Genomic DNA, 288358 nt, shown 5'->3' with positions numbered 1-288358 from the left:
ATCTCTGCAGGTACAACATGTGGGCATGACACTGTGCTGTAGTGTGACGTGAAGCCATGAAGCCATGAAGCCATGAAGCTGTTATGAACAGGATGTCATTCTGTCTGATGAGTCCTGATTCTGATCGAATGTATATTCATAATAACATAGTATTAACCTCTGACTCTGCTTTCAGAACTTGTGAAATCCTAGAATAATTGGTTTATTGGTTTGAGATGACATTAACTGTTTAGAGACGATATAAAAAAGAAGAGTGATCCAAAGAGAGTTCAAACATTTATGTTTACTATAGGGTTGTCACAATATCAGAATTTTCACACCACAGTTATCATGGCCAAAATAATTCACGGTATATATATATATATATCACAATAGAAACTTATATCTATATACACTGTGTATGGATACATATAATGGGTGTGAAACACACACACACAAAACACACACACACACACACACACACACACACACACACACACACACACACACACACACACACACACACACACACACACGCAATATATATATATATATATATATATATATATAATATCTAAACACACATATATATAAACAAAAACTTTTATGTTAGATGCTATTAATCAATTTGACAGCACTAGTAAAAATACAACAAAAATATTCCTCTATAGATATTTGAAGTTAACATACTATAATCCATGTTCTAATCCAATGAGCACATTTTTGGACTAAGGATTATTTGACGCAGAGGTGGGTGAACAGGTTTCTGGTATAGTCCCCTTTTGCACTTGCTGTTGATCGACAAGTCTTGCAGACTGGGGTGTCTAACGACACCATTTCTAACGTTTTCTCTAAATCCCAATATTGGGTTTTTTCGATTCATGTGTAAAATAAAGCCTGTGGTAAACATAACTTGACTGTACTTTGATGTTTTGTTCTACAACGTAAATTAAACACACCAAACGTACGTTTTTAATACATAACTAGAGAAGACAGCTTGGGGTGTGAGTGTGTGCACTCTGCGTTGTAGGACAAAACGTCAATGTATCAAGTTATGTTTACCATGATATTTAATACATGAGTGGGAGAGAGAGCTTTTTGAGCACAAGTTGGATATCTGTAAATCATTAGTAAAATTGCAGCAATAATCAGCTATAATATAGATTGGAACTGAGAGGCAACAATGAGACCTGCAGTAGTGACTGCACCTTCATTAGTATACTGCTGATTATGTCAATGGAAAAAAATGATTGAAAGAGGACAAAATAGCATAATAGAAAGATAAAAATGAATGAATTTTACATGTCTGGTTTATTGAATGCTGAAGACATGAATAATTCCACCATGCACAGTGTCATTTCCACCACATCTCAAATCATTCTCTGGTGGAAATGACAGTGATGGAAATTAGAGTTTAAACATTTGCAAAAGAGAATAGCTATGGTATTAGCCTTAGCTAGATGGAGCCATAATTTTACAGATCGCAAATACACAGAAATACGTGTTCACACATTCTTTTCAAGCTTGCTAGGAAATTATTCTCAATAAATATATTGTTCACGAGTGACATTTACCTTAATGTTTCTTTGATTTCCCTTTGAATTTTTATGTCATGTTACATATTTAATCTAACATACTCTTCACTAAGAGTGTTGTTGCCTTGGTAAATAAGTACACTAACCTTTGATAAAACAATATAATTAAATCATTGATAAGTGATATATAAATTTGTTGATATAGAAAAATTGTATGATATTTATGCATTTATTTATTTAGAGACTGCCATGTCCCTGTCTGGGAAAAAAAAGTAGCTAAAGATAATGAAGGCATGGAAATACAGTTTTAGTATGACCTTCATATAACAAAAGAAAATGAAATTTATTAGTTTGAATTAAAAATTACCCTCTGCAGTGCCCGAAACTGAAGAAATGCTCAAGCTCTGATCTTTTCAAAACGACCTCAAACCAGCCCTGTTTTTCGATCTGCATGCAGCGCAGACAGAAATGAATTATTATGAGCAGAAAATGTAATAAAGTGCATCCCACAATGACATTTGCACCATCGTAATGCAAAAAGAAAAAGAAAACAGTGTAATGAAACGCATTTATAATGCAAAGCAGTATAACTACAGGCCATATAACTATTTTAAAAATATCTACACTAATAAAGCAGTTAAACTGTGCCGGTACACTTTTGGATAGAGCTTCAGTTCCCTGAACTCCAGTCTCAAGGCTCTGCCAGATTCAGAGCGGTCATAGAGCTGAGAGCTAGTGTTGCTTTAAAGTGATTAGTAATTAGGTATCGTTTGGGGATCAAAGAAGACCTACTAACATTTCAGAGATTAGGGCTCTTTGAGCGTGAGTCAGATGCTTTTCAAAGAACAGCATGTCTGGTTGGTAAGACAAAAAAGTGCTTTTTTAATTATCACTGGAAGAGGCGCATGCCATTGAGATGCGTAATTATCTGTCTTCTGCACTGGAACATTTTATGGGTGTAATTTTTCTTTCATAAAAGCATCCATCCATCCAGTATTTGTAATGCAAACTAACAGATGAACTATCCTCCTTCCTCTCCATGTTAAACGCTTCTTAATCTGCTTTAAGGCAATACATTACAAACGAAACCAATGTTTTATCAAGCACATGGTCAATGTTGAGACTTTAAACTATTTTGCCTCCATAGCATGTATTCTTTCAGATCAGTTTTTTTTTTTTTTTTAATTTTAGAAATCTTGCAATACAAAACAATTGTCTTAATGTACTATGATTTATCAACTGGGGAAATTGTGTGATATCTAGTTCAAATTCACATGTAGTGTCTTGCCTTCAAATGTCATCACATAACATCTATAACTGAGATGAGGATGAGTGCTGTCAGTGGATTTGAGCAAAGCATAATCTCCATTTACATTATAATTCTGTACTCTCATCTCCAGGAAAGGATGAGAAATGGGATGTCAGAGGAGGTTGATAGTGTGTAAGATAAAGTAACCCCACTCACTTTTAAAGGAGAAACCTTACCGATGTATATTTTTAATCTCCTCTTACTCCTCTCAGATTTTGACACACTTATCATAGTCATCCAAGGCCCGCTGTTATCCATAGATTCACAGCCAAATCTAGATGCATCATCCAGTGGCACGGGGTCCATCATGGCAACAACCCCCCCGTCCACCCCCGTCTCTCCTTACCTCCTTCCTTACAAACTCTGTTTCCCCCAACAAACCCCAGAGATCAGACAGATTTTCTGAGATTTACTGTTGCCATGGAGATGGTTTGTCACCATGGCAGTTTCACTGAAAGTTTGTCCTTGAGCGATACAAGCTTTCCATTTGCAAGATGCTAGCGGAAAGGAGAAGTATCATATACAGTGTTATACAGAACTGAACACTAATGGTCATAAATAGTTGTGTTGTTGAGGTTACGCTTCTAAACTGTTATAGGCAATGAGAGAAAAAAGTCCCATCAATTACTGTGAAGTAACCCGAAGGCATGTGACAAAGATGGACATTTTCGCTGCCTAAGCATTAGCAATATATCTAGTAAGTAGAATAATATGAGCATGTCCTTCAAGAAGAGATCCATCAATCGCATGGTTCACATTGAGCCGCACATTGAGCATGTTTTTAATAAATATACGCCACCTGCGCTCTCAGTTTAAAGCAATTTAATGATTTGTAACTAAATAATGTATTAGTGCTTGAAACAATGAATGTTAAGTGTTTACACTTGATTATGAGCCAAGAGTGAGAGTTTATTCTTCCTTGAGATAAGACATGGTTCATGGACTAAAACATTTCTTGGATGCATATGTGTTAGTCAGGTGTTTAAGTGATTCCTTTATATTAACTCTTTCCAGTCCAAGTGAACAGCATATTGTGTGTCTGGTTATCTTTAAAATTATATGTAAACCACACTATTAGCACTATTGTAAAAAAATAAATAATAATAAAAATAAATATATAGTATTTTTAAGGGCTGTTAATAAATAATAATATTTATTATTATTTTTATTGTTGTCATTATTATTAATCACAGTTAATCTAATCTTTAGTAGTTTTGTAGAAATTAGGAGGGTCTTTTTCCACCACTTTCTGAAAAAAAATAATCTCAGAACAGAATAAAACGGGTGTAATGATAAATTGGCAAAATGTATTGAAAATAAGAACAAATGAACTACCATGATTTACTGATAAAAAAAATAATAACCACAGAACAGTTATGTCAGAATTGCTAATTGCATTAATGCCATTAAAGAGAATAATGAACTGCATGTTAATTTGTTTTCTATGAAAGTGCAATTTTTTTAGCACTACAGTATATGAACTATTATTTATTTATGCATGCTTGGACAAATGGACTGTGAAAGGGACATAAATAGAACAGCTGCATATGATATGCCGTAGACAACTGTAGGTCACACAAATGCACTGCTTTTGTGCTTTGTGTGAAATAAGCAACTGTCATCATTTCTTCTCTTTTGTTTAGTTTTTTGCCACCTTGTTTTTTTGGTCTGTCACAATTTCTGCAGACTAAACTAAACTACAAATGCACTTTCTTCCCTCTGTTTTTCTGCAGGTATCTCCATGCCGATCCCAGTGCTGGGTCTGCGCGATCACACCAAAGTTTTCAAGGATGGCAGCTGCCTATTGACTGACAATTCGTTTGTGTTGATTGGGTCCTTTGTGGCCTTCTTTGTGCCATTGACCATTATGGTGGTGACCTACTTCCTGACTATCAGCGCTCTGCAGAGTGAGGCTACGCTCTGCCTTGACCAACTGGTGCCCAGGCCCAAATGGAGCGCAGGATTCACTCTGAACTTCCTCCCTAACCCATCGTTCTCGCCCTCAGAGAAGAAACTGTTCTTGCGGCGTTCGTTGAGTCGCGAGGCGGGGACAGAGTCAGGGGTTGTGATGCCACCTTTCGGACGGCACAGCGTACAGTCCATCAGCAACGAGCAGAAAGCCTCCAAAGTTCTGGGCGTGGTCTTCTTCCTGTTCGTCGTGATGTGGTGTCCCTTTTTCATCACCAACGTTTTGGCGGTGGTTTGCGAGCCTGTGGCGTGTGACGCCGATATAATGAACAGACTGTTGAATGTGTTTGTGTGGGTCGGTTACCTTTCCTCCGCAGTTAACCCGCTGGTTTACACGCTCTTCAACAAGACTTACCGCTCGGCCTTTGCTAGATACATCCGATGCCAGTTTCACGAAGAGAAGAAACCATTACAGCAAATTCTGGTCAACACCATTCCACCGCTGGCCTATCAGTCCACACACCTGCCGCTTACTGGATCAATAGGCAATGGGGATTTCTCTCTGCACCTTTCCAATAAAAACCACCATCTGTCCAAAAGCCGCAAAAATGAGAGTGTCAGCTGCTTGTGAATGCACTCAATGAACTCACAAATGCCAACTGTACACCTGGATTGTCTTCTGGGTTCGTGTTTGGCATTCTATCCTTCTTACCTCTACAGAAATCAGCTCAGATTGGTCTAAAGTATTAGTATTCAAAGCCCAAATGCATCTATGAACAAAGGGCAGTGATACATAAAAAGACTTTCGTCTGACTGAGATCGGTCCTTAGTACCATCAGTGTCAGTTGAATCAATGGGATAAATAAAAATTGTATATAAGTGTTAAGTCAGAGTTACGGTTTGATGTCAAGACTTTTGATTTTTATGTAGCACTTTATATTCCAGAAGGCAAAGTCTAAATTCATGGGAGATCAGCTGTGTTTTGTTTACAATGTCAGGTTTTTGAAAACAAGTGTGGATAAAATTTGTGATGTGACTAAAGTTTTGTACTGCGTCAAACGATTGAGATGCTGTAGCCTCATTCATATAAGTTGACGTGTGTGCTATACTGGTTTATCATTTTACCATACATTTGCATTCAATGTCATGGAAAAGAACTAAAAGAATCCTATAGAAGCCTGTTTCCACTTCAGAGTAAAAAAAAAATTATGTTTAAAATGAGAAACAAAGTCAAACTGTAAAATATAAACGTGAGGCACTACTTTTCAAAAGTATGGGGATTTTTTAATATTTTTGAAAGAAGCCTCCTATGGTCACAAAAGCAGCATTTATTTGATCAAAATACAGTAAAAACAGCAATATTGTAAAATATTACAGTTCAAAATAACTTTTTTTTCTATTTTAAATAATGTATTTTTATATGTAATTTATTCCTATGATGGGAATGCTGAATTTTCAGCATCATTACTCCAGTCTTCAGTGTCACACTTGACTCTAATGTGTCAATGGGCTTCCATAGAAACCTCCTCAAATAAAAACTACAATCCAGATCAGAAAGAATTTTTCTAGTGGTAAACAACATGTTGAGCTAGACCAGCACTAAAATAGTAAACAGCATAAACCATCCTGGACCAGCATGGAAAGCTGTTCTTTTCAAAAGGGAACTTATATCCACTTTTGCACCTTGTCATTTGGACTTATCAGAAACAATTTCTGAGACATTTTGATGTTGCACATATTGTTCAGATAGTGGCAGTACTCAAACCCAAAACTTACCTTTGTCAGATTTGAAGGTCATTGAAAACATGCTTTTGTGATCACCGGCAAGTTTTTGGTTCAGCATTCAGGGTTCCGTGGCGACACAGAGAGCGTTCTCGGGACCATTCGTGCGTCTCCTGAGGTTCAGATCTCAGCACCTTATGATCAGCACCTTTCTGATTCTATTTCCAGTGTCTGAATTGACAGCAGTGTTGTTGTTGTTATGGTGACGGTCATAAACTTGTTTACAGATATTGAATGAGTCATCTGCTTCCTGTTCCGATATATCAAATATATTTTGAATCAGCTTGAGCGCTAGAGCTGTAGATGTTCTGAAGAACACTGAGTTACAAATGTTTTCCATCAGCCTCTGTATTTATCGTCCACCGCTTGACCAGAATGGTCATAATTTGGCTCTGTAACAGGTGGCCATGACAGTTAGCACATGAAGTTACATTAATCCACACACTGCACATTTACTATGTAAAACACAAGGTGACTCAGTAGTGTGAAGAATGTGGCAAAATTATATCAGAGGAATATAGAGCTGTAAAATACCAAAATTAGCATTTTCAGAAAATCATGGTAGATAAACATGACTTTAAAAAAAATGTTATTCTACAAACCCATAGAAAACTCTTGAGGGAACAAATTCGCTGGTTCCTAAATCGAATGCTGTATAGAATCTATATAGTATGCCAAAAACAGTACACCAATAGAGTAGTATGTACGAATACATAGTATTCAGAAAAGAGTAGGTGAAAAGTAGCCGAATAACCTTCTACTTTCGCAGAGATTTTAAAGTGCCCATCTGATCATTTTATCCCATGAGGCCACAGGAGAGGATTAGTGAATGGGGAAGCAACGCAATTGACACGGTAGGTCACATGACAATGACAACATGGCTAATGTAGTATGTCCAATTTTCATTCAGGCAACATACATTTATATTATATAGAACATACTTAAACCAAATGTAGTACCTATCATACAGGGGCGTTTCCTCCGAGTTAGTGTCTCAATAAAACTGCATGAGGAAAATAATCGAAATTTCAAAAATAAAACAGTGATAAGGGGATAGTAGAGAATGAATGAGGGAAAGGCACGTGAGAGAAGGCAATGCCAATGATTGGATATGATTGGTTCGTGCGATAAACCCCGCATCTTGTTTTCAAGCACATTCTCGAAACGACCTGAATGAAGACATGGTGTTAATGGGAAGACTAATTAAAAAGCAAGTAAACAACTCAGCCATTTCACCGCTTTAGGTCATGTCAAAATCAAACTTGAAGTGGCCTAAAACCTGATGACTGTTGGGGGTTTTAGTGAGCAATCAGCTTGTGGAAATTAAAGACATATCTTTGTGTCGGTGACCATCCTGGTGAAAAAAAAAGCTAAATTTGCAGCCAGACTAATTAACAGTATACCTCAAGTGCGTTAATGATTAGTTAACTTGAAGTGTGCTATTTTAAAACATCTAATTTTGTACCACGTATATTTTAGTTGTAATTCAATTGTAGTAAAGCATAACTTTAAGTGTATTTAGTGTACTAAATTGAACCAACTTCAAGTATACTTGGTATACTTTAGGTATATGCCTGTGTAGGGACTATTACATGCTTGATTATTGATATTAAAGTGTACTTTATTTTTGTTACAAGTACATTACAAATTCATCACGAGTGTCTTCGAAAAACATACAAGCAATATACCATAAGTGTATTTATATAAATGTTTTTTATTTATTTATATATATATATATATATATATATATATATATATATATATATATATATATATATATATATATATATACAGGTCCTTCTCAAAAAATTAGCATATTGTGATAAAGTTAATTATTTTCCATAATGTAATGATAAAAATTAAACTTTCATATATTTTAGATTCATTGCACACCAACTGAAATATTTCAGGTCTTTTATTGTGGCATACAGCTCATGAAAACCCAAAATTCCTATCTCAAAAAATTTGCATATTTCATTCGACCAATAAAATAAGTGTTTTTAATACAAAAAAAGTCAACCTTCAAATAATTATGTTCAGTTATGCACTCAATACTTGGTCGGGATTCCTTTTGCAGAAATGACTAGGGTGACCAGATTTCTCGGAGTGGAATACGGGACAGATACAGAACGCATGCGTATAGAGGGAATGCACGTGACGTCACCGTTGGCCGGAGTGACTGCAGTTACGCCCAGAAGTGGCAAAAAGATTGAGCGGCAGCATTGGTTTTCAGTGTGAATGCTGCGGAAAAACACACAAAACGCGTCTAAAACGGGAAAGAGCTTTGAGACTGACTGTACAACTAGATTTGACAAGAAATATGAGGAATATTTTTACAGACTACCTAAAGCTACAGAACAGAGAAGCAAATAGATCGCTACAATTCATAGAAACAACTGGACTCCAGGCAGCGAAAGGTGGATTTGCAGTTATCCTTTTTGTGTCAATATGCTGAATTTAGTGGTAAAATCATTCTCTATATATTGTATTGTTATATATTGCAGTGACAACTCATCAATCAAATATTTACCACTGTATATTCTGTATAATTTGACATTTTTAAATAAACACTGACAAAAAACTATACAAGTTTTAAGTCTCTAGACGATATGATGATATATATAACATTGATAAGTGATCACCTGGATTTAGACCTGCCTATTTTGTATTTATATAAAGCATTCACAGGCAAATTTGCTGTGTGTATTACCCTGGTGTCGAAATCAGGCACATATAAATGTCAGGAAACACGATTCCTGCCTGCATGTTAATATCCATGGATCACTGGATCTTTAGTAAGTTGTAAGGAACACTATATTGAGTCCAATCTTTAGTTTAAACTGATAATCGTTTGTTTTACTTGCGTTTTCGCAGTTTCCTCTATTAAATCCAGTCACGCAGCTGCTCTGCTACTCAGTCCGGCTAAGGTCTCTCCCTCTCTGTCATGCGCGCGCTACACGGTTTGAACGTAACATATATATTCACCTAGCCTTTCGGAAACGAAACCTATTATATAAAAAAATATATATATATTAACGATGAAATAAGGGACAAAACATGATTTTTTCAGAATAAGTCGGGACACTAAAATTAGAGTGGAAATACGGGGCTGTCCCGGGAAAAACGGGACGTCTGGTCACCCTAGAAATGACTGCTTCAATGCGGCGTGGCATGGAGGCAATCAGCCTGTGGCAACGCTGAGGTGTTATGGAGGCCCAGGATGCTTCGATAGCGGCCTTAAGCTCATCCAGAGTGTTGGGTCTTGCGTCTCTCAACTTTCTCTTCACAATATACCACAGATTCTCTATGGGGTTCAGGTCAGGAGAGTTGGCAGGCCAATTGAGCACAGTAATACCATGGTCAGTAAACCATTTACCGGTGGTTTTGGCACTCTGAGCAGGTGCCAGGTCGTGCTGAAAAATGAAATCTTCATCTCCATAAAGCTTTTTAGCAGATGGAAGCATGAAGTGCTCCAAAATCTCCTGATAGCTAGCTGCATTGACCCTGCCCTTGATAAAACACAGTGGACCAACACCAGCAGCTGACATGGCACCCCAGACCATCGCTGACTGTGGGTACTTGACACTGGACTCCAGGCATTTTGGCATTTCCTTCTCCCCAGTCTTCCTCCAGACTCTGGCACCTTGATTTCCGAATGACATGCAAAACTGAGCAACAGTCCAGTGCTGCTTCTCTGTAGCCCAGGTCAGGCGCTTCTGCCGCTGTTTCTGGTTCAAAAGTGGCTTGACCTGGGGAATGCGGCACCTGTAGCCCATTTCCTGCACACGCCTGTGCACGGTGGCTCTGGATGTTTCTACTCCAGACTCAGTCCACTGCTTCCGCAGGTCCCCCAAGCTCTGGAATCGGTCCTTCTCCACAATCTTCCTCAGGGTCCGGTCACCTCTTCTCGTTGTGCAGCGTTTTTTGCCACACTTTTTCCTTCCCACAGACTTCCCACTGAGGTGCCTTGATACCGCACTCTGGGAACAGCCTATTTGTTCAGAAATTTCTTTCTGTGTCTTACTCTCTTGCTTGAGGGTGTCAATGATGGCCTTCTGGACAGCAGTCAGGTCGGCAGTCTTACCCATGATTGCGGTTTTGAGTAATGAAACAGGCTGGGAGTTTTTAAAAGCCTCGGGAATCTTTTGCAGGTGTTTAGAGTTAATTAGTTGATTCAGATGATTAGGTTAATATCTCGTTTAGAGACCCTTTTCATGATATCCTAATTATTTGAGATAGGAATTTTGGGTTTTCATGAGCTGTATGCCAAAATCATCAGTATTAAAACAATAAAAGACCTGAAATATTTCAGGTGGTGTGCAATGAATCTAAAATATATGAAAGTTTAATTTTTATCATTACATTATGGAAAATAATTAACTTTATCACAATATGCAAATTTTTTTAGGAGGACCTGTATATATATATATATATATATATATATATATATATTGGGGCGTATTCGCCTTTTATTCGGATGGGACTGTATCTAGACAGGAAGTGAGGTGGGAGAGAGAGAGAGGAGGACGGGATCAGGAAAGTATAGGCTCATTAATACCTTTGGCTTATTCCAAATACTACAAATTGCATACGTTGTCTTCAATAACAAATGTAGATTATTAGACAAATAAAACTTAGCTATACTTTGTCCAAAAATTCTATTGTTTACTATAATGTATTTTGAAAGTATACTTTCAATGCATTGTTGATTATTGATTATGATTATTTCCAGCACCAGGTTAAAATATACCTAAAATATAGTTTTCATCAATTGCAAATAAATACACTTTAAAAAAATAAATTATAAATAAAAATATATTTTTTTAGAAAATATACTAAAGTACAATTATTTAAGGGGTGGTTGATTCTAGCTTAAGTTAGTGTGTAATGCTGCTGTTTGAGCATAAACAACATCTGCAAAGTTACAACGCTCAAAGTTCAAAGCAAAGGGAGATATTTGCTTTTAAATAAATAAATTTACAACAAATGGCTGGTAGGGACTACATGACATTCCTCCCGGGTTAGAGACATCACCAACCCTAGAATTTACATAAACACCGCTCCCGGAACACGATTTATCGACTTTTATAGATTTATCGACATGATTGATATCAAGACAGAATATGCTAATCAATGACTAGAATATAACTCCACATTAGCTACATAAATTCATCAACTAACCATTCAGAAATGTCCTGTTGCATTCTACATGTTGTCACTTCTTCTTGAATCTGTTTCTAGACAGGCGCGCGCGCCTCTTGGATGCACGGTAAAACTCTCTCCAATATGATATATTCACATTATAATGCATGATCTGTAGATAAAAGGCTGTAGATTTGGATAAAAATGTTGCTGTTTTTAAACTACTCACTACCGTGTGCTTGCTAGATCACACACATCACAAGGACCATGAATCGGCATCAAACGAACAATAACTGGAATTTAAAACTGTGAAACAAAGGAACAAATCGCACTAGGATTTTTTTATTTAAAAAATTTTTTTTATTTTATTATGCTTGCAAACAATACAGAGATGACAAACATGCTATCGCACTAGGGTTTGTGCGCTCGACATTTCTTCGCTTTGTGACGTGAACTTTTAAATGCGCACTTATGTGACTCCACTGTGACCCCATGTTGCTTTGAGCACATCATTCTGCACCCGCGATGCGCATACAAGCTGTGTGCGCTCTGTTTTTCATGTTATCATGGGTTTGCGTACTGAAATATTATTAAAAGCCAATATATTTTGTTATACTTAGCCTGCTCAATACAATTAAAATAAGCATAATTTAATTGTATATTATTTCTTTGTAGTGTAGGCTATATATGCACTTCTGAATTCTTCTGCCTGAATCATCCCTATAGTTCATGGTGAAAGAAATACATTAAAAATTGTGTTCTGATCTGGAAAATCGATTGTTGTTTTCAATAGTAAAAGGAAGCTTCCTGCAATATAAAAATAATGAAATAATGATTGAGTATACAATACTATACATATACACATGTAGGTCTATAAATATATATAATTTAGCGTTTCTCTTAGCGTTTCTTAACCTTTTTGACTCAAAGGCTCCCAATATTGGCTAAGATATTTTGATAAAATAAGAGAGTTAATGTATTAATTTAAATTAACCATGATTCAGTTTGTGATTACAGGATATTTGGATTGGGATAACCAAACCACCTTCTGAACTGATGATACATTCACATCACGTCTGTAAATATATATATACAATATATATTTCATTGAGAAGCCTATCTGTGTATGTATGGACTGTGTGTGTCATAATCTGCGTGTGGGTTGTGTCACGAAGGCTTTTATGATATTATGACTGGCACCTGTGCGATTCCTAATCAGCAAGATGCAGCAGTGGCTGCTGGGAATCAGAAGGCATGTGGGTGGCATTTTCTTTCAAAATTAAATAACCTTAAGGTGAATTTCATTCAATACATTCATGTCATTTACTGGCCCAAAAAACATGCACACGTACCAACACACACCTACACATAGAAACACACACGTACACAGTGATTTAATTCAATTAAAGAACGCTTTGTAAACAGTTGAGAGAGAGAGAGAGAGAGAGAGAGAGAGAGAGAGAGAGAGAGAGAGAGAGAGAGAGAGAGAGAGAGAGAGAGAGAGAGAGAGATGGGAAAGTCAGGCTCAATGCAAAGTTCTTTGAACTTTAAGCATGAAATGCCAACTGCCACAGTTGCTCAAAAATGAGTGTGTGAAAAAGAGAGAGAGAAAGCTGCCATAAGAGGCAGGAGTAAAGAATGAACCCTGCTTGAAACTCCTTTCAAGTATTTTCTGGGGTTCTCCTAAACCCTCTTTTGAGCTGATGCTAAATTATTCACATATGTCACATCACGCCTGTAATCCTATTAATGAAGACATGAGACTCATTAAAAGAGAGCAGGACCGAATCAAAGAGCAATGGTGAAAAAGATTTCTGAAATTAAAATGCCAATATCACCGTACGTTATAGCCATATACAAACAAAACCCGCTGTTTTTTATCTTCTACCTTCTTTTTCTCTCCCCTTTCCTTTTCCTACCTTGTGTTAAATTGCTTTTAGACTGACAGGTAGTAGATGAAATGATCTCAGATGCCTCGGATCCAGCCAGAAATTGGCAGTAAAACTAAGCTTTTCACCGACCGAAGTGATGATTTCAAGAGCTTACAACGTCTGCTTCCTTTTGACTATGGATGCCTGACCTTCGTAGCTTCTTTTTTTTTTTTAAAGCTGTTCATCTCCCTGATAGGATCAACCATTCAGTTCACATGTATTTTTCACACATAAGCAAGTGTGACATTTTATTATTACCAATAATACGGTCTAGGCACATACATATGTTGATGTTCATAATAGCTGAAGACAATCAGAGATGCAGGGCTTTGTGATCAACTGCAGTTCTGGTTACTTAAAGATATCATAAGATGTATTATGTGATTCTCATACTGTTGGTGATATATCCAGCGTGTATGCAGGAACCCACAGCGGTAATGTTTTCACAGCTTTTCTGACCTTCTGCTTTCTCTGCTAGAAAACAATTTCTGAAGTACTTTATTGGTTTTTACAGCTGTAATCTAAACTGCACCATAAAAACATCAAAAATCTAGAGCACATTGTTAAAATCACTGATCTGCTGAAGATTCATGTGCAGTCAAGACCACTTGGCCAGTTTCTTGCATGCAGCTTCGTATTTCTTTGCTAGTGCCAAGAAAATAACAAGCTTTCAGTTTCAAAAACAGAGCATTTGGAAATTGCTGGAGTGCAGGCCATCGCTCAGTGGGAACTAAATCTATTGAAATGCTAAAGGTCCCTTGCCGGTTTGATCTTCACAGTTTCGGCAAGATCTGTGAATCATGATGTGGCCATGTCATTTCCTTTTTTTCCCGGTTGCGTTCTTATCCTCAGGTGATCAGTAAAGGATTAGGGCAGAGAGAGATACAAGAGGATTGGGGTATAATTTCAGGTCATTTGCATCTTAATGATGCTTTAATTTTGTGTGTACTAAAAGTGAATGTTCCAAAACAGATGATAAATTATATTTCAAATTAATAAAAAAAATGTAAAAAAATTTGATGTTTGTGAAATAGCAACTATAAATAAATACATTTAAAAAGAAATAAATAGAATGAAAAATTCAATTTTAATAATTTAATTTGACAGAAATCAATAAAATCAACAGAATGAATAATAAATAAAACTGCAAAGCTGTTTTGATGTGTGTTAAATAGGAGCAATAAATTAATAGGATTATGAATAAATAAAAATGAGTGCTGTCATAAAAGTTTGTGTACATAATATATGTGTGTATATATTATTATATGTATGTTATATGTCTGTGTGTGTATATGTGTGTGTACAGATACACACACGCAGGCACACACATGTATATATATATATATATATATATATATATATATATATATATATATATATATATATATATTGTAAACAAACTTATGTTAGATGTGATTAATCGCAATTAATTGATTTCACAGCACTAATATATATAGGCTATATAAATACCGGTATATTTATATATATTTAATAACAATATATATAGCTTGAGACATGAAAAAGGCATCCAGCTTAACCATCACAAGGATAGACTATTCTTTGGCACTCCATACAAATCACTGGCCTTGCTGTTGATGCGTAGCTGTAAATCAAATCAGGTTGCAAGTATGTGTCACCTTAGCTGTAAATCTTACTCTCATGCTTTATCAGTGTGTGCTAAAGCTAAATTAGTAACAAATGTGTCTAAACCACTTGGTTAAAAAAGGGTGATTACGGCTCACTTCATCTTTATATTGGTGGTCAGCCTTTTATCTAACGTGCGAACATTGAGAGTATTATTAAGCTTTGAAATCAGTAAGCCATTCAGACCTTAGTGATGATTCATAGCTGGGGAAGTGTGATCAAATTCCCTTTCAGCTAGACAGACTCCGTGTTCATATATTATGTGGGAGTCATTCGAAAGGCTAAGTTCCTTTGGAAACCAAAGACTGGCGCTGCGTCTGAAATTGAATACTAATAATGAGTATAGGTACAACATTTGGGTTTGAATTTACTTCACGACTGTTAGAAAAGTACACTCTATATAGTATGTTTATGGGTAGTATGAATTCAAATTCGGACGTACTATATCCAGCTTGTTTTTACTGTCATGTGTCCTTTGAATGCACACTTCAGAATCTCGGCGGAAGTAGTAGGCCCTATGTCACTTTTTGCCTATTGTTTTTCCGAATACTATAGGTGCATCCCAATTTGCATAATTGTGCACTATTGTATGACGTTTTGTAGTATAATTAGTGCGAGTATTGTGTTCACACTGAAAATTCCAAAAAAGAAAAAGTGCACTTTAAATACCCGGATGATACACTAAATTAACAGAAAAAACGAAGTGTGGAATGTTGAAAGTATAGTTGTGTCCCAAATGATATATTATACATTATGCACTTATAATATGCATTATTTACTCTACCATTTAGCATATGGATTTTATAAGGTTATTGGTAGCTAACACTTTACAATAAGGTTTGTTAACACTGGTTAACATGAACTATAAACAATAAAAACGATTTATTAAGTAACATAAACAAAGATACAAACAGTAACACATGTATTGTTCATTGTTATAGGTAATCTATGTTATATGTTATATATGTTATATAATGGGACCATATTGTAAAGTGTTACCAGGTTATTTTGTCATCCAGCATCAGAGGAAAACTTGGCAGTTGAGTTGTTGCGCTCTTTCTGTTCAATAAGTGAACTTTGTCTTTTTTGGAATTTTCAGTGTCAAACAAACAACTCACACTATTTATATAAATTTTATTTTGCATAGAATAGTTTATAAGTAGGAATAAAGAGGGTCCTGTATGATTCTGAAGGTATCACCAGTAGTGTACCGAATAATTTGGAAACATTAGCACTGGGTGGATCGATAATTATAATTGTTTAAAGGATTAATGTTGTTACCAGATAAGGCAAAAGACTTTTGGGTTTTTATTATGAAACTCCTAATAAAAAGGTAAAATGCCTTCACAGATGACTGATGGAGAGAGACTGATTGTGTTCTTCCTGTTCTTCAGTACACTGTGTTTCTGCAGTTAAATTAAGTAAGCATTCCGTTCCATGCTCTGGTAATTGTCTGGACAGCCTACAATTTGACTTTAACAGGGGACACTAATGTATTTTCGCTGTATATGGTCATTACTGTTTATTAGTTTTTAGAAAGGACATGCTTATTGGTTTGAGATGCTCAAAGTGACACGTTTCCAAGGAGTCTGTCATTTCATCCTGATCACATTTTTGCAGTGCAGTGGAAGTAGGCACTGAATCATGCAAAGTGTTTTGTAAATGATGGCAGTACTTAAGGTGAAACAGAAATCGGTTGAAGGACACTAAAAGAATAAAGTTCATTAATGGTCTATAAGGATAAGCGATGGCTGGGGCATATGGTGACAAATAGTTTGATTTCATAGGGAAGGACAAATTACGATTTTCGAGCCACACACAAAAAAGAGTTATAATTGTAACTGATGTAACAGTATGCCATCTGTATATTACGCTGTTAGGCAGGGCTCTGATGTATAATTTGCAGCTTCACATCCATAAATGAACGAGTGTCCAAAACAATCTTATAATCCACTCGTTAATATGCTCCAGGGTAGCCTACAACACAAACATCAAGTCCTAATTTAATCTGGACTAATATACATCATGAGAAGTTAAATACGTTGTATTATATCATAATTAAGGCACAAACATGTTCAGTTATGTAAGCTTTCAATGTCAAGTGCTCACATTTATTAACACTTTCAGTAGGCTATATATACACACATTAAGATAAACAAGATAAGAAAAAATGAATGATCATGTTTACTTTACATTTATAGATAGACAGATAGATAGATAGATAGATAGATAGATAGATAGATAGATAGATAGACAGATAGATAGATAGATAGATAGATAGATAGATAGATAGATAGATAGATAGATAGATAGATAGATAGATAGATAGATAGATAGATAGATAGATAGATAGATAGATAGATAGATACTTGGCTCATTGTTTTCTTGTCACCTATCCGTTTTACTTTTTGATCTGACGACTCCTAGGGTAACGTGGCCTTAGAAAACGTTCGGTCATCGTACTCAGTTGGTCAGAAGGTGATTATCTACAAGGCCAGCATCATTTCGCCAGTAAAAATATGTTATAGCCTACAAATGATTATCAATTGCCAACAAAATATTGATCACTAAAATATATTCGACCTTTAGGCCTATATTTAATTCATATCTTATTTCCAAGATCACAATTATGTAGTTCAAAGTGTTCATGAGCTGCAAATATAAAGTTTGGAAATGTCATTTCTTGGGCGCACACTAAGACGGAAGGACATTAAACAAACATATCTCTCGAGCGCCCCTGTATGACCAAAACGTAGAAGCACAGACCAAATACGTAAGGGGGCGTGATTTTACGTCTTACGCTAACCCTGACGTCACACTGGACTCTGAATCCTCTAGCTGCAGAGGTAAGTGCTACAAAATAATATCCAGGCAATTATCATGCATGAAGAGGACTGTTACACGGGAGCTAAATAAAACTTAAGTTTCGTTAGCGTATGCTTTGGCATTCTTTCAAGCGTACCGCTTCTTTGGGTCGTTTTCTGCAGATCCCGTAAGCAGTGCTGTGAGTTTGGCAGGCCTTAGTGCAGTGCGCATGCGCAAACTCCATGAGTCTGGACTGGGTTAAACATGAATTAACTGTTCAACTAAATGATTGGATAAACTAAGCTTCAAATGGTGTACAGATACACGAAAAGTGATCGAAAGCGATCACCCTTTATGTACTGAAGTCATATCATAAGTAGTTTGTGCTTATGTTTGGATGCGAGTGCAAAGTGAGTCTATATTTGAAATGTGATCTTTCGTAACTCGAACTCTGATTTTTCTCAACACAGTATAAACGGCGCAATGGCACTGACTCAAGTTTCTTCTAATAAGTGTAGTGATGGATATCAGAAAGTGTTCGAGCATGACAGGTGACTGAGACTGTAACGTAGGTTTTATCAAAACCCCAGAATAAAACATACCTTACTGATCTTAACATCAACTCTATTTCCAGCTCTGAGTTAAAATGTAAAATGAAGTTCGCCATTTACCTTCCTCCCAAGGCTGAGAGCTCCAAATGCCCAGTGTTTTATTGGCTTTCAGGTACTTGAATTCATTCTGATTCTCTTCTCTAGGCCAGTTTGAGTGAATAAGCACAACTATTTCATGCTGCATACTGAAATATACTATATTGTTGCGTTTACATTCATGCTTTTAGCAGACACTTTTAAGTGACTTACAAAAGAGTAACACATCAGTCAGTGAGCCAGCAATGATTGTAATACACATAGGCCTACCAGTAATGTAGGCTACTAAAAATATATTTAACCATACACTGTTTTCTCTAGGTTTAACATGCACAGAGCAAAACTTCATCACTAAAGCAGGGAGCCAGCAGGCGGCTTCTGAACATGGGATCATCATCGTAGCTCCAGACACCAGTCCACGTAAACATCTCAACATTTGTTATACACCACCACTACAGTTTCGAGTCCTGCTTGTCCATGTCTGGAGACACTACACCCTATAATTAGGATTTCTGCTCAGCCAAATCCTAGAGATACACGGACCAACACATATTAATTATGGAAACAGGTGGATTGTGGGGCCGAACATTACATTACTGCAACATATAGATAAAAAGAGTATCCCCTGAGGATCAAATAGCATTGTGACTTCCCAGTTTAGGTCAGGGTTTAGAGTTTCCCACCAGACAGTCACTCCACTGCTTGGAAAAATTCCAGTTAAAGCACAAGTCAAATGTAAACTAATATTATGCCATTTAAGTCTGTACTGTTGCAGTAAGAAAGTGAAAAACCTCTGGCTATTGTTATTTTGTTGTCAGAAACATTTGAGTCAACTAACACTAAAATGTCCTCATTTACACATAAGCCTTTGCGCAGAAAATGAGATGATTCTGCTCTCGTCAGGTGGCTGCAACATCGAAGGAGAGGAAGAGAGCTGGGACTTCGGGACAGGCGCAGGATTCTACGTCAATGCCACCCAGGAGCCCTGGAAGACCAACTACCGCATGTACTCGTATGTCACCGAGGAGGTGTGTACTTTAGCTCTGATCCAAAAACCTAGTTAGTCCCTAGGAAAACAGTTATTCTCTGATGACTGTCACAGTTGAAATTTTAAACAATGACACCTTAAACATTTGGATCTCGCACTCATCGTCTTCATCACATTTCTCTTGTTTTCAGCTCCCGCGACTGATTAATTCTAACTTCCCTGCTGATCCGGAGAAAATGTCCATCTCTGGTCACTCCATGGGGGGCCATGGAGCTCTTATTTGTGCACTTAAGAATCCTGGGAAATATAAGGCATATTTCATATTATATGCACTGCTTCATCTTTTAGGTATTTGAAGTTAAGACAGTCTATATATTTTTTTTTTAATTTCTTGTGCATTTGCCTGTTTCAGTCAGTGTCAGCATTTGCACCCATCTGTAACCCCATACAATGTGCATGGGGACAGAAAGCTTTCTCTGGCTATCTTGGATCTGACAAGTCCACCTGGGAGGTAAGAGATGATCATATGTGTGTATTCTCCCATTTCCAATTTGTGGTTGGTAAGATTTTTTAATATTTTTGAAATATCATGCTCACTAAGGCTGCATTTATTTGATCAAAAATACAGTAAAAACAGGAATATTATAAAATGTCTTATTTAACATAGTTTTACCTCAGCACACTGCATTGTACAAGTACAACATTGCTTTATTTGTCTTCCTCTGTCATTTCCACATGCAGCTGTATGACGCTACAGTATTGGCTGAATCATATTCCGGTCCTGAGCTTGATATTCTGATTGATCAAGGCCGTGATGACCAGTTCTTGTCTTCCAGTCAGCTGCTTCCTGACAATCTGATCGCTGCCTGTTCCAAGAAGAAAATTCCCGTAGTTTTCCGCCTTCAGCAGGTCAGTACTGAACCCACTGTGATGAATGAGAGGAATGGCATGTTTGGAAATCTAATTGATTATCCAGTACCTGGGCTTTTTGCGCTAATAGCCACACGCCAAAATGGACACATACCAAGAACTTTAAAATGCTAGAATTCATATGAAATTTTCACTGGAATTATTACTGTATGCTGATTTGTAAGGAACATTTTTGTATTAAACTAATAAAATGAAAGCATTTTCACTTGTGGTCTCAGATTTTTGGACCACATGGTGGTTGGACAGGTCTTTGAATTTGAAATAAACCTCAATAATAACTTTAATGCATTGACTTTTGTTATTTTTTAAATTAATTCTCCATCAACTAAATCAACTCTCAGGATTAGATGTCACTGTTTAACCCTATACAATGGAGTACACATTTTAAGACAAAATCTTGTTTTTCTTTTGCTCTATTAGGGTTATGATCACAGTTACTATTTCATCTTCTCCTTCATCAACGACCACATCAAGCACCATGCCAAATATCTGAATGCCTGACGCAACATGATTATGGCAACCAGCTCATTACAAAACCTATCTACACACCTGGAAATGACATCAGAACCACGTCTTGACTGATTCACCATCTCTCAAACTACTTTGTATTTTCTTATGCATAATTAACAGGGTGATGTTTAACTGTAGAGACATTTCCTTAAATAAAGGCATTTGGTTGTGGTTTTGTATTTGTTCTGCAGTGAATTATTTGAATTAAGTTGCATTAATTACACAAGTTCTGCATGTTTCACACATAAACCAGGCTAAATGGTTCAGACATCTGATTAATGTAGTTTAGCAAATTACATCACCATTATGTCATGTCTACAGTACCCTGAATATTTAAGAAACAAACTAGACTTTGAAGGTGAAGGTTTTTACTGGTAGAAGTTGGTACAAATAAACCATATTTACAGAGGTTAAGGCAAAAGGTGGAATGACATGCATACTTTTCCCAAAAACATTACTGTACATGCACCTTGACGTTCACAGAATTGCAAAGGGGTAAAATCCCAAACACTGAAAAGACATGGAAAAATAAGTCCTATTTATAAAAATTAAAGTACAAAAATGTTTAGTACAAGCCTTTTCTCTTTATAATACATTGAAGATGACAAAAAAAATGCCCACATAACATTCAGCAGTTTAAGGTGATTTATCAAACACATTAGTCATCTGATCAGCTGATATAGTTCCTCCAAATACTGTAATATAAATACCCCGCATAATACTATTTGCCAGTTGCCAAAAAAAGACAGTCCCAAATACATAAAGTGCAAAACACTGTCATTTCAAAATCAAATCTTCATTAAAATCTAGTGTGTAAAGTAGTTTCACTACGTTCTCTCTGAAGTGGTGGGAAATGTTGATATTACAGTAATGATGCACAACTTGCCCACTGTAGCAGAGATTTGGATACTGTACTTTAATGAATCTAAACTAAGGACAGAATTTATCAAAAGATACAGCAGTGAAAATGTGTATAGGATGGAACTATTGTCTAATCTATACTTGATTTTAAAATAAAAGACACTTTCTAATCCATATTTCTATTCCATGTGTTTTAATCGAATTATGACAGTATGAAGAATACCATTTACCCACTGACTATTAGGATACACCTTTTTGTGTTTGAGAAAAACAAACTTCTGTCCAGATGTTTTGTTACTAATTACAGTATAATAATGTGAATAAGTTTTGAAATGAGTAAAACTTGTGAGTTTTTATTGACAATTAAAGGGATAATCCTTGTGAATGTATTCTATTTGTAATTATTCGCATGAATAAGTCTCTCTGAAATTATACTGTATATGTAAGTGTTATAATTGCTTTAATATAAGAACTTAAATCATAATAAAGATGTTTTTTTTTTTCCCTGTCAGTTCACATTAATAAAGTAAATTGTGCTTTAAGTAAAATAACCAAATATATTCTTACTAAAATAAGCACATCAAATATAAATGTTCTGTACATTTTTCACATTCACACACTAATATCACATTACAAATCCTTCTACAAATACAAAACTCTTATTTTTAAAATACCTTTAAAGGACTGTATAAAACGATTATGTTTGTAAATCAGTTTGATAAGAAAACAATTTTGGCAACTGTCAAATAATCTCCAGTGAGATTCCAGCTTCAAATGTTTTGGTCTGTTTCATGGCTGAATCTATGAGGAAATGAAGCTTTGGACATCAGACTTTCCGTAAGCAAATACGCACAAGTAGAACAAAGTAAAAAAGAAAAATAATAATAATGTCCTTAGACACACAAACTTTCATACAAAAAGTGCAAACATGTGCTCCCGTTCTCTCACTCTCACAAAATAAACACTCTCCTGAAGATATCAAATGCACATACACAAAGAAAGAAAGGTATGTTGCGTTCTACTGTAAACACACTCAGACATTTTCTTTTAGTGATATAATACCTGACTGACAGGTTAAGCAGAGCAGAGACTGTATAAAACTATAGTGAGGCCACACTTCCCCTGAGACAAACATCAATGGCTCCCAAAAAACAAGTTAAAAAGTGGTTTACAGTTTTTCCCGATTGCCAACACACTATAACTGATTCATTTGTCATAATTTCCCAAACCATTCATTCAGTTCTCAAAACATTTCTCAAACCGTTTAACACATTTCACCATGTTTCACATTCAAATTTTACACCGGTTTAACCACGTTCTCATTCATAAAACAAACACATAATATAATTAACTAATTATGTGTCACAATGTGAACTCAAATAGCACATTTTATCCATGAGTAAACGTGAAGTATAGCAAACCTGATGACAAATCTCAGGATAATATAAATAGGAGCACAGGTGATTGTGCTTTAGAAAAAGCATCCTAACACTGGAGAGAGAGCTGAACGAATCATCTACAGGGGTTTTATACTACGTCTTACACACAGTATAACTGAAGTTATTTTACTATTCTACTGTATGCACAGAAAACTATAGCACATGTTGTACACCCTCAACCTTGTGATTGTCAAAATAATTTGTTGCTATATTGTACAATATTTTTGCAGAACTGAGAGAAGACTGCCTAAGGGAGGTAGATGAGGTCTTTTGTCAGAAGACCAAGATACTGCTATAGTACTGTAAAATGTAATGACATTTGGCCGAAAGTGCAGAGGATGCAACAGTAATTGACAGTATACTGTAAAGTGTTGCACACTGGGTTCATGTTCAATTCTTTGGTATTTTGTGCTTTTCATCTACTGTAAGATCACTTTAGTGTAATGAAAATGAAAATTTCCCTAAAGCTCATTGTTGCATTTTACTGTATCTGCACTTTCCTTTATGTTGCATACTGTAATAGACATTATAGCTGAAAAATGATTCCCGAATATATTATTGCCCAGAGGTTTTTGTTACAGTGTTGAGAATTGATCTCACTGCTGTTCTCTGGGCAGGAAAGTAGTCTGTGTATTAACCATTTGTTTCCGAGGCCAAAAATTCTAAAAAAAAGAGAATATTTTGACTATTTCATATTTCGAACTGTGAGATTTGCGCAAGTTGGTATGTAGTTTTGAGATGGTCTTTATAGTTGTGAGAATTGTTGAATTAGTTGTGTGTTCGCAATCGAGAAAAACCATAAAAAAAAATCATTATTAAAACTGGGAAGACGAGTGTTTCAAATCTAGATCACTAAAGGCCCAACACAAATACCATTTAATCTAAACAACAAGTGCGCGCCACACACACACACACACACACACACACACACACACACACACACACACACACACACACAATATATATATATATATATATATATATATATATATATATATATATATATATATATATATATATATATATATATTGTATAGATATAAAAATCAGGAAATGTGCATCTCTCAACTAGCTGCTTAATAAATATGTATATTAAATAAAGGAATTTCATATCTTAAGCTAGTTTTTTTTAGCTAAATTTGCATACAAGACTATGGCCTGGGCAACAGTGATCACATAACATTACTAAATAAAAAAGTAAAGTGAGCATATAATTGAAAATTTGAGCATATACCTGCAATTGAGGATCAGCTACAATAATAAGAATATATGGACAGTGTCCAGGGAATTTCTTAAAGATCATCTGGTGGTAGACGTCCATCCACAGGGAAAAGTGTGTGTCTGTGTGTGTGACTCATGTGAAGAGTGTCTGGTTGGTGGAGGTCTCATCCAGCAAAGCTTGGACAGTAATGCCAACTTTGATCAGCCCCTTCTCCTCCAGAATATGATGTGGCAGACATAACTTATCCTGGAGAGAGAGATTCACAAAGAGGTCAAATGAAGTGCTTAGTCAGAGAGGAAAGAGACGGGGTCCCCACAGTTATAAGGACATTTTCAGGTATGAAGAAGTTTTTTAATGAGATGTCAAATGATAAAAATCTCAAGTCATGTAATGTTCTAAAGTGATTTATCCTTATTTTATTTATTTTTTACATTTATGCTCAGCTCAAAACATTTAATTGTTATCAAGAGCTATTTCTTCAAACACATTTTTAAACATCCTTATCTAGTAATCACAACAACTGTAAATTTGACTCGTCAAAATGACTGGAAACCATGAAGAGAAATAAAATGACAAAAAAGCTTAATTAAAATGAAATGCACTCATTACTGAATGCAGTTATTTAAACTCATAAAGACTCACCTCATTTAGCAGTGATGCCCAGTATGATATCAGTTATTAAAACAATCAATGTTCTCTCTCTCTCTCTAACTATATATATATATATATATATATATATATATATATATCAAATATTAAAGCCTAAACACACATACTGTTCAAAGATTTGGCGTCAATACAATTTTTTTTGTTTTGAAATAAGTCTCTTCTACTCACTAAGGCTGCAATCATTTGATCTCAAATACAGTGAAAACAATAATATTGTGAAATCTTTTTACAAATAAAATAACTTTTTTCTCTTTAAATTTATTTAAAATTTTAATTTATTCCTGTGATGGCAAAGCTGAACTTTAAGCAGAAATCAATCTAACATATGCTGATTTGCTGCTAGAGAACATTTCTTATTTTTATCAATGTTACACAAACAGTTGTGCTGCTTTATATTTTTGTGGAAATTGTGATTAATTTTTTTTCAGGATTCTTTGATCAAAAGAACAGCATTTATTTGAAATAGAATTGATTTGAAATACAAATCTTTTGTTACATTATAAAACTCTTTACTGTCCCTCAATACATTATTGAGCCCTTGCTGAATACATTCATTTCTTTCAAAAACAAAACAAATATTACTGACCCCAAACCATTGAACATTAACAGGAGCTAAAAATTGTAAGACAAAAATGTCTTAAAGAAACAACCACAAAGCGGAGAAAAACAACCCGAACTGTACATTTATTCCTTTTCATATACAGGGTCATAAAAACCAATGCCGTACAAAGCAGCAGCAGCAGCACTGCACATAATTCAACACTGAGAGGAGTTAAAGAGTCTAGATCTGGACAAACAGAAGAAGCTGATCCGTCAGAGAATCCCATGCAGTCTCGTTTAACCCTTTTACAAACACTTTTTGCATTTTTGTAGCTTTTTTGAGAAATGAGCAAACAACTGGGAAATTATACCAAACAAAAGGTCCTGAAGAGTCAATATTGCCTTTTATTTTTGTCAAACTGGAGGATGAAAACAGTACCAATTATAACTGATGTGATTGTACAGATAAGGTTCAAAGTGTTTTATATTTTAAGGAAATGATGTAAAGAGGCCTCAGTGACATCATTGTCTGCTCATTTGCTAAAATTTCCTTTTAATGATTCCTTTTATCTGTGATGAGCTGAAGATGGTCATTCTATTATGTGAGATAAAGATCAGAACCTAAAATAGAATCAGAGGTTCCAATTAGAAAAGAGACCAATTAGAATCAAGAGAAACTGTGCACAGACCTTCACAGCAGGTAATTATATACAACAGAGATTGCACTTAATTACTGAACTCATTCAAATTGTGTTAATCTGATATTTCATAATTTAAAAACCTGACTCAGCCCTTTATTACAGATCACTGATAGAGTGCATAAAGAAAATCTTCATGAAGAGCCCATTATTCCTCATTGTTTGGTTTGGATTAGTCAACTCTCTGTGGAATTATGCATATTACATTAATTAAAAAATAGATTTGGTTCACTCTGTGTGTCATTTTGCTATTCTGATAAACAGGATATTAAAGAAACGATCCATTAGTCCTATTCGGATCTCTCTCATTAGGAGAAAGAAAATGCTATTGATGGTGTTTTGGATAAAATAACACTGTAATCATGTATGACTGTGCATGGTATTTAATAATTTTCAATAACACATCAACTTAAAAAAGATCAGTCCTTGACTGCTGCTTTTCAAAACACTGTTAACCAAAATTTGCTGCTTTTTACATCCAACAGATTAATAAGCCCTTATGCTAATGATTTAACATTTTTAACCTAACCATACAAGACTTCTGTGCAAAGCAAAGCTATTGTTTTGCTTTAATGACATCTGGGCCTTCACTTACTCAAGTGTCCTCATATTATCATCTATAAATTGTTTCTTTGAAGCAGACCTTGATTCCTGTAGATACATTGCTAGTCATTGGCATGATTGGCATGAGGCAAAACCTCCATATCCATTTCTATTATTTTAGTTTTGTCATGCAAATGCTATCCCACTTACATTGTTTATATGTGAATTTTTCAAGAGGACCGTTATGGCTGTTGAAATTCAACTTCACTCTTAAAAATAAAGGTTCCAAAAGGGGTTTTTGGGCAGTGATGCCATAGAACCATTTTGGGTTCTTTAAAGAACATTTCAATTATCAATTCTTAAAAAAAAACAAAAAAACATTTTATATAATCTAAAGAACCTTTGTCCACCAATAACATTTTGTGGAATTCTATGGATGTAAAGGTTCTTCATGGAATTAATAAAGTACCTTCATTTGTAAGTGTTTCTGCAACAAGATTTAGAGAGACTGAAAGTGAGTTTGAATGTGGCCATATGTCATTCCTTATTAAAGTGCTCAGTGCACCTCTAGCGTAAATGTTTGCAAAAAGTCTGTTTAAAGATGGTTTCCTTAGCATTTTGCAAAGAGTAATAAATATAATATTCGCCAACTAATAAATAATACTTCCTCAAACATGAAAGCATCAAGTTCCTGTATTAAGGAGCACATGTTGTGTTACAAAAATTGTTGTGTTATGTATGGTTTCACCATAGCCAAGTTAAGATATAAGTTTTACAAATAAAATTTGCTCCAACTGACAGGGATACATATTCTTCATCAAAAAAACAGGCAGTGTCTATTTTAAGACGTTCAATGTGCTTTCTAAGACAATAAATGATATGATGTGTTATTTGTGTGTTTTAGTGCATGCATGTTATTTAAATTCACTCCAGCTGTAGGCCACAAACAGCATCACCAGACAGAAAACGTGTAGCAGACTTGAGCCAATCAGATCCCATATTTGCCAGGAAGGAGGTGGAGTCTGAGTGGACTCGGGGATAAGCTTCTTGACCTCTGTCTCTTTCTCCCTGCCACTCTCCACCTTTCCTTCCTTCTGCCTTGTTCCTGTGCTCTCCAACATGAGCAAGGCTGCGACCACGGCCCAGAGTGGACGCAGCTTACACTGCAGAACGTCATAAGCCGAACAGAGAGAGGACTGAGAGAGATTCAAAACATAGAGGGGATGACAAAGAGAACCAGGAAGAGTAAGAAGAGAAGAGAATAGAGGAAGAATGAAGTATAGATGGAGGGAGAAACAAAGGGAAAATAAAACCAAATAACAGGGAAAATGAGAAGAGGAGGGATCATCCGTTCGGCACCAGAGAAAGATAAGGAAGGTGATTAGACAGTGATAAAGGTCAAAGGTGCTTTGAGCTCAATAAACGGTAAGAATTCTGGATCATTCTCAGGAAACAGTGCCATATGTGTAAAAAATGTGTGTTCCCATGACTTGTTTTAGTTAACAAGATACTGGACTAAATCACATTTTTTGATACATTTCACTCAATTTAGTATGTACTGCTAAAGACAGTTTGAAATATTGTTAACCAAAAAGTTTTTCATCAAAATCTCAGTCAATTTAAATATTCTTGTTCATCTCCATTATAAATAGTGTTCTGTTCAACCTGTTTCACTGTGACAATTACCTCTTTATAAATTACTTCGTTTTTCTGACTTATTTAAAGAAATGACATCATAATATGTGTTTTTGTTGACCACATGGTTCAAACAATTACAGTATAATATACAATATTCGGGTATATATTACATTATTTCTATTTGCTCACACATCAATCTCAATAGTTAGAAACAAAATTGGTGGTTCATTTTTTCCCCCAAATAATTCTTGCCACAAAGGGAAAGAACATTGATTAAATAATGTGGTGTGGTGCAAATAGAATTGTTTTTCTTCAGAAATCATTCTAATATGATGATTTGGTGCTCAAGTAATATTTTTATTATTATAAAAGTTGAAAAATATTGTGCTGATTACATTTAAAAATGTAAATATAAATGACTTTGTCACTTTTAAACCGTTTAATGTGTCCTTTCTGAATAAGCATTAATTTCTTTAAAAATAAAGAAACTCCAAACTTTTGAACAATAGTGTATATAATAGTGGTTGAAATGCACAAATTACAAACTTTCAGTGACCATCTTAAAAAAAAGACCATTTCTCCTGAATAATATAAATGAGAAATATGAAGGGATAATAAACTATGGCCTTTTTTTTCTAAATCATCTTTTTAACCTTGTAAAACAAAGTATGAAAAAAATCGCACATTTTCAAGCACAAATGGCACCATTTACCGAGAAGGACCCTCTTAACTGCCTTCTGAAAATGAGAGTTTTCCGAGAGAGAGAGAGAGAGAGAGAGAGATGTTGAACGTTATAAGTCATTGTCTCTTTTTCAGAGGGCAGCTGCGGCTGGGACAGATGCTGTTAGCATGGTAGTTAGCAGAGCATGTGAAGTAGTGAGTAGTGAGCATATGCCAGGCACAAGTCAAGCTACAGCGTTAAAAACTGTATAAAGCAAGAGAGCTGCAAAAGCCAGTAAAGAGCAGAGCCGGTCAAGCTACACTAGTGCGTAGCTCAACAATTACACCCCTAGTAAGTTAATAATAAAAACAATGATATACTGTGTAAACCTATATAAGACCAGAAGTTACCAAACAAACAAGGCTTGCCACATTATCCCTAAACTAACCTGTTAATCAGTATCAGCTACACGTAACAGGGTAGCAAACACAAAAGACACATAATGACAAAGCTAGCTGCCATGCAGACTTGTAGTAAATACTGCTACTACAGACACAAGCTATGACAACTACAAGGTTCTGCTCATCAGAACAGCCTGTTATGAATGGCTTGGACCAAGCTCAACCCATAAAGACATGAAGACAACATTTGGGCTTCTACTAGAAAGGCCACTGATATGGTAGAATAACCATTTTTTGGAGGGTAGGATGGCACAACCAATAGAAACTTTTGCACAGTTTGAGCAAGAATGTAAAAAGTGGACCCAAAATTGACCACGTGCACGCAAAAAGAGATATCAACAACAAACATTTCGTCCATGTTTCAAAGGAACATGGTCGTTGTGCTCATTGTCACTACTTTGGACAAAAACTAATTGCTTCTAGTTTTGGGTTTAGGATAATGTATTACGCAAGTTGTTACACTGAAATAATGTTTTTATGGACGATTTACACAGACATTCATTCCACTCATGTGTCAATATTCCATCGTCTGTTTATCACTCTGTCACAGCTCGAAGAAACATGATCATTTATCAGAGAGCAGGTCAGAGCCAGTAACAGGATGGAATGATGCTCTGGAAATGGATGAAGCCTAAAGCCATGATGATAACATCTTAAAAGGGCATGATGCAGCTCTAGTATGAGGTTGTGAGAAAGTGCCTGTTACTGCTGTTCTATGATCAGTTTTCCCCAAAATCTATTGAATAGAGAAGGTCTAGGAGGTTTTTGAAGCTGCTAAACGTTTAAAGGCATGACTGATCATAGGCCAGTCTGAGGCAATCTCGGCTGCTTCAACCAATCAGATTAGGGTTGGCTGATGATCAAAATCAGTTATGTCATCAAGTGATGACATGTTTTTAACCAGAACCTGTTTTTAAGAAGCCCTGGGTGTACAGGTTCATTTTCACAAAAATTCACTTGAACTAATCGGCAGGTTTCCCAGAAAGAGATCTTAGATAAGTCAGGAAATTCAGTGGAAATCCCCATTAACAGTCCACTTCAATGACAGACAAGTTATAATCTGTAAAATGTATAGGATCAGAGTCACAGGGTGAATTTTTCACCAAATACAAATTAGACGACAGTCTCTTAAACAGCTCAGTTGGCAGTAATACGAGCAGCTATTTCCTATAAGAAATATGAATACAAGAAGAGCTCCTATTTACTTTAATGGGGAAAGACTGAAACTGTTAGAAAATGTTTGTCAGTAATGAGAAGACATAATTTTACCCCACCAATACCAGTAAATGAATGCTTTTAATTTAGAACAGCACGTGAGAGACTAGTACAGCAAGACCCGTACAAACAGTGGCCCTTGAAAAACAGATCTAGTTAATTTGGTATTCACAAAAAAGAATTACATATTCACCTGAGGGACTCCCATTTTCCTGCAGGCGTCCAAAAAGTTTTCAACGTTTCTGCGACATTTAGCCATGCTAAGCTTGGGCTGAAGGTTTAACGTGTCCATGTGCAGATATCAAAAAAGAGAGAAAAAAACAGGTTAACAAACTTCAGTCAACATACACTACTGTTCAAACGTTTGGGGTCAGTAAGATTAAAAAAAAAAAAAATGTATACTCTTATTCATCAATGATGCATTAATCTAAATGGAAAGTAAAGACATTTAAAAAGTTACAAAAGATTTCCATTTCATATACATGCTGGTCTTTTGAACTTTCTACTCAAAGAATTTCTGAACAAAATAAGTATCATGGTGAAAGCAGCACAACTGTTTTCAACATCGATAGTAATAAGAAATGTTTATTGAGCATCAAATCAGCATATTAGAATGATTTCTGAAGGATCATGTGACACTGAACACTGGAGTAATTGAGCTTTCAAAGGTATAAAAAAACATTTTAAAATATATTAAAATAGAAAACAGTTATTTTAAATTGTAATAATATTTCTCAATATTACCGTTTTTACTAAATGTAGAATAAGAGAATTCAAAAATTAAAACTTAAAAAAAATATTACTGACCCCAAACATTTGAAAGCTGGTGTATATAGTGTTTGTGTGAATGTTAATGTGTGGATCATTCAGAGATGACTCACCACTGCAGGGGATGGTACGTGGATACTGGCCACTGAACGCGGCTGAATGTGATTGACTAAGTGACAAAGCACAACCCCATCCATGAGAGAGGAGCCCAGATCTCCAGGAAGAGCTACTTTCAGTCTGCTCTCAATACTCTGGCAAAATCAATGAGATTTGGTAATGAATACATTTTTTTAATTTAAATATTAAATCTTGTGGTTTCATTTTTAGTCAGTCAAGCTAACTGACCAACTAACTAATACAGTTAGTTTATATCCTTCGCTTCTGTGTTCTGTGTTTCGTACCTCTCGTAGTTGCTCTGTGAGCTCCAGCTCCTCTCTGAGCTGCTCCATCTTTCTCCTCATGGTGAACTGAGGATCCACTGATTCTAAAGTCTTTTGCGTCCTGAAAAACACTGTCACACAACTGAACCGTCATCAGTCTGCACAGAGCATGTTATATCTCTTGTCTTATTCCCACATGCATAAATACACAATTTAAAGTCAAATCCATCACTCTAAACTTTAGGTTACATATGGCGATTTTGACATTAAATGTCGCTACTTTTGGCATGATGCTGCTTTTTAATGGACAAAAGTCTTTTATTTTCATTCTTTATCACAATGAACACCCTGAATTTTAAGACAATGTCCATATCTGACAGCTCACAGCCTTTATTATATGTTATTTCCCCACAAGGGGGAGCACTGGTCTAGACATGAGAGAAAGGAGGATTGAGAAAGAAGAGCACAACACTTCATTCCACACATCTGAGTGTGCTTCTGTAGTTGCATAACTACTAATCCTGTGAAAAAATGAAAGGAAGATGACAGTATGAAGGGAACACTAAAAGGATGTTATTCCAGAACATTCCTCCCTCTTTTTGTTGTCTCACAGTTTAAAGCGCCGAAGCTATGTTTCTGTGCTTGGACATTGATGTAATACAGCAAGCATATGCCAGACTTCTCTGGGCAGCATTAAAAAAAAAGTGTGTGTGTGTGGTCCTGGTAAACCCTACATCAACAAAATGTCCCCACAAAGATGGCAATATCCGAAATCTTAATGAGGCAAACAGCTTATAAATCATACTAAGTGATGTTTTTTGAAAATGTAAAAAAACTGAAAGTTTTCTGTGATGGGTAGGTTTAGGGGTATGGTTAGTGTAAGGGGATATGATATACAGTCCCCATAAAACAAAACAAAAAAACACAACATGTGTGTGTCTGTGTATACCAACTTAAAACATTTTGGGACAAATTTATTCCCCAAAGTGAGCTAAATCTGACAAAATCTCTTTTTTATTGTAAAAATCCAGAAAGGATAGCAGTATATAAAAACAAAAGAAGATTACAGAATGTCCCCATGTAGATGGCTAAACGTGTGTGTATGTGTAGACGTGTGTATGAGTGTGCTTGAATCAGGGGACAAAAGAGATGGCTTAAAAGTCTTTTCTCAAAGCTACAGCCTATTTGCTTACTTAAAACTGTGTATTTATTATGTTTATGTATACTTATTTATTTCTGCCAGCCTAACACAGAAACACTGACTCAACCAATGGCGTGAGTTTTGGGGTGGGGCTCTCTGTTCGTTCACCAATAGCGAACCGAGCGGTGTTTGAAGTTTGAAAACATTTTTTTTTAAGCTAATGACACAAATTAAACTTTAAATTTAAAATAAAAGAGTCTTTCTCCCGCATTTTCTTTAGTTTCTATCACGCCATCTTTCTTAGAGCAACACACATATCAATTCAACCCAGTATTGTCAAGAATAGTTTCATTCTCGCATTTGTGGTTACATCGAGTGCTAAGACAGTGAGAATTCCAGAATATTATCAACAAACTTACAGGTCAAAGAAAGAAACAACACACAGGAGAATTTCTGACATCTAACAGGAAGTTACAAATTCTCCAAGTTCTCTAAAAGTATTCATCTTATGGACAGAAATAAAGCTCTGTAGAATCCGAACACCACATCATTCACAAAGTGTATAATTACCTACTCTGGTTATTATTTTAACTACCAAAATGAATCTAGTACTCTCAGTTCAGGCATTTTATGTTTAAAGACTATTCACAGATTTCCCCTAAAATTGGTTTAGATCATGTATAAAGGCAGCAGATTCCACCCGAGTCTCCAAATAATATAAAGTTCAATAGTACCCATTAGTATAAAGCCCCCCCCCCCCCCCCCAAGACAATGAGCAAGTACACATGTCTCCTGGCAGTTTTTCATCCTCTGAATGCATTTCCTCTTAAATGGAGGTCTGATTTTCCCTCTGGGGCCATTATCTAATGCTTTAAAATAGCAGCTCTATAAATACACGCATCTCCATTTAAAGCCACTGGGCCACCCCAAATTTCACTCCCGTGTTTTAAAAGACCCTTTAATGCAACACAAACCTCAGAAATATTTTTTTCTTTAATACAAAAAAATGTCAGTACACGAGGAGTGACTATTTTATTAAGCTCAAAGGGATAGTTCACTCAAAATTTTAAATTCTATTCTCATTTACTGACAAATCTGTGTAACATAAAATAAGATATTTTGAGATATGTCTCAGTTATTTTTTGTAAAACAATGGAAGTCAATGGTCACCACCACGGTTTGGTTACGACTATTCTTCAAAATATCTTCTTTTGTCTTCCGCAGAAGAAAGTCATACATGTTTGGAACGATGCGAGTAAATAATGAAAGAATTTTCATTTTTGGGCGAACAAACCCTTTAATTGGAAGCTGGTGCTAGTGCATCTTGTCAGGAAATAACTATTTAGTTCATTTATTCCACATATGAACTTTCAAAAAGATGCCAAATTCTCTGAGTCAACCAAACACCCATTGAAAGTGAAATGTTTGTCAGTGAGCTGAAGTATTCAGCCATCTCTGATAAACAATTTGTCATTTCTAAAAACTGATACTCAAGCATTAAAAAAGACAAAAAGTTGGACAAACTAGATTTTTACATTGTCTGAGGATAATGAAAGCAATGCTTGCCAAGCAAAAATCTGCTGCCATCATGCTAGGGTACTGTGGGTGGTTGCCAGAGCGTTGCAGTTGAGTGTTGAAAAGCAGTTGCTAGAGTGTTCTGGATGTTATTAGGCATTGCTATGTGGTATCTAAAGAGTTGGGTGTACTAGGGCATGGCTAGGCGGTGGCTAGGGTGTTCTAGATGCTTTAACACCCTGAACTGCAAAGACTACAGAATGAGTTTCATACTAATTAAAAATTTTGGGTTAAAGGTGTATTCACATTTCTCTGAGAGTGACTCAATGTCTCAACAAACAAGGGGGAAAAAATGAAGAAAAATAATAAAAATATACAAATTATAATATATTATAAAGAAGAATAAAAACACCTGACATTTCATCTTTGAGGAGAAAACACACAGAGACTAACTGCAAGGTATTTGACTGTACAGGACGATACATTGTGCAGACCTACCACTGCTTGACATGTCTCCTTCAGCTGGGCTAGGGGGCGTGTCTCTATCGGTGGGCAGGGCCTGTGTAAGTGGGAGGGGACAGGGCCGAGTCGAGCATGGCACAGAGGGCGAAGCTAAGTGCAGGTATTAACATAAAGGGCAGTGCCAGTAGGAGGAGGAGCCAAACGAGGGATTTTCATTGGAAAACCAAAGGAAACAGGCAGGGGTTTCAGGTATCAATCAGAAAATGGGAGGATGCCGAGCAACAGTAGTTTGTGTAATAAGAGCACACAAGCAGGCAAGCAGCAGTTCAGGGAAACAGGTAAATAAAAGGGAAGAGAAGGAAACAGGAAGATATGCAAAGCGACACGTAAATACAGCACAACACAAAAGAGAAATATTAAAAACAAAAGAAGTCAATGTTAACAGTATTTCAGTACCAGTTTGTTGGCATGCTGTTATGGGCCTGGTACAAATGACTATTATTTATGTCAGCCTCTGGGCATGATAATGCTTTTAAAGGGATAGTTCACCCAAAAATAGAATTCTGTTATCATTTACTCACAAGTTGTTCCAAACCTGTATACATTCTTTGTTCTGCTTAAGACAAAGGAAGATGTTTTGAAGTAAGTTTGAAACCAGGCTGCTTTGGGGCACCATTGACTCCCATAGTAGGACAAAAAAATCAATGGTGCCCTAGAACTGTTCAGTTTCCCACATTCTTCAAAATATCTTTCTTTGTGTTCAACAGATGAAAGAAATGTATACAGGTTTGGAACAACCTGAGGGCGAGTAAATGATGACAGAATTTTAATTTTTGGGTGAACTATCCCTTTAATGTTAGACATAAATGACGCAAGCATTACCTTAGAAGTTAGAGGGGGAAGCAACAAGAAGCCTCTAGGCAGCTAAACAAACAGCTACATCAATTAAACTGCATCCAGATGAAGTCATGCAAGTTGTTTTGTCTATTTATTTAACTTTACCCATTAGTAATTAATGGTATATATGTGTGGAATATATAAAATGTATGTGTAAATATAAATAAATAGGACATATTCAGTTGCCATGTATTATTTTCTAAACCAGATGCAGTTTAGCCTCCAAAGCCAAGAGAGTAATAATAAACAGCAGTATAGGAATGCAAAAAAAGCCTGACTCTAAAGTTGCATGACAGTTATGAGCTTGACAGGATAACAGGTGTTTGCCACAGGAAAAAAGATCTTTATACACAAACACTTCTACCTCTTATTACTAAACACTTCTACCTCTTATTACTTAAATGTGCTGATAATAATGAGAGAGCCCAAAATGTGCACCATTCTCTAAGATGCAAAGCCACCTATGCCACCAGCGCATTGGCACCATATGTGTTAGTAAAACAACACTGTTCTCACCTGATCTAGGCTTCAGACCGAAGGGAGGTGAGCTCAGTGTGGGGCTGGAAACTGGGGTTTTGTCTTCATTCTGGTACATGACACAAACACACTCAGCACAAGTGCACTGAACCAATTCAAATTCAGTTTTATAAGTGTAAAGTGCACCTTATGATCAGAGCAAAGCCATGGTAACATTAAATGGTAATGGTAACATTAAAAAGATTTACCTCGGTAATTTGGTTCTCACAACTATCATATGATCCTTCCTGGCTAATCACATCGCCCTATGAGTGAGAAAAAAACAGGCTGTGAGATTCTTGAGATGATGTAAGATGTTAACAAACAAGCTCTGTAGACATAGTGAAACAATGCATTACTGTTCTCTGACTCGATTCGATATGACTCAGTCTTTCTTTCTCAGTCTCTATCTGTTTGTTTTTCCTCTTTTATTAGAAAATTGCATGATTCTCAATCCCCATGAGTAAATTTACTTTTAATTTCTATTCAGTTCATGCATGCTACATTATGGACTAAAAGTACATGGACCAATATGTTGGAATTAATACTACACAATTAAAACAAATGCACCCAGCAACACAAATATGACACATACTGCATATTAAAGGTCCCGTATTGTACAACTTTCTTGAGTCTTATTTTAGGTTTTGATGTCATTAAATATATATATTTGCAGTATAAGTACCAAAAACCATCTCAATATATTTTACAGCTCCTTTCTCAGGAGCTCAGCTAAGAACAGGTCGATTTTGGCCTGTCTAATTAATTATTATTCATGAGCCTCTCTTCTGATTGGCCTGTTGTTTTCTGAGTGATGCATGACCAGGCCAACCACAGGTCACTAGGTTCATGTATGCCGTAGCTTGCTGTGGCTTGGTGATGCTAACAAGTAAGGTAAATAAAACACCTTTAATGCTGGACATTGCTGAGGGAAATGTTATCCGCCCTTATATGTTCGAGCCGGACTCAGACCCCGAATCGGTGATGACAGGAGACAACCAACCACCTCCTCAAACGGGCTTACAATAGGATGTTTCAGAATGGCAAGTAATGTTGTTGGGTTTTTTTATGCTGGCACCATAATGGAACATATGTGTTAGAAGTGTATTTGCGGGTTGCGAATTTGAGGTCGGACCCAACAATGTAGGGACTGCAGCATCCTTGATGAGTAGCTTCTTTGAAAAACCGGCATTGAACTGTGCCTGACTGACGAAGCAGTCACTTGTGAAATGTGCAGAACAGACGGTTGAGGTTGAACTAAATTGCTGTGGTATTTCCGAATAAATAAACATTAGCCACAGGTCTCTTATATTAATGCTGTTCAGAAGCCTGTGCAATGATGTAGTTTCCTGACATCCATCGACTGAACAGCGTTTTCTCGACATGTTTCTGTGTTGTTGTTGCTCATCAATGGCATGGACGCGATGTTGTCTGAGGGTTGGGCAAAAGGAGGGAAGTATGGTTGGCAGTGTTCGGGTTGGTGACTGAGTAGTTCTGACGTCACATTTTTACGTAAGTCACAACGGCTCGTGAAAAGGTGCAGCTACTTTATGCAGGCTGTGTGCATTTGTCTGTGGATTGACTGTTTTGAAACTTATATGGTAGTTACATAGCCCCTATACCACTGTTATCATGAAAAAAGACAGGAAGTTTCAGTTGACAACATGGGACCTTTAAGTGAAAATCACTTAATATATGGATTTAAACATGGTCAAATTTTCTAAACAGAGCTTGGAGTACTCTTTGCACAGCACAATCAAACACTAGTGTTATTGTGAATGATTCATCAGTGCACATTATTAAAAAAAAATGGAATGTTTGCAACCAAACACATTTCTCAAAACATCTTCTTTGCCCCCCCGGTTTCACAGACAAAGCTTAAGCTAGTCTCAGACTAAAATGCATGTTTTAACTAAAAGCAACTTGTACTGACATTTCTTAAAATATGTCAGAGGCATTGTTTTGTCTCAAGATGCACAGTAGTAATGTTTTTTTTTTCTAAGGCATGTTTATAAAAGCTACTTAAAGGTCCTAATTGAAATAAGCTCTAATCCTAGCTTGATCTAAACCCGGTCTGTGAAACCAGGCCTATATGTCCCACAGAAGAAAGAAAGTCAGTTTTGGAACAACAAGAGTCAAAGTGAGAAAATTATATTTTTGGTTGAACTACTGACCAATAGGCAAAAAACTATTTTAGCACTGTCTTAGCAATTTGGTATCTCACATTCTGGTGTGGAGCACCCCCTTTTCAAGATCCAGTCACTTCCAGATGGATAAAATCAAGTTCAGCCCAACATTTCTTTTTCACTCAGAAATGTGTCAAATTGCAAAAGTAAAAAAGGTTGCAGGAATGAGAATTCACATTGATTTTAGTGAACGAACATGCAAGGGCGGCAGGGGACAAATAGAACTAACGCATGACAGACGTTCCAATTCTGCCGAAATCTGCAGAGATTTATTATGAGTTCTGTGGACACAGATTCTGCATGGGTCTTCTGGGAATGAACTGCATGTTTACAACAGCACAACTACAACAAGAATGAAGTCACCACAGCACAAACAAACCGCATACGAATGACAAACACATTTGCACCGAATGATGAATCATTCCTCAGAGAGCAGCTGACTTGTACAAGTTGGCCAAGTTTTCAAGGGTCAAACAGGGTGTACCTATAGGCTGGATGGCAGGATTTTCAGATTACCTGTTGTGCCATGTGCAGGGCATACTGTTGGCATGCGAGCTGGGCCTCGAGCCGGGCCCGTTCTAGAATGTACTGTCTCTTCCTCTGGAACTCCCAGCATTCTCCAGGAGCCGCCTTCAATGACAATCACTGCTCTTAAGACCATGAAACTACGGCTTACCAACCACATCACACATCACACTGGTAAAAACAGCCCTGGAGTCTAACTGCCTGTAACTATAGCATAGGAGCTACCAGGCTAACCAGAACTTTTGCACACCATGGCTACAGTAAATTACAATTTTATCTTTAATAATAGTCAACAGCCTTTTCATCCAAATAATCAGATCACAACACAGGAAACTACGCACACAAACAACAACAACACACACACAAAAAAACACATTGATAGACCACTGCACACCGAAAGCACAACAAATATACTACGGTTCAAAAGTTTGGGGTCAGTACGATTTTCTTTATGAAAGAGAGAGAGAAATTAATATTATTCAGCAAGGATAAGTAAAGACATTTAAGTTATACTGTTACAAAAAAGTATTTCAAATAAATGTTATTTTGAATGTTCTATTTATCAAAGAATTTTAAAAAAAAAGTGTGTTTCTACAAAAATCTAAATCAGCACAACTGTTTTCAACACGTTTCTTTGGCACCAAATCAGCAAATTTGAAACTTTTCTAAGGGTTACACGAAAGTCTGGAGTAGAGCCCGACCGATATATCGGCGGGCCGATATTATCGGCCGATTTTAGGCATTTTCCTAACTATCGGTATCGGCATTTATAATGGCCGATAAATGAATATTTTAAAAAATGCGGGTACGGTGATTCATGTAAGGGTGGCGCTGCCAATAAAGCACCTAAAAGCTGTCACAAGAACTGGCAAAAATAATGATTATGAATACAACAAATATAGCAAGGAGACATTTTAATAGTTTATTAATAAACAAGTGTTTTCAGTCAGTGTCAGCCAAAGATGAAGTTGACGATGCTGACTCGCGATCTTCAGTGAGCGCGCGCCAGAGAGAAATGCACATTTCATACGATTACATGAGTCTGACTGTCTTTCGTTTTGAATTGTTCTGTTTAAAAGTAGACATTTCAATATAGATATATTTCAATTCTCAGGTCTATACGCTGAGTTTCGGTTCATGAGACGAGCTCCAGTTCACCCGCAGGCGCCTCCGTGTCGAGATTATCTATCGTCTGCTAAATTTACTTCTTATAAATTAAATCCAGGCAAATGGCTGATGAAACATTGATTAAAATTAAGATACAATTAATACAAAACGAAATTCACTTTGAAACGAAAGGTTTTGTGCTTTCTGTTTGATGTCTATGTGAAAGTTTCAAAGCATTAGTGCCGCTTTCAGAGCGCTCACGTCCGTAGTGCTGAACTGTCGCGTCTGTAACATTGTTTTTTCCTCATAAATGCAAACACGAAAAATAAAATAAAATAAAATAAAATGAATATTTTATGTAGCCTGTGGAGACTGAGAGCCAACCCTTCTTCATCCGGTGGGTAGTAGCCTACTTGTGATTTGCGCAGTGTAATTCACAGAATTGATTTCTCTGCTACAAGCCTCTGTCACGTATTGTGTGAGCTTGTGACTATTGCAAGCGCGCAGCTGAGAAGTCCTGATTATATTGTCTGCTATATTTAGGCCTTCTTCTTATTTATTAAGGCAATTGGTTGATGAAACATTGATTAAAATGCGTGGCGCGAGCGATCTCCGACAGTAAACTGATTCTGCTTTGTCTAGGGTAAACAGCTGTTGCGACGCGAGCAGTAACGGCCGCGTCCGGTGTAGACACAGTGTTAAAACTCATTCTGCCTGATAACGCTACGTTACAACATCAAGCAATATTCCAAAAATGTATATAATTATAACACTTTATATAGGGCCATTTTGCATTAAGAGTAGCCTAGTTTCACGTTTAGTACATTTTGCTTACTAATTATTTAAAATAGTATAAAAGTACTGTACATATGTAATTAAAAACGTTTTCATTATGCTATTATTCATTTTACTTTAGTAAAAAGATCTGAGTTCTTCCTCCACTGGTAGAGATTAGAGGAATTAAGAGTAAAAATAGAAGATAATAAGGTTTTGTCAGTGACACTTTTTATATATTTATTGATACAAGTTATGACTAAATTAAAAGACAAAGTCGTCGTTAGTGAAGATTATGCAACAGTATTTAGAATATAATATAATATAATATAACATGCAATGCAAACTAGTTTGGTTACAGCTCAGCTGTATAATTCTCATTCTATCATTCCCCCTGCCTCCATTACATATCTGTGTCACACAAGTGTTTGATTACCACATTTGAGTGATCATTGCAAAACGTGTTTATAAAATATATTTATTCTGTTTATAGCTACTGTGTAAAGTACCCATCAAAGGTTTGTACACACCAATAGGAAAGTGTCCAAACTTTTGACTGGTATACTGTACTTAGGGTGACCACCTGCTAATAAGCCCAAGGTGGGACAAGGGGTATGTTTCTGAGGGACAATGTGGGACACTGCCTGGCACAGAGGTGCCCCCACCCCATGGACAGACTCACTGATAGTGGTTTACCCATTTCTAGCACATACCACCTTACATGGTATATTAATAATGCCCTATTCCCCTAAACATGTGTAATTGCTGATGTATGCTCATGAATAGGCCAACCAATGTGTATTTTTTTCTAAATAAAGATTCATAATATTTTGAACATTCAATGAATTGACAGATGCACTTCCACTTACGATTTACTTGAGCTATTTAATTTTATTTATTTTTCATTACAATTTATTCACCTTAAATAAATAATGATATAAAATTATAGGATTAACAGGAATAGCTTGTTTTCACATGACGTCACGTCACTGCGTTGCCATAGCGATACATACAGATGGAGGGCAGGAAGTGATTTTCTATATTTAGGACTCACTATAACAAACTCAAAATGCCTATGTTTTGCGTCGTTTATGGTTGCTCAAATCGATCAAATCGATTTTTATCGTGTGCCAAAATTTGTTGTTCATAAGGGGGGAAAATACAAGAAATTGACAGAAAAACATCGGAAAAATTGCCGGTCGAGAGGAGCCGAATGGGAAAATGCCCGTGTGTGTCAGTGATCACTTCGTCAAAGCTGAGTTAATACAGCTTATGTGTCTGTTTGTGTAACGTACCAGTTTTTGAACTTTGTAAAGTCAAAGTATGTCTGTGAGACGAGGTAGTTGCTGATATCTACCGCCTCAATGGCAGGCAAATCTTTCAATTCAGTTGAAAATCGGTCCTCTTCATAACGTATGGATCACGTCCAACATATGTTTAGATTTTTTGTTTATATATTTCTCTTGTAATAGCGTCTAAAGTAGTACAGTACGGACTTTCCTCCATCACGTCCATTGCGTTCTTCACTTCCTGGACCTCCATCTGAATTTCGCGCGTCAACACAGTCACGTGACTGCAAACAACCTATTGTAGTTGCTCAACACCACAGGAACAGTTTTAAAAAAATTCTTAACTCACAACTCCAGAGGTTCACGGAACGAGAAGTCACTGCGCTGTCATGACAACAATGAAAAAGTTGACAACAACCTAGTCAGCAATTCAACTGAGGTCACGTGGGTGTGGCAACAGTAGCGTGCTGAACTGTCAAGTAATGTTCGTTTGGGTGCCTGGGGCTCGAGGATATAGAGCGACCGACTTTTTTTTTGAGCAAGCATTGATTATGCGTGACACGGTCTCAATTTGCGGGACGCATGAATTGGGCTTCAAACGCTGTGCGCGCACGCGCTACGCGGGACGGGTGGTCACCCTAACTGTACTATAATACACATAAATAATATTGCTACTGTATTATAATATACACATAAATAATATCGGCCGATATATCGGTATCGGGCTTTTTTTACTCCCTAATATCGGTATCGGCATCGGCCCCCAAAAATCCATATCGGTCGGGCTCTAGTCTGGAGTAATTGTTGCTGAAAATTCAAGAATAAATGACAATAAAATCAATTAAAATAGAAAACAGCAATATTTCACAATATTACTTGTTTTACTGTATTTGTGAACAAATAAATGCAATCCTGGTGAGCATAAGAGACCTTTAAAAAATTCATACCAACCCAAAACATTTGAAGTGTAGTCATAGTACTTTAAACCACATAGCGCTTTGTAATCAGAGAGGCTACTGTGAGTGTAGAACTTCATCATTTTCTTTAGTTCAGTTTAGTTTAAGGATTTTTACACCGCTCTTGAATGAATGAAAAACTAGCAACTTTTGATATCATAAACCCTACGTAGAATGATGTCCCAAAACTGACGTCACATGAACATTCTAAAAGGTGTATGAAAGACAATCCTCCTGGGAAACTGGTCAACCTTCAACAATAGCCCACTGATCTCAGAGGAACTCTAGAGAAACACTGCAGTCTACAGAACCACTGTAAAGAGGAACTGAACAGGATGCTTAGAGGAACCGGTAAGGTCCTGTAAGTGAAACTTGTCTAACAATTATATAACTTAGACACATATGTACCGGTACTAGCGTTTTACCTTAGGTGTTGCCTGACTCTCATCACTCTCTTGGCCACTGCAGGAAGACGAAAACAAGAATGATGCGTTGGTAAACAATTAAACATGCAAAGCAGCATTTTAATGTACTACTATTTTGTATTTACTGTAAAATATTTAAGCTGTGACGCTAAAGTCACTTACTTGAGCGACTCATCTACTGTAACCATTTCCACGGGGTAAAGCTTAATACCAGAGAGATCAGCCGAGTTCATGTTAACCCTTAACATAAACAAAAGAGTCAAGTCAATTTCATCTGTATAGCACTTTTCACAATACATACTATTTCTAATGAGACCGACATGCATGTTGTGGCAGTTCATGTTTTAAAAGTTATAGTTTGTTAGCAATGTAACAAATAGATAGCTAACTCAAAGAAATGCATCAGATATTTAACAGTGACTTTGCAATATTGATTAAATATAGAACTCATTTGAAAATCACAAAATGCTGACTTGTAACAGGAGGACAAAAATGAAAGAGAATGAGTAACACCCCAGCCATCAGCTATTGACCTACCTGTTAGGATCCTGTAGCATCTCCACAGCTTCCTTTAGCTGATTGATCATATTGACCTTTGACCTGTTGAACACAGTAACACAATATATATGGATATGTTTTAACTAATGAGTAAATCAGTAAGAAAATATAGAAGAGATACAGGCATAAAAACAAGAAGAATAAATATACGGATATAAACATACGTTTGTTCTGAAGCCCAGTTGGTGTCTTCCTCTATCCTGAGGGGCTCATCAAAGTCAGCACCTCGACCCTTCAAAAACACACACACACACACACACACACACACACACACACACACACACACACACACACACACACACACACACACACACACACACATACACATACACATACACATACACATACACATACACATACACATACACATACACACACACACACACACACACACACACACACACACACACACACACACACACATCAACTCCAGCTGCAAACTCAGTCATGTGATTGCAAACTAAAGGCCTGATTTGCTTGAATTTAATTTCAACCAGATCCAGCACCGGCTGTTTGTGAGGGTGATGCAGACCCAGATGGGCATACACACATCCCTTTATACGCACAATGTCCCTCTACACGTGAATTACTTCACAAGGGAACTGCTAATGCACAAATAAACACTGTCAGTGCCAATCCTATGATGTAATGAGACGTTATCAGATAAACTAACAGTTACTGGAACATAGAACAGTATGCCAAGAGAGGCAGATGAAAAATATGACAAGAAAAGAATGGAATAAAGGGAAATAGGGCAGATAAAAACAGGAAAAAGATGTTTAATATACTCCAGCTAAAGCTCAAACTAGAACACTTTAACTATTAAGAGAAACAGCCAACATTAAATAAGAAGTAAATTAAAAAAACAACAACAAAAAAACGGATCGAACCTGTTTTAAACCAGATCAGCCCACAATATTTTGTAAAGTGGGGCAATTACTCATGAATCTTTCAGGAGAAAAAAAAACAAAACCTTAATGAACATTAAGTTTCCCACGTCTCTTTTGGTTTGCAGCCGCAGGTCACAGCAAACTTCAAACGGGGCCTCAAGATGACTTAAAATGATTTAAAATAAGATAAAACTGCCAACAAATATTTGCCAAACTGCCAAAAAATGTATTCAACACATCAACAACTACTACTCTTTGAAGAACCATGATTCCCAGTCTAGGAAAACCTGTATATATATGAGGATATAAGAGCCTAATTTTGGTGATTTCTAGACTCGAAAAGGTTAAAATTATTTATATATTAATAAAACTGCATGGGTATTTTAATATTTTGTATGAATACATATATTTCTAGTTATGCCAAATTCTTCTTATTAATACTTATCCAGGAAGTAACAAACAACTAGAAAAGTAATTGGTACTTTGAATATTGTTGTGGACAAAGGGAGGCGCTTGTTGGTGCCAGTGCTGGAGCCAATCAGATAATCAGTTATAGATATGAATTTCTGACAGAGCATGAAAAAGAACAATCTTGTACATGCTTACTTTGATATAGTTGACGAATGGAGAGCTGAGTGCAGAGTCTCGATAACCCAGATGTTCCTTAAGAGATTCCGACGGACTTCTGTCTGCTACAAGACATGTAAACATGGCTAAATTATTGTATTGACTAGGATAAAGAGTTTTTTTTTTACAGACACAAAATGTAAATCTTAAAGGAATTATAGTGCAGAATTCACTGTCCACAGCTTAAAATTACCTACCAATGTAAATGACTTCCTGTAACAAATGTTTTTCTTTAAAAAAAATAAGATAAATCTGACATTATGTCCTAATTGCTGTCAATAGGACATCATTGGAACCCTGAAACATTCCTCTAACTGAAAACAAAGCCACTGTAAGTAACCTAAATAAGTTCAAATTCTGTAGTGCTCTTCTAGAATGAACAGCACACATGCAGTGTGTACATGTCAAGTAAATCTTATTGAAAGCTTACAGAGTAAATTACTGGTGTCCCATCAGCTTAGCAGTCACACACACTTAAAGAACAGCATACACACACTCTTCCTGCAATGTTCTCGGTTTTCATCTCCCCCTCCCTTAATTCTCCTTATGTGCTGACACCAACTTCCTAGCCAGTATCCACACTTCCTCTCCAGGACCCTCCCCTGGGCTTAACCTGGGTCTCATGCACACACCCGCAGGCTGTCTAAAGTCTCACAGCAATGTTATGTCAGCCCAGTAAGAGGATGTTTTTCTTTACAGGCCTTTAATATCCTGTCCACACATGTGAGGGTGTGTTTGTGTGTTCGAGCAGCACCTGTCAGGGCGCTAATGTGTTCACTGGAGTCGTCCTTGCTCAAGCCCTCCTCCTCTGTGATGTTGGTCATGGGCACATTCAAGCTGAGACTGTCTTCATCTGAAGGCTGGAACACAAAACCACAACATCTAAATGAAGTGAACAAAGTGAATTTACATTAGTGCAATACTTACTCACACACATAACACTACACTGTATTCAATCACTTTTACTAATCACTAATTTTTACATTACATCACATTATTTTACATCACATTATTTTACATCACATTATTTTTGCATTTATTATCCATCCTTTCATATTTTATTGAAATGATAATGACAAAATAACAGTCAATCAGAGAATAGTTGATATCTAGCATACAGCAATTTTTTTGGATCAATGTGATTTCACATATGGGCAGGGCTACCCAGCATGACACTACAGAAAAAACAAAATACTGACATACGGTCCTGTCCTGATGCTAGGACAGTGTTTTACAACCACAATTGACCAGACAGTGACACTGTATGCTACATGATAGCTGTCAGATACCAGCTAGACCTTTGTTCCCAAATCATATGAGCTCAGACCTGCTAGAGTTTTCTACTGCAACCCAGCCATAAGCAAATTAACACATTAAGATAACACATGATTTTAATAGTGTTATTACCTAACATATGCAGCACTGAAGAAAACACTATATACCAGATAAATAAATAAATGGAATTAGACATGCAAACATGCAAAGACCATAGGCAAGATGGTCGCAATCTTCTCTTCCATTCAAACAGACACAGACAGACACACACACACACACACACACACTGACCTCTGTAGCAGAAAGGCGTTTGTCTCCATTATCACTGCCCACCCCAGAGTCACTGTCAAGTTTCTTGTGCTGATCAATGTCCTCAGTGCTGAGACAAAAAGAAGAGTGGGATTAGAAGTTAGGGGTCGCGTAGGACAGAAAGAGAGAAGTAGCCTATGTCTCTCAATGAGACAGGGAAAGAAATCTTTCGGTCTCTCTCTCTCTCTCCCTCAGAAGAGTGACCCCCTGCAGTCTATTAAAAGGATTCTCCTGAGATAAGGATGATAATGACAGCCAACACACAGACACACACGACCTGGATTTAATTTTTTTTGAGATTCCACATTCAGATTAGGGCTGTGCCATATCATACCGTCCACGATAATACCGGTATACATTTTTACATGATAAAAAAGTGTCATATCGCGATATCAATGATATAGCGACGCGATGACGTATGGCGCATTTACGTTCCCTAGCACGCACAACAACACCTGTCTGAGCCCGAGAGCAGCCTGTCAGCCTCCGATGACGATTTAGCAATTTCACAAACAGCTTAAGTGTTCAGCGGGGCTGCGACGCGCGTCTTCTCTCGCGCGCGTTTAGGAGTCTGGACATGCTGAATGGTGTCTTGCACAATCGGGCCATCAGTGCATCGTAACTAAAGTTTATAATCAAGTCTTCTTAATTCTTATCAGTTTAAACATTCAAGCGGTTTTAAACTATCCAGTAAGCTACTCGCGCACTCTCTGAGAGAGTTGCACTGCGTGCATACATAGAGTAGCCTACAGCTCGCGAGAAACTAAAGTTATTTTTCGCGGATTATATCGCTTTAATGGGGGGAAAAACGCAAAATTGTGTAAAACTTCCGGTCTTGGTAAGTATACTCATAAACACAGTTGGTTATGTATAAAACGCATGTGACAGTGTGACAGACAGTATAATGAAAACAGCAATGGATCCGTGCACTAGCTGTTTAAGTGACCGCAGCCATAGGCTATGCGTCTGTCATTAATGTTGTCGTCAAAACAACAAAAGATAGCTTTAATTGTAATGAATGAGAATTATTAGCCTATGTATTTAATTTAATCAGGAAACAGAACTAAAAGACTATGTGTTATTTTACATTTGATTACTTTATTATGTTTCTGTTGTATTTCTGAATACTGGTGTTAGACCTAAACACATTTAACATTTAATTCAAAGATTGAAATCAAGCTTCCTTGTGTTGTGTAAACTCTTAACAACAAAATTACCACATTGTAAAAACGCAATGAGTGAGCAAACATTTAGGCGAGATAAACATAATAAGAAAATTTTCAACAACAACAAAAAAAATGTCTATATCGTCATAAATATCATTATCGCAAATATTCTTGAAATATCGTGATAGAATTTTGAGGCTATATCGCCCACCCCTAATTCAGATCTTTTTACACACCCACTTAGACGTGCATGAATTGGTAAAATGACAGCTGTGCTGACTATATAAAGATTTAATATCTCATTTGGCTGACTACGACTAAAAGAATAAAAGAACATTGGTTTTGACGATGTATTCTGATCTCTTTTCAGTTCACTCATCGCTCTAGTATTTTTTTATAATAAAATAATATAATATAATATAATATATAATATAATGCAGTTGTTGATAATAGTTTTAACTGAATTAAAGGGGTCATGACAGATTTTTTGTTCCTTGACCTTGAGGTTCACTTATAACATTACGTTTAAAAAAAAAACATTTATATATATATATATATATATATATATATATATATGCCGGAAAAACAATTATTTTCAACCTTCATTCTGACCTTCTGTCTGAAATTATCCGTTTTTAAGGGGTGGCTCCTTTAAGGCTTGTCATACTATTAAAATAAACCATCCACTTGTTTCTGACGATGGAATTTCTTTTGAAGTCTGTACAGAGACGCAAACTAGCAGTTTAAAATGAATGCGTCAAAGAGAACTTTTTCATTCACTCTTCCATTTGTATTGTTGTCGACAGACTCAAGTACGTGAAGTATGTCAGAAACTGAACGTGGATCTGTATACTGTATCCAGTGTAGACAACATCAGTGATTATAATGGGTCGTACTCGTATTTGCTTTTGACACGACACAACGCTCACATTGAGTGTAGGCAAATGTCAGCCGTTAAGAGACTGAACGACAGTGGGTGGGGCCTATGGTGTAGGGGTGTCAATGTTTTGCTCTGGAGGCAGTTATATGCAAATGTAAAATGCAGGATGTTTTAATGGTACAAAGACCTCTTAAATGTCAAAAGATCATAGCAAATTTGATTTCTCATGTCATGACTCCATAATATATATATATATATATATATATATATATATATATATATATATATATATATATATATATATGACAGAACATAGTGTAATTACACCCTTTGTAATTTAACAATCACCACAACACAATTTAAATGATCTAAACACTTTAAACAATTGAATTATATCATTCTACTTGATAATCATGAGGACTGACCTCCCATTGGTCGGCCTTGTCAAGCTGAGACGGTCCGTGACAGGAAGGTACAAGGCATCGGCTATCTTGTCACTACGACACGCCTCCATGGCGAGGTATTTAAATATATGAATCTTGCCCTTCATGCAGATCTAAAAGCAGCAAAAATAATGTCAGAAATAGTTGTGAGAGCACGGAAGTATAAAATGTGTGTGTGTGTGTGTGTTACCTGTGCAGGAGGGCTCTGAAGTGGATTGATCTCCAGTTGTAGTGATTGGAGTTGGGTCATTTTTCGATAGCAGACAGGAATAGTAGAAACCTTATTACAGGAGAAATCAAACTTGACCAGGGGTAAATCTGCCAAATCTAAAACACACACATACAGAAAATTACTAAACCACAAAAGTCAATACATTTTGCAACTAGGGGGCAGCCAAAAGTTAAAGTGCCCCTATTATGCTTTTTCAGATATTACCTTTCATGTAGTGTGTAATATAGCTGTTTGTGAATGTAAAAGGTATGTAAAGTTACAAGATCAAAGTTCATTATAAAAATGGAGTTATTGTCTCTTGATTCTGAACCACTTGAAACGAGTTGTCAGTAATTCCTCAACCTCGAATTGATATGGTAAAACCAACGCTGTGTATACAAGTGTTGATGAACCCTTTGGAGCTAAAATTCAAAAATGGTAATGGGCGTTTCGTTTCCAACACGTGCAATAAGTGGTAGACCAATCACAACAGAGTAGGCAATCAGATAGGAAGAGTTTAAAGAGACAGATCCTTTATTGAACCGTTTCAGACACTGTGAGAAAAGAGGTGAATTAAAGTATTTTTTTGACCTTGGATGCATGTGAACATATTGTAAGAGACAAGGGCACCTTAAGATAACCAGAGGGCCCTGGGCTACAGAATTGCAGTAGGCCCCCTACCCCAGATAAAAATATTATTTTAGCTTCATGTCAAAATGTGTCTTGTCGATAAACCGTTTAACATTTACAACACTGTGTGTATGCTGTGTAAAAATAAGGGTCAAATTTAGATGAATATGCAAATTCACTCTTTGCCAGTGGGTGGTGCTTATGTAACAGCAGAATTATAGCAGTTACATTAACGAAGCAGAGTTGCAACACTACGCTATTACAGGCATTAGAGGCATATGACAAAATGCCATCAAAACTGTCCTGCCTAAAATGCAAGTTTACAGGTATGATATAAACATAAATTAAACAAAGTATTAATTATAGGGATGCACCGATATGAAAATTTTGGCCGATATCAATAACCGATATTTCTTTACATTTGAAAGCCGATAATCGATATATTGGCGGATAAATCTAAATTGAAATATTGATATACTTTGATAGCCTGTATACATAAACAAACATATACAATACAGTAGCCTAGTTTGAACCAGTGTAAGATTCCTTAACTTTTACAATTAATTTTACACTCCTATGTCCAACTTTCTTTATTAAAAAATGGTAACACTTTATAATAAGGTTTAATTTTGTTAGCATTAGTTAACATGAACCAACAATGAATGAAAAATAATTCTACCAGCATTTATTAATCTTAGTTAATGTTAAGCTCAACATTTTATAAGATATTTTTAAGATTCAAAGTTGTATCTGTTAACATTAGTTAATGCACTGTGAACTAACATGAACACAGATATTTTATTAACTAACATTAACAAAGGCTATTGCTCTCGCGCTGAAACACTGGCGAACAAGAATTCACAACATTATTTTACAGGCGTGTTATTATTATAATGTTATGAAGCCTATGTGACAGATTTGTGCTGCACATGTTGCACTTAACTGTATCTTCCTTTTCGAAGTGATTCCAATTATTCAAAATCATCATGGCGAATAATCTATTAACTATCAGCTTTGATATATCGATCTAATTTTCTTATCGGATCGATAACATTAAAAATGACCATTTATCGGCCGATATCGATATGTGGTCGATATATTGTGCATCCCTAATTAATTAGTCATCAGCAATAGATCAAAACAATCACTTGGGATAAATGTGGGCTATTTAGGGATTGCAAACTGCTCTAAAAGCACAAGCATGTAGCACCACGTTTTTACTTGGAAACATGCAGTGCTCATGTTTATTTGATTAAATCAAAGCCTTCTGAAATTTATATTACATTTAAGCAAAATTGAGATTCTTGTTTTTCCGTCCCCAGATTTAAAACCTCCTGAAATTAAGATTAAGAAGTGTGATTCATCCTGCTAGCGCATGCTGATGATGTTTTATTCTTCTATACTAACTTCGTGGCCTACGGTTCAATAGGTGTCATCATCGTACAGTCTACATACACGCTGTATGTACCTAAGTTTATTAGATCCATGTCGTAAAGTGTGATTTGTAATGATCTTATAGAATTGCAGCAGGCATAAAGCAGCACTGATGAACACATTGACCTGATCTAACACCTTTAGATGACACGCAGATTATATCCACGCTTTTGTAAGATACTGAACCCACGTTCAGCGCAGAGCATCTCTCTTGCACTGTATGATATCTAGTCCGGTTCCGTTCACACAGCAGGGCTTTGCCGAAAATGCTGTTGAGAGTCCTGAAATTTTACAGGTGTGAGTTTGTTTATAGAATGCATTTGTCCCTGCTGTGAACTCCCATATATACTAATAATTATTTGAAATATATAATTTTCCTGCAGGCAGTAGGTCCCTCCCCAGTGTAGGCCTCTGGGCTTCAGCCCATGGAAGCCTGTGTGTTATAATACGCCAGGGGAGGCCTCCAAAATAAACTAGATACCTTTAAAATATCATAATAGGGGCACTTTAAAACAGTAGGGAAACAGGAAGAGACACAACAGCTCTTGAAAAGCAAATAAGAGATATTCAGTGTTTGGAAGATCGATGATAAAAAGCTTACATCAGACTATATAATCTTAAATCCAGAAAAACAAAAAACTAACCGGCTACATAAAATCTTGTTGGGTTTCAGCAGGCCTTTATAAATGTTATTTACTGGTTATTTACTAAATAACAGCAATAAATCAAAGTTGATCTCTCAGGCAATCTAGATTAAACCTTCAGCTCCATAACTTTGGCACAATGTGCTTGAAGAGACCATTATGTATTTTTCATAACCTGCCAGCATAATTTAGCTGATTAATTAGTTGAGCTGCAAAATCTCAGCCACAGATCTTTTATGCCAAGATAAGCTGTTGGTGTAACCGCAGCCATGTTTAAGACAATGCTTGGCTCACGTAATAATTTTAGCATTTTTTCTCACGCCGTTTTTTAAACGGAACACACCCACACTTTACGTTCATGTTCTTGGCAGACAGCTTTTCAAAAGAACAACTTACAAAATTGGTGTGTTAATGGTAGTTTATATAAGTACAACATGAGGTTGAGCATTTTATTTGGCTTTGTTACAATATGTAGTGAATCTATTGTTCCAAAATTATTGCTTACTTAAAAACATGGAGGAAGTAGGGATGTAGTGGTCAGACTGGGCAATAGAGTTTAAAACTGGCTTTAGCAAAAGCATGAGATGTTTAGTTTTTTGAATACTAAAGTAGCATTTTTAATGCGCTCAATGAGTGTCGTAATTGCATTAACATGTCGGTTTACCCCAAATTTTCAAATCTGTCATCATTCACCCACCTTCTTATCATTCCAAACATGTATGTATTCATTTCATTTTAGAAACAAAAAATTAAGTTTTCTGTGCCTCCATTGAAAGTCCATTCCGCCGAAACTTAAGCACATTAAAAAGTACAAGAAGACATCATAAAAATGTATTTGCATCAAGCAAGCACATTTGAGCGTTTGCTTACCATATTTGATGTGCTCTATATGTATGTGTGTTAATCAATGTTTACGTTTGATAAAAGCCTACATTTAATCTGTTCATAAATATAAAGCAATTTTGTCACTTCAGAAGACTTCAGTTACATTTACAATGTCTTTATGAACATTTAGAAGCATGAAAGTTTTGTTCGCATGGACTTTCAATGGGGGTGAAAAATCTTAATTTGTGATTTGAAGAAGACTAATTAAAGTGTTTTGGGTTTAGAACAACATGAGGGGGAGTAAATGATGACAGAATTTTTATTTGAGGGTGAACTAACCTCCCTTTAATTTATAACACTGAGACGGCGTGATTAAGAAGGTTGGTGGAGTAGAGGTCAAACAAGGGCTAGATTTCCTGTAGCTGTGGAGCTACCGGAGGATGTTTTTATGGGTAATGTGATGAGTAGTGAAATCTTTTCTGCAGAGATAAGAAGGTTGGAGGAGGGACACACACACACACACACACACTGCAGACTCACCCTCTGGTAGAACACAGAGAAGGTTTCTGTGCACATTGAGTTCCCTCAGAGCTTTGAGTTGGCCAATGTGGCGTGGAAGAGCTGTGATTTCATTACAGCTTACGTCCTGAGGAGAAAAAGATAGAGAACATTGCAGAGAGTTCCATGTTTATCTTCTCAAACCTTTCATTACACTAAGTACTAAGCACTTGTTGTACTATATTTGGTTGAAAAGTATGAGGGGCCATTTCCCACCTAACACAGCCCCACAAATCCTGGTCTGTGCATGTTCTTATTTATGGTTATGAAAGAGAGAAAGAGAAAAAAGACAGGGAGAAGAACTACAGTACCAGAGAATAAAAACTGGAAATAGTGAAAAGTTGTGCGTTTAACATAGGAAGATATGAGCCAAGTCGAGAAAGGCTGAGTCAACAAGGGTGAAATCAAAAGTATCGTAAACATCTCATGCATATGCAGACATCAGAGGTCCAGCACACACACGCTCACACTTACCAGCTCCATGAGATTGGTGAGCTGGCCAATGCTTTCTGGAAGTGCGTTGAGTTTGTTATTGCTGGCATTGAGCACACGCAGAGGAAGACCACACACACATGCTGGCAGCACCGACAGCTGGTTCCGGCTACAGCACCGCAACATTTAAACAAAACACGTTACAGCAACTTTCTCAATGCTACTCCTCAAGCAGAAATATTTATCTGGAAAACTTCATTCTGACTGATCAAAGACAACATGTATTTATCAAAATGGGGGGAAATATTAGAATCAAATTATAATTTGAACCTGGAAATAAAAGAAACATGAAAAAAAGAAAAAAAAACATGGGAAAAAGAAACATTAAATATATTAAATACATATAATGACAAAGTAAATACTAAGAAATTGTGAACAAGAAAATTTGATGTTTGATTAGATGACTTAGTGAACTTAACACTGTACATATAATGAAATTACGATAGATTAATATTGAAAAGTTATATTTATTTTGAAAAATCTGGAAGCTTTTATCAGATTACCTTGTGTTGTATTTTTGTAATTAAAAAAAAAATGATGTATTAGTATTTTCTTTATATATACAGAAAATATGTTTTTTGACATTTATACATTTATACATGACATTATATATTTTGTTATTTTTATATATTTCTGTATATTTAAATTCACTTTTTTTAGTGAATTTAAATAAGTGTACGCCTGAAGTGTATCTGAAAATTAAATTAAGTTAAATTTAAGTTAAACTTTTTAAAATGATTGAGATGCTAATATAATCTGTAACAGGGAAAATAAATAAATAAACGGAGCAATTCAAGAATAAAGCTTATACACTAGTATTTTTAGACTTTTAGACCCATTGTATATGAACATAATTAAATGTACAGTATATGTGTGAAATTACTATCATAAAATTATTATAGCTGCATATAACAGCTGTGGCACTGGAGAGGCTTAATTGCATTACTAACTCATAAAAGATTGAAATCAAAGTATAAAATGATAAATAATATGTTTTCCTGTAAACACTATACACAGAAACACTATCATTTCTGTCTATATGTTATTAAACAGGAAAAAGTCTGACTTCAGGGAATTGTTCATGGGTTCATGAGAAGACAAAGCTGTGTGTGTTTGTGTGTGTGTGTCTGAGTGTGTGGGTGTGAGAGAGAGATAGAGAGAGAGAGAGAGAGAGAGCGAGAGAGAGACAGAGAGAGAGAGAGAGAGAGAGAGAGAGAGAGTGTGTGTGTTAAAGGAGGTACTAGATGAAAACTATATAAATCTGTGTGCGAGTGTCTTTTCACTTTTTTTTGGTGCTTCCGTATTTTGATTATCTTCCATCCATTTTTCATGACCTTTTTCTGCTTGATTTTCCATCTCCAGTTTATTCACTCATCTCAACCATTCAAGAGCTTAGTGCTTCATTAACTTCTTACAAAACAAATTCCTTTGCTAATTAACTCAGTGTGAATATCAGGCCTTCTGCGGGAGACATTTGGCTAAAGAGAGAACTCAAACACAGAGAGAGAGAGAGAGAGAGAGAGAGAGAGAGAGAGAGAGAGAGAGAGAGAGAGAGAGAGAGAGAGAGAGAGAGAGTGTATTTACATTTATTATATGTGAACAGGAGCAGGAAGGACAAACAGAGGGAAAGACATTATTTGGTTCACTTCACTGCAGTATGTTATATGCCATGCACTTTAAGTTTGGTTGTCCTATATGTTATGTAATAATTCGATGTATTATATTCCGAAAAGAATGCTAACACAATAATTATAGTACTGGTCAAAAGTTTGGGGAAGTCTCTTAAGCTCTCCAAGGTTGCATTTATTTGATGCATCACTGTCACGTGATCTTTCTGAAACATTCTAATATGCTAATATGGTGCTTAAGAAACATGTCTTATTATTTTCAATGTTGAAACCAGTCAAAAACAATGTTGCTGCTTATTTTTGTGGAAACTTGATACTTTTTATTTCAAGATTTTTTGATGAATAGAACGGTCAAATGAACAGCATTTATTTGAAATACAAATCGTAGGTAACATTACAGAGTCTTTACCGTTACTTTTGATCAATTTAATGTATCCTTAATAATTTCTTTAACAACAAAATGTACCGACCCCAATTTTTTTAAATGATAGTGTACCACATATTTGTTACTCTGTTTTTAAATATTATATATAAACCAATATGCAAAATGGACTGATAAGTGTTTTAAACAATAATATGCTAAATTGTTGTAAAAAAAAAAGTATGTGTAATTTAATTTATTAATTTCATGAATTTATGTTGTATGTTAAATTGAGCGAGTGGTGTTCATTTTTCATCTTGGTAATAAATATGGTTATCTTTAATCCGCGCGTGCGTGCGTGTGTGTGTGTGTGTGTGTGTGTGTGTGTGTGTGTGTATGTGTGTGTGTGTGTGTGTGTGTGTGTGTGTGAGAGTGATGTTCACCTGATGTTTAGGCAGGTAAGGGATTGAAGGCTGATGATGGTATCAGGAATGCCTTTGATGCAGTTGTGATAAAGATTCAGTGTTTCCAGGGAGACCAGATGACACACCTCTGACGGGATGTCAATCAAGCGATTCTTCGACAGATCTGAGAGAAAAAAGACAGCTCAGTTAACACTAGCACTTTAAAAAAATAGGTTAGAGAAGTTATGCAAATATCAAGACTTCACATTGCAATTAATGCTACATTTGTTGTTGTAGTACCCTAAATAAACACAAGGAGGTGCTTTCATAACAACAGATATCAATGAAGAGAACACAAACAAAAACAACTGTGAGTGTGTGAAGTAGGGGATTCAAAGGTTGAGTATCCTTCCTGAACGCACACACACACACACATCGAAAACCATAATTGGTAGTGCCCAAGCTCAGTTAGTATTTCATGTGCCTAAAGGTGATGTCATTGTTTAAATGATGACATTTAACAAATGTGTGTATAAGGGTTTAACTACCAGATCATTTTATCAAAGTGATTGGTGTTTTGCTTTCAGGACTTGCTTTCATAATTTTTTTATATCAAATTCATAGTAATATTAATGAAACTGTGCAGCAGTTGAATTCGCTTTGTGAGTGTGTGACTGAACTCCTGTATACATTATGTGTGTTTATGATACATCAAATGACAACTCCACAACTGATTGTCACTAGGCATTAGTGTTTCCAAGATACACACAGACCTTTGAGAGACTGTGTAAGTGCTAAGTAAAATACAGTCCAAACCAGACACACAGACACAGAGACAGTATTTTTCATGGATTAAATAAGCCTGTCAAGAATGAGGGACCCTTAATACACTTAAGTATACATATAGTCAAATAAGTTTGACAGAAAAACAAAACAAAAAAACCCAGACCTAGAGAAATAGTCCTAACGAAGTTCAGAGGATAAAAAAAACCCATGATACTCAAACCATAACTGACTAATTAAAAGCAGTAATAACAACAGGACTGGTGCCGATTTTGACTTTCTGGCCAATACTTATCAGCTTATAATTATTATTATAATTTTATAGCTTTTTTTAGCTTATAATTATTAATGCTATGTGTGATAACACCCTTGTAAAAAAGTACACTTTAGCATAAAAGAGTAGTTATTACATAAAAATGGGTCGCAAGATCGTTTTGAGTGGGTTGTGGAGAGTGTAGTCAAAGAAACAACAAAACAATCTAAAAGTTTTTCTGATGCAAGTCTTTCATTTTGAAAGGCCTGCTGGAAAGTTGCTGACTCTTCTGCAAAGACTTTGCTCTACTGTCAGACAGAATGCATTTTTCCTTTCCACTGTGCTACTTTTCCATTGTTTTACTATGTAAACATGCTAGGCTGACGTGTTTGATCATTGCACTCGTGTCTTTTGCAGCATCTTGTGCATGACATGGTTTAGTATCTGCTGTCAGATGAGATGATGTCAAGCTATGGATCAGTGTCATTATTCTAATGTTTTTTTCGTAACTTGAGTCGGTTCACACAGATTGTGATTTTGCGGTCAAAATCGAAATGTAAAGTCATAGTTAAGTCGTCAATTACCAAAATTACAAAAAAGTTTTAAAAAAATTAAAAAAACAATGAAACAAGTGGCACATCATTTGTGTTAGCTGGGAAGGATTTGCATGCAGGTATGATGTTTATCAGGATGTTTTATTAACAGTACATGTTAGTATTGGTTATTTACTGTATCATGGTAACTAGTTTCCATAACCTTAACCCAAAATACCACCAATACTAAATGTTTGATGATTGTGCTCAAACCCACAACTTACTAACTTTACTGTACAAACAAAAGCTAGTTTGGGATTGCTATTTAATAGCCTTACCTCATACTATAATACTGTCTATTCATCCATTTAGTGTCATTCTATAATCTATATCCTAGATTCTGAATTTCCTCATGTCAGGGCAGAAAAATTCCAAAGGGTCTAAAAATATTTGGCCAAACCTTTATTATTTAAAAGATGTGTATGTTGTAGCCATTTCATTTTGAGTGTTTTTAAAACAGCCCATAAAGCTCTTCACCACAAACATTGGCGTGAACATGGCAGATAACCTAGATGTGTCTTAGTTACAGGCTGACAGAAAAACTGATGTGCTGGAGGCAATCATTAAGGGCAAAGGGTAAACAACCAGTTCTTATTACAATTAAAGATCAGAGTATTAGTTTACAGAAAGGAAAATATAATTGGACAGCTATGTGTGCCACCAAACAGCCCTGTCCGCTCAGCCCATTCTCAGCTTTATGAGCAAAGATAAAAAACAACGGGATGAATAATCATTTCATGATTTTAGGCCTGAGGTCAAATAAACAGCCTATGCAGATAAGCCTATAAGACCAACTAAACAACAAAATGAGGATTTAAAAAAGCATTTATACAGAGTTTGTTAAAGCTTTTCTAGTGAACATTACATAACATTGTTCTACTGAACAACATTCCTTCCACTACTGTCAAGGTACAGCCAAGGAAAGAGAAAGACAGAAGACAACACACAGACCCGGAAACACAAGAAAACATGGCCGCATGATGTTCTGCAAGATGGATCCAGAAGAAAAGCTTTTTTTTTCTTGAGTACAACAGTCAGAACCTCTTCACAGACTCCTGATGTTCTTAACCATACAGACGTCGCTCTCACGGTCTCTCATCTCCGATCTGTCTCTTACCCCTTTTCCACCAAAAAAGAACTGGTTCGGAACTGGTGCTGGTTCAAAGTTGGTTCGGAGTTGGTTCAACTTGCGAACCTTCTCAGAACCGGTTTGTTTTTCCACTGACTAGAGCGCCCAGCGAACGACGTCGTTACGTCACTGTGTACGTCGCTATACGTCTTAGCTAGAAACGCTTGCAAGTACAACATTACTTTGGGATTATCTCTAACTCGTGAACCAAGAAGGCTTTAAAAACAATTGAAATATGTTAGTCTTTTAATCTTTTCCTTTGATATGTAATATTTTCTGATTAGTTATGTACCCCTGTCTTGTGTCTTTTTTTCTTTCCGTTTATTTGTTCTATATTGTGACTGTTTTCTTCTTTGCTTACATAATGTTTTCAATTTAAAAAATAAATAAATAAATAAAAAGCTAGAAACGCTTGCGCCAACTTCAAGCATAACAATTACAATGGCGGACTACATCGTGTTTCTGCAAATGTTTCTCCTGGCTTTGCGGTCAGAAAAGATGTTTAGAACACACCTAAACCCGCCCCCAGCCCCCGCCGTAAGCATGACGTGGTAAAAGAACGGTTCTCTGGTTCTAGTCCAGCAAAGAGTTGGTGCCGCTTTGGAACCAGTTTTCCTGGCCGAGAACCGGTTCTTTGGCTGTCGAAACACAAAGAACTGGTTCGTGCGTAGGCACCGGCTCCGAACCGGCTCTCAAAATGCTTTGGTGGAAAAGGGGTATCTGTGTGAATTGTCTCTCTGTCCTGCTGAGCTGTAACAGCAGTCCGTGTTTGTTGAGGCCGCTTGTTCTGTTCAGAACACACAATGGGCATCGAGATGGCACAGATGGCATGGATTATCAGACTAACCCTGATGAAAAGCGCGCGCACACACACACAAACACCTTATGTGCAAGGGCATGAACATGTGTGTAGGTTTATTAAGATAATATGATAGTAAACAGACACATAAGAAATAGAACAGGAAGGAAGGATAGAAAAGAATGAGTCTAAATGGGAGCTCTATGTCAACACATGGGCTGTCAAGGGAACACTGATGTAAGAGGATTCTGGGAAATGTAGGTCTGTAATGGGAGCCTGTACCACAACAACACTGAACTAAGATAACTAATAAGTGTTAGTAGAGGATACAAATGCTCCTATTATGATATTTTAAAGGTTTTTGAGGTCTCCTACAACAGGTTTATGTTCATTAAAGTAGGAGTGGGCGATCTGATGTTTTTATATCGTGATCAATCTTGAAGACGTCCATGATCTACTTTTTAAGCGAATCGTAGAGATCGTGATCGTTTATGCTCTCGTAATAATGTTAAAATACAGCAATGACTGCCTACTGGATGCCTGTGCTGACTGGTCAAATCATCTAAGTGACAGTCGTGAAAAAGTCTACTGCGGGACATTCTTTATTTTAAAAAGTAGGGCTGGCTAAAAATATCGATTCATCAATGCATTGCAATTATTTCTTTCTCAATAAAATATCGATTCATCAAATCCTATGAATCGATTCAGCCCACTGGCCAGTGGCGGCGCTGTGGTGACACTCTAGTGAGATCGTTCAGCGCTGTACAAGACGCGCTTTACCAAAACAGCAAGATGACGGACAGCAGCTGCACTCCGTTCAAGCCAGCACCAACAACCAGGGACGTCGTTAGGCCTATTTTAGGGGGGCTGAAGCTACCCCAAAATGTTCCTTAGCCCCCCTAAATGATAATAAGAACAACAATAAATCTCCGGGAGTCTCCCGCATATTGATAGCCTCCCCACGCAAATTAGTTCAAATCTCTCGAAATCTAGAGCTTGCGAGGTCCAAACCGCGTAGCGCACGCACGACAGAGAGGAAGAGAGCGAGAGTCCTTGCGTGTGGGCGCGTGTGCCTCACGAAGCGCATTTTTTTATGAGTATGCACATTTTGTGTTTCTGTTTACATTTCTTTTGTAACTTGAATGAATAGGAAGAAAGACATATGCACTTTAGAGGTGTGTTAATCAGGGTTGCCAACTCTCACGCATCTGGCGAGACACTCACGCATTCAGCCTCAATCTCACGGTCTCACGCTCAACAAAGAAATCTCACGCTAAATTAGACATTCTTCTGTGCTGTATTTTTTTCACTCATGTGCACTAATTTCCGAATTACTATAAGCAATTTCAGGCTCATAACTACTTGACTACTTAACTACCACTGCATTTTCTCACGCAGAGAAAAATCGCGGACAAAGAGGACACTGACACCGACAGACTAGACAGAGAAGGTTACTTTTGATATGGAACAAATTCTCAGCTGTCAGATTCTGTCAATATTTCCAACGTTCCAACGTGGCGCTTTTAAATGTGACAGATCGCTGTAGCGCGTCAGTTCAAACGGCACGTGAGCCAACATTCCTACAAATTCCTTCAAGAAATCAATTTCTTGAAATTCCTAACAATACCCAGCCCTATTAAAAAGAGTTATTAAAAGTGCATTAAACTGCATAAGAGACTGATCCCCACGCGCTTTCTGTGTGTGTGCTGCGAAATGGACGAGCAAAGTATTGGGGTTTCAGGTGTGCGCCTAAATGTGACCCGTCACAGAAACCAGGGACACAAGTCGGCAGCACAACTTTCGAGCAAAATGAGAAAGAAGAGTTTTTTTTCAAAATTGGTGATTTTCAATTTTTTGGAGAATCTGTTAATTGAAATCACGAAGAAGCCTCTCCATGTTTGAGATAGCAGTATTGGTATATTTAAAAGCTTACATTTTGAGGTTGAAATCGGCTTGTTTTCGGAGATTCTAGCATGCAGTAGGGGCGTGGCGTGTCATTGTCTGTGTGTATTTCCATACTGAATAACCCGGTGCTTTTGCCCCCGCCCTCCAAGTCAACCACATGGCTACTTATTATGCTGTGCTCTGGCCGGCTCTCTCTGATATCAAAATTCAATGAAGATGGATGCCGCAAAGATTGTCGCAGACGAGCTGAACCGTCTGGCAGTTACACCGAAAATGTTTTCGCCGCACTTCGTGGGCTCGGGAAACTGAACCGGAGGTATGGGCGCAGCGCGCGCGCCCTCAGTGCTTCAATTCGGCGGCTCGGCTCGCTGACAGCGGTGGCTGGCTGTTTCATATGTGAAGGAGAATCGAAATAGAGGATGCAGTTAAGACCTTTGCTGCGATGAAGGCCTGCCGTGCGTGTTTCTGAAATGTAAGTTAAGCTTCATTTGCTCTTTAGTCGTTATTTAAGATGCTGAACCTGCTGATGATATAATGTGCTTGTGGACATTTCATTTGTGTGTGTATACGCACATAAGAAAGTGGTGTAAAGAGATTTGCAACAGTAATTAGAGGAGGTGAAATGTGATTATTTGGAAAATTACAGAAATGACTGCTTAAAGAAAAATGCCAGCAGGCATTTGCCTCCTACATAAACTTTAATATTGTTGACATTTTGGGCACACGAGCGTTGCGCACTATTTGCGTTATATGTAGGCCTATGGCTTATTGGTCTTTGTTTGTTGTTGTTGGTTTTGCGTTATATGTATATGGCATATTGGTCTTTGTGTGTTGTTGCTGGTTTTGCGTTATACTGTATGTATATGGCATATTGGCCTTTGTGTGTTGTTGCTGGTTTTGCGTTATATGCAGGCTATATGGCATATTGGTCTTTGTGTGTTGTTGCTGGTTTTGCGTTATATGTATATGGCATATTGGTCTTTATGTGTTGTTGCTGGTTTCGCGTTATATGCAGGCTATATGGCATTATTGGTCTTTGTGTGTTGTTGCTGGTACATTGCAAATAGAGGGGCAGCACAATTGTTTTTCGCCTAGTGCGGCAGAAGTGCACTCATTCGAAGTGTAAAAAAAGCTGTAAAGCACATGGAGGAGCTTTACAGGGGGTATGGCTTATCTAAATGAGATGTAAATGAGCCCTATTGTCACCCCCAGCAGCAGAGACAGGTGAGAACTGCACAATCTTTAGCTCGTTTTCTCCTCTTTGAGCTTTTTTAAGTGCCTACTTTAAAATGGCCACAACTTCTCCAAATATTATCAGATTTCCACATGTTACACATCGTTGGAAAGCTTGGATATTACACTCTCAGAATCTATGAATAACTCAAAATGCCCCAGAACCGACTTGTGTCCCTAGTTTCCGTGACTGGTCACAAATGGTCAAATATACACACAGATATGTCAAAATGTCGGTCTTGGCGAGTATTCACATAAAGACAGTCAGTTATGTCTTAAGTGAATAAACAATTTTGAAAGAAATCATATGCGTGTCATTATATTAGATCCATGCATTCAGTATTGTTTTAAAGTTTAACTCAGCGTTTTATGACTATTAACTGTCTAACTTATTCTTTAATGTAATAATGTGTTTTAAATGGAAAGCCATATGATGAATCAGTTCGTTGTTAAGTGGCTGGCCAGTCAATAAAACAAAACCAATGCTTTTATATAGACGGTGCATAGGGACAAGTACACAAAGACAAAACCCCATCAGAATAACACACAACAGTAAAATAACAATAAACATTAACCCCTTAACTCCTGAAGGCATTTTGTAAAGATAAGGAGAGTCAAAAGGTAGGTATCGTTTAATATAAAACTTTTTGTTTTATTTTTTGGGGAGAAAATCATTACATTTGGAAATTCTCATGCTGACAAACTGCTGATAAAAGACAAAAAATACTTTTTTTTTTCTTTAAATTATAATTTTACATAGCTTTCTTCTTTGACATGCCATTACTCAGGAAGGAAATGAGGTAGGAGGAAAATCTTTTCACTACATCAAAAAATAGCTGCATCTGGATCAAATTGTGGTGATAGTAATCAAATATCAATAATCGATCAATAATCAATAATTTACAGCGACAGCATAAAGTAATCAATATTAATAATTGATCAATAATTAATAATTTACAGCATTTGGAACCAAGTAGCCTTTTTGTTTAGCCCTTGACACCCCCTAATAGGCATATTAAAAATTGTTGTTCCTCCGTGAGGAATATCTTGTGGTCATGCAATGGATTATATTGATTTTGGACTCATTTCAATCGGGAGCATCCACACAAGTAATGATGTGCCATTGATCTATGCATGTTCCATAAAGTTACGAGCGAAAATGGGCTTCACGTACAAAAACCTGCTCAAGTTTAGTCAAAGCCCAAAACAATTATGCTTGTTATATTCTACTTCGTGAGACCTTTCAAATGACACATGACTATCAATGAGCTGTATGATGTTTTTGAAATAATACATCAATTATAATATATTTTTTTAATTATCAGCAAATAACTCAGCACTACTTAGGAGATAATCAAATTGGCTACATACATTGTAAAGTTCTGACTCTAAGCTTTCAAATTACATCTATTTTGTGTGTTGATCAAGGCAGTAGTTTTGAAAAATAGATTATTAATTTTTCGTAGCTACGTGGCACTCGCGGGCGGTACACTCAGTTTTAGAAGGATTACTCAGCACTAATTTAGAGTCGATTGAAATAGTTAGACAAAATAAACAAATTATTTTATATAAAATATAATTGTGATGTCACACAGTGATGTACGGGAATGTACTTTTTTTTGTAAACGGCAACTTTTTACCGTATATTGTATTAACCAATGAACAGCTTTTTTTCTTTAGCATTTCTACACTAATAAAAACACTAATGTAAAAACTACAAAAAAACTTTTACAGTGATGCATGCATATACAGTTGTATTCTGTAAAGTACATTATTTGACTTGGGGTATAATTTTGAAATAGCAGTATCTTATACACATACACACACATACTTCTGACTGAATGAGTGAAGTTGATTGAATCTCTCCTCTAATCCCTTATTCTTTCACTTAAACACTCTTGTCCTCCTCAGAGTGTCTCTGAAGTGGGAAAAGGATGTAGAAACACAGTCTGTCATTATGTTGCTCTGGGTGTGGCCTCATCCTGCGGTGTACAGCTGAAATCATCAGCTGAGCATATGTGTGTGTGCGCGCGCTTGTGCACTTATTTACAGTATGTAATCAAACAGATGGTTCTGACTAAAATTTATACCAAGTGTGCACAACAGTTAAATGCTTGTGTACACTTGGAGTGGTGCATTTGTGCTTGAGCATTTTCTGCCACTCAGCATTACTCTGTGTGCCCACTCTCACCGTCACGGTGTGTGTGTGTGTGTGTGTGTATGTATGTGTGCTCTTTGAGTTCTGTTGAATAAGCAAATAGTTTCTCTGACAAAGAGCGGCAACACACACTGGATGGGACGAGTATGTGTGTTTGTTTCTTTCCTCTTATGTTCATATTACACCTGACTTCAGGAGGCACAGATTATCAAAGCTCACAGTTGAGCAGAGATCTCTGGAGCAGCTGGCAATCCAAACAAGAAATTACAGCAGTGAGTCATTCATACATCACAGATGGAGTGAGAGGACCACCAAAAATAATAGTAAAATATAATTAAAGCTAACATGAAATTGAAGTTGCGATACTTCCCTATTGTGATTTTGCTTATTGCTTCTTTAAAGGACAATTCCGGCCAAAAATGAACCTAGGGGTAAATAACACATGGGTACAGAGTCGACAGTTCTCTGGGATGCGTTTTCATGATAATCGAATGTTACACTTCTTTGAATGTTTCTTGATTCAAAGAATTCTTTGAATTCTTTGAATCAAATGTTACACATCTTTGGAAAACAGTCTCGACCAGTCGAACTACAAACGCCGTTCAGTTCAGCTCACGTAGCACGGCATTCGTGGTTCAACTGATCGAGACTGTTTTCCAAAGATGGCTCCTGCCTATATATGCTAAGTGTACTGTATTTACCAAGTATCTTCTTATTAAACTGTCTTTATACTTACAAAGTTCTCAATGCCTGGGTTTGCAGGTAGAGACCCTCATTATGCTACCGTGTTAGTGTGGGGCTATTTTGAGCCTTGAAAGTGGTATTAACTAGCGATTTTTATTTTTTACTTATTCTATGCCCTATATACTAGCGTTATAAGCTAATCTGTGGTAAAAGTAAAACTAAAGATAAAACTGCGTACATTCAATTATCATGAAAACGCATCCCAGAGAACGGTCGACTCGGTACCCATGTGTTATTTACCCCTAGGTTAATTTTTGGCCGGAATTGTCCTTTAAAGGGGAACTTGGCAACTATTTCAACTTAATAAACCCGTTTAGAAATATTTGGATGGTTAAATAACCTGTTCTGGTGAAAATGGTGACTTTCCCCGCTCCCCCCAACGTTCCCAGGCAGAAAACCAACCATGCAACATGGGGACTAACGTCCCGGTAAGTTGAAAATAGGAAGTCTCGTGAGAAGCGAGAACGAGTGAGAAACACGAACTGCTTTACGGCAATTCGACATAAACACACACGCCGCCCTCAATGTGTATGATGTATTACCCACTTACGTAGACATAGCTCCACACGATAAAGTTGGCCGGCTAAGATAATAACAAACGCACATGAGCAGCAGTAGAAAGGGGGTGGAGGGTGCCGCAAGTGAGTTTTTTTTTATGACAGTGTTGTGAAATATATGCCCCATAGCTGTAGGGGTAGCTCGTTGAGAAAACATGCGACAACAAAAGTGAAAATCAGCAAAGAAATTGCTAGAGTTGCCAAGTTCCCCTTTAACAAGAAGAAATGTAGGGTGGGACTTGATTTTGTCCATCGGGAATTGATTTGATCTGTGCACAAAATAATTTATAATAAATACTGCAATATTCAATTAAAAACAACAATTGTCGATTTTGATTTCATTGTGACTTTAAATGTTGACAAATATTTGCATATTTATATGCTTCGCATGCCATCATGGCAATTCCAGAAAGGTTAACAGTACAGTTCATCTGACGTCATTTGCTTTACAACAGATTTTCTTTTCTCAAACGCTTTGTGTCTGACAGGCTGATCCTTAGCTTAGCAACATGCTAATATCAAACTTTGTTGGGAAAAAACTGACTGGTGTGCCACATTTACTCTGACAATGTTTCAACTTGTTTATGATTCTTTATGATGCATTAAGAAATCAAATATTTTCATCCTGATTCATTTCAGTCCGTCACATTTCAGTTTTATTCGATTTTGATCATTTCGGTAAAACTCACAACTGATTTGTTAAATTTGTTAAAAAGTACTTTGGATAAGGAATGAGATGTGCAAATGGTATTATTATTATTATTATTATCATAATTGATTTTTAAATTGCATAATCGATGCACTTCATTTTCATTGTCAGATCAATCCATCAATGCATTGCACACCAAGAGCTAGAAGGTCTGATTTATTATACCATATGATGACCTGATTAGCAAACTCAGTCCATCTGTCCCCACCACACACACACAAGGCTTGCTGCAGTAGCCAGTGTTACATGGTGTTCAAGGTTCCGTACTTACTTACAAGTGACACTACAATTAACTGAAAGCATCTGCTCAGCTTCATACAGCACAAGCTGCAGAGTTGAAGCACAGTGCAGCAGGAGTCAGATTTCACTTATCACGTGACGGGAGTAAGGAGAGATGAGATGACTGACAAGAAGATGGTGGAGGATTGGGTGCGCAACAGATCCCGAGAGTCATTGACATATATCTTATCACGTAAAATGTGCAGTCAGTAACACAGCTCCCTATACACAGAGTACGAGTGATCTTGACAGCGAGTGCGCATTCAAAAGCCATTTAAATACCCCACATAACATACACATATCCATATACCACCCACACAACCCTTTCCTTTTTGTATGACTGGGGACTTCTCGTTAGAATTTGAAGAAATTATTTAAGATATTCTTTAGTCTCTCTATGAACCGTTTTTCCACATATTTAAAAGACCTTTGTCAATTATATGAGCATTGTATAGCAAGGCCATAAACATATTCAAATATTAACTCAAAGAGCAGGAGAACTATCCAATAATAAAATATATACTACAAACACATCACCTTATCAGTACACACACACACACACACACACACACACACACACACACACACACACACACACACACACTTTGACCCTCTTTCTGGTGTCGAGGTGGAGCTCTGATAAAGCGAGTGTCTCAGACTGTATGTAGGGCAGATGAAGTAATAGCAGTCTCAAGGACACGAACAGCTGGTGTCTGTACATACTACCTTATATTAAACTAAACAGGTCACCATTTACCAGGCAAATACCATGGTCAGCAAGGATACATTCATTTAATCAAAGGTGACAATTAACTTAAAGGGATAGTTCACCCAAAAATGAAAATTCTGTCAGTATTTACTCACCCTCATGTTGTTTCAACCCCATAAGACCTTCGTTCATCTTTGGGAACACGAATTAAGATATTTTTGATGAAATCTGAGAGCTGGATCACTCCTCCATATGCTTCTAAGGGATTGAAACTTGCCAGCCCCGAAAAGTTATTAAAGACATCGTAAAAATAGTCCAAGTGACTACAGTGGCTCAATCTTAAATTTATCAAGCGGCGAGAATACTTTTTGTTCGCAAAAACAAACAAAAATAACGACTTTATTTCAACTATTCATTTCCTTCTCTGTTGGCCTCGAGTCAGTTCACTAGTATAATAGCGTAAGCTTCTGTTGTTGTAGGTCACACGCATCACATACATGACCAGCGTCGGCCAATAGTGAGCCTACGTGTGACGTAGCTCTACGCAATCACACTAAGTTAACTGACTAGAGGCCCACAGAGAAGGAAATGAATAGTTGCAATAAAGTCGTTATTTTTGTTTGTTTTTGCGCACAAAAAGTATTCTCGTCGCTTGATAAACTTAAGATTGAGCCACTGTAGTCACTTGGACTATTTTAACGATGTCTTTAATAACTTTTCGGGGCTGGCAAGTTTCAATCCCTGAAGAAGCCTATGGAGGAGTGATCAGATCTCAGATTTCATCAAAAATATCTCAATTCGTGTTCCGAAGATGAATGAAGGTCTTACGAGGTTGGAACAACATGAGTGTGAGTAATTACTGATGTATACTGTTGTTTTGAACTTCCTATTCATCAAAGAATTGTGGAAAAGTGTATTACAGTTTCCACAAAAAATATTAAGCAGCAAAACTGTTTTAACACTTTGATAATCATAAGAATGGTTTCTTGAGCAGCAAATCAGCATATAAGAATGATTTCTTATAGTAACGGCTACCAGAAAATGTACTACATATTTAAATATATTTAAATAGAAAAGCGTTATTTTAACTTGTAATAACATTTTACAATATTACAGTTTGTGTAATTTGATCATATAAATGAAGCCCAATGGGCTTAAGAGATGTTAAAAACATTTTAAAAAATCTTACCAACCCAAACTTTTGAATGAGGTATATGTAAAGGTAGTAGGAGTTATTTTACTGTCCTAAATAAAAGGAGCAGTGTATTACATTTAAATAGGCTACTGTTTGAAATATTCTAACATAACTTATGTAGTTGTGTCTACAATATTAAAACCAAAAGACAGGGTGTTGTAATGAACCATGTTGATGATGGTGTTCTGAGGATGATGTGTTTTTCTCTCTAACCTTGGTCAGATGCCCCTATTTAATTTGTACATTTCTAACTGTATACCAGCATAACACAGGTTTATTCTGTAAGACAGAGGCAGGATGTTGTCTCCTCCCTGGCTCATTGTATGACAACATGTGCAGAAAAGGCCATTTCCTCCAGGAGAAACATGGGAAACACACACATTTACACACCCCTTCCCAAACACATGAAAACCTGTTCGGGTACTGCCTGCAAAGAAATCTCACAATGCTTTGATTGGGCTTTTAAATTATTCTAATTATTTTTTTTAATAAGATGCTTTATCAGTATACAGAGTATAAATGGCATTTGTGATAATTACTCAAGCAAGCAAGTTGACAAAAATACACTTGAAGTGGCATTTCATGACTTCTTGACTTGACTTGACCTGCACTTCAGTCACTTCCGACAGACGGCCTAGTTTGCGTTTGCCTGACCCAATGTGCAGTGACCTGTTTATTTACAACTACAGTGGGGTCCAAAACTCTGAGACCACTAGTAAAAATGTGTCTACTTAATATAAAACATTTTATTACAAACTGCATTATTATTATTATAACAACATGAGTGAAAAGTTGGATAGGAAAATAAGCATGAATTTTGTATTTGGTTTGTCCCTGTTTTGCTTTTTATGACAATTGTTTGTTTGTTTTTAACTTTAGTTTGTTTAGTTTAATGTATAGGCTAGGTTGTTTATTGTGTTCTTATTGTGGCCCACAAAAGCAATATATTTACTAAGCAATATATTGAATAGTATATATTTAGTATTAGTATATATTTATAATTTATATTTATGAAGTATAAATTACTTGTTTAATTTCTCAGATACCAGACATATAAAAAAAACATATGGGTTTTAAGTACATTATATGAATTAATCATACAAATAATGTGTGCTTGTCATAGCTAAGCTGTGTGATACATAACTGTAAATGTAAGCATTCATACATGCTATACAAACCTTATAAACATCCCGTAAGGTCATTCAATAGTATCTAGGACAATTCCTACTCAGGGGTGATAGTAGAAAAAAAATCCTGAGCCTGAACTTTTTTCCCTGGGACAGATGCGTAAGGGCGAGTTTATCCTCCGCTAATTTCTGACACAAAGTGATGAGCGATTGTTCTTCTAGTCTTCTTATATTGTTGTCATATATTTTTGTCATTATTTTTTGAGAATGAAAGACACACACAAACACATGCCTACCTTCATAATTCTTGACTTCTAAAGTTTTTTGAACTCGACCCAAATCCTAAATTTCACTTGCACTGCACTGCAATGTATTTTTTTCATGATTAATATTGCATTGCAAAATAATTTGTGCTGGTCAACTAGTCTAAAATTAAGAAACCCCTAGAAAACAGTAAAAAAAAACATTTGTAAATTTAAGATAGTTCTATATCCAAATATGATAGTCTACTTGATGAAAAGAAAAGAAAAAAGGGCTTTTATTTGTGCTGTGCTGTCTTTGCATTTGAACATTGCACATTGTAAACAGGACACGCATTAGCTGAATAAACGTTAGCCAATACAAACATACTTATAGAAAATAGTTGACAATGAATAGACAGGAGTCCTGTCACAGGACCAATAAATAGCAAAACCAGAGCTGTTCGGCTCTGAGCAAAACGAATCACTTATTCTAAAAAGAATATCAAGTAGCCTATTATATTAGAAGAATCTGACATAGGGCTGTGTTAATAGTAAAACGTCCGTCATTTAACGAATTTTAAAAACACGGGATGGATAATAAAAAATGCTTTCTGGCATTTTGACAGGAAAAAAAACACAACCAAGAACAAAACAGTTCGTCAATTTTCATTTTACAATTATCATCTCTCTCTGTGCGCGCGGTCTGTGTTTGTGAGAGCGAGAGCTCGCGCAGCACTGATACAACGGTTTCTTATCCACAAGTAACGCGCTAGTTTTCATACAAAATTATTATGTAACATAATTCGGTACTTTAGATATTATAACACAATAACGTAACACATGCAGGCTACGTTTCTCAACACTGAGAATGAATAAATAAATGCCTGTTTGCAGACTCGCGCTTATCAGTAAATTAATACACAAATCCCAGCACTTTCATAATCAGTTAGCTATAGCCATTTTAATTTTATTTAGATTTATTGTTCATCAATACTTAAGCTTTTTATAATTTGCATGGCTGTATGATGTCTTCATCTTATCAGAGTGACATGAATGACGGAGTATTTTAAGATAACCCATTCGATTGCGATCACTCCGTGTGATAATAGAATCCAGATTAAGTTAACTAACTCAATACAATACTTCAACTTTCCACATCCACCCAGCCCGTTTACCTTCAGGAGTCAGAAGTACCGTGACTACTGTAGCCTAGGCCTACTGTCCTCGCTCATGAACTCAGTCAGAGGCGGCCGCGGGAGTGGAAGCGGGATCGAGCGGACTTCTTTATTGCTGTCGATTTTCAGTCTCTTTTTAATGATAGGCCTTACAAATCTTTTAGTACCCGCTTGCTATTTGGGGAATGAACCCAGCGCTATGATTGGTCGAACTCCGCTTCTTTTGCTTCTTCTTTTTCACAGACACTTCTGTAATGTTACGCCGGAAATCCGGCGTGGCGCCGGAGCGCTATCAGGCCTGCCTACAACTACATGAAATTTGATTTTTTTTTTGTTGATATTCAAGAAGAAAAAAAACTACATTTGCACCAAAACCAAACACTGGCTATCAAAATGACTGATAGGTTAAGTAACAAGCCAGCCAGATTAACAAGATAATGCTATCCAACTAAAGTTTCAGATACCTTGCAGGCTAACAGTTTTGAATAAATATTATAATCATTACAAAGTCACTTATCACAATCACATGTTACAGAAACTGTAAAACCATAAACAATAAAGGTTAATGTGCTAGCAAACTAAATGTGTGCTAAAGTTAGTCTTGAACTATGGAACGATTCCCATAATGACTGAAGTAAAAACAAAAATAAAACAGAAAGAAGTGAGCTAAAGGATAAGCATGACATGTGGCCAAAAAGTGTGAACTTGCTTGGCTATTCACGTGAGACCACATTTCCTGAAAATGTCCTCACAAAACGTGTGTGTAATGAGCAATTGTAATCTGAATTTAGGAACAATAGAAGTCTATGCAATGACAACACATTCAATATTTCTCGTTTCTGTCATTCTCTTCTTTCTGACAACAACGTTCTTTCCAACAGCTGGTTTAAGAACTGTCACACAGCATATAATTTTACAGCAACACAATCTATTCACAACCATCATGCAATGCTGTGACACTCTTGCAAACCTACAGAAAATGGCATAGGTTGGAAAGCCCTACAAGGGTACTAAGCCAAAACCCTTCAGGACAAAGATGCCCCCATTAAGTCACACACACACCAACAAAAGTTTTTTTTTTTTTTTTTTTTTTAAATCCTCATTAACAGGCCCCAATAGTGTCAGAACAGCAAAGATTTAGATCATGATACTTTATAAAACTTTACAACACAAAATGAACCACAATTTCTACAGCATTTATTCTAGGTTAATATTAAATATTTATCATTCATGCTTAATCATAAAACATTATTGTTAATTTACACAACTTGAAATCTTAACACAATATATGTAATAAAATAACATTAACCAAGATTAATAAATGTTGTTAATATTTTTCATTGTTAGTTGATGATACTTACTGCCTTAACTAATGTTAACACACTGAACTTCACTGGAAAACAGTGGCTCTCAACCTTTTTAATTCAAGGGCCCTCATATTGGTAAGATATTTTCACAGGTATTTATGAAATAATTATGACCATGCTTGTTTTTAAACTTTTTTATTAACAGATACTAGGAGTGTTAATAAAGAATCGCAAAATAAATTGTTTAATTCAAGATTCTGATTCTGTATAGCCCCTTTCACACAGAGATTCCAGAAAATACACGGATAAAGTGACCCGGGATTTGACCCGGGTACGTTTGATTTTGGTTCATTCACACTGTCAGTGACTTTCCGGAATCAGAGACTGCGTTCACACACAACCCGCAAAAATCCCGTAAAGACACGTGACATCGATGTGACATGTAATGTCTCAGCAGCGTCTATAGTTTGCTTATGAGCTGTGATTTCTCTATGGAGAAACCACGCTTGTGCATTTTTTTCTCTGATTCGATCATAAACTAGCGCATTGATTGCGTTTTTTTTAGTTCACACAGCGCGAGTTCCAGGACTGATCCCGGCAATGTTACTAGGTCCCCAAACCGGCATCAATCCCGGCATCAATCTCGGGTCGTGTTGGCGTTCACACAGAAGGCGTTCTGGCAATTTCCCGGCAATTTCCCGTGATCAACACGCTGTGTGAAAGGGGCTTATTTTTTTCAATACAAATAATAGTTGTCGTGTGGGAATCTAGAATTTCTTTGTGTTTTTTTATTTTTTAAACCAATATCAGGGCTAAGTTTAGTTTAATTGTGTTTTGGTTTCGTTTTCCCTGATCCAAATTGCCTGTGTTCTTTGTGTTTGTTAGTTCCCATGGTTCCTGTTTAAAGGATTAGTTCACCTCAAAATGAAAATTTAATGATAATTTACTCACCCCAATGCTATCTAAAATGTTCATGTCTTTCTTTCTTCAGTGGAAAAGAAATAAAGTTTTTAGAGGAAAACATTTCAGGATTTTTCTCCACACAATGGACTTCAACGGTAACCAAATTGTTGAAGTCCAAATCAATGCAGTGTCAAAGGGCTTTGAAGTGCTTCAAAGGGCTCTGCACGATCCCAGCTGAGGAATAGGGTCTTATCTAGCGAAATGATTGGTCATTTTCAAAAAAAAAAAAAAAAATTTGTATATACCTTTTAACCACAATTGTTCGTCTTGTGCTGGTCTGCGATGCGCCAGGCATTACGTAATCACGTTGGAAAGGTCACGCTGGACGTAGGCGGAAGAAAACGTTTGGGTTTCAACAGATTTAAACATCCAGGACACGCACACGAAAGGACCATTTTAAACAATAAACTGACACAAAGACATAAATATGTCATTCAACATACAATAAAATTTGAACGATCCTCCTTCTCTATGCTTGTAAACAATGGGGCGTTACTTCTGCCAACGTCCAGTGTGACCTTTCCAATGTGATTACGTAGTGCCTGGCGCGTCGCAGACCAGCACAAGATGAACAATTGTAGTTAAAAAGTCTATAAATTTTTTTTTTTTTTTAAATGACCGATCGTTTTGCTAGATAAGACCCTATTCCTCAGCTGGGATCGTGCAGAGCCCTTTGAAGCACTTCAAAGCCGTTTGAAACTGCATAGATTTGAACTTCAACAATTTGGTTACCGTTGAAGTCCATTGTGTGGAGAAAAATCCTGAAATGTTTTCCTCAAAAAACTTTATTTCTTTTCCACAGAAGAAAGAAAGACATGAACATCTTGCATGGCATTGGGGTGAGTAAATTATCAGGAAATTTTCATTTTGAGGTGAACTAATCCTTTAAGTTGTGCACCCATTTCTAGTTTTGTTAATGATCTATTTCTGTCTGTGTATAAGCAGTTGTTTCCTTGGATATCTCCAAGTTTTAAATATTCTGAATAAAGACTGTTGTTGTGCAACCCCATTGCCATGTGTTTACTGCAGCAGCCACCGTTACAACCATTTTAATTAAGCTTTAATGCATTCTGTGCATTGTTGTAAAACATTACCTCTTTAGCTTACACTGACAATATTTTCTAAGTGATTCATACATATATATATATATATATATATATTTCTGTTAGGGGTGTTGCATGCAAGTCTCTGAGACTCTGACACCTGAAAATAGAGAAGAGTCGACCCTTTGTGGCTTTCATCTTCCTTTCAGGTTCTATCAGTGAGTGTTTGAGTTTTGGAATGGGTGACAGGTTGTTGTCATGGTGCATTAGCAAAGGTGTTGATGTAATGCATTTTTAATGCATAGGGCCTAATGTTTATCCAAAGTGTTGTTGCCCAGAGATAAGACGCACTCCAATATTTGGGGATTGGAGTAGCCTATTTGTGTGTACATGTGTGTGGGTTTTATCTCACAATACACCCACCAAAATATTAACATACATGTACCACAGAGAAAGAAATCTGGATGTGAGATTATCTGCCAAAATGCTTTTCTAAGACTATCTCTCTATACTTCGATCCTATTAGCAGTTGTCGCGCTAAAATTAAACCCTGACCATCCGCAACAAAATACTTGACTCAGAGAGCTTGTCAAAGAGAGGATTTGTGCTTGCATGCTCACATTTATGAAAATGCTATCATGTGGAAGAGGTTTGTGTTGTGAGTATGTATGTGTGTCTGTGTATATGTGTGTCCCAAAAATGAAACATAAATGTGTTCATTGTGTAACAAGGTTAGTATGTATCTGTGTGAGCTCATGTGTAACGTAACTGTGTGGGCTGACAGCAGAAAGAAGTAGGAGGTGAGAGAGAGAGAAAGAGAGAGAGAGAGAGAGAGCAAGAGAGAGAGAGGAGAGATGATCATAGGTTACATGTATTGCACGTAGGTGTTTGCATGTGAAGAGGTATGTGTGGATCACACGCCACCTCACATGCTGCAAAAAGCAACAAAAACAGACCAAACTGCATCACGTTGTGAGTGGGCCTGTGCTGCCTTTCTAAACTGCAGTGCATCCTGTTAGAGAACACAGAATGGATCTATTAACTTCTGTTGCATGTGATCTGTGCCTTGCTATCAGTTGAACTGAACAATAGATCCCACAGCACGGTTCAGCTGGTTAACTCAGTCACTCTTTTGGCATTTGGCATTTCATTTGGCATTCACCAATATTAAAAGCATTGGACAACCAATCGCGTACTTATTTGCGTGCTTTGTACATTCATGGAAACACTGCACATAAGAAGTAAGTTCAGCGTTTGAGAGTCAAACGCTGACAGAAAACACAACAATTAGAGTGAAGAAGAGACCGTTTCTATGGAGTCAATACAATGCCACATATGTTTGCAAAAGAAAATAAAGTTCTGCAAAAGAAAAAAAGTATTGAGCAAAAAAAGTTGTTTTGCTCTTGCTCTGTTCTGTGATGCACGTTCGTGATCCTGTTCGAACTCGTTCATCAAAATGAACAAATCTTTTTTCGAGTAATTTCGTTCGTTGAATGAACGAAATGACTCCGAAAAAGACTCATTCAAAATGAACAAATCTTTTTTCGAGTCATTTCGTTTGTTGAATAAACGAAATGACGCGAAAAAAGATTTGTTCATTTGGATTAGGGCTGCAACTAACGATTATTTTGATAATCGATTAATCGGACGATTATTTTTTCGATTAATCGATTAATCGGATAGAAATTAAATTAGATTTTTTTTTATTATAACTAAATAAAACCGTAAATCAGGGTATTTATGTGTAAAAGTGTACTTTAAAAAGTGCAAAAGCCACACATTGAGTTTTACTAATATCAATATTTGCATTGTTTTTAATGATAATTGCTGATGGCAAGTTGACAAACATGATTATTGTTAAAAAAATGATATCCAACATATTATGTTTTAACACAATTTTTGTTAAAACAAATTTACACAGACATGTTGTTCAGATGTGAATATCTGAACTAAAAACAAACTAAAAACATCTAAAATATATAATTCATTTAATTTTTATTTAAAATTAATTATATATTAGGAATATAAGGATAAAGAATATAATATATATTATATATATAATATATAAAAGAATATAATATAAGGATAAATTGATTAAATAAATATAGAAAGACTGAAAACAATTGTGTGAACGTAGAGCCGCAGTAGATCGCGTTTGAAAAACAATTAAAACTTAGTAGACAAATGCTATAAAAAGAGAACGGAATGGAGGTAACTTTACCCAGCAAGCTAACAGGCTTGAGTAAAGGACAGGAGAAATTATGCATTAGTGCACAAGCATTCGCTGAAAACCACTGAGTACAGTGACTAAAAAACAATATTTTACTGCTGCTGTTATTAACTGCCTTTGTATTTAATGCTTCACTTTGTAAACACCGTTTTAATTTAACCTATTTCTGCGGTAGCGCTATTTTAATCCATCACTTACGTTGCGAGCGAACTGATTGCACAACCTGATGCTCGAGACAAAATACAGACATCCCGGAAGTCCCGGGAGTCTCCCGCATATTGATTGCGGCTCCCTGATGCCCGCGAATTAGTTCAAACTCCCGAAATCTAGAGCGCGCAAGCAAGAGCGCGCATGCGAGACAGAAGAGACTGCTCCAAAGTACCGTGTAGCGCGCGCGCTCGGCAGAGCGCCTGAGGGAGAGAGACCTTGCGTGTGTGTGCGTACCAGTAAACGCTCCCCGTGACGTAAGCAGACCAACTAATCGATAATGACATTCGTTGACAACGATTTTCATAATCGATTATAATCGATTTTATCGATTAGTTGTTGCAGCCCTAATTTGGATGAACGAGTTCGAAAAGGAGAGTCACGAACGACGGTACGCGCTTGCGCTGTGCAAGAGAGGGGTGATCAGCGCGTACACGAGCGTGATTGACACTGCTAAGACATTCCTCCTGGCTCTGATTGGTTGTTTCTGACCGGGAGCGGTGTATTTCTGCAAATGGCAATAGGCAATTTTTCACAGATTATCCGTCTCATATTCTACTGTCAGGACATAATGACATTTTTAACAAATATTTGTTTACAAAAGTTACCTACTGGAGCTTTAAAATATTAGTGTTTTTAAAGATAAACTTACAATTACATATACACACACTAGTGTATTTAAAACAGGTATTAAACTGTGTGCTTTCACTTTCAGTTAGGTTGGAATTTACAGAAAACTCCTCCTTGAAATGATGACTCTAATCACAACAAACAACAGGCAACTTCTTCCCTAAAAACAGAGCTAAAGGCCACAAATACATAAAAAAAAAGTACACACACGGTTTTATTAGCAGTGGAAAATACCCAACACCACCCGTGAAACTCTGTGAGGCTTTCTTCATGTAAAATGGTACAGAGAGAGAGTGTGTATGTTTGTGAGGGCAACATGTCCCAGCTTGAAATCTTGAATCAGTGAAAAAAAATAAAAATATACAAAAAATAACTTCTGAGGAATTCAGAGCTATGGGGACAAATAGGAGCTGAACTCATCTGTGGCACAGTCAGGCACAGAACACCTGAACCAGTCATAACCAACACTTCTACTGAGGTCACAAATCTTGGGGCCCTTTGAAACATATCTGAAATATCTATAAGAATGCAGAGTGACAGTACATAATATATTGTGCTAACTTCACCGTTACTAATGGTAAGGATGGCTTCATCTTTGTGAGCTGTGACACCATAAACAGCTAAAATTATTTGCTGTTTAGTCACTAAATAACACTTCTTGCATTACAAATATCATGATGGACTGAAAGTATAGTTTCCTGCATTAAAGTACTTCAGAAGAGCTTCCAAGAATGCTAGGAATTTGCCATTTCCACGGTCTGCCCTTTCCTGTTTCCTATTTTAGCTGCTCTCCTGCCTCCGAGCTGAGGGGAGTGCGGAGGAATTCATGGGGAACGGAAGCAGATCTCCCGCTCAGTGAACATTCCCAACTGTCATCTTGGCTTTTCTTGCAGCCGTTCATGACTAGTGGTGACCAAATCTTTCCAGTGAATGAACTGTTCTCCATTCATTGACACGTTCACAGTTTATTTTGAAGCACTCAAAATAGCACTGTAAGGGAACAATTCATTGATTGGACCTAGTACTAAATTAGTCATTGGCTGTATCTGGAATTCCATACTCTCTTGAGTAGGTAATAATAAGTATTAAGTAATCAGTTCACGATCGTTAAAAAAGTATGTTCTATATAGTATGAGTGTGTGTAGTGTGAATGTAATCTGGATATACTACATTTGCCATGTTGTCATTATCATGTGACCTACCAGCGTCAGTTGTGTCGCTTCACTACCATTCACAAATCCTCTCCCGTGGCCTCATGGGATAGTACAGTGTCCATCATATCAGAATCTCACCGGGACAAGTAGGTCATCTGGGTACTTTTTGCCTACTCTTTTATGAGTACTGTAAATTTGGACATAGCCTACTACTTTAGTCACATACAGTTTTTCACCTACTATATACCTAGTAATAATAATAAAGATTCATTACATTTATATAGCGCTTTTCTCTGCATTTAAAGCGCTTTACATAGAAGGGGGAAATCTTCTCAACCACCACCAATGTGCAGCATCCACCTGGATATAGTAGGAAAGTATGCGATTTCAGATGCAGCCACTGTGTTAATGAGACTCAAAGCAGCTCTTAACTAGACAGCTAAACTGGCAATTAATGTTGTAAGGGCATTATTGAAACTGTGCATTTATTTAGACTAGTATTGTGGTATTTTTCTATGACCAGATACAAATCATCCCCAGTAGTAAATATGAATAAATAAATAAAGATACATTTATGTATTTGTCATATGTGGGGAAAAGCTGTGATGATACTTAAAGTCGCAATGAAATTGAGGTAGTGATAGAGCTTTTCTTCCGTATTGTGATATACATACAAGTGTAACGAACATGTAGGGTGGAGACTTGGTTCTATGCATCAATTGTTGATTGCATTGTAAAATGTGTGTTGCATTTAAAAATGGAGGCTTTGATTGGATCATTGAATCGTTGTCATTTACTACTGTGATCTTATGGGACACTATGCTAGTAAACATGTCAACAGAGAATTGGGAGGGGGATGTGCACGGAGAAATATATTTGACTAAATACTGCAATACTCAATAAAAATAAATAGATTTTGTGGTGACTTTAACAAATTGGTTAAGTGAAAGATTCACCACAAAAAGAAACAAAGTGATGTGAAATACCTGAGTGAATCATTTTGCTTAAGAGATTCAAACGATTCGGCTCAATGAGATCCCTACGTCATTGCCTCGCAGAGATGCATGACTAAAGTAGTCATCATCATAAGCAGTAGACATAAAAGCATCAAATCAAAGAATTCTTCTTTTTTTTTTTATTCAGGACATTTTTATAGGAAGCAGGTGTCTCCTCACGAGTGTGTACGCTATAGCCTACACTAGTAAACAAAAGAACTAGCATAATCCCTACAGATCCAATGACCATCAGCCTTCAGAGTTCTGGTTTCAAAACATAAGCCACAAATGCATTAATTTCGGCATTGGTGTGTACTTATCTCCAAACATGGAAATGAAATCTTCAGTCGTAAGTGTCAGGGAATTTCCATAGAAGGCCTAATCATGTGGACAAGCTGGTCATAGGAAGTAAAATATGGTCAGTCCCGCGCGACAATAACAACATCCTCTACTTTCATCCTACACATCCTCAAAGCTATTTTCTGGGCGTTTGTAATGCATCTGGACACAATTGAAGTGGCCCGCATCTTTATCCCGGCCCAGGACACTGTCCTGTCCGCAACAACTCTGTAACATTGTATGCATGCTGATGGAGACGTTTCATATGCTTTCTGTTGAGTAATATGTTATAATTAAAGTTTTTGTTTAACAGCCAACATATAATGGGTCTAAATGCGACAAGATTTTGGGCAACATTTCCGTTTGAAACTATATTCTCAAGAGCATCTGACTGAGCAGGCGCGCGCACAGCGTGCTAAACACAAATAAAGCATCACTTCAATTTACCTGCTTCAACCGTATCCGTTAAGTCGTAATTTGTTGCTGTCCGAGGGAATTCTTTCAGTTTTCTTGAGCTGAGGTTCATAAATCCAGAGTTCGCCGCATCCTCCAGAGCTCTCTCCAAGCCCCTGCTGAGAGGCAGGTTCGTGTTGGAGCACTGTCCGCTCAGGTTCGTCTGTAATGCGGCAGAAGTCAGCTGGGAATGAGGACGGGGCTCCGGTCCCAGCGTCGCCATATTCGCCCCGTCGGGGAAAAAGCTCGTCGAAAGGCTCTGCGTGCGCTATATCCTAAAGAAAATAAGCTGGTCTCAACATGCAGTGTGTGAATTTCCTCCTAGTGCGCTCTGACCGTCCACAACGCGTCTGCGCAGTTTGTTTATTGAACTGAGCTCATATAACGTGTTTACTGGTCTTTACTACAGCGCCATCTGCTGTATGTTCACAAATAGCGATGGTTACTACTAGTACTAAACTCAGCAAAAAAAGAAACGTCCTCTGACTTTCAACTGTTTTTACTTTCAGTAAACTTAATGTGTGTAAATATTTGTATGAACACTAAAAGAGTCAACACCATAAGACATAAACTAAAAATGTTTCACAGACATGTGACTAACAGAAATAGAATAATGTGTCCCTGAATGAAGGGAGGCTCAAAATCAAAATTACCAGTCAGTATCTGGTGTGGCCACCAGCTGCTTGAAGTACTGCGGTGCATCTCCTCCTCACAGCAAGAACTGACAAATCTGGTCCAGTCCATGAGATGTTACCCCACTCTTCCACCAAGGCACTTGCAAGTTCCTGGACATTTCTGGGAGGAATGGCCCTAGCCCTCACAATGCGATCCAACAGGTCCCAGACGTGCTCAATGGGATTGAGATTCGGGCTCTTCGCTGGCCATGGCAGAACACTGACATTGCTGTCATGCAGAAACTCAGAACGAGCAGTATGGCTGGTGGCATTGTCCTGCTGGAGGATCATGTCCGGATGAGCATGCATAAAGGGTACCACATGAGGGAGAAGGATGTCTTCCCTGTATCGCAAGGCATTGAGATTGCCTGCAATGACAACAAGCTCAGTCCGATGGTGATGTGATATATACCGCCCCAGACCATGGCGGACCCCTCACATCCAAATCAATCCCGCTCCAGGGTACAGGCCTCGGTGTAACGCTCATTCCTTCGACGATAAACACGAATCCGTCCATCACCCCTGGTGAGACAAAACCGTGACTCATCAGTGAAGAGCACTTTTTGCCGCTCCTGTCTGGTCCAGCGAAGCCGGGTTTGTGCCCATAGGCGGCGTTGTTGCTGGTGATGTCTGGTAAGGACCTGCCTTACAACAGGCCTACAAGCCCTCAGTCCAGCCTCTCTCAGCCTTTTGCGGACAGTCTGAGCACTGATGGAGGGATTGTGTGTTCCTGGTGTGACTCGGGCAGTTGTTGTGGCCATCCTGTACCTGTCACGCAGGTGTGATATTCGGATGTACCCATCCTGTGCAGGTGTTGTTACACGTGGTCTTCCACTGCGAGTATGATCAGCTGTCCTTCCTGTCTCCCTGTAGCGCTGTCTTAGGCGTCTCACAGTGCGGACATGGCAATTTATTGCCCTAGTCACATCAGCAGTCCTCATGCCTCCCTGCAGCATGCCTAATGCACGTTCACGCAGATGAGCAGGGACCCTGGGCATCTTTCTTTGGGTGTTTTTCACAGTCGGTAGACAAGTCTCTTTAGTGTCCTGCGTTTTTAGAACTTTGACCTTAAATGCCTACTCTCTGTAAGCTGTTAAGGTCTTAACGACCATTCCACAGGTGCATGTTAATTAATTGATTATGGTTATTTGAACATGCATAGAAAACATTGTTTAAACCCTTTACAATGAAGATCTGTAAAGTTATTTGGATTTTTACAACATTATTGTTGAAATATACAGTCCTGAAAAAGGGACATTTCTTTTTTTGCAGAGTTTAGATGGAGATTCTTATAAAATACTAAACCTCTTAACCTTTGGAAATTCATGATTTTTAAACACTATGAAATATTTAATACAATATATATATATATATATATATATATATGCCTATATCTTTTCTAAATATAATCTAACTCATAATTAGAAAAAAATTATTAGTGGACAGTAAAATGAGTGTCATATTATAATATTATATATGTATTATCAATGTATAATTCCACTGTAAAATAAAGTTTCACCAATTTTTTTTTAAAATAAGCACAACATTAGACACAAAACATATTAAGAACATATGGGGGGTTGATCCAAAAATCTTAATTTTTGAGATTTTAATATGCAAACAACACAGTTCTGAGCGCTTTATTAAAACAGAAATTTGCTGTTGGTGCATTAGCCAAAAACAACATGCTCTCCAGAATGTTTATCTAAATAGCCCTATGTTGTTAGAAATTACTGTTTACCAGGTTTTAGGTCATTTCCTTGATTTATTTTTTTTATTCTTTTTTTAAATTAAAACTAACATCATAAAGTATGATATTTTTTTACTTTGAGCAATTCTGGAGCATATAAAACAAAACAGCTCCTTGGAAAAAATGAAATGTAATATTGTAGTAGTTATAAACAAAAGGTTTATTTTAGTTCAGATTAGTTTGAGGGCAGCAATTGTATTCATAATGTCAAAATAAAACCGACGTAATGTTACTTGAAGGCATTATAGCCTACTATTCCTGCCAAACTTCCATGGTTGCAGTTAGTGTTACTACAGTAAATCCATGGTGAATGTTGCTGATCTGTGGACACTGGATAATTAATTCATGGCACAATGTTTCTTCCTGGTTTCAACGTTAGTGCTGTTTGATCCGTTAATAACGGACAAATGTGAATGTTTCTCACTAGATTTCGTAGGAGTCGCAGCGATGTTATTACTTCTGTGGCAAATTCAAATGCTTCCATTACTGGATCTGTTATTAGCGCTGTGTAGTAACAGTGTCGCTTGATCAAGATCGGCTCGCGCTGCTTTGGTCCAAACCTGACTGTAAAAAAATAGGTCCAAGCTGATAAACGGTCCGTCAACCACACAATAACGAGCAGTTTCGTTCCGCTTGCATTTACGTTCGCCATCTGATGTTGGGCAATGTTGTGGTGGCTCAGGCGGATTATGAGCGCGCTTACCACGCGCAACGCGCCTACATTTGAAATAACGAAATTTTGGTCGGCAGGTTTTTTGGTCCCAACTCCCCCCCCTAAAAAAACTCCCCGGTTCTACACGATTCACGTAAATTACCCAATTGACCAAGAAAACGGCGATTGTCGCCAGATTCCGACAAGTTTGCAGGTATGCAATCATATTATAACCCCCCCCAACGTGAAATAGTACACTGGTTTATGTACAGACCGAGGAAGTGAAACTGCTTGAGACGAATCAGATCATATCATAAACGAAAGCAACAACTTTTCTCCTATTTTCACGAACAAAATATGGTGAGTTTTATTGGTTTTGATCTCTTTGCTAGGTCAAATATCACAGGACTGTGCACTCTAAGCTGTCGGTAAGAATCATTGAGAAACATGCTTGCTCCAATACAGCTTACAGACAAACTGGTGCAGTTTTGATAGTTCAGCCAAAATTTGAAATGACTGTAATTTACTGACCTTCATGTCATTCCAAACCTGTATGACTTTCTTTCTTCTGAGGAAAACAAGAAGATATATATATATATATGTGTGTGTGTGTGTGTGTGTGTGTGTGTGTGTGTGTGTGTGTGTGTCCGTACAATGAAAGTCAATGGGGTCCAGTGCTGTTTCAGAGACCACATTGACTTTCACTACAAAAACAGTAAAAATATTTTTCAGAATATCACATATAGGTTAGGAACAACATGAGAGTGTGTAAATGATGATAAAACAAAATGAGTCGTAATTTCTATTAGCACGGTACTTAGACAGAATAATGTTACAAAACAAAACTAGGCCATTTAATCAAAAATATTTTCCCTGTATCCCTGATAGTGTCATGTCCTCTCTCTTCCTCAAGGCAATTGCTGGTAGTAGCAGCAGCATTATCGTAAGAGAGCTGCACTTTGTTAGCTGGTTGTGAATTCTGATTTTGAGAATCTCTCTGACAGCACTGGTGATGATGATATCGATGAAAGTGGACTGAAGATGTGCGATGAATGGGATTCAGACCTGCTCAATCCCGAGGAACAGTACCATCTACCCCGGAGCAGCCCTGTCATATCCCGCAAGAGACATAACACAGAGACAGAAAAACCGTCTGATCTGTCTTTGACACCTCCAATATGGGAACTATCCATCTCTCCAGTGACGAAATCCAATGATTCAAGTGCACATAGATTCAGTCTCTCAGAGAAAGAGAGAGACCTTGATCACAATGATTCACCCAAGGGCTCTTCAGGACAGACACAGTTCCTCGCAGGTAATCATGGCCGAGGAATTTCACGTGTCTCTCAGGACACTCAGCTTCACAGCCAATCTTTAGTGTCTGGACGGTTACATGAGGGTTTCCAGTCAAAGACTAAAAGAAGAGCCTGCTCTGACATCCCACCAGCATCTAGGCAGAGGAGCTCAGACCAAGCTAAGAAATGTGGATCATGTGTTGCTGTACACGCCACTAAAGACATCTACAGTTTGGACCAGGTAGGTAGGCTATGTTGTAAAAAATGGTTCATTGAATTTAATTTAAACGGGAAAAATGCGGATCCCCACCCTGCTTTCCAGAAGAGGGCAGAGAATGTACAGCTCAAGCCTCGGAGACTAAAAACTAAAACATATTTTTGGTTTTGATTATTATCATCTCTGTCGCGGTCACGCTCACGTGACATTGCAGTTCTTTATCATCATGAAAATGTATTATCTGCTTGCGTTTAAAAGCCATCAGTTTAAACTACTGATAATTGGTTTTCTGCATGCTAGCATGCTAGAATCTACAAATGCTTATTCTTTCTGAGACACTGTTTTTGTTTAATGAGGATAAAATTGAGGAGTTGGTGGATTTTTACCATTATAGGGTGGTTGTGTACACACACAGCTGACACACATTTATGTTCAAACACCATGTAAAAGTGAATTTTGCAAAAAGGTCATCAATAGTGTATCATTTTTAAGACTATACTGTTAATTTAATTATTATTACGTAATAATAAAAATGTTTTATTGGTAAAGTCGTTCAAAAACTTCCTGAGCATTTTCTTCTTCAGAGCCTATAGCATAAAGTATGTATTTTATTGTTTGTCTGCAGGAAAATGCTCATTTTGTAGTTGTGGATATGGTGCTGGAAGTTCTGGAGGCTGTGAAATGGGTTGTGTGTCTGCAGCAGTTAAAAAACACACATCCACATCAAGACAGATGTGAAACACACAATACTTCAAAAACAGACTCAATCTCTTCCTTTGACAGCGGGTTTGAGGGTAAGATCAGATTGTGTTGCAACAAAACCCTGTGTCATCCGCATGTGATGTGGTCCTGACAAAGATCAGATAATGCTGACCTGGTCTCTTTAAAACAGCTGGTCATCAGTACTGTATTCTGCAGGCTGTATTTTGCTGAAATAAGCATTTACTTCAACACAATTATAAGTAACATTTTACAATAATGTTCAAACGTTAAAATGAATGAATGGATTTGGTGTCATTTAACTAACAATGAAGAATATATTTTCACAGCATTTATTAATTTAGTGACATGAATACAATATATAAACTACAAAATATGATTTATAGTTAAATAATGTTAACTGGCACTATAGTCTCTCGTAAATTAATACTCTCACTTGTTTCACAACACAACTGGTCTTGTGTCTCAGTTATTGACTGTAGTGGAAATCACCTCAGAAGACTCCATTTTAGTAGGTCTTTTATCATAAAACTATTTAGAATTTACTGTATGCTGTTGCCCTGTTTAGCTGATTATTTAGTACATTGTACTTTTTTCTTAGCGGAAGCTTTAAAGGGATATTTCACCCAAAAATGAAAATTCTGTCGGTATTTACTCACCCTCATGTTGTTCCAACCCCGTAAGACCTTCGTTCATCTTCGGAACACGAATTAAAGATATTTTTGATGAAATCTGAGATCTGATCACTCCTCCATAGGCTTCTTAAGGGATTGAATCTTGCCAGCCATGAAAAGTTATTAAAGATATCGTTAAAATAGTCCAAGTGACTACAGTGGCTCAATCTTAAGTTTATCAAATGACGAGAATACTTTTTGTGCGCAAAAAAAACAAAAATAACGACTTTATTTCAACTATTCTTACGAAGGTCTTACGGGGTTGGAACAACATGAGAGTGAGTAAATACTGACAGAATTTTCATTTTGGGGTGAACTATCCCTTTAAGATAATACAAAGATAAAATGGTTAAATAATTTAAACTCAAATCAATATTTCATGTCATTTAATAAGCAGGATAATGTACAATTAGCCAATCATTATCACAAAACTCAGTTTAAAAAAATAATAACAGTATATTATACTATTAGTATATTACTAATACTATTGTATAATATACTAAAGTATATTATATAATAGTATAAATTAGTATATGAAGAAATTAACATTAATCAAGATTAATAAATGCTATGCAAACATCGTTTTGTGTTATTTTATTGTAGCTATTACATAATGTTGAAGTATAAAACCCTGTTGTAAACCGCTAGCCAGTTACAAATACATTGTTTCTATATAATCATAATGCAAAAGGATGTCACCCCACCATGCAGTTTCTTAATAGTTTTAAAAAAATCATATTCTGAAGCAAATTTAAAGAAGAATCTTGTTGATTTGTTTCTCTGTCAGATGACAGCGTCTCCCAACTGTCTTCAAACAGATACTCCCTGGCTTCATTTCAGAGGTATATGCACTGAATTCTACATGCACAAGTTCATGTAATCATGTTTACAGTTTTTATGCCCAAGTTCCAGACAGAATTGTTTTATTCCCAGTTCTCTCCAGAGCTATAGAATGCAGTGGTCTGCTGAAGATTTAGCCCACCATTTGGTGTCAGAGTTCAGGAAGCAGTGGTTCCCCTCTGAGCTACTGCAAAACCCTGTCAACCTCAACTCTGCTCTGCAGGAAGTGAGAATGGTTATGCATAAACACACATTCATGCACTGAAAACACACAGGTGCACACAGGTGCACACACACACACACACACACACACACACACACACACACACACACACACACACACACACACACACACACACACACACACACACACACACACACACACACACACACACACACACACACACACACTCTCTTTCTCTGCCACATACACATATAACTGTTTAAAGGACATATATTTTTCACAAGAATTAATTGATCAATTCTAACTTTTTTTCTGCAGATCGCTTTGGCAGAGGACAGGATCAGTCTAACTGAAGAGATCATGCAGAAGACTAGAATGAGAGGAACATTAACCTGGGCACCACCCAAATTTCAAATCATCTTTTGTGTCCAGCCAACACACAGGTGAGCAAGACCACCATATACACATTAACAGAGTATAGACATTCATGCAAGCTTGACTCTCTACATAAATTTTACTTTAAAAGAGTTCTTATTACAGAAATAATATACTGTAAAAGAATAAATTTAAGTGCAAACTGAACATAACGTTTTCAGACACAAGGGAGTTCACCCAAAATTAAAATTCGGTCATACTCATCCTCGAGTTGTTCCAAACCTGTATGAATTTCTATCTTGTGCTGAACACAAAGGAAGATATTTGGAAGAATATGGGTATTCAAACAGTTGATGGGCCCCATTGACTTATGGAGAGAAAAAATACTATGGAAGTATGGGTCCAATCAACTGTTTGGTTACCAACATTCTTCAAAATATCTTTGTGGTAAGGTTCAATGTGTGGAAGGAAGAAGACAGGGTCGGTGAGACTAAGACTCGTACTTTATTAATTCAAAATGTAAAAAGAAAACAAAAGTCGCGCCACATTCACCGTAACCTCGGTTACAGCAACGTTCACAGAACACTCCTCCCGCTGAGTCAGCTATAATTCACTTAGACAAACTCTCTTCCCGCTGTACCAGCTCTCGGTTCACTTGAGACGAACACTCTTCCCGCTGTACCAGCTCTCAGTTCACATGTTGTGTACGAGTCCCAAGTCCTTCCCGCTCTCCTGTTCCCGCCGGCTTATATGCGGTCTCTCCACGCCAATTACTGCAATCAGACACAGGTGTTCATCATCTGCACTTGACCTACTAATGCTTTCTGTACACCTAAAGACTTTAAAAAGATTTAGAAAAGACTTTATAAGATTATCAGCTCACATCTAAAGACTTGGGATCACAGTTTTTAGTCTCAGACTAAAGACTTGCGATAATATCAAACATGTTTCATATGAAAGACTAGAGAAAGACTGGCATAAATCGGGTCGCCGAGGTCTGGGACTGTGAAAATCCTTTGGTGTACGCCCGGCATTACTCACCGCACGGCTCCCTCCTTTCTCTTCGGCTACAGACTTCGCAAAACCACGCCCCCCTTGCCACAATCTTCTTTTGTGTTCAGCAGAAAAAAGAAATTTATACAGCTTTGGAACAACTTGAAGGTGTGTAAATGATGACATCATTTTCATTTTTGGATGAACTATTTCTTTAACTGCAACAATATTTTGTAGTAAGACTCAAGCACATCTTTATATGTAGTTTCATAGTTACTTCTATTGTCTTAAATATAATAGCATTTATGGTAAACTGGAATTTGGTGTCATTTCTATTGAAACGTGATTGTCATGCATTTAAATATATTTGTAATTGATGAAGTTAGTACATTTAAAATACTCTAAATGTAATACTGAATAACATACATATAGTTAAAATAAAACCTATACTTTTCATGTGATTTAGTTATTTATATTATTACAAAGTACACTTATTTAAAAGTGTGAAAAAGTCACGAAAGTGTACTCTATTTTAGTACAATTAAGTGGTCTTTCACTATTGTTATATTATCTGCAACTTAATAAAAAATATACTTTTAAGATTTGAAGTAGACAAAGTGAAAATTCAATAGAATCAAGCGGATTTCTTTTTCACAAGGGTGTTCATATAAATGTTTTCAGACGCAGTGATGTCATCACTTCCCAATACTTCCTGTGTGCAGGTTGTGGTACTGAAGTCGAGCCCAGTGAGTAATGAATCTGCTCTTAATATGATTCATGTGATCCAAAACTTTTAGTTCTGTGACATTAAACCTTGAATATTTCTCTCTCCCAAGGGTATATGAAGAAATTGCGGTATTGTGACTACCTGGGAAGATACTTTTGTGATGGCTGCCACGGTGGTTTGGAATCAGTGATTCCAGGTCGGGTTCTAAATAACTGGGATTTTGCACGGTATCCGGTCTGCCATTTTTCCAGACAATTACTGGACTCTATATGGCAGAAACCACTTTTCAAACTTACAAGTATGGCCAAAAACCTGTACAGCCAGGCCAAAGAGCTACAGCATTTCAGAGTGAGTGTTTCATTCTGCCCTGTTTTTGTAGAGTATCTGTATGTCTTTTGCTGGGGTTATATCAAGTCAATCAGGTTGCATCGACTGTTATCTCATGATAATATTAATTATGTTCTCTCGTTTATTTTAGGAACTACAGGAGCAACTAATATCCATCAAAAAGCTTCTGAGTACATGCAGACTATCAGCTGGGTGATTTGTCTCGTCTCTATACTCTTGTTTCTGGCCAGTTTCGGTATAGAGAATTCATAATGGACATTTTTGGCAGTGCCATAAATAATCAGGATATGATGTTTCAAGCTGGGTATGTAGTGAGTAGGTCTTCTTTGTTGACACCTGTTTCTCTAACCAGAGTCCTTGACGAGTTTGAACAACTTCCTGCTCACCTGATGCAGGAACTCCACCTCTTTTCCATGGATGAACTCATCAGGGTGAAAAAGGGTCAGCTCTGTACCATTGCAAAAGCCGTGCTGCAGTCTGCAGTTGCTCACACAGACCTTTGTGAGGTTTGTCCAGCTATTATTTAGATGCCTATTTTGTAAACCTTTTTTTTCTTAAGTGTAGGAGACTTAGAAGCGAAAGACCAGGAGACGTTGGGAATATCTTTCAATGCAGAAGTTACTCTTTATGGAAGACTTTGCTGTTGCGATGCTGTAGTCACCAAGTCTAACTAAGGGAAACGTTCCCTTGCAATTTATACACATTTAGGGGCAGGGCTTAACATTGTGATGAACAAAGCATGTAAATGATGTATACCGGTTTAGGAACCTGCCCTATACATGGAGTGTTACCAATTCCAATCCAATCAGCATAACTATTCAAACAGTGAGGCTACCAAAGTTTCAGTAATCTGCTTACAATAGAGAGAAACAGGAATAGCCGGTTAGATAGAGAGCAGTATTCTGCCAGATACAGAAAACAGGATTTGCCGGATCCTCTTGCTGGAAAACTGTTTCACAGCAAATATCATCATCATCATAATCTTAAATGCTAAATTCAGTATACGAAACTGTCTCAGTTTATATACTATTGTATTGGAACCTCAATTAAACATTTTATAAATTTGTAACACTACACCTACAAAGTCAATTGTTGTAAATGTGTTCATGCGTGATTATAGGATTGTATGATCACAGTCGTGGTCTAACTGTGGAACACAGAAGAAGCAAAAAAAGTTTTACAATGAACAATGTAGATCATTACGCATTTATTATGTACTATCTTTGAATAAATCTCAACAGTCATCATCTCTCTTACAATCTACAGCTGTGTCAGGCCAAAGGTTTTATCTGTGAGTTCTGTCATGGGAAAGAAGTGCTTTTCCCTTTTCAGAGAGACACCTGCACACGCTGCCCAGGTCAGACATCAACATACTAAAAGCATTTCCAACACTCTGTTTTCAAAATAACTCAAAACAATATTTCTGTCCAACTTGGGTTAAAATGCTTTACCAGTCAGTGTAAGAAGATAACTCAATAATACAAGCTGTATAAGGCCATTCCTATATTTCATGAAATGACAGTTGCCTTGTACCTTGGATTTTTTTTTAGATTGCAGAGCCTGTTTCCACATCTCCTGTGTCCGTGATGAACCGTGTCCCAAATGTGCCAGACTCCAGAAACGAAAGAAAATCCAGGAAGAGATCAGTTTATGAAATCTACATGTCCCTTGCTGCATTTTCAAGCTGCATGCAAAAATGTTCAGGTCTTCAGAGTTCTTGAACTGTTTAAATGCCTACTTGAAAGACTACTGACATAATTGTGTAAATAACATATGAATGGCTTTTTCATATCTGTGATGTTGATGTTGGGGTCAAAAAAGTTACTCGAATCAATGAACAGCACTAATAAAGCCCCATTCTTACAGATCATCAACTAAAAAAAGTTGGTTTAGGGTTTGGTTACACTTTAAAAACACACAGCTGAAATTTGGACATTAAATTGAATCTGGGCACATTTATTTTTATTCCCTCACAGCACAGGATGCAAAATGTTCTCACACAACATTCCTTGAGTTGATCATTTAGTCAAATTTCAATCTGGGTATTGGGTATTTTATTTAAATGCATTCTGTGGTGAAAATATAGAATATATTTTTACATTTTTAAATAAAATTGCAGATATGCAAATGCTGATTTGACACTGATTCTCCTTGGCAAACAAGCTAACTTACTTTATAAAGCTTTACTGAGGGGCAACTTAATTGCTAAAATTACTGCTCAACTGTGGGGCAGTCATCATTTTTTGAAAGACTGATATAGATATGTTATTTTAATAAAATCTATTTAATGTGTAAATATTAAAATGGTTTAGGTTAATTTTAGTTGTTGTCAGTTTTTAACATGTAGGCCTACTAATTCATATTATTAAGGCTAATATTAATTGAATTAATATTTTTCAGCTTTATATATGTTTAAGAATTAAAGTCTGGATAAAGGGTAAAACCATAATCTATAGACATGCATTGAGACAAACATCCTATTATCTTTTTATTGACATAAAAGTATTGTCAGAAGTGGGATTCGAACCCACGCCTCCATTCGGAGACCAGAAATCCCGCTTCACAGGAAGGACTAAACCTTGAGTCTGGCGCCTTAGACCGCTCGGCCATCCTGACATACGTCACCTATATTACTAAAGCATTTCTAGCTTAATTATTCTTCGAATAACTCAAACATTATTAAAATCGGTACGTTGCCGTGTTTTCCCATTATCATACGAATTACTCTGATTGTTCAGAATATCAGAAATTATTTTTTGTATTCTTTTACGACGCCTTCTCGTGCTCACATTAAAACGGCTAGACGGTTCATATGGCACTGTTTTATGATTATAATAAATCATTTATCAAGATAATTTTTTAATTCACAAAATAAAAAACAACAAAACAGTGAGCATTTCTAAAATAATAAAAGTTATTTTAACTCTTACAACAGTCTATGATATTCTCTTAAATGTTACATTCGATCGCCTCCTGGTGGCTGGCTGCAGTATAGGTCAAATCCCCCTCCGTGTCAGTGTACAGTATCACAGTATCAGTGAGTTATTTGATGCTATAAAAACGGGGTTTAATCAATAAACACAACTTCTCACCAAATTTGGGGTTTAATTTGGAATAATAAGGATTTTTGTATACATTTAAGTATTTTTTCCTTGATAAATAGTGTTGTAATATAGTCTGTGTGAGAAAAAATGTAATCATGAATGGCCTATTCTGAATTTCTCTCTAGATAATTCCAGTCACTCTTAAAGATTATGCTGCATGTAGTTGTGGATGCTGTCTAAAAATGCTTCTTAAAAATGCCTGTCCTCAGCTCTCTCTGGATGCTGATTCTGTAGTTGGTTGAATCTGTTTATCTCTTTCCCCCAATAATAGGGGTTTGGGGTTTTTTCAAAGAAATATAGTCTCTAATTCTGCAATTATCATTTTGGAATGGTTGTGTTGATGGTCTATTGTGAAGTAAAATTTGGAAACTTTCTCATAAATATTTAATTACAAATAGAATCAAAGATATTTATCTTAAACTCATTTATAAATACCTTGCAATCTTGTAAACAGATTTAATTGTGATATTGGTATATTTTGTATGTTTTGTGGTTTTGATGCAGAAACATGTATTTGTTAAACATTTCATTTATTTTCGAGTTGTCCTCATTCAGCTTGTTTTTGTTCATTTTTCTAAGGCTCACACCATTCAAATGTTTTGAAAAATGTTACATGTTTTTTTTTTTCTCCTACTGAATGCCATGTCTTTTCATAAGGAATATTATTTAATTAATCTGCTACTTAACTAAATGTACTATTCGTAAAAGTAAATTTGGAAGAAATAAGCCTTTGCTTTTAAAGAAAGAAGTTGAACAACACCTAAAACAATACTGATTTTAAAGGAAACTCATGAGCCCATGAAGACTCTTGAAGATTCTTTATTGAGAACACGCTGTTGGTCGCTGACTCTCTGTAGTCATCAAGCTCAACTAAGGCCATGATGCAGTAGAGTGGGGGGAAATGCCCCCCTGGCCTGGGATAAAACGCCCCCCACCTGTTTTTCCCAAAATAACCACTAGATAGAATCAAGATACATTTTTACTATTGCTATGCACTACGTTGACAACGGGGATATACAAATCTCCATGGAGAAGCTGAAACCAGCGACGTATTTGAGAAGAGGATTACATGGGATATCACAGGGATGTGTGATAGATGAATAGTGAAGTCTGTAGTTTGAGAACATATGTTATTCATAAGGAATATAATTATATTTAAAAAAAAATAAACAATTATTTAAAAAGTCATAGGTTGTGGGGTAAAACGCCCCCAGGGGGCATAGTTTCTCTCTTTCATAATTACTATAATAATATATTTCTGTCTATCAAATCCTTTATTTTACACTTTAATGCAGTATAACTAGGTGGTACTATCAAAATATTTGAACAAAACATGAAAAGATTACCTAAAGTGAGCATTAGCTAGCTAGCTGGGTGGATGCACTGATGAAAGGTGGTTAGGTGACCCAATGATAAAACAGCGGTTTTTAATGCATTTAGGCTATTGAATATATTTTACTACATAAATTACTACAAAAACTTTTATAAGTTTAATATTTATTTAGGGTTTTCTGTTTGTCTTGATGATAGTGTTTATCTACCCCATATAGGTGTAGAAATCTTAATGTTAAAAAATGTTAAATTGTTAGAAATTTGGCTATTTTGGACATTCCTGAAATAAATATGAATAGTTATACATGTTGTTGCATTACTTGCTTTTTACTTTTAGAGATTAAAAACTATAGTCTGTTCATTTTGCTGTTGATCTATGAAGCAAATTTGGTTGGTAAGAAAGGGGGCATTTAACCCCACCTTGGGGTGCGTTTTACCCCACCGCTGGGGCAATACGCCCCCTTTGTACAAAAATATTTTCAGTCAAAATATTAATTAATTATGAAGGTTGAGCAATTTTAATGTTTGGTGAATAACTCCTGCCATATTCAGTCAAAACTGGGATGGCAATTCTTGTCACATTTATGTTTTGTTTCACAGTAATGTCACATTTTCCTTAAGGGGAGCGTTTTCCCCCACTCTACCCCTATATACATTTTAGGGGTGCAAAATGGAGATAAAGTAGCTACCTGGGTGACGACCTTAAACAAAGCATGCAAATAAAGTATACAGTTAGTAAACCCCAGAGTATGACAAAAGGGGAGGAAGTGCAGTTTTCCATCTTGTTTTTATGGCAATACTTCACCGTGGCTTTTAAAGTTTCTCGTCACAGGCAGGGCTTTCATTAGGGCAGTGCAATTCTGGGTCCGCACTTCAGGGGGCCCCGTGGTGAACGGACAGTGGTGAACGGACAGAGGGGGACCCCCCCCAAAGAAAGCGACCGCGACCGGGCCGATCGAGAGGTGACCCCCCCTGCCCCACCAACCCAACTCCCTGAAAATCTGTTAAAGTCAAACACACACATAACCAGCCTCATGCAGTGTGTGATGGCCTCAGAGAGATGGGTTCCTCTGGAGAGATGCTCATCATGTACTGATGAAAGAGCAGCAGGGGTCTGATGTCAGAGCACTGTAATGTTGACTCTGATTGATGGCACTCAGCCGCAGTGAGGGGTTAATGAAACTGTGCGTCTCTCTTTCCTGTCTTTCCTCTCTTGCCAATTCACCGTCTTGCATATCCCTTTATTCCCAGCATTTCATGCTTGACAATAGTTTCTTTTATTTATCACTCTCTCCATCATCTGGAGGGTTTCTGTTATCCCGGTCCTTCATGATTTAGCTTCCTTTTTTTATTATTGTATTGAGTGACTGGGCATTTGCAATTGAGGGAGGACTAAATGAAAAAGAACCGGGACATAATACCATCCCTGTGTCAGTTAGGGTTAAATATGTCCGACTAAAGAAGGGCATGGCACTCTCCATTCTTATGACACAAGCTGTTTGTTTAGCAGTTGGTGTAACACTGTATACGTATATATATATATATATATATATATATATATATATATATATAGAGAGAGAGAGAGAGAGAGAGAGAGAGAGAGAGAGAGAGAGAGAGAGAGAGAGAGACCTACGTGTGTGTGTGTTTCTTCACTGATGTAGGCAATTTCAAATGAAAAACCATTGGGTCTAAAATGTATCAACATACTGTCATCAGCCCTTTTCTAATGAGACTGTATATGTGACTTAAATGAAATGTTACTTAATTTACTTAACAAGTTTACAAAGTCGTTACTTTCTGTCGAATGATGCTTTATCTTCGCTCGCGTGCACCTGTTGCTTTTTTGACTGACTGCAACGAAATCTCTAGAGCCCGAGTGATTCTCCTTAGATCAAATATAACTGTTTCACACTGTTTTTTTTCTTCTAATGAGAAAATGTATTTCTAGTATCTTACCAACAATTAACCGGCTATAAAATGATAACGGGACGCAGAGAAGACAATGCTGGGGGCAGGCACCGTCTCCTTACGTCAAATGTAAACCAATCGAAGGCCATCCTCTGGTCCTCGCGCTTCCTTGGTTACCGGGCTAGCAACGCCAGACACTTTCACAAGCGAACACTCTCACCAAACAAACACTGGTAACAACTTAAAAAAACTTGTTTTTAGACTTAACTTAACGATAACTGTTATATTTACAAAGAAATTATTGTGTTTAAGCTATTGCGTAGTTGGCCAGGTGACGTTTTTACATAAATTGACCAAACACTGATGTCTCGAAATCTGCAAGATAACGTTACGGTGTTGCCAAAGCTTCTACATATTGAAAAGTAAAAACGACCAGTTTATTAACGTTAAATACAAATACGAAAACCAAAGTGCAGAACACAGAGATGCCGGTGAGTAAAACGTGTTTTTTATTTCAGGCTATAGAGTTTGTTTACGTTCTCTTAAATAACTTATCTTAAGATGAGAGTCACTCTGAGTGTTGCTAACTGCACAATTTCCGAATTATAATAATAGGCCTTATGATAATAGCTACTTACACTGAACATCTTCCAGGGGTCATTTGAAAAAAGGAAGCCCCCTATAAAGCCAGAGAAAACTGTGAGTCTTTTACCACAGATACAGAAGGTAAAGCCTGGCACTGATCCACCACATCTGTTTTAATTAAGATTATGTCTTCTCATTCAACAACAGTATTGATGGCTTGTGACTTTCAGGTTCGGTCAAAACCTTGTTGGCATGAAGCTAGCCCAAGCTTTAGACTTCAGGGACCAGCTCAGGAAGACCCCCTTGGCTCTTTGCTCTCCAGTAAGAAATACAATATACTTTGATTTGCAACCCAGACTATATTATCAATGTGAACATACCCAGGGGCGTAGCCATCATTTCAAAAGTGAGGGGGACAGAATGTTAAGTGTAATACCAGTTTTATTTTTCTTCAGACTTTTGTTGACAGATTTTTGCTTAATTGGCTTAATATGCTATTTATTTTAAATCAATAAAGCAGAAAAAAAGAAAGAAAGTTGTCCAGTACTTTATATTTCACATGCAGGGGTTTTCCTGGCTTAAAATGGGGCGAAGGTGGTAAAATCCTGATCATGTATTTTAATAAGATAATAAAATGTGTATTTTTCATAGACCATCATATAGTCTACTACTGTGTTACCACAGTATTTTCGTAGGTGGATCTCTGTACCTCTAGGGGGGTCGGGGGCATGCCCCCCTGAAAGAAAATGTTGTACATTTTAAAGATAAATTCACTAATCTGGTGCACTTTGAGTGCCCCGAATCCGCTGTTAAAAATAAATAATCCAACTGCCCAAACATATGATATTCTCTGATTTAGATATCTGATCATCGCATTACAATAAATCAAATTATCAGTGTTAAGCATGATAATATGGTTAAATATCACACTGAAGCTGATTTAAAAATAACATTTACTTAAAATAAAAGTTCTTCTTTTGGCAAAATTACATTTTCTTTCTAGCCTAAACAAAGTCTGTCTTACTAAACTAAAACTTTCCAATTGAAAACCTTCAAACTTCAAGCTTTTAAAACTACTACAAACTTTCTAGTTAGGCTTTTTCAAGAGAACTTCAAGTTTGTCTACAAACTTTTTTTTATCTAATTGTAAAATGTTACCAAATTATGATAAACATCATGTACACGTTACAACGCTGCCTGATTCAAGCAGATCGTGGTTGTTAATGCATGAAAATACAAATTCAGCATTAACATTCACCATGTTTATTCTAATTTGAAGGGCTTTGATAACATATCTGTGAAAATAAAATGCATTACGAGTAAAAAAAGATTGAAAATATTGCATGTTTGTTCGGGTAGTGAATTTACAACAAAACCTGTTAATTATTCATCAAGAGAAATACACGGAGTTATTCATCATTGTGCAACACAATTCGGATACTACATGACAACTTACAGTGCTTGACTTTTTCGTGAAAAAGGAGTGAAGAGTTTTTTTGCCATTTTGAACTCTATAAGACTGATGGATTCGGCGCGGGTGCGGGCGTGTCGTAAGCTAATGCACAAGTGACTGATTACCATGGAAACGTGAAAGTCACGTATAGACTATCCTTGACTCTTTTGATTTTAAATATCGATGTATACACACCCGTGAAAACCTCAGCTTGTCGTTGACACACTTGCCCTATGAAAAAGTGCGGTGGGACGAATTTACATTGTATAAAAAGTCCCCCGCGTAATCTACGCCCATGAACATACCATTTAAATTTCCCTTTAGGAGACGTGCAAGGAGCAGGGGTACAATGGAGTCAGACTCGTCATCAAGGTCCGCAGCATTTACAATCTAAATCTGGAGGGATTTCAAAAGTATCTTATAGGCATCGTGGCAGTGACCAGCCCAAGAGGGATCGTGAGCAGTTTCGCAGTACTCTTGTCAGCATTATTATGTGAGTTTAATTTCCATAAAGATGAGTTCTTGATGTCAAATTGTACATGTCACATATAATCACTAAAAAAACAATATGATTTTAGGCACTGTGAAGATGCCACTACTACACCTATCACAGAAGACAGCTCCCCATCCACTTCAGGAGCACCTACTGCTGCAGAGAAGGACATTTTGGTAAGGGATGGCCTTTTATCTGCAGATTCATTTAGGTTCCGTTTCTAGATAATTACTGCTTAACATAGTATGTCCTCATGCTGTTTTGTCACAAACATTGTGTCTTGTCTTATGTCTTTCAGAGGTACTACCATTACATCCACAGTGGGATAGGCATAGAGGACGTGGCAGCCATGGAGGATTCCTGGCTTGAGAATGTTCTTGCTTTAGTCCCAGAGCAACTGAAAAGTTTAAGCGGAACCATTGAGGCTGTCTCAGATGAGATAAGAGAAGACTATCTGTTCAGCGTCAAAAAAGCCATTGGTATGGTCTTCTGTTTGGCAGATCTTGCTATTTACAATGTAGCACAAAGTTACATCATATATTTCGGTAGTATAAAGCATTGAGATTTTTTCCCCAATGCAGATATATAGAAAATCTGATGTTTTTAGTCAAGGTGCTTGTTTCTACAAGATATTTATTCTTGTCATTTCTAATAAACAATAATTTTTAACTGTTAATGTTTTATTTTTATTTTTTTTAAAAATTTTAACCCCATATTAATTTTAACAGCATTCATACTGTCTCCATCCTATGACAGTGCTTGCTATGACCAAGTATTGTGTGTGATGTTGTCCTTTATTCTGTCTATTCCTCTATTGTAGTGGATTTTGTGCTGCGGGACCCCAGAGAGAATCAAGTGCTCAAGGCCATAGATCTCCCCCCATACAGACAGGAGTGAGTCCTGCTAAATTCATTTTAGTGGTACAGTTTACAAGACAAAAATAATAGGCATAAAATGGACCATAGGGCATTTTAGTTATTCTAGTTGGTTTATATTTGTCAAAAATTCATGAGTATGAAAGTATTTGTTTTGTGATACATGGTAATGTGATGTTGATATATCAACTTCTGTGGCATGAGTACATTAAAACTTTATTTTATTCCCCTTCACTCCTACCAAAATGATGGATAGCATTTTAAATTATGTTAATACTATTAAATTCAATGATGTAAAATAGAAAAGTACTTCACTGTGGAGAAAAAAGAACATATGTAAAATCAGCTATAATATCAGCGTCAGTGTCAATATTCTGTCAATTGTGTATTAAATACCTATTAAATTGTTTTTTTCTTCATCATTTTTATTTTTTTTATTTTTTTTTTTTTATTGTAGAATGGAAATTATTCCAAAGCCATGGAAAAAAACATTTATTCAGGCCCAGAAAAGAATGAGAACCCAGCTTCACTCCATCAGTCCCTCTATGCTCGCAGTACTGGATCTGTGGCAAGTGTCTTACAAGTAAGTGACAAATTACCTTGAATATACTTCAAGCATTGTAGTAATAAAGCCCCTTGTGAAAAATAAGTACACTTCAGCATGCAGTTCTTTTTAAAAGAGTTACAGAAATAATATACTTAAAAAGAATATACTAGAAGTGCTAGAATATATTGATCTCATAAGCCTATATGAACTGATGGTAATTCTTTTGAACTCTTTATTGCTCTTCATGATTTAAAATGTACTTTAAAGTAAAACTTTTTTTTAAAATTTGGCATTATTACAAAGCACACTTTAACTGTGTAGTTTCTAACATAGTTATGAAAGTGTACTCTATTTGTACACTTAAAGGGATAGTTCACCCAAAAATGAAAATTCTGTCAGTAGTTACTCACCCTCATGTTGTTCCAACGCCGTAAGACCTTCGTTCATCTTCAGAAACACGAATTATGATATTTTTGATGAAATCTGAGATCTGATCACTCCTCCATAGGCTTCTTAAGGGATTGAATCTTGACAGCCACGAAAAGTTATTAAATACATCGTTAAAATAGTCCAAGTGACTACAGTGGCTCAATCTTACGTTTATCAAGCGACAAGAATACTTTTTTTTGCGCAAAAACAAACAAAAATAACGACTTTATTTCAACTATTCATTTCCTTGGGACTAGCGTCCCGAGATAACAGCAGAAAGGCAGATGGGAAATAATTAGCATAGCTGATGTTCATAATGTTAATACATTCGAACTGATTCAGCAGTAGTATAAAAGGTAAGCATTAAGTGAATGCTTGGTTAAAGAGATGCATCTTTAATCTAGTTTTAAACTGGGACAGCGAGTCTGAGTCTCGAACAATATCAGGAAGGCTATTCCAGAGTTTAGGAGCTAAATGTGAGAACGCCCTCCCTCCTTTAGTGGACTTAGATATCCTCGGAATGACCAGAAGCCTCGAATTTAGTGATCTTAAAGAACGCGATGGATTGTATGGCGATAGAAGATCTGTTAAATACACAGGAGCTAAACCATTTAGATATTTTTAGGTCAGTAGGAATACTTTGTAATTGATACGTAACTTAATAGGTAACCAGTGTAGAGATGATAAAATAGGTGTTATATGATCATATTTTCTTGACCTAGTAAGAACTCTAGCAGCTGCATTTTGCACTAACTGTAGCTTGTTTATTGAGGATGCAGGACAACCAGCTAATAAATCATTACAGTAATCTAGTCTCGAGGTCATGAATGCATGAACTAACTTTTCTGCATCAGAAACAGATAGCATGTTACGTAGCTTAGCAATGTTTCTAAGGTGGAAAAAGGCTGTTCTTGTAACATATGAAATATGATTTTCGAAAGTCAAGTTGCGGTCTAGTATAACACCCAGGTCGTTTACTGTAGTGGATAAAGTAACAGGACATCCTTCTAAATGAAAGTTGTACTGTAAGGGATTTTGTGGGTAGTTTTTTGGACCAATAAGTAATACCTCCGTTTTATCTGAATTTAATAGCAGGAAATTACACGTCATCCAGCATTTTATATCATATAACGTATAACAACAGAAGCTTACACTATATCACTAGTGAACTGACTCAAGGCCCACAGAGAAGGAAATGAATAGTTGAAATAAAGTCGTTAGTTTTGTTTTTTTCTGCGCACAAAAAGTATTCTCTTCGTTTGATAAACTTAAGATTGAGCCACTGTAGTCACTTGGACTATTTTAACGATGTCTTTAATAACTTTTCGAGGCCGGCAAGTTTCAATCCCTGAAGAAGCCTATGGACTAGTATGGAGGAGTGATCCAGCTCTCAGATTTCATCAAAAATATCTTAATTCGTGTTCCGAAGATGAACGAAGGTCTTATGGGGTTGGAACAACAAATGAGGGTGAGTAAATACTGAGAGAATTTTCATTTTTGGGTGAAATATCCCTTTAATTGCCCTTTAATTCATTAATATCATTATCTGAATCTGTAGAGTTTTTTAGATACTTTTAAGATTTGAAGTGCTCTGCAAGTGCACATTCAATACTTTAAGCACAATACTTTAAATCAGAATGGGCCATGGTTTATGTCACAGAGATGTTATTCTCCATTCCATCATTGTGATTGCCTCTGTTCTATGGAGCTAGAAATGTGTCTTTATTATATGTGAGAAAATAAATGATCTGAGAGAAGAAAAAAAAAGTTTGAGAGAAAAAGTTATCACACTGATAGCAAAAAAGCATTTCATGAGAGAAAAAAGAATATTTGAGAGAAAAGGTTTTCATACCAATAGCAAAAAATAATATTTGAGACTAGCTAAAAAAGTTTTGAGAGAAAGTATTTTCTCATAGAACATAAAAAAATATAAATTTGAAATTTTTAAAATTATTTCTGAGAAAAAAAATCTCTCTCAAAATACTTTGAAAAAAATCTCGAATATATATTTTTTGCTATCAGTGTGAAAACATTTTCTCTAAAAATAAAAAGTGTTTCTCTCAAAACGCTTTTCTTTGCTCTCGATGCAATTTTTTGCTCTCGTGTCAGGATTTTGCTTTAGCTGTGAAAATTGTGTCATGGGCGGGGCCACGTTCTTTTTTTCCTATTGGAACGTTCCTATTGGCCAGTCGGGTGAGCATCGTCTTGTCTTGGGAGTCGAACTGAATCATTACACCATTGTTCGCGTTCGGTTCACCTAGATAGATGCCGTCTCTGCAGATGATGACACACACACAACTCGATGGGTAGCTGGCTGAGCAAGTTCAGCATCACTGAAGATTACACATTAAACAATAGCACTCATGCAAGTTTACCTAGCATGATGGCTAATTAATAATTAGCTTTACTAGCGATTAGCAAGCTAATAATATAATACACATTCATTCATGAATATGAGTGCTATTTTTAATGTTTAATCTTCAGTGATGCTGAACTTGCTCAGCCAGCTAACATCCAGTTGTGTGTCATCATCTTACCCAAACATTGGAGTGTCCGTGCTCGACTTAGAGCTTAGATCAGGCCCAAAAAATCAAGCCCGATCCTACCCGAGCCCGTGCACGTTGTGTCCGAGCCCGGCCCGACACATTAACTATAATTATGAGCCCGAGCCCGATTTAAACCCGAGTCCCGACCATTTTAATACGTGGGTCGTTATAACTGACGTTCTCAACTACTTTCTATGTTACTTTCTCCTCCTCCTCTGTTCTGCACCTCCAAATACTTTCAAGTTAGCCTACGTGTCGCCATCATACACATCAGCATAAATGCTCCTGATAAATTATGTGTTATTAAAGCATTAACACACAAACCACTGTTAAAATCAAGCAGCTACTGAGTGCATGGTTTGGCATGACTGAATGCGCGCAAAGTGCGCTCCCTGAAAAATCCCTAAAGCTGACATCAGTTCATCGCGATCTCACACATCTCTGTTATTATCAATGACGCTGACTGCACAATGAATCTTTCATAATATATACACTTTGTTTGTTATAATTAGAGGATTTGCCAGCATACAGAATTCAGCTCTGAACAAAAAGTCCGTTTTGAGCAGTGAGGGGAGACTATCTTAAATGCTTCTGATTGGCCATTGCGTTCAAGAAATCAACACATATGTCTGTGATTGGCTACATCGCTCAACGCTGCAAACATGTTATAAAACAAAACTCTGGCCTGTAAATCATTTGTATTTTGTTTTAGTTGTTCTTGTTGTTTTTCTGCAACAGATGAATAAAAATGTATTAGTTTTTATGTTTTATTCATAGATATTTCTAGTTTGCGGGAGTCCCACAAATCGTTTTATTCTCCCGGAACCCACACACACAGAGTGAGTGCATTACAGCCCGCGCCCGCGCTCGCACTCGGCCATCAAATCTAGTCCCGCGCCACACTCTCTTGCGTTGGGAGTGCACGTCTCTAGATCAAAAGCCCGGCCTGGCCCGAGGATGGTGACGGGAAATATCGGCCCGAGGTCGGGCCTGGGCTCGGGCAGAGAATCTAAACTCTAAGGCAGAGACTGCATCTATCTAGGTGAACCGAACGCGAACAATGGTGTAATGATTCAGTTCGACTCCTAAGACAAGACGATGCTCACCCGACTGGCCAATAGGAACGTTCCAATAGGAAAAAAAGAACGTGGCCCCGCCCATGACACAATTTTCACAGCTAAAGCAAAATCCTGACACGAGAGCAAAAAATTGCATCGAGAGCAAAGAAAAGCGTTTTGAGAGAAACACTTTTTATTTTTAGAGAAAATGTTTTCACACTGATAGCAAAAAATATATATTTGAGATTTTTTTTCCAAGTATTTTAAGAGAGATTTTTTTTCTCAGAAATAATTAAAAAAATTTCAAATTTATATTTTTTTATGTTGTATGAGAAAATACTTTCTCTCAAAACTTTTTTTTAGTCTCAAATATTATTTTTTGCTATTGGTATGAAAACTTTTTCTCTCAAATATTCTTTTTTCTCTCATGAAATGCTTTTTTGCTATCAGTGTGATAACTTTTTCTCTCAAACTTTTTTTTTTCTCTCAGATCATTTATTTTCTCACATGTAATAAAGACACATTTCTAGCTCCATACTGTTCTCCCCTCCTTTTCCATTATGTCCACATTGTCTTGTTCACTTCTGCAGGAAGTTGCGCCTTATTGATGTGGAGGTCTTCCATGATAAGCAGGAGTCTGTGGAGTTATCCAGCTTTCAGCAGTTAGTCAAAAAAGACATTGAATGTGCCATAGGGATTCTTCTCAAAAAGTAAGCACACTAAGCTGTTTTTATATGCTTGTCAAATAATAATTGAGCACATTAATCATTATCTGTTGATTTTTTATGGAAGAGGACAGTAACTTGAGAATCACAGACTGTACCCTGCAAAAACAATGCAATTATGATTGTTTCTTGTTTCTTTTTTCTTTCTTTTTATTTAATCAAACAAACAGGTGGATACCAGAAGTGCAGCAAATCTTCTATCTTGGTAAGCAGCGCAAATGGATCCCTAGCAACACTAGTGTTGCTCAACTGCAGTCTTTCTACAACTGTGCGGCTACGCTCATGACCTCCCAGCTCCAAAGCCTAGCACTGGAGTCCATTCAGGACTACACGCACCTCATCGCCCAGGACCCTGTAAGATCTCCTGTACCACTGCGTCTGAAACTCTGAACCCTTTTGAGAAAATTTAATTATTATATCGCTGTATTATATCACTTTTTTCTTCAATGCATCTTTTATGTTTTATTTTTTTTGACTAACAATCCTTATAAATCCACATGGCCTATATAAAGTAATATGTTTTTCCCCCCATTGAAGCATTCAGTGCGAGCCTATGAGCATCCAGGGTTTGTCCTAAGGCTGGTTCTGGACAAAAATACTATCAAATTTGAACCTGATTTCAAAGACTTTGAAGTCATTCTGCTAAACATTTATGACATGATGCTGAAATCCTTAACTTTGATCCCCGGAGTGGAGATGAAGCTGTACCAAGAATGGGTAAACATATGTTTTTTAAATTTTATTTTACATCTGGCTTGTGCTATGTGGTTTGATAGCTGAAATATTAAAGGGATCATATCATGAGGAATCCAGTTTTTTCTGATCTTTTGAGATTAATTTGTTGAAAAAGCTGTATGTTTTAGAATTCAAAATATCCTCCCCAGTGAAAACAGACAATTTTTTTAACTGAGTCACAAAGATTTTTCTTTCTGAAACAGAACTCCGTTAACTAAATATTTTATAGTTGGTCTTCCATTATCAAACCTCCTACAAAGATTACCTCTAGTAAATATTATCAGCTGCTATAACCAAACTCAAATGTCATTCCTTTAAAAAGCAGTCTTTACTCTGAAAATTGTCATTAATATTTCATGTATTTACACATTTAACACTTTGCTAATTCTAGCCTGGCCCAGAAACACACCCTACTCTGAAGCCCATCATCCTGCCAGAGATCCTGAAGGCCCAGCAGGAGAAGGTCAGACGGGTAATTCATGCAGAATGCGCTGAACCTTTGAAGCATATCCGTCTCTATGATAAGTATGCTCCGCTGGTGTCCCAGCAAGCTGAGGATGATGTTACCCAGTTCCTGCAGGAGCAGCACTCCTTCCAGGAGCTGATGATGGAGGTGACCCGCTACCAGCAATTGGCTGATGAAATCCAATACATCACCCTGAAGGTTGATCTTTAGTTACATTGAGTTCACCTGTTTACATTCTACTAGCTTTTGCCCACAGAATTATGATTGACTGAGAATCTTCATTTCTTATGTTTAGGTGGTGCGTTTGGGCATGTTTGAAGTGCACTCCCATGATCTGGTCCTTGCCCTCGTAAAGCGAGCGGAGGCTCTCCTGGAGAAACTGGTCACTCATATGTTGCAGGGTCATCAGGAGTTCAATAAAAAGTGAGACACTGAGGAATTTCTGAAAATTCTTGTCAGTAACCTGTTAGTAATCTGTGTCATTGATCTCTAGGTTGTGCGAGGAATATGATACTATATCAAACAAAGCCCTCAGAAATCCATCAAATACACAGGAACTCATGGAGCTTAAGGTAATACTTACCAGCTCTATTTTTGAACCATATTTGTTAAATTACTGTTGACAAAAAACAAAGACCTTTCAGTATGTCATTTCCCGTTTGTCATTTATGCTGTAGGAATATGTGATGAAGATTGAGGCAGAGGAGATGCCTCAGTTGGAAATTAAGCTCCAGGAGTCCAATAGCAGGTTGTGTTTCTTGGTGGATTATGTCACATTCTCGCTCACAGACAATCAGCTGAACAGCATGACCTTCCAGCGTCATGCACAAATGCCTTCTGTCTTTGATAAGCACCGCCAGATTATCAAAGAGAACACCAGCCAGTTCCAGGACGGCCTCAAGGTACTAGAGATGCCACACGCTGGCCAATAAGCATAGGCAACTTTAAAAACAATTGGTCAAACCAAACACGGAAGCATACGTATAGACAATGTCAGCATGGCAACAGATCTTTAGACACACAACAGACCTTCACATTATTCAACACTTTGTACATTAAACTGTATAGTAGATACATAAGAACAACAATTAGGGAAAACAAGAGACCTCCAAGCATAAGAATCAAGCTTTTATTTTGTACGAAGAATCACCAAAAACACAAGAGCTCTAAAAAGAAATCCAAACTTACAAGATACAAATTTATAAAATCACCAAAAACACTTAATACATACATGTAGAAAAACTGCACTTTTATGTTCAGTCTGATACTGTTACACTAGTGCATGTAATAATGTGTGTTTTTCAATCATAGTTGAGGTGTGAGAGGGTTTTGGAGGATCTCGAGAGCTATGAACAGCAAGTGGAGGAGTTTATGACGTTTGGTGACCTCTCTGAGCTCAGCAAGTATCTGAAAAAAGCCCAGACCCTCAATTCCAAACTGGACTTGGTTATGGAAAAGGTAAAGAAATATGGAAAAATTATGGTTGTTTCACTGCTTATTTAAGCTGGTTTTTCATACACATGTTCTTGTGATATTGCATAAAAAATGCTGGATTGAAACACAATTAAATTTGTTTCCTATTTGTAAATAATATTTCCAAAATGCACATAAAAACACCCTCACAGCTCACTTAGGCAGATACATTTTTCATTTAATAAGAATACTTATTTTTACTGAATACCATTTTTTGATTTACTGATTAAAAAATCATTCAGAGATGAAAAGAAAACCTGATGTTCTCGTCATTCTGAAATGCTTGAGCCAAAGCCTATTCACACACAAGTGCAGACAAAATAGATGTTTAGCACATTTGTCAATTGGATTTGTCAAAGAGTTTTAGAGTGCCTGTGAGAATGACTGCTCTTATCATTGCACCTGCACAATCAAACTCGTACACTCTTTTATCCATCAGATCAGAGGCTTCAACCAGGAGGAGGAGGCATTTGGCTGGCCTGTCTCTCAGTACCCACAACGCAAAACGATTCAAGACCGTCTGCTCCCTTATCTGCAGCTGTATGAGATGGCGGCTGAGTTTCAGAGCCAGCACCATCAGTGGGTGACCGGCCCGCTTGCAGCCGTCAACCCGGACAAAGTGGAAGGGGATGTGGGTAACTACATCCGCTCCTTGTACAAGCTTGAAAAAAGCTTTCAGGACTCACCCAAAGCTCTTCAAATCGCTACCTCTGTGAAAGCGGAAGTGGAAACTTTTAAGGAACACATTCCTCTAGTACAGGTACAGAGATGATTCTTTTCATTTGAGTCACCTTTTTTACGGTATGGGGTAAATGTGTGGTATGATTTAAAAAGAGTAAAATGTGTTAAATAGAACTTAGAGTACCTTACTCTTGGTAGCTCAACGCATTATAAATTAGCAAAAATATTTAAAAATTGAGCATGCAAGGGGCTGAAATCTGCTATGCTTTCTAGGGAATTCTGAGTGCAGATTTTGTGCCGGCGTGCTCATTAATTATGGGGATGATTTGTTTCGGCAGGTGCTTTGCAACCCTGGTCTCCGTGAACGCCACTGGGAGGCCATGTCTTCAGTTGTCGGCTTCCCCCTCAAGCCCTCAGAGCAGGATTCCTGTGTGGCCCAGTTTCTTCCCCTGCATCTGGAGGCTCACCTCCCTGCCTTTGAAACCATCAGCGAAGGGGCCAGTAAGGAACACGGCCTTGAAAAGGCCATGGAGCGCATGGCCAGTGAATGGGCAGGGATGGAGTTCACCCTCTTGCCCTATCGTGAAACAGGAACCTCCATTTTATCCTCGTTAGATGAGATTCAAATGCTGCTGGATGATCATATTGTCAAGACCCAGACCATGAGGGGCTCACCATTCATCAAGCCATTTGAGGCCGAGATACGGTGAGAATTGGGTATAGTTTTAAACATCTCTAGTATCACATTTTTGGGGCTATTTACACAACACCATTTTCAACTTAAAACGGAAGACTTTTTATGATTTTTATGCTTATAAAAACAGGTTTCAAAGTGAACGTTTTTGAAAACGACACCTTTATCATCTCCGTGTAAAGTACAAAAATGCGAATCAGTGAAAACGGTGACGTCGTGCACATGCGTAAGCTGTTACGCGTTTAGTTTATAAGCTTTTTTTTGCAAATGAAAGGATACAGATATTAACAGTAAGAAATACGGACATCATCACAAGTGGTTATAAGAATTACACAAATCAACACAATATAACATTTTATCATCATGAAAAATTAAAGGTTCCTTACAACAGACTCAACGATATGTTTTCTAAACTTTTGTGTTTAAAGGTTTTGACATTTTCTTAAAGGAAGTAAAAAATGACTTTATATCAGAGGAGGTCATTCTAAAATTGGGATTACAGTGAATGTTTCTGTTTTTGTGAAGATTAAATTTACCCAGAAGAAAGAGCAATAATATTGTTTTATAAAGATTAACATCCTTAGAATGAAAATCAGACAAAAAAAAATATAGATTACGTAATTTGTGTCTATAGACGTGTGTTCAGCTCGAGTGCACTGTAGTCAAAGAATACATATGTGCGCGGGCGTGTAGTCTTTATTTACAAAGTGACATTGCCAACTACTTGTCTGGCATGTATAATTCAGCGTTATTATATTTTTGCGTGTGAACTGGTAACGTTTTGATAACGTTGTCATCTGTACAAAGAAAAAACGTTTCCATTTTTAGCACATTGTTGTCTTGTAAACCTAGCCTTAGTCAGTATGAACAATAGTGCCTCAGAAGTGTTTATTCTACAAACATGCCATACTTATACACATATGGTATTGTGACTGTCGTATTTGATTATATTAATTCATTCGTTCATTCATTCATTTTATGACAAACAGTAATGTAAGTGAAGTCCTGCAGATCATCTAATTAGTTTAATTTTACAGATGAATTTTCTGCATGGAGTATTGCTAAAATTGGGTATAGAATTTAGGTATAAAAAGTTTACATCCCATTTTCAGCCATATCTACTGCAATCGACCTCATCACAAAATAATCAGGAAAATTTTACCGGGGCGCAACTTTTTAATTACGCCCTGCCTTGGTTCCTCTAAATTTGCATGTATAACAAGGTATTTTATCCCACCATCGAGCCGAAACATTCTAAGCAATCTAATTAATGTTGACATTATCATCTCCATTAAAGCCTGTATGGACTAAATTGCTGGTTAAATGGCTTTAGTGAATCACGATTAGTCACATGGAAGTCATTAGTCAAACCTAGTGGAAAGGCGCTAGGTTTTAGCTATTCGTCTAGCATATATACATTGAATATGAATGTGTCTGTATGCATGTATCTCAGGGAATGGGAGGGTAAGCTGCTTTTGCTGCAGGAAATTATGGATGAGTGGCTGAAGGTTCAGGGCACATGGCTCTACCTTGAGCCGATCTTCAGTTCCCCAGACATCATGGCCCAGATGCCCGAGGAGGGACGTCGCTTTACTGCTGTGGACAAAACCTGGAGGGACTCTATGAAACAAGTCAGCTTGGTGAGTCAGAAAGCCCAAAATATAAACATGAATTTGAGTTTGTTTAAATCTAGAGTTGAGAATAACTCTTTGGAGAACTTTCTGACATATCTTGTGTGTAAAACTGTCGTGTTCATGACAAATGAAAGAGCTTTCAGACACACCCAAACATAGTCACTCATCTCAGTCTCAGTGCTATGAGAGACATCAATATCTGTTGTCCTCCTCTAAATGGAAAAAAGTCGCCTGGCTGTACCATCAAATAGGAATTATGGATTTTGTCTGGAGGGACTCAAATCTGGGAGTGTACAGAAAACAAGGTCGTCGTGCAGCATGAGGCACGCTGCTTCCCTCCACAAGGTTTGAGAAAATATGTGTCCATAGATTCAAAAAAAAACTAAGCACCTTTTAAGGGAGTTAAAAAACACTTTTAAAACAGACCTTTTCCTGACAGTTGACTGACACTCTGAAATAGAAACTCACTATAGTCATATGCTTTGTCATGTAGAATTTCTTTATACATGAATCTAAAGCAATTCTGTGAAAGCATGTTTTTGAAAAAACAGCTTTGTGCCTAAGCCATAATCAGATGATACTATGGACTGCAATACCAGAATGTCCACTAGGTGTCTCTCTTCATCTTTGGAACCCACAGAGCTGTTTGTCGCCTCCAGATTTTATTTACTCTTTTCTAATGTGTTTCTAACTTTCCCCATTTGACAGAAACATAGATAAACATTCTGTAATTGAATTCAAAATTCTGGGCTTCTTTAAGGATGTTTTCCTTTTGAATAATTCCTACACCACTCCACGATTTCCACATTAGGCTAGAAGCCATAAATGGCTCTACTCGGAAAAGCAAACATATTATTTCAGCTGGAAGGCAGGTGCTCTTGCCTTTTGCTGCTTTACAGGAATGCTGGTTTCATGAACAGCAGTACATAAAGAAAGACATGCTTACAATATCAGTGGGGTGTTTTGGAGAAACATCAGCGTAGTAGATGCAGATCTGAGCCCAGTTTTTATTTAGCTTACAGCACAAGTAGGGACATGTGAAGCTGTTCTGGAACCCGAGGCATACTGCTACTGTAAATGAAAGGTATTGCATTCATGAAGGAAACGATCAGTAACTGAATATCTGGATTTGTTGAACAGTCCACCTGCATGTTTCTGCACCCTGTGAAAGGAAGCGGATGATTTTCAGCATCTCTTCATTCAGGCGCATTCCGGCAGCACTCACCCTCTTACTCTATGTAATTCAGTGTGACGGAGAGGGAGGATAATTAAAAAGAGTAATTGGCATAAAACATCCCCTCTCTCTTTCATTAGAGTCATGCAATGATGTTTTTCATGTTTTAAAAGGGTTATCATGTGTAGGCTTTGGTTATTAACAACCCCTCATTACTTCCTCTCAGTCCCTGTCAGAAAACTCAGGGGGTTTTTTTCATCCAAAAGTGATCGTTAAACTTCAATCTCTTCGTGAACGTGAAGTCTAGTCACCGTAGGTAATAGAAAATCAATAGCAATCCGAAAAGGGGAAAAAGCAATTATTATCACTTTACAGGTGAGCAGCATCTGTGAGAGGTGGAAAAGGAGGGGCGGCGTACCCAATTGTTTCCTCTCTTTAATGAAGGACGTGGCCTTCATACAACCTTTGGAGGAGCGTTTGAAAATCAGACAGCAAAAGATGGGATGAGTTTTCCTAGTGGGAGACACCTTTCATAAATGAACTCTTTTGTGAGAGCAGGGAAATATGGCTATGAATATCATCTTTTCATCACTGGATTTGTCTGAACTTTCGGGGGCAGAGAATTAAAAGGAGTGTGATGGTGTTTCATTACCCTTGATTTTCATTCTTGTTGAGTTTCTCTACTGAAGTGCAGCTAAACTTGAAAACAGCTCACACGGTCCAGAGGCTTCCTTAGACATCGGTCTAATATGACCGGCTTTGGTCAAATATGGACTTTACTGATCTACTAAAGTATTAGCGGTTCTTGCTATAGAAGCTTTTTCTCATACATACGGTATGGGATTTGAACAAACTCCTAAGTACTAAACTTAAGCTTGTAGCTCGCACTGGCTGACATGAATAATACCATGGGTCTTGTTAAGGAGAGGTGTTGAAAATGGTTGAATCCCATAGACAGTGCATTGAAGGAAGAACCCAAGCCATATCTAAGGACTAGAATATTGTAGAGAGACTTGTGGGTGGTCTCTTTCAGCTGGGGGCTGTAAGCAACCACCCAGAACACCCTAGCAACTACTTAGAACGCCTAATAACTGCATAACAATGACTTGCAAACCTAGCATCACAGCAATATGTTTTATAAGCAACACTCATATTTAAAAATTATGTAAAAATCTAGTTATCCCTTTATTTATTTTAATTTTATAAGACATGGCTAAATGTCTTGCAAACTGTGTCTAAATGTTTCCCTTTGTGATATTCATTGTGTGCATCACATGTGTTTCTCTCTTAGGACAAGCATGTCCTGGCAGTGGTGGCCATTGAAAAGATGCTAGACAAGATGAAAAGCAGTAACGATTTGCTGGAACTCATTCTGAAGGGTCTAAATGAATACCTGGAGAAGAAGAGACTCTATTTCCCCCGCTTTTTCTTCCTGTCCAATGATGAGCTGCTAGAGATCCTCTCCGAGACTAAAGATCCAACCAGGTATAGTGGAACTTTCGAAAGTATTCAGTACAGTGACGGTCTGATAGATCGGCTGACATTTGGCAATTTTACTGATGGCTTTGTCAGTGGGTAATGATTTTTTTGTTGTTGTGAATTTTAAGTGAATGTTGTGTAAATTTGTAACGAAGGTTAGTTGTTATGGGAAGGAGGCAGGAACAGGCGAACATTCAACATACTTTAATAATCCAAAAATAAACAAACACAAAACAAAAGTGGAGGCGGCAGCCCCTCACGGACAACTGCCGCACACACATTAACAAAACATAAAATAAAATTCTAGGCCTGGTGCTCTCGTCCTTCGACTATGCTTCTAAAGCTCCTCTGTGAGATACGAGACCGGTGCAGCACGCAGGTGGCGCTTATCATCAATCACGCCACCGTCTTACTCATCTTGCTTGCCACAACATTTCTTTTTCTTTTAATTTTAGCAATATTGGGGCATGTCATTTACTATCACTGAATTGTTATATACACACTAATGTTCAGAGGTTTGGAATTGGTAATATTTTTTAAATGTTTTTGAAAGATATCTTTTATGCTCACCAAGGCTGCATTTTTTAATCAAAAATACAGTAAAACAGTAATATTGTGAAATATTATTACAATTTAAATTGAAATGTTTTCTGTTTTATCCTATTTTACAATTTTCAACAGCCAGTGTTTTCATTACTGCAGTGTTACATGATCTTTCAAAAATCATTTTAATATGCTGATTTGGTGCTTAAGAAACATTTATTGTCATTATCATTGTTGAAACCAGAAATATTTTGTTGAAATCGTGATAATTTTTTTCAGGATTCTGTTCAAAAGAACAGCATTTATTTGAAGTCTTTTGCTTAAAAAAAATTCTTTACAAAAATATCTCACTGACCCCAAACTTTTAAATGGAAGTGTATATTGGCATTATAAATCTCATTGCTGACCGTGCTTTCAAATATCAATATACACTTATGAGCCAAAACATTATGATCACCTGCCTAATATGCTGTTGGTCCTCTGCGTACTACCAAAACGGTGGATCGAACTTGTTGTTCCAGCACATCCAACATATGCTCATTTGGATTGAGATTTTGGATATTTGGAGGCCAAGTCAACACCTTGCTTGAACTCTTCATTATGTTCCTCAAATCATTCCTGAACAATGTGTGCAGTGGGGCAGGGTGGATTATACTGCTGAAAGAGGCCAATTCCACTCAAGAACACCATTGAAGGGGAGTACCTGGTCTGCAGTGATGTTTAGGTAGGTGGCACGTGTCATTTGCGTCCACATGAATGGGCAGACCCAGGATTTCCTTGCAGAACATTGCCCAGAGCATCACACTCCTTCCACCGGCTTGTCATTTTCCCACTTTGCATCCTGGTGCCATCAATTCCCCAGGTAGACAATGCATGTAAAAGGTCGTCCATGTGATATTAAAGAAACCGGGACTCATCAGACCAGGCGACCTTCTTCCACTGATCCAATCTATATAGGTGTAGGTGCTTCTGTTTTGTCAGTGGACGGGTCATCATAGGCACTCTGATTGGTCTGCAGCTATGCAGAAAAGTGTGATGCACTGTGTGTTGTGACACATTCCTTGTGCCACCGTAGACCTTCTGTTGGCTCAGACCAGATGCCATTTTAGAGATACTGTGATCCATCGCCTTGCCATAACCATTTGGCCCTCGCTAATATCTTTATCACCGGCATCCGACATGTTGATTACAAGAACTGATTGTTTGAACTAATTGTTTGCTTACCATCTAATCTACCCAGACCATATGTTGTCTTGTTAGGAGATGTTGAATGATATTCGCTTCACCTGTGACTGGTTATGTTTTCCCTTACGAAAAAGAAGCATACTTCAAGTTAATTTTATGAAGTATACTTAAGTAATGTTCAAGTATATTTTTAAGTATACTTTATAGTAAGTATACTAATATCAATGTTTACATGTAGTAAACATGTAAGTGTACTATTTCAATACTCCTTGGGACTTTTTAAGTATAGAAAAGTTTTTATTATAGTATATAAAATTTTAGTATATAAAAGTATTCGTTTAAGTGTACTATATGTGTAACAGTAGTAAACTTAGGTGTACACAACTATGTTTCTCATTTGTAATGAATCTGTACTACAAGTGAACTTATAAGTATACTAGTAGTTTACTATTTTAATACAAGTAGCACATTTTTTAGTTTATGAAAGTAGCGTTACACACTGAAGTGTACTCTCAGTAAACTACTAGTTTAGTAGTTTATACTTCAAGCATACTTGTAAGTTTTCTTTAAGTAAACATAACATTATACTTATAGTTTACTATTTATATATTATTTTTGCACTTGCAGTATACTACTACTGATAAAATGTAGATATTATTTTTTTATACTTGAAAAATACCTTTAACTGTAGGCTACTTTAACTAAATTTAAAAACATTTCATTAGCTTCAAGCATTCTATTTTATCAACACTTGAATGTCGGTAAGTTTCATAAAAATTTTTTTTGAGAAAGTTGAGAAAATCACATTTTTGTCAGACTACACGCCTTGATCAGATTCAGAACGATGATCAAAACACAGATAGAGTAGATCGAGTCCAACACCCCCAAAGCTTCACAGTCGTCGTTTTCTCTTGGTTTCGACATGATGATCACGTTATTTTACATTTGCGTGAGCAATCTTCTATCACTTGTTTCAGCTTCTTCTTCTCCTGTGTTTGTTTGGGTTTGATATTCTGTACTAGAAAATGTGTCATAGCGCCCCCTACCGTATAACAGTGAAAACATGGATATCTGAAAAGTTCAGTCAAGGGTGAGGAAAGAGTAAAGTAGAATTAAAGTAAATTCCTACACCAGTGGACTAACCTACACAAAAATTCAGATACGCAAATCAGAAACATATCTGTTTTATATCAATATTCTAATCAATATTTTCAAATAGTGTAAGTCTCCTAAGACTGTATGAAAAACTATGTCAAAGAGTATATTTAATAGGCTACTCGATCAAAAGAGTTAACACATCTACAAGCCAAGTATACTTTGAATACTTCATTATACTTTTAAGAATATCTCGATCAAAAGGTTGAGTACAAGTACAGGCCACATATACTTGGACTTTTCTCTCAGTATAAGTCAAGTACACTTAAGGGTAATTGTAAGTATATTTCTGAGAATTACATAAAGTATATTTTTTGAGAAGTATATACAATGTAGACTGAAAAACTTCTTTTTCGTAAGGGTTTGCTCGTCAGTGTAGGCAATGACCGTCGAAAAGCCCACGTTGGCGACCACTGTTGGTCATTCTGTTGGATCCACAGTTAAATCATATCCACTGTTTCAGTTACAGCTGTTCCTGGAGCTATATGAAGTGTCACACTTTCTGTGGTTTTGCCCCTTTTAGTGTAGTGAGTTACAGTAATTTACACTTTCTCCACATCCTCAATGGAAAAGAGGCTTAAAGAAGACATTTCTGGAGACAATATGATTTATAGGCATGAGGAATATTGTTTGTCAGCAGTTAAGGGGATCTGACTTTGAAGGCTTCTGTTTTCAATATTCTTTCTGTTTGGAATCCGCTGTGTTGATAGATTGCTTTATAATAAGGGCAGACTGCATGACTGCATATCGGAAAGAACTACGGTAGATCTGTCAATTCTATATCAATTATTTAAAAAAAAAAACATAAGATGATGCAAGTTTTGGTCAATTGCTGCCATGCTTTCTTTTTCTGAATTTTCATGAAGAATAAAAGGGATTGAAACTGTATTTTTACAACTCATGCTCTGAAATGCAGTTTAAACATGTTCTTTTTTATCTTATACTAGCTGTGAAAAAAAATCACTATTGAATATCAATTGCTATCAACTGCTACAAAGAGTGTTTGGTATAAGTAAGAATGTAGGCTAGATGTAATTTACTGTAACATGAAATAAGAAACACAACATTCACTCTGCTGAGCTTAAATCTCAAGCCTGTGATATTTATGACTATGTCTTATGTTCTCACATAGCCTACTTTGGCATGTCTCTCAGGGCATATCCAAATAATGTTACGTCGCCTACTGTACCTTACCACTCTTGCCTACATGAACATTTAGCATGTGAGGCCTCAAAAGGGACAGGAAGGACAAATGAAAAGCAATGTAGCTTCTCTCTACCTCAGAAAACCAAATCTGAACCCCTTAAAACCCAGTATTTACTAAGGGAATTTAATTATAGTGCTTTTTCTTCTCCCTGTGACACTGGCCTACTTTCTCTGCTGTGGCTCCCCTGTGCAGGCCCTTAACGTATAAGCAAATATATTTCACCCCAGGTATTTGTTTAATGATGAATGATGATGCCTCAAATGCAAGTTCAAATTGTACTTTTGGTTTCATAAAACTAGGAATGTTGGCCTTAGCGTGCCTTGTTTTTCTGCTGTTCTGACCACCTCTCTCTTGCTCTCTTTCTCTTGCTCTCCCTTTGTCATTCTCCCTCATCCTTTGTGTTTCCCCCATTTCTTATACATTGGGTCTAGTTTAATCTGACATTCTAGCTTTACAGAAGAAAAAAAATCAAAATGTAGCAGCTGTTTTGCGGAGGTGTGGGTCACAAACAACCAGAGGGATGAAGTGATAATAAATGAAGATACAAGTTAATAGAGTCACTGACTCCAGGTGGTACGACATAAAAGTTGTCCATGCTATCATCTCACAGGGTTACACATTCGAGTATTGCTTTTTCTCTAAAAGAGAGATTTTTTAAACATCTCGGTGTTGCTGAAACAAAAATTACGGTGCAGTTGATTTTGCATGTCACCTTAAATGAAATATCAGATAGGGGCATCAGTTCACCGCCACCTTTATCATTATGTTTCAGGGTGCAGCCTCACCTGAAGAAGTGTTTTGAAGGTATTGCTAGCGTTGTGTTCACTGACATTTTGGACATCACTCATATGAGGAGTAGTGAAGGAGAGGTGGTGGAACTGCTGGATATCATCTCTACATCTAAAGCTCGTGGGCAGGTGGAAAAATGGCTCCTGGAGCTGGAGATTGGCATGCTGCACTCTATACACAAGGTACAGAAATGAATAAAACTTTCTTTGAGTCAGTGGATTTCTAAGTAGCAGAAATGGAAACTATGTAATTGGATTCGATTTAGTTTAGCCTGACTTGTACTTTAATTGGTTCCGTTGACAAATCCTACACACAGGTAATTGCTTGTGGTTGTTCAATGTTTTTATTTTTATTTTATTTTGAGAGATAATAATACAATGAAGAATACAAGACACCAGAAGAAAATCCAGACATTAAAGAAACATGCATAATGAATTAAATATATATTTACCACCTTTTCACACACTCTTCTCACCAGAGTTACTTAAATGGATGTCAAATCTCAAATTTATTTACCTTAAACATTATGGATAGAGGTGAAATGGTCATTTAAATTTGGAATATCACATTTACAAGCAATAACAGCAAAACATCTGAAAAAGTCAGAGTGAATGAATTTCATATCATATCAGCATTATATATGTCTGTGCCATTCTAAGAAATGTAAAATAATGCAAACTGCCTCTTGGCTCCTGGCTGCCAGGTGATTGGAGAGGCACTTGAAGCATATCCGAAAGACCTAAGAATCAACTGGGTCAGGGCCTGGCCAGGTCAGACAGTGCTCTGTGTCTCACAGGTTTACTGGACAAAGGACATTCATGAAGCCATTGCAAAGGGACCAGAGGTATTTTATTCATAGCAATATAATCTTTTATTGCACAGCTCTCCAGAATACTTAATTCTTGTATAACCTCCTTGTGGCACATTTCCACAGTAATCAACATCAAAAATATATATATTTTTTAAATTATAATTGTAATACTATACTTTGTGTTGTATTACCGTGGCAATAAATTACAAAAAAATAATTAACACTTCTGCAAGTGTCTTTCTAATAATACGGCTGTGGGAGTGATGGCAAATCTGACATCTTTCACTCTTCTGACTGCTGTAATCAGTCTCTCTATATTTTTTCCCTCTTTTTTTTTCTTTTGCTATTGAAGCAAATGGGAACACATTATATTTGCTGTCATCTCCCATTCACCACTATAGAAGTATACCCAACTATGATCTTCCGCTTCTGAGAACCCTGGGAATTTGAAAAGGGTCCTTTGGTTATTCATGGCATTCTACTCGATATTTGTGCATAGTTACCTGCTAAACTGTAAAACTAACTCCCATACTGTTGTCCACATAGCTGTGCTGTTTTCATGTCTTCTTTTTTCTCATATAATAAAATAATTAAACTTGAATCAGAATTTAATTTATTAATTTATTTACTTATTATTAGCCATATTATACGCAAGATAATGACGTGTAGTTGTAGTTTGCAATAACGGCTGTCTTACTGTACATTATCACTTGCATAATATCTTATTATATGACTGGGTTATTTCTAAATCAGGCTCTTCAGACCTATCTGGATCAGAACAATACTCAGATAGATGACATTGTGACTCTGGTGCGTGGCAAGCTGTCCAAACAGAACCGAGTCACACTTGGAGCATTGGTGGTGCTTGACGTTCATGCCCGGGACGTGTTGGCCTCTTTGGTACTGAAGGGTGTGGATGATGAGACCAATTTTGAGTGGCTCAGCCAGCTACGCTACTATTGGATTGTAAGTCAGTTTGATTGTCTGTAAACGTGATTGAAAATTATTGCGACCTTATTTGTGAATAGTATGTCCAGATATTGTTTTGGGCACCAGATGATCTGCTTTGATTCCATTTTTTCTCTCAACTCTTTGATTCGACCCCGTCTATGAAGGAAAACCAGCTTCAGACAAAGATGATCAATGCAGGCTTGGCATATGGCTATGAGTATCTTGGAAACACACCACGACTGGTCATCACCCCTCTCACTGATCGCTGCTATAGGTCAGAATGCTTTAGATTATACAAAATGATAAAAAGTAATCATTTTCAGTGTAGCTCCACTCAGAGGAAGCTCTACAAATAATAATTTACTTATTGGATTGTAAATATTATGTCATTCTGTATTTTTTATCCATCATTGTTTTCTTTTTTTCTAAATGTTAAAAATATATAGTCTATATACTCTATTTTCGTTGGAGCACTTTAAAACTTTATTTAGCATCCTTTAGTGGCGATGTTTCATGTTTAGGGAAATGCAATAGACCACAGGGGCCGGTTGCATAAACCGATAAGACTACTCTTACAAGTTAGACACCAATTTTTTTCTTTAAGACTGTTCATAGCTTTTTAAAATCAGTTACATAAAAACGTAGATTAGCCTAATTTGATACCGAAAAGTAAAACTGAAATCCCCAGACTAACTGCTAGTGGGTCACACTAGAACTTAAGACATAGTCTTAACATAATGGCTATGTTTATACAACCGGCCCCTTACACATTCAAAAGTTTGGGGTCAGTAAGAATTTTTTTTTTTTTTTTTTAAGAAATTGATATTCAGATATTCAGGAAGGATGAATTAAACTGATCAAATATGATACTAAAGACTTTTATATAAATGCTTTTTTTTTTAAACTTTCTATTAATCAAATAATCACAAGCAACAAAACAGTTTTGAACTTTGATAATACTAAGAAATCGCCTTGAACACCAAATCAGCATATTCAAATGATTTCTGAAGGATCATGTGACACTGAAAACTGGAGTAATGCTGAATGCTGAAAATTAATTTCACAATAATAAATTACTTATAAATTAAAATAGAAAACAGCCCTTTAAATGACAGTATAATACAATTTTACAATGCTGTTTTTACTGTATTTCTGTTCAAATAAATGTATCCTTAGTGAGCAAAAATATATAAAAAAAACTACAGACCACAAACTTTTGAATATTAGTTTATTTTTTTTAATCTTTCAAAACGACTGAAAATATTTGGAACTATCTGTTATTAAATTCAGTAATTTTTTTAATTCAGTTAACACCACCTCTGGCTGCACCTTTTATTTACCAGAACTCTATTTGGAGCTTTACATTTACATCTTGGTGGAGCCCCAGAGGGTCCTGCAGGTACTGGCAAGACCGAAACCACCAAAGATCTGGCTAAAGCTGTAGCTAAGCAGTGTGTAGTCTTCAACTGTTCCGATGGCCTGGACTACATTGCACTGGGAAAATTCTTTAAGGTAAGTTTTACAAAGTTATAAATAGGTATTTTACACTTTTTCACAAGTTGTGCTTAAGCCAAGTTATTTAAAGTTTCTTTTATTTAGCTCACAGCAAAAAAAAAATGTATGTATATATATATATATATATATATATATATAAGAACATATAATAATATAACAGTATTTGGCATTGGCTTACTGGAAAAGAAATAATTCTAAATAATTGTAACATGTATGTTCTGTGTTGTCCCCTTCATTATGTTTCATTTTGGTTTAGTCCTGTGACCTAAGCTGCGTCCCAATGTGCATACTATCCATCCTAAATAGTATGTGACATTAGTAATTGTCAATACTATTTAGGGCATAGTATGCACATTGGGACGCAGCTCTAGTTTTCCCCAGTCTGTTTGATTAGTAATTTCATTCACCTGTTCCTTGTCATTCACTCATCCGTTCTCCCTCAATCTTCGTCCATTCTCGTTAATGTTATGTTGTGTTTAAGTGAGTGTCTCCTGAGTTTTTATATTAAGTACTGTTATTCCTCTTCTCTGTCTTCATTGTGCTTTTCACTACACCAAGTACAGTAATACCACATAATGAGATTTGTCTTGTCTCATCTTGTCTTGTGTTGTTTTATAGATTACTAATCCCACTAAATATTACTTATTTGAGTCTTTTCTAAATCCAGAGTTCAATTAGATATTACTCTGGGGGAAATACAGTTTTATTTAAACCTGGGAATAAACTAAAAGTTGTATTATTTTGAAAAATTTTAATAAAAGTAGGATAAATATTTTTTTTCTATTTCATTATGAGAAATGACCATGTTAATTTTCTGTTAAAAAAAATGAATGAATGAATGAATAAATTATTTTTCTCAGATCATGTTGGAGAACATGATCATCAAACTTCTGGAGTTCATGTCCTTTTGGGTTCTGTTGGCATTAAAGCAAAAGAGGAACATAACAAAAACTAAGACATTTTAAAATTAATATTAATTTCCAGTTAAACCTTTCAGAATAAAATGTTAAAAGTTTATATCGATGTTAGATAATAGCAAAAGTATAGAATTATTTTCTCTAGTGGCATTCGACTTTTAGACCCCACTATATCTTATAATTAATACAGGCATGTCAGTTTTCCTTTTAGTTTGGTATGCTAGCAAAGATTGCAATGCTTTTGCTATACAGCCTCAGTACTATCACAGTCTTAGTACTATCAGGGCACCACAGCTGTATTTTAATCAGAGGGCATAGAATTGCAAAGAGTTTGCGTTTTAATGTCATCCTGCTCACCTTTGTCAGTTATCTTGCAGCACAGGTGTGTTCAGACTACATTTGCTGTAAGTCATGGTAAAGATACTTGGTCTCTTCCAGGGCTTGTTGTCGGCCGGTGCCTGGGCCTGCTTTGACGAGTTCAACCGTATTGATCTGGAAGTGCTTTCAGTGGTGGCTCAGCAAATTCTAACCATCCAGAGAGGTGTGTGTTTGTGTGCTCGTTTTGAGTTAGAATGTTAACTGCAACTTGAGTGGATTTTAAGGTTCAATCAATGGAGCTACAGAATTTATTTTTCCAAACATCCTATATACTATCAAACTTAATAGATGCCTACATCTGAATTTGATGAGTCGAGTCCAGTAAAATCAAGCATTAGGATGCTTACATTGCATAAATCTATCAATAAAATGAGATTTCTGTATTTGGGGTTGGATGCATAATCATTTTTCTGCAGGTATTTCTGCCCACGTTGAGATGCTGCTGTTTGAGGGGACAGAGCTGAAACTGAACCCTACCTGCGCTGTCTTTATCACCATGAACCCTGGCTATGCTGGACGCTCTGAACTACCTGACAACCTGAAGGCATGTAGAGAACCAAGTCCACTCCAAGATGTGCAGAGTACTGTATATGGAATATGCTGAAAAGTGCTTCACTGAAACTACTATAAGAACTTTGTTAATGTTAACATAAGTCAACGAATAATAACAATGGGTATTTAATATGTAAATTTACGTTATGTATGAGTGTAATATCCATTGATTATTATTTTTAATATGACATTGTATATTGGTAATGTTTCTGTAATATTCTTGTCACTGTTCAATATGTGTTTCTATTCCGTTTTATTGGAGTACTTCATTTAGCTTGTTCTATAATTGTGAATGTTGTGTAATTTTCTGCTGCAGGCTCTGTTCCGGACAGTAGCTATGATGGTGCCAGACTATGCTCTGATAGCTGAGATTGTGCTGTACTCCTGTGGATTTGTCAGAGCACGACCGCTCTCAGTGAAGATTGTAGCTACATATAGACTGTGCTCTGAGCAGCTCTCTTCCCAACACCATTATGATTACGGCATGAGGGCTGTCAAATCTGTTCTGACTGCCGCAGGGAACCTAAAGGTAGGACCTGTATCTACGAAAAATCCCCACATGTTGTACTTTTGTCAACACTATGATTTAAATGTCTCAATTAAAAATAATATGCTTTAACTTTGCAGTGACACATATGAGTATAATATTTATTTTGGTTTTATATTTGATTTTATTTGGTCTTATATTCTTCAAGATGACATATTATGCCCCTTTTCACAAGATGTAATATAAATCTATGGTGTCCCCAGAATGTGTCTGTGAAATTTCAGCTCAAAATACCCCCCAGATCATTTATTATAGCTGGTCAAATTTGCCCCTATTTGGGTGTGAGGACGAGAAACAAGAAACACAAGAAACAAAACACGCGAATCATCCAAAATCTCAGAAATAACCAGTAGTGCAGTGCAGGAAGAGACCCAGAAAGAGGTTACAACTTTTAGACTGCACCTGGATGTTTCTGAATGGTTAGTGGATACATTTATGAAGTTGTTGTGGAGTTACATTGATCTAATCGACTTGCATGTTTAACTTTTGCAAAAATTGACACAGTTCCCTGAGGTCTTTAAAAGGAAACTGTGAAATTTTTTGGTTATTTTTTTGTTCTGTGCAGCCAGCGACAAAACAGTTTGCAGCTTTGCTCAGACTTTTGCCATTGTGTTAGAACTGGTTACACTGTTGTCGCTTGAGAAAACCAATGGCGGCGCCGGAAGTGGAAATGTGCCTTTCGTTTACACGGCTACGGCGTTTTGGGGGCTTAATAACGCAAAAAAGTGACACCACCCTCCAGAGTGGAAGTCTTAAAAACGCTCCACCATCGCGTTCCCGTCTAAAGGGTAAAAACGCAAATCTGCTCACAGTGGCTCTCGTCGCGTACACGTTTACGTTACAGGCATTCGCCAGTACAGGAAAATAACAACCAACTTGTCGGATTATTTCCATACGTCAGACCTTCAAGTTGCCCTAGCAGTCTTTTCAATAGTTGTACAAAATATTCTCAGATATTGGTGTTGTTGTGTGGCAGTGCTTCACATTGCCACCTAGCCGCCTGGAGTGCATACTACATCGAATTTCACACACTTTTGCGTCACCATATGCACGCAGATTCCCCCCCAAAACACTCGTCTAAACGCAGACTAAAAAGTGATAACTTTTGCGTTTTCTCTTCAGATTGTTTCCGTGTAAACATAGTAATATTATAATAAGATCCCCTTTCTTCATCAGAAGGGGAGCGAAATCTGATTGGCTTATTTTTTGACATGCTTGCAGAGAAAGGCTTACCAAAACGAAATTACTGGGTTGTCACTTTTCACATCTGGGTTGGTAGATGCACCGGGGACCAGATTATAGCACTTAAACATGGAAAAAGTCAGATTTTCATGAGGTGTCCCCTTTAAATGTTTATTACAAAAGCTGTAATCTGTTGCTTTAGCCTAACTGATTAAAGTCACAAGAGAAATACTGTCTAAAAAACATTCTGTGGTGTTTACCATTGCAATTCAAAATTTATGGCCTTTTATTTGCGACTTCCCTGGCCTGAATCTATAATGATGTGATTTGAAGAATCAGCTTTCATTTTGTATTTAAATGTGAAGGCCTTTGTTGTTTTGATTTAACATCTCATTTAATTTAGTAGCTATATGTTTTGGCTTCTCCTTAGCCACCATTTATGAGTACTTCATAAACTTGTTAAAGCAATTCTGAATGACTCCCAACTGCAGTTGACCCAGTTCCTCTTTGCCTGCCACTGTTATTAGCATAGAGTTACCAAAGGTCAGAGAAGTGAAACATTTCCACTTCATCTCAATTCCCTCTGCATGCTCCTTCTCCTCTCTCCCTCTCACCACTTTTTGCCTGTGGATCAAAGCCAAATGAATCTGACATTGAATATAAATAGTGTTCACAGCACGGAGAATTGCAAATCTTTGTAAAACACGAACTATTGAAATTAAGAAGAGTGTTAAAAAAACCTGCGTGTCCCAAAAGAATTCTGGGATCCAATCAATACAACTCTCTCCCTCTTTCTGTCGTGTAAAAGCACAGAATGTAAGAAAGCATGCATTTCAGATTAAAATGTCAATACAAATCTGCAGTTGTCATGTGTTATACTATAATTCTGTTTGATTGCTAGACAGGCAGTCGAGGCGTTTGTGCAGAGCACCGTAGAATATGCTCATTTCAGCATGATCAGATCCCTTGAAGCAAGGCCAGAACATGGTGACTTTCATGTTCATAGATGGCCCTACCTGAGCTCATTCCTTGATATTTGATTTATTACTGTTGCACTCATTTCATCTAAAAGCTTATTTAGTATGCACAAGGGACTATCCTCATACACTGAGACACTGAGAATAGTAGTGCAGCAATTGGGCATCAGAGAAGACAGGTCAAAGAAACAACTGCGGCGCTTACACAATGTGCCTCGAGCAAGATGAATAAGGTCTTTCCATTTAATCTGTTGTTCTGATACTACTGCGCCACCTGAATAAAAGCCATGCCCCATGTCCCTTGTCAGAGCCACATAGGCCACTCACTCCCTACAAACTTTTTGGAGTGGCAGTTGCATTTATTTGGAGGAGTGAATCCCATCGTGTTCTGTGTTTGTGCTGAATAAAGGATTAACTTCTACTACATCAAACTGACAATGGTTGACATAGTAAATACGGCAGTAGTTTGTGGCTGCAAACAAGGAAGATGCCAACCGCTATTGACCAAACTGATGTTTGTGACCAAAGACGTTTTAATGTCCAGCAATTGTTAGTAAACAGGGAACTGTTCATACACTGTCTTTTGCTTCTAGTCACGTCACTGCATTAATACTAGTTGCACTGCATTAATACTAGTTGCTCAGTTTGGATTTTGTAAATACACTATATACGAAAATGAATACAATTTAAATAATAAATAACATTTTTTACCACTGTGGCCTTCTCAAATCTATGCATTAGTAAAATGTAATTATTCAATTATATTTGTACTTTTACTTATAATATAAAGGATTCTTGAAGATTTTATGTTTGTAAAGTTGTGCATATGTAAATGCATTTTACATTTTAGAGACTGTCAATACGTCTATATTGTACTATTCAGCGAAATGTCTACCATATCCCTCACTCGCTTTCAAGGGGCTATATGTAGAATTCAGAAACCCTTGTTATCAGCAACACCGGAACTGCAGCCAGCTCATACACAACTCACTGAACGTAATTCAATGTGCCGATATACTCACAGCAAAGTTATTTTTTATTCTTTGCTTAGAAGTAAAAATTATTTGGAAATACATTTTCCAGTCATATACTGTGCTGTTAAACACCCAGATGCTGTCCTAAGAGGATGTTTAGATTAATATGTAAATATGTGCGGCACGCTTTCCCGTGGTCACAGTTTCTCGTATTAAAATAATTTTCAGCATCCCCACATTATTGTGTGAAAACTTCCAATGTTGAAAAATATCTTGTTACATAGTTGTAACATTTATGCGTATTACATATTACAAGTCTTGGTTGTGGCAAATAAAGTTTAAGTACTTGGATTTATCACAGTTATAGTTGACTAATGATAACTTACAGTGTTTTGTGGAAACAAAATTATGAATGAATGTACCATCGTTTTTTACACTGTCCTTCTTACAGTATAAAGGCTATTCACTAAAAAGTGAAAAATGTATTGTCGTTTGCAGTGTTGTGTTTTAAATAAAATGAAATGTACTGTAATGTCTTACTGATGACAAAACAAAAGATCTCTCTCACTGAAGCTTTAATTCAGGACTATAGCGATAACTGTATAATAACAATAGCAAAAGCAGTGTTTTCTTTGCGCTTTCTTCCGTATCCTGAAATCCCCTGCAAAATTAAAAACAGCAAATCACACCTATCACAACTTTACAGTTTAACTGTGGCACTATTGTATAAATACTTACATATCAAGCAATCGTGACACATGGTAAAAACATTGTTACTCATACATTTGTTGAGACATTGCTGTTGGGTCCTCTGCTGTTTGATGCTCTGGTGTTTAGGATAAAAGTATCCATACTACTTTTTCCTTATTTCTCACTGTCACTGGGTGTGAATAGTTTTGAAAAAGTTGCATATTTTTTGTACACATTCTGTCCTTTTACACTGGGAAGTGTGCAGCTGATTTAACTGTTTGACATTCAAATTATTAAGAAAAAATTATTTTTGCATGATATGGCCTCTTTAATAAAAATATGGTCATTACCAGAATTTTAAAGTTGTGAATTTTCTCGTAGAATGCAGTCATTGACCTAAATAAATAAAAAGTGTGTAGATCAGGACAAGCACTCAAGACAGTAGTGACAACTTGCAATTTACTAGAATGTGACCTTTGCTCTTCTTAATATATCTGTTATGTGACAATAAGAATCCTGGAATAGCAAAGCCACAAAAAATCGGATGTCACACAACTGAAATAGGCAGAGGAGGACCCTGACCTTGACAGCTCCCACTCACTTTTCTCATTTTGCCAAATTTGAATAGTGTCTGCTTGTGTCATTTCTGCTGTACTCAGAAATGAATATGCCTGTGTCATTTTCACAGCAATCTTTGCACCATCACACCCGAGACTGCACTCTTTTGCCATCTTGAAATTACTTCTGGAGACAAAGGCATGCTCTAAACCCCTCAGGTCTGAGTTGCAAATCACTGTGATGGTAAAGAATGAGCAAAGACAATGTGGCTGAATGCCACTTTCCCCTGGAGATCCCGGAAAAGTGACAGCACAAGCAATTCTTTTATTGAGTGTCAAACTTCTTTCTCTCCCTGTGTTTAACATGTCACAGCTGAAGTTTCCAGAGGAGAACGAAGATATTCTGTTGCTGAGATCTATTATTGATGTTAACCTTCCAAAATTTCTGGCTCATGACCTTCCATTATTTGAGGTACAACATCTAGGACCACACACCAATATATTCTTAATATACCACAAATTATACATTCATTAAAATTTATTATGTAATGCTCAAATTAATATGAACTAATTCACTAACTTCTCAGTCGTTGTGAATCTGTCCAGGGCATCACTTCTGATCTTTTCCCTGGGGTCAAGCTTCCGAAACCAGACTATAGTGTGCTGCTTGAGGCTATTAAGGAAAACAGTGCCAAGATGAACCTGCAGGTCACTGACTTCTTTGCTGAGAAGATCCTGCAGATCTATGAAATGATGATTGTGCGTCACGGCTTCATGTTGGTGGGAGAGCCCTACGGTGGGAAGACATCGGCCTACCGTGTGCTCTCTGCTGCCCTGCATGACATCTGTGAGAAGGTGCTGGAAATTGACAACTGTTCACAAAAACTAGTGCTGCTCTAATAGTCACAGTGGGAGTAGAGCTTTCTGCATTTAACATTGTACATCTGTTACATAAGATAGGGCTTTAAACTTTTGTTCTTTTATCCTCCTTATTGACTTTTTTTGAGTACTTTTTTCTTGTACCCAGAGGATGTGAACTCCCAAAGTCTCAAATACTCCCACATTTCTCAAGCAGTTCCAAGTGGATGTGAATTTGTATCACAATACCACAATACAAACTGCTCTTTTTGCATAATAGAACGCTTAAAAGTCTGCAAAATGTTTTCATAAAAGGAAATGTGATTTCTTGTGTTTCCAAAGAACAGGCAACACATTTAGTGATGGTACTGCTATAAATCACTGCACTGAAGCACATTCATACACATGCTAATATGACACGATTGAAAACACTGCGCAAAAACGTGTGTAAGTGTTGTATTATAATATCAAAAGAACTTAACCTGTTTTGAATGCAGGGTCTGATGGAGGAGAACAGGGTTCAGATCACTGTTATCAACCCAAAGTCTATCACCATGGGCCAGTTGTATGGCCAGTTTGATCCCGTCTCCCATGAATGGTCAGATGGCATCTTGGCTGTCAGTTATAGAGCTTTTGCCATTTCCCAGGTACATTTCATTTATCTTATTTGTCCATCTATTTCACTCCTCTCTCCCTCCATTTATTCAACTAGTGCAAAGTGCCCGTGCAAAATCAGTTTTTGTGTGTTTTTAGTAATTGTTGGTTTGGCGTGTTTGAGTGCTCATTGTTACAATTTAACAGCAAAAGTTCAGTGACATTTTTATTTGTGGATGTAGAAAGCAAATATTGATACTGACATAATGACATACAATAAATATGGAACATTGAACTACACGATTCAGGGAGCAGGCTACACAGTGAACTCCGAGAAAACGCTACGCTTGAGCAAACAGTTAGTGAATAGGCAACTACAAATGCTGGCCTTGAAAGAGACTGTGAACCCATTGAATAGGATTTGTTTAGTTGGTGAATAGCATAGGCAATTATTAAATAGTAGCGATAACGTTAAGCGCACCAGACTTAAATATAATATTCAGAAGTAAACAGCGTAGCTGACTTACAAATTCAGTTAACATCCACAAATGAATCAGCACAATGATTCAGGGAGCAGGCTACACTGTGAACTCCGAAAAAACGCTATGCTTGAGCAAACATTTCATGAATAGACTTCTACAACTGATGGCCGTGAACAAAATATAATATGTGGAAGTTAACAGTGTAGTTGACTTAATGTTTAGCTGACAGAGAGTTTATGTCAGAATGTTTATTTTTAAACCACAACCTTCTACGTGCTTCTTTTATCAATATATTTAACGATATCTTTTGTATTTCTAATCCAAACAACCTCAAAATTGGCACTGCACTTATTCGTGCCCGTTCATACATTTATTCATCTATCTATACCTCTATCCTCTCATCCATCCATCTCTCCATTCCATCCCCCCTTACATCATTCCTATCTTCCTTTCACCCAATCCCCTCCTTTCCATCTGTTTACCCCCCATCCACCCATTCCTTATTCCCTCATCCATCCATCCATCCATCCTTCTGCGCTCCCTGCCTTCATTGATCCACCCATACCTCTCTCCTTCCATCCATCCATCCATCCATCCATCCCCCTTTTTCTCTAGGCTGTCTATTCATCCTTCCCTCGCACCATCACATTTATTGCTTCTCAGCATTGCACACATTGTGTAAGATTTAGTAAACAGTAATAATGGCTCTCCATGTACAGAAAAAAAAATTGTGTTTAAGTCACTACTAGATACATAAATGGCAATGAATGTTAAATTCTCTGCCATCAAGTTTAAGACATCTCAAAACAGAGTACTTAAATTCCCACAGTGGTGTCTGCATTAAACATGCAGCTCTTATATTTATTTCACCATGGTAACACTAAGCCCAAAACTGTGACATTTTTTACCCACTAACTTTAATGTTATAAAGAGTTCAGTAATACCCACATTCCCAAGGGATTACAGTTTGAAGCTTTGTTTCCCCCTGGTTTACGATAGACATGTTTTTGTTAAAACCGTTGTTGGCAGAAGATATGGTAGATCATTCTCTTTGGTGCAGCAAGAAAGTGAGGAACAAACCTAGATCCTCTAATAGATGTAATTGAGGAATAAAAAGCAACATAATAAGAGCAGACTGGTGTCAAATGTTTGCCTCACACTTAGGTTTATATTTGATTGCCACTGCTTTTTCTTGAGGCATTGAATGCATGTTACAGAATCGTAGAAAAAGCCTGTTTCAGTGGAGAGAACTAAGCCAAAACAATACAAGCAATACAAGCTTGTGATATGTTAAACAAATGTGGAAGTGTTTTACAGGAGAAACTTTCATGAGAAAATGTTAGTTAGCCTAATTTTTCAATCCAAGCATCCATGGTTTGTCATAGTTACACGTACAAATATTTTCACTTAAAAACTTTTAGAAAATGCTAGGAAAAAACAATGTCATTATTTGTTCTGCAGAAAAACATCTTGTGCTGGGTAGCTCCTATCTACAAAATGTTAAAATAAAATAACACCATGTACAATAATACCTCTTTTATTCTGAAATAGCTATAGCACAAACAGAAAAGTTAAAGTTAGATTGTTCAATGTGAGTCTGACTGTCCGCTGCCTCCCCAACAGAGTCCTGACAGAAAGTGGCTGATTTTCGATGGGCCTGTGGATGCCGTGTGGATTGAGAACATGAACACTGTACTGGATGACAACAAGAAGCTTTGTCTCATGAGTGGAGAGATCATCCAGATGTCCCCGCAGATGAGCCTTATCTTTGAACCCATGGACCTGGAGGTGGCTTCACCGGCCACGGTGAGATGAAATTAAACACAAATAATGCAAGGTGTTTCAATTCAAAAGTTTTCTATCATTTTGAGTTTGGAATTCATTTTTAGAGCATTTATTTGATTTTTTTTCCTTATAATAAGGAATGGAAAAAGCTTGAAAAGGTTATTTCATGAACCGTTGATCATTTATTCTTGCAGCGTGACTTCTATTTAAGTTGCTGGTCAGATTTTTCCAAACTTGGAATGCAGCCAAAGTTACATGAGCTTGTATTTCCGGTCTCCCGCATTCGCATGCCTATGAATGGAAGTCACTGGAACGATAATTGTAGTGTGAACACAAATTTAGATTTTTCAATTATTTTGTTGTTCAGAAAACCATATGATTATAGTTATATTCTAAAGAGGATATTTTTTAATATTCATTTAAAGGGGTATTTTCAATTCACACATTGTATATTTATTTTTCCCTAAGACTTTTTGCATAGAAAAAATAACTGCACACTCTTTTAAGCACATTTATTACAAAACGTTCATTGCCCCCAGAATAATTTGTTGTATGAATATCTTAACATGCAATATGTCAAAAGAAAGCTCAGAGCCAATGCTGTAAAAACTAAAAAGAAAAAAAAACCTTTTCATTCTTGCTTCATGCATTCTTTTTTTTTATCAACACCTGAATATTGGTAAGTTTCATTAAAAAAGCAACATTTAAAAAAAATAAAAAAAACTGAGAAAATTGCGTTTTTGTCAAAGACTATGTATGTCCGGATCAGATTCAGAATGATAATCAAAACATATAGATGGAGTAGATCACTTCGATCAACACCACCAAACCATGCACAGTTGTAAGTACCACCCTGTCGGCCCAACGATTGAATCCAACAGCGTGGTATAATGCGTTTAGGTCTTTATCTAGCGCTTATGTGTAGTTTACTTAATTTATTAGAATGTAATTTCAATCTAACTTTAGCTCCGTGCTTAATCTAACTCCAATTTCAAATGATTATTAAATTTAGACAGTTTTTCTAATTAGGAACTAATCATAAATAATGGTTATGTATTAATTTAGATCTTTGATTATTCTGGGTATCCCATACTTTAAATTATTCGCTCATTAGACGTTCATTCATTAGACGTTCAGACGTTCATCCACGTTCATTACGTGGATCTTCACGGACACAAACTCGCCAGTCTGATCTTAGTCCGGTGCAGAGGGTGCAGGGTTAGCTATTAGTGTACTTCTTTTAAACTAAAAATAAGAAAGTATACTTTCAGTCTACTTTTTATGTACTTTTTAGAAATATACTTAAAATGTCACTTAAGTATACTTGACTTCTACTGACAGAAAAGAATTTTGATCGAGATAGTATAAAAGTATAATTAAGTATTACGTATACTTGGCTTGTAGTTGTGTTTATTCTTTTGATTGAGTAGCCTATTAAATACTTTATCACATAGTTTTACACACCGTCTTATAAACTTACAATGTTTGAAAATATTGATTTATAAAGAAAACAGATATGTTCCTAATTCAGAGTATCTGAATTTTTGTGTAGGCTAGTCCACTAGTAGTGTACATAGGAATTTATTTCAGATCTACTTTACTCTTTCCCCTCCATTGACCCATGAAGAGGAAACGACTGTGAAGCTTTGGGGGTGTTGATGGACTCGATAGACTCCATCTGTTTTTTTTAATCTTTGTTCTGAATCCCATATGGACGTGGATTTTGACGAAAATAAACTTCAGCTACAACCCGGTTCCTCAGAGACGTCGGATTCAGTGGCCAAGAGTTGCGTCGTACAGTAAAGAACTTATCTGAAGCAGCAGAAAGGAGCAGCAACTGGCTGTGGTTGAGACGGAAAGATTCTAGCTGGCTGTGTACAGGCCGCCATGCTACGGTTTCGTAGAATTCTTGAAAACTTGAAAGGTCTGTTGGTTTATTTGTATAGGTTGTATAGTATTTACAGTCATTACGTTCCTGTGTATATTGCGTGAATGACGGGTGGTTGGGCAGATATTGTGTTTTGCGGTAGGTGGTATGCCATACGGAACCGTTGCCACTGAAACTGCATATTAACGCACCAGTGGGGCTCGACAGCCTTAGTCAAACGGGTTGGCGCGTATGGTTGGGTTGCGGAGAGATTGTGAGATTGTGGTTAGGTCTCAGCAGCAACTGTTGGTTTATTTGTATAGGTTGTATAGTATTTACAGTCATTACGTTCCTGTATATATTGCGTGAATGACGGGTGGTTGGGCAGATATTGTGTTTTGTGGTAGGTGGTATGCCATACGGAACCGTTGCCACTGAAACTGCATATTAACGCACCAGTGGGGCTCGACAGCCTTAGTCAAACGGGTTGGCGCGTATGGTTGGGTTGCGGTGAGATTGTGGTTAGGTCTCAGCAGCAACTGTTGGTTTATTTGTATACGTTGTATAGTATTTACAGTCATTACGTTCCTGTGTATATTGCGTGAATGACGGGTGGTTGGGCAGATATTGTGTTTTGTGGTAGGTGGTATGCCATACGAAACCGTTGCCACTGAAACTGCATATTAACGCACCAGTGGGGCTCGACAGCCTTAGTCAAACGGGTTGGCGCGTATGGTTGGGTTGCGGAGAGATTGTGAGATTGTGGTTAGGTCTCAGCAGCAAGAGGGAAGTAGAGGTCAGTAAGCTGGGCTGAGTTGAGTGGGGGACGGAGGGGGGTGACTCTGGGACGCCAGAGTCACTGTCGAGCCCTCTTGAGGTGTCGTGGGCTAGTCGACGAAACACTGAGGACGGAAGGTGCCCACTTGAAGACCCTAGAGATGTTCCCTACTCCGCTCAATCCAGAGGGTTGTTATGGGGGACCGCACTGTGGTTGCAGCCGTTGTGTGTGCTGACGCGCAATACACTGTATTAACACCAGACAGAAGATTCACGTCACCAGATGGAAAGAAGCGTAAATGGATGGAGAAGCATAGGTTACTGTAAAGCTTCGTCTTAGTTGGTGATTATCTTGGCGAAAGCCGAGTACAAATCAGCATGAAGTTTTAACATCTAGTCTCGTGTAATGGAAATCAGTCACTTGTTTCTAACTTTGGGATTGCTTCAGCAAGCATTTGCAATATATTCCAATAATATATTCCTGTAATATATTCCACCTACAACGGCAGGCATACACTGCACATTAAATACAGTACAGTCTAAAAATGTGATGAAATTTGATGAAAATATATCCTCACATTTCCCAACGCATTTTGTTATATCTTTATCAGAGTAGACATCTCTCAAACTGCCTTTGATGTTTTGGGTTGCAAAAAAAGTAGACCATCAAATGGGATTGTCGTTGTCTTTCGGTAACCCTGTCAAAAGAGGACTCTCCAATTCACTGGCAGTGCCACAATAACACACCCACACTACGATTTCCCCTCACCCAGCCTACTCAAGAATGACTTAATGATATGTCGCTGCTGAAATAAATTTTTTTCAGAAACACCAACGCGATTTCCTACCCTTATTTATCTCAGTGTTCTCCTAAGATGGCTTTGTATCTGACAAAGCTTCTGCCTCACACATCCTAGCCTGAGGAAAGGCTCTTATAGTTATGAATCGCAGCCTTTTTTGGCCCAGTGTGGGTAGAAGACTATGATTCAAAAGAATGGGTGATGATGACAGATTAAACAAGCGTGTTATGGAGACAGAAAGCGTGTGAGAATCTCAAAGTGTTTGTGAATATCTGTGTGTTTTTGTGTTGTTTGCGACCGGCACCAGATCAAAGTCGATGCTGGAGATAGAGCCAGAGAGAAAGAGTGAGACAGAGATCAAATCTGTGTGAATATCGTGTCTTGCTTTGACAGAAAAATAAAGAGGCCTGGCTATAGCATAAGCATAAACCATCTCCCTTTGGCTCAAATCTGTCTCTTGCAGTTTCTCTCTTGCTCACCTCCTTTTCATATATAGATGCATGACTCATATGGCCTGCTGCAAACTAGAGCAAAGTTCAATGAGAATTCAGTTGAACAAGCTAACATCTCCTTGAGGTCATGCTTGGCCCAGATGTCTCCTCGGGCTTAACACCTGTGCAAAAGCACCCAGTTTGCAATTCACGTACACCTCTACCATTTGCATGGGTCTTCCGTGGGAGCCGGTTTCTGACAGCTGTTTCAATCACGTAACCTTGATGATGTGCTATTCATCAAACCATTAAGCACAAAAGACCTTTATCTTTATGAGTAACCCAGTGCAGCTGCCGTGCAGATGAATAAAATTGATTTTTTTTTTAACTATGCACCATTCCAGATGGCTAAGTAATAAACTTAAAAAGTTTTGTACCCTTTTGAGTTGTGTGTCCACATCCTTTTGAAAGTGCTACTGTGGTCACGAGTGCTGTTTGTGCGCAACTTTTTGATATTTACAAAAGTAGATGGTCATTTCATTGCCATCATCTAGTCAAATGTCAGCATTGTTGCTGCATCAAATTGATCAAAAGTGATTACTGACAAATTAAAATAAATGCTGTTCTTTTGAACTTTCAAAGAATCCTGAAAAAAATTTCAACATTGATAAAAAGAAATGTTTTTTGAGCACCAAATCCACATTTATTTCTAAAGGATCATATCGAGTGAAGACTGCAATACATATTTAAACATTTGAACATATTCTTTATCAAGAACCGCTTTCTGTGCAGGTATCTCGGTGTGGTATGATCTACATGGAGCCTCACATGCTGGGATGGCGGCCTCTGATGCTGTCCTGGCTCAACACTTTGCCATCCACTCTGAGCTCCATGCACAAAGACATCATTACTGGCCTCTTCGACCGCATACTGCCTGCATCTCTTCAGCTCATCCGCAAAGGCACTAAGGTACAACTGTAACTGTGCTGCAGATAATGAGCGAGTGCTTTCCCACTGAATTAAAGGCATCTTTAATATTAAGAGAAACAATTGCACACTCATTGAATTGATATTCTCCTCCTGTAAAGCACTGACAAATTATTTCAACCCGATCCCTATTCTCTCAAGCTAAACAGGATACCCAGTTTGGAACATGATTAAATAACATATGTTTGTTAGTTTGAATGATTTTTGCTTTAAACATATCAACATGAGTGCAGTCATCCATGAATGGTGTACTTTTTCAAAGATACAATTCAAAGTATCCATTGTTGCACACCCAAAATACTGGAATTTAGTTGGTCATTTGCAGAATGTTTTACTCAAATATATTTGCATAATGATGCTAATTGACAACTTTCCAAGTTGTATATCTCTCTTATAATTCATCATCTTCTTTTATGTTAAATATTTTTCAAATATCAATCTCAAATCAATAGTTTGTGTTCATTTATTTATAAATTATTGAGCACTTTAAGGGGACATGGTGCTGGAAAAAATATGAGCTGGGAATTTATTTATTTTTTTCAACACTTTTGCATTTTCTCGCAAAAGTTTTGCGTTCCTCCAAGAAACTTGCAAAAGCAATGAAATATTTATTTTTTCCCACCTCCATATAATTTCCATCACCAGTTTTTTTAACAAGAGTTAGAAAAACAAATGTCAACTTGTGACCTCTTGTCATTGAAATGCACTGATACTACAAAAAAGACACAAACAAAGACATTGGTTTTTATATGAAACATAATTATTACTCTAAAAGTCTGGAAGAAGGCATTACATACAGAATTTCCTTTCCCAATAATCACAGGCTTCTGCAGTTAAGGGTTCTTTTGTGCTTACATGCTTGCATTGTGCTCAGAATGGTATAAAGTACTAATTATGTCCTTTTTTTTTTTAAACACTTTTCTGACAGTCCAGTTTTGTCTATTGCTAACAGTGCACTTTGGTTATACAGTTTTTGTCAGACAGAGCAGAGCTTTCTTCTGCCACTCATTTGCTGCTATATTTCTTCCTTTGTTAATCATTTTGTCTAGCCATTATTGATCTATTATTTATTATCTCATGTCGTACCTTTAAGATAGTTTTGTCCAGTATAATAGCACACAACCATATATCTTGCCATGGGTTCTTGGTCCGGACTAATGGAGTGTGTTTTGTGTGGGCATTCAGGAATTATCTCCCACATCCAACACGAGCCTGGTGAGGTCTCTGATGAATCTGATGGACTGCATGATGGATGAGTTCAGAGAGGAGAGCCAGATGAAAGGGGTGAATGAGAGAGATGTCTGCTCCTGGCTTGAGGTGAGGAGATAAAATGTGAAAAAAAGATACAATGTAGAATGTTGGACACTTAATGCACTCAATACTCACAGCTTTGCCTGTGAAGCCTAAACTGATCTGCACTTCTGCTGAGCCCACACTGAGGCAGTTAACTAAAAATCAAGCAAAACATCTTAACAACCACATAACAATGTCGTAGCAATAATCCACAACGCATTAGCATCATGGCGGTATGTTTCACATAGGCACCACTCACATTTTCATCATTTGATCTAATTGTGATAAAATCGTTATGTGCAATATTTTACATTAATTAATTGTTTATGCAATATATCTGACACATAGAAGAGGGTTCAAAAGGTTATGAATACCCAGGAGAGATGCCTTAGTGGATATAGTGCATCTCAATGATCTTTTAAATTGTTTGATTAATCAGCTTTCATGGCGTTGAAAGTTTAGTTTCACTTAGTCCTCAAAGAATACTAGGGACTTTTTTTTGTTTGACTGCAAATTCTTGATATTAATTGCTTCTCACAAATGTCTTCGCTTTACTGCCCCGGAAGGTCATATCTGAAGCCAACTTCTGCCATTTTTTTGCGTGTTTTTGTCTGACTCTGAAGTCTGTCAATACTGTCTGCATTTCTCCTCTAAAGGTAATAATCTTTCTCCACCTGCTCCTCTGAGACGGAGATCATATCAGTGGATCAAAAAGTGCCAATATAGACTGGGAGTCTCATTGATTAGCTGCTAGTACAGGATCAATGCTTAGAAAATCTCCCTCCTCCCAGATAGGAATGACTTTATTTGTCGCCTCTCAGTTTGTCATCAGAGGATTGCACAATCTTGAAGCTTTTTTTTTTTTCGTGCCAAAGGAGCACAAAGCATTTTGTCTCAAATCAATGATGGCAATGTTTGTATTGATTGTCATTGCTGCAGCAGATTGATCTTAAGGTGGAATTAAATTTGTAAAGAAATATTTATGAATAATTGATTGGATTAGTAGCTGTGGGAAGGTCAGCAGTGAATACAGCAATTACACAGCAATTGAGGAAGTAAATATTATATTATTTATGGAAAAACTCAATATATGATACCTAAAAATGGACTTATCAGACGTTAACAGTAAGATGTTACTGAGCTGTTTGTTAGTCAAAATACACTACTAGTGTTGACTTCTCTCACTGCATGAAAACATACTTTTTCTCTCTTCCTGTATAGGGCATCTTTGTTTTCTGCCTCTTGTGGTCAGTCGGGGCCAGCTGCACTGAGGCTGGACGGGTAAAGTTTGATGGTTTGGTAAAGGAGATGCTGGCAGGCGGCCTCAGTGAGGAGACGCGCACACAACATGGAATCTTGGAGCATGTGGAGCCTCCCGCCAAGCAGCTGACAGTGCCTTTACCAACTGAGGGCACGCTCTATGAATACCGCTTCCTCAAAGAGGTCAGGAAGTTTCTTCAACACATTTGAGTGGATATGTTGAGAGAAACAGATTGGGTTCTTTTGGGAAGTTTTTTCCTGTTCCAATTTGTTGGGGGTGATTAGGTAGCTGCCATGAAATACTTTTTGAAAACTCCTCTACTCCATCTAAATCCATTTTAACATCTTTCTGATCATTTACAAAAATTAAAGAACCATCTAAAAAAGTATTTATTGAGGACAAAATGTGACAGTATTTTATTGTTATCTATATTATCTTCACTTTCCTGCAGCTTCTTATTCCTTCTCAGAGATGTTTCTCAATCTGGCTTTCTACAAAGCAATTGTGCAATCCTAATATTCAGCATGATTTGGTATTAAAAATGCCATCTTGGCTTGATCAATATTTAGAATACATACAAAGTGTAAAACCAACCTCTTTTCTGGAGCTTGAGGCATGTGGATTTGACTATTTCCTTTTTTTTCATCCTGAAATACTAATAAGAAAATCCACTCTCTGCTCAGGAAGCACACTCTCCTCATCCCGAATGAGCTAATCTGTCTTGTTATTTCTTAGAAATCACTGTGTAATAAAACTTCAGGCATAACCTGGACTAATTTGCCAATTTCATGCCTCATTTAATGCTGAAAATGTCATTTATTAGAGAAGAAATTGATTATCCATTGCTTACATTTTTCTGCTGTAGATAAAAGCCTTTTTTTCTGAACAGACAGAACATGGAAGCCCATAAATCTTTTGTGGTGAATATAAGGCTTCTACAAAGAGTGCATCATGAAATTGTTTAGGGTGCCATGATGGTGTAATTAGAAACACTGCAGCATTAATACACACTGTAATTTCATGCAGCATTGAAGGACAGAAAAACAAAACCCCAAACCAAAAAGTTTACAAGAATATTTATTGAAATTGTTTTTCATAAAAATGGTTTACATAAGCAATGATACTCTAACAGGGTCCAGGCAGATGGGAGTTGTGGACTGAGGAGCTGAAGGATTTTCCCCCTATCCCCAAAGATGTGCAGTTCAACGAAATAATTGTGCCTACGGAGAACACTATACGCTACACTGCTCTCATGAAGCTGCTCATCACTCATCAGAAGCCCACCGTCTTTGTTGGCCCCACGGGGACTGGCAAGAGCGTCTACATACTAGTGAGTGTGTCAGTGCAGTTTTTACCACAATGAATACCAGTCTCCCACTATATTTAGAATAGGATTGTCAATCAATTACAGTGGAAATGAAGCAGTCAGTCAGGTTAACATTATTTAGTAAATGGATTTCCACTCTAGTCAAAAATTATATAACAAATACGATAAATGTAACCATTTAAGAGACAAAAAGATTTTTTGCTATAGCTTTTGTAGCAGGGGCACCGCCATTTTGCAGTACTACAGCCTGGGACGTCACAGGGTTGGTTGTCTTGCCTGAGTTCAACAGATACAACAGTGGAGGACAGATAGTGAAAGATTAAGATAGTTAAAGATGGAAACAGGAAAGCCACAGCGCATAAGAGGACAAAAAAGAGGTCACTATTGCATTGCTCCTGAATGTAAAAATGAGTTTTACATGTTAAAGCAAATGACAAAAGAGTCAATTTTCCGCTGAAACGGAGAACAGTACTGTTTCACTTCCTAAAACACATTCAGACAGATGTCCCACTGCCTCAAGATTTCCATATGTATACTTGGATATAGAATATGTTGCAAAAATGACTGTCAGAAATTAAAATGAACAACAATCAATTTAATTAACCGTTTGTCATTCCACAACATACAGAGATAGTTAAAAGCTAATGCAAATCGCTAAATAAATATTTACCATGACTCCACGTTTACCAATCAGTACTCCATACGATTAATAATCTCCGAATGTTATCTCCAATTCCGTCATCTTCCTTGCCATCATCTTTCTTGATCCATTTGCATTCCGTGCAATTAAGTTTTTAACCAACTTCATGAGTCCTGAATTATTTTTGTTCGCCTATCTTACTTGCCGACAGACATTATGAGTTTATCTATTAGTAGTAATGATTACAGCAACTTAACGGACAAATCAAAGACCAGAATCGAAACATTAATAATATTCATTATGGAGCCAACCAACTTTGTGACATCACAGGTTGTAGTACTCAAAGATGGCGGTGCCCTTGCTACAAAAATTATAACAAAACATATTTTTTTCTTTTAAATGGTTACATTAATCGTGTTTTATATCGTGTTATATAGGCTATCGTTTGATAAATAATTTTTAATTGGAGTGGAAATCCATTTACTAAATAATGACTGACTGCTTTATTTCACCTTTAATACTGTAAGTTAATATTTTAACACATTTGTTTTTATATTTAATTGTACTAAATTAACACATTAAATTGGCACTCCTAATTAAGAATATTTTGTGTGTTTGTTTTTATACTTTATATTTCCTGCATAATTCAGATTTTTCTGGTTGTGCCATTTAATGAGGAGAGTTTACTGCAATTTAGAATTGTATAGTGTTTAAAACTCAGTTTAGTATTAATCAGTTCACACTAATATAATTAGTACACTTTTTAATGAATTGTGACTCTTCAACAGATTGAAATTATTTGTGTTCATAGGTAAACAAAAGTTTTACCTAAGACTAAAACTCATCTGTAGAATTGAGTCTCACCTTCAACAGATAATTTGCTTTAAACAGAATATTCTGTCATCATCTTCCGACAGTCCTGCCGCTCGAAACTGAGACTTGCTGCTTGAGACTTTTTGGGAGCATAAAATAAGTTTATTTAAAGTATGATATATTTAGTCAGAATTTGAACTCTTGTCCCCTGCCTTGACTGACTGAAAACTTTACCTCTGTACTAACATGTCTTACTAAAGCAATAAGCCCCGCGAAGCCTTGATTTACAGTGAATTTAGAACAGCTAAGGGGCGTTGTTAGGCACATTCATACTTTATTTTATGAATTTTATTCATAAAATTAAACACCAGCAACACAAAATATAACGTTATAACACTTTTATTTCTCCGCCAAGCAATGCAGTTCCAAATAGGTTACCAAGCAACACATGCAGCAACCGGCAGCAACAAAGAACCACAAACGGCAGTTAAGCAGTAATACTAATGTAATACGGTCACAGGTGTATGTTTGTTGAGTAATGTACAACGGCTTCCAACACGGCTCTACCATTCAGAATCAAGTATCGGAACTATCGGTTTCCTTTCATTGTCACTCCGAGTTACGTCGGATGACGACGAATGGGGTTTCGCTTAGAACGCCTATCGACTTCGAGTATTACAAAACGAGCCAATGGCAAAGAAATGCCATGGGTCTGCGGAATTTGCATAGCGTATCTCCGCCTTACCTCGTGGGTATAAAAGGAGGACGCCGGCAACAGGCAGATATGTTTTCGCTTCGGAGCCAAGAGTATTTCTTCGCTCCACAGTCATCTCTGACTTCGCTCTACGAGACGAGCTTCTCTCTCCGGTGTTGGTGTGACGGCGATCTGCAGCGAGCTCACAGTGCCTGCTGATCTGTGCAGTGATCTGCCAGTGTGTGTGTGTGTCTCCCTGTGTGCTTCAACATCGCGGAGTTTTTTTCTCCCCTCATAAAAGAGCTCGCACGCCAGACCCCAGCCCCCGCGGGACGACCAGCCTGGTCCTCTGCCAGGGCGCGGTTGCTAACATCGGGCCGCTATGCCGTCCACGTCTGGGGCAGTTACTCCGCTTCGCTGCCCCTCCGGGGGGACGCCTGTGGTTCGCATGATCCCGCTGGTTCAGTTCCTTGGAGCCTGGTTAGAGCTTCCCCGTCTGTCCCGCTGGGTCGCGCGGACCATCAGGCTCGGCTATGCAATTCAGTTCGCACGGTCTCCTCCCCGCTTGGGGAGTCCGCTCCACTTTTGTCAGTGGCTATGCCACCATCAGGAGAGCAGAGATTGCCACCCTGCTGGCGAAGGGTTCAATCGAGACTGTCCCTCCAGCCGAGATGAGGTCTGGCTTCTACAGCCCCTACTTCATTGTCCCCAAGAAAACCGGTGGGTTACGGCCAATCCTGGACTTGCGCGTGCTGAACCGCTCCCTTCGCAGGATGCCGTTCAAGATGCTCAAACGCATTTTCGAATGCATACGGCCCAGGATTGGTTTGCAGCGATCGACCTGAAGGACGCATACTTCATGTCTCTATTCTCCTTGACACAGACCGTTCCTTCGGTTTTCTTTCAGGGGCAGGCATCCAGTACGCGGTTTTCCCTTTCGGGCTAGCCCTGTCTCCTCGCATCTTCACGAAGGTCGTCAAGACTGCCCTTGTTCCCCTTCGGGAACACGGGGTTCGCATCCTGAGTTATATCGACGACTGGCTGATCATAGCTCACTCTCGAGTTCAGGTTGCGAACACAGGGACCTAGTGCTTCGGCACCTAGCTCGTCTGGGCCTTCGGGTCAACTGGGAGAAGAGCAAACTTTGCCCCGTGCAGAGGATCTCTTTTCTCGGTATGGATATCGACTCGGTCGCCATGTCCGCGCAGCTTACGAGCTAGCGTGCGCGCAGTCACTGCTGACTTGCCTGAGACAGTTCGAGGGCAAGAGTGCGGTTCCACTGAAACTTTTTCAGAGGCTCCTGGGGCATATGGCTTCTGCAGCCGCGGCAACGCCGCTCGGATTGCTTCATATGAGACCGCTTCAGCTTTGGCTTCGCGACCGAGTCCCGAGGTGGGCATGGTAACACGGCACCCTCCGAGTAACAGTTACTCCGACCTGCCGTCAGACCTTCACCCTGTGGTCGAACCTCAGTTTTCTACGGGCCGGAGTGCCCCTGGAACGAGCTTCGCGGCATGTTGTTGTAACGACAGATGCCTCCTCCACGGGCTGGGGTCCCATGTGCAATGGACGTGCTGCCGTGGGCTCCTGGACAGGACCCCGTCGCCTCTGGCATGTCAATTGCCTCGAGTTGCTGGCCGTACGTCTTGCTTTGCGCCGCTTCCGGGCCGTGCTAAAGAACCAACACGTACTAGTCCGCTCAGACAATACCGCCACTGTTGCGTACATCAACCATCATGGTGGTCTACGCTCCCGCCGTTTGTCGCAACTCGCTCGCCACCTCCCCATATGGAGTCAGGAGCATCTGAGGTCGCTTCATGCCATTTATATCCCTGGAGCCCTGAACTGTGCAGCCTACGAGCTCTCACGGCTTCAGCCACTCCCTGGAGAATGGCGACTCCATCCCCAGTCGGTCCAGCTGATTTGGGACCAGTTCGGGGACGCACAGATAGATCTGTTTGCCTCCCACGACTCGACCCATTGCGCCCAGTTTTATTCCCTGACCGAGGGCACGCTCGGCACGGATGCTCTGGCGCACAGCTGGCCGCAGGGCCGCAAGTATGCGTTTCCCCCAGTGAGCCTTCTTGCGCAGACCTTGCGCAAGGTCAGGGAGGACGAGGAGCAGGCCATTCTGGTCGCGCCGTTCTGGCCCGCCCGGACCTGGTTCTCTGGACTAGTACTCCTCGCGACAGCACCTCCCTGGCCGATTCCTCTGAGGAAGAACCTTCTTCCTCAGGGACGGGGCCACCTATGGCACCCTCGTCCCGATCTCTGGAACCTCCACGTGTGGCTCCTCGATGGGACGAGGCAGGTTTGAGTACCCTACCACCAGCGGTGGCGGCTACCATCACTTCCGCTAGGGCGTCGTCCACGTGACACGTCTATGCGTTGAAGTGGAACCTCTTCGTCAGCTGGTGCTCTTCTCACCGAGAAGACCCCCGGAGATGCTCGATCAGCGTTGTGCTTTCCTTACTTCAACAGGGGCTGGAGCGAAGGCTGTCTCCCTCCACCCTGAAGGTCTACGTTGCCGCTATTGCCGCACACCATGACCTCATCGAAGGTAAGTCGGTGGGGAAGCACGACCTGGTTATGAGGTTCCTGAGAGGAGCGAGGAGACTAAATCCGCCTCGCCCTCCTCTTGTTCCCTCTTCGGACCTCTCAGTGGTTCTAACTGCCCTGAAGAGTGCTCCATTTGAGCCCCTGCAATCAGTTGAGCTTAAATTCCTGTCTATGAAGACAGCGCTCCTGGTTGCACTGGCCTCCATCAAGAGGGTAGGGGACCTGCACGCATTCTCCGTTGACGAAGCGTGCCTGGAGTTCGGGCCGGCTTACTCTCACGTGATCCTGAGACCCCGGCCTGGATACGTGCCCAAGGTTCCTACCACTCCCTTCCGGGACCAGGTGGTGAACCTGCAAGCGCTGCCCCTGGAGGAGGCAGACCCAGCCTTGCACTGCTCTGTCCAGTACGCGCTCTCCGTGCCTATGTAGACAGGACGCCGTGTTTCAGGACCTCAGACCAGCTCTTTGTCTGTTATGGTGGGAAGCTGAAGGGAAAGGCTCTCTCAAAGCAAAGGTTGTCTCACTGGATAGTGGACGCCATTGCTTTGGCATACCAGCAGCAAGGTCGACCGTGCCCCCTTGGTGTGACTGCCCACTCCACCCGGAGTGTGGCATCCTCTTGGGCTCTAGCGCATGGCGCCTCGCTAACAGACATCTGCAGAGCTGCAGGCTGGGCGACACCTAACACATTCGCCAGAATCTATAATCTCCGAGTGGAGCCAGTGTCCTCTCGTGTACTCGCTTCAACCAGCTAGTACCGGACCCGCTCAGGTGTCTTCGCTTGCTCGCCATTCCACTCCACGGACTGGATACGTTCGATATTCTCCTCAGGTGAGCTTCCCCGAAAGCCCTGAGCTCCTCCAGCACTCCTGATGTCGGCGCCAGTGTCTATTGCCTGCGCGTCTGCTAGGTGCCTCCCGTGTGCACAGTCCCTCCTCTGAGTGACCCCCACATGTGTATTTCCACTGTAAGCCTCTTGAGCATGTGTCTTTCCCTTGGCAAGCCACCTTGCCACCCCTGGGGTTGAAATATTCCACCTGCGGCTGGACACCCCAGTGTTCTCCATATGTCTCCTTCGGGTCATATGTGTATTCTCTAAGTCCCCCCCTCTGGGTTGGCAGTAATTGCATATTTCCCCTAAACTTTGGGATATGCTCCCCAGTGTACCTTGGTATTCCTGGGCTAAATAGGAGTCCTTCGTCCGTGCCAGTCTCACGACAGGGATCTCAGATTTACGCAGGGCACTGGAAGACAGCTGAGAAGGTGGCGTGATTAGACTGGTAACCCCATTCGTCGTCATCCAACGTAACTCGGAGTGACAACGAAAGGGAACGTCTCGGTTACGTATGTAACCCTCGTTCCCTGAGTAGGGAACGGAGACGTTACGTCTTCCTGCCACTCTCCGCTGTACCGCGGGGATCGCCTGAGCTCAGTCTTGGCTCCTCAGCGAAGAAACATATCTGCCTGTTGCCGGCGTCCTCCTTTTATACCCACGAGGTAAGGCGGAGATACGCTATGCAAATTCCGCAGACCCATGGCATTTCTTTGCCATTGGCTCGTTTTGTAATACTCGAAGTCGATAGGCGTTCTAAGCGAAACCCCATTCGTCATCATCCGACGTAACGTCTCCATTCCCTACTCAGGGAACGAGGGTTACATACGTAACCGAGACGTTTTATATACTTACATAAAGGTGTCTTTTGTCTTTTGGTCTTGTATAATCTCACCTATGACACCAAGTGAGTCAGGACTTCAGCTGGTGCCACTGCTCAAAAAGAAAAAAGAAAAAAATATTTAGGTGGACAGCACAACTGTCTCTACCCACAGCTGAGCATAAAACCTCTTACATGATTTTGTATGTCTGCACACTAAGGGACGACATATCATCAGATTGTGATGAGTCAATGGTTCGAGACCAACTGTGGCCCACTATACATGCACCCCAACCCCTTTCCACACTCATATTTTGGTCGGTGGTATGGTTAGAAAGTGACTCGACTGAAGATCCATTAGTCAAACAGCCTCATCTGTTACCTGCATCATTATGCTTTTGTTTTAAATACACCTGTGGGATCAATTTAGACATCATATGTTTGTGTAATAAGTAATTTTGTTTAAAACTCTTAAAAATCAATATAGTCTGAATCACCAGTTATTTCAGTAAAATTGATAGGATTATTCATTCTTTATACTCACTTACGCACTCACCTCATAGGTCCCTCTGCCTCCCCTTTCCTTTTCTCCTTCTTTTTTTTTTTACAATTTCCCCTCATGAATCTTTGGCAAAAATTTGAAGGACTCTAAAAGTTTCAATGTTATGAGCGTGAAATGCCTGCAGGTGCCAATGACTTCATCACCCTCATTTAGCACATGAATATTAAATAATAATTTTTCACACTCTGCCACATGGCTCTTTCACAGAATTGTAAGGAATGAAAGAGATTGTATGTGTCATGCATAAGTGGAGCAACTCACGTTCTCCTCAAGCTATAATGAATGAGGTCTCTCTGACATGTGCATAGATTTACATTAATTAGTTGTAACATGGCTGATCCATAATAAGAGCTTTTATGTTGGTTGTTCATGTTGTTGATTTTCATCTTTTAGGTTAACTGTTAAATTTATTTGAATTTAAAGAGATCCATATTTCTTTGGTTTTTTAGCTTGTATTAAGTTATTATATGAGACACAAGAATAATTATGTCAGGTGTGAAAGTTATATTTAACCATTTCCTAGACTAATTTACTTACAGCATCTTTTATAATGGTAGTGACAGGCTAAGAATAGAAAGACTGTTTTCTTATCACTTCTAACACAGGTTGAAAGTGTTCATGAAAACATGCATGCAACGTCTGTGCTAACTAGAGCTAATTAAGTGTCTCTAAATCCCCCACAGGACTTTTTGCTGAATCGTCTGGAGAAAGATGTGTACAGTCCTCTGTTGATCAACTTCTCAGCCCAAACAACAGCAGCACAGACTCAAAACATTATTATGTCTAAACTTGATAAGAGAAGGAAAGGAGTGTTTGGTCCTCCCCTGGGAAAGAAAATGGTATACTTTAAGCATATTTTATTAACCTTTTTGTCACTGGAGAGGATATGATTAAATCTGTTAAGTTTTACTAAACAATTCTTTAAAATTTTAGTTTGTGACTAAAAGTCTGACTGTAACTTGAAAATTAGTTCTTAATTGCCTCTAAATTAAGTGAGAAAAAATGTGTTCCTGATTCACAAGTTCACCTGTATTTAAAATGGGATGTTTAAAATGGCACATTATCTTCCAACATTCAAAATGACATTGACATCAGTGTTAAAAACATTTTAGTCCTGTCATTTTTGAGTTATTTTGACTTTAATTTGCCTTTTGATTACTTTGATCAGGTGGTGTTTGTGGATGATGTGAACATGCCAGCAAGAGAGACCTATGGAGCCCAGCCTCCAGTGGAACTCTTACGGCAGTGGCTCGACCATTGGAACTGGTATGACATGAAAGACTGCTCCATGATCAGCTTAGTGGACATCCAAATCATGTGTGCCATGGGTCCGCCTGGTGAGTTCATGTCACTGCATGCTAATACCTTTTTTATTAAAGGCAAATGCAGTTCAAAGAGCAGTGTTCAGCAGGGTTGTTATTGTTAACTAAAACTAAAGCAAAAGCTATTCAAAATAGTTTTTCAGCAATGGAAATAAAGCAGAAATAAAATAAAATATATATATTACATGAAAATTAGAAATGGCAACTTAGTCACAGTAAAACAAATCTATCAAACTTTAGGAGGCCAATAGTACTTGCATGCAACTTTGAAATTCCAGCAAAGGAAGCAACAAGTCTAATGTTTTGAACAGTGTATACTGATCTGCTAAATTTTTTGACATGTCCATTGTCATGTGCAGGTGGAGGTAGGAATCCTGTGACTCCTCGCTTTTTACGCCACTTCAACACTGTGACCATTAATGAATTTGATGACAAAACCATGTACACTATCTTCTCCAAAATTCTGGACTGGCACTTAACCATAAGGTAAAGGTGCTTTATACCAATGTGAGTAATAAATAAAGTAAATTTTTAATACATTTCCTGTTTTTACCTGCTTTCAGATTTCCATTTCCCAAACCGTTCACCAGCGTCACCTCTCAGATCATCAATGCCACCATGTCTGTGTACCAGGAGGCCACTAAAAACCTCCTTCCAACCCCAACCAAGTCCCACTACCTCTTCAACCTTCGAGATTTTTCACGCGTCATCCAGGGGATCTGCTTATCACGGCCGGAGACTGCAGACGACCCTATGGCCATCAAACGCTTATGGGTGCATGAGGTAACTGCAAACACAGTTTTATAGGCCATATCATTGTAAGAAAGCTAAATTGATGTTGAAATATCCTCTCATGCAGGTTCTGAGGGTGTATTATGACCGCTTAGTGCATCCGTCTGATTGTGCATGGATGGTGGGCTTCCTACAGGAAGTTTCTAAGTCTCATCTGAAAGAAGACTTCCATCAGCTCTTCAAGCATTTGGACAGTGATGCAGATGGGCTTGTCACCGAAGATGACCTTCGGAGCCTCATGTTCTGTGATTTTCACGACCCCAAGGGTGAGGACCGCAACTACCGGGAGGTGGGTAATCCCGAGAAGCTCCGTCAGGTGGTGGAGACCCATCTTGAAGAGTACAACAATATAAGCAAGGCTCCCATGAATCTTGTACTTTTCCGGTTCGCCATCGAACATGTTTGTCGCATCTCCCGAATTCTCAAACAGCCCCGAGGTCATGCTCTCTTAGTGGGAGTCGGAGGGAGTGGCCGTCAGTCGTTGACGCGCTTGGCCTCCCATATGGCTGAAGCCGAACTCTTCCAGGTGGAGATCTCGAAGAGTTATGGGGTTACAGAGTGGCGTGATGACCTCAAACTCATCATGCAAAAATCGACATCTGGGGAAACTCACGGAGTCTTCCTTTTCACCGACACCCAGATTAAGATGGAGTCATTTTTGGAGGATGTGAGTAACTTGTTAAACACTGGAGAGGTTCCCAATCTCTTTGCCGTAGATGAGAAGCAGGAGATTTGTGAGCGCATGCGTGTCTTGGACCGTCAGCGTGAACGTGATAAGCAGACAGACGGCAGCCCACTGTCTCTTTTTAACATGTTTTTGGAACGCTGTCGCAGCCAGTTACACGTGGTACTGGCCATGAGTCCTATTGGTGACACCTTCAGAAGCCGCCTGAGACGTTTCCCGGCTCTCATTAACTGCTGCACTATTGACTGGTTTCAGGTTGGTGTCCATTTAAAGTATGTAAAGTGTTATTTTAATGTAATTGATTTACTATTTTAGTTTTTATACATATTTTAATTTTTATACATATTCATATTTTAAAAAGAGTAATTTTATTTATTTATTATATATTTAAATATGTAAAGTCACCTTTATTTTTATACTGCTTTATACAATAGAAATTGTGGTTGCACTTTATTTTACAGTACGTACACTTGTAAGTACTTACCATATCTTTCTTACTTACCTAAGATAGTACTGGGTATTTAGTTTCTAAGGTAACTAAATGGGTTAAGGTTAGATTTAGGGGTAGGTTCAGGGTCAGTACCTAGTTATTACCCAGTTACTGTATTTACTTTAATAAGTACATAGTATGTACAGTACATGCGGAACATGACTGTAAAATAAAGTGCTACTAAAATTGTTTCAAAGCAGCTTAACAGATTTATATAGAAAAGTAACAGAATTAATGATGCGTGCGAACTTCATCAAATATGAGATAAAATCTGCGATATGAGATAAAAGTGTAATGAATCTTTATGTTCCAAAAGAGCTGGCCAGCAGATGCGCTGCAGGCTGTAGCGTCTCGTTTCCTGGAAGACGTTGAAATGACGGACACTACTCGTGAAGGCTGTATTAGCATGTGCAAGAGCTTCCACACATCCACCATAAATCTCTCTGCAAGTTTTCTTTCGGAGCTGCAACGCTACAACTATGTCACACCAACTTCCTATTTGGAGCTCATATCTATGTTTAAGCACTTACTCCAGCGCAAAAGATCGTAAGTCATTCTGGTCTAAGAGGCTTTACATTAGAATCATGGACTGATTAGGTTTTAATAATTAGGTTGTGTCACATTTTGGCATGCAAATTCTTTGTATGATAAGCATTATTTATGGCACTGATGATGATATTGATGGTATCTGTTGTTACAGTGAGATCATGAAGCTGAAGAGTCGTTATGAGGTTGGTCTCCAGAAGCTGGAATCGGCCGCCACTCAGGTGTGCACAATGCAGGTAGAGCTGGAGGCCCTTCAGCCTCAGCTGCGTGTGGCCAGTAAAGAGGTGGAAGAGATGATGGTGGTCATCGAGCGAGAGTCTGTGGAGGTATCCAAGACAGAGAAAGTGGTCCGTGTGGATGAAGCAGAGGCTAATGAGCAGGCGATGGCTGCCAAGGCTATTAAAGATGAATGTGATGCCGATCTGGCGGTTGCTGTGCCCATTCTGGAATCCGCATTGGCTGCTTTGAACACTCTCACACAGCAGGTTGGAGGAAACTAATAATAACTAATAACTAATAATTATTCTTACTTTATGTTGCATACAAATTGCATACTAGCGCATGTTTGCATAGAAAAACCATGGAAAAGTAGCGCAGTTGAATGGAAAAGCACATGCTGTGTAAACTGACCCAGCTTTCCAGATGAAGCTTCCTTTAACAGACTTGGATATGTAGGTTTGCTGTAGTTGTACAATCAGTATTGTATAAAGCGCCAAATAAATAGCTGACTTGACTTTTGCAGAAAGTGCCATGCTTGCTGTATTCTTGCATTTACACAGCTTTGACCAGCGGATGTCGCTAACGTGTCACTTTACCGTTTCTCATTATTACGAGAAAGTTTCTCATTATTACGAGAAAATTAGTCCCTAGTGAAAAATAAATATACTAAAATGTATTTGAAATACATTTATTTTCTGCTATGTATACTACAAATACATTGACATATTTATGTACTTAATATAAATACCCTGCAATTGTACTTTTAGTATACTAAATTGGTATACTTAAAGGCTGCTAAATTTGTGCTTGATGCACTTTAGTTATCCGTAAATAGTGCTGAAGTTCAACTAAAGCTATACTTAAGTATATTTGACTGTGCGAACAGTGGAACTATTTCAAGTAAACTTTATGTACACTTTACATATCTTGCATTTAAAGACTGATATACAGTGATCATACTATGCTTACTAATAGTGATATTAAAGGTGCTCAAAGCGATGTCATGCGTTTTTTAGGCCAAAACATTTTTTGTCACATACAACAAACATCTCGTCACTATCCGCTAGCTGCCTGTCCCCTGAACACACTGTAAAAAAGTGGGGGGTTAGTGCACAGATGAGGAGGAGGGAGGGCAGACCCGTCGCCAGACCTCAGTCTTAAGGGGGGCATATGAAATGTATGGGGGGGCACAATTATTATTAGCCTACAGTGTGTATATTTATAATAATCAACTCTAGTCGCGCAGCACGTAATCATCACGTTAAAACATATAACCTACAGCAATATGACCAGGTAGCCTAGCCTACACCACATTACACAGAAGCAATGTTATGAATATCCATAAAACACTTGACTACACCACATATTAGATGTAAAACTAGAAGCATCTCTCAAACATTGCATTTTAAAGCAGTCAACAGAGGGATATGCATTGCCCTAACACACACACACACACATACATACACACGCACGCAAATACACTCGCACAGATACTTTGAGTGGAGGACAGCGCTCTCTCTCCAGTCCCAGTACAGCGGGAGGAAGCGTTTCTCCGAGCAGAACCTCCTCATCAAAGTATCATTCCACTCGGAAGGAACTGAAGCGAGTAAGCCGACGAAAACTCGTTTTGAAACCGCTTTCAAAAATGCGCGGTAACTGTTGAGTGGCTTAGTTGTATGTCACGGACGTAGCCTAACGTTCTTTTGTAAGGCCGTGATAGGCTGTTGCAGTGTAGATTCCCATCAATCAAACTAAATCACACCATTGTTTCTTTATATTTCTAATATTTTAATTATAAAGAATGCAACATTAATGCAACACAAAATTAGCAACTATGATAATATTAACATTAAATTAAAATTAAATTATCTGTGCCTCAAGTGGGGGGGCACAAGCATTTTTTGGGGTGGGCCTGGCCCCCTATGGCCCGCCCATAGCGACGGGTCTGAGGGAGAGTCTAGCTAGCCTTCGTTTTGTTTGACAATACTTTAAACGTCAACAAGAAGTGATGTCACCCGACATCGCTTAGAGCACCTTTAAACACATTTTAAGGCTTTATATTAAGAAATATGCATTGTGCAATAAAGTACTCCAAATAAAGTTTAATTATATTTATACCAGTAAGTCTCAAGTGATATGTCAGTAAATATGTTAATGGATTTGTAGTATACTTAGTATGAAATAAATGTATTTTAAATACTATTTGGGTGTAGGTTTTTTTCACAAGGGGTCATTATTATGAGAAAGGTTCTCATTATTACCAGATTTTTTCCCTGAATATTATAACATATTAACTCATTATATGAGTATCATCGCCCAAAACATTATCCATATAAAACCATCATATACAGCATTATGACATCATTTACTTACGGGTTGTGATGCAGATGCTGTCAGATCCAATACTGTTGGCTGCTTCATCTTTCAACAAGATTCTTTGTGAACTCTCCATTACACTGTGTCTCGCTGACGAAACAAAATGCTCCAAACAAACATATAATCCTACAACAAGATCCAGGATGGCATTAAAATGAACCATCCACTTGTTTCCGACGCTGGGATCCTTCTAAAGTCTGTACAGAAATGCAAACGAGCTGTTTAAACTAGACGCATCGAAGCAAACGCTCTTTCACTCTTCCATTTGTCCTTTTGACAGACTCAAGTACGTCAGAAACTGAACACGCATCTGAATACTGTATCCAATGTAGACAACATCAGTGATTATAATGGGTTCTATTTGCTTTTTGACGCAACGCTCACATCCAGTGTAGGCAAACGTCAGCCATTAAGTCAACCGACTGAATGCCAGTGGGCGGGGCCTGTGGTGCGATGATGTGTAACTATTCATCGATGTCTTGCTCTGGAGGCAGTCATATGCAAAAGTTTTTGCCCGTGTGACGTCACAAGTCACCCAATATCAGAACAAGCTGTTTTTGATTAAAAATAAATGCTTTGTTTATTATGAGGAGGACATTTAAGCTATGAAACTTGCAGGATGTTTTGATAGTACAAAGAGCTCTTATATGTCAAAAGATCAAGGCAAATTTAATTTCTCATGTCATGACTCTTTTAATATGTACTTTTTAAAATACTGCATACCATCGATTTTCAATTAATCAATCTATACCACCCTCTGTAGGATATAACTGTGGTTAAAGCCATGAAGAATCCCCCAGCTGGTGTCAAGGTTGTGATGGAAGCCATCTGCATCCTGAAAGGCATAAAACCAGACCGTATCCCAGACCCCTCAGGCTCTGGCAAGAAGGTGGAGGACTTCTGGGGCCCAGCGAAGAAACTGCTAGGAGATATGAAGTTTCTCCAGAGCCTTCACGAGTACAATAAAGACAATATTCCAGTCAACTATATGAGCGTCATCCGCAACAAATACATTACCAACCCAGACTTTGTTCCGGAGAAGATCCGCACGGCCTCCGCTGCTGCAGAGGGGCTCTGTAAATGGGTTTGTGCCATGGACTCCTATGATAAGTGAGTTATAGCTAAACTAAAGGTGCGGTCACATTAGCCGAATTTTGCAGGCAATAAATGTCCATTGTTTATTGTCAATAGTGTAGTGATAAGTGATAGTGAAAAGTCACTTTCAAACAATACAGCTTTCTGTTTATCAATGCAGAGAATTAGCTACAAACATGTTGCAAAATATTATAAAAAAAATTGATCACAAGGATTCCTATTGAAATAATTGAATTACATCATCAAAACATTCGCTAAACAATTGTAAATGTGACCAGACCTTAATTCATAATTCATGAGGATTTTGTATGGGTCTCCAAGAAAATTTTATTTTAGAAAATATGAAAAATATTTTTTGTTTTTCCCTTTCACAGAGTAGCAAAGGTAGTGGCCCCAAAGAAAGAGAAGTTGAAACATGCAGAAGAGAAGCTTAAGGTGGCCATGGAGAGTCTCCAAAAGAAACAGGCTGCTTTGAAGGCGGTCCAGGACAAACTGGCCAAACTACAGGAGACTCTAGAAGCCAATAAGAACAAAAAGGCTGACCTTGAGAATCAGGTAGGCAGAGGATAGTAGTCACAAAAAAGAGGCTACGCAAGGTTCTCACAGTCAACAAGCGGTTCGCTACTGTTCCTGTACCTTTGTGTATTACACAATGTTAAACTATTTTTCTGACATTCTTTGTAACCTCTCCTCCAGTGCAGCCCAACCCTGTTGAAAATGTCCGCTCCTTGCATGAAGTTTGTTTATTTAGGAATTTAGTTTGTGTTTTTACATCAAGAGGAGTTGAGGGAATGTTTTCCTTTTCTTCTTTGTTTACTTTCATTCAGATCATTTTTATGTTCGAACTTTGAAGTTGTATAAGTGAAGCCTTTGTTTCTAAACCCACACAAAAACACACACGCGCACACACACACGCACATGTACTGTTCTCATTTGTCTGTGGAGACTGCCTGTCAGTTTAGCGCGTTTGGGTAAACCAAGCATCACCAAGGCCCTGCTGCTGTTTTCTGCCCTATTTCACTTCCTTTCATGTTCCTTATTCTTTTTCCACCATTCTCTCCATGTTTGTAATTCAGGCTGTCTGTTTTCCCTATTGGAGGGTAGAAATTGTTTATGCCATGCTCTCTCAAGCATGGCCAGAATCAAGGCACTTGAATGCACTGAGGAAAACCTGTTATGCTGTTCCTGAAGCTCCACTGGAACGGCCTCTTTTAAACTGTTTTCTCACTTGGGATATGAGTTGGAAAGAACAGGAATTATGGAGGAATTCATCTCAAAGACAATAAAGTGCCATGATGCCTGATGCACCAATGTCACATAGAATTAGTGAAGTATCATCACAGGAAGCGAGTAAGATGTTTGGATTGCTGTCAGCTTCATGTCCTAGCGCTGAACTTCTATCACTCTGCAGTAGCTGTGCAAGCTCACTCTGTCATTTCAAACAAAGATGATGTTTCTCTAGTGCCAAACTGGGGTTTCTAAGATCCATTTATCTGTGATGATGAAAGAGGACATGCACTAGTGGATCAGACATTCTATTAGATGCTTTATTTGGAAGGATGTTTGTGTAGTAAACATTCATTTCTGGTCACACATTTTTTATATAAATGCAGTCATATCTGATCGGCCTTTTCTATACCATGTGAGTAGCTGATTCTCTTTGAATACAGATGACCACATTTGGCCTGCTGTATCTTTGATGCCAACACCTGTTTGTGACAGTTTTTAAAAACGTGACTGGCCTTTAGAACTGGCCTTTAGTTGTTATGGTACATATCAGGGAAGAAGTGTGTTATAATATTGTTAAAAACTGTTGCGCTGCTTGATATTTCTGTGGAAATTGTGACTTTTTTGTCAGGGTTCTTTGATGAATAGAATGTTCAAAATAACCTAATTTATTTCAAATAGAAATCTTCTGTAACATTATAAATCTATTTACTGTCACTGTCACATTTGATCAGTTGCATGCATCCTTTTAGTCTCCTTATTTCCCTTTTTTTATTTTTCTGTAGGTGGAGCTGTGCAGTAAAAAGCTAGAGCGTGCGGAGCAGCTCATTGGTGGGTTAGGGGGCGAGAAGACCCGCTGGAGCGAGACTGCCTGTAACTTAGGCGAACTCTACAACAACCTCACTGGAGACATTCTCATCTCTGCTGCTATAGTGGCCTACCTGGGTGCCTTTACCTCCAGTTTTAGACAGGTGTGCCAACACGTAAAACAATCCATTTCTCTTGCTAATCCAAGTGCTTATCAACCCACATAGTTCATATCAATAAAATATCAATATCAACATAAGCTAAAATCCATTACTTTGATCAACTATGTAAATGCATCCATAAGTACGCAAGCACACATATTTAAAATCTTCAAGCACAAGGACTTGAGATGCAGTCACATTTACCGTTGTCGTGCAGATTTTTATGGGGGAAATCCAGTCATTTTAGACAAAATTTAGGTTCAAGTTGGTCATTCAGATTCCCAAGATTGATCAACAGAAAGCTGCTTAGTTGAAAGTGACTCTGTGAGCTGTGCTTCATACTGTACATCGACACTCTATTGACAGAAGACATTTTTTGCTAATGTGACCTCACCTTTATTCCCTTATTTGTAAGATTGCACAATTTAACTAAATATTTTAATTTGCTGTTAGTGAAATTACTTAGCTAACACTGATTTCATAGTAAAAATTTGAATATAATGTTTTATTGTCCAAATTAAAATCCTAACAATATTTTACAGTGCAGGAGAGTCTATTGAACATTGAAAGACATCTGGGACAGGGTTTGTCTGGCTGAAATGTATTTGTCTTGTTTAGTTTTCCATCACTTTTCAGTCTATGCACTATAACGTGAGTGAAATTCATATTATTTTCAGTACAGTTTATGCGTCTCAGGTGGAGCGTTATTAAAGTGTTTTTGATATCCTTCTATAGACATTATTTGTATACATTTGCCCCTGTCAGCTGGTTACTCTTAACAACCGAGCAGAGTCCATAAAAAAATGAATGAATTCAGTGAAAACACTTTGTACAATACCAGGGATTGCTATGGTGAGTTTAAAGCACTCAGGGAGCAGGGAGTAGTTTAACTTTAATATTTCCCCCTCTGTGAAAGCAATATCTTTTCTCCCAGAAGAGGGTTTTTTATATAAGCTTTCGTGCAGGTACATGACGCACAGCTTATTACCTTTGTGTGCAGTATATCTTTATTGGGTTTAAACAGAAAACAAAGATATAGAAGCAATAATAGTACAGTCCACAGTACTATTATTAAGTTGAAACTAACAGATAAGGTTGAATCTATGGATCTGTGTTTTCAAACAGGATTAAAACTTCTTACATGTATTAGTAGACTAACCAGTCGTCAGTTTATGTTTCTAGATTAAACTGTCTAAAGCAGCTGTGATCATGTTGCCTTTCTTGAACCGTGTGTGTGTTTCTGGGTCTGATCTCTACAGCGAGCTACAGAGGAGTGGATTGACACATGTAAGACAAGAGGAATTCCTTGCTCCAAGAACATGTCCCTTATGAACTCCTTGGGTGAGCCGGTAAAAATCCGTAGCTGGACCATTGCTGGCCTACCTTCAGACAGCTTCTCCGTTGACAACGGAATCATCATCTCGTGAGTTTTTTTAGCCAATATATGTTACTTTATATTTGACCATTTTAGAGTGCCATTTGTATTAGATATGATATCAGACTTATTTTAGGAAGTTTCAGGTTTAGGAAACCAAGCCATTTTCATGTTTTATGAGATTCCTTCAAGCAGCATAAAAATGCAGCTTTGATGAAGCGCAACAACAACATTCTCACTATTCTCACTAGTCAGTCACTGTAAACATATTTAATCTATTTCACACTGGATTGCACGTATTTCATTAAAAATGAAATATAGTACATACTAGATGTGCAGGAGATATAGATTTGCATTCTGTAGCAATACCGCAGTGGACAAAAATGTGCATGGATGTACTGTATTGCTGTAACGGATCAATACAGAAAATACAACTTTTAGACACATGGTAAATACTACTATTTAACAGTAGTAGTGAATGATTTGAGTTGAGGAATAATACAACAACATTTTGTGATAATATTCTTAAATATGTGACCTGGAAGTTATTAGAAAACTTTCAATTTTGTATAAGATGGAGATGATTTGTCATGGACAGGAAACTCTTGTTTGTGGAGTATTAGTGAGATGTTTGTTCTCTGCAGTAATGCCAGGAGGTGGCCACTGATGATAGATCCTCAGGGCCAGGCCAATAAGTGGCTGAAGAACATGGAGAAATCCAACAGTCTCCATGTCATCAAGCTCAGTGATGGCGACTTTGTGCGCACACTAGAAAACTGCATCCAGTTTGGCACTCCAGGTGAGAGGTGACAGCTTTTAAACACGAGGACAACAGAATTCAGAAAATGAATTTCAAGTTTAATTTTATAATACTCCTATCACTGCTCGGAGAGGTCATTTTTGTTTTGTTTTTTGCCAAGGAAACAGTAAAATTTAAGAGTATTCGTTTTGGTCTTAGCAAATGCAAAAATCAAAGATATAAACAACAACAAATATAATAAACTGTTCTCACAGGTGCAATACCAGTATTTCTCCCCAGGGGTCCCCCTCCACCATCAAAAACAAGCACACATCACAGTTAGATCCAAACCAGTGCATGTTACCTGTTGATAAATGTACTCATTCTCTCTCTTCCCCTGGAGCAGCATAGTTGTGTCTTGTACATAATGCATAAAGCCTGAAAGCACAAATTTTAATTTTACACTCTTGAATGCAATGGAGACCCAGGGGTGGACCCAAACCGCAACACGAGATACGCAAATGAGCCAAGTAATCTGGCCTTAGGTGCCTCTGTCTTCCATCCTCAGCTCCTCCTCATCGGTGTTGCGCTGGGATGAAAGGCAGCTGCGTAGGCAGGCCGGTGCTTAGCTGTCTTGTGTGGATTGTTTTTTGTTACCGTTCACCTCTAGAATTTGCATTGAGTTCATTTATTTATTAATTTCTTTCTTTGTTTTCCTGTTGCATTCCTTCAATTCCCACTTCTACCTATTTTTCTTGTGAGTAGCTCAAATAAATGCTTCTGCAGCTTTTGTTCTGTTGTAGCTTAACTGTAATCATTCATCTATGTATTGTAGTATTGCTGGAGAACGTTGGGGAAGAACTGGACCCCATACTTGAGCCCCTGCTGCTGAAACAGACTTTTAAACAGGGTGGCAGTGTCTGCATCCGGCTGGGCGACTCCACTATTGAATATGCTCCAGATTTCCGGTTTTACATAACAACAAAGCTACGAAACCCACATTATCTACCTGAGATCTCGGTCAAGGTGAGTCTTCTTTACATGTAAAGTCACATACAAATGCGCATGTGTCATACACACAAACTAATGTCTTGCTTCTAAACAAGATTGTGTAAACCTTGTTGTCTAATAACTGTCTTGTATGCTCACCAAGACAGCATTTATTTGATCAAAAATACTGTAAAAACAGGAATATTGTGAATAAGTATTATTATTAAAAATTACAATAAGTGTATTTATATTAATATATTTTATTCCTATGATGGCAAAGCTGAATTTTTAGCAGCCATTACTCCAGGCTTTAGTGTCATATGATACTTCAGAAATCATTCTAATAGAGTGGTGCAGGGATGAGTTCAAAACCCAGAGGTATAATTCGCCACTTCACTTGTTCCCTCAAGATTCCCTATGGTGTTTTATAATAGGGTTTTTATATTTATGAGTAAAACAAGGACTGTGGTAAACATAACTTGACGATTCTTGAACGTTTTGCTCTACAACATAAATTACAACACACACCCATATCAAAAACTTTAATTTTATTTTAATAAACATATGTTTGAAATAAGTAACTAGATAAGAACATTTGGGCTGTGTAAGTGTGCGCAGTTCACGTTGTAGAGCAAAGTATCAAGTTATGTTTACCGCAGACCTTATTTCACTCTTACCTTATTTTAGACCTTATTTTATAAAAACATTATAAAACCCCATAGCAAAATCTCGAGGGAACCAGTGGCGAATTAGTCTTCAGGGTTTTGATGTCATCCCTGCACCACTCTGCTGCTTTGGTGCTCAAAACATGCGCTATTATTATTATTATTATTATTATTATTATTATTATTATTATCATCACTGTTGAAAACAGTTGTTTCTCTTAATAGTTTTTGTGGAAATATATACATTATACATTTTTTAGGATTCTTTAATGTATAGAAATAACAGCATTCATTTGAAATGGGAATCTTTTGACATTACAGATGGCATTTATAAATGTCATTATAAATGTCTTAATCAATTTATTTCATTCTTTCTGAATAAAACTATTAATACCTTTGAAAAATATATCTTCCTGACCACAAACTTTTGAACGGTAGAGTACATTGATTTTAATATACTTTAAATTACTTCTCTTGTCCTTGAATTAATCTTTGGTTTTGAAACACTCTGGTGTTTTGGTCTGTGATGGGGACTGAGTCAGTGTCATTAAGTGTACAGTCTTTGAAAGCATCAAAGTTAAAAATTAAGATCTTTTAAAATTGTATTAAGTGAATCTATCTCCCCTCAGAAGTGTTTTAATAACATGGTTTTTAGTCTCATTCAAAGGAGCTTTGAGCCGTGCCGTCTTCTACATTAAATCTTCTTGGTTTAAATTTTCTTTAATTATGCAGTTAAACTGCAACCAGAAACTGATAAATAATTAAACCATTGGCCAGTTGAGTTTTTTTCATGACACTTAAAACAAATTTCTAGTTATTTTTTTGGAACATAACTTTTTCTACCTCTTCTGCCATAAAATCATAAACATGCACATAGAAAACAAGTTTTACTGTTAAACTTTGTCAGTGTTACACTGTTACAGACAGTCTTTATGACCATTGTTTAAAATTAAATTGAAAGGGCAGGTGTGTCATTTCTGTGCCACTAGGTCCACCTAAAGGATTTGCAAACAATATTCTGAACAGTCATCTGCCCTAAACTCATTGGCTGAGTCAGTTTTGCTGTGTCAGGCTGGTCTGCATACTTGAACACAATGTTTAACTTAAAAAAAAAAATACCCGCTTGAAATACCTGGACTCTGGACTTGATTTCTTAACAACCACCTAGACTCCTTAATAAGTCTGAGATATCATTTCAATTTAGGATGATGTAGGAGCATGTGGTGTTCACAGCAGGATAAAACAAATGATAGTGTTGTGGAACATCAGGATTACAATTCTTCATCACAAAGTATGTTCCACCAAAGACTCACATGTATCACAGCCGGTAATTAAAGAAATATTAGGTCTGATAATAGCAAGCAAGCAGTCACAAAACCTTGGAGGATATAATTTTCTAGATTTGTGATCGGTTATGCCAAATCCATAAAGCGAATCTGTGGCCATCTGAGGCTCTTGTAAAAAATAAATACAAGGATCTGCTCTCATTAAAAATAGGATTCTAAGAACAGCCGCCCCCAGCACTGTCAGTGTTTTTCTCCTGTTCTGTTCAGGTGACCCTGCTGAACTTCATGATCACCCCAGAGGGGATGCAAGACCAGCTGCTGGGCATTGTGGTGGCCAGAGAGAGACCTGACCTTGAGGAGGAGAAACAAGCCCTCATTGTACAGGGGGCTGAGAACAAGAGGTATCACCCAGAAACACAATTAACCTGACAGTTTAGTGCTTTAGTCCTATGGGTTCCTTACTTCAAGTATTGTGTCTAAAAGCAAGGCAAGTTGAATCCTTGGGTAAATAATGATCTCCTTATGAAGTGAGGGCAAAGTGCAACATGCCCTCTCAATGCAGTCATGTCAAAAACAAACCAAACAGGTATTGTACATTTGTGTGTTTATCCATGTACTCGCTCTCTCTCTCTTTTCTTTGTAGACAGCTGAAAGAAATAGAGGATAAAATCCTAGAAGTGCTCTCTGCCTCCGAGGGCAACATTTTGGAAGATGAGTCTGCTGTTCAGATCCTCTCATCTTCTAAGGTTCTGGCCAATGAGATCTCTGAGAAACAGGCTATTGCTGAGGTTACTGAGCAGAAGATTGATCAGACACGCTTGGGCTACACCCCCATCGCCATCCACTCTGCAATTTTGTTTTTCTCCATCGCTGACCTGGCCAACATTGAGCCCATGTATCAGTACTCTCTAACCTGGTTCATCAACCTCTTTATCATGTCCATTGATAATTCTACAAAAAGTGACCTTCTTGAACAAAGGTGCTATGTCCCTTCGGATGTTATTTTTAAAGCATTGTCTATACAGTAATTTAATGTGTTTCATCTTAATTATGGCATGCTTTGAAAAGTAAAGCTGCAGCTATAAGACACTTTGAATATCTAGCATATATAGATAATTAATAGGATAGTTCAAGTTATATAATTATTTACTTACCCTAATGCCTCGTGTCATTTTGAAAAATATTTTTTGCTTTGGTTTGTTTTTTGTCCATTCAGTGAAAGTATGTTCCACAAATGAAAGAAAGTCATACAGGTTTTGGAATGACAAAAATTATGACAAAACATTCCCTTTTAAAGGCACCACAGTTTCCTGAGAGAGTATCTCTGACATGGATTCTGTTGTAATATGGACGTGTTGCGTGAGGAGGTTTTTTAAACAAAAGAATTTGTTTCCCTGTATGACTATTTAGCGTCAGCACTGTCTTACTCGGCCAGTATGGCGTTCTGATGTGAGTTTGATATCTGAGAGCTTTGGGAATATTATGACACTTCAGCCCAGGGCAGAAAGAATCCTCTGGTTAAAAGAACACATTCCCAATTCTCTCTAGGACAGGGACACCAAAACCAGATCTCTAAAACGTATGAGAGTGCTCTTAAAGCTCTTCTACAGTAGCAGCAGGTGTTTATTTAATATTTTTAAAGTGTGTTTATCTAAAGTGACATTTAAAAAGATGTAATGTCTAGTCCAGTGGTTATCAACCTGGTCTCCAAGACCCAATCAGACAGTGGTTCTGAAACTGACTCCAGGGCCCCCCATTTCCCACAACAATATTCGAAGGACCCATGACTTTTCCAGTTTTTTGTTGTTGTTGTTTTTTTTGTGATTTACTAAATAGAGATTAAGGATACTGATTTTTAAAAATGTGTACCTGATACAATTTCAGAACTTTGTATAACCAGAAAAATATATATTCATTACAGAAAATGACCATTACAAGTCTTTCTTACTTTAGGTGACTTTTTCAGGTCTAGAAATCGCACTTTTTTAAAATGAGGCTTTCTCACATATTGATTAAAATGTAAAACAAAAACAAACAGAAAAACACTGAAAATATAATGTTTAGATTGTTTATTATTATTTTAGATTGTTTATTATTATTGTTATTGTTGTTGTTATTATTATTACCAGAGATACATATCAGCTCAGATTAGAAGGTAATGATTTGGACAAAGTCCAAAAAAGGTTCAGAACCACTGGTCTAGTCATTGAACACAAATATGATGATCATTAATGTTAAAGCTATAAGGATATTGATAAATTCCAATGATGATGAAAACGGGAAGAACACTTATATAGCAAACATACTAATAGAACTAAATCAAGTCCTAAAAACAAGTGTGGTCTAATAGCATTTCAGAGGTTTGTGTATTATGTTTAATGTACATCACATCACTCGTACACTTTTTTTTTCTCTAAACCGTTTTCAAAATGCTTCTTATTGAACTGATTTCAGCCACAATGCTTTCTCTGTGTATTTAGACTCCACATTCTGAAGGACCATTTTACGTACTCGCTTTACATCAACGTATGTCGCTCTCTGTTTGAGAAGGACAAACTCCTCTTCTCCTTCTGCCTCAATGTCAATCTACTCAAACACAACAAGCTTGTGAGTAACTGCCTCCACTTGCACACAGTTGTGATTTATTGAATCAATAAACTTGGGAAAGACAGTGCTTCATCTGATAAATATTAGTAAGAATGAAGAGGTTACCCTCACACAAGTCCTCTTTAGGTTAATGACTTGCATGCATCAGTCTGACGATGTTTATATCTTGACTGTTTAAATGGTCTTGCAACATTCGTCCACATAAACACTAGTTTAACCGATCTAATTGAAGTTTAAGTGATTTATGATCCATGTTTGTCACACTGGCTCTCCAAGACTGAGCTGTTACTCAAGTTGCAACTGTCTATCATCCATTTATTGTACTGTCAGTAGTTTTGTCAGCCCCTGAATCATGTGGTGTGGGGGTGATGCACCAGTACATTTATTTTCATAGACTGCTGCTTTTCTGTCGGTGACTTTAAGACTCATTCGCTGTAGGTCTGTTCTTTTGAGTTGGATGTTTAATCAAGCATAGCTGCTGAAAAACAAATCGTGTCTAAACTCAGTGAAGGAGAATTTTCATTGCAGATATAACTGAATGAGGTAATGCATTGACAACTTTCCCCTACCACCTTCTGCTCCCTTCTCTTTCAGGTGGATGAGAATGAATGGCGTTTTCTCCTGACAGGCGGTGTGGGTCTGGATAACCCTCATTCGAACCCCTGCACCTGGTTGCCTAAAGCATCCTGGGATGAGATCTGTCGATTGGATGAGATGGAGCGCTTTAAAGGCCTGCGGAAAGATCTGGCTCTACTCCGGGACGGCTGGAAAGAGGTTTACGATAGCAAGGTGCCATTGAGATTAAGCACACACCATTTCTTTCCTGCTCAGTGGTATGTAATAGACAGGGGAAGTATGAAAGGAACACCAGATTTTTCATTTTATGGTCTGTGTTCTGCAGGACCCCCATCACGCTGCATTCCCTTCAGAGTGGCAGGAGAAACTGGGACATTTCCAAAGGATGTTGGTCATAAGATGCTTACGGCCAGACAAGGTAAGGCTCTTTTTATTGTGTTTATTAATATACCTCGGATTGGATTGTAAGAAAATTAATACTTTTATTCAGCAAGGATGCATCAAATTGATCAAAAGTTAAAGTAAAGACAATTTTAATGTTACAAAAGATTTCTATTTCAAATAAATGTTGCTCTTTTGAACTTCCTGTTCATTAAAGAAGATTCAAAATGTATCAGCACCACAAATGTTTTCAACATTGATAATATTAAGAAATGTTTTGAGCACCAAATCAGCATATTAGAATGATTCATGCAGTATCATGTGACACTGAAATACTGAAGTAATGGCTGCTGAATGTTAGTCATTTTAAATGTTTGTATTATTTCACAATATTTTTTTTATCAAATAAATGCAGCCTTGGTGAGCATGAGAGCAAACACATAACAAAATGTTATGTATGATATAATGTGGAGTATCAGTAAAAACCTCACATTTGGACTTCTTGTGTCTACCCATCTCAGATTGTTCCCATGGTTCAAGAGTTTGTGTCAGAGAACCTGGGGCAGCAGTTTATTGAGGTCCCACCCTTTAATTTAGCCACAGCTTTTGCGGACAGTCACTGCTGCGCTCCGCTCATCTTTATCCTGTCCCCAGGATCAGACCCCATGGCAGCACTGCTCAAGTTTGGCGAAGAGCAGGTACAAACAATTATAGGCTTTTAATCGCCATCATTTTCAGATTAATTTATTCTGTATTAGTAGAAAGATTAATTTTATTAACATCTGGAATGCTGTTTTGGTTTGTGATGGGTGATGCTCTTTTATTATTAACACTGTGTTTGTCTTGTTGTTCAGGGTTTCACAGGTAACAGACTGACCTCCCTGTCTCTGGGACAGGGTCAGGGCCCCATCGCCATGAGCATGATTGAGACTGGTGTGAAGGAGGGAACCTGGGTGGTTTTACAGAACTGCCACCTGGCCACCTCTTGGATGTCCACCCTTGAGCGTGTTTGTGAGGTAGTACATAAAGATTTGATGATCCAAACATGATGGAACAGTAGCTTTTAATAATATTATTTTCACACCCACATTTGCTACTTTATGTAGAATATTATTTTCGATGTAAAATACTCTTTATCATTTAAATCCATGCATTGCACGTCCAGTGTATGGGTGTGTACAACAAAAAACAGTGTGCAGTGGAAATACTCTGAAGCAGCACTTTGAATTTCTGACAGGAGCTGAATCCAGATACCGTTCACCCAGACTTCCGCTTGTGGCTGACCAGTTACCCCTCTCCCAACTTTCCCGTGGCTGTACTGCAAAACGGAGTCAAAATGACCAATGAGGCTCCCAAAGGTCTACGATCCAACATCATCCGTTCTTTCTACATGGACCCTATATCTGACCCTGAGTTCTTTGACAGCAGCTCAAAGCCGGTAGGTCACAGAGAATTCAAGGTTTTTGAAGCGCTCTCAACATAATGCATATCTTTTGATGGTTGTAATGTTTATTTTTGGAGTCCTTCATAATCAAACTACCTATTAATTGTTTCAAATAAATGTAAAAAGAGGCTTCTGTGTGTGTTTTAGGCTGTCTTTAAGAAGCTGCTGTTTAGCTTGTGCTTCTTCCATGCCCTGGCCCAAGAGAGGAGGAAATTTGGTCCTCTTGGCTGGAACATCCCCTATGAGTTTAACGAGACAGATCTGCGGATCTCTGTCCAGCAGTTACACATGTTCTTGGACCAGTATGAGGTGAGATCACACGTGTATTTTCTTTATATACACATACAAACAAATTTTCTTTCACTGTTCTTACAATAGACACACAGACTCTCCTCATCACCCTCTTCCTTTTCATGCTTTCCAGCATGCCCCTTAAACCACCCCTAAAAAAAGAACGTTCTTGACATTTTCCCAACTTCAGAGAAGCACTCCTCATACTTCCCTTCCTCCTTTCAAAACAAGCAGACTGCACCAACTGATCAAGGGTTTCCCTCAATGCTCTGACATTTCTCCATTGCTGCGGAGTGCCACCCACTGCATTAGCAAGGGAAATTTCAACAGGAAATGTCACAATCCTGCCACTCCTCTGTCCATCTTTTCATGTCCCCACTGAGGATCGTTATATCGAACCCACAAACCTGACATGCATCTCCAATTAAAAAAAGTCTTTGTTGAGCGGCCCGGCTTTTAAAACAGATGAGGAGGTTGCTGTCTGTTTTTTTTCTTTTTTCTTTTTTTTTGTTGTTGTCTTTTTCAAAGCAATCTGAACAATAGGGTGGAAAAATTGGGACACAGCCCTAACCTTAAATGTCTTTGTTAGAGTCATGATCAAAGTAGCGTTCACACATGTATCCACACTATTCAAAATTAAAATAAATAGCTCATATGATAAAAAAAGTCATAATCATGAGAAATCAAACTTCCCTTAATCTATTTAGATAAAATAGCTTCACCTCAGTCAAAAAATAGAGTTTATTGAAACTGAGCTGCAAAAACGATTCATCATGGAAATGGATTCGTCATCTGCTCCCTTAAAATGCTTCAGATAATTGAAAGTATTAATTAAAGTCATCATTCTCATCTGATTACCATCCCCAGACAATTTTCATCCACCATCTTATGTATAGGTCATCTTATTAAGTTTAGTCTTGCTTATATGGTGATTTCTCTCTGTGTCCTTACTAGGAGATCCCCTTTGATGCTCTTTGCTACATGACAGGAGAGTGTAACTACGGAGGTCGGGTCACAGATGACTGGGATCGCAGGACCCTGCGCACAATAGTTTCCATATTCTACACCCCCAAGATCATTGATGATGCCGATTACAAGTTTGACCCCAGTGGTCTGTATTACTCACCACCTGAAGGAGATGTAAGACACAATGACAAAATGACAAAAAGTTAAATGAAAAAAATATTTCAGTCTGTCATATACACCACCATTCTAAAGTATGTTGGCTGGTAAGATTTAAAGTCTTTTATGCTCATCAAAAGCTGCATTTATTTGATCACTAAAAACAGTAATTAGAGCTGTGGAATATAATTGTTTTTTCGATGCATCGCTATGCTGATGTGAACGATTCTGCATCGATGCTTAAAAACAAAAGAATACATTTAAAAAAAAAATCTAATTAAATATTTGTATATCTATAATATAATAAACCTGCTGCTGTCTGTCATTAATGTTAATCAAGCAACTAAAGAGAAGAGGAAATCACTCCTCTTGACTAAATAACTTTTGTAGTTTTAATAATAATCAATTTATTTGTAATAAATGCACTAAAGACAATGCAGTGATTATTTTTACATTTGATTATTACATTTCTGTATTATTTCTTAAATTATTTAAATGCTTCTGTTAAAAAAGTAAAGGTAAAAAGTAAAGCACTGTAAATTTCATTTGTTTGTTTCTTATATTGTATTTTTTGTAGTGTTTGTTATTTGCATCTTCATTCTTGTTTTTAATAACAAAGATAAAATAACAAAGAACTATATTGTGATTAATAATATAATTATTATTAATAAAGCAATTGAAGGAGAATATGCATTGTGATAGATCTAGAATCGTTTAGATCATCAATTTAAAATAAATGATTGTAAAGCTGAATTTTCAGAATCAATTTCTCTAGTCTTTAGTGTCACATGATCCTTCAGAAATAACCAAGAAACCTTTTTTATTATTATCAATATTATAAACAGGTGTGCTGCTGCATTTATTTTTGTGAAATCAATGATATACTTTTTTCCAGGATTCTAGAATGGATATAGTAAGTTCAAAAGAACAGCATTTATTGGAAAGTGATTTTTGGCTCATTTCCCCAGAGTGATTGATATAAAATCAAGTAAATTATTCATTATAAAATATTTATTTTATTTTAAGTTTATACTTAAAGATAAAATACAGAGAATACAATAAATATAGTTATTGTACCTTATCAAACCTTAAAGAATTAATTGTATAGTACAAAACCTTGTCCATTTTAAGAGGCGTTTTGTCAGACAGAATTTCTGCAGCTGACATTAAAGTTAGTTCAATATTTCTGTCATACAAAATTCAAAGAGATTCTCTACACAGATCTCGCTGGAATTCAAACTGAATGACATCCTTTTCCTTCCTTGATCATCTTTCTTTTAAAGGAAGACCATATGCACCTCTGCAGGCCGAGGTTTCTCATTCAAAACAAAGCCTAAGAGAAAGCAATTATAAGAGAAAACAACTATTCTTTTCTTTGTACAAGCTCTGTCAAGGTGTTAGTGAGCTCAGTGGGTCAGAATCCCTCCCATATTATTTGACTGTTTAAAATTACTACAGATATAATTGACTTAGTGAACAAACAAAAAAACATGAGTCTTTTGGAGATGCATCGGCCTGGCTCTTTCTGAAATTTCTGAAAAAGGGATTATGAGCTATAAGTTCAATAACTAAACACAGCGGGGTGCTGCCAATGGTGATGTCTGATTTATTTGTGAGCACATGTATAATCTATGCCCAATTTTATTTGGCATTTTCTCTCAAAATCTTTTATTCATGAATGTCATTTGCATAGCCATTATTATAAATGTCAGCAATCTCAAGGGTAGCCTGTTTTATTTTAAGTGCATGCCATTATTTAGCATCACCATCCTGGATTTAGTGTTGCATTAAAAAGCTGATTGTTTCCTTTCCAGTATAACAGCTACATTGAGTACACCAAGACACTTCCTCTAAATCCCTCACCTGAAATCTTTGGCATGAATGCCAATGCTGATATTACTAAGGACCAAGTGGAAACGCAGCTGCTGTTTGATAGCATTCTTCTTACTCAGGTGCGCAAACACATTTTGATTATTGATGCAAACTAGCTAGTATAAAGTAGCTCTAGTAGTACTATCAATGACCTGACTGATTTTTGTAACGGTTATTTTTGCTCGATTTTGCCCTCACAGTCTCGTTCTTCAGGTAGCAGTGCTACATCTACTGATGACATGGTGTACGAGGTGGCTGCAGACATTCTTAATAAACTTCCTCAGGATTTCGATATAGATGCTGCCATGCGCAAGTACCCTACCAGCTACAATCAAAGCATGAACACAGTGCTGGTGCAGGAGATGGGACGATTCAATAAACTCCTCAAGACCATCCGGGATTCATGTGTCAACATCCAGAAGGCCATCAAGGTCAGAACATTAGCAAAACCTCTGTGAAGGTTCAGCACTTCAATCGATCATGTTTTCAGGTTCTTATTCTTCCTGGTCTGAGCACAAATTGTGCTCCAGTGGGAATTTGCAGTCTAATGGAAGCATTGTTGTCAACTATAGAATACTCCCATGAGGCTTCTGACAAGCTCAGCTGTTAGTTTGTGGATGTTTTCTCTCCATTTGCTCATAGCATGGCCCAGTTAGCAACATTCATTTAGCTTTCATGAGTATATGATGGCATTTCATATCACGCTAATGCACAAAGTATTCATTATTGTCTAAATGCATTTATTCACAATGTAAATGATTCAAGAAAGCTTGTTGAGGGATGATAGAAATTATATAGGATTATTAATATATCTGCAATACATTTATATTGGTTCTGTTCTGTTTACTGCTCTCCCTGCTCTTATCCATGCTAGGCTGCAAGGATGGGCAGGGAGTTCGCCCAGAACAGAACCAACATAAATGTATTGCAGATATCATTAATGTTTTTGATAATAATTTAATGTGACAACAAAAATTAAGAATCACCTGCCAGAACTAATGCTACGCTTGAGATTAATATAAAATAATCTCATGAGATCTCAATGAGATAATAAATGTATAAATTATAAAATGTATATATTTTATTAATAAATTTGTTTTTTTGTATTTAGAAAGTTCAATTTAAAATGGTTATTCTAATGAGTGTAATGCTTCTGTTTGCATTGTTCCTTAGTTTAAATAAGCAAAAATTCTGAATTATGCTAGTTTTTCTGCAAAATCTTTATATGGAAGCAATGCAAACTAAAAAAAAAATTTGTATTTGAACATTCACTCCCTGCTGAAAGATACAAGGAAAATGCATCGTACCCCAGGGCATGTCCTAATGCTGTTCACTCCAGCTGAGCCTCTTTGTCCTTTAGTTTGACTGACAGCTCTGATCCCAGTAAGCATTACCACCCCGCAGGGTGAGAGGGATGCATATGCTAAGATCTGATCACAACCCTGGCTTTCATTTACACATTGTGAACCCTTATCCTAAAAATAACCCTAAAATAATCCCTTTATCTCTTCTGACTACAGCTTGATTTCTGCTCTGAAGAACCTCTCCTTTATCCTTTCATTATCATTCATGATCATTCATCTCTATACAACATCAAATGCAAATAAAGTTTGAAACCAACCCTTAGAAAGAAAACAACAACGTAATTTTTCCTTAGAACAGAAAATGTCAATATACTATAAATATGACCCCTATGAGGAATTTACACAGGTGACATGTGATGGCAATTTCCATGCAATTTTGACTATTATAAATAAAACAATCAAGATAGAAAGACAAAGCAATGATTGAATGCATGTGTGCATCTTGATATAGGGACTGGTGGTTATGTCTGCTGAACTTGAGGAAGTAGTGAGCAGCATTCTGAAGGGCCGAATCCCTGCCATGTGGATGAAGAAGTCATATCCCAGTCTCAAACCACTGGGAAGCTACATCAGTGACTTTCTTGAAAGACTCATGTTTTTACAGGTAAACTCTTCAGTGATAAAGCATATACAGTACTTTTCATTCCACCACAGCCCATCACACTTTATTTGGCATGGAAATGGCATGTTTGCAGCATTTGCTTAGTCAAACTAAGTATCAAAGACTACAATCACACTACTGTTTAAAGTGTGGGGTCAGTAATTTTTTTTTTTTTTTAAAGAAACAAATTATTTTATTGCACAAGGATGCATTCAATTGATCAAACGTTGAAGACAAAAAATGTCTTTCAAATAAATGTTGTTCTTTTGAACTTTCTATTCATCAAAGAATCCTAAAAATAATTTCCACTAAAGTATTACCGTACGTTCACACCGCCGCCGACTAGAGCTACAAAGAAGCTCTGGACGCCCTGTCAAGGACGCTTGTCAAAAAGTACGGGGAAGCTTGTTGACGCTTTGGTCGCTCTGACGTAGCAGGGAGAAGAGAAGTGTCACAACATGAAATGTCACATGAGATGGGTGTTTTTGCATTCCACTTCACTGCTTTTCTATTTAACTATGTAAACACGCGCTAGACTGTGTGCTCGAGCTTTGTGTCTTTTGCCGCGTCTCGCGCATGTCACAGCGTTTTAAAAAACGCGTCATTCAAGTTAAAATAAGTTAAACTTTAAGAACAAAAATGTGAACTATCCCAGCTATTTTATCCCATGCCTCGTTCTTTTGTAACTGGTCACTAAGCAAACAACGTCATATCATAAATGATAGGAAACCCAGCAACGGCGTTTATTAGCTTCTCCTCCATTTTATCTGAACTAATATTTTGGTAGGAACGAAAGTTTACATCGTGTGTTTCTCCGGAATCAGCCAGCGCGGAGGACGTCTATTGCTGTGTCCCAAATGTGAAGGCTGCGTCCTTCGAAGGCCGTATTTGAAGGCCGATTGCGTCACAGCGGCGCGACGAAGGATGTCCCAATTCAAAGGCTGCATCTTGGAAGGCCGCATTTGAAGGCCGATTGCGTCACCGCGGCACGATGAAGGCTGTCCCAATTCAATTTCGCATCCTTCGAAGGCTGCATTCAAAGGCCGGTTGCGTCATCGCGGCGCGACGAAGGCTACCCTGATTCAAAAGCGACGCCAAATGCACCCTTCGTTTCCCCGTGAAAGGGAGGATACATAAATGGATCCTTCGTGGCTTATCCTACCCGATCCCACCCCATAAGTAATTGCGCGCCGGTGACGACAGCAATTTTATTTTAAAAAATGACGGATGATTGTTCTTGTCGCCTAGCAACTATGACAGCTACCGATGAGGAGCGGGAGTAACATTTGAACTGCACTTTTTTATAATCAACTGGGTTTTATATTCCCGTAGTACGGAGCCCGGAAAGTCGTCTGTGGGGGAAAAAAAACAATCCGTGGCGACAGTTGTGCGGTCCGTCCCCTCAGTTTATAAACTGTACTCACGAATTCTTAAACTGTTCCCTCGGTTTAACAAATCGTGCCCATGACGATTCAACCAGTCCACCTGTTTATAAGGGATGCTTTGCATTGTGTTTAAACTTCATTTTTTAAAATAATTTCTTCAATTTTCTAAAACTCCATTTTTCGGAGGAAAAAGCTCAGTATAATAGAATAAGCAAAAAAATACTTCACATATAAAAAGAAATATAACACAAAAACAAGGTTAGGTTTTATTATATAAAAATAAAACATTCATACATTATTTATGATTAACATATTACTGTCTTCAATGAACTCATTTATAGTTATAATTATAAACACAAATAATAATAATTATCATTATTAGCCTATTAGTAAATTTAGGCTACATATTTAGAAGCCGCTTTTATCAAAAAAAGGAACAAAGCGATTCGTCAAATGTCAGTCGTAATACAGGTTAGACAGAAAATAATAATACATCATTCGCAACTACTTTTATTTGTGCAAAAACGAATGGACGCAAAAGTACACGGACCCAAGACTAACTTTTTCTACAAATAACCTACATTATTTGAAATATGTAATAATATAAGGTCCGTTTTGCGTCCACTCGGTTTTCTTTTTTTAACCCATAATTGAAAAACGAAAAATTAACGGTTGTTAGGCTATTTTTAAAACGCAAAGTTGACCACCAAAATTTGAATTTGAACTGTACACACCAAATGCTGCGCAAAAAAATAAATATTTATGTATTTTTAGATTTTTGTTTATGACTTTTTCCCCTTTTTGAATATTTGAAATATTCACAAATTAATATGGAAAAAATGTTTTCTACGGCCAAATTAGAACATGGAAATTATATTCGAATTTGTTCGTTTAAAAGTGGACATTTCAAGCTTTGTATAGGTAGGCCATATTTTGTTTCAGTTCATTTTTGAGACGCGCCCCAGTTCACGGAGATCATGAAAGCGCGCCTGCTTGTTTAATTTTATTTTACAAAAGCACAAAGTTTTCTTGTTATTGTGAGTTTACACAAATAAAATTGTGTATTTTTATACATGTATGTTTACACACAAAAATATTGTGAGTACAGTTTATAAACTGAAGGGATGGATTGCACAACCCTCGCCACGGAATGTTTTTGTCACGTTTTCTATGTGTTATTAGTTCAGTTTTGTGATCTTGTTTCCCCCGTCTTTGTGATTTTGGTTCAGTCCTGTTAGTTTTCCCGCTCCTCATTTGTGTTCAGTTTCTTCACCTGTGTTCTGTTTATTATCCCATTAGTCCCTGTCCATTTAAGACCTGTGTTTTCCCTCAGTGTTTGTTGGTCGTCGTCGATGTAAGGTTGTGTGTTTTTTAAGTCCTGGAGTTTCCTTTGTTTCTGTATGTTCCTGTAATTTTAGTTTGTAAATAAATCAACTATACTTCAGTTCCCGTGTCCTCGTCTTCGGCATCCTGCAACAAACATCCTGTGGGCGTGTGGATCCAACTACCTCGTAAAAGATCTCCCACTCCAGCCAGTTCCAAGCCCGCCTGAGTCCATCGCCTGCCCGCCAGCGCCTGAGTCCATCGCCTGCCCGCCAGCGCCTGAGTCCATCGCCTGCCCGCCAGCGCCTGAGTCCATCGCCTGCTCGCCAGCGCCTGAGTCCATCGCCTGCTCGCCAGCGCCTGAGTCCATCGCCTGCTCGCCAGCGCCTGAGCCCATCGCCTGCCCGCCAGCGCCTGAGCCCATCGCCTGCCCGCCAGCGCCTGAGCCCATCACCTGCCCGCCCACGTCTGCTGATCCAGAGACTGTTCCCATACCTCAGCCAGTGTCCACACGAGCCAGAGTCCACACGAGAAGACACAGCGCTGATTGTGATGTCTGCGGCGATTCTGTGTGTGTGGGCTACACGTACATCAACTCTGGCCCATGAGTCCAGTTCCGAGTCCCATGATGTGCTGGCCCCGTCCAGTTCCGAGTCCCATGATGTGCTGGCCCCGTCCAGTTCCGAGTCCCATGATGTGCTGGCCCCGTCCAGTTCCGAGTCCCATGATGTGCTGGCCCGGTCCAGTTCCGAGTCCCATGATGTGCTGGCCCCGTCCAGTTCCGAGTCCCATGATGTGCTGGCCCCGTCCAGTTCCGAGTCCCATGATGTGCTGGCCCCGTCCAGTTCCGAGTCCCATGATGTGCTGGCCCCGTCCAGTTCCGAGTCCCATGATGTGCTGGCCCCGTCCAGTTCCGAGTCCCATGATGTGCTGGCCCCGTCCAGTTCCGCGCCAGAGCCCGTTGATCCTGTGCCAGAGCCCGTTGATCCTGCACCAGAGCCTACTGATCCTGCACCAGATGCACCAGAGCCCACTGATCCTGCACCAGGTGCACCAGAGCCCACTGATCCTGCACCAGAGCCCACTGATCCTGCGCCAGTCCTGTCCGGCCCGGAGTTTCCTTTGCCGCTGGTACTGCCCAGCCCAAGACCCTCGTTGCTGCCGGATCCCCCCTTTCCTGTCAATTTCTCCATTAAAATTTTGGGGGGGCGCCCAACCGAAGGGTCCTCACCGCCAAGGACGCCCGAGGGTCCGACAGCTCCGCCCTGGACGCCCGAGGGTCCGACAGCTCCGCCCTGGACGCCCGAGGGTCCGACAGCTCCGCCCTGGACGCCCGAGGGTCCGACAGCTCCGCCCTGGACGCCCGAGGGTCCGACAGCTCCGCCCTGGCCACGCCCACAGCCGGGTCCGACAGCTCCGCCCTGGCCACGCCCACAGCCGGCTCCGACAGCTCCGCCCTGGCCACGCCCACAGCCTGCTCCGCCCTGGTCACGCCCACAGCCTGCTCCGCCCTGGCCACGCCCACAGCCTGCTCCGCCCTGGCCACGCCCACAGCCTGCTCCGCCGTGGCCACGCCCACAGCCTGTTCCACCCCGGTTCCCCGAGCTACCAGCTCCGCCCTGGAGGCTTCCCGTCCCTGCACCACCATGCCCTCGTCAGCCTCAAGGGCGCCCACCCTCCCACCCCTTTGGATGTTATACGGCGCGAGGACGTGCCTTCGGGGAGGGGGAGGTTCTGTCACGTTTTCTATGTGTTATTAGTTCAGTTTTGTGATCTTGTTTCCCCCGTCTTTGTGATTTTGGTTCAGTCCTGTTAGTTTTCCCGCTCCTCGTTTGTGTTCAGTTTCTTCACCTGGGTTCTGTTTATTATCCCATTAGTCCCTGTCCATTTAAGACCTGTGTTTTCCCTCAGTGTTTGTTGGTCGTCGTCGATGTAAGGTTGTGTGTTTTTGAAGTCCTGGAGTTTCCTTTGTTTCTGTATGTTCCTGTAAGTTTAGTTTGTAAATAAATCAACTATACTTCAGTTCCCGTGTCCTCGTCTTCGGCATCCTGCAACAACCCTGACAGTTTTGTTTTTTTCCCACAGATGCAGGTTTTTTTCCCTCCATAATACGGGGTTGAAATATATATTTACCATATTCATATTCATCATTTATATTGTCAATTTATGCTACATAATAAAAAGAATACACTAGCCTACAAAATCGCATCAAGGTAAGAAGTGAACATTTGAACCATATGCCTATGTATGTTTTATTTTATTTTCATTACACTATTTACGTAAGTTAACACCCAATACTTGAACAGTTTAAAGTGTAATCTGGCAATTCAGGAAGCAGCTTCTGAATTGGGACGCAGAAAACCTCTGGCCATGAAAATACTGTACATGACTGAAACATCCTCACCATGCCTTCCAGTAAAATCTAAACAAAAAATGACAATAGCCAATTCTGGATCCATAGCTGTTTATTCAATTATATAAAATGAATGATCAGGATGGCAGCCGTACTCTCGCACCGTTGCTTGGCGCCAGGAGCGGTAATCCGGAACACCTGGATGCGCAATTAGGAAATCCTGCGAAGGCTACATGGTGCGTCCTTCGAAGGACGAATAGGCTGCATCCTTCGAAGTCCGCGGCCTTCGGAGGATGCAGCCTTCACATTGGGACACAGCTCTCATTCCTTGCTGGCTTTTGCCGCGCTCTGGCCGCTGCTTGCCGCTGAACCGCGTCATAGCTCATTACCATAAAGTTGAGCTACTTTCAACTTTCTGATTGACGCTCAAGACGCTCAAAACCATGTCTATGCTCAAAACCATAGATATCATATAGAGACTAGATGCCCTATTGGCCGTTGTGGCGCAAGAAATGCGGCCGCCATCTTAAACCGGTCATACTCCTATTTGCGTTGCATAGCAGCAGTAGATGCCAGAGCACTGTGCAGCATATTCCTGCTCAAATCGGCGGACCATCACTCGGAGATTACTTTCCACAAGTAAGATTTAAGATTTAACATTACCGTACTATTGATTGTATTTTGTGAACAAAATATTCAATGTGTCCTGTATCGTAGCTACGTGTATGACCTTTGCAGCAAAAAAAAACGCTTGAAAATCAGTTCGGTATTCAGTGAGATATGATTAATTAAATGCGCTGACAGCTCATTGCACCTGCCAAACAGATTACACTGAGCGGAGCGGGTGACCGGTTTAAGATGGTGGCCCCACGGCTCGTCCGCGCCAATAGGCAGTAGCGGTCGATAGGGCGTCTATCTATATGAAGTCTATGCTCAAAACGGCCAAAACGCGACGCCGATGGATATGACGCTCCTTGCAACTGTGAGAAGCCAGCTTCCATTGAAAATGAATGACTTCCGGTAGCTTTGGAAGCTCAAGTCGGCGGCGGTGTGAACGTACAGTTAAGCAACACAACTGTTTTCAATGTTGATCGTAATAAGAAATGTTTTTGAGCTCCAAATCAACATATTAGAATGAGTTCCTAAAAATTTTGAACGGGAGTGTATGAGAGAAAAAACCTTTCCTTTCTTACTTTCAGTAATACTGTTACATATTTGGATTTGATAACCACAGTTCTGTACATAATAAGAATTTCTAGTGATCAATTCAAGTCTTTACTTACCTTGGGATACTCAAGTGCACATTCATACAGCAGATGAAGCAGAAAGGATTCTAGTGTGCATAGTGAGGCACAGGAAAATCACATGAAATGCAACTGACTCGCTGTCTCATTCAGTGAGCTCAGATTAAAAAAGTGCTTCTGCAAAAGACTGTATTGTAAATGCATTATACAAGTGCCCTTTCATTCAATAAAAGGAAAACATACTTTGAGTCTGTTACATTCCAAAGACTCCTTTTAGCCTTCAAGTTATGCCTTTAGAATCAGTTGATTTTGTTTGTGATTTATTTGATTTTGGTGTTTAATAATAGTATCATCTGTATCATCCACACAGTGCTGGTACATGGACGGCACACCTGCAGTGTTCTGGATGTCCGGCTTCTTTTTCACTCAGGCCTTCCTCACTGGAAGCCAGCAGAATTTTGCCCGAAAATACACCACCCCCATTGACCTGCTCAGCTTCGACTTTGAAGTCATGGAGGACAAGGAATACAAAAAACCCCCAGAGGATGGTGAGAAAGATAAAGAAAGAGAAGGAAAAGAAAAAGACTATTGACAAGCATGCAATGTAAAATATATGAAAGGGAAATAGGTTACAAGTGACAAGGAAAGAGAGACGCACAGTTTCATTAACCCCTCACTGCGGCTGAGTGCCATCAATCAGAGTCAACATTACAGTGCTGTGAGATCAGACCCCTGCTGCTCTTTCATCAGTACATGATGAGCATCTCTCCAGAGGAACCCATCTCTCTGAGGCCATCACACACTGCATGAGGCTGGTTATGTGTGTGTTTGACTTCAACAGATACTTTGTTGTGTCTACTTTTTTTCATAGTTCAGTCAGTCAGTGTATAAAATGGGGAGAGTTTTTAGTTAGCGTGCATGTGTGCAGGGGTGTAAAGTACTTCATTATTTCAAGGAATTTGAACTGAATAGTCTTACATTTTCAATGCAAAAATTATCCTTAAATTATGTTTCTGCATGTATGCATTTTTTAAATCTTTATGAGCTCAGGGCTTGATTTTCGCCGTGGGATTGCGCGTATTGTGCATAATTTTACTCATTCACGCAAATGTTGTGCTCACACCCAAAGTGCACGCACATAAAGCTGCCTCTCAGTACTAAATTGAGTTCCCTTTCGTTGTCACTCCGAGTTACGTCGGATGACGACGAATGGGGTTTCGCTTAGAAAGCCTATCAACTTCGAGTATTACAAAACGAGCCAATGGCAAAGAAATGCCATGGGTCTGCGGAATTTGCATGGCGTAACTCCGCCCCACCTCGTGGGTATAAAAGGAGGAAGCCGGCAGCAAGCAGATATGTTTTCGCTTCGGAGCCAAGTGTATTCTTCTCTCCACAAGCCATCTCTGAATTGTCAGCTTTACAAACGAGTACCTCGAGTGTTGGTGTGACGGCGATCTACGGCGAGAGCGTGCTTCCTGCTGATCTGTTGCAGTGGTCTGCCAGTCGGTGCGTTTCTCCCCGGGTGCTTCAACACTTGAGTTTTCTCTCACTAAAAGAGCTTACACGTGGCACGTCTTTTTAAAGATGTCTCGCCCGTGTACTTCTGGTTGCGGCAGATTGGTATCGGACTCTGATGGGCACGAGCGTTGCATAGTATGTTTGGGCATTGATCATGCTAGAGCAGCGCTCGTGGATGACTCATGTTCTCTCTGTGGGAACATGACCATCGCGTCATTACGGTCGAGACTCCGTGAACTCGCAAGAGTGAGAGTCCCCTCATCCACCCCCCGTCCTGCGGCTGGTGGCCAGGGTGATCTGAGGGTTACGGTCTGGAACAAGGCGCCGACTATGTGTCCGCGACCCCAGCCCCCCTCTTCAATGACGGTGCCCGCTAGTGAACTGCTGATTCCCGCGGGTCTACCCTCTGGTGGCCCGCGGGCTTCAGTTGAAGCTACAGAGGAAGATGCCATGTCTGTTGCAGCATCACTAGGCGGGTTTGACTCTTCTGGAAGTGAGGGCTCGTCACAGCTGCCACCTTCCGGTGTGCATACGGCTGTGCTCGAGTCTGATCCGGAGATGACGGCCATGCTTTCCCGGGCAGCCGCGAGCATCGGACTTGAGTGGAGGCCTCCACCCTGTCCTGAGCGCTCGCGGCTGGACGATTGGTTTTTGGGTAAGGCCGCCGACCCTCGTCCTCGGCAAACCCCAATACCTTTCTTCCCGGATGTGCATGATGAGATCTCGAAGTCCTGGAAGACCCCCCTGTCTTCTCGGGACCGCTCGCTGGTCTCATCCGCCTTTCCTCCCCTCGATGAGGCAGCTGCCCGTGGGTACACTGGGCTTCCCCCGGTTGAACGCTCTGTTGCCATGCAACTATGTCCGCAGAGTGCTTCTTCTCGGGGCGAGCCTAAGCACCCATCCAAAGCCTGTAGATTTTCGTCGACCCTGGTGGCGAAGTCTTACAGAGCGGCGGGACAGGCGGCTGCTTCACTGCATGCTATGGCCACTCTGCAGGTCTACCAGGCCCAGATGCTCAGAGACATGCACGAGGGTAGGACAAACCCAGGGCTCTTTGATGAGCTGCGCGCCGCGACCGACCTTGCTCTCCGGGCGACGAAGGTTACCGCGCGCTCCCTGGGTTTGGTGATGTCCACAGCTGTGGTCCAGGAGCGACATCTGTGGCTGAACCTGGCTGACATGCGGGACGCTGAGCGGACCCGTCTGCTTAACGCCCCCTTGTCCCAGGCCGGCCTCTTCGGCGGTGCAGTTGAAGACTTTGCCCAACAGTTTTCAACTGCCCAGAAACAGACCGAGGCCATCAAACACATTCTGCCCCGCCGGCCCGCTGCTGCCTCCACCTTGCCGGCCGGGCAGACGCCTCGACCTGTTTCCCGCCGAGGGCGCCCTCCTGCGGCTCCCGCCCCTCCCGCCCGGACCACGCAGCAGCCTCCACCCAGGGCCGGTCGCGGAGGAAGCCGTAAGAAGGCGCCACAGCCCTCTCCTGCCCCGCCCCCCGCTAAACGCCGGGCCAAGCGGCGCTCCTGAGACGGGCTGCTCAGGGATGATGATTGTTTCTCAGGAGGTGGTAGCAGGACCACTCCTTCCCCCGGTGGAGGGCCGGGGGAGAATCTTTTGTTCTCCACTCCCCGCTGCTCACCCACGGGTGGGCAGCACCCTAATGTGGTTAAAGACAGAAACAATCCCCTCTTCCCTGAGCTCACAGAGTTCTCGGGCGACACAGAGCGCCGCCCACAAGCCGTGCTCTCCTCGCCCCCCTCTGTCCCAGAGGCGGTTGACACGGCGTGCCGTCCACGGACCGCTTCGCCCTTGTCCCCCTCTGTCGCCAGACCCCTGGCAGAGCAGGCCCCCGCGGGACGACCAGCCTGGTCCTCCCCTGGCCCCCTCTGCCAGGGTGCGGTTGCTAACTGTGCCCCCTCTCCGGGCCGCTATGCCGTCCACATCTGGGCCAGTTACTCCGCCTCGCTGCCCCTCCGGGGGGACGCCTGTGGCCCGCATGATCCCGTTGGTTCAGTTCCTGGGAGCCTGGCTAGAGCTTCCCCGTCTGTCCCACTGGATCGCGCGTACCGTCAGGCTCGGCTATGCGATTCAGTTCGCACGGTCTCCTCCCCGCTTCAGGGGAGTCCGCTCCACTTTGGTCGGTGGCAATGCCCCTATCATGAGAGCAGAGATTGCCACCCTGCTGGCGAAGGGTGCAATCGAGACTGTCCCTCCAGCCGAGATGAGGTCCGGCTTCTACAGCCCCTACTTCATTGTCCCCAAGAAAACCGGTGGGTTACGGCCAATCCTGGACTTGCGCGTGCTGAACCGCTCCCTTCATCGGATGCCGTTCAAGATGCTCACCGCCAAACGCGTTTTCGAATGCATACGGCCCCAGGATTGGTTTGCAGCGATCGACCTGAAGGACGCCTACTTTCATGTCTCCATTCTTCCTCGACACAGACCGTTCCTCCGGTTTGCTTTCGAGGGGCAGGCATACCAGTACGCGGTTCTCCCTTTCGGGCTAGCCCTGTCTCCTCGCATCTTCACGAAGGTCGTCGAGGCGGCCCTTGTTCCCCTTCGAGAGCAAGGGGTTCGCATCCTGAGTTATATCGACGACTGGCTGATCCTAGCTCACTCTCGAGATCAGGTTTGCGAACACAGGGACCTAGTGCTCCGGCACCTAGCCCGTCTGGGCCTTCGGGTCAACTGGGAGAAGAGCAAACTTTGCCCCGTGCAGAGGATCTCTTTTCTCGGTATGGACATCGACTCGGTCGCCATGTCCGCGCAGCTTACGAGCGAGCGCGCGCAGTCACTGCTGACTTGCCTAAGACAATTCGAGGGCAAGAGTGCGGTTCCACTGAAACTTTTTCAGAGGCTCCTGGGGCATATGGCATCTGCAGCCGCGGTCACGCCGCTCGGATTGCTTCATATGAGACCGCTTCAGCTTTGGCTTCGCGACCGAGTCCCGAGGTGGGCATGGCAACACGGCACGTTCCGAGTACCAGTTACTCCGACCTGCCGTCAGTTCTTCACCCCGTGGTCGAACCTCGATTTTCTCAGGGCCGGTGTCCCCCTGGCTCGAGCTTCCCGGCATGTTGTTGTCTCAACAGATGCCTCCACCACGGGCTGGGGCGCCATGTGCAATGGACATGCTGCTGCGGGCTCCTGGACAGGACCCCAGCGGCTGTGGCATGTCAATTGCCTCGAGTTGTTGGCAGTACGCCTTGCCCTGCACCGCTTCCGGGCGTTGCTCAGGGGTCAACACGTACTAGTCCGCTCAGACAATACCGCCACTGTAGCGTACATCAACCATCAGGGTGGTCTACGCTCCCGCCGTATGTCACAACTCGCTCGCCACCTCCTCCTATGGAGTCAGAAGCATCTGAGGTCGCTTCGAGCCATCTTCATTCCCGGAGCGCTGAACTGTGCAGCCGACGAGCTCTCACGGCTTCAGCCCCTCCCTGGAGAATGGCGACTCCATCCCCAGTCGGTTCAGCTGATTTGGGACCAGTTCGGGGACGCGCAGATAGATCTGTTTGCCTCTCACGACTCGACCCACTGCGCCCAGTTCTATTCCCTGACCGAGGGCACGCTCGGCACAGATGCTCTGGCGCACAGCTGGCCGCAGGGCCGCAAGTATGCGTTTCCCCCAGTGAGCCTTCTTGCGCACACTTTGCGCAAGGTCAGGGAGGACGAGGAGCAGGTCATTCTGGTTGCCCCTTACTGGCCCAACCGGACCTGGTTCCCCGAACTAGTACTCCTCGCGACAGCACCTCCCTGGCCGATCCCTCTGAGGAAGAACCTTCTTTCTCAGGGACGGGGCACCCTATGGCACCCTCGTCCCGATCTTTGGAACCTCCACGTGTGGCTCCTGGATGGGACGAGGCAGGTTTGAGTACCCTACCACCAGCGGTGGTGGCTACCATCACTTCCGCTAGAGCGTCGTCCACGAGACACGTCTATGCGTTGAAGTGGAACCTCTTCGTCAACTGGTGCTCTTCTCACCGAGAAGACCCCCGGAGATGCTCGATCAGTGTTTTGCTTTCCTTCCTTCAACAGGGGCTGGAGCGAAGGCTGTCTCCCTCCACCCTGAAGGTCTATGTTGCCGCCATTGCCGCACATCATGACCTCATCGAAGGTAAGTCGGTAGGGAAGCACGACCTGATCATCAGGTTCCTGAGAGGAGCGAGGAGACTAAATCCTCCTCGTCCTCCTCTCGTTCCCTCTTGGGACCTCTCAGTGGTTCTAACTGCCCTGAAGAGTGCTCCCTTTGAGCCCCTGCAATCAGTTGAGCTTAAGTTCCTGTCGATGAAGACAGCGCTTCTGGTTGCACTGGCCTCCATCAAGAGGGTTGGGGACCTGCACGCATTCTCCGTTGACGAAGCGTGCCTGGAATTTGGGCCGGCTTACTCTCACGTGATCCTGAGACCCCGGCCTGGATATGTGCCCAAGGTTCCTACCACTCCCTTCCGGGACCAGGTGGTGAACCTGCAAGCGCTGCCCTCGGAGGAGGCAGACCCAGCCTTGACACTGCTCTGTCCAGTACGCGCTCTCCGCGCCTATGTAGACAGAACGCAGTGTTTCAGGACCTCAGACCAGCTCTTTGTCTGTTATGGTGGGAAGCTGAAGGGAAAGGCTCTCTCCAAGCAAAGGTTGTCTCACTGGATAGTGGACACCATTGCCTTGGCTTACCAGCAGCAAGGTCGACCGTGCCCCCTTGGTGTGACTGCCCACTCCACCCGGAGTGTGGCGTCCTCTTGGGCTCTAGCGCATGGCGCCTCGCTAACAGACATCTGCAGAGCTGCAGGCTGGGCGACACCTAACACATTCGCCAGATTCTATAATCTCCGAGTGGAGCCTGTGTCCTCTCGTGTACTCGCTTCAACCAGCTAGTACCGGACCCGCTCAGGTGTCTTCGCTTGCTCGCCATTCCACTCCACGGACTGGATACGTGCGATATTTTCTCAGGTGAGCTTCTCCGAAAGCCCTGAGCTCCTCCAGCACTCCTGACGTCGGCGCCAGTGTCTATTGCCTGTGCGTCGGCTAGGTGCCTCCCGTGTGCATGGTCCCTCCTCTGAGCGACCCCCACATGTGTATTTCCACTGTAAGCCTCTCTGAGCGTGTGTCTTTCCCTTGGCAAGCCACCTTGCCACCCCTGGGGTTGAAATATTCCACCTGCGGCTGGACACCCCAGTGTTTCCCATATGCTTCCTTCGGGTCATATGTGTATTCTCTAAGTCCCCCCCCTCCGGGCTGGCATTAATTGCATACTTCCCCTAGCTTGGGATATGCTTCCCAGTGTACCTTGGTATTCCTGTGTTATATGGAGTCCTTTGTCCAGGCTGACAGGGATCTCGATTTACGCAGGGCACTGGAAGACAGCTGAGAAGGTGGCGTGATTAGACTGGTAACCCCATTCGTCGTCATCCGACGTAACTCGGAGTGACAACGAAAGGGAACGTCTACGGTTACGTATGTAACCCTCGTTCCCTGAGTAGGGAACGGAGACGTTACGTCTGCCTGCCACTTTCCGCTGTACCGCGGGGATCGCCTGAGCTCAGTCTTGGCTCCTCAGCGAAGAAACATATCTGCTTGCTGCCGGCTTCCTCCTTTTATACCCACGAGGTGGGGCGGAGTTACGCCATGCAAATTCCGCAGACCCATGGCATTTCTTTGCCATTGGCTCGTTTTGTAATACTCGAAGTTGATAGGCTTTCTAAGCGAAACCCCATTCGTCGTCATCCGACGTAACGTCTCCGTTCCCTACTCAGGGAACGAGGGTTACATACGTAACCGTAGACGTTCTTTTTCACTGCTTATTACACTTAAACAGTCAAATCTACATCAAATATTGTAAAAATGCCAGTCTTGGCGAGTATTCACATAAACACAGTCGGTTATGTTTTAAGTGAACGTAAACAGTTGAGAAAGAAAACGCCTGTGCAACAGTATTAATAGATCCATGCGTCAGGTCTTAAAATGACAGTAGCCTGATATACCTGTTGAAAAAAAGTTTACTTTGTACTTTTAAATGTGGATCTCATGATCTATTTTTGGCTAGATACTGTGACTTCTCATGCAGTACCCATACTTTTTCTAATAATTAATCCTCTGTACTTTTTGTATTTGTGCTTCTGTCAGGTGTTTACATCCGTGGCCTTTTCTTAGATGGTGCCCGCTGGGATCGGAGAACAAAACGCTTGGGAGAGTCTTTCCCCAAAATACTGCATGACGCCATGCCTGTGGTGAGAGACTGTAAAATGTCTTATCTCATTCAAATAAGGCTGATGATATCATGCATATCCTCTGATGTGGGTAGATATTACAAACTGAGATTCAAGTCACAAGAAAGTCATTCCACTGTAATGATGGAAAATGTATCAAACTTGCAAAAACTTGTTTCAGTGCAATTCAAAAAATGTTTGCTTGCAGGCAAACTAACAGTAACTATGGAAACAAGAAGCAATCATGAGAGAAAAATACTTTTTTTTTCACCCAAAAATGTGAACCAAGGGACATTATGCTAAAAAAATAATTTCCTGCACAGAGCGGCTAAATCATATGTGCAGACTTTCAGGTTCTTCAGTCTTCAGATTAGTCCAGTTATAAAAGCATGAAATGTTTGGTTGTTATTAGGTTCCATGTGTGAAAAAGTTAAACCACAAATAAAATGCATTTCTTCTGTTGAATCCACTGGAAGCATTTAAAGTCTACATGAAACAGCATTCCCAAATTGACCATAATGTTACATATTTCAGAGTGAAACCAGATATTGGAACAAGGATTTTTTTTTATTATTATTATTAATGAGAATGTATTAAGAAAGTAAATATGTTGACTTCAATTTCAGCGCAGCCAAATAAATCTCTTCAGTGCCAAATAAAACCACATGCCTAATACACTTGAAGGAAAATGAGAACTTCGGCAGCCTTATATCCAGCAGAGGGTCTGCACAGACACCCCAATTTTCAGATTTCCTTGAAGATGGCTCTTTTCATCACCATTTAATTCAAACAAATCATCTTGGGGCCTCTTGAAGAAAGTTTAAGAAAATCTCAACATTAAAAATGTTATTTCATGTTTAAATACAGTACGAGAAGGGAGTTCTGAATATCTATATACGACAGGTGATATATTCAAATAGTTTGTTAAATGTAACGGAACGGGAAGATAAGAGAGAAAAACTTCTGTTAGTTTTGTCCTATTTATTCTGCACAATGGACATTGCCACAATAAATAATGCATTCAGTGCCTGTTTAATATTCAGACATTTCATGAAAACTCATTACCAAAATAATTTTTTGACAAGAGCTAAACTTAATTAAACATGCATTTGTTACTTACAGTTAAACTTTGAAATGCTCATTTCTTTTGAAGGCCATTATTAATTTCAGTTGAAAGTATTTAATCTGAAACACTGAGCATAAATACACCCACAAGTTGTATGTGTGTGTGTGTGTATATATATATATATATATATATATATATATATATATATATATATATTGTTTCTGAGGTATATTAAGAGTTTCTGATAAAGGGATTTGAATTTGTTTTTAGTGACAACTTTCTTAGTTTTACAGTTATCTTGGATACCAAGCCAAGAAAAATGAGTCAGATTATCAACAAGGGAAAAAATAAATGTTGATTCACTACCATATTTGTAGTGAATTACTTTTTCTTTTTTTTACAGAGTTGAACAAAAACGATACTCGGTTACTAACGTAACCTCGGTTCTCTCTAGAGAGGGAACGAGTATTGCGTAAGTTTAGCTTACGCTACGGGAAAGATTCATCTTCTCGAGATACTGAAGCCAAAAAATTATCCTTAATTTTGTATAACTTGTCAACGCAGTGCAGCAGCTAGCAGACCTAGAGCAGGCCATCTCGCGTGCTCATTGGCTGCCCTGCGGGCAACTGCTGCAGCCTACCAGTGCGCCCGGCGTGACGTCACGCCAAATGAAGGGCGCCCGCGCCTTTATAGCGTCACAGCCCACCAGATAGGCGTGGCTTAGCGTATAAAATAGGGGCTGTAGGCTGAATTCTCTGGTTTTTTGACGACTGAAGCGAAGTCTCTCGTGGCGTGAGCACGGCCGGTTACGCAATACTCGTTCCCTCTCTAGAGAGAACCGAGGTTACGTTAGTAACCGAGTATCGTTCTCTTACGAGAGGTTCTCTCGTATTGCGTAAGTTTAGCTTACGCTACGGGAACACTTTGTCAACGCCGTGCGCGCCAAGCATCCACATGAGACCCCGAGCTTAAGGGGAACCCCATAAGTGGAAAAAATAAGGTGGCCAGCCACGCGGGCCATCACTTGTACATAAGCACACATAGGGAATACAGAGCAGCGCGCCAGTCTGTATAGTCATATGGCACATACCCTACTTAGTGCAGCATACCCAGGAGAGCTGAGTCATGAACGTGATCTGAGCAGGAGATCTGGGCAGAATACACCTCTTTTCAGACTGACAACAGTTTAGCCTGCAAGGCAGGAACTTCTAGGTTATAAAACCTGACAAAGGTAGACGGGGAGCTCCAGCCCGCCGCTACACATATGTCATGGATAGAAATTCCACTGGACCATGCCCACGACGAGGCCACACCTCTCGTGGAATGAGCCCTGATGCCCAGAGGGCATTGCAGGCCTTTTGACGCGTAAGCTGCCGCTATAGCGTCAACTATCCATCTGGACAGGCTCTGTTTCGAGGAGGCAAGCCCCGGAGCGCGTAATGTAAAACCTCAGCGCTCTGACAGGGCAGAGGAGATTCACATCACTTTCGCTGTCAGATGCTGGGAGAGCTGACAGCGAAATAACTTGCACTCTGAATGGAGTGCCCATCACTTTAGGGACATAACCATGTCTAGGTCTGAGGATGACTTTAGAGTCATTCGGTCCGAACTCAAGACACGACGCGCTGACAGACAGCGCGTGCAGATCCCCTACACGTTTTACTGACGACAGTGCAGTCAGAAAAACGGCTTTTAGTGATAGATATTTCAACTCCACGGAGTCTAGTGGTTCAAATGGAAAAGCTTTCAGGGCCTCGAGGACCAGTGAAAGATCCCACATGGGAACCGACGGGGGGCTCGGCGGATTCATCCTTCTAGCTCCTCTAAGGAAGCGGATGACCAACTCATGTCTTCCCAGTGACTGGCCGTGCGTCGATTCCGCGAATGCTGCTACGGCCGCCACGTAAACTTTGAGCGTGGATGGGGATCTTCCCTTATCCAACAGCTCTTGTAGGAAAGTGAGCAGATGCGCCACCCCGCATGTCCGCGGGTCCAGACCTCTGTCGGTGCACCATCCAGAGAACACCGACCATTTAGACGCGTAGAGACTTCTCGTGGAAGGGGCTCTAGACTGCGTGATCGTGTTCATCACTCCTTCTGGCAGGGCAACGAGTACCCGTTGATCAACCATGCATGCAGAGACCAGCGCTCTGGATGGGGATGCCAGATCGTGCCGCAAGCTTGAGAGAGGAGATCTGCCCTCACCGGAATCGGCCACGGAGCTGTATGTGACAGCCGTGCCAGTTCCGGGAACCAAGTCTGATGCTCCCAACGCGGGGCTATGAGGAGCACCGAGTGGCGCGTTTCCCTGATCCTCTTGATCACCTGTGGCAACAGAGAGACCGGAGGGAAAGCATATAGCGGGAGGCTGGGCCAAACCTGGGCCAGCGCGTCCTCGTCCTTCGAGAAGAACATCGGGCATTGAGCGTTGTCTTTTGACGCAAACAGGTCGACTTCCACTCTGCCGAATAGGCGCCACAGTTTCTGGACCGTTTGGGGGTGCAGGGACCATTCCCCTGGGGGAACATTGTCCCTGGACAGTCTGTCTGGGCCGTCGTTCAAATGGCCAGGCACATGCGCCGCCCTCAGCGAGCGCAGGTTCGTCTGTGACCAAATAAGGAGGCGTTCCGTCAGATTGCAGAGATTTCTGGATCTGACACCGCCCTGACGGTTTACATAGGATACCACAGATGTGTTGTCCGAGCGGACAAGAACATGCTGGTCCTGTATAAACGGGAGGAAGCACTTCAGCGCGTTCTCGACCGCTATCATTTCCAGACAGTTTATGTGAAAACCCTTCTCCTGGTCTGACCACTGGCCAAAGGCCGGTCTGCCCTCGAACAGCGCGCCCCAACCCGAGTTGGACGCGTCTGTCGAGATGACCTTCCGATAAGAGATGGTTCCCATCATTACTCCATGCTGGTACCAATCGGCCACTAACCAGGGCTGCAGAGCTGTTATGCAGGTCTGAGTCACTCTGATTTTCTGGCCGCCAGACACCCAGGCTCGGCGAGGCGCGCGAGCGTTCAACCAGCGTTGGAGCGGGCGCATGCGCAGTAGGCCCAGCTGGAGCACCGCTGCAGCTGATGCCATACAGCCCAACATCCTTTGAAATGTTTTCAAAGGGAGAAAGCTGCCCTTCTGGAAAGATGCGGCTAGGTGGCGAACACGGCGCGCGCGCTGTGTCGATAAACGAGCCGTCATGGTCACCGAGTCCAGTTCTATTCCTAAAAAGGAAATTGACTGGCTGGGCAGTAATGAGCTCTTGGTCCAGTTGACCGTGAGACCCAAGCTTTCCAGATGACTGAGAAGCACTGTTCTGTGAGATAGTAGTTCTGTCTCTGACTGTGCCAATATCAGCCAATCGTCCAGATAGTTCATTATGCGCAGCCCCTGACTTCTCAGGGGGGCGAGCGCCGCGTCCATGCACTTTGTAAATGTACGGGGTGCTAGGGACAGGCCGAACGGCAGGACGGTGTATTGATATGCCTGACCGTCGAAGGCGAATCTCAAAAATTGCCTGTGACGGGGAACTATCTGAATCTGAAAATAGGCATCCTTCAGATCTAGAGAAATAAACCAGTCCCTCGGGCGAACGTGCGCGAGGATTTTTCTGGTCGTAAGCATTTTGAACGGTCTTTTTACAAGCACTTTGTTCAAATATCTCAGATCTAGGATAGGTCTGAAGGCTCCGTCCTTCTTGGGTACGAGAAAATATCGGCTGTAAAAGCCTGACTCGCTCAGAGAAGGCGGCACCTTTTCTATAGCCCCTTTGCACAGCAGCTTTGCTTTTTCTGCGTGAAGTAGGTGTGCTACTTCCGCATTCACTATCGTCGCGGTCCGGGCTTGAAAGCGCGGAGGACGGCGAACGAATTGAAGTGCATAGCCCTGCTTTATTGTGCTCAACACCCATTCTGAAATCCCTGGGATAGTTTCCCACGCAGCTATGTGAGCCGCCAGGGGGCGAATGGCCTCCGGGTTCAGACCGCCGCCATTTGCGGGCTTGTGAAACTGAACCGGAGCCGAGAGCGCGGCGCGGGCATTCTGGGCAATGGCCGCTCGCTGACAGCCGAGACCGGCTGACTTATGTGAGATGTCCCGATCATAAGGGATGGGGAACATACTTTTGCCACACTTTGACGCGCGAGCAGCGCTCTGGGCGGGAGAGCTCTCTGTAAGCGTGAGCGCGCGCACGCGGGCACGAGACTTACAACTGTATCTGACGCCCCGATCATAGTAGATGGGGAGCGTTTTATTAACGCCCTGTGTTTCGTGATAACACTTAAACGCACAGGCGGGACCCGGGGGAAGGTTTGTGTTAGCAAGCGTGAGCGCTCTCTGGCGGGCACGAGACTTACGTTCATAAGCTTCTTTGATCGTGTAACAGAGCGGGCAGATAGTGGGCACAGACCTGTGGACACATTTCTTACATTCAACACTCGAGCGGCTTTTCTGCGCTTTATGAGAGTGTGCTCTGTGAGTGACACGGTATTTTGAGTGCTTATGTGTAGGGGTGAACACTGGGGCGTGGGCACATTCACTACACTTAAAACACTGACGGCGTGAGCCGGACCAGACATTATACTCTTTTTGAGATTTCTCTGGGTCGCCGTGAAAACGGCGTTTGTGTGCAGGCGAGAGGGTGAATAAACCGGCTCGTTGGCTGCTAGTTGAACCACTGCAGTAGCCTGTTCGAAGGGGACTGACAGGGAAATGAACTTTGACGGCGGTCCGGCCGCAGCGGGACACGCGCGTCTTTTCTCTCCCGCTGTTAGGAGGGCTTCGCGTGCTCAGACTTCAGCGTGAGCCTTTGCCGAGGCCCTCTGGGGGGCGGCGGTCTGCGACGGCTGTCTGAGCGCGATCTAGGGCGGCCGCCCTGACGTCGCTGCGAAGGCTGATGCTGAGGCTGTGCTGGACGCTGGGTGCTGGTTCGCACAGGAGGCTGGCTTTGTCTCTTGCGAGAGCGGCCTGTGGCGGAACTCGAGCGTCGCGGCAGGAAGAGGTTCATGGCCTGCGTGGTCTTTTGCACCATAGAGAAGCGGTCAACAATCCCGTTCACCGCTGGGCCGAAGAGACCAGTGGGGGAAAGCGGCGCGTTCAGAAAGGTAGCTCGCTCAGTTTCCCTCATATCCGCGAGCGTTAACCAGAGGTGCCTCTCCGTCATGGTTAACGCGGCCATGGCTCGTCCGATGGCCTGGGCTGCAGCTTTGGTGGCGCGGAGAGAAAGATCCGTCGCGCTTCTCAAATCCGTAACCGCAGCTGGGTCCCGGCCCTTCTCATCCCATTCACGGAGGAGGTCGGCTTGCAGGATCTGAAGCACAGCCATCGAGTGTAGAGCAGACGCGGCCTGGCCGGAGGCGGCATAAGCGCGGCCGACCAAGGCGGAAGTGGCTCTGCAGGCTTTAGACGGGAGGGCTGACCGTGACCGCCATCTCGCGGAGGGCGGGCAAAGGTGCGCTGCGACCGCCTCTTCCACAGGGGGAATCGCTGTGTACCCTTTCTCGGCGGCGCCGTCCACTCGGGAGAGCGACGCGGAGGCCTGTGACTGAAGTCTAGCAGAAAAAGGTGAATTCCACGACTTCGTCAGCTCCGCATGAAGTTCCGGCAGGAATGGAGCGGGCCTGGTTTCTGAAACTGCGCGGCGGCGACTTTGAAGGAAGCAGCCGTCGAGCCTGTTCGGCGCGGGTTCCTTCGGCAGCGACCACTCGAGCCCGAGACGGTCGACAGCTTGCGTCAGCAGGCGCATAAGTTCCGCGTCAGCTCCAGCGCGGGTACGGGCGGATTCCTGGATTGACGAGGAGGCGGAGTGAAGCGACCATTCCTCGCTGTCTGATGCCAGGATAGAGCAGCAGTCTTTTGTGGCGTGTCCCACGGACTCATCCTCCGAAGTGACGGCAGTGAGGCTCGCAAGCGGCAGCTGCGCGTCAGTGAGGAGAGGTGGGGAAGGCGAGAGCGAGGCTCGAGGGAGGTTCTCCGGCGAGCGCGTCGCTGTGGCCACAGGTTCCGGCTGTCTCAGGGAACGGCGCTTCTTTCTGCGCGGTCCCACAGGGGGCGGAGTGACTGCTGTGGTGTTGAACGCTTCGAGTCGAGCCCGCAGGGTCGACAGCGGAAGCTCCTCACAGAGCTCGCAGCCCCCGGACGCGAGGGCGAGCTCTGCGTGTTCCAGGCCCAGGCAGAGAGCGCAGATCAGGTGGCGGTCTCCGGCGCTGAGCGGGGCTTTACACGAGCCGCAGGAAGTGCGAGGCATCTTTAAAAAGACGCTCGCTGCTCTTTTAGAATGATTTGCAAAAAGGATACGTCGCCGGATAGCGTAGCTCGCACGGATGGCTGAAGGTGGCGAAGACGGCCGGCTTCCTCAGCGCTGTCCTAAGCTGGCTGTTCGCTGTTCGACGGCGGCGGTGGCTTCTCTCAAATCCAGCGATGCGAAGAGCTCGCTGAAGAGTCGAAAAATCAGAGAATTCAGCCTACAGCCCCTATTTTATACGCTAAGCCACGCCTATCTGGTGGGCTGTGACGCTATAAAGGCGTGGGCGCCCTTCATTGGGCGTGACGTCACGCCAGGCGCACTGGTAGGCTGCAGCAGTTGCCCGCAGGGCAGCCAATGAGCACGCGAGATGGCCTGCTCTAGGTCTGCTAGCTGCTGCACTGCGTTGACAAGTTATACAAAATTAAGGATAATTTTTTGGCTTCAGTATCTCGAGAAGATGAATCTTTCCCGTAGCGTAAGCTAAACTTACGCAATACGAGAGAACCTCTCGTAAGAGAACCCCACTCCTCTCATTCTGTTCGAAATGATGAAATAACCAACCACATGCCATTACACTGGAATTTCATATTTCCATAGTAATCAAAGCAGATTGTAGGAAGCGAGGAAGAGCAATGAAACTGTCTCAACTACACATCATCCTGTCTGTTTGTAGATCTGGCTGAAGCCCATGAAGAAGCAGGATGTTCCAGAGCGCCTGTGCTACATTTCTCCTGTCTACAAGACCAGTGAGAGACGCGGAACCCTTTCCACCACTGGACACTCCACCAACTACGTCATTGCAATGAGCCTGAATTCAGACGTGCCTCCAGAGCACTGGATCCGACGTGGAGTGGCCTTACTGTGTCAGCTTAACTCGTAGATATTCTGCTCTGCTTCTAGTGTCCTTCACTTGACTCTTTAGGGAACAATCCGTGGCTAATGTTTATTTAGATATACCATTAAATATGAGTTCAGTAAAAAAAACTAATTATACCATTTAACAAACACCTAAATAAAAGTCTTCCTATCTGTAAAGTCAACATCTAAAAGATGATCAATAGCAATAATAATACATTTATAAAGATTTATAGATTTTAAGTAGATAAATTACAGCTTTTACAAATATATTTTCTTAGAGTGGAGCATTTTAATTAGAGGGATTTTTAATAAGCTGAAACTCAAAGTAGGCTTTGCAAACTTTATTTTCCACTTTTGACAAAGAAATGCACAGACAATCAGCAAGAATGGCAAATGTATTGAAAACGCTTTAACATCCAAGCTGTGTAATTTTTTACAAAAAGAAAAAAAAAATTCTGCCAAACCTGAAACTAAAATAAGTAAATATCTGGATGGTATTTTATTTTAAATACAATCTAAAGCATGAAGAAAATTAGTATGCATCATTTTTATTTATCGAGTTTGTTTCTTTGCACCACATAACCAAGGTGTTTCAATTGAACTTTAGAGCTGTGACAACTTCATTTCACAGACACATACACAGGATTTAGATCTAATCTTTGAAGACTGCTCAGATGACCCCCAAAATAAATTGGCTTTACATTCAAGCTGTAAAAATTAAGTACTTCAGGGAAAGAGGAAAGTCAACAGTATGTTCTCATCTCTTAATTTCTGAACAGAAATGAAACTAGACAGTTTGTTTCATGCATGTTTCCATCCAATCAAGTACATTTGATGAATGCAATTAATAATGATACACACCCACGACAACAAATAAATGGATGTCACATGGTGACAGGATAAGCATGAATCACATAACATGCCCCACCAACTCATGATGATAGGGAATTCAAGCAGCGAAACACAGCAAGTGGAATGTGTAGAGGCGACTGCGGGCACAGGCACCACTTGTGCGCAAATTCAGAAACAGCCCATATTTGGCACAATCACATCAAGGGGGGGCAGATTAACAGATGCTCTATAAATTTGATTGTAGTCAGGCTTTTATACAGGTTCACATAAGGCCAATAATTGAAATGTGTGCATTAATTTCAATAATGGGAAGGTGTCAACAACGAATGTTTAAGATTGTCAAAAGAAAACACAAATATTTCTTAATTTCTAGGTTAAAAAAAAAGGAATGGTTCTCCCAAACTTTGTATGGAAAGTAAGTTTAGATGGTCAGTGAATAAAAGGTACCGATTTCTCACAAAATATTAAGAATTTTGCGCAAACTATCCAGAAATACCAAAATGTCCTATAGCTAAAATAAAAAAAAGTAACAAAATGCCAGCATGTTTAACAAAAATTTGTCTTCAGTAGCAAATCTCTTTTGGGGAACATAATTATTTCATGAACTTCAACTGTAACAAGATCATTATTTACAACACTTGGATATGAAAATCAACTTGGATTTATATTCAGAAAGTAGTCTAGATCATGATAAAAGTTATCAGTGAACAAATAGACTCCCCAAAGAAAAATAATGTATTCCTTGATGTACAGATATGCTCAGCTAATTGTTCTTCATTTAAAAATCACAGTGATTTACCACTAGCTTTTAATACTGGACTTGTTCAGTCACTATTCATCTGACCTTCTGAATGCGATCGGTGTTTCGGCAGCACTGCGTCACAGGTTATTCATAACACTGTTGCATACCTTTTTCTTCAAATACTCAAAATTGGCCAAAACATTAGTACAATCTTAGCCAATAATGACAGAAAAAAAAGTAGTAGTCAATGCTGACAGCAAAGTGTAAACCAGTAAAGAAAGTAACTCTTTAAAGAGAATCACATGATCTTGGCACACAATACTGACCAGTACTTTTCAATAAATTAAAAGAATATGCAGAGTTGATGCCAGTTGGGCTCTGTTGCACCATTTTAGTGCCTGACACGGCAATGGTGTGACACACTAGACATACACAGCACAACACGCCAGTTACAAATGAATGGACTATGAGTTACAATATATATGAAAGAAAGAGCTAAACATGACACTAAATGAGTGACTGATGAATAGCTGCTTCTCTCTAGGACAGTCCTAAAAAACACAAGTATTAAAGGGATAACCCAAATAATGGGAGTGTTTCTTGTGTGCTGTGCATATGTCTGACTGGACATACATACTCCAAAAACAATAACGACAGAAGAGAACTGTCCAGAAGCTAGATCTACAAAAGAGCTTGAAAATGACAAGTAACCTTTTTGAGTGGCCTAGAGAGGAGGAGATGAGAGATGATGAAATGTAAACTTGTTTGTGTGCATGTCCATGTCCACTGTAAGCTATTGATGCAGTCTTCTGAGACATGCTTGCAAGACTGTACCATCACAAAACAAAGCCACTTTAGGGCAAAGCACGAGTGTGAATGTAGCTGAATGACGCCTCCAGCTAGAAGCCAAAATCAATCACAATGTGATCCTCGAAGATGGCGATCAGCAGCATGAGGCCGAATCCCGTGAGCATGCCCAAGTTCTGTAGGACGAAGTGACCCATCTCACAGCGTTTGTGCTCTTCGCTGTCACCATGAAGCATCTCTGGCAACTGAAGATGTAGAGAAATGTATATTGTTAGATAGAAGATAACATTCTAACACCGGTAACTCAGAACAAATACATTTACAGGACAAAAAAAAAATGGTATGCTGCATATCTTAACAGAAAAATACTGATACCATATTACAAGTTTATATTACACAGGTTACTATAATGTTGATGTATATATGGCAAAATATTAACTAATTGAGAGTTTTTTTTTAATGCATTAAATTGATCAAAAGTGACAGTAAAGACTTGTACATTGTTGCAAGAATTATATTCCAAACAAATGTTATTTTAACTTTATTCATCAAAGAATACAAAAAACTATTTAAACATGGATAAATAAATAATAGCAAATAACCATGTTATAATGATTTATGAAGGATTATGTGACACTGAAGAGTGGAGTAATTGATGCTAAAAACTCAGCTTTTCCATCACAGGAATAAATTACATTTTAAAATGTATTAAAACTGAAAACAGTTATTTTAAATTGTAATAATATTTTACAATATTACTGTTTTTACTGTATTTTTGATTAAATAAATGCAGCCTTAGTAAGTATAAGAACTGCTGCTAAAAGGCCCAGTATGAAGTTGACCGCCAAATATTAATTCACAAATGGTCAGGTTGTGCAAGGGATGTGCAAGATCGCACTGTAACTGGCAAGCTAAGATCATCTGCATTTTGGTTCTCTTACCATATCAACTAATGCCACATAGAGAAACATGCCAGCAGTGACAGCAAAGATCCAGCTGGTGACGTTGTGCGTGTACTGTCCCACGGCCGTGCCGATCAACATGCCAGCGTAAGCCATCAGGGCAGAGAGGACGTTGTACACAATGGCTTGCTTCACGGACATCCCAGCCTTCAATAAAACAGCAAAGTCACCTGAAAGAAAAAACACAAATGTGCACTATTAATGTACAATAAACAACAGTAAAGTACTGTGCATATAGTTAACCCATGCTAAACCTGACAATAACTGCCTCGAGAACGGGCTGTCCTTCTTAATCTGTCAGAAAAAACTAAAGAGGACTTTCCTGCTGCCACTCATTTCCTCCTAATTACTGAAAATATATGCGAGGAGCCTTCACATACATTTGTCCTTTCTAAACTACACTCTGGACTTTTAGTCTGTGTCATCAGGCCCAGTTAAATCAGTCAAAAGCAATTAAAAGCACTTCAGGCTGGTAAGAAACCCTGTATTATAGCCGTGTTTCTTAAAGGGTCATGAAACCCTAAACCAAATTTTTCTGAGATTTTAACAGAGGTATGCGTGTTGAACACCATTGAAGACAATGTTAGCATCGGTTAGATTTAATAGTAGGGTGAAAATGGCTAAATTGTAGTTTTTTCCCTCTATTTTCGTCTTCCGGGTTTAAAAAATCTTCATCGTGGCAGAGCACTGTAAGTGCTTTGATGACTCATCGGTGTCTCATAATTATTAATGAGACTGAGTTTTCATATTATATGAGAAGAGACAGTGTCTCTTAATTATTCATGACACCACGTGGATCTTTCCACAGACATGTCAAACTGTGATATCGCGTAGTAAAGGAGAGAGACAATCATGGGACGCAAGTGTTTGTGTTCGTGGGACAAAAGTCAAAGTGGGTTGAATATATTTTCCCGCCATGCTGCCAGGGCTAGACTCTGGCTCCGGGCGGTTGGTTGGCCATCAACCACGGACACATCTAAATTATATGTGTGCAGCAAACATTTTTCGAGAGAGAGCTTCGAGAACTGGAGAATGGTGGACTTCGGCCTTGTTGACGACCAATGCAAGTTACGTCTTGCGATAATGTGGTACCAAGTCCCGAGGACTTTTCTATCCTTTCAGAGGTATGTGTGTGTCTAAAATGTAACCCTGATCGTTTTACTTGCCTTTTGTTAAATAAGCACTCGTTATTACATTTTTTTATATTTCGATAATACCTCAATTGAATGCTTAATTTGTGTAATTAAATATATATGTAATTTGGGTTCAGGGGGCACGTAGATCTAGGCTATGCACAGAATCTTTTTTTATTATTTTCAAATATATGCATTTATAGTGTGTATATAAATAACTATATATTTTATAATGACATTATAATTATACATGTACATTTATATGTTTTAAATAGAATTACGATTACTGTAGGCTAATATATGTAGCAGGGCATTCAGTTACTTTTGAAAGGACAATAATAGTGTCAGTGTATTTCATTAGACTTTAACTTTGCTAGCTATAAAAAAAATCTAGCATTTCCTCACGTTACCACTGATTTTTAATGACAGTCGATATGCATGGGCCACTGGCGATGACAGTTCCCCCCTCTCCCCTGCCACACCCACTCCCTCCCTTCTTCTCACAGCCATCCACACCCATTTAAGTTTAATTTTTTCAAAAGGATTATGAGCTAGACTTGAGCTGAAAGAGGGGGGTTTCATGACCCTTTAAGCCACAATACGGGGAGTCTAGTAAAAAAAAAAAAAAAATTGTTAAGAGTCCCGTTGCCTCCACTGAATAGCAAACAGTAAATGTAAACATCAAATACAAAACATAATTAATACATCAAAGGCATACTGTTTGTTACTTCTGTGGTATTGTAATGTCTGGTTCAGTTCAAACAAAAAAAGGGTAATTTTAAAAAGAGTGGCCCTCTAGACAGCTACCTCAAACTTCATAAAAGCTTTGCAGTCTTTAAACCCATATGTGCCGCAGTGTTGCTTTAGTCCAGTGTTTTTGATTCATTCAAACATGAAAAAGAGAGCAGAGAAAAACAGCTGGGGCTCTTTGCCTTGATGTTCCTGAGTTTGTGTCAATCGAAAATGGATAAAGGACACCTCATTGGCGATAAAAACTCACACCAGCTTACACCAGGATTGCCGCATCACCCTGAAGCTAAACATGACCTCATTGACATGTTGATGTCTTTTTTTTCAGGGTTATGGCCTGTTCACACCAAGGACAATAACTATAAAGTTATAATAATCATTCGAATTGTATTATTATGGGCACGTTACAACTATAACATTAACAGCACAAAGGAACAATATTGTTGGAATCCCTTCCAGAAAATGAGAATCCACTCAACTTTAAGCTTGATCATTTAAGACAAGCAGAAGACATCATAACTGCAGCACAAGCTCATAATAAACAGAATGTTAATTTTTGATATGGACACTAATCATTTTACTGCACACCTAGAGGTCAAATGAAAGTAAATGGATCTGCTATTCAAATATTTTGTCTCTTGACACTACAGCTGGTTAAGCCACTTACCTAGTTCATGGGGCAGTTCGTGACAAAACACAGCTACTGAAGTACTAATGCCACCCGTAATATTAGCACTGAAAGCAGCACCTGTAGGTGACAAACAAAGTTCCTCAGATACAGAAACCCTTTTGAATAAAGACAAATTAATCTACGACTAGTTTCAATGCACACAAACTGACCTATAGCGAGTCCATCACTAAAGTTATGCATCCCATCTCCCATAATGACCATCCATGCTATGCTGGCAATGCCTGCATCTTTCATTTCCTGGTCAGAGTGACAATGCCCATGGTGGGAGTGACCATGTCCATGCTTTTTTGACTTGGCCTTTGGCCCACTGTCCTCTTCCGTTTTTACAGCTTCCTTATAGGGGTGTTCTGAAACAGAGATGGCTAGCGGCATCTTGCTGGGTGAATCAAGAGACTGCAACTCCGTCATCTGAGTGTCATTGTGTCCGGCTTCACAAGTCGTACCGTCTCCTGCATGAAAAAGAAAGGAAGGACAACACTGATGCAAAAACAGGTTTTATTCAATCCAAAAAAAAGTATATTTATGCTGTCTCAATTGTTCAGACTGAGACTCAACCTACTCAGCTCTCAGCCTGGGCTCAGACTTCAATGAGCTGCTCTTGACTCAAATGCTGTGTTACCTCTTAAATTTTACTGCACCAAGGTTGGTGTGTTACACAGCTTGAGTTCATTCTTATAATATCAGTTTATAGGAAGAGACTCAAAAGGATCTTCAGGATATCAACACATACAACTTTAATTAAACGCAAAAATAAATTGTGTTGGGATTTGATAAAGAAATGAACAACCCACCTTCAGTTAAAGGCTTCAGATGGAGCCACTCAGCATCTGAACGCCTGTTGAGTTTGTGGTCTGACAATTTCCTCCCGATCTCTGCCTGCTCTCCCTTTTTCTTTCTCTGGCAGAGGCCTCCCTGTGGAAAGCATGAACAGAGAAGTGTTTATAAGCACTAGGTTCTGAGAAGTTTGTTTCGCTGTGCCCCACTATCTGCAGCGATTATGGATTTTATTTTAGTCTGCCTCAACCCTGTCATGGTTTTCTTGACCTTTTTGCAAGATTTCTAAAAAAAAAAAAATTCTCCGTTTAAACTCGAAGGTATTGTGGTGTCTCATACCCTTTGGTCGCTGTAGTGTTTGAACATGCCAATGCAATGTTCAATAATGAAGAGGAGGTAGATTCCTGCTAAAGCAGTCAGTCCTTTCCAAACTCCATCAAACTTTGTCAGATAATCCTCTACAGGTTCTTCCTCCGTCTGTCCTTCAAAACTGTGATTATGGTCCCCTTGAGACTGCAAAATATAGGGAAACAGTTGAAAAGTTTGACCGTTTGCACCTTGCAATGGTTAAATCTTTGTTTGTCCCAAAAAATGAACTTACATGAGGGAGTAGATGCAGTAAGGCATCCCCACTGAGGGTTCCCACCGCCAGTGCCACCAGGAAGGTCAAGAGAAACTTGAAGCAGGATTGGTTGAGAATGGGCACCAGAATAACACCCAGCAGAGACAGCAGACTGATGATAGTGATAGACACAAAGCCCCACATCCAGACCCACACTGCAGAAACATAAACAGCAGCAGTGGGTAAGCGATCACTGGACGCATAAGGGCTTTTCACACTGCACTTAACCCTGGGTTATCGTCGTTCTAAACACCGCTTTTAAGACCTGGTAAAGGAGCGTTTCATACTTGTAATTTAGATATGGGGTTAAAAAGCGTTGCACCGCTTTTGCAGTGTTAACTCCGCATTGCGGTACCAAACCTATACAGTGTAATACGATGCGGTGTTAAAATGTTACAACTAGATGCTAGCAACCGACAACCAATGGCCTGCCTTATATTCACTCGCTTTGGGCAGTCACGGAAACACCGCGCGATGTATATAAACAGTTGGATTGTTGTATATAAACAACTGGAGAGAAGAAGAGACAGTTTCATTCTTACTTTTGTAGTTTGAAAAGTTAGGGTTAGAAAAAACTTGATATTACAGTCAGCAATGTGTAATATGAGGATGCGCAATGCTAGAGCCTTTATGTAAACAGTGCTGTGCATGCCATGTGCTGCGCTTGTCCAGTCAGTAACACTGACACTGCAAATATGCAAATAAGGACTTTAACCTGGGGTTTAGGATTGTTCAGTGTGAAACGTGAATAAAGATAACCCAGGAATCCGTTTACCCGGGGTTTAGAATGACCGAAGGATGGGGAAAAAATTAAACATGCTAGTCTATGACACACTATATGAGATGAAATGATAGATATTGTGTAATCTGAAACAGCATAAGGTAGGAAATGTCTAATGTAAATATCATAGAACAGTTTTAATATGGTTTAGGAATTGGTTCTCAACTGGTTGTTAAACTTTACAAAGCTTTACCACCATTTACTAAATCTGTTCACTCTCTTTATTAGCTAGCAAACTAGACCGGTATAGAGAGAACTGTAGATGAGTGTCTATACTTTGTCGATACAAAATCATACTAGTACAGGATCACTTTTACCTGCAGATGTTGCATCTTGTGCCTCGGACTCAACGTGGTGATAATGAAGGATGCAGAAGCGTCTGTCTATCTGGTAGAGCAGTGCTGGACATAAATAGGTGAACTGCACTGGAGATATGAGAGAATCTGAGCTCAGTCCATACTGGTGTAGCAGCTCTGTTAAATTCAGGCACTGACGGAAAGAGAGAGACTGAGATTTTTACTTTGCATTCATACATGACTAATTTCTCAACGAATACAAGGAATAAAAAGCACATATCAAATATATATAATATTAGTGCCAGTTATAGTATTTTTCAATTTTATGTCATCCTATAATAAGAAAGATGGATGAAGACATTAAATGCTAAAAACAAAATACAAAAGTAGTGATTGGACATTAATTTGCATTATTATATCGTTAAACGTAAAAAATACTTTATTACTGTCTACCACTGTTAATTCCACAAATCTGTCATAGTCCTCACAAAAATAAACTGAATAATGCATAATAATTTATATGCCTAGCTTGAAGTAGTCCAACTGCAACTATCTTCTGCAACTGTCATTTTTGTTACGAAGTGCTTTTATGATGCCAAAATTGTAGGGCTGGTCCGAATACCATTTTTTGAGCTTCGAAGCTTCGGTAGTAATGAACATCGAATATTCGAAGCTTCGGCGAGAGGGGGCTGAACATATTCTTTTCACTAATAAAGGCAGGAATCTCTGTGTTGGTCTGTCTTTTTGCATTTTGATTATTTCGAGAACCGTTCATCCAACCGACTTCACAAGGGAGTGCAGTGTTGCATTTGGTGCAATATAGATGGACACGCGAGACGCGACACATTCAGAATTAATACTTTTAGTCAGCTACAGAACAGCGCGAGCGGGAAGCAGCGCACCTCACGCGGGCAGGGTTTATATGCTCCGAGAACGGACACTCCACTATGATATAAAACGCACACACACAGGTCTGTTAAATTAAGCAATACTTTTAAGGTAGTCTAATATTTTTCTGACTAACAAATTACTGACACAGTAAAGGGTAGATTTAAATAAAGAAAAACGAAATTTAAATAAAGAAAAAAATAAATTTAAATAAGGAAAAACGAAATTTAAATAAAGAAAAAAATAAATTTAAATAAAGAAAAACGAAACTTAAATAAAGAAAAACGAAATTTAAATAAAGAAAAATGAAACTTAAATAAAGAAAAAAACGAAATTTAAATAAAGAAAAATGAAACTTAAATAAAGAAAAAACAAAATTTAAATAAAGAAAAACGAAATTAAGTTAAATTAAAAACGAGATTAATTTAGATTGATAATAACGGGTAAAAGGCTAATACATTTTGTTTCTATTATTCTATTTTCCACAATGTCAAAGCAACGCAGCTTAACCCAAAACACAAGCTCAGGCATGCACTTCGGTCCATACAAACTCCGCTGTTCTGCGCTCTAGCCAGAGAACACTCCCGTTGCAGTTAGGCGTCGGTTCTATTTCTAGCATGCACGCATTTTCCGCGTGGCTCGAGCCGCGCCTGAGACGCGTGTTTCACACAGGCAGTGTGCAAACTCCAACCTGTTAACATGGGAGCTGAAATAAAAGCGTACATGCCACACAGCTGAGACGCTCACGCCATGCAGCCAGTGTGTCGCCGGCCTTATTCAAGCGCGAGTGAGAACCGTTTCGCGGGGGATCCCAGGTGTGCAAAAAAAAAACAAAAAAACGAATATTCGAATGTCAAATTTTCAAATCGAATACCAACCCACCGAACGAATATTCGAATATTCTGGTCCAGCCCTACAAAAAACAAAAAAACGAATATTCGAATGTCAAATTTTCAAATCGAATACCAACCCACCGAACGAATATTCGAATATTCTGGTCCAGCCCTACAAAATTGAACTATGCCAAACAACTAATAACCAATCCCTGATCAGACTCTTGAGGCACATCTGAAGAGCACTACCATTTATTAACAACCATATGGTAAGACAGATGCTGAGATGTACCTCCTCATGTTGGTGAAAAGCACTGTGTGCATGTGATTTGACAGACAGATCTTCTCCTGGCACTTCTCTTCTGCCCCTCTGCGGCTGAATAGGGCTGTGATCCTGGTCATCTCCGATGGTCTCCAGCTCCATGGCCTGAGTAACAGTGGTGCTGGTCTTGTTGCGGCCTTGATGGGCTCTGACTTTAGGTGGTCTCCTGTTTCTTCTAGGTTGTGTGGTGGGAAGCTCAGTGGGTGAAGAAGGCTGGATTCGGGGTGTGAGCTGAGGCGTTGCTAAGGTGTGCTCCACAGTGTCTGGACCATGGAGATGAGGGTGGGGGTGCTTGTGGTGATGGTGGTCATGATGATGGTGGCTTTTGTCACTGAGATCATTGTTTTCTTTTGTATGTTCACTACTCTTTTGGTCATGATCATGTTCCAGTTGTTGTTGACTGTGTGTGTGTGAATGTGTGTGGTCATCGTCATGATCTTGAGTTTGAGGATTGTCTGTGACATGTCTGTGGATGTGTTCATGATCACTGTCTTTCTCATGGTTATGTTTCTCAGATCCACTGCGAGTGGTGCTCTCGGCTGTTTTGCTGCACGGTAGCTCCTTGTCAGGGACGTGTTCTTCATTCTCGTGGTGGTTCTTGTGGGACTTCTGGTGAGGGTGCGGATGACCGGCCGAATGCGAGTGCCGTCCTTCCTGAACCTCGAGAATATCCAAGTGTGCCACATGATCGTGGCCAAGATCCTCGTGCTCCAGCCCAACAACCCTTACCTCTCCCAGCCCTAAACTCAACAGCAAACTCTGGAAGCCTTTAAAATCCAGACGATCCTTCTGGCCGTACCTACAGAACAACTGGTGAATGTAGTAACGTTGCTCGTTCTCTGCAGGTTGGCCATTGCTGCCGTGTACTAACCGGTCCGATAAGCTATCGCAGGACAATTCTGAAATCTGCAGGTCGCTGTGGACATGGTCATGGTCACCATGGTTGTGCCCGTGGTGATGGTGGGACCCTCCTTCATGGCAGTGACTGCACTGATGGTACAGCAGGGTCAGCACGCAGAGAAAGCAGAATCTGGTATGTGTGTGAACTCTCATTATCTCCTCGCTTAGTAACCTCTGTGAAGAAATGAAAATCCAACAACTCAGTACAACAGAAATACACCCAAGTTGTTCTACAAAAGGCAATAGGCTGTATGCCGAACGTCACAATAACACACACGTTATTGCAAACGCTTGTCAGAGAAAGTGTTAACAGCAGTATGAACCGATTGTGATATGTATGGACTTTAAAGCAAAGTTTCGTGAATAACAACCATATTAAAATGTGTGGCTTGAATCTGAGATTCCAATGTCAGCGTTCAATGGAGGGACAGAAAGCTCTAAAAAAAAATTATAAAAACATCTTCATTTGTGTTCTGAAGATGAACAAAGGTCTTATGGGTTTGGAACGACACAAGGGTGAGTAATGACAGAATTTAATTTTGTGTGAACTAACCCTTTAAAGTGAAAGTGCAATAGAACATAAATTTTGACAACCCACAAATCTGATTATTTAAAAAAAAAATTGAAATGGCTTTTCATCTTGAGAGCCTTATTATATGGAAAAGGATGGAGGGGGGACATCTAGATCTATCCCTTTTTCCAGGGGGCTGATAGATTCCCAGCTGGAAAAGCACTGAAGAGCTTTAATGGTTCCACTACAGCAACTACTGTGAGCCTTGGAGGGGAAAGCTTGATCAATCTGTTATTAAACAAAATAGAGTCAAGAGATCTCAGCATGAGAAAGAGTCTTTGCTTAAATCTGCATACAAGAGCCACAAATAAGAAACATGTTTGTGAAATGGATATGGGTGCAAGCATTTCCAAAAACTTTATTCCAAATGCATTTCCATTTATTCTCTAATAGTTTTTGCACACTAGCAAATCTCACAATCAAATCTCTCCAAATGTATCTGAGCAGAGAGTGCACTTTACATGCATAGGAATACTCTAATATTAAGAATTTGGTTACAGTATGATTATGAAAGCATCATGTAAACACATTGACCCGATTGCTATAACCAGATTACCCCAATATTCCATTTTCTAGAAATCTGAAAAAGAAAATGCAAAAACAACAACATGCTTCGGTTTTTAGTTAGCTGCAGCTAACTAATTTCTTTCATTTCTAACTTTTTTCATGGGTTATTTATGTTAAGGAAATATGACACCAACTGTGAATTGTGTTTACAGAAAAAAAATCTGTATGCCTAACATTAAAAGACATTTATATGCAGCAGGGTTTTTAACCATCAGATAATCATTTATCAAACGTAACTTCCCTATCGGAAGGAATCATAAGTCTGCCAAAAATAGTAAATGCAAGGTTGAAAGTACATAGAGATCACCGTAATATTTGGCTACAGTGCATTACAAGTTACACTGAAAAAAAGTTTTCATATCTGCAAAAACAGTTTGCTGTAACAGATGTGTTAAGCTTTTTAGCTTGCACTTAATTTACTGAAAAAAAAATTCTGATAAACTCAAGGGAAAAAAACCTACAGACTAAAAAGTATCTGTGCATAGAATACAAAATAACCAAATTTATTAAATGGTTGTTTAAGCCAAAATATCCTGTGAGCAGTACTTACGACAGCCTGCGCTCCAGCCTGTTAAAGCATATGAACTCGTATTAAAGCGTGAAGATGGTCATAGTACATATATAGTTATGATCCTTCCCCTCAACAACACAGTGTTTATAACCATGAGAGTGGAGTGACCTCTGAACCCTTCAGAATAAAGGATAGGCCAGGAGCACAGCCTGTATGAAGATAATCCTGCCTCATTGTGCTGGCTCAATACACTCTTTGTTGGTTATGACATCCCAAAAATGGCTGATAATTTTTTTGGGGGGAAAATCCTTAAAATCAGCAGTCATGTGCTGCAGAGATATCATAAGACAAATACTAGTGGACTTGACTTTGTTCAGCTGGAAAACACTTGTGATCAAGTGAAGTGAAAAGGCATGTGAAATTCAGAGGGGCTCTTCAACTGAACATCTTAAACACCACTCCACTGTTTGCAAATTATCATTTGAATTTTCATGTGAAATATGCCAATTATAGCATCCTCATACATCATTACAGGGAGTGTTATGAAACTATCAAATTTCAAGATTTTAAAAGTTAAAGCGTGAAAGATGTGATGCCTTTAAAATGTACCAGTAAATCTGAATCAAGATGAATATATCAAGATGAAATATAAAGGAAATATCAGAACCATTCGGTGTTGTACCAGCAGTCCTGGCAGAAAATTTAAAGCAATTCTGAACAAATGCATGCAGTATCACAACAGACACTCTAGTAGGGGTGTAATGATACCCCATGTCACAATTCGATGCATATCACGGTACTGAACTCACGATACGATATTATTGCGATACTCAAAGACAAATGGTAAAAGGTTAGCAAAAAACTAACTTTTGATTAAAATGCTAAATTTGGTATTACATTGGTTTCAGGAAAATGAATAGGCTTGTATTTGGTGCTGGTAACCCAATGCAAAGGACAATGGTGACACCAGAATAAAAATATTCATGATTCGGAAGCTGAAAATACAGAATTATTTTAGACGAATATGCTTGCACTCTTTTACTGACTACATACATACATAATGTAGGCCACTTTTTACTGGTAATATAAGACATTTGACATTATCAGGACCCACAAATATTCCCCCATTGCATTATTATACATTATATTCAACACATAGTAGTTTAATGTAGTACTGACACTGAAACTCTGTAAACTTGACTTTTCACACACAGTAATTTTCATTTTGGGTGAACTATACACAATATATATTGACACTATCAACAATACATATTGTTGCATGTTTGTATTGCGATATATTGTGACAATATATTGTTACACACTCCTACACCTGATCTTGTCTGCAGGGCCACTATCTGTGCAGAGCCAGAGCCATGCTTTCTACATACTGTTTTCAGTTTGATTGGTAACAGGGAAGGATAAACTGAACACTTATGTTTCCATGGGCACCTGTTTCAACTAAGATATGAATGAGACGAGCAGTGTGCCATTTACTGAGGTGTGTTTATATAGTGTCCTCACACACATAGGTTGGGATCAGAACAGTCTCAGGAACTTTAAGCCTCAAGCAGACGCACATAATCACAACCAGAGTACTGAAGCCTTCTTCTGAACAGATAGAGATATAGATGATTGTTCACTTTCTCATAAGTGAGATTCATGTTACTACTATGTCTGTAATGATCTTAATCAAAAGCCTTCCAGTGAACAGCCCAAAATACAGATGATTCTACCACATAATATTTACTTGCTTTTATTTTTAACTAGTCTCTCTCAGCGTTTCCGTTGTCCGGTAATTACCGGACATTGGCCGGGAAAAAAATGAAATGTCCGACAAAATTAAATCTCTCCGGTCAAATTGTCCGATTAAAATTTCCTAATGATCCCGCCCCCCTAACACAATCTGAATTTGAGAATAAGCCTAAAATGTATAAAGCAAAAATACACCGAACTTTGGCTATGTTATAAATATAAAGGAACAGGCTCTACCGTTTGAAAGTTATGAAACCACATCGCATGCTGAATTTCAAATAAAGCGCACGCCTAAAACGGCTGTAATATAGACCTAAACAACGAACGATTGAGTGAGACGTTTCAAATATGGCCAGGCCCAGGCAGACTAGCCTTAAAAGCTTTTTTCAGAGGCCAGACGATGGTGAATCAGGAACATCTCATTATAGCCTATAGATCAGTGGTTCTAGTCCGCGCACTTGTACAGTTTTTTTTTTCTCCAATCAAAACTAACCATGCACTGATGAACATATGCTATTCACAGTCTATATCAAGCAGGGACACGTTTGTGTGCATTTTATTTTGTGATTTCACCGGAATGAATAGAGAGTCTCCTCAACGGCGATAGATTGAAACGCGCGTCCGAGTGAAGATTGCGCAACTTGCACAGCGCGTCATCCATGCAACTGATAGCAGCGGACACGAGCGCTCAGCTTGATTTCAAAAACAACAGATTTTAGCGCTAGATCTCTTATTTAATAGCGAACTAAATTAATAATCTACTAGTTAACTGGAGATGTTTTATTTATTAGGTAGCCTTCACCGTGCCTCAATGTTCGAAAAGTGAATGTGTGTGAAACAATAGTAAAAAACAATTGCCGTTGATTGACGCCAGTCAGACGTTCATGTTTTTTTTCCGTCTATTTGAAAGTTAAGCTAATAATAACAACATGGTGCATTCTATATGGCCTGATTATGTAATTTTTTTAAGTTACATAGACTGCCTCCAGTTTTCCTCAACCTGACTAATTAAGAGGCGATATTTGACCGGCATATCATCAAAATGTCTGTATAACGAAACCTCTGCCGGTCACTTTGACCGGCACCCTTTTTTTATAGCGGAAACTCTGGTCTCTCTAATATTCCATTATGTTATTACAGATCAACTTTTGGCTTTAAAACTCTGAGCAGAAAACAAAACTGATTACAGTATTAATGATGTCTTTCCTAACAGTGCAGCCAAAATAAGCATCATGAGAAAGGTCTAGGGTTTATTATAAAATATTTAAATAATTTGATAAATCTTTGTCAGAAAACTTGACTATTTGATCTTATTTTTTACTGACTTCACTTCCCTCATAATGTTTGAACTTTATTAGTTAGGCTAGTAGTTTTTATTGACGCTTTTAAGTAATAAAATGAAATCAAAGTTAAGTTACATTTGTGAGTGAGTGGAGTAAAACCATCATTTAATGTTCTTTTTTGGAAAACAGGCTTGTAAATGCCTCTCATTACAAGTTTGAAACAATGTTTGTCATGTGTTCCTTTTTCAAATAAATGCATGTCAATCTCACAGCGCTTGCAGAGAGGGAGCAGAATTAACTGTGATCGAGCCACTCTGAACGGTGCTATACTTCAACATGACCCCAAACCAAACCATGACATGGCAAAAGTTCAAAAGAAAACATTGGGTGAACTCCAAATGACATGGGCAGCTACATGATGAATTTAGAATTATGTAACCATCTTTAACAAAACGTAAAAAGATTTTTTTTTTTACTAAATCTACGAAGGTAAGTTGTACCAAACATCACCCTTTGTAGAATCCATTCCTGTAATAAGCTGTTGGGCTAGCCCAAGTCCTGTTATGATACATTAAACTGAGCCTCTGAGCAATGGAGGAAGAGAGAGAAAAAGAGAGCCCTTAAGATGCATCATATGACTCTCACAAGGCTTCTGCCTAGACCGAGCATCTCTCGCAAGTCACGCACGAGTCCACCGCTGGTGAATTCCTGTTTACAATCTAGCTTACTGTAAGAGGCTAAGCAGGGTTACAGTGGGACTTGTCTGGATCAAATAAAGCAGCTTTTACAACACAGGCGATCAACTTTGTGGCGATCCGGCCATGGCGGCCAATAATCCTCTCCAATTCATGCCTGTGCCAACCCATTTTGTGATCAGTGTGAATTTTAGCAGGCCACAGAACATTTCTATAAGCTGCAGCTTAGCCAAGCAATGTGGGATCACGTCTCTCCAACCAATAACTCCAGATATATCATCCGTCCTTGGTGTATCTACGCATTTAATCGGTCATATTTCAACTGCAACACACACAAAAAAATTGCATGTCAGGAGAAGCCTCGAGGCTTGAGTGATGAGCAGATGCCACACAACAGATGGGAACTACACGTTTTGCCAGCACAAGGAATTCTGGGAAATGACAGCAATACATAGCTGCAGTGCACAAGGAACAGTTTGAGTCCAGTGAATGTAGACTACCTAACAAAGACATCTAAAAGGTCTTTATAGAAGAATATAGAAGACGGTCCAATAAGATGGTCCAGCTGGTTAAACGGGCCTGTTTGTGTGTCTAGGGTGAGTCAAGAATTAAAGCATGACCTCTTGACTCCAAACACACACACACCTTTAACATAAACAAACTCTCCAGAAGGTCCAGAACAGCACGTCATTCGGTTAATGTTGAGGAAATGAATCCTGATGCATGGTAGCAGTAGCAACACGGTTAAAGTTTGTTGAGACTAAATGTAAGATAACCTAGTAAAACTGCTGACAAACAGAAAGGTTTTCCACTCAAACCACAAGTACTTAAACTGTAAGCTAATCAGTCCATAAACTTACTTGGTTTACATCTCATAAAAGCAAGCAGAACTGCTCAGATCACATGAAGAGAGCAAATAAAATACATTCCACCATCAGCTGAGTGACCTGGATTAACCTAGACATATTTATAGAGTGGTTTAGGCTAACTCTGACAACATAACCAAGTCAGATACAATCAATCCAACATATCGCAAGCTAAACCAGTGGCAACCTTTGAAACCACCAAGTCCAAAATAAGTTAGTGTTGTTGTCACCTTGCTGAACTGCTGATCTTCACACTACTAGGATCTTCTTTCTACAGTCTATCCAGCGTAAAAACGTGGCATACAGATTAGTTTAGGATCTGCAGATCTGCCTGCAGGTGCATCCGACAGCTTACCTCTTTCTGTTTCAACGGGGTGGAGGAACAAGTCATACGTCGTCAGACTCGGGCAGGGAATGCTCTACAGCAATATGGAATGAGATCTGATGATTTGAACTCTTCAAGTGTGCTGATTTAGTGCAGAGGGGAGGGTGTACTGGACGTGTGTGTTTGTAAGGGTTGGTAGGTGGGTGTGTAGGAGTGGGTGGAGGGAGAGATTTGCGCTAATCAACCATGAAGTAGACATCAAATGCGGAAAAAAAGCAGTTTAAGGCAATTTGTACTAGAGGTCGGCCAATGTATTGCCAAGGCCGGTATATCGGCTGATATTTGGCATTTTTTAAATATCGCATCGGCCGATGAGTTTTTCTGATTGGCCGATGTGTTGGAAGCGGGACTTTTATTTTGACGCCAATGAGAAGAGAATGGCATCTTCATTAGTTATGGTCTCTGTTTAACAGTTTTGTCTAATAAGTCATTACATAGAACGGTTAAACAAAGAAAGGAAACTCTATACCAAAAGTATTATAGCTTTTGCTTTTATATTATTAGTAAAAGAAAGGCAAACACTATTATACGTTCTCATTTACAGTCAGCATTCAGTATACGTGTTTATCATTTAAACAAATCTTTGAATATCTAATAAAGATTTAATTTCACAAACCTCGAATCCAGCAGTGAGATCTTCTGAAGTGCATATTTGTAGCCTGCATGAACGTGTTACTCTGTGTGTAACGGTCGGTCCGTGTGAATTGAAGGCAGACAGGAGAGTACAGCATCACTGTGAGATGCACGATCGACAAACTTAACATTATGCTGCGCTATATTCAGTTGCCCAAAATGTCATATTCATGTCATTTTAACTGTGTGCTGTATGTAAAATGAATGTTACCTTGTCTTTATTAGAGCCCGACCGATATGGATTTTTGGGGGCCGATACCGATAAAAAAAGCCTGATACCGATATATCGGCCGATATTATTTATGTGTACAGTAGCAATATTATTTATGTGTATTATAGTACAGTACCAGTCAAAGTTTGGACACACTTTCCTATTGGTGTGTACAAACTTTTGATGGGTACTGTATATAGAATACAAAGTACTTAAACAGAATAAATATATAAACGTTTTGCAATGATCACTCACATGTGGTGATCAAACACTTGTGTGACAAAGATATGTAATGGAGGCAGGGGAAATGATAGAATGAGAAGATACATTTGAGCTGTAACCAAACTATTTTGCATTGCATGTTATATTGTATTATATTCTAAATACTGTTGCATAATCTTCACTAACGACTTTGTCTTTTAATTTAGTCACGTTATATAAAACAACTTGTGATCAATAAATATATCAAAAGTGTCACTGATATTATCTTCTATTTTTAGTCTTAATTCCTCTAATCTCTACAAGTAGAGGAATAACTCAGATCTTTTTACTAAAGTAAAATTTATAATATCATAATGAAAACGTTTTTAATTACATAATGTACAGACTTTTATACTATTCTAAATAAGTAGTAAGCAAAATGTACCTACTAAACGTGAAACTAGGCTACTCTTGACGCAAAATGGCCCTATATAAAGTGTTATAATTATATAAATTATTGGAATATTGCTTGATGTTGTAACGTAGCGTTATAGGCAGAATGAGCTTTAACACGGTGTCTACACCGGACGCGGCCGTTATTGCTCGCGTCGCAACAGCTGTTTACCCGAGACGCAGAAAAGCACCCGTTACAGCGCAGAATGGGCCATCCGTTTACTGTCAGAGATTTGTCGCTCGCGTCACGCATTTTAAATCAATGTTTAATCAATCAATTGCCTGGATTTAATAAATAAGAAGTAAATTTAGCAGACAATATAATCAGGACTTCTCAGCTGAGCGCTTGCAATAGTCACAAGCTCACACAATACGTGACAGAGGCTGGCAGCAGAGAAATCAATTCAGTGAATTACACTGCGCAAATCAAAAGTAATAGTCTACTACCCACTGGATGAAGAAGGGTTGGCTCTCAACAGAACATATAATATTAATTTTATTTTATTTTTCGTGTTCGCATTTATGAGTAAAAAACGGATGTGACAAGCTCCGCAAGCGGCACTAAAGTGTTTTAAAACTTTCACATAGACCTCGAACAGAAAGCACAAAGCCTTTCATTAAAGTCAATTTCGTTTTGTATTAATTATATCTTCATTTTAATCAATGTTTCATCAACCAAATGCCTGGATTTAATAAATAAGTAGTAAATATAACAGACAATAGATAATCTTGAAACGGAGGCGTCGGCGAGTGAACTGCAACTCGTCTCATAAATGAACCGAAACTCAGGGTATAGACCTGAGAAATACATCTATTGAAATGTCTACTTTTAAACAGAACAAATCAAAACGAAACACAAACTGCTCTCTACTTATGTAGGCCTAATCCTTCTGAAATGTACATTTCTCTCTGGCGCGTTCAAAGATCGCGGGTCCGCATCCTCAACTTCATCTTTGCAGCCCACAATGACTGAAAACACTTGTTAATAAACGATTTCCATTACACGAGAGTAGATGTTAAAAAACTTCATGCTGATTTGTACTCGGCTTTCGCCAAGATAAGCACCAACTAATACATAGCTTTACATTAACCTATGCTTCTCCATCCATTTACGCTTCTTTCCATATGGTGATGTAAATCTCCTTCTGTCTAGGGTTAACGCGCGTCAGCACACACAACGGCTGCAACCACAGTGCGGTCTCCCCATGACAACCGTCTGGATTGAGCTGAGTAGGGGACATCTCTAGGGTCTTCAAGTGGGCACCTTCCGTCCTCAGTGTTTCATTGACTAGCCCACGACACCTCAAGAGGGCTCGACAGTGACTCTGGCGTCTCAACGTCAGCCCCCTCCGTCCCCCACTCAACTCAGCACAGCTTACTGACCTCTACATGAGATGTCTCACCTGCTGCTGAGACCTAACCACAATCTCACAATCTGTCCGCAACCCAACCATACGCGCCAAACCGTTTGACTAAGCCTGTCGAGCCCCACTGGTGCGTAAATATGCAGTTTCAGTGGCAACGGTTCCATATGGCATACCACCTACCGCAAAACACAATATCTGCCCAACCACCCGTCATTCACGCAATATACACAGGAACGTAATGACTGTAAATACTATACAACCTATACAAATAAACCAACAGACTCTTCAAGTTTTCAAGAATTCTACGTATCCGTAGCATGGCGGCCTGTACACATCCAGCTAGAATCTTTCCGTCTCAACCACAGCCAGTTGCTGCTCCTTTCTGCTGCTTCAGATAAGTTCTTTACTGTGCGACGCAACTCTTGGCCACTGAATCTGACGTCTCTTAGGAACCGGGTTGTAGAGTGTGCCACAAAACTTCGACAACCCACTTCCACTGGATAAACCTGTACTCTCCATCCTCGCTGTTCTCCTTCAGTGGCCAGAAAGCATACCGCAGTTTCTTCCTCTCATATGCCTCATCTACCGCATCCTCCCATGGCACTGTTAACTCTATCAGTTGAACAATGCGTGCTGATCCAGACCACAAAACAATATCTGGTCGTAGGTTAGTGGTGGCAATCACAGGTGGAAAAATAAGCCGTTGATCAAGATCAGCCGGCATCTTCCAGTCCCTAGCAGCTTCCAGTTGTCCTGAGCGAGAATTGGTTTTAGCACCTTTTCTTGGTGGTTGCTCGCCTGGGCGGAGGAATATTGTCTTCTGCATGTAATGTTTTGCTAGAACAGGCGGCAACTTATTGGTCATACTACGCTTGCCTTCCAACGCTAAAGCCAAACATCGCAATACTTGGTCATGGTGCCAAGTAAACCGACCTTGGCTAAGAGCCACCTCAAATCCTGTCAAAATGTGTCTTAATGTGGCAGGTGATGAACACAAAGGACAAGAGGGATCCTCTCCTACCCAGAGGTTTAGGTTCTGCGGTGATGGGAGAACATCATATGTCGACCTAATAAGGAAACTGATCCTACTCTCTTCCATTGACCAAAGGTCTTGCCAGCCCATTTTGCATTGTTCCACACTCTCCCATCTCATCCACTCTCCCTGCTTGGCCTAGGAAATGGCCTTTATACATCTCATCCTCTCCTCCTGCTTTCGCACCTCGTTGACTACCAGCTTCCTCCTTTGAGCTGGGCCTGCCTTGTGCCATTTAGGAGGAGCTAAACTGAGCCCAAAACCCCCTCTTCCATGCTGTACCCCTCCCACGATATCCCCAATTTAAAGGTCAGCCTTTGCATCTACTACAGATTTCTTTGCTGACCACTTTCTACCAGTTTTTACCACAGGGGCTGCCTCCCTTACACATTTGTCGCGTGACTCTGCTAAAGTCATTTCCAGTCTGACCTTGGCACACTTAAACTCCTCGGTTAAAGCAGAGACTGGCAGCTGCAATACTCCTTTACTATAAAGTCCCACTCTGCTGAGGCAGCGTGGAACACCCAATCATTTCCTGATGTATGAACTTATTAACGCTTCCAGCTTATCTACTGTTGTCAAAGAAACATCGTACACAGTCAGTGGCCACAGCAACCTTGGCAGTAGACCAAACTGAAAGCACCAGAGTTTTAGTTTGCCTGGTAGAGCAAAGCGGTTTTTGCTCTTCAACCCTTCCACTGCTTGTCGTCTAACTTCTCCCACTCGAACTGTGTCCTTTAGATCCCCATCGTACCATCTCCCAAGACTCTTCACTGGCTTCTCAGAAACTGTTGGTATTTCCTCACCATTGATGAAGAATGTTTTATCTACTACTTTTCCTTTAACTATCGAGATGCTCCTTGATTTAGAGGGCTTAAATTGCATTCGTGCCCATTCGATATTATCTGTTAACTTCCCCAATAGCCGATTAGTGCAGGCTACTGTTGTAGTCATGGTTGTCATGTCATCCATGTATGCTCTGATTGGTGGTAGTCACATCCCAGAAGCCAAGCGCTCTCCTCCTACTAGCCATCTTGATGCCCTGATGATTACTTCCATTGCCATGGTAAAAGCCAGTGGAGAAATGGTGCATCCTGCCATTATTCCAATCTCTAAGCATTGCCATGCGGTGCTGAATTTTGGAGTTGAGAAACTAAATTGCAAATCTCCAAAATAGGCTTTCACTAAATTTGTTATTGACATTGGTACTCTAAAAAAATCAAATGCTGCCCAAAGAAGCTCATGTGGCACTGAACCATATGCATTGGCCAAATCCAGGAATGTCACATGGAGCTCCTTCGCCTCCTTTTTAGCTGATTGAATTTGTATCCAGATAACATTGATGTGTTCTAAGCATTTTGAGAACCCTGGAAGGCCCGCTTTTTGAACTGAAGTGTCAATGAAGCCATTCTTTAATAGGTAGGTTGACAATCTCTGCGCAATAATGCTGTAGAAAATCTTACCTTCGACGTTTAATAGTGAAATAGGACGAAACTGACTGATGCTTGTAGCATCTTTTTCTTTAGGTATAAAGACTTCACCTGCTCGGCGCCATGCTCTAGGTACAACCTACTTTTCCCATGCCCCTTTTATCAATTTCCAGAATTCGTAGAACTCCTGAAGCACTCTTGTACACTCTGTACGGAACTCCATTAGGCCCTGGAGATGATAATGCCCTTGCCTTTCTCACAACCTGCTCGATCTCTTTCCACTTAGGTGCACAGACCTCGATTTGGTATTCTGGTGGATTCATAGGTAGGATATCTGACGGAATTGACACAGGCTCATGCCTTTTTGCATCTGTATGCGTTTCCTCCAAATATCTCTCTAGCTCAACCCTAGATGCTTTTAAAGTGTCATTCTTCTCACTGGTGAATAACTTCTTTACGAATTTGAAAGAGTCTTTATAGAAATTAGCCCTCTCATGCTCGTTTTTGTAGTGTTTCCGTAGGCGCTCAGCTCTGCGTAATGTTGCAAGCTTATCTTTTATGGCCCTTTGTAAGAGATTGAGTCCCTCCTTCTGACTTTGTTCTGCTTTTTTCCATTGCTTCCTCAGCTGTCTCCTTTCTCTAACTAACCCTTCAATTTTCTGCTGCCGTCTAGATACAGCGGGAGTAGTTTGTACTTTTTCCTTCCTTTTTTCCACACCAAACCTCTCACTTCCAAATGCGTAAATGATGTCCCCAAATTTATCCAGCTTCTTTTCAACTGTACCAGTTAATCTTGGCAAAGCATAGATCTGTGTTTACCGTGTCCCATGCAGTTTTCTCACAAGCTCTTGGCCATCTAACTCCAGGCCTATGCCCGTTGAGGTTCTTTTCTCTCTTATGCTGGTTAGTCTGACCGGGTTCACAAGTATCAATGTGTTCATCACTAACCGTGCAAATCCTCATCTCCTCTATGACAGGGGTACTGATATCCTGCGAACTGTGGTTTGCTTCCTGTCGCTGGATTTCATTCGACTGACTTGACTGACTTCGTAAGAAGTACTGATCAATGCGAGGCCCTTGTCCCTTCTCCCTCATGCATTTTATTTTCCCTTGATGAATCTTCAACCCCCTGACCGTTGTCGCCTTGCTCCAGCCACAGACACAAGCTTGGAGTTCAATGACTTTGTAGGGCCCTATGAAATCCGTTTTATTTTTTCTCAAATTCCGTTTTTTTTTTTTCAAATTCCGTTTTTTTTGGATTTATTTTTAGCCCTTTCGGATTTTTCGGATTTGCTTGTTTTCTTTTCACTTCTAAGCACTATTGACCGTTAAAAATTCAGTTACACAAACTCACAATTCAGCTTTTTTATTTAAACTGTTAATATATTCAGCAAAGCACATTCAAAATTCTCCAAAATTCAGCCAAACCTTCAACAAATCTCTGGCCAAAAATAACAGTAACATGAAGGTAACAGTTACAAGGTAGGATTGATGAATATTAAATTAAAGATTAAATGCAGACATGCTGCAGGGAGACAGAAACATTGAAACAACGATATAATAATCCTTAAAGCTATTAACAAACAGTGAATGCTTCTCTCTTTTTCTTTTGTTGCTTGATCAATATTAAGGACATGGACCGCATTACGTTTATTACCCACTGTCACTTTAAGACGTCGGATCATGTCCAATGACATGCGGATCCAATTGCACTGATGCACATCCGATACACTCACAAGACATAACCGACACAGTTTACGTGAATACTCTCCAAAACGGACATTTAGACATAATGTTGTGTGTATTTGTCTATTTAGACACGAAAGAGTGCTCAATTCAGTACTCGCGCGCTGTAGGTCTATTGTGCATGGCTGCACGCTTCGGGTTGGGTGTGTGCGCACAGAAAACCGTACCGAATAGTGCTCTTTTTTGCATCATCACTTTTGTTCAGATCGCCTGCTCTACTCATTCTCCCAGACGTTTACATTTTTTAACGTTTTATGAGACCGCTGGTTAGATCAGCACGTTACAGTATACAAATGGGCGCATCTACCACAAACGCAGTCACCGTTAGCTCATCAGGAGCCACTCGCTTCGACATTTTTTTCCCTACGCGTGAACCTGAGGTCGTATGGTTACTATGCAACATGTTTATCAATGCCATTTGGCCACGGTTTAGGTAGAGACCTTTCTACATTTGTTGTTTTAAACTGAAAAATGAGAAGTAAAAAAAAAAATGTTATTTAATATGTCAACAAAATATATGCAAATTCCGTTTTCATGTGTAAATTCCGTGATTCCGTCCGCGTTTTCCGCATCATGGAAATCATAGGGCCCTAACTTTGCTAACTGCAGAACCTGAACTAGTCTTTTGTGAAGTACTCTCCATACTCATATCCGTTTCCATTCCAATGTCGTTAACCATGCTGTCCAACATTGAGTCATCTTCCGCCCCTGCTCTCGCAGACTCTAGGGGTATTTTTCTCTTTAATTTCTCAGAAGCCTTGGGCGGGTGTCTCCAGCATCCTGTAAACACAGAGCTGGATACTGCCGACAAGGGTAACTAACCCTTACCAGCCCCACTGGGGTCTCTTTCCTCCTGTCAGCTGTCTCTCCAGGCTGTCACAAGGTCTTTCCCTTGTTGCCAGCAGCACTATTCACTGCATTCACTGGACGTATCCAGATCTTCATGATTTCCAATACACGAGAGTGGATGTTAAAAACTTCATGCTGATTTGTACTCGGCTTTCGCCAAGATAAGCACCAACTAAGACATAGCTTTATAGTAACCTATGGTTCTCCATCCGAACAATTAAAATGTCTCCTTGCTATATTTGATGTATTCATATCATTGCTTTTGCCAGTTCATTGTGACAGCTTTTAGGTGCTTTATTGGCAGCGCCACCCTTACATGAATCACCGCACGCCACATTTTTTTTTATATTCATTTATCGGCCATAATAAATGCAGATACCGATAGTTATGAAAATGCCAAATATCGGCCGATGATATCGGCTCGCCGATATATCAGTCGGGCTCTAGTCTTTATTTGAAAAAATATGATTCAGTGCGCACAAACAGCTTTATATCGGCCAACCTGCTCTCCAAGATGTCGGCATCAGCCATAAAAAAAACAATATCAGTCAACCACTAATTTGTACAGTATGAGCATCTTGACATCCACATATCCAAGGAAATCTCACCACTTATGAGATCTTTCTAGTTACATTATTGTAACTTTGTGTGATTCAGCACAACAACTTCTGTAAATTTGTTTCAAAGGGCTGCTGTAGAGCTTAAATATAAGAAGGAACAATCCTGCACCATAAGTAATGGTCCAGCGTTTTCACAGACAATGCAGAAGTGAATACTTTGATGCGTGTAGTTTTTCCCTGTGAGACTTCAGTCTGTGATGTCCAAGACACCAGAGGGCTATTATCCAGACAAGAGAGGTGATTATCAAAGAGAAGGCTAGATACTAATCAAAGGGATTTTTAACGCTTGTCAGGTCGATTGAGGAGTCAACAGGGGAGACGTATTAGAGAGAAACCACTGAGAAACATAGGCAGGATCCTTTATTGAAGGAATGCACTGAAAGATTATGTGTATTTTCAGTTAACTTTAGTCAGATGTATTTGCATTGTTACTAGGGCTGGGGCGGTATGGATTTTTTCTAACCGCGGTTGAAAAGCAAGGTTTTCCCGCGGTATGGCGGTAAACCGCTTTTAATAGCTAGGGTTAGGGTTAGTTATTCATATTTATCCCTGGGCGCCGATCGGAGACGGAGTTCACTGCTGATGAACTACTGATATTCTGGGGATAGAACATAGCCAATATACTAGGGACTTTAGCCTTTAAATATCTTTGCTGCATTGGATCAGTGTTCTTTCTAGAACAGCCAAGAGCTTTCTAGCCTCGCAACAGCAGTGCCTCGCATTGCTCATAGACCTTAAAACAGTCAGCGCCGCGGATGCGGTTTAGAAAATTTATCAAAAAACGTTGGTGCGGGTGGATGGCGGACAGGTGATGAGTTTTGTGATGCGGTTGGGGATGAAATAATAATAGCCTATCCGCGCATCTCTAATACGAATGGAATGTTATTATGCGTCATGGAACATTGCGCTCCTCAACTCGCGAAAGGTCGGATTTGCTCCATCTTTTGATGATAGGTTTTGTTTAAAAAACCTTGAATCCATGTAAGCCGCAATATCATTAGACATAATCCATGTCATTAGAATCAATGAATCCATGTCATTAGACAACGTGCACACATGTGCAGGCCAAGGTTATTTTTTTGTACTCGGTGATGACGGTGACGAGCTAAGACTCGCGGTTGGAGTCACGTGACCGCGGTATTGCGGTAATGCGGTAACCGTCCCAGCCCTAATTGTTACTGTGCCTCAGATGTAATCGACTATCCGTGTCTGTAAAGGTGTGAACCAAATGGCCCATACAGATGTATGGCCTATAGAAACAACTGATTGGTGTGAATGACAAAGAAACAGCATTGCTCAGAGTAGATTGCAGGGTAGATCGATCTCCTGTGGGAGGCCCTAAAAGTTTTCTATTGTTTGTAGTCCATTTGTCTTCATGTATAAAGTTCTGTCTCACAGACAGAACTTTGGGTTAAGATTTTTGAAGGGTGCTAAAATTGCTGCTGAAGAACTGTGCTATACTACTACCTTCAATAAATTCTTCTCCCCACAAGAACTCTGGTCAAGCTTACTTATTTTATGTATTGGAGAAATCTAATACATTGGCGAGCCACCCAAACCACTGCTCGGCCAAATACAGCAAAATCTAACAAATGCACCAATACAGAAACTTTGACTGATACGATAATAACCCAAACAAATACATCCAAAAAAGATATCGTTCTATATTTTGGGAGACACAATAAAATAATACTAATAATAAAACAACTTTTTACAAAATAAAACGTCCAGATCTCGATGTGCTTCAAATGACACAAAACAATGTACACTGACACTCTTCTTTCGGTTTTAAAATAGGTGCATCCCACTAGAACTGCAACAAATGATTATTTTGATCATTGATTAATTTAATGATTATTAGAATGATTAATCGTCAATTATTTCACAGATTAATAAATAGCCTTTTATTTAGCCTTTGATTTAGCCTTGACGATTCATCGAAATCAATCACGCTTCAACCAATTTGGCTTATTACGATTATGAAATCGCAAAGGCTGCGATTACTTTTTATGTGCAGTTTGTCAGTGACGTACAGCTCTGTGATCAGTAGTAAATATTGCTCCATCTGAAAGCACTACGAGTTTGATAAAAGACAACATTTAAAACATGTTTTTACTCCAAACTCACTTCATAACTATAGTTGAGCATCCTCCTGAGAGATGATGTGGCTTCTGATACAGAATAAGGCACACAACATATTTCTGAGATTCTATACAGTGATAAAAGCTATGTCGATTAGCATTGAAGTATAATAGGCCTATACTTTATTATCACGAAAATACCCAAGAACAGGGTCCGAAATTAACTTTTTGGCTCTCCTGCCACGGGGACTGGTAGATGAAAAAATCCACCAGCCAAGCATATTTTTTACCGCCCAAAATAATAAACAGCCTTTTTGTGTCACATATACATTCATTTCAGTACATTTAATTGAGATAAGGTATTATGTTGAATGAATAAGAGTACATAGAAGTCAAATCAGAGCAACAAATAGTAAGACATGGAAGATGTGAGCATGGAACTAGTGCTCATAAGGCTTAAAAAAATTAGTTTGGTTCCGGTTTCTGACCGACCCTGTCAATTTATGTGCGACCCAAATTTATTTTATGAGCTTGGGGAAAAATAATACAAATTAAATAAATACACAAATAAAAAACTTTTAGGCGAACTATAATTTATGTTTTTGTACAGCACCGTATTTGTATAGCCTGTTGTCCTCCAGCAATGCTAACAAACGAGGCAGCCACGGGCGTTCACACATTGTTGTTGTCATGTAGATGCACTGCTGCGCTCGAGACAGGGCGCATCAACTGAACGAGCAGAGATAGAGAGAGAGCCCCGGTCGCGCGCACGCACTCTCTCTGCGGAGCCAGGCGAAAGTATAGGCTTCACCGTCTCAAAACTAAGCACTGTCTTGCTCGCTCTCCCTCGCACATATTAATGAAAATAAATCGACACGATGGCAAGGTCGGAAGACTAAAGTTTAATGTGGAGCATTCGGAGATTTATTTTTTCCTGAATTACCTCTGGGTGGGAATTGTGCTAAAATACGTTGCCTTATCTTCTCTTAAAAGCGTTCCACACATTCAGCTGACATAAAAACCACACTTTTTTAAATAAACGAAAAAACTATCCAGTGATGAAATGTTTTCTGTGATGACACAAATCTTGTGGTATGTCCTAACCGCCGGGATAATCACACAACGCGCACACGTCCGATAATGACACGTCTAATTCGCGAACTAATGACTAATTTGAACCGATTCGTTTAAATGAATGGTTAAAACAACTGATCTTTCCAACACTGAACTCACGAGACGTCTGAATCGGTGTATAACTAATCGGTAACACTTTACAATAAGGCAACCCCGTTTGCCCCCGCGCACACATTTAAAATCAGCGTGTGTGTGTGTGTAACATGCTGGGACACACAAGGTCGTAGAGTCCATGTACATGTAGGCTATGTTATGAAAAAATAGAGTAGCTTATCAATCGCTACTGTAAATAAAAATAAAAAATAATAATTTCCTTCCCATCCCTTGCTGCCACTAAAAAAAAAAAAAAAAGTCCCTACCGACCCATGACCTCAACTGACAACCAACCGGAACCAAACTTTTTTTTTTTACGCCTAACAGTACATTTGAAGGTTTTGTAAAACTATCAGATACTTTACCGAAAGTAAACATATTTACCGATTAATCAGTTAAACATATTAAAAGTAAAAAAAAAAAAATATATATATATATATATATATATATATATATATACACACACACACACATTTAGCTTTTTTGTTTGTTTGCTGCATGGTTAAAAAAAAACAGTATATAGCCTATATTTGTTAAATCATGGGGTGCGTCGAGACGTGCAACCATACGCGCCTAAAGACATATTTCGCTGAGCAAGCACAATGAAGCAAGCGAAAAGAAGTAGCTACTGTGTGGGACCATTTCGACAGAAAGGGAGACGAAGTTACTTGCAAAATATGCTACGCGGTATTAAAATAGCAGTAGGCCTAGTGCAAGTACAATGCAATATCACTTGCGAAGCAAACATCCACAAGCAAATGAAAGGCGCTTTCCGAAGTTGGCCACTCTAGCGAGACGTTATCTCTGTATTCCCGGGACATCTGTGCCATCGGAGACCCCGACTCACCCCACATCATGTAGACATGTTACTTTTTTAAGTAAAAACTAGACAAACTGTGGATTGAGCTAGGCCTGCTATTTTTATTTGACGAAAAAACGTAGTCTGATGAAAAAAAAGCCGTTTTTTAAAAGCTTCAAACTGATTCAGTGTTTTCTTTTTGTCATCTTAATTTGTTAATTATTTAAGTTAAAAAAAATATATTTAGTGTTGGTCTATTTTTGGTGTGAAGAAGGTTCACACACGCTTCTTGAGGCACACACACACAAGGTCTCTCCCCCTCTGCAGTGCCCGCGCTACACGGTTTGGAGCACAGTATGTGCGCGCTCTTTCTCGCGAGCTGTAGATTCCTGGAGATTTGAACTAATTTGCGGGCATCAGGGAGCCGCTATCAATATGCGGGAGACTCCCGGAACTTCCGCAAGACTTTGGATGTCTGGAACATTCACCCACCAGTGTGGCGGATAGCCTTTTGAGATTTACTCGCCAAACGGAAAATCTACCCGCATTTGGCGCTTGGCGGGTGTTAATTTCGGACCCTGCCCAAGAAGGCTTGAAGAACTCCGATACACCATTTATTGTCGTAGTCGTGTGTTTATTAGTAATTTTTAATTAAAAGTGCTTTTTAATCTGTTTATTCAGCTACTGTGATAGTATGATGTCCATAGGGATTTCCTGGAATGATGTGCGTTATCATACTTCTGCGGAGCATATTTGGAGTTTCTGCGTGAGAGCGCCCTCTGGCTTTCATAGGGAGCAACATTTACTACTGATCACAGACCAGTCCTGCACTGACAAGCTGTGCATAAAATAATCACAGCGGTATAATTTCGATTAATTGTGCAGGCCGACTTTGATCGATTATTCAGCTTTTGCAATTAGTAAAAATATTGATGTTGACCTATTCTAACTAATAAACAAACAAGGAAATCAGTTAAAAAAAGAGAAACAAATATTTTAAATTTTATATTTGGACTGCACTGCAGTACCCATTTCAAACACTAGCTGTCAATATTATATGCTGCACCTTTGAGGCTGGGCATTGACACAAATTTTCTATTCATAACCTTGTAATTCGATTCTAATATAGATTTAATTCGATTCAATTGCTATTTTTTCCCAGTTGTTTAATAACTTTCCCACACTGGTTTGGCTGGCACAAACTGGTTTGGCTTCGTTTGCACTCCAAAGCACCGTGTCTTCTATTGAATTGCATCCAGGAGGGCTGCATTACAATATTGCACTACTGTCAGCGCCCCACTGCTCAAACCTCAATATTGCAGGCCCTTAAAATAGGTCATATGACACCAAAAGACTATTCAAAAACAAAAATATTTGTCAATTTGTTATTGTCGACGTTGTCGTAGGGCTGGGTGATATGGACAAAAAAAAACTACTGGTTTTAAACTACTCTTTATTGTCAGAACATATGACAAACACTTGCCAAACAGGTGACCATTTCACAAATCTGAGATAGAACATTCAAACATTTGTCATTTTTCCTAAAAATAAATATCGTAATAGAAAATTTTATTTCTGCATGTGCTAATGGGGGATATTGTTTAAAGTCTTCAAACAGGGTTGTGCTGCCTGACTTTGATGGCACGTATCTTCAGCACAGTTTCCAGTGCAGGCTGCAATATTAATATTACATGTTTTGTCTCGAAACGCATATTTGACAGTGAGATGACAGTAGTATTAGCTTGAGTTAGGATGCAGATTTACTATGTTAAATTTATGTTCATTAGCAAAAACAGTATCATCCGTTTAAAAAAAATGTAATTACCTCAATTTTATATGGTAAAATTTAATATTCTGACTGTTTGAATTTTATTAAAATTAACCATTGGTCATCCAGTATCATACATTTAGATCATGATAACCACATATAAAACCAGGCATAGCCTATAGCACCTCACTATCATGGCAAAATGTAACTTTATGGTTTCTATGGTATTCGTATGAAAAACAGTTGCCTAAATACATTATAAATGAAATACTTTAATTATATTCCATTAGTCCTTAATTGTCTAATTTGTCTACATTAATAATATAATACAATTCAATATGTATATCCCACATTTCATGGTGCAGTTAATATCACTAGGCGAACGTTACAGTAAATCCATGGTAAATTATGGGAATTTGTAGACGGAAAGGGATTCTGACTGTATCGTTGCGCAGTGTTTCTCCTGTTTGTCAGTGCTGTTTCATCTGCCTTTAAACTGGTTTAAATCACTGAGACATTTGTGTTCTTCGCTGGATTCAAGTGCTTCTCATGGATCTCCTGACCGATCAGAGTAAACAAATCTGCTCTAGTGAGCTGGCGCTGCGCTGCCGTTTGGACTTTGAGCCGAGCGGATAAATGTTCTGTGTGGCGCGCGGTTCAAATGAGTTTCGTTCCGCTTTTGGCACATAAACATTATCGAATATTTATCGAACTCTTGATATCGTTTTATTGAGAAAAAAAATATCGCAATAATTATCGTTATTGTCTTCTTATTGCCCAGCCCTACGTTGTCGATAATGTCCACTAATCGTTTCAGCCCTACATTACACAAAATGTTTTTACAAATGATCCATCTAGAAATAGAAAGTCCCATGATCATATGGCTACAATTTAGGCTATCTGCTAAAACTGATTCAGCCACGAATACTTTTTCCATCTCTATTTGACTGCAATGAGAATTCATAAAACATTCAAATACCTTTCTGTAGGCCCAATTCAATTGTTTTGATCACAAATCATCACACCAAACTCGTAAAGCTATGCTTAAAGGGTAAGTTCGGCGTTTTACAAGTAAAGCCCTGTTTTAAGATCGTTTCTGATGAAATCGAACGGTTAAGATTAAAATTTGGACACATGCTACTGTCCCGAGAATTTTAGGTTTTTGTGTTAGCACCCCCAGTTGTGTTAGCAACTGGCCAAAATAATGATTATGAATACAACAAATATAGCAAGGAGACATTTTAATAGTTTATTAATAAACAAGTGTTTTCAGTCAGTGTCAGCCAAAGATGAAGTTGACGATGCTGACTCGCGATCTTCAGTGAGCGCGCGCCAGAGAGAAATGCACATTTCATACGATTACATGAGTCTGTCTGTCTTTCGTTTTGAATTGTTCTGTTTAAAAGAGACATTAGACATTTCAATATAGATATATTTCAATTCTCAGGTCTATACGCTGAGTTTCGGTTCATGAGACGAGCTCCAGTTCACCCGCAGGCGCCTCCGTGTCGAGATTATCTATCGTCTGCTAAATTTACTTCTTATAAATTAAATCCAGGCAAATGGCTGATGAAACATTGATTAAAATTAAGATACAATTAATACAAAACGAAATTCACTTTGAAACGAAAGGTTTTGTGCTTTCTGTTTGATGTCTATGTGAAAGTTTCAAAGCATTAGTGCCGCTTTCAGAGCGCTCACGTCCGTAGTGCTGAACTGTCGCGTCTGTAACATTGTTTTTTCCTCATAAATGCAAACACGAAAAATAAAATAAAATAAAATAAAATGAATATTTTATGTAGCTTGTGGAGACTGAGAGCCAACCCTTCTTCATCCGGTGGGTAGTAGCCTACTTGTGATTTGCGCAGTGTAATTCACAGAATTTATTTCTCTGCTACAAGCCTCTGTCACGTATTGTGTGAGCTTGTGACTATTGCAAGCGCGCAGCTGAGAAGTCCTGATTATATTGTCTGCTATATTTAGGCCTTCTTCTTATTTATTAAGGCAATTGGTTGATGAAACATTGATTAAAATGCGTGGCGCGAGCGATCTCCGACAGTAAACTGATTCTGCTTTGTCTAGGGTAAACAGCTGTTGCGACGCGAGCAGTAACGGCCGCGTCCGGTGTAGACACAGTGTTAAAGCTCATTCTGCCTGATAACGCTACGTTACAACATCAAGCAATATTCCAAAAATGTATATAATTATAACACTTTATATAGGGCCATTTTGCATTAAGAGTAGCCTAGTTTCACGTTTAGTACATTTTGCTTACTAATTATTTAAAATAGTATAAAAGTACTGTACATATGTAATTAAAAACGTTTTCATTATGATATTATTCATTTTACTTTAGTAAAAAGATCTGAGTTCTTCCTCCACTGGTAGAGATTAGAGGAATTAAGAGTAAAAATAGAAGATAATAAGGTTTTGTCAGTGACACTTTTTATATATTTATTGATACAAGTTATGACTAAATTAAAAGACAAAGTCGTCGTTAGTGAAGATTATGCAACAGTATTTAGAATATAATATAATATAATATAACATGCAATGCAAACTAGTTTGGTTACAGCTCAGCTGTATAATTCTCATTCTATCATTCCCCCTGCCTCCATTACATATCTGTGTCACACAAGTGTTTGATTACCACATTTGAGTGATCATTGCAAAACGTGTTTATAAAATATATTTATTCTGTTTATAGCTGCAAAACGTGTTTATAAAATATATTTATTCTGTTTATAGCTACTGTGTAAAGTACCCATCAAAAGTTTGTACACACCAATAGGAAAGTGTCCAAACTTTTGACTGGTATACTGTACTATAATACACATAAATAATATTGCTACTGTATTATAATATACACATAAATAATATCGGCCGATATATCGGTATCGGGCTTTTTTTACTCCCTAATATCGGTATCGGCATCGGCCCCCAAAAATCCATATCGGTCGGGCTCTAATTAGAACAATCATTCATATAAACGCATTACACTTTAGTTTACAAAGACGTGAAACTCACCGAGTGGTCTGTGGTATTCACTGATATGCTCACGCAAAAATCGCTGCAAAAGATGCTTTCCAACAGGTGTTTTACCATTCGTTGTAAAACTGTGGACCTATTTTTCCAACGCCTCACAACCGGACATTCTTCCAAAAACTACGATAAAACCTGTTGGAAAGCATCTTTTGCAGCGATTTTTGCGTGAGCATATCAGTGAACACCCCAGACCACTCGGTGAGTTTCACGTCATTGTAAGCTAAAGTTTAATGCGTTTATATGAATGATTGTTCCAATGCACCTATGAAACCATTGTATAGGTGGGGGGGGCTGTTCTTACCCTTTAAGAACAGCTTATTCCTTAAGAAGAGGACATCACATGGAGAATTAAGCATCTTAAATGTGTCCTGTTAAGCACCTAGTTAAATGGTAACATCTTGGCACAAAATGCATATGCATGCTAATGCAGATGTTCAAGACTTAAGATATGAGCAAACTCAATCATGGAAATCTCTGAAAGTCCCTTTATAAGAATTAACATGATGACTAACATTACATTATATGACGTTGCCACACTTTGCTCCAAAATTTAGGAAGGAAGTAAAAGTCGAGACTTAAGGCTTTGTATGTGCATTTTAGTACTATATAGCCTAAATATAGAGATTTTACACTGAATACACATGGTAACTGAATGTTCAAGGCTAGCTATATAAACCCTAAATACCTGACCTGATTTTTTGGTCTTGAACATGGGAATAATAACTAAAACCAGTCACCTGGAATAGACCATAGGCTTTTTATGCGCATATATATATATATATATATATATATATATATATATATATATATATATATATATATATATATATATATATATATATATATATATATATATAATACTCCAATAAACCTCCACGCTAACTTAAAGTGTTTAATGTGATATTATAAAATGTAGGCCTAGATTTCCAGGCACCTGCCAAGACCCCTTAGCCTAAATCTTAAGACCAGATCCCTAACAAGACCCCATCCACTGAGTTATGTTCATTTAATCTCTTAAATTCTTAACAGCTCTGTACAGGCACCTATATCTGATCATGTGAACAAACTTATGGGCTGTTATTACCAAATGTGAAGACTTATTTGATTAAGACTGAGCAAGTTACGTGATTAAATGCCAACCTGTATTTGACTAATTCTTGTTTAATGCTGGTCTGTAAAGTGACTTTAAGACTGTTCATAGTAAAATAATACATGCAAAATGTTCAACTTTCAGAAAGAATCAATCAGTTGACAATTTCTCAACTTATTGTGTTAGCAGCATGTATTACTATTATCTAAGGGCACACTTGGGTTGTACCAAAACATATGAGTAGTTAGAAATATCCATTGAAAAGGATTCCCATTCACCTCAACAATGTGAAAGGACACAATCTGCTATATTTGTTAATAAGTAGGCCTACTTATTTCTGCAGCCATGTTGATTTGAGCCATTCACCTGAACCTAAATTCCACTAACTCTACAGCTGCGTAAATGCAGTCGCGACACAACAACATTAACTGGCACCTGAAGAATGCACACAGTCTCAAGCCCTTAAGCTCATCTGAAATGCCAAACTCCTCACCATAAATGTATACAAATGTCAGCAGCAACAGTCAACAAAATGAGCAGTCAAGTCGGACTTCTCACACTGGACCAACAATTTACATAAGTCAAAGCAAATATCACTCATCTACTGTTGTCAATGAAGTGGAGGATGTATTTGAAATACTGCTTCTTATGAAAGACGCATGTTATGAATAAGTACGTTAGGAATAAGTAATTAATTACATTTCACCAAAAATCTGTCTTTCTATCCATCTTTACTGACATATTTGACAGATATTTTTGAATGGCCATCAATAAAGAAAGATGCTGTAACTAGCATCTGGCTGCAAAGACTCTCAGGCAGAACTGAATTCCATCAAAAGTTGCAATACTACTAAATCACAATAATCTATTTCTATTAAGGAGTCTGGTAGGTGCATTTACTAATACTTCACCTCAAACAATAGGCTACATTGTATACTGTATCCTCAGAGTCTCCACTGATAAAAACTACACTCCTTTTATGATAAAAATAAATAAATAAATAAATTGCATGACCACTCAGCTAGGTATAAAAAAATAAACAGGATTTGTAAATACACAGTGTCCTTAAGAAATTAACACATTTTATGGAGTAATTTTGGATTAAAGATTTTAGATTTCCCTTTCCACATTTTGAACTGGTTTAGCATCTGTCTTTTTAGAAGCAGAGGCACTGTAGATCCACAAACAGCAGTTTTTGTGGTTAGGCACAGTTAAACAGAGGAAGGTTTCTGCAGGTGTGCACTGGCAGAACAGGAAAACAGCATCACCATGTCACTGTAGCAGTGCCACCATTTGTCCAATCATTGTCACATTTCCAGCATTAAAATGTAAAGATAAGTATCTTGTTAATGCTAGTCCTACATCAAGCTATATTTAAATGACTGTCTGTGTCTATTGGAGTAACACCCTTCTAAAACCCTATTGCAAAACAAACAGTGCTTGACTTGATTTATGTAGGCTAAAATATAAATAAAGTCAACTTATCAGAAGAAAAAAAGCTGGTCTTTTCAACTGGTCTTCCAGCCTCGCCAGGTTTTCGAAGGGATTTGGACACTTGTCAGCTAGTCAGGTTAGACTGACTGGGATCTGCCAAATACTCAAAACATGTTGCACTGTCTGGGCCCAGAAAATGTGCAAAGAAACTGTAATGAAACAATCTGCATTATAACACCACATTCAAAACGCAACCCAAGTTTAATTGGCCATTTTAATTTGACACTGTCAACTGTAATTGATGGATAAATTAAGCATATGTGCACAGACACCTCAACAAAAAAAGAGAGAAAAAAAAGATTAAATCTGCAGTCTAAGGAAAACCAGCAGAACTGGACCATTTGTTTTTTATAAATAAACCAACCAGCACGAGACAATCTTGAGGACTACAACACCCTTCACTTCTTCACATGACTGATCCGAAAGCCCAAACATAACGTTACCATTAAACCCCACACTTCCTCTTCACGGCGCAATAAATCTTAATCAATGCCGTGAACAAATGTCGATCTTATTAACAGTATTCGCAATAAACACGTGTATCTAAAGCAGGGAAATACAGTTAGTGGAGCAGCAAGTTTAAAAAGCGCAATCGCCGGAAATATGGTCAATCTAAATAGCAGCTGCTAGCACTGCTAACGCCGAAAGCTATAAAATCAATAATAAGTCAAAACATTTTCACGGTTTTATCGTAATACCCTGCTCTCATTGACCCTTCTGAAGCTGCTCGGGTCCATGTTGTGGGAGTGTATGAAAACAAAGCGGGTTTTATATAGTTTACCTCACTCGAGTGCCGTGTGCATCTCCTCTCCGCTCGGTACTAAACACTCACGCTGCGCACAGCACAAAACTCAGACCCCACTGCGGAAACGCCATTCTCAAAGACAATTACGTACTTACTTGTTACGTTCTTAAACCCGCCTCCATTGACCCGCCTCCACATTTCGAGAAATGTGTAACGCACTTTACGCAACGTGGAACGCGCTCTATGACGTGTGCTTCCGCCACCAGACAGTCTGAGGCCAGTCTGAGCGCGTGGCGGAAGCGGGCGTCACAAAAGTCGTTTATATCAAAGACTTTATGACTTTGGTAATATAGCAAAAATAATTGAGTCAAAGCCGCGGGACATTCTCACATTGGGAAAATCTTTCAATATGTCATGTCATGTAATTATGGCTGTCTGAGTTAAAGTCCACTCCAGTCAATGTTATGTTTTCTATTGAAATGATATTAGCTATTAGCTTGTTTTTAAGCTGATCCTGTAAAAAATATCTAGGCTACTTAGGCTACTAAGAAGTAATATAAAATTCATTCTGTTCCTCACACAAAGCTATATTTTAGATTGTGATAATATTTCACAATATTAGCATACTGTTTTTGCTGTTTAAAGACTAACTTTTCAATGGTATTATTAATTCTGCATTATTTAGAGATCAATATTAATGTATTTAGGGATGAATTTTATATATTTTCAGCTTGAAGAAGCATGTTGCCATAAATTCAAATCACACAATTCTGCACCTCAGGTCTCTGGGTTAAAAAAGTAATTATACTAACAGGCTTTGTTGATTATTTTAGAACTTATGATAACATAACATGTTTTTACAGCCTCAGATCAAACATAGCCCTCAGTAAACTCATAAAGCAAATTATCATTTCCCATTAATGCACTATGAAGTGCTGGAGTTGTGGTGCATCAACAGAAATCAGCCAGAGTTGCAGTCTTTGCATGCTGAAATATCATTAACAAGAAGTGCTGAGCCTGAAGATATTCTGAGAATATTAGATTCTAAAATGTTGCATTGTTCTTAAAACTTATGGATAATTTTCTGTCTGTCTGTCTGTCTGTCTCTATCTATCTATCTGTCTGTCTGTCTGTCCGTCCATCCGTGTATATATATATATAGATATATATATATATATATATATATATATATATATATATATATATTCACATTTGTATACATATTATTATCATCACATATTATTATATTATTATTTCAAAGCATCTTTACAGAAAATGTATGTGTCTACTACATTACAATTTAAAGTGATCTGTTATTAGAGGTGATGTCCTATGTCCAATTTCAGAAAAGTACTTATACAAATCACACAGTTAGCTAACGATGTATTAATTTAAGGCAGAAACAATTAGCATAAGGCAACATGTTAACAAATGTTTAGGATATATAGAACATTTGTAGCATTGGTGCATGTTGATTCAGAGTTTGCGTCATCTGAAGTCCTTGCAGGAGTTGGCGAAATCTTCATAAGAGGCTGGTTCCAAACTGGAGCTGACCTACTCTCTAGTTAAGGCAATTCCAGACCCAAATGTGAAAACGCTCTCCCTCCTTTAGACTCAGATCTATCATCTATCTATCATGCACAAGGTTTAACGATGCAGTTGGATCATCCATCTTGGATTCTGGTGTTGAATTCAGGTCTCATGAGGATTTTCATTCTTGTGTGTTAGACACAATCTCCTAAAATAGGGTGATATGAGCTAAATTGGGCCACTTTTTGGTAAATCGTTTGGAACAATAATACAATACCATATATGCCTTTCCCATGTGTTTTTATGATTAATAATGACTGTTTTTGATAATTTTGTGTTGAAATTATGTAATAAAATATAATTATTTAGGCCCTACATTTCTTGAAACATCAGCTGTGCCAACTTTTTTTGCATGACGGTTTCAGGTAAAATAGGCCAGTCAAACTGCAAAGGGAAATAGTAGGCTAATTTATCCTCAATTTTAAATTTAAAACAGAATTGCTTATACAGCCACATGACATTTAAACTGCATTAAACAAACGTATTCATATGCGCCATTAAACACACACACACACACACACACACACACACACACACACACACACACACACACACACACACACACACACACACACACACACACACACACACACACACACACACACACACACACACACACACACACACACACACACACACACACAGAGATGATGGCCCATTTTAGCTGAAACCATGTGGCCCATTTTACCTTAATGGGTTAAGCTAATTGAGCCACCAAGAAAAACATCACTTTTTCAAAAAATATGTTCATACACCAAACTAACAACATTATTTCTGATTTATGCCATCAAGACAGATATTATGCATATTTTTTTATGTGCATGTTTTTTTTTATTTTAGATTTATCATCCTTATAATAGTTTAGTTAGATTTGGTATGCCAGGCTACTTACCATGAAGCTTTCTGGTGTAGTCTTGATTTGAATGATTCCCCGCCCACCATATCAACCATAAACTAATCAAATCACCTGTTACTTGTCAAGCACAGTTATGAAAACAGTTTGAAATCATTTGCAGTCATTGGCTCTAAATTCCAGAGGAGCTGGGACCCCCAAACCTTAAATGGACCATTTTACCTGATGGCCCATTTTACCTGATATCCCCCAATGTGAAGGCGCAACAGCTTTTGCATCCCTTTGAAGAAATGACGGAACTGTGCTTTTGTGATCAGCCAAGACTGTGACAGCGAACATCATGCAGCATTCTGAAGACAAAAGGATTTATTCCGTAATGGATGCCACTCTTGTGGGAACAGCTAGAGCACCTTTGAGTGGTGTGAAAAATGAGAATATGTAAAGCTTAACTAATGCAACTTGAAAAACATGAAGAATCTTTATGGAATTGTACTGACAGAATCCTCTTTGATTTGTAACACCTTCCAGTGTGTTAGATCTGTCCAAAAGACATCTTCTCAGAAAGCCATAGGACCAGTCTGTCTGTTTATCTATCTATCTATCTATCTATCTATCTATCTATCTATCTATCTATCTATCTATCTATCTATCTATCTATCTATCTATCTATCTATCTATCTATCTATCTATCTATCTATCTATCTATCTATCTATCTATCTATCTATCTATCTATCTATCTATCTATCTATCTATCTATCTATCTATCTATCTGTCTTTACAACATGTATCATGCATATCCTGCAAATACAGCACCCATATATAGTTTCTTATCCCTGGCACAGTGAACAGAAGAGGATTCTGCAAATTTATAGAGAATAACATTGAGATGGGTACTGTTACAATAAAACACAGGTCTATTCTTAACCTCCGTGAATCCCTGCCTATATATGCATTTGAACCATGGCAGCTAAGCTGGCTTTTGATTCCTGACGATCTTGTCATCAGTTATATTCTGAGAATACATTCTGCATTAGAGATCTTAGGCTCTGGACTAACACAGCCTCGTCAAATCCCATGTTTCTCTGAAATCCTTACAGCGCAAAAGAAATATGTTAAAGAGAAACTGGTGAGAAATAACTGGTAAGGAGGAACAGGATCAAAGTCAGTGATGCTCAGTTCATGAAGCTGAGGAAAGTTTCAGAGTTTACCAGGGAAAACTTTTTTTTTGGAGTTTAGGAGGTATTATACTCTGCAAATAAACCCCGGTGTTTCAAACAGTCAGTAAGAATGTGTTGCCAGCTGGCATTAATCCAGGTCATCTCAGAGAATCAGGTGACACGGCTGCTCATAGCAATGGATAGTCGGCATCAAGATGACACACTTCACATATTAATCACCTGTCAGTCCCGGACTTTCGTTGACAAGCAAGAGTCATCTGAGAAATATGAAATGGTGCCTTTGCTTCGCTTCACTTTACTGTAAGACACCTGCAACACACTCCTTTCCTCTGGAGATCACATAGAATTATTGATGAGAGCTGCCACTCAGCTGCAGTATGTGTCTCAGGTGTCATTTTTCATTTCTCTCTGCATTCAGCAAAACAAACCACAGGCCTTGAATATCTTCCAATGAAAATCTCATTAACTTTCCTTTGAATAAACAAGGGAATGGATTTAGGTTTTAGTTTTTAAAATGACTTTCAAAGATGAATTTGGATATTTGATGCTTTTTTAAAAAAGTCTTCTGTAGAGAATGCTTGAAAAAGAGTGCAAAAAAGAAAATTATTACCATAGGACTTTACATGTAAATGCAAATCTGATATCATGAAATCAATAATTTTATTCTATTGAACACCATAATGCGTATGGTGGGTAGAAAAAAGATGTTTCAACTTAATCAAAAGTAAATATTTCCCAGATAATATTTAGACATAGGCCTAATATTTTTTATATTTTATATAGATTGAATATTCAATACTACACAAAAGTTTGGAGTATCATATGCTCACTAAGGCTGCATTTATTTGATAACAAATACAGTAAAATTGTGAAATATTATTACGATTTGAAATAACTGTTTTCTATTTTAATGTATTCTAAAATTTAATCTAATCCTGTGCTGGTAACGTTGAATATTCGGCATCATTACTCCCGTCTTCAGTGTCACATGATCATTCAGAAATCATTCTAATGTGCTGATTTGGTGCTCATAGGCCTGTCTGTAGCCTAAAAGAGGCCTAGAAATAGGGTTAGAAGTGGGGCACTACCTACTTTTTTATATTTAACATCAGAAATATATAGAGATTCCTTAGGAAAAAGTTCTCCGCACACAACCTTGCCGTTTTTGAGAAAAATTATGCTAAAGGTGCCCATTTTGAAAAAAAGGGAAAACATAGGGAATTTTTCACTTTCAAACATGTTTATCATATAAACCCAAAACTGCCGAATTACCACTTGAAGTACAAAATAAACCAGTTTGAAATTTGTGATATACCTGAAGTTGCTATCTAGGCACAGTAAACATGATAAGATTATCAAGAAAACTTCTACTGTAGCATTAACACCCCAATTACTTCTCATTATGTTGTTCCAATTCAAAGGCTATTACCTTTGAGGTAAAAAGGTATTATTATTTGAGGTAAAATCTGAATAACAGATAGAATTAAGCCAAAATATAATATATATAAAAAAACACTTTTCAAAATAACACATTTATTGGTGAATAGTCAATTTGCATACACGAGCAGTAACTGCACTACATGTACACTGTAAAAAATATTACATGCCATCTACTTAAAAAAAATGGTAACAATATTACACGTATTATATTTGAGTAGATTTTAAGGTTTGTTTTTTTAGTGAAATCTACCCGAATAAATTAAGTAAAATTTCCTAAATTATTTAGTCAATGATGAATTTAATATTATAAGTGGAATGTGCTTTTTTAATTTAATTTGTCTCACAAATAAATCAAGCAGAATTTACTCATTTGTATTAATGAAATTTACTTAATTATAACATTTACTGCCTTTTTCAGGTTGAGATAATAATGAATACATAATGCACTTTTTGTTATTCTGTATTTTTTGCACAAATAAAACAAATCTATATAAAATGTAAGACAGCAGTTTTAAGATATGAAAAATAAAAGCAAAAAATGCTAACATTTTCCATGTCATTGAGAAAGATAATTTTGTTAAAAACATGTGCATACAAATTTCTCTTGGAAAAGTCACATTCTTGACTAAAACTTGTGAATAACTTGTAGCAAAACATAAAATAATTTGTACTTGCTGAAAGCTTTTATGTAGAACATTATTAAACCTTCATCAATCAATGCAGTTTTTTTTCAGCAGAACTTGGTCATAATGCATTGTCTCAATCTAAGTCATGAGTTTGTTTTCAAGTGTTATAATTTCGGGGAAAACATGCAAACATCCAGTTCCAAGAAGAGCTTCTGAAAGGCCTCAAAAGTGTGCCTCAGTTCTTTCGGGTAGGTGAGGTTTAGTGCATACGTGAGTCCAAGAAGAACAGCACAGGCTCTTGCTAGATTTTCAAAGCCATGCCATGACTTGCATCCCCACCAAGATGATGCTGAAATCCTCCTGATAATCCCTCTTGCAGATGGCAATTTTCATTATGCTGCAGGATATCTCCGTTGCCACACTATAAAACAAACATTAAAGAAGTATTTTTATCTTGTCTGTCTATTAAAAGTCTGTCCATAATTAAAAAGTCGATTTGTGTACGGTTGTAAAAAAATTCTTATAGCAGCTTAAAATGCAAAGACCACTACAAGTAAACCATTATAGTTTATTTTCTTTGTAATCACTGAAACATAAAAATATTATGTTTCAGTGGACCACAAAGACAAAGAGTTTCACAATAACATAAGTAAAGTTTCACCAATGACAGAGGGTGTATTCAGGAAAAAAAAAAAATATAAATGTAAAATTACATTTGGTGACACTATTGTAGTGTGTATTAAATTATATTTAATAATATATTTAAAAATATTTAACACAAAATAGATTTTTGTCAGACACTATATGAAAAAAGGTAACACTTTATTTCGATGGTCCACTATAGACATTCTACTAACTGTAAGTAACTACATGTCATCTAACTCACATTATTAGTAAACTGCAAGGTTAGGTTTAATGGATTAAGTTAGCATGTAGTTGCAGTTACTTATAGTCAGTATAGAATGTCTAAAGTGGACCATCAAAATAAAGTGTTACCTTTTTTCATATAGTGGCTGACAAAAATATATTTTGTGTTAAATATTTTCACATTAGCTCTATATAATTTAATGGAAAAAGATTATTGTTTAAGTTGCATTTCTATTTTTATAAATACATAAATAATAAAAACAATGTACAAATATATTTCTCAAAACACCATAAATATATAGAATAATTCTAGTCACTTACATTGTACTCTTGGATGAGGTCAACAACCTCTTTTTCGCCCGATAACAGATCAAGCAACGGAGGACAACGTCTCTCATCATGTCGATGTTTTTATCGGGATTCTGATGTGACAAAAGTTTGTAAATAAGCATCACCCAAAAATAATGAAAAAATATTAATATGTTATGAAAGTTTATGTTTATTTATATGTTTATTTTTGGTGGAAACCGTGATACTTTTCCTTGATGAATAGTAAGTTCAAAACAACATCATTTATTTGAAATGAGAATATTTTGCAACCATCTAAAGTCTTTACTGTCACTTTTGATCAATTTAATGCATGCATTTTTTTTAAATCTTACAGACTGCACAATTTTGAATGTTAGTGTATATTTTCTATTTAATTTTCACAGTGTAAATAGGTCTTTTAAATATAAATATCTATCAGTGTTGTGTTATTGCTGTACTTTTTAAAAACAAAATTTATTTTGAATATAATGCTTATTTTATTGTCATTTGTTCATGGTCCACCCAATTCTATTTATGATTACATCTCACTACCATCTAAGTAGTTTTGCAGCCAATTAACTAGTGTCATTAAAACTCACAAAAAAACAAAACACTTATCCATTACTGATTTTGCACCTGCTATAACTTGAAGCAGTGTTCTTATGTTCAAAACCCTAATCAAACACTTAAGTCAACACTTTACATACTGAGCCTGCAGCGCAAACATATAACGCAGTTACTGTGCCAGCAGAATTACCACCACATTGTTCACTAATTAAGCATGTTTGTCTCGCTGCATATGGCGAAGCCCACATCACACGGGGTTATCCTCAGTTCAAAACCTCTCCTTGGGTTGAACACACCAGTTTTATAGTTTGATGGATACAGATTCTATTACCTCAAATCATTACCATAATTTTCCCCAGCCACATACACCATTTGTTATAAAAACCACATTTCAGACAATTGCAAGGCATTTCTCACACCTAGCAAATCTGTTTTGCCACATGTATATGATCCATCAATGTAATTTGAAAGAGCACAAGTGCGTTTTGCTATGAGCGACAGGCAGTTATTGAATTAGAAGAGCATGGCTCATCTTCACCTGCCAACACAGCTGCTAATGGCCTTAAATCTGAGAAGAGCCATGCCAAGTTTTCTATCTGTGAATTCCTCTCTTACACTTAGTGATTATCTGCAAGATACTTTATGTTTATACGGTGTGCATCACACATGGGATGGCTGGATTGATACCTATAAAACTGATTGTCACATGAAAATGTTGTGTTTCTTTAATGTTAATGATTATTATTATTATTATTAATGAGTATATTTTTCGCCAAGAGCAGAATTGCTGAAAGACAAGCAATCACAGACAGCTGTCAGTCACGGCCTATTCAAACAGAGAAAATGGTGTAGCATTGGAGTATTTTACTTACTAATGTGGTGATACTGCAAAATAGTACTGAAAGACAATAAGTGTATCTTATTTTATATGGAATGGCCTATAATGAGATTCTCGAATGTTTCAAATGTCTTTCAATTCGAAGGAAGATACACTTTTTTGTTAAAATCAGTCAAATAAATAAATAAATATATAATTATTTGATGATGCACACATAAAGAATACAAGACCCATCAGAAAGGATTTTTTAATTGTATAAATTATTCAATCTCATATACACTGATTAAAGCTGTTAAAGTCCCTGTAAAGTCAAACTTAGGTATGTGTTCTGAGTTAATCACACCACAGAAAAATTTGTTATTAGCCACCCAGCCAAATTGAATGATAAAAAAGCCAGCAAGTACATAAAATAAGCAATCAAAATCTTGAAAAAATGAGCTCTCAAACGCTGGGGGCGTGTCCGCTGGCTGCGCTGAAACCACGCCCACTCACGGGAAAGCTTTTCGCCACACCAAAGAGTATAGAAGTTTCCCTTTCAAGGGAACTCGCGTTGCGTCGAGATTGACGCCATGGGGAACGCGTTGCGTTGTGATGTCTTGAAGCACATGTAAAATCAGTTCAATGGAGTGGCGGGTGTCTCCGGGGCTCTGGTCCCGCCGCTGCCGAGGCACGGCGTCGATTGCAGTCCTGGGGTTCGCAAATGGATTGTTCAGCGGGGTTTGAGGCGGGCTCTGCCCTATCTCAACCTTCACCTGATCGATCCAGTGCCTCTTCTCTGGGTTTGGAAGCACGCGCTGCGGTTCCTTCCACCCCGGTTGAGGCACCAATACTACAACTATCCAGTTCTGAGGAATTGGATGTTATTAGTATTGATGCTTAGTCTGAGATTTCGCCACCTCAGTCTCATGCGTTTGAAGAGCTTTTAGAGGTTGTGACTAGAGCAGTTGAAAGACTGAATATTGAGTGGCCATCTGATAAGCAGGACGTTCATTTTAAAAGTAAGCTTGATGAACGTTTTCTGCCGTCTGCCGCCTACCGAGGTGTCGAGATCGTGGGAGAAACCGGTCTCATATAGAGTTTATGCACAAACATCTCATTATTCCTCTGTACACAATTATAAAGACCATGGTTATGGAGAAATGCCGAAGGTAGAAGAGACACTTGCGAGTTATCTCTCTCCAGCAACGGCATCTTCTCTTAAGGTTCCGATGTTACCCACTAAGCCCGTCTGAGTCACCTCCTCTCTGGTGGGCAAAGCATATTCCGCTGCTGGTCAAGCTGCAGCATGTTTACATACAATGTCATTACTGCAGGCATATCAAGCGGAATTATTGGGTGATTTAGATGGGGGGGGGGGGGGGGGGGGGGGTGTTGGACCTGATGTTGTATGTTAGTTACGTAGAGCCACAGATTTGTCTCTCAGGGCCACCAAGGAGACGGCTAAATCCATCGGCCGCTCTATGGCAGCCTTGGTGGCCACTGAGAGGCATCTGTGGCTCAACCTCAGTAATATTACAGAAAAGGAGAAGAATTTGCTTATGGATGCGCCTGTTTCTACTTCAGGGCTATTTGGTAATGCCGTTAATACTGTTGTAGAAAAATTCCAAGAATCCTCTAAACAGGCAGCTGCCTTCCAAAAACTCCTCCCCCGCCGTTCTTATCAGCAGGCTGCTGAGCGGAAGCAGCCTCACTCATCTAAAGCAGGCTCTTCACATTGTGCCACTCAAAAACAGAGCGTTTCCTCCCGTGCTCCGCCGCAAAAACCACGGGGACACGGAGGGCGCTCTCAAACCCAGCAGCCTTCAAGGGGTAGAACGGATCTGCGGACCGTTATATATCGCCAAGAAGGCTGCGGCGAAAAAGCCCTGAAGCTCGAGAGCTCAGGACAATTACCTCTTTTCCACCAAAAAAGAACGGGTTCGGAACTGGTGCTGGTTCAAAGTTGGTTCGGAGTTGGTTCAACTTGCGAACCTCCTCAGAACCTGTTTGTTTTTCCACTTCTAGAGCGCCCAGCGAACGACGTCGTTACGTCACTGTGTACGTCGCTTTACGTCTCAGCTAGAAACGCTTGCAAGTACAACATTACTTTGGGATTATCTCTAACTCGTGAACCAAGAAGGCTTTAAAAACAATTGAAATATGTAATCTTTTCTGATTAGTTATGTACACCTGTCTTGTCTTTTTTTTTTCTCCGTTTATTTGTTCTATTTTGTGACTGTTTTCTTCTTTGCTTACATAATGTTTTCAATAAAAAAAATAAAAAAAAAGCTAGAAACGCTTGCGCCAACTTCAAGCATAACAATTACAATGGCGGACTACATCGTGTTTCTGCAAATGTTTCTCCTGGCTTTGCGGTCAGAAAAGATGTTTAGGACACATCTAAACCCGCCCCCAGCCCCCGACGTAAGCATGACGTGGTAAAAGAACGGTTCTCTGGTTCTAGTCCAGCAAAGAGTTGGTGCCGCTTTGGAACCAGTTTTCCTGGCCGAGAACCGGTTCTTTGGCTGTCGAAACACAAAGAACTGGTTCGCGCGCAGGCACCGGCTCCGAACCGGCTCTCAAAACGCTTTGGTGGAAAAGGGGTAAGAGAGGGTAGTCCCCCCCGAAGTAGTGCGGTCATCACGTCTTTTTGCGGTGCCCGTCTCTCTTATGGAGGATGTTTGGCCGAGCACAAGTGGATCTTTTTGCGTCTCGAGAGACGTCTCACTGTCCACTCTTGTTTTCCAGAACTGTGGAACCTGTGGGCTTGGCCTCTGAGGGGGCCCAGCTCATAGAGTCAGGTCTCTCAACTGAGGTTGTTGAGACCATTCTACAATCCAGAGCTCCCTCCACGAGGAAACTTTATGCACTGAAGTGGAAAGTTTTCACTTCCTGGTGTAGTGACCGTCAGCTGGACCCAGTTAACTGCCCAATTGGTACAGTGCCGGAGTTCCTGCAAGAGCAGTTCACTGCAGGTCTAACCCCATCCACTTTAAAAGTTTATGTGGCGGCCATAGGTGCCTACCACATTCCTTTGGGTGGAATGTCTATAGGGAAAGACCCTTTGGTATCTCGTTTCCTCCGTGGCACGTTGAGGCTGAGGCCTGCAGCTCGTTCTAGGGTACCCACTTGGGATTTGGCCTTTGCTCTGCAAGGTCTCTCCATGGCTCCCTTTGAACCTATAGAGGAGGTTCCTGAGAAGTTTTTAACATTGAAAGCTCTGTTCCTCCTCGCCATTTCTTCTCTTAAGAGGATAGGGGATTTACAGGCTTTGTCGGTGTCTCCTTCATGCTTAGAGTTTGCACCTGGTATGGTCAAGGCATTTCTTTATCCAAGACCAGGTTATATCCCTAAGTTCCCCACTAATGTGGTCAGGCCTATCATTCTGCAGGCCTTCTGTCCTCCTCCTTTTCAGAATGCGGACCAGGAAAGAAATAATTTGCTTTGCCCAGTTCGGGCATTAGATGCCTATGTCCACAGAGCTGCCCTGTGGTGTAAAACTGATCAATTGTTTGTGTGTTTTGGGAGCCCTAGGAAAGGGTCCCCTGCATCTAAGCAAAGAATGAGCAAGTGGGTGGTTGAGGCCATTTCACTTGCTTATGAGGCGGCCGGACAGCCCTCTCCTTTGGCTGTCCGGTCTCACTCTACTAGGAGTATGGCAGCCTCCAAGGCCCTTATATCAGGAGTTTCCATTCAGGACGTTTGTGATGCGGCAGGCTGGTCCTCACCGCACACCTTCGTCAGATTTTACTCTCTGGACCTGGACTCTACACCGGGGTCTCAGGTTTTGTCCTCTTAGTGCTGCTCACTCGATTTCACACAAGTCAGACATTTCGTAGCTATGGTGGCGTTGGTATAGACGTTCCCCATGGCGTCAATCTCGACGCAACGCGAGTTCTCTTGAAAGGGAACGCCTCGGTTACGACTGTAACCTCGGTTCCCTGAAGAGGGAACGAGCGTTGCGTCGCCTTGCCATATCTCCTTCATGCCTGTCAGCGACTACTTCAGACTTTACGAAGCTGTCGCTCTCTGTTTTCAAGCAGGCTTTATAGCTTCCTGGTACGTGACGTCACTCGCATCTGACGTTCCGCCACACCATTGGACTGATTTTACATGTGCTTCAAGACATCATAACGCAACGCGTTCCCCATGGCGTCAATCTCGATGCAACGCTCGTTCCCTCTTCAGGGAACCGAGGTTACAGTCGTAACCAAGGCGACTTCTATACTCAGGGGTGCACATAACTGGTACACAGGTACGCATGCGCGACAAAAATCAGGAATGCGTAATCCCACTTGTGTTACTACGCACCTTTGCGCACTTAAAGTGTAACTGTCGCCAAAATGCAACCTAGGGTCTTTTTGTTAATCTATCCGAGGCAAACTTTCGTTTAAAGCAGTGCTCAGTAAGACTGGCAATTTCTTTGCTGTTTTCTCGCAGGTTTCTCAGTCGAGCTCCCCCTACAGTTTCGGAGTATACATATATATATATGATAAAACTGTCGTAAACTCGTTGTCAACACTCCCCCCTCACATCTCGCTCAGGCCATGTGCATTTGTTTTCAGAGAAGCCGGCAAACAAACGGAGCCATGTCCACTGAGGTATGTATGATTCTCAAAACAATATCATATAAATGTTGAGATAGTGGATATTTGTATAGTGGATATAGTGTATATTTTTATAGTGCTGCCAAACGTAATCAGTAACATTATGGCGAAAAACAATACTATAAGAAATATTTCCGCTATTTATTTATTTTTAGTTTAGCCTACAGCTACAGCTATTTAGATTATGCATTACCAAAATAAATGTGGGAGGCGCAAGATCTAAGGATCTTGACCAAGATAACCTTAGGAGGATGAAGGAGCTGCAGGAGCGACGCATGGCTGAAATGAAGGTTGGTTTATTACCAGACAAGAAAGTAATAATTCAGATACACTACATTTTGCAATAAACATTTTTCAATAAAAAACTTTTTTTTTTTAGGAAAAACTTCATTATCTAGAGATTGGACAAAAAGAAAAATTGCTTGAAAAGATTTTGAACAGGACCCCAGGAATTTTATTTGATGTAATATCATTAATGGAGGTACCCCCACATCCTGATCCAGTCCCAGACCCAGCGGCTCTCCACTGGTGCACTTGCCAAAATTGCAGGGAGATGGACACAGATATTGAAAGAGTGTGCTGTCGCCAATCCCTGCAACATTGCATTAGTCAGATGGCATACATGCAATATTACATTTTGGATGAAGGTGTGTTGCGGCTGGCTCGAGCTGCATGGAATGACATTTTTGCACTTTCGGACAACCCGGAGCTCGGACTCGAGCAGAGACAATTTCGACATGCGATCTATAGACAGTTTGTCTTGTGGCAGCATTGTCACCTGGGTGTGGGCAATAGGGTGGTTATACCAAGTTGCTGTGTGTGGAAGATCAGGGACACATTTCCTGATCCCAGGGCCCACTACAGTGGCTACAGGGTGCGCCGCTTAGAGTAAATATAATACTTTAGATTGATTATATTGCCATTATTGTAAATAGTTATCTTTTCAACCATTTTAAAAAAATATGTTTGCCTCAACTTTGTTGTGTTTCAGTTATTCAATTACACACTTTTTCTTATAAAATATATTTACTATAATAAATTACAAGAATCAAACATATAATTGCCAGTGCTGCTCGACATATTTTTATCTATACATTTCTGTATAGAAGATTGCAGTTCCGTTAGTCTTGTGGGTTTTCGGACACACTTTCCTCTCGCTATGTGTCCTCTTACAAGTTCGTGAGTGGGTGGTGGCTGTACTGAAGCAAGAAGACCCAGCCGTCTTGGGTCGTCAGGCCTAATTTAAACATTTCTGGGAAGGCCGGTACCACTTCTCAACCTCCTGGACAGAATGGCTCTCTGTATGTCTGGGATGTAGGAGTATTGTTTTTTTTCCTTCACTGTGTACACCCCCCAAGTCTTTGATTTTTTATTGTACGACCGCCGGTACCTGTAGATAAAATAAGCCTTTAATATGAATTATTTATAAAAAGATTGTTATCAAAAGACAGGATTTATATATATATATATATATATATATATATATATATATATAAGTTACAACTTACATCTTGTGTCCCTCCCGATTGCGTGCTGGCAGCTGTCGGTTATGCTTGTTGTAGTCGATAGCTGCAAGCAAAGTCCGGTTCTTGTAAATAAAAGGCGGGTATGACATGCGCTTTGCGGCATACATTAAAATGTGGTTCTGGAAGCTTTCAAGGTCTGATGTGGTCCTGTGTGGGAAATAGACCAAAAAAAAAACATGAATAACTATCCAATCTGCTCATAAAATAAGGCTATTTTGAATGTAGATGCTTACCTGAAGTTTATAAACTTCTTCACCTGTGTCAACCACCTTTTCTCCAGCACGATGGCGGTTAGTGCCTGGTGAGCCGCAGAACCTGTATTCACACCACATCATCGGGAGTAAAATGACTGCATCCTTACAGGGCACTATATCCTAAATATTCATTGTCTGTTTGATATTACCTGAAATTATCCAGGGCTTATTCTCACTGCCCTCTTCAAGAGGTTCATGATCACAAAAACCACTTGCCCATGCTTACATGGTGTAGCACACCAACCCACATCATCTGTACAAAAGGAATACAAATTATGCAGTCACAAACTATATGAGTCAATATGACAAAATTAATTCAAATAACATACCTTGAAATGCTCTTCGGTTGCGGCTTGTTTGCTGCAATACCAGACGTGATTTACAATGTCTTTTATCCACACCAGAATTCCAATTTGGTTCTTTATTGATCCAGCCTGATTAAAATAATAATGTAAATATTTAACTTTCAAACATATGTCTTATATCATGTTATGTCTATACCATGATTAGGACAAACCAACAAGTTGAAGGTTAATCACGGTATACATTTTTTTGGGGGGATATAAGCTTACCTGTCGAAGTTTCTTGCTTAAACTTTTAGCAGCATGCCAAATATCCAGTGAATGGTGGATACCCCAAGCCCTGTATTTCCCACGCTCTGGATCTGTAAAAAAAAAAAAACCAATAACAGTTTACAACTTAGGTATGATGCAAATCTGTTCTGCATATAATAGTAATAAGTCATACTAAGTTCTTACTTAGCAAGGTAGTGATCTGTGAGTGGGCATCAGTGACCACTTCTTTTATTTTTATTTCTGTAAGCAGTGCATCCATAGTCCTTACAAAACACTCCCTCTCCATGATTACAGAATTCCGGTTGGTCTCACGTATGTCAACAGAGACAATGTGCACAATGTCTCTGGAATCCTGTTCAATGGTCGTATACTTACAGTACTGTGCACAGTGACCTGCATAATAAATAAATCTGTCAGCATGTGAACATTATTAATCCTACTACAATTTATACTACAAAACCTACCAGGAGAGTCCATTCTGCCATCACCTAGTGAATAGAGCAAACAGACATTAATTTATAATTTCGAGATTTAATTGTTAATTTATAGCTAATCACAAACATGTCAATGTAATTGAGGTTATATTTAAAGTAAACTCACCCAAGACAACAACATGGTCATTTAGACGTAGACAATCTATGACTTCAGCCATAGTTTCTTCCCAGTACTCCTGAATTGGCTCAATACAGTAGGAGTCTTGAATTCTGAAGTATGTGCTCTCAGCAACCATCCCCATGGTCATGAATTTAAAAAGCATGGCCACTAGTTATTTCCAGACAGGAGAACGTTCATAGACAACATGAAATCACCAGACTGCATACCGAATTTCAGTGTTGGCTGGGAATTCCAACGCCACACCATGTGTCCGAATGAGCATATCTAATGAAAAGACATTAAAATTTTATTAAAAGAAAGTTATGCTACAATACAACCATTTTTTTGAAGCTTTTTTACCCCAACTGCTATGCCATAGGTATGCTAATTCACACAGCTGAACTGATAAACATCAGCTGACCCCAAGTGACCACCTCCCCCATACAGTTTTCAAATGGGAAATATGAGGATTGGGCCGACAAGCATTGAGGAGGTTAGTCGCTCACAGAATAATCTTACCCATTCCATGACGACTCCGGTACCCTGTGGTTTCAGTGTCACCCGGAATGGCTGAGCACCAGGGCAAGGTTCAGACAACTTGTCTCTGTGGTTGCACTTTTCTGTTGGAATTCTCAAGTACATGGCCAGTGCATGGAGGTTGTCATTATATGTGATGTTGGCTTTTTTTCCAACAAGGTCGTCCTCAGAAACAACTTTATGCTGCTCAGCTAATTTTTCTATTTCCTCATCTGGAGGATCCGGCGTTTCAAAATCAAGCACAGCCTCATCCATAGATATTTCTGTCAAATCATGTGCTTTGCCGCTACCAGTCCTGTGTAAAGAGACAAACTATGAGTACATTGATGATATAGTGCTTCATTATATGAACAAATGTAAAATTGACTTGTTCAAATATTGTTCATCATTCAGTTTCATATGAAAGGTGTTTGAAGGAATGAATGAGGCAGCATTATTTCAACACAAAATTTACAGCAAGTAAAATACCGTAGATGAAGAGAAGGGAAAAAATCATCGTCCGAGCTGTCCCCGTCTTCCAAGTTCAAATTATTAGGGTCCCCATAAAAATCATTGTAGCAATGTTCAGGGAAGAAGGAGGCGGGAACCGGCGAACAATCAAAATAAACTTTATTTAAAACAAACTAAAATACCGCCAGCAGCCCCTCGCGCATGACTGCTGGCTTACCCAAAATAAACATAACGGCCAGCAGCCCCTCGCGGACGACTGCTGGCTAAAATAAAACACAAATACAAAAAACAAAACTCAACTAAAATACAGGCCTGTTCCTCTCTCGATCATCAACGTCGTCGCTCCTCCTTTATGCTTCCGCTCCTCCGTGAGAGATACGATACCGGTGTGCTTCACAGGTGTTGCTCATTAGAAATCGCACCACTGGCCTTGCGCCGTTCTCTCACGTCCCTCGGCCGTCCTGTTCGCCACATACCCCCATCGCCCCTCACAGGCCGGGGGGTACCCACGAGCCTGTGCCTTCTCCCCCCCAGCGGCGGTGATCCCTGGGGGGTATGGACCGACAAGCCGAGGGAAACGGAGACGGAAGCATGATGAGCGACAGATCGAGAGAGGGGAGAGAGGAATAAAAAAATTGGTCCGGTTCCCACAACGCACTGCCATCTGGTCCCCCACCAGCTGGGCGATCTCCTCCGCGGTGCCTGGTGGTGACGCTGGGTAGCCCTCGGGGGACGGCTCGACGCTCCTCCGGTGCCCCGGTGGACGGCGACGGCTCCTCGGGTGCCTTGGGCAGTCCCCCGCTCCCTGCTCCTCCCCTTTGCTGGTGGACGGCAGCAGGCTCCGGCCCACGGCGAGGGGCGGCGACTCCTCCTCTCCCCCCCGGATGGCAGCCGCCCCTCCAATACCCAGGCGGCCGGCAGCGAGCTCGACCGTCCCACCAGCAACTCACTCCAGCGCACCGCCTCGAGCGTCCATGGCTGCGAGTCCCTCGCTCCCTGCTCCTCCCCTCGTTCGGCGGATGGCAGGCGCCTCCGGCCCGCGGCGAGCGGCGGCGACTCGCGAACCATGCTCGATGGCACCGCGGATTCCCCACAGTGGCGAGGACTCTCTGACAGCGCGTTCCTCCCTCTTCCCGGGTTTCGGCACCAGTGTAGCAATGTTCAGGGAAGAAGGAGGCGGGAACCGGCGAACAATCAAAATATACTTTATTCAAAATAAAACAAACAAACCAAAATACCACCAGCAGCTCCTCGCAGACGACTGCTGGCTAAAATAAAACACAAATACAAAAACCAAAACTCAACTAAAATACAGGCCTGTTCCTCTCTCGATCATCAACGTCGTCGCTCCTCCTTTATGCTTCCGCTCCTCTGTGAGAGATGCGAGACCGGTGTGCTTCACAGGTGTTGCTCATTAGCAATCGCACCACCGGCCTCGCGCCGTTCTCTCACGTCCCTCGGCCGTCCTGTTCGCCACATTCATCCATCTCTATGCTGTGTGTGAAAAACAACATACATCTTAGATTGGAGGGACAGATCAGTGTGAGTATATGAAACATTGCTGTGAAATACTTACAAGGTTCTCCTCAAAAAATCACCACCCCCCTCGTCTGGAGAGTCACAATTTTCTTCAGTAATGTCCATGGAGTGCATGCTACAATCAACAAATTTAATTATATAATTTGATACAATGGACTTATTGTGTACATACATGTTATTACATTGTTCTTATATTTTAAAAATACCTGCATGTAATTACAGCTGTAATTAATGTATGTAATTACATTTGTAATTACACTGTTGACCCTTCCCTTACACTTTAACCCACCCTTAAACCTACCCATACCACCACACATGCCCCTAACCTTACCCGTATCCCACCTCAATAGCAGCAAAAGTGTTTTACAATACAACATGAACAAGTAGGTACAATACACAATAAGTACATTGTACATATTTTCCAATGTAAGTACATAATACTTAAAGCCACTTAATATAAAGTGGGACCCTATTATTATTATTATTATTATTATTATTATCATCAATGTTCAAAACAGTTGCTTAACATTTTTGTGGAAATGGTGATACTTGTTTATTAAGATTCCTTGATAAATAGAAAGTTTAATTACCAGCATTTATTACATTCCTTTATTAAATTTATTAAACCATTTATTACATTTATTTGATGAGCTATTAGCTAAAAGCCCAAGAACAGAGCATCTGCTGCATGACATTTCATGTAACAATGTTATTCTGCATTGTTGCTGTCAAATAAACAAAACAAAACAAAAAACCTTCAGAGCATCCTGATGTTATTTCAGTGTATAAAAGGCTTTAGTTCTCACAGATCATTTGCACTTACTCAGATTGAGATGAGGAGTGAGTATATCCATCAAAAGGCCAGTACTTCAGCGCACACCACTAGACCTTTGTTTGTCATGCCATAGAGAGCTTTCAGACTTTGATCTCTCAGATAAATCAGCTGTAGCTCTTCTCAAGCACATACACACAATTCTCAGGAGTGTGTTTATGCTTTTATGTTTCTGTATTCCCTTGCCATCATAGGCCGTTATTTGTCCTCCCCAGTGACTTTTTGGAGGCTTGGTCCTGTCAGGAAGCATGTTGGGCAGATTGCAGCAGACAGGATAAGTGGTTGGTCAGCAGAGAAGCACTGCAGTATCCATTGGGACTGCTGTTATAGGCGATGGGTCAGCGTTTGCTTCTTTACCTGCATCTGCAAGTTATAGGCGTCAAGTAGGTCACACAGGAAATATTTATAGTCATAACAAAAACTCAGCCTGCAAGAGCTCATTTACGATGTTCATGCCCACCTCCTATTCTGTAATTTAGTTCAGTCGTGTGCTTCGAAACAATATTTGAAAAAAATTAAATAAAAAACATCTTACACACAGCATAAAACAGAGTGGTGGCCCTCAGGAATCAACTTTTCTGCAGAGTTTAGCTCAAAATAATCAAACACTGGGGCCCGTATACCATGATGATATAGTTGAACAAACTCATGGTTACAGGTTCAATTTTAAGTTGACAAAACCCAAAAGAGTCAATGCCGAAGAGGACTCTAGCTAACAAGCCTCAGAAGGACTGGTCTGGGAAGAAAACAGCCTCACTAGAACGCAGCCTTCCAATTGAGGAGCACCCACTTGTTTCATTGATGAATCATTATTTTTTAACTAATCGTTTGTGTGAATGATTCAATGACTTTCTCATAAAGACAATTATATTTTAAATGAATCGCTTGAGTGAATGATTAATTTGATGGCTCACTCATAAAGATTGCCGCGTGTTGCCTGCTGGCGTAACGTAACCTGCAGAAAGAGTCCACGAGTCGCCGTTCAGCCAATTAAATTCAAGGACTGGAACTAACTGTTCTATAAATGAAAATAAGGATTCACATCTGCCTCAACCATATATTCTGTTGGGCTCAATTGCTGTAGGCATAAGGAAAAGAAAAATGTTATGCTTACTATTATGATTATTTTTTTATGGTTATTTATCTGATTAATCCTTTCAGACATATCATTTTTGTATCAATACATTTATGAATTATCTTTTTTTTATCTTTTGATATCATATACTCATATTCATATGTTCTATTCAGACCAGACATTTGGTTCACCTCTACTCTGAAACATTTATATGTTTATATTTTGTGGCTACTTTCCCAAAAACGGAGACATGCTATTTTATTTCCGTCTTCTGCCCAGTGTGTTTTCTTTTTAATATCAATTTTATCAAAAGATGGTCATCTTACTAGGAATTAAGGTTCAGCTGTATTTGCATAAGGTCCAGACATGCTGAAAATACTTACATTTTGCTCTTTCTGTTGTTGAGGTGGTAAAACCACAATGCTTTGCTACATTTGCTTAATTAATACCAAGAGACCTGATGATTATTCTTTGAAAAGATATTTTTGACATCTACATCTTTGGTTCACTCTTTGCTCATGCTTCTCGCACTCAGGGTCCTTCATCTTCTCCATTACTCTTCTGGCAATATTATTTTTACTCAGAGATATTTGGTTAAAGAATTGCCTACTGTTACATTGTTACTTACTTTTAAAAGCTAATTATTACTTACAAATTTATCTAGCTATTCATTGTATTATTATTTTTATGATATGTTATTCTTTGCTTATGAATAATTTTTTTTTTTAAATTATCACTTCTTCGTCTGACTGGATCTCATTGGATGCACCTAAGCTTCATAACATTTTCACAAAACAAGATGGTGCAAGGCAATATATGCCATATTTACCTGATTTAAGAGTTTGACTCTCCACCGGGGAGCTTCTGTGGCAGCTTTATTCTAAGAGCGAGTTTATTTGCAAACTCTTTATTAGTCCAAAGCAGAGCATCCATACAATTACAAACCTCATCCATGTCTCATAATGAGGCCTGTCATCGATATTTATTTGGAGAGAAATGGGGTACTGCTTTATATGCTAAACATGGAGTAACAATGAGTTTGCATATTCCCTGAGCTGGAGACACTAATGGCTTGCTGTAGTCTAATGAAAGATACATTAAACCATGGAACAACCTCAGAGAGAGGCACACAGAGAGAAAGAGAGAAATAATCAGAGGAAGACGGAAAAAAAATGACCTCGAACACTTTCACTTCTGTAAAGGCAGGGAGAGGACATGACCTTTGTGATAGAGATTGTGAAAGAGCTCTCTCTCTCTCTTTGTTTCTTTCTCTTGTGCTCTTTCTCTCATTAGTGTCTTGTAATTAGAATTTGTATACTGATCAGTCATGCATTATATGACATCGTAGTTGCGGAATGAAGCTGAAGATTACACGAACAGCACTGAGATCACAATCACAGCGGCAAAGAAACAAGCCTGAATCTTCTTTAAGGGCTAATTATTGAGTTAGAGACAAATGTGATCTATGCAGATAGGGTGTATGAGGTTGTTGTCATATTGTGCTATTTCTCAGAGACATGACAGAGTCGCAGATGTCAATGATTATTCATCAAGAGAGGACAAAAAGGTAAAGCAACTAACTTTGCACAGATGACTTGATGAGAGTATGTGCATACTAATTTGAAGTCTTTCTTGCAAACCTATAGTGTTTTTAGTTCTGTCTGGCAATAAACATAATATACAGCTTCAAACAGCAACAAAATCAAATTAAAACATTTATTTCCTTACTTATGTCACGTGTGTCTTGTTTAGTTCTGTTAGTTCATTTGTGTTTTGGTGTGTTCCTGTTTTCCTGTGTTCCCTGTCTTTGTTAGTTGACCAAGGCTGTGTCTGAAATCGGCCCCTATAACCTCATCCACTATTCCCTACATTTGTAACAATCACCAGCTGGAGTGCCCTCGAGAGCCACCAGAGGGCGCTCCACAATAGACTAGTTTGATTCCATAGTTATTGATTACTTTCACCTGCATTTTGTTTAGCTCCCTTTGTTTACTCTGTGTATATATAGCCCTCTCTTTCTGTTCACCCCTGTCTGTTCTCACGTCAATGTTAATTTGGTTGTGTTTATCCTGTTTTCCTGAGTTTATCCTTTGCTGCTGCATTGCTCCAGTTCTGTTTGTCATTATGAAAGAAAACAACTGCTTCATTAGATCCTGCCTCTCTACTCTCCTTGCTGTAACCTCCTGCGACAACTTAGAGCAGATAATGTTGCTCTTACCCTCCTTGAAATGTAATATTCACCAAGCAACCATGATCATATTGAATTGATGCTCATAATTCCACACTCTCCCTCTAATTTAGCCACTATCAGGTTTGGTGTCGTCAGGTTAATGGCTTCATTAGGCCACAAATTGCCACCCAGGGCTGTGCAGAACCGCCAATTACCATTTTTCATCATTTGCTAGATAAGCAGTTGAAAATATTGCCCAAAAATTTCAAGTAAATCGATTATCTTGGGTTCAGAGTTTTTTTTTAAGTGATAAAGATCTTGCAACTTGCTGATGAAATTAAAGATGCCAAATATCATCAAACATGCTCAAAGCTTAAACTCATTCAACTATCAGACAAACACATATCTTTTCTAGAGTGCTGAGGACAAAGACACTGGGCAAAACAGTGTAAACTAATCATGCTTGTGGTAAAGTAGTTGTAAGGGTGTCTTTTAGAAAACTTAATTCTTTTTTTTTCTTTTTTTTCTGGTATTATAGTTTGCAATTTAAGTTTAATAATTAGCACTTAGCATGTCACATTTTTCCAATATGAACATTTTTAGTTAAAGAGCATGACATTAATAATGTATGAATTGCATAAGTTAGTGTGGTTACTGTGTCCTCGGCACAAAAATACATAATGGATTGGATTCTTATGCTAATCCACAAGTTATATTAAAACTTAACAGGCAGATATATTTAGTCATAACAATTTATTCAAAGATGCACCATTAATGTGGTCTGTATTCATGTGCTATATGCCATGTGTTTTGAAACCATATTATACTTACACATTTTATTCATCATGCTAATCTTTTAACTTTTATGGATTTTGAAGCCTAAATACAATCAGCAAAAGAAAAAAGCGAAATGTAGTCTACAAACTATGCTGCGGTCGCACAACTACAACGTTTATATCTCCACCATTAAAGGGGTCCTATAATGCCCTTTTCACAAGATGTAAAATAAGTCTCTGATGTCCCCAGAGTGTGTATGTGAAGTTTTAGCTCAAAATACCCCACAGATATTTGTTTGAAGCATGTTCAAATTGTTACTTTTGGAGGGTGAGCAAAAACACGCTGTTTTTGTGTGTGTCCCTTTAAATGCAAATGAGCTCCTGGCTCCCGGCGCATAGGGCACAGCTTCAAGAGCTTGTCTGTTAGCATCTTCGATTGTCTCACCGAAGCACTGAAAATTTCAGAAACTGTGAAGCCTTTTATTTTCAAACCGGAATGGATGAATATGGAGAGACTCAAGAAGAAGTGACAACATGTAGAATGCAACACAACATTTCTGAAGGGTTAGTTGATGAATTTATGTAGCTAATGTGGAATTTACTATCTTCTAGTCATTGATTAGCATATTGTGTCATGATAATTTATAAATTGCATTCTCGGGGACAGGGTTTATGTAAATTTTAGGGTTAGTGATGTGACTTACCCCTTGAAGAAGCTCATTGTAGTCCCTACCAGCCGTTTGTTAAAAAGGGATTTCTTTAAAAGAAAATATCTCCCTTTGCTTTGAACTTTGAGCGTCGTAACTTTGCAGATGTTGTTTATGCTCAAACAGCAACATTACACACTAACTAAAATTAAAAAAGTGAAATCATAATCAACCACCCCTTTAAGCATAACTATTTATTTAAAAAAAAACATTTTCCCAGAAAATGTGAGCTAGAATAGTTTGCAACTCCAGAGGTTGTTGGGGGCATTAACCATCATCATGCCAAACTGGTATACTACCTGCCTTTCGCGACTTCCATTAACAGCGAGGACACCCGATACCCTGGGTGGATCTCAATAATCCAAATGATGCTTCCTCGTTTCCTTGCTCCTTCACCCTCCAGCCCATGACTCGGAAGCCAATTGAGCTCAGCCATTTAAAGGGGATCTCAGTTCTCTAATTGCACTGTGAGGAGGCGAGGAACAAGGAAGCTTCCTGAGGAGTTATGAGATATGATACACAGGCCGTTTCTCAATATGCGTTCTTGTCTTTACTTGTGTTCTTGTGGACTTGTGAAACGTCATCAGTCGCTGCCCAAGTACTGTCTCAATACACAAGTTTGCATTTTGGCAAGAACGGTTAAAAATCCCGGAAGTGTTCTTGACACGCCCATTTTACCGAGGATGCATCGGTTGGTAACTTGTGATAGCTTGACGGCAGAAATATCCCAGCATTCATTTCGGCATTCAAGGAAGGAGCGGGGAGCAGAAAGGCAGAACAACAGTAAGTCGTTTTTCTACAATTTCGTATGCTATTTCATCACTAAATTCACTTCTGAGAGCATTTGATACTGTGTAGATTTCAAATATTGCCATTTTTACGAAAATTTATGGCGAATCGAAAATATGCTCAAACATTTTCCGTAGTGAAGAATCTCCATACGCGCACGCGGGTGTAGCTAGCGAGCCAACCGGCCAGTCATGCTAAAAACCTGGCTGTTATCATCAATAATTCTTGTTATGTTTGGGTACTGAAGACGGCGCTGTGCGGGGGTATTGCGCAATACCAGCAAGAACACATCGCCTCAAACTGTCAGCAGCGTTCTGTGTGCTCGTCTCCTTGTAAGTTCATTCTTCCAAGAACAACTAGCAAGAGCGTTCTCCCCAAGAACACAAGTCCGTTCTTTGCATTCTTGGTTTTGAGAAACGGCCACAGATGTATCCTTCCCTCACATCCTGAGGGGTGGAGCTAAGACGCGAGGAAAGGAAACGAGAATGCACAAAAAAGAAATGAGAAGCACCCTCTGTTTATTTGGGCACTTTTATCACCATGGAAACTTTATGGACATTTATATGTTTTATTTTATGTTAAATTAAATATTTATATTAAAAGTGTTATTGAGAAGATGAGTATACCTGTTGGGCATGATGTCGTTTAAAGTCCCCAACAACCTCTGCAATCCCATTTAGCTAGGACTACTTGTTAGCAACCATGTTTTTCTCTTCCAAGAAAAGTAAAAGCTTTAAAAGAAAATCACTGGAGGGTATTATAAAAGTTTATTTTTATTTTTATTTGATTATTTTTATGTATCTGTGGTCATGTTAACCACGGGCCTTATTTCAAGCATTTACCAAAAAACCCATTCAAAAGTCCATTTGACTTCAAGACAATGGAACCGGAAGTACTAAATAACTAACTCTAAAGTTTTGAATATTGGCCTACAAAAATATGTCATCCATGCAGCACCCTATAATCTCCTTACGTGTAGAAAATTGGTTTTAAATGACATAAGGGTATAAGGATAAATGATGACAATTTTTGGGTTACCAAACCTTTTAATACAGTCTTTGGAAGTGTGTTGATAATAGTATACGAGGGACCTTTTGAAACAACTATGTATGGGTTCAGAAGAGATGCGGGGTGCTAGCCAGTAGAAGTGAGATTTCCTTGCATGAAAACAAACTATTATTGCCAGTCCAGTGCATTTAACTCAAACAATCTGAACAGAACATTTGGGGGATTTTCATGGTGACAGAGCATTCTCACTGAATTGGCATATTATTTGTGAATAATATTTAGATGCCCTTCTAAAGAACTTTTCCCGATAACACAAAGCACATTACACAACACTGTGAAATTTCTGCTGATAAAAAAGTCCTTCATAGTGCCCATATGTTCAATTACTGATGCTGCAGTCAATCTAAAGACCAGTTGAGAATTCTGGGAAAGCAACATGCTGAGTTTATTTTAGGCTGCAGGCACAGGGAATCCAGGAGAGAAACTCTAATGACCAAAGCAAACTCTTATAGCTCCAGCTTCCAATGCATTTACTCTAAAATGACTTTAGCGGCATTTCCCGAACGAGCTCTTTTATCATTAGAGCCCCAAACTATGGAATATAATATTGACTTCATCACCATACATCTTCATAAGTAGATTTTATTGCCTTTCTGTTCTCTTATTTTAAAGCTGCACTGGGGTGCCAAAACAGCATGCATTGTGGGTAATGACTGGCATCAATATTACTGAAATGTGATTGGGTGATATGTGGCAGTCATTAAATGGGACGGTCAAAAAAAGGTCTTCTTGTGTACTTGTGTAAGGGGAGATGCCACAGCAACAAATATCCTCTATGCATGCATCTCTCTCTTTATACTTATAAATTATACAACAGTCCTCGAGTCTTGGCATTCAAGAATGCTGATATAGAGTCCAACAGCACTTTTCACTTTTTATCACTCCACTTGTCTGTGTTTGCACATTCCAGATAGACTGTCAGTCTGTGCATTAATGGTCTTGAACTCATTCATTCAACCTATTATTTAAAGTTGGCATGAAAAGGAAGATGCAATAGTATTTTTTCCCTATTGTGACATCTGAAGGACTTGATTTTGTCTATTGGAAATTGATTGGATTGCTGTGGTTTGCCACTTCTGTGGTCTCATGTGAGTGACAGGTTTTCTCTCCCTCGCACTAGTAAACACATCATCAGAGAAACACATAGTATACAAGGGCAAATCAAGTTCAGCAAGTATTTAAGTCAACTCTCCACATTTTACGACCCCTCACCTTCAGATTCTTGTATCCATGGCAACACACCAGTTGGAAAGACAGAAACTAGATAGAGATCATTAAGACCCGCGTTTCTGAGCATCCCGTCTCCATAAAAACGCAGTAAACAACTTTTAAGGGCTCAGCGGATTCCATCATGCTGCGGTCCTCTGTCTCCTAATGAGCCACCTGTCAATACAACTGCTATCTAACGCACAATTACATTATCAGCCCTGACACGAACAACAGGCCAAACATGGGGAGAACTGGAGGATGAGAAAAGATAGTGAGGGTTTGGGTTTGTCACATGTGGGATGGAACATGACACATGAAAACCAAAACATTTGGAAACCACCTTAGAGTGACTTTCTGTTTCTCTTGCAGCTGTTTGGAAATCAAAAGGTAAGACTCACTGACTCACTCCAGCATCTCTTCTCCTCTTTCTCTTCACTTCCCCTCTGGAGGAGCCTGAGGCAGGAGAGCAGGTGTGCTCCTATTCACCATAATGCAAATGTGAACTTTACAGCGGCATTGTTGCTCCTCAACTCTGCTATGTAAAATCACTCCATTGGCGTTTCACTGCCTCTAATGAGCTGCTTATCATCCTTGAGAAAAATAATGAGGTTTTTTTAAACACCGCCACCTGTCCATCTCCAGCAGATAACCAGGGCAGAGCCTCATGCTGTGGGCTGCAGCAACAAACGACCACTTCTGAATTTTTGAACACACAAATGAACTGAATAACAATGGAGACGTAATTGTATGTAAATAGACCATGTGAGTTTTCATTTTACTTCAATGCTATGAGAGAAGTGTGCAGATAGTCGACAAACAACACTGAAGTGTTAACAGGGAACTATTAGGGTGGTTTATTTAAGATTTGATTAGATTTGTGAAAGTCTTAATCTGTGATTCACCTGTAAACCAGGAACATTGTTAATTCAATTAATCTTAGACTTAAAAGTAAGTGAATAATAAGATAAATCCATACTTACATTGAGTACAATATATTGGTATATTTTAATTAAAGCCATTATACATTACATTATATTGCATTATATCTTTTATAAGATTTCTCTAAGATTTTGCTCCATATTGACATGATAGCATCACGCAGTTCCTGCAGATTTGTCAGGTACACAACCATGACAGCTCTCTCGGTTCCACCACATCCCAAAGGTTCTCTATTGGATTTAGATCCGGTGACTGGGGAGGCCATTTGAGTGAAGTTAACTCATTTGAGATGATTTGAGCTTTGTGACATGGCATGTTGTCCTGCTGGAAGTAGCCATCAGAAGATGTGTTCACTGTAGTCATAAAGGGAGGGACATACAGTATACAATACTTAGGTATGCTGTGGCATTTAAACAATGCTCAAATGGTACTAAGGGGCCCAATGTGTGCCAAGAAAATTACACCCCATGCCATTACACCACCAGCCTGAACTGTTATTACAAGACAGGATTGATCCATGCTTTAATGTTATTTATGTCAAATTCTGACCCTACCATCTAACTGTCGCAACAGATATCGAGACTCCTCAGATGTTTTTTCCAATCTTATATTTTCCAATTTTGGTGAACCTGAGTGAATTGTAGCCTTAGTTTCCTGTTCTTAGCTGACAGGAGTGGCACCCGGTGTGTTCGTTTGCTGCTGTAGCCCATTTGGTTCATGGTTTGACGTGTTGTGCGTTCAGAGATGCTCTTCTGTAGACCTTGGTGAGTGGTTATTTGGTTATTTACTCTTGCCTTTCTATCCCCTCAAACCAGTCTGACTCCTCTGACATCTGGCATCAACGAGGCATTTTCTCTCACAGAACTGGCACTCACTGGATATTTTCCCTAGAGATGTGTAACGAATTACCTGGGTCAGGCTTTGGGGATGTGTATTCAAAAATTATTAATTTTTCAATTAATAATTATTCATACGGGTGGACCCAGATAATCATACATGTTAAATCTCCCAAAAAGGGATAATATTTCCCTGCATCTGCATTCATATATGTACCTAGCCAATTAACCACAAAGGATTATAATTAATTGCATATGTAGAATATATTTTACAGACAGGTTAAAATCAGCTCAATTGTATATTAATACTTAATCACAAAGGATTATCGTTAAATATTTAATATATAAATTATGTCTATCATAGATCTATTGTCAGGATAATCTTTAAGGGGATTAATTTATAATCGAATCATCTGTTTTTCCAGCAAACCTGATCATTAGATCTAATCAAACCTCACCAAAATTATCCTACTTATAGACTTTCAAGAGAAATTATCCCTGTGGCCACAAGGGACAACATTCCTGGTCTATAACGATACTGTTTAAGTATCAATAAATCTTGTAAAGCACGTAGCTTTGGATCTTTATACATTAAAGGGACTTGTATATGAGCGAAAGACAGAATCAATAAATGAATATAATGCATTCAATAACGGCAAAGTTACGTATACCGGTTATAACAAACAATAAATGTATTTACAAACACAATAATGGCAACGACATAATGAAAGAGAGAGAGAGAGAGAGAGAGAGAGAGAGAGAGAGAGAGAGAGACAGAGAGAGAGAGAGAGAGAGAGAGAGAGAGAGAGAGAGAGAGAGAGAGAGAGAGAGAGAGAATCTGAAATGATCAGTGGCAAATTACAGACCTTAAAACCTTTGAGAGACAACACGGAAAATCACATCTTAAAGCTCTGAAAGCTCAATACGAATATATACTTGCACAGTTGCTTGTTGTGTGGCTGCTTCGAAGGCATGGCGATTTATTCTGTGGGAGAGTCACGTGGTCTGCAGATGGTCTGGAGCGCGCACTTTCAAACGAAGGTTTAAATGGTCTCGGATGTAAAATACCAAAGAAACAATTCAGGCTAAGTTCACTTCACTCGTCGGAGGAAATGAACAAAGGGGAATTCGGAAATGGAAAAATAAAAACTTAAAGAAACAAAGGAAAAGATTCAGAGGGTGATCACACGGAGCAGTTACATGATGATGCGAAGAGAGGAGAAGTAAGAGAGAGAGGAAAGCGATGGACTGTTCTCTTTAAGGAACTCAGTCCACGCCTCTGTGGAGTGCCACTGACCAATAATCATTCAGCAAACCTTGAGCGAGAAAGTTCCTTTTGTCCTGTCGGGAGGCTCATTTGCATGGTTAATGACAGTGTCAGAATTTAGTCAGAATCACTCTAAATATGGTACAGCATAGTAAAATACATTTTACGGTATGTTCATATACATATATGGCTTGGCCAGCCTTAGGGCGTTCTGTACATATCAGAAACGACATGTAAGGAGGATTATATTGCAAAGTTACATTAAAAGCATAATTAAAAATCCTTGTAGTTTGTTTAGAACTACTACACACTTCCCAGATACCTTCAGAGGACCTGGGCAATCGTACGAACATAACAACATATCAAATATATTTTGGTAAAGTCTTTATATGATGAAGTTAATGAAAGTTTCATGTGTGTGTGTGTGTGTGTGTGTGTGTCATGTCTCTCTGCGTTGTGGGGAGCACACAACACTGGGGGGGGGGGGCTTGGAATTCCTTTGATGCATCCAAAGTGAGTAGAGAGGAGGGTGCGATGGTCTCTGGTGAGTATCGCAGAGTCGTAAATGATGTCAGAAAACCAATCTCACCCCAGACTTTCTGGCGCCTAAGCTAGTAACAAAACTTAGACAAATAAACTAAATTGAAGAGCCTTCCTGAGACTCAGAATGGTTGTCATGTGAAACTTGTCCAGATACGCTACAGATGGTTGTACGTGAAAATACCAGTAGATCAGCTGTTTCTGAAATACTCAGACCTCTCTGTCTGGCACTAACAACCATGCCAAGCTCAAATTGACTTAAATCACCTTTCTTCCCCATTCTGATGCTCAGTTTGAACTTCAGTAGGCCTACATCGTCTAGAGACCATGGCTGTGTCCGAAATCACCCCCTATACACTTAAATAGTGCACTATTTGAAGGGACAGCCATTTGCAGTGGTGTTCGAAACCATAGTGGATGTAATTGAGTGCACTCATTCAATCCCACAATGTACCGCATCAACGAGTGTACAATCAGTGTACACTCAACGTCTAGAGAATACCTATGATGCACTGTGAGAGTCAAGCAATGAATGGATTCCCACATATCGCCAGGAGATGGCACCCACATCCATTTTCATAACCGCGCTGGTCCAGTGTAATATCATTCAGGTATACATTTCTATTTAATTTGTTATTAAATTGTTTAATTAAGGTTTATATGCTAGTTTCCATGTTTCCATGGTTCAAGATACATCTTTTTCCTTACTACTGGAACTGCCAGTTTACCAAGTTTCAAATGATTATTATTAATCAGCAACCACAAACTATGCAGAAACGGCAGCCCTTCCAGCACTCTCAGTGTCCGAATTCACTCACTCGTTTTCATTCACTCCTTCAAGTGAACTATATCAGTGGAGTACAGGGAATAGTGAATGAGGATTTTCGAAGTGTGGATCCATGCTCACTATAACAGCTAATATTGCCCACAACCCATCGCGCTTTGGAGGAGGATTCAGTTAAGTACTACAAACACAAGTAAAAAGTGTTAAGTGATGTTTTATGACGTGTTTTATGATGTTTTATGATGTTTTATGACATGTTTTATGACGTGATAGTATGTCCCAAAGCTTGTCTATTATTCTGCTACACACTCAAAAGTATGTAGGCTACTTTTTCTTCACAAAAAGAGGACATACTTTTGGGGCATAGTATAAGTAGGCGAATTGAGACACAACATAGCATAGGTAAACTTTTTGTAATGTCTACTCAATGCTTTACACGTGTGTCATGTAATAAGTGTCTGCCTTTTTAGGGCTTTTCTCATCAAATATTGACATGTGATTATTAGTGATTACTACTAATTAATCAGCACATAATTTAAGTAATTTAATGATTTTATTACATGTATTGACAGACCTAATTACATTATTTTAGATTTATTCACATTTTATGCACCACAAAGCAATAAGATCTGGAGGTGTTTATACCTAATTAACTTCATGACTGGGGTAATTCTACCAAATGATGAGAGGCAAATGGAAGGAACTTCAATTTCTTTTTTGCCAAAGGCAATAATCAGCATGATGATGATGAAGCTGATGATGATAATTGATCAGACGTGCAAATATCTCATTAACTTTCCTCTGTGTTTATAAGAATTAGTTTTTGTATAGTGAGAAACCATTTTGGACTATGATTACTCATTTTCTAACTGGAATGCTCTCTTTAAATGCAGCTTCAAATCAGTCGATTCAAAGTAAAGACATTAACTCGGTAACATAGGAATTACTATGATATGCCAAACAAATCTGGCAGGAAAAAAAAATCGTCATTGAATCTGTTTCCTTTATGACTGACTTTAAATAGATGAAATCATTTTGATGATTGAGAACACAAATGAAGGGTAATGTAAAACAAAAAGAAAAAAAGAAAGAGAAAACAATAAACAGTGATTTATTGTCTTAAAAATTGTTGACTGAACGGATACTTTAGCTTTGGCAGTATGGTTGATTTTAAGGAAAGAAACAAAAATCTGAAATTATATGAAAACTAAACTAATTTTACATGAGCTGATATATATATATATATATATATATATATATATATATATATGTGTGTGTGTAAAAACACAAACATTACTCTTTATATATATATATTTACATTACTCTTCATATATATATATATATATATATATATATTTCAGCTCATGAACCCTAGGTACAAGATAGCCAAACAAAATATAGCTTTGAGAGGTCTTACAAGAACATTTATTCAAACATGGTGATAGATTGTGCCTCAGTCAGAGGTGCTTTTGAAGGTCTTGTCATGACAGTGTTGACAAATGGAAGCCATCCATAACCTGCTGTGGCCTGACTGTACATGGGAAGCACAATGTGAGCAATGTGTTCCTCAATGTGAGCATGATGTAAAGTGAGAGAGAAATGGAGGAAACACCCCTCCAAACTCGGACGGAAACATAAAACACCAAGTCATGAGGTGGCGGCCGCCATCTTGTCCTCTCATTGATCAGATGATGACATGAGACAGATGGAGATGAGAATGGGGTATGAAGAAGGGGGGAACAGAGAAGAGAGTTATTTCCTCAACTCTTTACTGCCTTTTGTTAAGACTTTTTTGTGAACAGTGCAGAAAATTGACAGGCCATTCATCTTTTATGGATGTGATCAATCCTCCAAGCTTCAGAGTAAATAAATAAATTAATTGGGGTGAATATGACAAAACAGAGATCAGATATTCTTATAGGCATATTCATTTTGGTTTTTTGTGTTTTGCCTATGGGGACCCACATGTCCTCACAAGGATCATACATTTAAATTTACTCTTAAAAATAAAGGTTCTTTATTGGCATTGATGGTTGAAGAACCTTTAACAATCATGGAATCTTTCCAATGCACAAATGGGTCTTTATAGTGGAAAAAGGTACTTCAGATTCTTAAAATGTTCTGAACATTAAGAAAAAGGTCCTTTTTAAAAATTGTTCACTGAAATGTTCTTTGGGGAACCAAAATGGTTCTTCTATGGCATTGCTGTGGAAAAGGCATCCTTTTTGGAACCTTTATTTTTAAAGGTGCAGTGTGTGACTTTTAGCGGCATCTAGCGGTTCGGTTGCGAGTTTACACTAAGGGCTCAGCCCACCGCTCACCCCTCCCTTTCGAAGAAGCTACGGTGGCTAAAACGGGACAAACATCGTCGTCTGAGACGGCAGAGAATAGCCAGAGTAAACCAAGTTTCTGTACCACAGTCCATTATAAACCACATCATGGATAAAGTTTACAAAGCCATAGTCAGGTGAGGATCAAGGGTCTAAATACGTAATATAATAATAGTAATTAGTTGATTGTCTCACGAACGTAACCAGCACATTTCTCCCCACATAGCAAACCCATAATACAGCGAGGGAGAAGAACCACATGAAACTATGCAACTATATATTTTTTCTAACAGGGTAGTAAAAGTTTAGCTGGCTAATATGAGCTGTTACTGTGGCTGAGCTGGTTAAAGCGTTATGCCTTGTTTATACTGGATGCGTCCGCATGAGCCCAAAGGTGCGTGCGGCAAAAATAACGTGATTGTAACAGCGCGCGCGCCTCCGCATCCCCAAGACACCATTTACTACACACAATAGGCTTTTTTTCTCTGATTTTGGAAACTCGATCGACTTAAAATGCTTCCAAGATCGACGGGTTGGTGATTCCTGTAACTGTTTTACGGTCAATGACAAGAGTACTAATCAGCTGTCTCACGAACGTAACCAGCACATTTATCCCCACATAGCAAAGCCATAACACAGCGAGGGAGAAGAATTAAGTTACATGAAACAATCCAACTACATATTTTACACCACTGACAAGGGAAAAGTCACTACTCACAGTGTTTATGGCTAGCTTCTAGCTTTCTGCGGCTTCTCTTTCAAGGTAGTGACGAAACGCGCTCTGTAACGCTGTTTGTTCGCTGTCGGCTACGGTAGAAACATGACGTCACAATATGTCGACCTTCATAGAAGGGGATTCCCGCGCCTATGTAGATATAAATGCCTCATTCTAAGGTAATATAAACATTACGATTTATTAAGTAAGTTCTTTATACACCACTGAACACATAGTTATGGATGTCATATTGCATTTCTGTTAATAGATACTCAACATTTTTACACATTGCACCTTTAAGAGTGAAATTGCTTGATAAATATACTAAAGTTTGAAGTGGATGTCATAACAAATGTCAGTAGACTGGGAAGATTCATTCATAAAGCCGTAAGATCTTACCTTCATGCTGTGGAAATACAGAACAGAAGACAGAATGTAAGAGCGCAGGGCTGAAAAGGGGCAGGGCTACATAAGGTCTATATCTGTCATATGCTGATGGTCTTGCTTAGAGTTAGAAGAGATTTTATTTCTGTTACATTGTTGCTTTGCCTTTGTGCTCAACAACAGCAGACTGTCGATTGTATGCTGCTGAATAACAATCGCCATAAATAATGTTGAAAATCAGAGAAAAATGTAAACAAACAAAAAAAACATATTGTTAAGGCACATTTCTTAGAGTTACAAAGCATATGCATGTTATTTTCCAGTCCTTTCCTTAGATCAAAACACACTGCATTCAGTGCCAGGCAAGGGAGCAAAAAAGCGAGAGAGAGAGAGAGAGAGAGAGAGAGAGAGAGAGAGAGAGAGAGAGAGAGAGAGAGAGAGAGAGAGAGAGAGAGAGAGAGAGAGAGAGAAAGAGACAGAGCTACATAAAACAATTCACAAGGTATAAATTATCACAGAGAAAAAAATTAATTACAGAAAATGTGTGAAAAATAATTAATCTTCAAACATATAACACAATGCTCATTTGCTACACCATTTTAGTTAAAAAGAAATAAGATCATCCATAGATTTATAAAAATTAAAATCAATCAACACTCTAGACTTTATAAAAGCTGAAACCAACTCAGTAATATTCTGTCCAGGGGTCCGTTCTTCGTACGTATTTGTATCTCATATGGCTCAAAAAGCTATAGCCTAATCCCTTTCGCGTGATTTTTTCCCCAAACCACTTCAGCGGAAATCCCGCCCTGCAGCCGATTTCTTTGGTTTAGGTTACAGTGACGGATAGGTTTAGGGATCAGTGTTTGGTGTAGGCAATCAGTACAGTGATTGACATGACCAATGAAAACTTTAGAATCGGCTGCAGGGCGGGATTTCCACTGAAGTGGTTTGGGGAAAAAAATCACGCATCCCTTTCAGGAGGCGGCCATATTGGATTCGGCCGCCATATTGGTCTCAGGGACCATTGGCTCGGGCACCCTGGCTAAATCATTTCAGTATGCCCTCAGCTACATCTGTGCCAAAGTTTGTGCTTGTAGATGAATTTGCGCGAACAATGGGGTGTAAGGCCCCTTACTACAGTCCAAACCGCTTTTTTGGAAAGTGGCCATATTGGAATTGGAGGATCAAGGGGTCCAGATATACTGGGTCATAAATATAAACATTCCTTTGTGTTTCCCATGATCAATTAAGCTGAAAAACATATCAAGTTTGTATTTGTAACTGTCCGAGGGTCCCTGGCTTCGGCGCCCTAGCTAAATCATTTCGGAATGACCTGAGCTATATCTGTGCCAAATTTGGCGCTTTTAGATGAATTTGCGCAAAAATGTGCTTAAGGCCCCCAACTATTAGAAATAGTTTAATTAAAGGTGCTCTAAGCAATGTTGGGTGAACTCACTTCTTGTTGACATTCGAACTATTGTCAAACAAAACTAGCTAGCTAGACCCTTCCTCCTCATCCGCCACTAACTCCCCAAACCCCACCCCCAAATCCTTATTGTCGGTTATTGGCTGGAACAGTTTGTTATGTTTCGTGGTGCAGGTTAGCCCAGTTTGTTTTTGTTGCAGTTTTTGGAGCCTGGGGTGTCTGCAGAGACCGCGTTTTTTTTACAGTGTGTTCAGGGGACAGGCAGCTAGCGGATAGTGAGGAGATGTTTGCTGTATGTGACAAAAAAATGTTTTGGCCTAAAAGATACGTGACATCGCTTAGAGCACCTTTAAAAGCATCAAAATACCTCTCAATACATCAAATAAGGGCGTTGATTAGTTAATAACTAATAAATGAAGCCCCTAAGTTAATAACTAATGATCGTTGCGACGGAAGTGAATCAATCAAAACTAACTTTAGCAAGAAAATAACTTTATTCTAGAGCTGCTGTAAAGCCAAAACAATCTCTGTTACTTTAATTTCCTATTATCACTGTAAAGCTGCTTTGAAACAATCTGTGATGAGGTTCAGTTTGGAAGGAAGAAGACAGGGTCGGCGTGACTGGGACTCCTACAATTTTTATTAGATTAAAGAACAAACAAAAGGTGCGCCCACTGCAAGTTTAAAATTGACCGAACAATTCACAAAACCCTTTCTGCTATATCAGCTCTCTCTTTCCACATCAGACAACTCTTTCCACTGACTACCAGCATACAAGTCCTCAGTCCTCCTCTCCCTCTCTCTTCTCGCACTCCACAGCGGCTTATATCCGGTCTCTCCATGCCAATCACTGCAACAAGACACAGGTGTTCGTCATTTGCACTTGACCTACTTACGCACCGCTCGTCTCCTTCCTCTCTCTCCCGTTACAGACCTCGCGGAACAAGGCCCCCCTCGCCACACAATCTATATTGTTAAAAGCGCTATATAAATGATGGTGACTTGACTTGATGAAACAAAGATTCTCTTTTAAAACGAAAAAGACATTCAGAGCTCATCTCAGGATTTAAAACAGAAATAAGTCAAGTCAAGTCACCTTCATTTATATAGTGCTTTTTACAATGCAGATTGTTTCAAAGCAGCTTTACAGAGATAACAGATTTAGATTTGGCATCTAAGCAAGCCAAAAGCCAATAGCGAAGACAGGCGAAAAAGGCAACAGTGGCAAGGAACCAAAACTCCATCAGGTGACAGAATGGAGAAAAAAACCTTGGGAGAACCCAGGCTCAGTCGGGGGACCAGTCCTCCTCTGGCCAACGAACGAACAGTGTATGATTATGATTTAGGCAGCATTATGGGTCTGAAGTCAGATGGGATCAGAACTTTCACTATATTTATCCAGTTCCATCTGGTTGGGGGTCGGAGTCATCACGCCGGTATGGAGATGAGTTTGTTGAGGTGTCCATGAGGCCTTCACAGGACTGATGAGGCTGGCACTTCAGGGATCCATTGTCGTCGTGTCCATGCGATGGTCCTTCATCAGATCTGGATATGGCCTGGATCCTGCGGTTTGCGTTAAGCCTCGGGATAAACAGAGAGACTAATATTAGCGTAGATGCCATCCTTCTTATGATGTACAAAGTACATCAGGATTTATGGGAAGTGTTCCTGGTTCCGACTGATCTAAACTATGCAGCCTAGCATGTAATTATAGAAATCTATAATGTGTTATGTGTATGCTTAGCCAAAAAGATGTGTTTTTAGTCTAGATTTGAACTGACAGACTGCTTCCAAGACCATATTAGGAAGATTGTTCCAAAGTTTTGGTGCTAAATAGGAAAAGGATCTACCGCCAGCAGTCGATTTTGATATTCTAGGTATTATCAACTGGCCAGAATTTTGAGATCGCAATAGACGTGAAGGACTATAATGCGTTAAGAACTCGCTCAAGTACAGGGGAGCTAAACCATTTAGTGCTTTGTAAGTAATCAGCAATATTTTAAAATTTATTCGATGTTGAATAGGGAGCCAATGCGGTGTTGACAGAACCGGGCTAATATAGTTGTCACGATTAGTCAAGGCGGGTTATCATGGACCACGATCCTGTCCAGCCCGAGCCTGTCCAGCCAGAGCCTGTCCCGCCGAACCTGTCCCAGAGCCTGTCCACATCACGTGGACAAGCCAGTGTCTCTGGACAAGATGGCCGGCGCCGAGCCAGTGTCTCCGCACAAGATGGCCGCCACCGAGTCAGCGTCCCCCGACAAGATGGCCATCCCGGTGTCTGTTCCTGAGCCGTGTCTGTAACTGAGCCGGTGCTTGTTTCTCTTTGTCCCTGAGCCGGTGTCTGTTCCTGAGCCGGTGTCTGTTCCTGAGCCAGTGTCTGTTCCTGAGCCGAACCCCATAGCTGCCCCCAAGGAAATTTTGGGAGAGGGCAGTTGGTCCCCTGATGGGGCCATGGAGGCCGCTTCGCCCCGGCCGCCTGAACGGTCTGGCCTGGCCCGCCCCGGCCGCCTGAACGGTCTGGCCTGGCCTGGCCCGCCCCGGCCGCCTGAACGGTCTGGTCTGGCCTGGCCCGGCCGCCTGAACGGTCTGGTCTGGCCTGCCCTGGCCGCCTGAACGGTATGGCCTGGCCCGCCCCGGCCGCCTGAAGGCCTGCTCCGCCCACCACCCAGGTCTGCCATTGCAATGCCCTGGTCCCATTCCCCTGCACGGACCTTGCCCCCCTTCCCACCCCCAAGACCACCTCCGCTTCACCACCTTCCTGAACTTTTTTTTTTTTTTTAGTGCCTGGAAGCCGCTCTTAAAGGGGGGAGGGGGGACTAGATTTACGGGGGGACTACACAGACTACATTTCCCATCATGCACCTCCCTGGACTGATTACACCTGCACTGTGCTGATTACACACACATGCATCTCATTCACACACCCATATAAACCACTTCCACGCTCCACACCAGTGCGAAGTCTTGACTTTCCTGACTGTCATTCTGAGCGTTTCTCCCTGTGGATTATTTATTGCCTTGACGTTTCTAATCGTTCTCTGCCTACCTCGACTTGGATTGTTACTGGACCTTGCTTCTTGCCGCCTGCCCTGACCATTGCCTGTTATCTGGTTTGTCTCTGCCTTGTCTCCGTTGCCCCGTTTGCTGTTGTTGATTCCTGCCTGTTTGACTACTCTAATAAATGCCGCGAATGGATCCCCTTGAGTCTGCTACATATTACAATGGTCATACTTCCTGGTTCTGGTAAGAACTCTAGCGGCTGCATTTTGGACCAACTGTAGTTTATGTATTAAGCGTGCAGGGCAACCACCCAGTAGAGCATTACAATAATCTAGCCTTGATGTCATGAATGCATGAAACAATTGTTCTGCTGTTTTCATTGAGAGCATATGACGTAATTTAGATATATTTTTTAAGATGAAAAAATGCAGTTTTACAGATACTAGAGACAAACTTTCAAATTAAAGATTGGTATCAAAGAGCACACCCAGGTTCCCAACCGACGACGAAGACTTGACAGAGCAGCCATCAAGTGTTAGACAGTATTCTAGGTTATTATGTGAGGAAGTTTTTTGTCCAATAATTAGAATCAGTTCTTTTCCGAATTAAGTAGTAGGAAATTACTAGTCATCCAGTTTTTATTTATCAGCTATGCAGTCCGTTTATTTTGTGGATTGGTAAATTTCATCAGGGCCTGAAGAATCATAGAGCTGAGTATCATCAGCATAACAGTGAAAACTAATTACATGCTTCCTGATGATATCTCTTAAGGGTAGCATGTATAGAGTGAACAGCAACAGTCCTAGTACTGAGCCTTGTGGTACGCCATACTGAACTTTTGACCGATAAGACATCTCTTCATTTACTGCTGCAAACTAATAACGGTCAGATAAGTATGATTTAAACCATGCTAGTGCAATTCCACTAATGCCAACATAATTTTCGAGTCTATTTAAAAGAATGTTGTGGTCGATAGTGTCAAATGCAGCACTAAGATCCAGTAGCACTAATAGAGAGATACAACCACGATCGGATGATAAGAGCAAATCATTTGTGACTCTAATGAGAGCTGTCTCAGTACTATGATACGGTCTTAATCCTGATTGAAAATTCTCACAGATGCCATTTTTTTCTAAAAAGGAACATAGTTGTGAAGATACTGCCTTTTCTAGTATCTTTGACAGAAAAGGTAATCCGAGATCGGCGTGTAATTCACTAATTCTGTAGGATCAAGTTGCAGTTTTTTAACAAGCGGTTTAATCATAGCCAGCTTAAAAAATTTTGGTACGCATCCTAATGACAAAGATGAATTAATGATATTAAGAAGAGGATCTATGACCTCTAGTTTAGTCGGTATAGGGTCTAACATACATGTTGTCGATTTAGATGATTTAACGAGTTTATAAAATTCACGAGTTTATAAAATTCAAAATCTTCTTGTTAAAAACCAAAACACAAGCTTTGAACAAGACTTTCCCTGTAACCGAAAATAAATCTAAACACAAAGACTTTCCAGTTTTTAAAAACAAACCCATACAATCATCTAGTTTGGGAGGCAAGTATATTGTCGGACAAGGGTGTTCAGTTTTAGGAGTCTCTACTCCTGTACAATAGTCTGTTAATAAATGTATCTCTTCATTTGTAAGAGAACACTGACACTTTGCCATCAGTTGAGCAACTATACGAGTTGAAGAAAATCCCAAATGAGATGCTGTTTGCTCAATGTTCATGAAATTAGGTCCAGGCACTTTAGCAGAAGTCTTAAGGTGGTGATCTTGGATTTGCAAAGGATATCATTTAGTCCAGGAAAACTGCATTCCACAGCAGAAATATCAAAACGAGCTCCATGTATTATGGATTCGTCTAACAACCAGAAGAGTGATTTCATACACGGTGTCCTTTGTTTTAGGGGGTCTAACAAAAAGAGAGATGTAACCATCTGTAGGCCTCCCAGACTCTATAAAATAACACATGCAGCCACTCTCCAACCAAAGTCACTCGACCCCGAAAGAAGCCGTTTATAAATTGTAAACGGAAAGCTGCTGTTCTGCTTTGCAAGTTTATCAGTCCCCGTCCACCTTCTTCTTTATACAAAAATAACATACTCTTAGTAATCCAGTGTAATTTATCCCAGAAAAAGTCCACCAGTAAGGCTTGAATTTCAGTCATCATTTTCACCGGTGGATCTATACATGCCAGCTTATGCCAGAGAGAGGATGCAATTAAATTATTGATAAATAAGGTACGCCCTTTATAGGACATGTTGTGGCAAAAATTCTGTTAAACATCATCACTGCGTAAGAGACACTCAGAGTCAAATTAATAAAAAGGAAAGTATTTATTCTTGCAAGAATAGGTTCAGTCTAGTACACAGAAGTTACGCTGTGCAAGAGAGTGACACACAACAGGAAGATATGAGACAGCCTTTATACTGTTTTCAAGGTTCCTCCTCACCCGCTGTACCTTTCACCCACTCAGATAAGGTCCTTACTGCTGTTCAGTTTCTACTTAAAGACACAAACTGGTACTGAAATAAACTGGCCAAAACTGACCGTCTCTAAGGTCAGAGGTCCTGTCCCATATGTTCCTGAAAAGTCACGCACAAGCACGTACACACATATACTTTTATACATTGAATAGGTTCTTTCTCTTATGATACCTGTTTGGGATCAATGACTATTAAAATTTCCACAACAATTCCCCCCTTTTTATCATTCAGATTACCCAATCATAATAATAAAAATAATAGAACACATTTTAAGTCATTTCATCACACTTATACTCTTCATCTCTGGTTTTCACTGACCACTCTCTTAAACATTTGTGAAATAACATTTGGAAAAGTAAAAAGCCTAGGCTGTTTTTGTGGGGATAGTCCCTTAACTATTAGCAAGCAAGTAAAGCCTTTATCTGCGGCCGGGCTGAATGAATAAGCACTGTTATTGCACTCCCGACCTAGGTCGGACCCTCAGTCACCTCAGTATAAACAAGAAATAGTGTATAGTTTAAGTAGGAAACACATCAATTTAACACCCTGGTTATCATTACACATCTTAAAACCCACATGGCATTTCAACAGGCTAAGAAATACGAAGAAATAAAAGTAGAATAAAATCCCTCATTTCGACCCCTCTCCTTGTACGTCATCACATAGCGGATAACCACAGCTTTTAACCTTCTGTTCATATCAAAAACATTCATAGAAAGAAAGAAAAAGAAAAGGAAACATACACTTTAGCACATGTCACAGTAGCTCCCACTACTTGTATCATCATATTTTGTTCATCCAATTGAACAGACTCCCAGCTTTAACCAGTCTCTGTACTGAGCTGGAAACACATTATAATGCATGGTAAACATAACAATATTGATAATCCTATCGCTGAAATTGGTAGTACAGTACCCCCAACCCCCCAAAGATTAACCAATCTTATCCATTTACCATCAGTCCACGCCCATTTCCATACATCGCCTCCATTTTCCTAACCATATTTTCTTAACTTTTAACACCATATTTAATAAAATCTATCCTGAAAAGGTTTTATATATTTTTTTTTATCCATTCTTTTAACCAATGTAGTTGTTCAAAATTAACTCTACTATTTCAAATACGGACCATCTTTTAGCTTATTACCATACATATTCTCCCATGATCGGCCTTTCTTACCCTTAATGGACAGCCTAATCATCAAGTTTCTTCAATAATAATCCCTATAATTTACCTGAAATTAATAGATCTTCTCTTCCCAAAAACATTTTCCTTAAATATTTCCTAATGAATAAGTAACCAATCAAATCTTTTGATCTAGTGTATATCAATACTAAGCCCTATTTTGATTTAATCGAATCAAATCCTCAAAATAATCACAAAACCACATTCTTAAACCATTAGTTGGTTCACATCCTCCTCCAGGCGTGTTGATCATCTCGTTCGCCCCATGGACTATGGGATGGTTGTGGCCTGTTGGTGTAGGTGAGAGGCTTGGACCCAGGTGTCACACTCTCCAACCATTTTCTGATCCTTATAAGGTTTTCCCTTAAATCACGACCGCACCCCCACTGGAGTGAACTGTCACCTGTGAATGGAGACCTTAAGTATTTTGTTAGTGACCGCTTGTCTTGCCGCTCGTCCCCTTTGGTGTGACCTGTGGAATCAACAACCTGAAACATTATCTCCGGATAATTTCTTGCTCACTTAATAGCACTCGGGGTCCTTTTACCCTGAAAAACACTCAACCCCTGTCCTCATGCCCACACAATATTTATACATTTGGAACAGAATTAGTTCTGTTTGATCCAATCCTTCCTGACATTCTGTAAAAGGAAAATTTTAAGTTATGCGCTGCGCAGGTGTAGCACCTTTCTGCCACACTAATAACCCAGGCCAGGACAGTTAGCCAAATTCATCCATAACCATTATTTTATTGGGCCCATTTTGCCCTGTCTCCCAATCCTGCATGCTCTCTGTAAAGAGAAACAGATTTCGAGGTTATTGTCAGATAGTAAAGTACGTAGTTTCTTTTGTCTACTGTTCTCCCGTGGCCTTCGATGCCCTGGCGTTTCCTGTTGAAACAATCTTTGTTATTGGTGTGTGCGGCACACTCACAGACATCCATTTTGTTAGGCAGAAAAAATGGCTTCTTTCAGGGCTTTTATCAAATTACCCCTAGTGTTCTCCCAACATTTATTCAGCAAATGTGAACCCCTTAATAAACCATATTTGGCAATTGTTATACCATCTCCCTCTTGATGCACGACACAACTCGAGCATCAATTTAACATAACATTTAACATAGTGTTTTTTTATAAAGTTTGCCATCAACACTAACCCAAACGTTGTCCTTCAGACAAATTTCCTCCAGACATCTTTCTCTGCCTCCGAAACAAAAATATTACATTCTTCACTTAAAGCCACAATCTCATCTTCTTATCGAAGTATTTGAAAGGCAACGGCCCTCAGTCTCACAGCGTATTCTGCTTTTCAGGCCTGTTGTTTGGTCTCTCAAGCCAGTCATCTACAAACATTTCCAAAGTCATCAATTTTCCCTATCAGGTCAGGTCGTGCTGTGCAGACTTGGTCAATGTCAGTCAATCATTTCTCCCCCTTTGTTCACAATAATCATAAATGTGAGGGGCTCTCTTGATAATTTCATGTTGACTTAGCCAATATGTCACTTTGTTGTTTCCCTCAAATCTACAACATTTTCATTTATCTCAGCCCATGCCAGATGGTGATCTACAACTACACAATTCCAATTTACTGATCTTCAAATCTACATTATGTATGACAAAAGTATTACTACCAGACAGAGCTTGATTAGCCTGGTAATACCAGACTCTGCTACTTCACTTTGCTTCGTACACAGAGTCTGGGATAGCATAATAGAGAAGTGTTTTCTCTCTCGCTAGGGGGCGCGTACTGAAGTTTAAAATCATTGGTTACCCGTAAGCCAATCAGATAAGTTTGTTTATGACGCATGTTATGCGCCGACACAGCCGCACCGAACCACAGACATCATGCATCGAACTCAAATCTATGATCGAACTTCCACTGTAAACACTTGATGATGCGAGCGAAATACCCGAGTGAACATGGCTGTAAACGACTTTTTTGATCTGTGAGTGATGTAATAGAATGACTGCTGCGCTTGACAGGGCACAAACGAGCAGAGAGAGAGAGAGAGAGAGCCCCGGCCGCGCGCGCGCACTCCCACGTATACAACACGAGCGCTGTCTTGCTCTCTCTCCCTCGCGCATATTCATAAAAATCAATCGACAAGATAGTAAGAGGTCGGAAGACCGCGGTTTCACGTGGAGCATTTGGAGATTTTTAGAGATTATAGACTCTAGGAACAACATCTCAATGAACAACATCTCAACTATAAAGGCCTGTCTCATATAAGTTAGACGCCTATCTCAAGTACAAGCCGGTGCAGTTTGACGATTTGGGCAAATAAAAGCCCGGGCTATTATTTGAAGTTTTACGGTATTTAAGACCTGGAAAAGAAAAGAGACACTGACCTGTCAAAAGGCTCCCCAGTCTCTCGCTGACGATCGGTAATAGTTGATAAATTAAACTTTTCCCAAAGGGAGTAGGGCCACAACATCACCTCCATTCAAAATGTTTAATACACACTCTTCGTGTTCGGGCTTCAGTTTGCTAATGCCGGGAATATTCTCCACAACAGAGCCAATTGCATCCGCGTCTCCATATCAGCGTCGTTTTCGATTTCCCTGACCTAATCTTAAACACGGCGCTTACCGACTACGTCACGGCTTTCAGCCCGCCCTCTGTTCGTTGATTGGCCAGGCTGTTTTCAGGCCGGTGGAAAACAGAAAGATAGGCTGCTATCTCAGACTGACTACAGGAGCGAAATGAAATTAGCGGAAGTAGGAAGTCTGACGTAGTCAGGCTAGAGCTTGATGGCCAATCAACTTAAAGCTTGTCCCATGTTCTGTATTGTCTCTTCATCAGAATTATCAGCTTCTTTAAAATTTGTCATTTGCCTTAACCCATCTGTAATGATAAACTCATTCCAGAGGTTAATGACGCAATATACACACCATTCAGGCGGAATATTAGTGCCCCAAACTGATACATACAAGACATAGAGTGCAGTCACCATCACACACACTCATATTAGACACATATTTTAACTGTTCATTTTTAATGTTCGCTTTTCATTATATCATCTCTAAAAAGATTTAAATTTTAAGTAAGATTTTAAACTTCACATTTTACTGTAGCTTTTACCTATTTTTACATGGTCTCTTAACCAGTTTCAAAACATGTCTGTTCATTATTCATTTCATCTTAGCAAAGTCAGCTGGGTTGTTTTGGTTCATTATCACTATTTTGTTCTTTAGCTTGCTCTATCAGGCCGATAACAGAAAGACAGACACAGTTACCATCCCTTCCTCCACTCAAGCAGTCTCTCTCACTATAAACAAATAATCTTTTTCAACAGCCTCCTAAGACTGTAATTTAGACAAATTGTAATATTAAATTTATTACATTAACCTTTTACCATTCACCTTTGTTATCCAGACTCTTCTCAAATCTACAAAAGCCTGTCTTCATCTTTAGCCACCACCATGTCCAACGACCTTCAGGAGTTAAAACTATGTTATAAACATATTAGCTCAACATTAACTCTTCTATACATTTTACTTGCCCATATGGCAACCAACATCATGTCCCTCATATAATTAAGTTTTGTTACTGTCTCCGCAGCAAATAATGGCAATCACCTCATGGAATCAGCTGGCTTTTGAAAGTCCACTCCCGTTAATCATTTATCTTTAATTTTCTTCTCTTCAGGGTGTCGTCCCCTGGCATAGTTTCAGACACTTGTCACAATGAAAAACAAGCCATACAACGAATGCGGTTTCTGGTGAGTGGTATAGAGGAACTCACATTTCTGGGTCAGACTGCCGTAAAGTTAATTTTAACCTCACAGCGCATCTCACCTCTCAATGCTCTGCTGACCCCGGTGGCCTCCAGTAATCAGCGCTCAACTCTCATACCTTTCTCACAAATAACACCTGTTTCGTGACCCCCTTCGTTGGGCTGTCCCCTGGCCAGGAAGATCATCCCGTCATTGAGTAGCCACTCGTACACACGTACACACTGGTGACCGCTCATTCCCAATACAATCAGTTTTCTTCAACAGAACTCAGCTGTTTTCTGGAGCTTAGGAAAGGCACGTTCAAGAGTCACCAGAGCCATTCCGATTGCCTAATAGTGTTCACAGGGAGACAGGTTAATAACAACAGTATTTAATCACTTAAATCCATGAACTATCTTAAAAGCAGCAACCTAGCTACTTAGACTATACTCAGTGAATTTAGATCACAACCGTACATTCAGTGTACTTCATCTGTAGCCGGAGCCATCGGTCCTTAATGGTGGAGACTAAATGAGACAAAGTTGTTACTGGTCCTAAAATACGCTAATCAAAATGTCACCTCTATCGTTTAAGGTCTGTATTATTATTTTAAAGACTTCTTTAAAGTCATTCAGTTTTACATTTAAAACATTTACAAATACAAATTGCCCTCTGAACGGCAATGATTTCTTTTAACCTCTCCATGTCTATGATTTTCAACTGAAACACTGTGCTTTACTATCAATAACTTATTTTCACTTATGACACAGGCTCAGATAACAGCTTTTATCTGACATTTAATGAGAGAGACTCTGAGGCATCCAAGACTGGTACACTGCCCTCTTATAAACTTCTAACATCAAACTTTATCTACCATATTTTAACTCTAGCCCAGCTTAAGGCCTCTTTGCCAGAAATTACATACGTTTTCAAATAAACATAGTTTTACAGTTGTCCTTTGCCCACGTCAGGGAATCTAGACATTACAAATTTCCACTCAGATTGAGTCTCTGTCGCACTGGCTGTTTCAGCCACAGTACACATCAGATTTAGATAAGCGAACTGTTTCATTACAGCCAATAGCAGACTTATCTTTTGAAAGCAAAACATCAGCTTCTAGTTCTTTCATGGTCAACTTTTCAAGCTGTTTGTTTACTCAGATGCCTTTCAACACATTTTACATTTAGCAACTGTTAATTCAGTAGCCTACTACTTCTGCTTATTTGTTCTTACATAAAAATAATTATTCTAGTTCTCAATAACGTTTCACATTTCTCAATCTCAATTACCATAGTTTAATATTTGACTTAAATTTTTCCTAGGAGTTTATCAATCTCCAATTAGGATTTAATTTTGACGAGGCAAGCACTCTCTGCTTGTGATACTTTTGCAGTTATTGTAAATCATCTGTGAGATTAGTCTCTCTATATACTCTAAAATCTTTTTTTTTTTTTTTTTTTTTAATTACAACACAATCATCCTGTTAGTTACTTTGATATATTTTGCTACTCACATTTGTTGGAGTCATTATCTGTAATTTTACCTCAACCTTTATTCATCAATTCACTTATAAAAATTACTATTATAGATCTTTTCTTCAAAAGGATTCACTTTAAGAGTTCAATCCTTTGACCTTGTTTTTATCTCTTGTTCCTTCTCAGACGAAAATGTTAATATCATCATATTAAACACTGATCTACTTTCAAGCCCACATTAACACCAGAAATTTATATCACTTAATTACACTTTGTTTATTACACCTTCTCGGTGGGCATTTACAGTTACATGTTAGATGGTCCTGCTGACCACAATCAAGACACTCTCTGTCATCTAGTGGGTTCATGTGTCAGCCTCAACTACAGCATCAGACACCTGTCCTTTACTATAGTTTGATCACTGTGAGCTTGCAAACGGCTCCAACTTACTGCACACCCTTGAAGCAGTGTGTGTCCCATTCAGGAATGTAAACAGAGCCACTGATTAAGCAGTTCTCTGTATTCTTTTACAGTCCACCAGTGGCGGATTTAATCACAATAGCCAAATCATAATCTTCATCATTATCATTGGCCGGACATTAATTTTAATAAGCTGCATCGAAATGCTCAAAATATTCTAAGTTGTTTTCACAAAGATTTCGTTTAACTTTAGTCATACTTGTCCAGGGAAATTATCCCCGACCCATAATTTCATTTATAAAACAGACAATATCTTTTGCTTCAATTACTTAATATCAACAAATATCCAACATTATACATTATTGATTTCCAGAATTTTTGGTCAAAGTAGTCTTTACATTTTACTAATTTGGTATTATCATCAACAACCCTAATTACAGAACAAGTACATATCTAACATCCGGGAACCGGCAGAGGTGGAAAGAGTAATAAAATATTCTACTCAAGTAAAAGTACTACTACTTCAATGAAATTTTACTTAAGTACAAGTAAAAGTACCGGTCTAAAAATCTACTCAAGTAAAAGTAAAAAGTAGCTCATTTAAAACTGACTCAGAGTAAAAGTTACTGAGTTACTTTTTTAACAGCGGGGGTGGGGTGGGGGACCCCCGTGTAGGGTTGTAATGGTATAAGATTTTCACAGTATGGTAACGTCTCAGAAAATATCACGGTTTACAGTATTAATCAATTGTTAAATAAATAAACTGTATTATTAAATTATGGGTATTATTATTATTATCATCAGTTAAAATGACAGATAAATTAATGAAAACAGGATTTTTTTTTGGTTGAACAAATGCTTTTATTATAACAAACTTGAAATAATTTGTTTGTTTATTAAAATTTCAATAAAACATGTCTAATCAATTAAATTTGATAATTAATAATGAATTAGATTAACAACTTATTTTTAACATTAATAATTTATTAAAATGTTTAAGTATAATATTGTCCTATGAAATGTATTTTATTCAGAAAATTGATGTTTCTTTTTATTAGGGGTGTAACGATATTCGAACCAAACCGAAGAACCGCGATACAGAACCCACGATTCGAATCGCGATACTCTCATGGCGTAACGAATTCGCTCCGCCCTGCAAGCTAGCCCGACCCCGCCCAGCCCGGCTCATTGATTGGACCTGGAATCAGTGTTGCCAAGTCCGCTTATTATAAGCGACTTTGGGCTTGTTTTTCTGTAAAGTCGCTTACAAATATTGGTAGTCGTGGGTCGCGGCTTTTTTTGGGCTTGTTTCTAAAGTGTAGTTGCTTATTTGGGCTTGTTCTCAGCTCGTTGAAAGCAGATATTTTCTATATGTTATTTAAACGTAGGAGTTTGTCTTGCCTGTTCCCTCTGTCTCTCTCCTTTCCCTATACACAGAGTTTTTTCCCACCCACATCCTGCTTCTAATTGGCTCTGACCCAGATGGCAATGAGTACCAGCCAATCAGAGGCAGAGCAGGGCAATCGGTTTTTTTTCTGGTTAGGAAACGTCAGTGAGTGACGTTTAAATGAAAATACGTGCGAGTCGCGACCATCGCGACTGATGGTGACTGGACTGTAAGAGAGTTTTTATATATAAATTATATTTTAGATATTATAGATATAGATATTATAGTTTAATATTGTTTAACCCTTTAACTGTCACTCCCCCTTTTTTCGCATAGACATGAAAATCCCTATTCAAACTTAAATGGTTGTAATTCAAGAATGCTTTGGAATATAGACCTATGGTTGGTCTTGTTTTAAAGAAGACATTTGCCAGATTAATGTTGAAGTGAAGTATTATGAAGTTATGAAAGTGAAACAGAAAAAAAGTTATACAAGTTTGAGTTTATGAAAATGAACAATGTAAAAATATAATTATTAATATTTTATATAAAATATATATATTACAAAATATATTTTAATCTAAAACTGCCAGAAAATGTAAGCCAAAAATCTGAAGAAGTTGTGTTCCAAATTTTAGGTTGATATCTCAAAAAATGAGCTTTCAGTAAGATTTTATTTGGCCGCAGTACCAACATTTTTCACTAGATGGACAGCCAAGCTTCATTACAGAAGAAAAATAAACTACCGTGTGCACAGTTTTACAAAACTAGGCACAGTTTACCAATCTGTCCACATGGATGTAAATTGACAATCTGTACCCACAGTTTAAAACTATCTGTCACCACGGATTGTAACAGTAGCGGCAGCGCGGAGTAAACGCGAGTAAACGCGATCATCTCTTCCTCAGTTACAGAATAAACATGAATGGACACCTGAAGGTATGTTGAAAAATACAGTATACTTACTAAAAGGCATCATAACTCGTGTAATCGCTCAATCAGTGTTTCATCAGCGCAAAGACGTCAATAAAACTGCATAGCTTGTCACTAGCATTATATTTACCTCAGCAGGCTAGTGATTAAGTGTCCACAACTTGTTGGTTCCTAGAGAAATTAACTCTTGCACTAAATAAATGCACAATATTATCCTACATATTATATTTTACTTAACCTGATAATTATATCTTGATTATTTAAAGTACGTTTAAAATATCTTTAATGAATATGACAGCAACTGTGTAAATTATTATATTTCAATAACAAATTAGAGTAAAGTTAATGCAAAAACTGCCTTATGTTCAGTTTACATGTTTTCATACAATGTAATGTACAATGTACATATGTATTTCATACATATGTAGTAGACAAACGCAGCTCAGCAGAACGAATAGGGTTATATATTTACTTGCAGTATTTTTGTGCTTAGCTTAAATATCCACAGACCATGTCGCGATTGGATTTATTGCACAGTTCTACTTTCCATGTATTCATCCATCCATTATTTTGCATGTTTTACGTGACATCTGCATTAAGTGAATTCCATTTTCATGACTGGATTCCGGGATTCCCTTTGCATCACGTAAATCGGGACATACCTTTATCTGCAGGAGGGATGGTGTCCTGTATCCTCTTTTTGCAGCCACTTTGTGTCCACATTTTTTGCAAATTGGATATCTATCCTCGAGGACAACCACACTTTTTTTCTACTTTTCATACTGGCCATAATTCGCTTGGCGCTTAGCTTTCAGCTTCAGCTGGGCGTCACCTTTTTTGCGCGTTTGTTCTCCCGCCCTTCAATCAATTCAGTAGTTTCCGGAGTGTGTGATTTTTTTTTTCCCCCCTTGTATTATTATTTTTTACTCAGTAACGGATATGATTTCAAATGTAGCGAAGTACAATACTTCAAAGAAAACGTACTTAAGTAAAAGTAAAGGTACAGATTTTAAAAACTACTTTAAAAAGTAGAAGTACACAAAAAAACTACTCAATTACGTAACGCGAGTAAATGTAATTCGTTACTTTCCACCTCTGGGAACCGGGCTGAATAATCAAACCCTGTTGCTGTACCCCCAGCATAGCTGGACCCTAGGTTCAAAACACAATGGTTATCAAACTAAAACTAAACCTAATTTCAATCATTATTTTACCATTAAAATATAGAATTTTTCCCCATTTTGCTTAATGAAACATTCCTTATCTTTATATCACATTAATCCCCGTTAATCATACTCAATGCCTTATTTTTATTCTGAAACTCATTTTTCATACAGTTAATTTGACTTCCATAAATTCTGTCAGACATTTTATTTTCATCACATATAGTTTTCTACTATATTCCTTCTCAATCTTTCCCTACATGTCAGTTCCTTCTGCATCCTCTGTTCTACATGCTAATTCTTTCTTTTCTCTACATGCCAGTTCCTTCATTATCTAACCAGTACATGATTGTTTGCTAACAATCCCCACACACATATCTCACACACCAACCTTTTTGTTTTTCACTTCCCTCTTCCATCAAGTCTCTCACTTACAGTTCCCTCTATTTCACACAGACAGCCTTATTGCTGCTTGCTACTTCAATCCTTATCATGTAAATTTAAGTTCTCAGACATCTAATGTCATGCATCCATTTACTGGATGAAGAAGTAAAAACTTTATTTCTCCTGGCAGTTCGACTTTTTTATCTGCCTAATCACACATGTTGAATGCAGCCATAACAACCTTTTTGTTTCTCACTGCCCTGTTCAACTGATTCTAGCACTACTTTCAGTCTAGTTGTGCTCAGTGTTCCCTCCCTTGGGAAATAATGGTATTTTCTCAGTTTTTTCAATATCTAAAACATAAATTTTTCCCCATAATTTTCTCATTTGATAGAAAAACCGGTGTATCAAATTTTGCATGCTTACCTTGAGACTTCCCCATATTGGCTGCTTCTCTGTTCTCTGTGGATTTCTCTTCAACGCGCGTTTTCCTGATCTGTTAGGCGTCCCCAACAGACCCGATTTTTTCTTTTAACCCAAATCGGTCGGGTTGCACTATTAGTGCCCTCCTAATTAAGGTTTACCAAAAACTGTTCTGGTTCCCCCTAATTAGCCTCAGTA

At 39.0% G+C, this 288358-nt stretch overlaps 6 protein-coding genes, 1 long non-coding RNA gene and 1 other non-coding gene across 18 annotated transcripts in view; 4 read left to right on the top strand and 4 right to left on the bottom strand.

Annotated features, from left to right (window-relative positions):
• Positions 1 to 5511, top strand: part of htr2aa (5-hydroxytryptamine (serotonin) receptor 2A, genome duplicate a) — a 21957-nt gene extending 16446 nt beyond the window's left edge. The window contains exons 2-3 of the mRNA XM_077216626.1: positions 1 to 10; positions 4557 to 5511. The exon at positions 1 to 10 is cut by the window's left edge and continues 191 nt beyond it. Coding sequence (XP_077072741.1) covers positions 1 to 10; positions 4557 to 5362 — 816 coding nt within the window. The 3' untranslated portion in view covers positions 5363 to 5511. The remainder of the gene's footprint in view (positions 11 to 4556) is intronic.
• Positions 5512 to 17935: 12424 nt separating this feature from the next.
• On the top strand, positions 17936 to 21289 carry esd (esterase D/formylglutathione hydrolase). 3 transcript variants are annotated; one of them, XM_077216423.1, is made up of 9 exons: positions 17936 to 18076; positions 18506 to 18586; positions 18670 to 18758; positions 19004 to 19102; positions 19586 to 19710; positions 19862 to 19981; positions 20083 to 20181; positions 20412 to 20579; positions 21021 to 21289. In XM_077216423.1, exons 2-9 carry the CDS (start codon positions 18519 to 18521, stop codon positions 21099 to 21101), a joined length of 849 nt encoding a protein of 282 aa, XP_077072538.1. In that variant the 5' UTR covers positions 17936 to 18076; positions 18506 to 18518; the 3' UTR covers positions 21102 to 21289. The 3 variants fall into 3 exon arrangements, with proteins under 3 accessions (XP_077072538.1, XP_077072537.1, XP_077072539.1); XM_077216422.1 differs by having other exon boundaries at positions 18073 to 18222; XM_077216424.1 differs by lacking the exon at positions 17936 to 18076 and adding an exon at positions 18111 to 18234.
• Positions 21290 to 24467: 3178 nt separating this feature from the next.
• On the bottom strand, positions 24468 to 82623 carry lrch1 (leucine-rich repeats and calponin homology (CH) domain containing 1). 7 transcript variants are annotated; one of them, XM_077216412.1, is made up of 21 exons: positions 82239 to 82592; positions 57373 to 57517; positions 54923 to 55049; positions 54431 to 54536; positions 50337 to 50473; positions 50129 to 50259; positions 47640 to 47727; positions 46828 to 46933; positions 46053 to 46138; positions 44721 to 44788; positions 44536 to 44598; positions 44161 to 44238; positions 43999 to 44035; positions 39439 to 39552; positions 36946 to 37002; positions 36737 to 36806; positions 35360 to 35473; positions 32227 to 32336; positions 31939 to 32076; positions 31251 to 31328; positions 24468 to 24878 (listed from the first exon to the last, which is right to left on the bottom strand). In XM_077216412.1, the coding sequence occupies exons 1-21, from the start codon at positions 82465 to 82467 to the stop codon at positions 24765 to 24767; spliced, it is 2196 nt and encodes a 731-aa protein (XP_077072527.1). In that variant the 5' UTR covers positions 82468 to 82592; the 3' UTR covers positions 24468 to 24764. The 7 variants fall into 7 exon arrangements, with proteins under 7 accessions (XP_077072527.1, XP_077072531.1, XP_077072530.1 ...); XM_077216410.1 differs by lacking the exon at positions 24468 to 24878 and adding an exon at positions 25963 to 28278; XM_077216416.1 differs by lacking the exon at positions 35360 to 35473 and having other exon boundaries at positions 24469 to 24878; positions 82239 to 82598.
• Positions 82624 to 85332: 2709 nt separating this feature from the next.
• On the top strand, positions 85333 to 93824 carry rubcnl (rubicon like autophagy enhancer). 2 transcript variants are annotated; one of them, XM_077215261.1, is made up of 12 exons: positions 85333 to 85680; positions 86325 to 86856; positions 87458 to 87626; positions 89014 to 89068; positions 89160 to 89292; positions 89569 to 89693; positions 91300 to 91364; positions 91455 to 91693; positions 91824 to 91885; positions 92046 to 92199; positions 92960 to 93050; positions 93244 to 93824. In XM_077215261.1, the coding sequence occupies exons 2-12, from the start codon at positions 86362 to 86364 to the stop codon at positions 93345 to 93347; spliced, it is 1692 nt and encodes a 563-aa protein (XP_077071376.1). In that variant the 5' UTR covers positions 85333 to 85680; positions 86325 to 86361; the 3' UTR covers positions 93348 to 93824. The 2 variants fall into 2 exon arrangements, with proteins under 2 accessions (XP_077071376.1, XP_077071377.1); XM_077215262.1 differs by having other exon boundaries at positions 85596 to 85680; positions 86234 to 86856.
• A 375-nt stretch (positions 93825 to 94199) lies between these two features.
• On the bottom strand, positions 94200 to 94309 carry trnal-caa (transfer RNA leucine (anticodon CAA)). Its single transcript has 2 exons — positions 94272 to 94309; positions 94200 to 94245 (listed from the first exon to the last, which is right to left on the bottom strand). It is a non-coding gene; the product is annotated as a tRNA-Leu (tRNA).
• A 3912-nt stretch (positions 94310 to 98221) lies between these two features.
• On the top strand, positions 98222 to 197161 carry dnah7 (dynein, axonemal, heavy chain 7). Its single transcript, XM_077216407.1, has 65 exons — positions 98222 to 98528; positions 98692 to 98763; positions 98853 to 98943; positions 100400 to 100568; positions 100654 to 100744; positions 100867 to 101047; positions 101389 to 101461; positions 101901 to 102026; positions 106614 to 106733; positions 106919 to 107102; positions 107286 to 107465; positions 107875 to 108147; positions 108245 to 108372; positions 108443 to 108521; positions 108627 to 108851; positions 109261 to 109407; positions 109862 to 110182; positions 110442 to 110809; positions 112251 to 112437; positions 114897 to 115090; positions 119947 to 120145; positions 120667 to 120807; positions 121528 to 121740; positions 121890 to 121999; positions 123069 to 123237; positions 124596 to 124698; positions 124952 to 125079; positions 125404 to 125616; positions 130388 to 130486; positions 130621 to 130869; positions 131370 to 131519; positions 133572 to 133754; positions 138401 to 138577; positions 139781 to 139912; positions 141110 to 141331; positions 142282 to 142479; positions 150080 to 150235; positions 150565 to 150733; positions 151078 to 151204; positions 151282 to 151501; positions 151578 to 152450; positions 153002 to 153231; positions 153386 to 153716; positions 156590 to 156936; positions 157296 to 157476; positions 158934 to 159119; positions 160376 to 160539; positions 161136 to 161290; positions 162066 to 162256; positions 164439 to 164572; positions 164815 to 165150; positions 166652 to 166778; positions 167373 to 167567; positions 167680 to 167772; positions 168257 to 168433; positions 168590 to 168751; positions 168973 to 169173; positions 169327 to 169488; positions 170425 to 170610; positions 172407 to 172544; positions 172665 to 172895; positions 174280 to 174432; positions 181105 to 181282; positions 188376 to 188479; positions 196445 to 197161. The coding sequence occupies exons 1-65, from the start codon at positions 98523 to 98525 to the stop codon at positions 196649 to 196651; spliced, it is 12015 nt and encodes a 4004-aa protein (XP_077072522.1). The 5' UTR covers positions 98222 to 98522; the 3' UTR covers positions 196652 to 197161.
• On the bottom strand, positions 196956 to 235584 carry slc39a10 (solute carrier family 39 member 10). 2 transcript variants are annotated; one of them, XM_077216409.1, is made up of 10 exons: positions 235441 to 235584; positions 207053 to 208156; positions 205061 to 205232; positions 203942 to 204117; positions 203680 to 203853; positions 203358 to 203478; positions 202716 to 203015; positions 202543 to 202623; positions 199972 to 200162; positions 196956 to 199275 (listed from the first exon to the last, which is right to left on the bottom strand). In XM_077216409.1, exons 2-10 carry the CDS (start codon positions 208133 to 208135, stop codon positions 199123 to 199125), a joined length of 2451 nt encoding a protein of 816 aa, XP_077072524.1. In that variant the 5' UTR covers positions 208136 to 208156; positions 235441 to 235584; the 3' UTR covers positions 196956 to 199122. The 2 variants fall into 2 exon arrangements, with proteins under 2 accessions (XP_077072524.1, XP_077072523.1); XM_077216408.1 differs by lacking the exon at positions 235441 to 235584 and adding an exon at positions 214583 to 214955.
• Positions 235585 to 249266: 13682 nt separating this feature from the next.
• On the bottom strand, positions 249267 to 250249 carry LOC143723265 (uncharacterized). Its single transcript, XR_013197075.1, has 4 exons — positions 250189 to 250249; positions 250019 to 250100; positions 249768 to 249932; positions 249267 to 249649 (listed from the first exon to the last, which is right to left on the bottom strand). It is a non-coding gene; the product is annotated as an uncharacterized LOC143723265 (long non-coding RNA).
• Between the last annotated feature and the right edge of the window lie 38109 nt (positions 250250 to 288358).

This window comes from Siphateles boraxobius, unplaced genomic scaffold, assembly GCF_051911475.1.
Source record: "Siphateles boraxobius isolate OS27281-9 unplaced genomic scaffold, OSU_SipBor_1 7, whole genome shotgun sequence".
NCBI lineage: Eukaryota > Metazoa > Chordata > Actinopteri > Cypriniformes > Leuciscidae > Siphateles > Siphateles boraxobius.
The sequence above is the reverse complement of the archived record's forward strand: the minus strand, read 5'-3'. Positions and strand labels throughout refer to the sequence as shown.

Excerpts from the sequence above, each read along its gene's own strand:
- lrch1 (XM_077216410.1), bottom strand. The coding sequence starts at position 82,467 with ATGGCGACGCTGGGACCGGAGCCCCGTCCTCATTCCCAGCTGACTTCT. Across the intron at positions 54,537-54,922 it reads TCACCAATCTCATGGAGCTG|GACGTAAGCTGTAATGAAAT; the intron begins GTAAGTGTGAGC and ends TTTTCTCCTCAG. Across the intron at positions 28,279-31,250 it reads GGAAAATGGGAGTCCCTCAG|TCCTCTCTCTGTTCGGCTTA; the intron begins GTGAATATGTAA and ends AATCTCTCTCAG.
- esd (XM_077216422.1), top strand. The coding sequence starts at position 18,167 with ATGCTTTGGCATTCTTTCAAGCGTACCGCTTCTTTGGGTCGTTTTCTG. Across the intron at positions 18,587-18,669 it reads AAAGTGTTCGAGCATGACAG|CTCTGAGTTAAAATGTAAAA; the intron begins GTGACTGAGACT and ends CTCTATTTCCAG. Across the intron at positions 19,982-20,082 it reads AGAATCCTGGGAAATATAAG|TCAGTGTCAGCATTTGCACC; the intron begins GCATATTTCATA and ends TGCCTGTTTCAG.
- dnah7 (XM_077216407.1), top strand. Across the intron at positions 168,434-168,589 it reads TCAAGTTTGGCGAAGAGCAG|GGTTTCACAGGTAACAGACT; the intron begins GTACAAACAATT and ends CTTGTTGTTCAG. Across the intron at positions 181,283-188,375 it reads CAAAAAACCCCCAGAGGATG|GTGTTTACATCCGTGGCCTT; the intron begins GTGAGAAAGATA and ends TGCTTCTGTCAG.
- slc39a10 (XM_077216408.1), bottom strand. The coding sequence starts at position 214,618 with ATGACTTGTTCCTCCACCCCGTTGAAACAGAAAGAG. Across the intron at positions 205,233-207,052 it reads CTTTTCACCAACATGAGGAG|TGCCTGAATTTAACAGAGCT; the intron begins GTACATCTCAGC and ends TCTTTCCGTCAG. Across the intron at positions 203,016-203,357 it reads TCTGAAGCCTTTAACTGAAG|GAGACGGTACGACTTGTGAA; the intron begins GTGGGTTGTTCA and ends TTTTTCATGCAG.
- rubcnl (XM_077215261.1), top strand. The coding sequence starts at position 86,362 with ATGTGCGATGAATGGGATTCAGACCTGCTCAATCCCGAGGAACAGTAC. Across the intron at positions 91,365-91,454 it reads TGGTACTGAAGTCGAGCCCA|GGTATATGAAGAAATTGCGG; the intron begins GTGAGTAATGAA and ends CTCTCTCCCAAG. Across the intron at positions 91,694-91,823 it reads AAGAGCTACAGCATTTCAGA|GAACTACAGGAGCAACTAAT; the intron begins GTGAGTGTTTCA and ends CGTTTATTTTAG.